We start from the raw sequence: 272,870 nt of genomic DNA on the forward strand, positions 1-272,870 counted from the left end.
TGAGCTGTGGAGTGTGGTGAGCTGTAAAGTGTGGCGAGCTATAGAGTGTGGTATCTGTGCTTCTGTATCGCTGTGTATCTCCGTGTCTGTAACGTGGTAGTATCTCTGTGTCTGCGTGTATCTGCACAGACCAATTGCTCGTGGTTGCCAGGGCTCCTCTTTACTGATAGTCCAACTTCGAGAGCGCTTGATTGAATATTTATGCAGTCGTGTCCAGGTTATAGCGACCTGAAATTCACAACTCACGTGATGACCGCGGCTTCTGTGACAACCCCATAGCCTTAATTATGAGTTTTATTTTTAAAAACATTGTAAACCATAGGATTTTAACACAGGTGTGTAAATAAAGCAGTGAACCAACCAAGAAGAAATATCACAAGTGATTTTCTTCGGAAATAAATATTTATTGTAGTAGATAATAAATGAACATGTTTTTGTTATTATTATTTTTTTTCCCCCAGTTTTATAACAGTTCTATCCCGATTTCGCTATTGCCGCCGAATCCAGCTTGGCAGGCTGGGAAGACTCCAAGGGCTCGTTGTCTTCGCTGGGCCACCGCCGTCTTGGACACGTCTTCTTCCGGTCATCACGCTGCCAGCGAAGTCTTTCATCTTGCGGGGCCTCCCAGCGTCCTCCTTGCTGACGAGAAGCTTGCGGATAACCATCACCTGGGTTTGCACGCGGGACAAAGTCGCGTTCTATTTCAGCTGCTGCAATCGTACGGAGTTACGCACAGACCTGTGTATATTTATACTACAGAACTGTGATCAGAATCACCGTCAGCTTCACAATGACAACTGTAACAATAGGCTCACGTGAATGCAGAACCATTTATGGATAGGGGAGGAATCCAGGGATGGAATGGACAGATATGTACACAGCTCAATTTCCAATCCAACCCAAAATTTATACGCATGGCATATCTTCAAGAATGTGTGATGTATAATGTATGATGCAGGAATGTACAATGCAATACCCAGTCAAACAATATTTGTTTCAATCTTGATTTGAAGCTTTCGTGACTGCAGGAATCCATTTTCTTTGGTTCTTTCGGTAAAAGTCACGTAGGTAGAAAAACAATAGATCACGAAGTTTCGATCGCAACACAAGCAATCGTCATCAGGTGGTCTTGCTGTGGTTGTCCCACCTGATGACGATTGCTTGTGTTGCGATCGAAACGTCGTGATCTATTATTTTTCTACCTACGTGACTTTACCGAAAGAACCAAAGAGTATAATAAATATTCTTAGCTCTTTCGGTAAAGTCACGTTGAAGGGAAACAAGAAAATAATAAAATATATATAAATATATTGTTCTTCTTTGGTTCTTTCGATAAAGTCACGTAGAATGAGAATAAAATAATAAATTGATAAAATAAAATAACACAATAATATTTTCACGACGTTTCGGCCACAACACAAGCGGCCTTCATCAGGTGAAGGGACGAGACTGTCTGGTAGGACAGCGCTGGAGTGAAAGAGCCACGTTCAGATTACGGCTTTTAAGCTGTGTGAGAGGAACAAAGCGCCTTGACAAAGGAATTAGCATATAATTTAGCATTGAAATGGCTGAATGATTAGCTTGTGACTGGTCACAGAAATAGTTATGTTAAAAGTTAAAGCATACACATCTGCAGAGGCACCCCTTGACAATGGAATTAGCATAGAATTTAGCAATTGAAATAGCTAAGTTAAAGCATACACATCCGCAGAGGCACCCCTTGACAATGGAATTAGCATAGAATTTAGCATTGAAATAGCTGAGTGATTAGCTTGTAACTGCTCACAGAAATAGCTACGTTAAAGTCAGACCATACACATTCACCGAGGCACTTAGTACAAATCAAACAGGAGAATTTAGCATTGAAATAACTAGGCGAATTTAGCATTGAAATAACTGAGTGATTAGCTAGTGACTGGTCACAGAAATGACTATGTTGAAGTCAAGGCCTACACATCTGAGCTATTCACAGTACTATATAGTGAACCAATAAAAACTAAAATATAAATTACCTTAATGTTATCAATAAACTCTATATTCTCCAATCAGCTAAGCTACCAACAATAAGTCGTTATATATCACAATGCTATATGGCGAAAAAATGGGTGGATTCTTACCCTCAACTTTAGCAATTTATTATTGTATTCTCATTCTACGTGACTTTACCGAAAGAACCAAAGAAGATGAATCATTGCAGTCACGAAAGCGTTAAATCGAAAAATATATTGTTGTTTATATATTATATATTTTATTGTTTCCCTTCAACGTGACTTTATAAAATAATAAAATATATATTATTGTTTATATATTATATATTTTATTGTTTCCCTTCAACGTGACTTTATAAAATAATAAAATATATAGAAATATATTATTGTTTGTATATAGGTGAGGTGAGGTGGGCGGTGAGGTGAGCGGTGCGGTGAGGTGAGGTGGGCGGTGAGGTGAGCGGTGAGGTGAGGTGGGCGGTGAGGTGAGCGGTGAGGTGAGGTGGGCGGTGAGGTGAGCGGTGAGGTGAGGTGGGCGGTGAGGTGAGCGGTGAGGTGAGGTGGGCGGTGAGGTGAGCGGTGAGGTGAGGTGGGCGGTGAGGTGAGCGGTGAGGTGAGGTGGGCGGTGAGGTGAGCGGTGAGGTGAGGTGGGCGGTGAGGTGAGCGGTGAGGTGAGGTGGGCGGTGAGGTGAGCGGTGAGGTGAGGTGGGCGGTGAGGTGAGCGGTGAGGTTAGGTGGGCGGTGAGGTGAGCGGTGAGGTGCGGTGAGGTGAGGTGGGCGGTGAGGTGAGCAGTGAGGTGAGGTGGGCGGTGAGGTGAGCGGTGAGGTGAGGTGAGGGGTGAGGTGAGGTGAGGTGAGCGGTGAGGTGAGGTGAGCGTTGAGGTGAGGTGAGTGGTGAGGTGTCTGTGAGCGGTGAGGTGAGCGGTGAGCGGTGAGGTGAGCGGTAAGGTGAGCGGAGAGGTGAGCGGTGAGGTCAGCGGTGAGCGGTGAGGTGAGCGTTGAGGTGAGCGGTGAGGTGAGGTGGGCGGTGAGGTGAGCGGTGAGGTGAGGTGGGCGGTGAGGTGAGCGGTGAGGTGAGGTGGGCGGTGAGGTGAGCGGTGAGGTGAGGTGGGCGGTGAGGTGAGCGGTGAGGTGAGGTGGGCGGTGAGGTGAGCGGTGAGGTGGGCGGTGAGGTGAGCGGTGAGGTGAGGTGGACGGTGAGGTGAGCGGTGAGGTGAGGTGGGCGGTGAGGTGAGGGTTGAGGTGAGGTGGGCGGTGAGGTGAGCGGTGAGGTGAGGTGAGCGGTGAGGTGAGCGGTGAGGTGAGGTGAGCGGTGAGGTGAGGTGAGGTGAGTGGTGAGGTGAGCGGTGAGCGGTGAGGTGAGCGGTGAGGTGAGCGGTGAGGTGAGGTGAGGTGAGCGGTGAGGTGAGCGGTGAGGTGAGGTCAGCGGTGAGGCGAGCGGTGAGGTGGGCGGTGAGGTGAGCGATGAGGTGAGGTGGACGGTTAGGTGAGCGGTGAGGTGAGGTGGGCGGTGAGGTGAGCGGTGAGGTGAGGTGGGCGGTGAGGTGAGCGGTGAGGTGAGGTGAGCGGTGAGGTGAGCGGTGAGGTGAGGTGAGCGGTGAGGTGAGGTGAGGTGAGTGGTGAGGTGAGCGGTGAGCGGTGAGGTGAGCGGTGAGGTGAGCGGTGAGGTGAGGTGAGGTGAGCGGTGAGGTGAGCGGTGAGGTGAGGTCAGCGGTGAGGTGAGCGGTGAGGTGAGGTGGGCGGTGAGGTGAGCGGTGAGGTGAGGTGGGCGGTGAGGTGAGCGGTGAGGTGAGGTGAGCGGCATGTGGGGCTCATAGCGATAGCGTGGGGAGTGTGGTGAGTTGAGTGTGGTGAGCTTTGGAGTCTGGGGAGCTGTGGAGTGTGGTGAGCTGTGGAGTGTGGTGTGTTGAGTGTGGTGAGTTGTGTGGTAAGCGGTGGGGTGTGGTGAGCTGTGGAGTGTTGAGTTGTGAAGTGTGGTGAGTTGTGTGGTGAGCTGTGAAGTGTGGTGAGTTGTGTGGTGAGCTGTGGAGTGTGGTGAGCTAAGAGTGGTGAGCTGTGGAGTGTGGTGAGTTGTGGAGTGTTGTGAGCTGTGGAGTGTGGTGAGCTGAGTGTGGTAAGTTGTTGTGAACTTTGGAGTGTGGTGAGCTGTGGAGTGTGGTGAGCTGTGGAGTGTGGTGAGCTGTAAAGTGTGGCGAGCTATAGAGTGTGGTATCTGTGCTTCTGTATCGCTGTGTATCTCCGTGTCTGTAACGTGGTAGTATCTCTGTGTCTGCGTGTATCTGCACAGACCAATTGCTCGTGGTTGCCAGGGCTCCTCTTTACTGATAGTCCAACTTCGAGAGCGCTTGATTGAATATTTATGCAGTCGTGTCCAGGTTATAGCGGACCTGAAATTCACAACTCACGTGATGACCGCGGCTTCTGTGACAACCCCATAGCCTTAATTATGAGTTTTATTTTTAAAAACATTGTAAACCATAGGATTTTAACACAGGTGTGTAAATAAAGCAGTGAACCAACCAAGAAGAAATATCACAAGTGATTTTCTTCGGAAATAAATATTTATTGTAGTAGATAATAAATGAACATGTTTTTGTTATTATTATTTTTTTTCCCCCAGTTTTATAACAGTTCTATCCCGATTTCGCTATTGCCGCCGAATCCAGCTTGGCAGGCTGGGAAGACTCCAAGGGCTCGTTGTCTTCGCTGGGCCACCGCCGTCTTGGACACGTCTTCTTCCGGTCATCACGCTGCCAGCGAAGTCTTTCATCTTGCGGGGCCTCCCAGCGTCCTCCTTGCTGACGAGAAGCGTGCGGATAACCATCACCTGGGTTTGCACGCGGGACAAAGTCGCGTTCTATTTCAGCTGCTGCAATCGTACGGAGTTACGCACAGACCTGTGTATATTTATACTACAGAACTGTGATCAGAATCACCGTCAGCTTCACAATGACAACTGCAACAATAGGCTCACGTGAATGCAGAACCATTTATGGATAGGGGAGGAATCCAGGGATGGAATGGACAGATATGTACACAGCTCAATTTCCAATCCAACCCAAAATTTATACGCATGGCATATCTTCAAGAATGTGTGATGTATAATGTATGATGCAGGAATGTACAATGCAATACCCAGTCAAACAATATTTGTTTCAATCTTGATTTGAAGCTTTCGTGACTGCAGGAATCCATTTTCTTTGGTTCTTTCGGTAAAAGTCACGTAGGTAGAAAAACAATAGATCACGAAGTTTCGATCGCAACACAAGCAATCGTCATCAGGTGGTCTTGCTGTGGTTGTCCCACCTGATGACGATTGCTTGTGTTGCGATCGAAACGTCGTGATCTATTATTTTTCTACCTACGTGACTTTACCGAAAGAACCAAAGAGTATAATAAATATTCTTAGCTCTTTCGGTAAAGTCACGTTGAAGGGAAACAAGAAAATAATAAAATATATACAAATATATTGTTCTTCTTTGGTTCTTTCGATAAAGTCACGTAGAATGAGAATAAAATAATAAATTGATAAAATAAAATAACACAATAATATTTTCACGACGTTTCGGCCACAACACAAGCGGCCTTCATCAGGTGAAGGGACGAGACTGTCTGGTAGGACAGCGCTGGAGTGAAAGAGCCACGTTCAGATTACGGCTTTTAAGCTGTGTGAGAGGAACAAAGCGCCTTGACAAAGGAATTAGCATATAATTTAGCATTGAAATGGCTGAATGATTAGCTTGTGACTGGTCACAGAAATAGTTATGTTAAAAGTTAAAGCATACACATCTGCAGAGGCACCCCTTGACAATGGAATTAGCATAGAATTTAGCAATTGAAATAGCTAAGTTAAAGCATACACATCCGCAGAGGCACCCCTTGACAATGGAATTAGCATAGAATTTAGCATTGAAATAGCTGAGTGATTAGCTTGTAACTGCTCACAGAAATAGCTACGTTAAAGTCAGACCATACACATTCACCGAGGCACTTAGTACAAATCAAACAGGAGAATTTAGCATTGAAATAACTAGGCGAATTTAGCATTGAAATAACTGAGTGATTAGCTAGTGACTGGTCACAGAAATGACTATGTTGAAGTCAAGGCCTACACATCTGAGCTATTCACAGTACTATATAGTGAACCAATAAAAACTAAAATATAAATTACCTTAATGTTATCAATAAACTCTATATTCTCCAATCAGCTAAGCTACCAACAATAAGTCGTTATATATCACAATGCTATATGGCGAAAAAATGGGTGGATTCTTACCCTCAACTTTAGCAATTTATTATTGTATTCTCATTCTACGTGACTTTACCGAAAGAACCAAAGAAGATGAATCATTGCAGTCACGAAAGCGTTAAATCGAAAAATATATTGTTGTTTATATATTATATATTTTATTGTTTCCCTTCAACGTGACTTTATAAAATAATAAAATATATTATTGTTTATATATTATATATTTTATTGTTTCCCTTCAACGTGACTTTATAAAATAATAAAATATATAGAAATATATATTATTGTTTATATATAGGTGAGGTGAGGTGGGCGGTGAGGTGAGCGGTGCGGTGAGGTGAGGTGGGCGGTGAGGTGAGCGGTGAGGTGAGGTGGGCGGTGAGGTGAGCGGTGAGGTGAGGTGGGCGGTGAGGTGAGCGGTGAGGTGAGGTGGGCGGTGAGGTGAGCGGTGAGGTGAGGTGGGCGGTGAGGTGAGCGGTGAGGTGAGGTGGGCGGTGAGGTGAGCGGTGAGGTGAGGTGGGCGGTGAGGTGAGCGGTGAGGTGAGGTGGGCGGTGAGGTGAGCGGTGAGGTGAGGTGGGCGGTGAGGTGAGCGGTGAGGTTAGGTGGGCGGTGAGGTGAGCGGTGAGGTGCGGTGAGGTGAGGTGGGCGGTGAGGTGAGCGGTGAGGTGAGGTGGGCGGTGAGGTGAGCGGTGAGGTGAGGTGAGGGGTGAGGTGAGGTGAGGTGAGCGGTGAGGTGAGGTGAGCGTTGAGGTGAGGTGAGCGGTGAGGTGTCTGTGAGCGGTGAGGTGAGCGGTGAGGTGAGCGGTGAGCGGTGAGGTGAGCGGTAAGGTGAGCGGAGAGGTGAGCGGTGAGGTCAGCGGTGAGCGGTGAGGTGAGCGTTGAGGTGAGCGGTGAGGTGAGGTGGGCGGTGAGGTGAGCGGTGAGGTGAGGTGGGCGGTGAGGTGAGCGGTGAGGTGAGGTGGGCGGTGAGGTGAGCGGTGAGGTGAGGTGGGCGGTGAGGTGAGCGGTGAGGTGAGGTGGGCGGTGAGGTGAGCGGTGAGGTGGGCGGTGAGGTGAGCGGTGAGGTGAGGTGGACGGTGAGGTGAGCGGTGAGGTGAGGTGGGCGGTGAGGTGAGCGGTGAGGTGAGGTGAGGTGAGTGGTGAGGTGAGCGGTGAGGTGAGCGGTGAGGTGAGCGGTGAGGTGAGGTGAGGTGAGCGGTGAGGTGAGCGGTGAGGTGAGGTCAGCGGTGAGGTGAGCGGTGAGGTGAGGTGGGCGGTGAGGTGAGCGGTGAGGTGAGGTGGGCGGTGAGGTGAGCGGTGAGGTGAGGTGAGCAGCATGTGGGGCTCATAGCGATAGCGTGGGGAGTGTGGTGAGTTGAGTGTGGTGAGCTTTGGAGTCTGGGGAGCTGTGGAGTGTGGTGAGCTGTGGAGTGTGGTGTGTTGAGTGTGGTGAGTTGTGTGGTGAGCGGTGGGGTGTGGTGAGCTGTGGAGTGTTGAGTTGTGAAGTGTGGTGAGTTGTGTGGTGAGCTGTGAAGTGTGGTGAGTTGTGTGGTGAGCTGTGGAGTGTGGTCAGCTAAGAATGGTGAGCTGTGGAGTGTGGTGAGTTGTGGAGTGTTGTGAGCTGTGGAGTGTGGTGAGCTGAGTGTGGTAAGTTGTTGTGAACTTTGGAGTGTGGTGAGCTGTGGAGTGTGGTGAGCTGTGGAGTGTGGTGAGCTGTAAAGTGTGGCGAGCTATAGAGTGTGGTATCTGTGCTTCTGTATCGCTGTGTATCTCCGTGTCTGTAACGTGGTAGTATCTCTGTGTCTGCGTGTATCTGCACAGACCAATTGCTCGTGGTTGCCAGGGCTCCTCTTTACTGATAGTCCAACTTCGAGAGCGCTTGATTGAATATTTATGCAGTCGTGTCCAGATTATAGCGGACCTGAAATTCACAACTCACGTGATGACCGCGGCTTCTGTGACAACCCCATAGCCTTAATTATGAGTTTTATTTTTAAAAACATTGTAAACCATAGGATTTTAACACAGGTGTGTAAATAAAGCAGTGAACCAACCAAGAAGAAATATCACAAGTGATTTTCTTCGGAAATAAATATTTATTGTAGTAGATAATAAATGAACATGTTTTTGTTATTATTATTTTTTTTCCCCCAGTTTTATAACAGTTCTATCCCGATTTCGCTATTGCCGCCGAATCCAGCTTGGCAGGCTGGGAAGACTCCAAGGGCTCGTTGTCTTCGCTGGGCCACCGCCGTCTTGGACACGTCTTCTTCCGGTCATCACGCTGCCAGCGAAGTCTTTCATCTTGCGGGGCCTCCCAGCGTCCTCCTTGCTGACGAGAAGCGTGCGGATAACCATCACCTGGGTTTGCACGCGGGACAAAGTCGCGTTCTATTTCAGCTGCTGCAATCGTACGGAGTTACGCACAGACCTGTGTATATTTATACTACAGAACTGTGATCAGAATCACCGTCAGCTTCACAATGACAACTGTAACAATAGGCTCACGTGAATGCAGAACCATTTATGGATAGGGGAGGAATCCAGGGATGGAATGGACAGATATGTACACAGCTCAATTTCCAATCCAACCCAAAATTTATACGCATGGCATATCTTCAAGAATGTGTGATGTATAATGTATGATGCAGGAATGTACAATGCAATACCCAGTCAAACAATATTTGTTTCAATCTTGATTTGAAGCTTTCGTGACTGCAGGAATCCATTTTCTTTGGTTCTTTCGGTAAAAGTCACGTAGGTAGAAAAACAATAGATCACGAAGTTTCGATCGCAACACAAGCAATCGTCATCAGGTGGTCTTGCTGTGGTTGTCCCACCTGATGACGATTGCTTGTGTTGCGATCGAAACGTCGTGATCTATTATTTTTCTACCTACGTGACTTTACCGAAAGAACCAAAGAGTATAATAAATATTCTTAGCTCTTTCGGTAAAGTCACGTTGAAGGGAAACAAGAAAATAATAAAATATATATAAATATATTGTTCTTCTTTGGTTCTTTCGATAAAGTCACGTAGAATGAGAATAAAATAATAAATTGATAAAATAAAATAACACAATAATATTTTCACGACGTTTCGGCCACAACACAAGCGGCCTTCATCAGGTGAAGGGACGAGACTGTCTGGTAGGACAGCGCTGGAGTGAAAGAGCCACGTTCAGATTACGGCTTTTAAGCTGTGTGAGAGGAACAAAGCGCCTTGACAAAGGAATTAGCATATAATTTAGCATTGAAATGGCTGAATGATTAGCTTGTGACTGGTCACAGAAATAGTTATGTTAAAAGTTAAAGCATACACATCTGCAGAGGCACCCCTTGACAATGGAATTAGCATAGAATTTAGCAATTGAAATAGCTAAGTTAAAGCATACACATCCGCAGAGGCACCCCTTGACAATGGAATTAGCATAGAATTTAGCATTGAAATAGCTGAGTGATTAGCTTGTAACTGCTCACAGAAATAGCTACGTTAAAGTCAGACCATACACATTCACCGAGGCACTTAGTACAAATCAAACAGGAGAATTTAGCATTGAAATAACTAGGCGAATTTAGCATTGAAATAACTGAGTGATTAGCTAGTGACTGGTCACAGAAATGACTATGTTGAAGTCAAGGCCTACACATCTGAGCTATTCACAGTACTATATAGTGAACCAATAAAAACTAAAATATAAATTACCTTAATGTTATCAATAAACTCTATATTCTCCAATCAGCTAAGCTACCAACAATAAGTCGTTATATATCACAATGCTATATGGCGAAAAAATGGGTGGATTCTTACCCTCAACTTTAGCAATTTATTATTGTATTCTCATTCTACGTGACTTTACTGAAAGAACCAAAGAAGATGAATCATTGCAGTCACGAAAGCGTTAAATCGAAAAATATATTGTTGTTTATATATTATATATTTTATTGTTTCCCTTCAACGTGACTTTATAAAATAATAAAATATATATTATTGTTTATATATTATATATTTTATTGTTTCCCTTCAACGTGACTTTATAAAATAATAAAATATATAGAAATATATATTATTGTTTATATATAGGTGAGGTGAGGTGGGCGGTGAGGTGAGCGGTGCGGTGAGGTGAGGTGGGCGGTGAGGTGAGCGGTGAGGTGAGGTGGGCGGTGAGGTGAGCGGTGAGGTGAGGTGGGCGGTGAGGTGAGCGGTGAGGTGAGGTGGGCGGTGAGGTGAGCGGTGAGGTGAGGTGGGCGGTGAGGTGAGCGGTGAGGTGAGGTGGGCGGTGAGGTGAGCGGTGAGGTGAGGTGGGCGGTGAGGTGAGCGGTGAGGTGAGGTGGGCGGTGAGGTGAGCGGTGAGGTGAGGTGGGCGGTGAGGTGAGCGGTGAGGTTAGGTGGGCGGTGAGGTGAGCGGTGAGGTGCGGTGAGGTGAGGTGGGCGGTGAGGTGAGCGGTGAGGTGAGGTGGGCGGTGAGGTGAGCGGTGAGGTGAGGTGAGGGGTGAGGTGAGGTGAGGTGAGCGGTGAGGTGAGGTGAGCGTTGAGGTGAGGTGAGCGGTGAGGTGTCTGTGAGCGGTGAGGTGAGCGGTGAGGTGAGCGGTGAGCGGTGAGGTGAGCGGTAAGGTGAGCGGAGAGGTGAGCGGTGAGGTCAGCGGTGAGCGGTGAGGTGAGCGTTGAGGTGAGCGGTGAGGTGAGGTGGGCGGTGAGGTGAGCGGTGAGGTGAGGTGGGCGGTGAGGTGAGCGGTGAGGTGAGGTGGGCGGTGAGGTGAGCGGTGAGGTGAGGTGGGTGGTGAGGTGAGCGGTGAGGTGAGGTGGGCGGTGAGGTGAGCGGTGAGGTGGGCGGTGAGGTGAGCGGTGAGGTGAGGTGGACGGTGAGGTGAGCGGTGAGGTGAGGTGGGCGGTGAGGTGAGCGGTGAGGTGAGGTGAGGTGAGTGGTGAGGTGAGCGGTGAGCGGTGAGGTGAGCGGTGAGGTGAGCGGTGAGGTGAGGTGAGCGGTGAGGTGAGCGGTGAGGTGAGGTCAGCGGTGAGGTGAGCGGTGAGGTGAGGTGGGCGGTGAGGTGAGCGGTGAGGTGGGCGGTGAGGTGAGCGGTGAGGTGAGGTGAGCGGCATGTGGGGCTCATAGCGATAGCGTGGGGAGTGTGGTGAGTTGAGTGTGGTGAGCTTTGGAGTCTGGGGAGCTGTGGAGTGTGGTGAGCTGTGGAGTGTGGTGTGTTGAGTGTGGTGAGTTGTGTGGTGAGCGGTGGGGTGTGGTGAGCTGTGGAGTGTTGAGTTGTGAAGTGTGGTGAGTTGTGTGGTGAGCTGTGAAGTGTGGTGAGTTGTGTGGTGAGCTGTGGAGTGTGGTGAGCTAAGAGTGGTGAGCTGTGGAGTGTGGTGAGTTGTGGAGTGTTGTGAGCTGTGGAGTGTGGTGAGCTGAGTGTGGTAAGTTGTTGTGAACTTTGGAGTGTGGTGAGCTGTGGAGTGTGGTGAGCTGTGGAGTGTGGTGAGCTGTAAAGTGTGGCGAGCTATAGAGTGTGGTATCTGTGCTTCTGTATCGCTGTGTATCTCCGTGTCTGTAACGTGGTAGTATCTCTGTGTCTGCGTGTATCTGCACAGACCAATTGCTCGTGGTTGCCAGGGCTCCTCTTTACTGATAGTCCAACTTCGAGAGCGCTTGATTGAATATTTATGCAGTCATGTCCAGGTTATAGCGGACCTGAAATTCACAACTCACGTGATGACCGCGGCTTCTGTGACAACCCCATAGCCTTAATTATGAGTTTTATTTTTAAAAACATTGTAAACCATAGGATTTTAACACAGGTGTGTAAATAAAGCAGTGAACCAACCAAGAAGAAATATCACAAGTGATTTTCTTCGGAAATAAATATTTATTGTAGTAGATAATAAATGAACATGTTTTTGTTATTATTATTTTTTTTCCCCCAGTTTTATAACAGTTCTATCCCGATTTCGCTATTGCCGCCGAATCCAGCTTGGCAGGCTGGGAAGACTCCAAGGGCTCGTTGTCTTCGCTGGGCCACCGCCGTCTTGGACACGTCTTCTTCCGGTCATCACGCTGCCAGCGAAGTCTTTCATCTTGCGGGGCCTCCCAGCGTCCTCCTTGCTGACGAGAAGCGTGCGGATAACCATCACCTGGGTTTGCACGCGGGACAAAGTCGCGTTCTATTTCAGCTGCTGCAATCGTACGGAGTTACGCACAGACCTGTGTATATTTATACTACAGAACTGTGATCAGAATCACCGTCAGCTTCACAATGACAACTGTAACAATAGGCTCACGTGAATGCAGAACCATTTATGGATAGGGGAGGAATCCAGGGATGGAATGGACAGATATGTACACAGCTCAATTTCCAATCCAACCCAAAATTTATACGCATGGCATATCTTCAAGAATGTGTGATGTATAATGTATGATGCAGGAATGTACAATGCAATACCCAGTCAAACAATATTTGTTTCAATCTTGATTTGAAGCTTTCGTGACTGCAGGAATCCATTTTCTTTGGTTCTTTCGGTAAAAGTCACGTAGGTAGAAAAACAATAGATCACGAAGTTTCGATCGCAACACAAGCAATCGTCATCAGGTGGTCTTGCTGTGGTTGTCCCACCTGATGACGATTGCTTGTGTTGCGATCGAAACGTCGTGATCTATTATTTTTCTACCTACGTGACTTTATCGAAAGAACCAAAGAGTATAATAAATATTCTTAGCTCTTTCGGTAAAGTCACGTTGAAGGGAAACAAGAAAATAATAAAATATATATAAATATATTGTTCTTCTTTGGTTCTTTCGATAAAGTCACGTAGAATGAGAATAAAATAATAAATTGATAAAATAAAATAACACAATAATATTTTCACGACGTTTCGGCCACAACACAAGCGGCCTTCATCAGGTGAAGGGACGAGACTGTCTGGTAGGACAGCGCTGGAGTGAAAGAGCCACGTTCAGATTACGGCTTTTAAGCTGTGTGAGAGGAACAAAGCGCCTTGACAAAGGAATTAGCATATAATTTAGCATTGAAATGGCTGAATGATTAGCTTGTGACTGGTCACAGAAATAGTTATGTTAAAAGTTAAAGCATACACATCTGCAGAGGCACCCCTTGACAATGGAATTAGCATAGAATTTAGCAATTGAAATAGCTAAGTTAAAGCATACACATCCGCAGAGGCACCCCTTGACAATGGAATTAGCATAGAATTTAGCATTGAAATAGCTGAGTGATTAGCTTGTAACTGCTCACAGAAATAGCTACGTTAAAGTCAGACCATACACATTCACCGAGGCACTTAGTACAAATCAAACAGGAGAATTTAGCATTGAAATAACTAGGCGAATTTAGCATTGAAATAACTGAGTGATTAGCTAGTGACTGGTCACAGAAATGACTATGTTGAAGTCAAGGCCTACACATCTGAGCTATTCACAGTACTATATAGTGAACCAATAAAAACTAAAATATAAATTACCTTAATGTTATCAATAAACTCTATATTCTCCAATCAGCTAAGCTACCAACAATAAGTCGTTATATATCACAATGCTATATGGCGAAAAAATGGGTGGATTCTTACCCTCAACTTTAGCAATTTATTATTGTATTCTCATTCTACGTGACTTTACCGAAAGAACCAAAGAAGATGAATCATTGCAGTCACGAAAGCGTTAAATCGAAAAATATATTGTTGTTTATATATTATATATTTTATTGTTTCCCTTCAACGTGACTTTATAAAATAATAAAATATATATTATTGTTTATATATTATATATTTTATTGTTTCCCTTCAACGTGACTTTATAAAATAATAAAATATATAGAAATATATTATTGTTTATATATAGGTGAGGTGAGGTGGGCGGTGAGGTGAGCGGTGCGGTGAGGTGAGGTGGGCGGTGAGGTGAGCGGTGAGGTGAGGTGGGCGGTGAGGTGAGCGGTGAGGTGAGGTGGGCGGTGAGGTGAGCGGTGAGGTGAGGTGGGCGGTGAGGTGAGCGGTGAGGTGAGGTGGGCGGTGAGGTGAGCGGTGAGGTGAGGTGGGCGGTGAGGTGAGCGGTGAGGTGAGGTGGGCGGTGAGGTGAGCGGTGAGGTGAGGTGGGCGGTGAGGTGAGCGGTGAGGTGAGGTGGGCGGTGAGGTGAGCGGTGAGGTTAGGTGGGCGGTGAGGTGAGCGGTGAGGTGCGGTGAGGTGAGGTGGGCGGTGAGGTGAGCGGTGAGGTGAGGTGGGCGGTGAGGTGAGCGGTGAGGTGAGGTGAGGGGTGAGGTGAGGTGAGGTGAGCGGTGAGGTGAGGTGAGCGTTGAGGTGAGGTGAGCGGTGAGGTGTCTGTGAGCGGTGAGGTGAGCGGTGAGGTGAGCGGTGAGCGGTGAGGTGAGCGGTAAGGTGAGCGGAGAGGTGAGCGGTGAGGTCAGCGGTGAGCGGTGAGGTGAGCGTTGAGGTGAGCGGTGAGGTGAGGTGGGCGGTGAGGTGAGCGGTGAGGTGAGGTGGGCGGTGAGGTGAGCGGTGAGGTGAGGTGGGCGGTGAGGTGAGCGGTGAGGTGAGGTGGGCGGTGAGGTGAGCGGTGAGGTGAGGTGGGCGGTGAGGTGAGCGGTGAGGTGGGCGGTGAGGTGAGCGGTGAGGTGAGGTGGACGGTGAGGTGAGCGGTGAGGTGAGGTGGGCGGTGAGGTGAGCGGTGAGGTGAGGTGGGCGGTGAGGTGAGCGGTGAGGTGAGGTGAGCGGTGAGGTGAGCGGTGAGGTGAGGTGAGCGGTGAGGTGAGCGGTGAGGTGAGGTGAGGTGAGTGGTGAGGTGAGCGGTGAGCGGTGAGGTGAGCGGTGAGGTGAGCGGTGAGGTGAGGTGAGGTGAGCGGTGAGGTGAGCGGTGAGGTGAGGTCAGCGGTGAGGTGAGCGGTGAGGTGAGGTGGGCCGTGAGGTGAGCGGTGAGGTGAGGTGGGCGGTGAGGTGAGCGGTGAGGTGAGGTGAGCGGCATGTGGGGCTCATAGCGATAGCGTGGGGAGTGTGGTGAGTTGAGTGTGGTGAGCTTTGGAGTCTGGGGAGCTGTGGAGTGTGGTGAGCTGTGGAGTGTGGTGTGTTGAGTGTGGTGAGTTGTGTGGTGAGCGGTGGGGTGTGGTGAGCTGTGGAGTGTTGAGTTGTGAAGTGTGGTGAGTTGTGTGGTGAGCTGTGAAGTGTGGTGAGTTGTGTGGTGAGCTGTGGAGTGTGGTGAGCTAAGAGTGGTGAGCTGTGGAGTGTGGTGAGTTGTGGAGTGTTGTGAGCTGTGGAGTGTGGTGAGCTGAGTGTGGTAAGTTGTTGTGAACTTTGGAGTGTGGTGAGCTGTGGAGTGTGGTGAGCTGTGGAGTGTGGTGAGCTGTAAAGTGTGGCGAGCTATAGAGTGTGGTATCTGTGCTTCTGTATCGCTGTGTATCTCCGTGTCTGTAACGTGGTAGTATCTCTGTGTCTGCGTGTATCTGCACAGACCAATTGCTCGTGGTTGCCAGGGCTCCTCTTTACTGATAGTCCAACTTCGAGAGCGCTTGATTGAATATTTATGCAGTCGTGTCCAGGTTATAGCGGACCTGAAATTCACAACTCACGTGATGACCGCGGCTTCTGTGACAACCCCATAGCCTTAATTATGAGTTTTATTTTTAAAAACATTGTAAACCATAGGATTTTAACACAGGTGTGTAAATAAAGCAGTGAACCAACCAAGAATAAATATCACAAGTGATTTTCTTCGGAAATAAATATTTATTGTAGTAGATAATAAATGAACATGTTTTTGTTATTATTATTTTTTTTCCCCCAGTTTTATAACAGTTCTATCCCGATTTCGCTATTGCCGCCGAATCCAGCTTGGCAGGCTGGGAAGACTCCAAGGGCTCGTTGTCTTCGCTGGGCCACCGCCGTCTTGGACACGTCTTCTTCCGGTCATCACGCTGCCAGCGAAGTCTTTCATCTTGCGGGGCCTCCCAGCGTCCTCCTTGCTGACGAGAAGCGTGCGGATAACCATCACCTGGGTTTGCACGCGGGACAAAGTCGCGTTCTATTTCAGCTGCTGCAATCGTACGGAGTTACGCACAGACCTGTGTATATTTATACTACAGAACTGTGATCAGAATCACCGTCAGCTTCACAATGACAACTGTAACAATAGGCTCACGTGAATGCAGAACCATTTATGGATAGGGGAGGAATCCAGGGATGGAATGGACAGATATGTACACAGCTCAATTTCCAATCCAACCCAAAATTTATACGCATGGCATATCTTCAAGAATGTGTGATGTATAATGTATGATGCAGGAATGTACAATGCAATACCCAGTCAAACAATATTTGTTTCAATCTTGATTTGAAGCTTTCGTGACTGCAGGAATCCATTTTCTTTGGTTCTTTCGGTAAAAGTCACGTAGGTAGAAAAACAATAGATCACGAAGTTTCGATCGCAACACAAGCAATCGTCATCAGGTGGTCTTGCTGTGGTTGTCCCACCTGATGACGATTGCTTGTGTTGCGATCGAAACGTCGTGATCTATTATTTTTCTACCTACGTGACTTTACCGAAAGAACCAAAGAGTATAATAAATATTCTTAGCTCTTTCGGTAAAGTCACATTGAAGGGAAACAAGAAAATAATAAAATATATATAAATATATTGTTCTTCTTTGGTTCTTTCGATAAAGTCACGTAGAATGAGAATAAAATAATAAATTGATAAAATAAAATAACACAATAATATTTTCACGACGTTTCGGCCACAACACAAGCGGCCTTCATCAGGTGAAGGGACGAGACTGTCTGGTAGGACAGCGCTGGAGTGAAAGAGCCACGTTCAGATTACGGCTTTTAAGCTGTGTGAGAGGAACAAAGCGCCTTGACAAAGGAATTAGCATATAATTTAGCATTGAAATGGCTGAATGATTAGCTTGTGACTGGTCACAGAAATAGTTATGTTAAAAGTTAAAGCATACACATCTGCAGAGGCACCCCTTGACAATGGAATTAGCATAGAATTTAGCAATTGAAATAGCTAAGTTAAAGCATACACATCCGCAGAGGCACCCCTTGACAATGGAATTAGCATAGAATTTAGCATTGAAATAGCTGAGTGATTAGCTTGTAACTGCTCACAGAAATAGCTACGTTAAAGTCAGACCATACACATTCACCGAGGCACTTAGTACAAATCAAACAGGAGAATTTAGCATTGAAATAACTAGGCGAATTTAGCATTGAAATAACTGAGTGATTATCTAAGGACTGGTCACAGAAATGACTATGTTGAAGTCAAGGCCTACACATCTGAGCTATTCACAGTACTATATAGTGAACCAATAAAAACTAAAATATAAATTACCTTAATGTTATCAATAAACTCTATATTCTCCAATCAGCTAAGCTACCAACAATAAGTCGTTATATATCACAATGCTATATGGCGAAAAAATGGGTGGATTCTTACCCTCAACTTTAGCAATTTATTATTGTATTCTCATTCTACGTGACTTTACCGAAAGAACCAAAGAAGATGAATCATTGCAGTCACGAAAGCGTTAAATCGAAAAATATATTGTTGTTTATATATTATATATTTTATTGTTTCCCTTCAACGTGACTTTATAAAATAATAAAATATATATTATTGTTTATATATTATATATTTTATTGTTTCCCTTCAACGTGACTTTATAAAATAATAAAATATATAGAAATATATATTATTGTTTATATATTAAACAATAATATATTATATATATTCACGGGGAAACATTTATTATACTTCTTTTGTTCTTTCGGTAAAGTCACATAGAATGAGAATAAAATAATAAATTGATAAAATAAAATAACACAATAATATTCTCACGACGTTTCGGCCATAGCGGGAAACAGAGCCACGGGGCCGAAACGTCGTGAGAATATTATTGTGTTATTTTATTTTATCAATTTATTATTTTATTCTCATTCTACGTGACTTTACCAAAAGAACCAAAGAAGATGAATCATTGCAGTCACGAAAGCTTTAAATCGAAATTTATTATACTTTTGATATAAAGCTTTCGTGACTGCAGTAATTCATATGCTTAGCTCTTTCGGTAAAGTCACGTTGAAGGGAAACAATAAAATATATAATATATAAACAATAATATATATTTTATTATTTTATAAAGTCACGTTGAAGGGAAACAATAAAATATATAATATATAAATATATAAATATATATTATATATAAATATATATTTATATATTATATATATTTTATTGTTTCCCTTCAACGTGACTTTATAAAATAATAAAATATATAGAAATATATATTATTGTTTATATATTAAACAATAATATATTACAATAATATATTATATATATTCACGGGGAAACATTTATTATACTTCTTTTGTTCTTTCGGTAAGTCACGTAGAATGAGAATAAAATAATAAATTGATAAAATAAAATAACACAATAATATTCTCACGACGTTTCGGCCATAGCGGGAAACAGAGCCGCGGGGCCGAAACGTCGTGAGAATATTATTGTGTTATTTTATTTTATCAATTGATTATTTTATTCTCATTCTACGTGACTTTACCGAAAGAACCAAAGAAGATGAATCACTGCAGTCACGAAAGCTCTAAATCGAAATTTATTATACTTTTGATTTAAAGCTTTCGTGACTGCAGTAATTCATGTTCTTAGCTCTTTCGGTAAAGTCACGTTGAAGGAAAACAATAAAATATATAATATATAAACAATAATATATATTTCTATATATTTTATTATTTTATAAAGTCACGTTGAAGGGAAACAATAAAATATATAATATATGAACAAAAATATATTTATATATATTATTTATATTTTATATATTTATATTATTTATATATATTATATATCTTATTGTTTCCCTTCAACGTGACTTTACTGAAAGAGCTAAGTATATGAATTACTGCAGTCACGAAAGCTTTAAATCAAAAGAATAATAAATTACGATTTAAAGCTTTCGTGACTGCAATGATTCATCTTCTTTGGTTCTTTCGGTAAAGTCACGTAGAATGAGAATAAAATAATAAATTGATAAAATAAAACAAAAATATTCTCACGACGTTTCGGCCCCACGGCTCTGTTTCCCGCTATGGCCGAAACGTCGTGAGAATATTATTGTGTTATTTCATCAATTTATTATTTTATTCTCATTCTACGTGACTTTACCGAAAGAACAAAAGAAGTATAATAAATGTTTCCCCGTGATCGTTTCTCACTGGGACTCATCGGTGGATCGCGAGCAACGAGCGTTGTGTTGTCGGCTGTGTGCGCCCCCAGTGTTGCGACTCACCCCACGCGGGTTCCTCCTTTGGAAATAGCGGGCCTTGGAATTGTAGACAAACGCCTTCCGCACCAATTGTGGGCTCAGGCCGCCATCACGCGGCTTCTGTTCTCAGAGCAACAGCCAAGATGCACAATAAGAGGCACACACACGCACTCCCGTTAACGATGTGGAATCTCTGGCATGCAAAAAAAAACTCTTCACGCTCCGTATTTCCAAATGGAGTTCAGAAACATTACTCGACGTACAGGTACGAACATTATTTATGCTAGCTCGTTGATTCCTAATTTGCTCGTATTATAAAACGTAAGAGGTGTTTCTTGAATAATTACACAACACTGCTCTGAGCAACACTTTACAACGAACTTTCCCTGCACACTTCTGAATCACGCCGTGCTGCGCGTCTGGCCATGATTTTAAACAAACGGAGCTCCGGGCATGCGCTCTGTCCGTCCCTCTCCCTGAACCGGATCTAATGACTAGCCAGGTGAAGTATGGCCAAAACTCCCCACCATCCCAGTCCGCACCCACATCACCCTCCGCGGCCAGAGGGACACAACGACTAAGTCACGATGTGTCACGTCGCCTCATCTGCTCACTAGCTAATGCGCCTGTCCGATGCCGTGCCAGCAACATCCGAATAGAGACCTGTTATAGGCCTCGCACATTCTCCTGCAGGCCCCGCGGCTCTGTTTGCCGCTACAACTTGCTGACCCGCCCATACTGGACGTCTGTGAAAGACTAAAACAGCCTCATAGCTTATCGGACTGCTCCAGTCTCAAGAGAGATTCTGACGCTGTTCAGGTCCCCCGTACCTGCCTCCAAAACGGGGTTGGGTTGGTTCGGGTGGTGGTGGTTGTAGAGGGGGAGTGTGCAGGGGAGGTAGCAGAGGGGGGTAGCGGAGGGGGGTAGCGGAGGGGGGTAGCGGTGGGGATAGTGGGGGGGGGGTAGTGAGGGGTAGTGGGGGGGTAGCAGAGGGGGTAGTGGGGGGGGGTAGCGGGGGCGCAGGGGAGTAGCGGGGGATGCGGCCTCAAATCGACCAAAATGCCCTCCGGGATCGATCTACTGTATACAAATTTGATATTAACTTATTTTAAAGTTGACCGCTACCCCCACGCTAAAGTGTTATTTGACTGTTGTAGTGCGGCGGTGCGATGAACGTACCTTGCGTGCCCGAATCCACGCGATCACTTGCACTGCACTGAATCCCGTGCTGATTACGGAGATGACGGTCGACAAGAGGCTATGTCGGTGCTGCTCTCGCGGCTCCGGCGGTGGTTGAATGTCGCACGGCCTCTGCTCGGCGGGGACGTCTTCTCTCTCGTTGCTGTCCGGTATCGATTGGCTCGGAAAATCGGTCGAAGCAAAGTCGGCATATGCCATGGGGGCATTGCCACCAAGATCATCGGGATTTCCAAGAGGAGCAGCACTGCCACCAAGATCATCGGGATTTCCAAGAAGAGCAGCACTGCCACCAAGATCATCGGGATTTCCAAGAGGAGCAACATTGCCACCAAGATCATCGGGATTTCCAAGAAGAGCAGCACTGCCACCAAGATCATCGGGATTTCCAAGAGGAGCAACATTGCCACCAAGATCATCGGGATTTCCAAGACTAGCAGCATTGCCACCCAGGTTATCGAGATATCCAATCAGGGAATTAACCCCCAGGTGATCGCTCACCTTTAGTATGGAGGGTGGCAGCCAGATGGCCGGCTCCATCACCCCTTGCCAAGTGACAAATCCGACTAAAGACGCCACCGTGAGCATCACTTGGTACGGGTTGCATCTGGACACATCCATCTTTGCCGTTCGATCGCGATCACAACAGCAGAGAGCGGCTGCACTGCTCCTCCTCGTAAGACTCGACTGTGGCCCACGTGTTCAACCACGTGGGGTGGTCACGTGGCCCACTGGTTCGTAACGACAGTCCACGGTTGGAACCCAACGGGCCGCCCCGTAGCCATGGCAACGGGAGGTTGTCCACTCCACTGGCGAGTGTCTGTGATTTATTATAAAAATAATAATAGATCACAACGTTTCGATCACAACACAAGCGGTCATCATTAGGAGGAAAAAAATAATCCAGCAGTTGAACTGCTGAACGAGCAGTTCCACTGTTTCAACCTTGTTGTAACAGCTCTTAAAACAAGGTTGTAACAGCTCTCTCGCTGTTACAACAAGGTTATTACCTTTATCACCTTGTTGTAACAGCTCTCTCGCTGTTACAACAAGGTTATAACCTTTATCACCTTGTTGTAACAGCTCTCTCGCTGTTTTTTTCCGCCTGAGAACGGCCGCTTGTGTTGCGATCGAAACGTCGTGATCTATTATTATTTTGTTTCTACGTACGCGACTTTACCGAAAGAACCAGAGAGTAATGCCCCATTGATTTACATATTTTTTAAAATCAAGATCATCCTAGTATTGTGTGTGCACCCATTCCGTTTTCGTTCTCTTTGTCACCAACGACCGTGAATGGAGACTGAACACGCAACAATGGTGCCAAGTGAACAACGTTAATACGCATTCACAAAGAGAATTGATACTTTCTCAATAAAGATGGAATTCCGCACACACATTGGAATGATGTTGCCGTGGTGTTGTTCGTTCCCGCATTCGACTGGCAAATGCGGTGGTTGCCAGTTCGATCTCGCAGCGCAGCAGTTGATCCTCACCCCGCCTCTGTCAGCCCCAAAAGTTTGAATGGTAAACGCCACTGAGTGAACGGGCAGGTCATGTCTGCTGGGGTACAGTGTGGAGGAGACTTCTTCAACACGTCCCGCCAGCGTGAACGGGTAGGGCCACGCAGCTTTACACATCAACAATCGGCTGCGCAAACCACTCACTGATCCAGGGTCGAGGCTCAAGCCTGCTTTGCTTCTGATATTTGATGATATAAAGTTGTGAAAATAATTAAAGGTGATATTCTTTGGGTCTTTCGGGAAAGTCACGTTGATAGGTTCAAAGGAAATAACCAAAAAATTACATTATTAAAACTACGACGTTTCGATCGCAACACAAGCGTGATGACGAACGCTTGTGTTGCGATCGAAACGTGGTAGTTGTTATTTGTTGTTATTTTCTTTTAACCTATCTCCGTGACTTTACCGAAAGACCCAAAGAATATGAATTCCTGCAGTCACGAAAGCATTAAGTGAACAATAAAAGGTAATTGAAACAAACTGAGCTATAAAGGTATTTTTCAGAAGCGACCTGACTATCACGAATGAAAGTTCAAGAAAGTGGCCGATCACGTGGACATGTGTAGCAGCTAAATTCTCTAAACGCACGTTTATAAATTGTGTTAAGAACACTGAAAGACATTAGTCTACCCAATGGTGATGATGGCCATGATCAGGATGGCATTAGGTGCGAAAGTAGTGGTCCCCGCTCGCCTATTTAACCGTGCAGTCATGCATTGTGTTGAGTCTATGATGCCAGTAGTATCCAGGCTTAAACCTGCTGAGCGTGGTGAGCTGTGGAGTGTGGTGAGCAGTGGAATGTGGTGAGCTGTGGAATGTGGTGAGCTGAGTGTGGTGAGTTGTGTTGTGAGCTTTGGAATGTGGTGAGCTGATGTGATGAGTTGTGTTGGGAGCTGTGTAGAGTGTGGTGAGCTGTGGAGTGTGGTGAGCAGTGGAGTGTGGTGAGCAGAGTGGTGACTTGTGGAAAGTGGTGAGTTGTGGAAAGTGGTGAGCTGTGGAGTGTGGTGAGCTTAGTGTGGTGAGCTGTGGTGAGCTGTGGAGTGTGGTGAGCTGAGTGGTGAGCTGTGAAGTGTGGTGAGCTTAGTGTGGTGAGCTGTGGAGTGTGGTGAGCTGAGTGGTGAGCTGAGTGTGGTGAGCTGAGTGGTGAGCTGTGGAGTGTGGTGAGCTGAGTGGTGAGCTGAGTGGTGAGCTGTGTGGTGAGTTGTGGAGTGTGGTGAGCTGTGGAGTGTGGTGAGCTGAGTGGTGAGCTGTGGAGTGTGGTGAGCTGAGTGGTGAGCTGAGTGGTGAGCTGAGTGGCGAGCTGAGTGGCGAGCTGAGTGGTGAGCTGGGTAGTGAGCTGGGTGGTGAGCTGGGTGGTGAGCTGAGCGGTGAGCTGAGCTGAGCGGTGAGCTGAGCTGAGCGGTGAGCTGAGCGGTGAGGTGAGCTGAGCGGTGAAGTGAGCTGAGCGGTGAGGTGAGCTGAGCGGTGAGGTGAGCTGAGCGGTGAGGTGAGCGGTGAGGTGAGCGGTGAGGTGAGGTGAGCGGTGAGGTGAGGTGAGCGGTGAGGTGAGCGGTGAGGTGAGGTGAGCGGTGAGGTGAGGTGAGCGGTGAGGTGAGGTGAGGTGAGCGGTGAGGTGAGCGGTGAGGTGAGGTGAGGTGAGCGGTGAGGTGAGGTGAGGTGAGCGGTGAGGTGAGGTGAGCGGTGAGGTGAGGTGAGCGGTGAGGTGAGCGGTGAGGTGAGGTGAGGTGAGCGGTGAGGTGAGGTGAGGTGAGCGGTGAGGTGAGGTGAGGTGAGCGGTGAGGTGAGGTGAGGTGAGCGGTGAGGTGAGGTGAGAGGTGAGGTGAGGTGAGCGGTGAGGTGAGGTGAGCGGTGAGGTGAGGTGAGGTGAGCGGTGAGGTGAGGTGAGCGGTGAGGTGAGCGGTGAGGTGAGGTGAGAGGTGAGGTGAGGTGAGCTGTGAGGTGAGGTGAGCGGTGAGGTGAGGTGAGCGGTGAGGTGAGCGGTGAGGTGAAGTGAGCGGTGAGGTGTGAGGTGAGGTGAGCGGTGAGATGAGGTGAGCGGTGAGGTGGGGTGAGGTGAGCGGTGAGGTGAGGTGAGCGGTGAGGTGAGGTGAGCGGTGAGGTGAGGTGAGCGATGCGGTGAGGTGAGGTGAGGTGAGCGGTGAGGCGAGGTGAGCGGTGAGGCGAGGTGAGGTGAGGTGAGCGGTGAGGTGAGGTGAGCGGTGAGGTGAGCGGTGAGGGGAGGTGAGGTGAGGTGAGCGGTGAGGTGAGGTGAGCGGTGAGGTGAGCGGTGAGGTGAGGTGAGCGGTGAGGTGAGGTGAGCGGTGAGGTGAGGTGAGCGGTGAGGCGAGGTGAGCGGTGAGGCGAGGTGAGGTGAGGCGAGGTGAGCGGTGAGGTGAGGTGAGCGGTGAGGTGAGGTGAGCGGTGAGGTGAGGTGAGAGGTGAGGTGAGGTGAGCTGTGAGGTGAGGTGAGGTGAGCGGTGAGGTGAGGTGAGGTGAGCGGTGAGGTGAGCGGTGAGGTGGGGTGAGGTGAGCGGTGAGGTGAGGTGAGCGGTGAGGTGAGGTGAGCGGTGAGGTGAGGTGAGCGATGAGGTGAGGTGAGCGGTGAGGTGAGTTGAGGTGAGCGGTGAGGCGAGGTGAGCGGTGAGGCGAGGTGAGGTGAGGTGAGGTGAGCGGTGAGGTGAGGTGAGCGGTGAGGTGAGCGGTGAGGCGAGGTGAGGTGAGGTGAGCGGTGAGGTGAGGTGAGCGGTGAGGTGAGCGGTGAGGTGAGGTGAGCGGTGAGGTGAGGTGAGCGGTGAGGCGAGGTGAGCGGTGAGGCGAGGTGAGGTGAGGTGAGGTGAGCGGTGAGGTGAGCGGTGAGGCGAGGTGAGTTGAGGTGAGCGGTGAGGTGAGGTGAGGTGTGAGGTGAGGTGAGCGGTGAGGTGAGGAGCGGTGAGGTGAGCGGTGAGGTGAGCGGTGAGGTGAGGTGAGCGGTGAGGTGAGGTGAGCGGTGAGGTGAGGTGAGCGGTGAGGTGAGCGGTGAGGTGAGGTGAGCGGTGAGGTGAGGTGAGGTGAGCGGTGAGGTGAGGTGAGGTGAGCGGTGAGGTGAGGTGAGCGGTGAGGTGAGGTGAGCGGTGAGGTGAGGTGAGGTGAGCGGTGAGGTGAGGTGAGCGGTGAGGTGAGGTGAGCGGTGAGGTGAGGTGAGCGGTGAGGTGAGCGGTGAGGTGAGCGGTGAGGTGAGGTGAGGTGAGCGGTGAGGTGAGGTGAGGTGAGCGGTGAGGTGAGGTGAGAGGTGAGGTGAGGTGAGCGGTGAGGTGAGGTGAGCGGTGAGGTGAGGTGAGGTGAGCGGTGAGGTGAGGTGAGCGGTGAGGTGAGCGGTGAGGTGAGGTGAGAGGTGAGGTGAGGTGAGCTGTGAGGTGAGGTGAGCGGTGAGGTGAGGTGAGCGGTGAGGTGAGCGGTGAGGTGAAGTGAGCGGTGAGGTGTGAGGTGAGGTGAGCGGTGAGATGAGGTGAGCGGTGAGGTGGGGTGAGGTGAGCGGTGAGGTGAGGTGAGCGGTGAGGTGAGGTGAGCGGTGAGGTGAGGTGAGCGATGCGGTGAGGTGAGGTGAGGTGAGCGGTGAGGCGAGGTGAGCGGTGAGGCGAGGTGAGGTGAGGTGAGCGGTGAGGTGAGGTGAGCGGTGAGGTGAGCGGTGAGGGGAGGTGAGGTGAGCGGTGAGGTGAGGTGAGCGGTGAGGTGAGCGGTGAGGTGAGGTGAGCGGTGAGGTGAGGTGAGCGGTGAGGTGAGGTGAGCGGTGAGGCGAGGTGAGCGGTGAGGCGAGGTGAGGTGAGGCGAGGTGAGCGGTGAGGTGAGGTGAGCGGTGAGGTGAGGTGAGCGGTGAGGTGAGGTGAGAGGTGAGGTGAGGTGAGCTGTGAGGTGAGGTGAGGTGAGCGGTGAGGTGAGGTGAGGTGAGCGGTGAGGTGAGCGGTGAGGTGGGGTGAGGTGAGCGGTGAGGTGAGGTGAGCGGTGAGGTGAGGTGAGCGGTGAGGTGAGGTGAGCGATGAGGTGAGGTGAGCGGTGAGGTGAGTTGAGGTGAGCGGTGAGGCGAGGTGAGCGGTGAGGCGAGGTGAGGTGAGGTGAGGTGAGCGGTGAGGTGAGGTGAGCGGTGAGGTGAGCGGTGAGGCGAGGTGAGGTGAGGTGAGCGGTGAGGTGAGGTGAGCGGTGAGGTGAGCGGTGAGGTGAGGTGAGCGGTGAGGTGAGGTGAGCGGTGAGGCGAGGTGAGCGGTGAGGCGAGGTGAGGTGAGGTGAGGTGAGCGGTGAGGTGAGCGGTGAGGCGAGGTGAGTTGAGGTGAGCGGTGAGGTGAGGTGAGGTGTGAGGTGAGGTGAGCGGTGAGGTGAGGAGCGGTGAGGTGAGCGGTGAGGTGAGCGGTGAGGTGAGGTGAGCGGTGAGGTGAGCGGTGAGGTGAGGTGAGCGGTGAGGTGAGGTGAGCGGTGAGGTGAGGTGAGCGGTGAGGTGAGCGGTGAGGTGAGGTGAGGTGAGCGGTGAGGTGAGGTGAGGTGAGCGGTGAGGTGAGGTGAGCGGTGAGGTGAGGTGAGGTGAGCGGTGAGGTGAGGTGAGCGGTGAGGTGAGGTGAGCGGTGAGGTGAGGTGAGCGGTGAGGTGAGGTGAGCGGTGAGGTGAGGTGAGCGGTGAGGTGAGCGGTGAGGTGAGGTGAGCGGTGAGGTGAGGTGAGCGGTGAGGTGAGGTGAGCGGTGAGGTGAGGTGAGAGGTGAGGTGAGGTGAGCTGTGAGGTGAGGTGAGGTGAGCGGTGAGGTGAGGTGAGGTGAGCGGTGAGGTGAGCGGTGAGGTGAAGTGAGCGGTGAGGTGTGACGTGAGGTGAGCGGTGAGATGAGGTGAGCGGTGAGGTGGGGTGAGGTGAGCGGTGAGGTGAGGTGAGCGGTGAGGTGAGGTGAGCGGTGAGGTGAGGTGAGCGATGAGGTGAGGTGAGCGGTGAGGTGAGGTGAGGTGAGCGGTGAGGCGAGGTGAGCGGTGAGGCGAGGTGAGCTGAGGTGAGCGGTGAGGTGAGGTGAGCGGTGAGGTGAGCGGTGAGGCGAGGTGAGGTGAGGTGAGCGGTGAGGTGAGGTGAGCGGTGAGGTGAGCGGTGAGGTGAGCGGTGAGGTGAGGTGAGCGGTGAGGTGAGGTGAGATGTGAGGCGAGGTGAGCGGTGAGGCGAGGTGAGGTGAGGTGAGGTGAGCGGTGAGGTGAGGTGAGAGGTGAGGTGAGGTGAGCTGTGAGGTGAGGTGAGGTGAGCGGTGAGGTGAGGTGAGGTGAGCGGTGAGGTGAGCGGTGAGGTGAAGTGAGCGGTGAGGTGTGAGGTGAGGTGAGCGGTGAGATGAGGTGAGCGGTGAGGTGAGGTGAGCGGTGAGGTGACGTGAGCGATGAGGTGAGGTGAGCGGTGAGGTGAGGTGAGGTGAGCGGTGAGGCGAGGTGAGGTGAGGTGAGCGGTGAGGTGAGGTGAGCGGTGAGGTGAGCGGTGAGGCGAGGTGAGGTGAGGTGAGCGGTGAGGTGAGGTGAGGTGAGCGGTGAGGTGAGCGGTGAGGTGAGGTGAGCGGTGAGGCGAGGTGAGCGGTGAGGTGAGGTGAGGTGAGCGGTGAGATGAGTTGAGGTGAGCGGTGAGGTGAGGTGAGCGGTGAGGTGAGCGGTGAGGTGAGGTGAGCGGTGAGGTGAGCGGTGAGGTGAGCGGTGAGGTGAGCGGTGAGGTGAGGTGAGAGGTGAGCGGTGAGGTGAGAGGTGAGAGGTGAGCGGTGAGGTGAGCGGTGAGGTGAGCGGTGAGGTGAGCGGTGAGGTGAGGTGAGCGGTGAGGTGAGCGGTGAGGTGAGCGGTGAGGGGAGTTGAGCGGTGAGGTGAGGTGAGCGGTGAAGTGAGCGGTGAGGCGAGAGGTGAGCGGTGAGGTGAGCGGTGAGGTGAGGGGTGAGGTGAGGTGAGGGGTGAGGTGAGGTGAGCGGTGAGGTGAGCGGTGAGGTGAGCGGTGAGGTGAGCGGTGAGCGGTGAGGTGAGCGGTGAGGTGAGCGGTGAGGTGAGCGGTGAGGAGAGGTGAGCGGTGAGGTGAGCGGTGAGGTGAGGTGAGCGGTGAGGTGAGCGGTGAGGTGAGGTGAGCGGTGAGGTGAGCGGTGAGGTGAAGTGAGCGGTGAGGTGTGAGGTGAGGTGAGCGGTGAGATGAGGTGAGCGGTGAGGTGGGGTGAGGTGAGCGGTGAGGTGAGGTGAGCGGTGAGGTGAGGTGAGCGGTGAGGTGAGGTGAGCGATGAGGTGAGGTGAGCGGTGAGGTGAGGTGAGGTGAGCGGTGAGGCGAGGTGAGCGGTGAGGCGAGGTGAGGTGAGGTGAGCGGTGAGGTGAGGTGAGCGGTGAGGTGAGCGGTGAGGCGAGGTGAGGTGAGGTGAGCGGTGAGGTGAGGTGAGCGGTGAGGTGAGCGGTGAGGTGAGGTGAGCGGTGAGGTGAGCGGTGAGGTGAGGTGAGCGGTGAGGCGAGGTGAGCGGTGAGGCGAGGTGAGGTGAGGTGAGGTGAGCGGTGAGGTGAGGTGAGAGGTGAGGTGAGGTGAGCTGTGAGGTGAGGTGAGGTGAGCGGTGAGGTGAGCTGAGGTGAGCGGTGAGGTGAGCGGTGAGGTGAAGTGAGCGGTGAGGTGTGAGGTGAGGTGAGCGGTGAGATGAGGTGAGCGGTGAGGTGGGGTGAGGTGAGCGGTGAGGTGAGGTGAGCGGTGAGGTGAGGTGAGCGGTGAGGTGAGGTGAGTGATGAGGTGAGGTGAGCGGTGAGGTGAGGTGAGGTGAGCGGTGAGGCGAGGTGAGGTGAGGTGAGCGGTGAGGTGAGGTGAGCGGTGAGGTGAGCGGTGAGGCGAGGTGAGGTGAGGTGAGCGGTGAGGTGAGGTGAGGTGAGCGGTGAGGTGAGCGGTGAGGTGAGGTGAGCGGTGAGGCGAGGTGAGCGGTGAGGTGAGGTGAGCGGTGAGGTGAGGTGAGCGGTGAGGTGAGCGGTGAGGCGAGGTGAGTTGAGGTGAGCGGTGAGGTGAGGTGAGGTGTGAGGTGAGGTGAGCGGTGAGGTGAGGAGCGGTGAGGTGAGCGGTGAGGTGAGCGGTGAGGTGAGGTGAGCGGTGAGGTGAGGTGAGCGGTGAGGTGAGGTGAGGTGAGCGGTGAGATGAGTTGAGGTGAGCGGTGAGGTGAGGTGAGCGGTGAGGTGAGCGGTGAGGTGAGGTGAGCGGTGAGGTGAGCGGTGAGGTGAGCGGTGAGGTGAGCGGTGAGGTGAGGTGAGAGGTGAGCGGTGAGGTGAGAGGTGAGAGGTGAGCGGTGAGGTGAGCGGTGAGGTGAGCGGTGAGGTGAGGTGAGCGGTGAGGTGAGCGGTGAGGTGAGCGGTGAGGGGAGTTGAGCGGTGAGGTGAGGTGAGCGGTGAAGTGAGCGGTGAGGCGAGAGGTGAGCGGTGAGGTGAGCGGTGAGGTGAGCGGTGAGGTGAGCGGTGAGGTGAGGTGAGGGGTGAGGTGAGGTGAGCGGTGAGGTGAGCGGTGAGGTGAGCGGTGAGCGGTGAGGTGAGCGGTGAGGTGAGCGGTGAGGTGAGCGGTGAGGAGAGGTGAGCGGTGAGGTGAGCGGTGAGGTGAGCGGTGAGGTGAGGTGAGCGGTGAGGTGAGCGGTGAGGTGAGGTGAGCGGTGAGGTGAGGTGAGCGGTGAGGTGAGCGGTGAGGTGAGGTGAGCGGTGAGGTGAGCGGTGAGGAGAGGTGAGCGGTGAGGTGAGCGGTGAGGTGAGGTGGGCGGTGAGGTGAGCGGTGAGGTGAGGTGGGCGGTGAGGTGAGCGGTGAGGTGAGGTGGGCGGTGAGGTGAGCGGTGAGGTGAGGTGGGCGGTGAGGTGAGGTGGGCGGTGAGGTGAGCGGTGAGGTGATGTGGGCGGTGAGGTGAGCGGTGAGGTGAGGTGGGCGGTGAGGTGAGCGGTGAGGTGAGGTGTGCGGTGAGGTGAGCGGTGAGGTGAGGTGGGCGGTGAGGTGAGCGGTGAGGTGAGGTGGGCGGTGAGGTGAGCGGTGAGGTGAGGTGGGCGGTGAGGTGAGCGGTGAGGTGAGGTGGGCGGTGAGGTGAGCGGTGAGGTGGGCGGTGAGGTGAGCGGTGAGGTGAGGTGGGCGGTGAGGTGAGCGGTGAGGTGAGGTGGGCGGTGAGGTGGGCGGTGAGGTGAGCGGTGAGGTGAGGTGGGCGGTGAGGTGAGCGGTGAGGTGAGGTGGGCGGTGAGGTGAGCGGTGAGGTGAGGTGGGCGGTGAGGTGAGCGGTGAGGTGAGGTGGGCGGTGAGGTGAGCGGTGAGGTGAGGTGGGCGGTGAGGTGAGCGGTGAGGTGAGGTGGGCGGTGAGGTGAGCGGTGAGGTGAGGTGGGCGGTGAGGTGAGCGGTGAGGTGAGGTGGGCGGTGAGGTGAGCGGTGAGGTGAGGTGGGCGGTGAGGTGAGCGGTGAGGTGAGGTGGGCGGTGAGGTGAGCGGTGAGGTGAGGTGGGCGGTGAGGTGAGCGGTGCGGTGAGGTGAGGTGGGCGGTGAGGTGAGCGGTGCGGTGAGGTGAGGTGGGCGGTGAGGTGAGCGGTGAGGTGAGGTGGGCGGTGAGGTGAGCGGTGAGGTGAGGTGGGCGGTGAGGTGAGCGGTGAGGTGAGGTGGGCGGTGAGGTGAGCGGTGAGGTGAGGTGGGCGGTGAGGTGAGCGGTGAGGTGAGGTGGGCGGTGAGGTGAGCGGTGAGGTGAGGTGGGCGGTGAGGTGAGCGGTGAGGTGAGGTGGGCGGTGAGGTGAGCGGTGAGGTGAGCGGTGAGGTGAGGTGAGAGGTGAGGTGAGGTGAGCGGTGAGGTGAGGTGAGCGGTGAGGTGAGGTGAGGTGAGGTGAGCGGTGAGGTGAGGTGAGCGGTGAGGTGAGGTGAGCGGTGAGGTGAGGTGAGAGGTGAGGTGAGGTGAGCTGTGAGGTGAGGTGAGCGGTGAGGTGAGGTGAGGTGAGCGGTGAGGTGAGCGGTGAGGTGAAGTGAGCGGTGAGGTGTGAGGTGAGGTGAGCGGTGAGATGAGGTGAGCGGTGAGGTGGGGTGAGGTGAGCGGTGAGGTGAGGTGAGCGGTGAGGTGAGGTGAGCGGTGAGGTGAGGTGAGCGATGAGGTGAGGTGAGCGGTGAGGTGAGGTGAGGTGAGCGGTGAGGCGAGGTGAGCGGTGAGGCGAGGTGAGGTGAGGTGAGGTGAGGTGAGCGGTGAGGTGAGGTGAGCGGTGAGGTGAGCGGTGAGGCGAGGTGAGGTGAGGTGAGCGGTGAGGTGAGGTGAGCGGTGAGGTGAGCGGTGAGGTGAGCGGTGAGGTGAGGTGAGCGGTGAGGTGAGGTGAGCGGTGAGGTGAGGTGAGCGGTGAGGCGAGGTGAGCGGTGAGGCGAGGTGAGGTGAGGTGAGGTGAGCGGTGAGGTGAGGTGAGCGGTGAGGTGAGGTGAGCGGTGAGGTGAGGTGAGAGGTGAGGTGAGGTGAGCTGTGAGGTGAGGTGAGGTGAGCGGTGAGGTGAGGTGAGGTGAGCGGTGAGGTGAGCGGTGAGGTGAAGTGAGCGGTGAGGTGTGAGGTGAGGTGAGCGGTGAGATGAGGTGAGCGGTGAGGTGGGGTGAGGTGAGCGGTGAGGTGAGGTGAGCGGTGAGGTGCGGTGAGCGGTGAGGTGAGGTGAGCGATGAGGTGAGGTGAGCGGTGAGGTGAGGTGAGGTGAGCGGTGAGGCGAGGTGAGCGGTGAGGCGAGGTGAGGTGAGGTGAGGTGAGCGGTGAGGTGAGGTGAGCGGTGAGGTGAGCGGTGAGGCGAGGTGAGGTGAGGTGAGCGGTGAGGTGAGCGGTGAGGTGAGGTGAGCGGTGAGGTGAGGTGAGCGGTGAGGCGAGGTGAGCGGTGAGGCGAGGTGAGGTGAGGTGAGGTGAGCGGTGAGGTGAGGTGAGCGGTGAGGTGAGCGGTGAGGCGAGGTGAGTTGAGGTGAGCGGTGAGGTGAGGTGAGGTGTGAGGTGAGGTGAGCGGTGAGGTGAGGAGCGGTGAGGTGAGCGGTGAGGTGAGCGGTGAGGTGAGGTGAGCGGTGAGGTGAGGTGAGCGGTGAGGTGAGGTGAGCGGTGAGGTGAGCGGTGAGGTGAGGTGAGGTGAGCGGTGAGGTGAGGTGAGGTGAGCGGTGAGGTGAGGTGAGGTGAGCGGTGAGGTGAGGTGAGCGGTGAGGTGAGGTGAGCGGTGAGGTGAGGTGAGGTGAGCGGTGAGGTGAGGTGAGCGGTGAGGTGAGGTGAGCGGTGAGGTGAGGTGAGGTGAGCGGTGAGGTGAGGTGAGCGGTGAGGTGAGGTGAGCGGTGAGGTGAGGTGAGAGGTGAGGTGAGGTGAGCTGTGAGGTGAGGTGAGGTGAGCGGTGAGGTGAGGTGAGGTGAGCGGTGAGGTGAGCGGTGAGGTGAAGTGAGCGGTGAGGTGTGAGGTGAGGTGAGCGGTGAGATGAGGTGAGCGGTGAGGTGGGGTGAGGTGAGCGGTGAGGTGAGCGGTGAGGTGAGGTGAGCGGTGAGGTGAGGTGAGCGATGAGGTGAGGTGAGCGGTGAGGTGAGGTGAGGTGAGCGGTGAGGCGAGGTGAGCGGTGAGGCGAGGTGAGGTGAGGTGAGGTGAGCGGTGAGGTGAGGTGAGCGGTGAGGTGAGCGGTGAGGCGAGGTGAGGTGAGGTGAGCGGTGAGGTGAGGTGAGCGGTGAGGTGAGCGGTGAGGTGAGGTGAGCGGTGAGGTGAGCGGTGAGGTGAGGTGAGCGGTGAGGTGAGGTGAGCGGTGAGGCGAGGTGAGCGGTGAGGCGAGGTGAGGTGAGGTGAGGTGAGCGGTGAGGTGAGGTGAGCGGTGAGGTGAGGTGAGCGGTGAGGTGAGGTGAGGTGAGCTGTGAGGTGAGGTGAGGTGAACAGTGAGGTGAGGTGAGGTGAGCGGTGAGGTGAGCGGTGAGGTGAAGTGAGCGGTGAGGTGTGAGGTGAGGTGAGCGGTGAGATGAGGTGAGCGGTGAGGTGGGGTGAGGTGAGCGGTGAGGTGAGGTGAGCGGTGAGGTGAGGTGAGCGGTGAGGTGAGGTGAGCGATGAGGTGAGGTGAGCGGTGAGGTGAGGTGAGGTGAGCGGTGAGGTGAGCGGTGAGGCGAGGTGAGGTGAGGTGAGCGGTGAGGTGAGGTGAGCGGTGAGGTGAGCGGTGAGGCGAGGTGAGGTGAGGTGAGCGGTGAGGTGAGGTGAGCGGTGAGGTGAGCGGTGAGGTGAGGTGAGCGGTGAGGTGAGGTGAGCGGTGAGGCGAGGTGAGCGGTGAGGCGAGGTGAGGTGAGGTGAGGTGAGCGGTGAGGTGAGGTGAGCGGTGAGGTGAGCGGTGAGGCGAGGTGAGTTGAGGTGAGCGGTGAGGTGAGGTGAGGTGTGAGGTGAGGTGAGCGGTGAGGTGAGGAGCGGTGAGGTGAGCGGTGAGGTGAGCGGTGAGGTGAGGTGAGCGGTGAGGTGAGGTGAGCGGTGAGGTGAGGTGAGGTGAGCGGTGAGATGAGTTGAGGTGAGCGGTGAGGTGAGGTGAGCGGTGAGGTGAGCGGTGAGGTGAGGTGAGCGGTGAGGTGAGCGGTGAGGTGAGCGGTGAGGTGAGCGGTGAGGTGAGGTGAGCGGTGAGGTGAGGTGAGCGGTGAGGTGAGGTGAGGTGAGCGGTGAGATGAGTTGAGGTGAGCGGTGAGGTGAGGTGAGCGGTGAGGTGAGCGGTGAGGTGAGGTGAGCGGTGAGGTGAGCGGTGAGGTGAGCGGTGAGGTGAGCGGTGAGGTGAGGTGAGCGGTGAGGTGCGGTGAGCGGTGAGGTGAGGTGAGCGCTGAGGTGAGGTGAGCGGTGAGGTGAGGTGAGGTGAGCGGTGAGGCGAGGTGAGCGGTGAGGCGAGGTGAGGTGAGGTGAGCGGTGAGGTGAGGTGAGCGGTGAGGTGAGCGGTGAGGCGAGGTGAGGTGAGGTGAGCGGTGAGGTGAGCGGTGAGGTGAGGTGAGCGGTGAGGTGAGGTGAGCGGTGAGGCGAGGTGAGCGGTGAGGCGAGGTGAGGTGAGGTGAGCGGTGAGGTGAGGTGAGCGGTGAGGTGAGCGGTGAGGCGAGGTGAGTTGAGGTGAGCGGTGAGGTGAGGTGAGGTGTGAGGTGAGGTGAGCGGTGAGGTGAGGAGCGGTGAGGTGAGCGGTGAGGTGAGGTGTGAGGTGAGGTGAGCGGTGAGGTGAGGAGCGGTGAGGTGAGCGGTGAGGCGAGGTGAGGTGAGGTGAGCGGTGAGGTGAGGTGAGCGGTGAGGTGAGCGGTGAGGTGAGGTGAGCGGTGAGGTGAGGTGAGCGGTGAGGCGAGGTGAGCGGTGAGGCGAGGTGAGGTGAGGTGAGGTGAGCGGTGAGGTGAGGTGAGCGGTGAGGTGAGCGGTGAGGCGAGGTGAGTTGAGGTGAGCGGTGAGGTGAGGTGAGGTGTGAGGTGAGGTGAGCGGTGAGGTGAGGAGCGGTGAGGTGAGCGGTGAGGTGAGCGGTGAGGTGAGGTGAGCGGTGAGGTGAGGTGAGCGGTGAGGTGAGGTGAGGTGAGCGGTGAGATGAGTTGAGGTGAGCGGTGAGGTGAGGTGAGCGGTGAGGTGAGCGGTGAGGTGAGGTGAGCGGTGAGGTGAGCGGTGAGGTGAGCGGTGAGGTGAGCGGTGAGGTGAGGTGAGCGGTGAGGTGAGGTGAGCGGTGAGGTGAGGTGAGGTGAGCGGTGAGATGAGTTGAGGTGACCGGTGAGGTGAGGTGAGCGGTGAGGTGAGCGGTGAGGTGAGGTGAGCGGTGAGGTGAGCGGTGAGGTGAGCGGTGAGGTGAGCGGTGAGGTGAGGTGAGCGGTGAGGTGCGGTGAGCGGTGAGGTGAGGTGAGCGATGAGGTGAGGTGAGCGGTGAGGTGAGGTGAGGTGAGTGGTGAGGCGAGGTGAGCGGTGAGGCGAGGTGAGGTGAGGTGAGCGGTGAGGTGAGGTGAGCGGTGAGGTGAGCGGTGAGGCGAGGTGAGGTGAGGTGAGCGGTGAGGTGAGCGGTGAGGTGAGGTGAGCGGTGAGGTGAGGTGAGCGGTGAGGCGAGGTGAGCGGTGAGGCGAGGTGAGGTGAGGTGAGCGGTGAGGTGAGGTGAGCGGTGAGGTGAGCGGTGAGGCGAGGTGAGTTGAGGTGAGCGGTGAGGTGAGGTGAGGTGTGAGGTGAGGTGAGCGGTGAGGTGAGGAGCGGTGAGGTGAGCGGTGAGGTGAGCGGTGAGGTGAGGTGAGCGGTGAGGTGAGGTGAGCGGTGAGGTGAGGTGAGCGGTGAGGTGAGCGGTGAGGTGAGGTGAGGTGAGCGGTGAGGTGAGGTGAGGTGAGCGGTGAGGTGAGGTGAGGTGAGCGGTGAGGTGAGGTGAGCGGTGAGGTGAGGTGAGCGGTGAGGTGAGGTGAGGTGAGCGGTGAGGTGAGGTGAGCGGTGAGGTGAGGTGAGCGGTGAGGTGAGGTGAGGTGAGCGGTGAGGTGAGGTGAGCGGTGAGGTGAGGTGAGCGGTGAGGTGAGGTGAGAGGTGAGGTGAGGTGAGCTGTGAGGTGAGGTGAGGTGAGCGGTGAGGTGAGGTGAGGTGAGCGGTGAGGTGAGCGGTGAGGTGAAGTGAGCGGTGAGGTGTGAGGTGAGGTGAGCGGTGAGATGAGGTGAGCGGTGAGGTGGGGTGAGGTGAGCGGTGAGGTGAGCGGTGAGGTGAGGTGAGCGGTGAGGTGAGGTGAGCGATGAGGTGAGGTGAGCGGTGAGGTGAGGTGAGGTGAGCGGTGAGGCGAGGTGAGCGGTGAGGCGAGGTGAGGTGAGGTGAGGTGAGCGGTGAGGTGAGGTGAGCGGTGAGGTGAGCGGTGAGGCGAGGTGAGGTGAGGTGAGCGGTGAGGTGAGGTGAGCGGTGAGGTGAGCGGTGAGGTGAGGTGAGCGGTGAGGTGAGCGGTGAGGTGAGGTGAGCGGTGAGGTGAGGTGAGCGGTGAGGCGAGGTGAGCGGTGAGGCGAGGTGAGGTGAGGTGAGGTGAGCGGTGAGGTGAGGTGAGCGGTGAGGTGAGGTGAGCGGTGAGGTGAGGTGAGAGGTGAGGTGAGGTGAGCTGTGAGGTGAGGTGAGGTGAGCAGTGAGGTGAGGTGAGGTGAGCGGTGAGGTGAGCGGTGAGGTGAAGTGAGCGGTGAGGTGTGAGGTGAGGTGAGCGGTGAGATGAGGTGAGCGGTGAGGTGGGGTGAGGTGAGCGGTGAGGTGAGGTGAGCGGTGAGGTGAGGTGAGCGGTGAGGTGAGGTGAGCGATGAGGTGAGGTGAGCGGTGAGGTGAGGTGAGGTGAGCGGTGAGGTGAGCGGTGAGGCGAGGTGAGGTGAGGTGAGCGGTGAGGTGAGGTGAGCGGTGAGGTGAGCGGTGAGGCGAGGTGAGGTGAGGTGAGCGGTGAGGTGAGGTGAGCGGTGAGGTGAGCGGTGAGGTGAGGTGAGCGGTGAGGTGAGGTGAGCGGTGAGGCGAGGTGAGCGGTGAGGCGAGGTGAGGTGAGGTGAGGTGAGCGGTGAGGTGAGGTGAGCGGTGAGATGAGCGGTGAGGCGAGGTGAGTTGAGGTGAGCGGTGAGGTGAGGTGAGGTGTGAGGTGAGGTGAGCGGTGAGGTGAGGAGCGGTGAGGTGAGCGGTGAAGTGAGCGGTGAGGTGAGGTGAGCGGTGAGGTGAGGTGAGCGGTGAGGTGAGGTGAGGTGAGCGGTGAGATGAGTTGAGGTGAGCGGTGAGGTGAGGTGAGCGGTGAGGTGAGCGGTGAGGTGAGGTGAGCGGTGAGGTGAGCGGTGAGGTGAGCGGTGAGGTGAGCGGTGAGGTGAGGTGAGAGGTGAGCGGTGAGGTGAGCGGTGAGGTGAGAGGTGAGCGGTGAGGTGAGAGGTGAGGTGAGAGGTGAGCGGTGAGGTGAGCGGTGAGGTGAGCGGTGAGGTGAGCGGTGAGGGGAGTTGAGCGGTGAGGTGAGGTGAGCGGTGAAGTGAGCGGTGAGGCGAGAGGTGAGCGGTGAGGTGAGCGGTGAGGTGAGGGGTGAGGTGAGGTGAGGGGTGAGGTGAGGTGAGCGGTGAGGTGAGCGGTGAGGTGAGCGGTGAGCGGTGAGGTGAGCGGTGAGGTGAGCGGTGAGGTGAGCGGTGAGGAGAGGTGAGCGGTGAGGTGAGCGGTGAGGTGAGGTGGGCGGTGAGGTGAGCGGTGAGGTGAGGTGGGCGGTGAGGTGAGCGGTGAGGTGAGGTGGGCGGTGAGGTGAGCGGTGAGGTGAGGTGGGCGGTGAGATGAGCGGTGAGGTGAGGTGGCGGTGAGGTGAGCGGTGAGGTGAGGTGGGCGGTGAGGTGGGCGGTGAGGTGAGCGGTGAGGTGAGGTGAGCGGTGAGGTGAGCGGTGAGGTGAGCGGTGAGGAGAGGTGAGCGGTGAGGTGAGCGGTGAGGTGAGGTGGGCGGTGAGGTGAGCGGTGAGGTGAGGTGGGCGGTGAGGTGAGCGGTGAGGTGAGGTGGGCGGTGAGGTGAGCGGTGAGGTGAGGTGGGCGGTGAGGTGAGCGGTGAGGTGAGGTGGGCGGTGAGGTGAGGTGGGCGGTGAGGTGAGCGGAGAGGTGATGTGGGCGGTGAGGTGAGCGGTGAGGTGAGGTGGGCGGTGAGGTGAGCGGTGAGGTGAGGTGCGCGGTGAGGTGAGCGGTGAGGTGAGGTGGGCGGTGAGGTGAGCGGTGAGGTGAGGTGGGCGGTGAGGTGAGCGGTGAGGTGGGCGGTGAGGTGAGCGGTGAGGTGAGGTGGGCGGTGAGGTGAGCGGTGAGGTGGGCGGTGAGGTGAGCGGTGAGGTGAGGTGGGCGGTGAGGTGAGCGGTGAGGTGAGGTGGGCGGTGAGGTGGGCGGTGAGGTGAGCGGTGAGGTGAGGTGGGCGGTGAGGTGAGCGGTGAGGTGAGGTGGGCGGTGAGGTGAGCGGTGAGGTGAGGTGGGCGGTGAGGTGAGCGGTGAGGTGAGGTGGGCGGTGAGGTGAGCGGTGAGGTGAGGTGGGCGGTGAGGTGAGCGGTGAGGTGAGGTGGGCGGTGAGGTGAGCGGTGAGGTGAGGTGGGCGGTGAGGTGAGCGGTGAGGTGAGGTGGGCGGTGAGGTGAGCGGTGAGGTGAGGTGGGCGGTGAGGTGAGCGGTGAGGTGAGGTGGGCGGTGAGGTGAGCGGTGAGGTGAGGTGGGCGGTGAGGTGGGCGGTGAGGTGAGCGGTGAGGTGAGGTGGGCGGTGAGGTGAGCGGTGAGGTGAGTGGTGAGCTGTGGAGTGTGGTGAGCTGAGTGGTGAGCTGAGTGGCGAGCTGAGTGGCGAGCTGAGTAGTGAGCTGGGTGGTGAGCTGGGTGGTGAGCTGGGTGGTGAGCTGAGCGGTGAGCTGAGCTGAGCGGTGAGCTGAGCTGAGCGGTGAGCTGAGCTGAGCGGTGAGGTGACCTGAGCGCTGAGGTGAGCGGAGCGGTGAGGTGAGCTGAGCGGTGAGGTGAGCTGAGCGGTGAGGTGAGGTGAGCGGTGAGGTGAGCGGTGAGGTGAGCGGTGAGGTGTGAGGTGAGGTGAGGTGAGCGGTGAGGTGAGGTGAGCGGTGAGGTGAGCGGTGAGGTGAGGTGAGCGGTGAGGTGAGGTGAGCGGTGAGGTGAGCGGTGAGGTGAGCGGTGAGGTGAGCGGTGAGGCGAGTTGAGCGGTGAGGTGAGGTGAGCGGTGAAGTGAGCGGTGAGGCGAGAGGTGAGCGGTGAGGTGAGCGGTGAGGTGAGGTGAGGGGTGAGGTGAGGTGAGGGGTGAGGTGAGGTGAGCGGTGAGGTGAGCGGTGAGGTGAGCGGTGAGGTGAGCGGTGAGCGGTGAGGTGAGCGGTGAGGTGAGCGGTGAGGTGAGCGGTGAGGTGAGGTGAGCGGTGAGGTGAGCGGTGAGGTGAGCGGTGAGGTGAGGTGAGCGGTGAGGTGAGGTGAGCGGTGAGGTGAGCGGTGAGGTGAGGTGAGCGGTGAGGTGAGCGGTGAGGTGAGCGGTGAGGAGAGGTGAGCGGTGAGGTGAGCGGTGAGGTGAGGTGGGCGGTGAGGTGAGCGGTGAGGTGAGGTGGGCGGTGAGGTGAGCGGTGAGGTGAGGTGGGCGGTGAGGTGAGCGGTGAGGTGAGGTGGGCGGTGAGGTGAGGTGGGCGGTGAGGTGAGCGGAGAGGTGATGTGGGCGGTGAGGTGAGCGGTGAGGTGAGGTGGGCGGTGAGGTGAGCGGTGAGGTGAGGTGCGCGGTGAGGTGAGCGGTGAGGTGAGGTGGGCGGTGAGGTGAGCGGTGAGGTGAGGTGGGCGGTGAGGTGAGCGGTGAGGTGGGCGGTGAGGTGAGCGGTGAGGTGAGGTGGGCGGTGAGGTGAGCGGTGAGGTGGGCGGTGAGGTGAGCGGTGAGGTGAGGTGGGCGGTGAGGTGAGCGGTGAGGTGAGGTGGGCGGTGAGGTGGGCGGTGAGGTGAGCGGTGAGGTGAGGTGGGCGGTGAGGTGAGCGGTGAGGTGAGGTGGGCGGTGAGGTGAGCGGTGAGGTGAGGTGGGCGGTGAGGTGAGCGGTGAGGTGAGGTGGGCGGTGAGGTGAGCGGTGAGGTGAGGTGGGCGGTGAGGTGAGCGGTGAGGTGAGGTGGGCGGTGAGGTGAGCGGTGAGGTGAGGTGGGCGGTGAGGTGGGCGGTGAGGTGAGCGGTGAGGTGAGGTGGGCGGTGAGGTGAGCGGTGAGGTGAGTGGTGAGCTGTGGAGTGTGGTGAGCTGAGTGGTGAGCTGAGTGGCGAGCTGAGTGGCGAGCTGAGTAGTGAGCTGGGTGGTGAGCTGGGTGGTGAGCTGGGTGGTGAGCTGAGCGGTGAGCTGAGCTGAGCGGTGAGCTGAGCTGAGCGGTGAGCTGAGCTGAGCGGTGAGGTGACCTGAGCGCTGAGGTGAGCGGAGCGGTGAGGTGAGCTGAGCGGTGAGGTGAGCTGAGCGGTGAGGTGAGGTGAGCGGTGAGGTGAGCGGTGAGGTGAGCGGTGAGGTGTGAGGTGAGGTGAGGTGAGCGGTGAGGTGAGGTGAGCGGTGAGGTGAGCGGTGAGGTGAGGTGAGCGGTGAGGTGAGGTGAGCGGTGAGGTGAGGTGAGGTGAGGTGAGCGGTGAGGTGAGCGGTGAGGTGAGGTGAGGTGAGCGGTGAGGTGAGGTGAGCGGTGAGGTGAGGTGAGGTGAGCGGTGAGGTGAGGTGAGGTGAGCGGTGAGGTGAGGTGAGGTGAGCGGTGAGGTGAGGTGAGGTGAGCGGTGAGGTGAGCGGTGAGGTGAGCGGTGAGGTGAGCGGTGAGGCGAGGTGAGGTGAGGTGAGCGGTGAGGTGTGAGGTGAGGTGAGCGGTGAGGTGAGGAGCGGTGAGGTGAGCGGTGAGGTGAGGTGAGCGGTGAGGTGAGGTGAGGTGAGCGGTGAGGTGAGGTGAGGTGAGCGGTGAGGTGAGGTGAGGTGAGCGGTGAGATGAGTTGAGGTGAGCGGTGAGGTGAGGTGAGCGGTGAGGTGAGCGGTGAGGTGAGGTGAGCGGTGAGGTGAGCGGTGAGGTGAGCGGTGAGGTGAGGTGAGAGGTGAGCGGTGAGGTGAGGTGAGAGGTGAGCGGTGAGGTGAGGTGAGAGGTGAGCGGTGAGGTGAGGTGAGAGGTGAGCGGTGAGGTGAGAGGTGAGGTGAGAGGTGAGCGGTGAGGTGAGCGGTGAGGTGAGGTGAGCGGTAAGGTGAGCGGTGAGGGGAGTTGAGCGGAGAGGTGAGCGGTGAGGCGAGGTGAGGTGAGGTGAGCGGTGAGGTGAGGTGAGCGGTGAGGTGAGCGGTGAGGTGAGGTGAGCGGTGAGGTGAGGTGAGTGGTGAGGCGAGGTGAGCGGTGAGGCGACGTGAGGTGAGGTGAGGTGAGGTGAGCGGTGAGGTGAGGTGAGCGGTGAGGTGAGCGGTGAGGCGAGGTGAGTTGAGGTGAGCGGTGAGGTGAGGTGAGGTGTGAGGTGAGGTGAGCGGTGAGGTGAGCGATGAGGTGAGCGGTGAGGTGAGGTGAGCGGTGAGGTGAGGTGAGCGGTGAGGTGAGGTGAGGTGAGCGGTGAGATGAGTTGAGGTGAGCGGTGAGGTGAGGTGAGCGGTGAGGTGAGCGGTGAGGTGAGGTGAGCGGTGAGGTGAGCGGTGAGGTGAGCGGTGAGGTGAGGTGAAAGGTGAGCGGTGAGGTGAGCGGTGAGGTGAGAGGTGAGCGGTGAGGTGAGCGGTGAGGTGAGAGGTGAGCGGTGAGGTGAGAGGTGAGGTGAGAGGTGAGCGTTGAGGTGAGCGGTGAGGTGAGCGGTGAGGTGAGGTGAGCGGTGAGGTGAGCGGTGAGGTGAGCGGTGAGGCGAGTTGAGCGGTGAGGTGAGGTGAGCAGTGAAGTGAGCGGTGAGGCGAGAGGTGAGCGGTGAGGTGAGCGGTGAGGTGAGGTGAGGGGTGAGGTGAGGTGAGGGGTGAGGTGAGGTGAGCGGTGAGGTGAGCGGTGAGGTGAGCGGTGAGGTGAGCGGTGAGCGGTGAGGTGAGCGGTGAGGTGAGCGGTGAGGTGAGCGGTGAGGTGAGCGGTGAGGTGAGGTGAGCGGTGAGGTGAGCGGTGAGGTGAGGTGAGCGGTGAGGTGAGGTGAGCGGTGAGGTGAGCGGTGAGGTGAGGTGAGCGGTGAGGTGAGCGTTGAGGTGAGCGGTGAGGAGAGGTGAGAGGTGAGGTGAGCGGTGAGGTGAGGTGGGCGGTGAGGTGAGCGGTGAGGTGAGGTGGGCGGTGAGGTGAGCGGTGAGGTGAGGTGGGCGGTGAGGTGAGCGGTGAGGTGAGGTGGGCGGTGAGGTGAGCGGTGAGGTGAGGTGGGCGGTGAGGTGAGCGGTGAGGTGAGGTGGGCGGTGAGGTGAGGTGGGCGGTGAGGTGAGCGGAGAGGTGATGTGGGCGGTGAGGTGAGCGGTGAGGTGAGGTGGGCGGTGAGGTGAGCGGTGAGGTGAGGTGCGCGGTGAGGTGAGCGGTGAGGTGAGGTGGGCGGTGAGGTGAGCGGTGAGGTGAGGTGGGCGGTGAGGTGAGCGGTGAGGTGGGCGGTGAGGTGAGCGGTGAGGTGAGGTGGGCGGTGAGGTGAGCGGTGAGGTGGGCGGTGAGGTGAGCGGTGAGGTGAGGTGGGCGGTGAGGTGAGCGGTGAGGTGAGGTGGGCGGTGAGGTGGGCGGTGAGGTGAGCGGTGAGGTGAGCGGTGAGGTGACGTGGGCGGTGAGGTGAGCGGTGAGGTGAGGTGGGCGGTGAGGTGAGCGGTGAGGTGAGGTGGGCGGTGAGGTGAGCGGTGAGGTGAGGTGGGCGGTGAGGTGAGCGGTGAGGTGAGGTGGGCGGTGAGGTGAGCGGTGAGGTGAGGTGGGCGGTGAGGTGAGCGGTGAGGTGAGGTGGGCGGTGAGGTGAGCGGTGAGGTGGGCGGTGAGGTGAGCGGTGAGGTGAGGTGGGCGGTGAGGTGGGCGGTGAGGTGAGCGGTGAGGTGAGGTGGGCGGTGAGGTGAGCGGTGAGGTGAGTGGTGAGCTGTGGAGTGTGGTGAGCTGAGTGGTGAGCTGAGTGGCGAGCTGAGTGGCGAGCTGAGTAGTGAGCTGGGTGGTGAGCTGGGTGGTGAGCTGGGTGGTGAGCTGAGCGGTGAGCTGAGCTGAGCGGTGAGCTGAGCTGAGCGGTGAGCTGAGCTGAGCGGTGAGGTGACCTGAGCGCTGAGGTGAGCGGAGCGGTGAGGTGAGCTGAGCGGTGAGGTGAGCTGAGCGGTGAGGTGAGGTGAGCGGTGAGGTGAGCGGTGAGGTGAGCGGTGAGGTGTGAGGTGAGGTGAGGTGAGGTGAGCGGTGAGGTGAGGTGAGCGGTGAGGTGAGCGGTGAGGTGAGGTGAGCGGTGAGGTGAGGTGAGCGGTGAGGTGAGGTGAGGTGAGGTGAGCGGTGAGGTGAGCGGTGAGGTGAGGTGAGGTGAGCGGTGAGGTGAGGTGAGCGGTGAGGTGAGGTGAGGTGAGCGGTGAGGTGAGGTGAGGTGAGCGGTGAGGTGAGGTGAGGTGAGCGGTGAGGTGAGGTGAGGTGAGCGGTGAGGTGAGGTGAGCGGTGAGGTGAGCGGTGAGGTGAGCGGTGAGGCGAGGTGAGGTGAGGTGAGCGGTGAGGTGTGATGTGAGGTGAGCGGTGAGGTGAGGAGCGGTGAGGTGAGCGGTGAGGTGAGGTGAGCGGTGAGGTGAGGTGAGGTGAGCGGTGAGGTGAGGTGAGGTGAGCGGTGAGGTGAGGTGAGGTGAGCGGTGAGATGAGGTGAGGTGAGCGGTGAGGTGAGGTGAGCGGTGAGGTGAGCGGTGAGGTGAGGTGAGCGGTGAGGTGAGCGGTGAGGTGAGCGGTGAGGAGAGGTGAGCGGTGAGGTGAGCGGTGAGGTGAGGTGGGCGGTGAGGTGAGCGGTGAGGTGAGGTGGGCGGTGAGGTGAGCGGTGAGGTGAGGTGGGCGGTGAGGTGAGCGGTGAGGTGAGGTGGGCGGTGAGGTGAGGTGGGCGGTGAGGTGAGCGGAGAGGTGATGTGGGTGGTGAGGTGAGCGGTGAGGTGAGGTGGGCGGTGAGGTGAGCGGTGAGGTGAGGTGCGCGGTGAGGTGAGCGGTGAGGTGAGGTGGGCGGTGAGGTGAGCGGTGAGGTGAGGTGGGCGGTGAGGTGAGCGGTGAGGTGGGCGGTGAGGTGAGCGGTGAGGTGAGGTGGGCGGTGAGGTGAGCGGTGAGGTGGGCGGTGAGGTGAGCGGTGAGGTGAGGTGGGCGGTGAGGTGAGCGGTGAGGTGAGGTGGGCGGTGAGGTGGGCGGTGAGGTGAGCGGTGAGGTGAGGTGGGCGGTGAGGTGAGCGGTGAGGTGAGGTGGGCGGTGAGGTGAGCGGTGAGGTGAGGTGGGCGGTGAGGTGAGCGGTGAGGTGAGGTGGGCGGTGAGGTGAGCGGTGAGGTGAGGTGGGCGGTGAGGTGAGCGGTGAGGTGAGGTGGGCGGTGAGGTGAGCGGTGAGGTGAGGTGGGCGGTGAGGTGAGCGGTGAGGTGAGGTGGGCGGTGAGGTGAGCGGTGAGGTGAGGTGGGCGGTGAAGTGGGCGGTGAGGTGAGCGGTGAGGTGAGGTGGGCGGTGAGGTGAGCGGTGAGGTGAGTGGTGAGCTGTGGAGTGTGGTGAGCTGAGTGGTGAGCTGAGTGGCGAGCTGAGTGGCGAGCTGAGTAGTGAGCTGGGTGGTGAGCTGGGTGGTGAGCTGGGTGGTGAGCTGAGCGGTGAGCTGAGCTGAGCGGTGAGCTGAGCTGAGCGGTGAGCTGAGCTGAGCGGTGAGGTGACCTGAGCGCTGAGGTGAGCGGAGCGGTGAGGTGAGCTGAGCGGTGAGGTGAGCTGAGCGGTGAGGTGAGGTGAGCGGTGAGGTGAGCGGTGAGGTGAGCGGTGAGGTGTGAGGTGAGGTGAGGTGAGCGGTGAGGTGAGGTGAGCGGTGAGGTGAGCGGTGAGGTGAGGTGAGCGGTGAGGTGAGGTGAGCGGTGAGGTGAGGTGAGGTGAGGTGAGGTGAGCGGTGAGGTGAGCGGTGAGGTGAGGTGAGGTGAGCGGTGAGGTGAGGTGAGCGGTGAGGTGAGGTGAGGTGAGCGGTGAGGTGAGGTGAGGTGAGCGGTGAGGTGAGGTGAGGTGAGCGGTGAGGTGAGGTGAGGTGAGCGGTGAGGTGAGGTGAGCGGTGAGGTGAGCGGTGAGGTGAGCGGTGAGGCGAGGTGAGGTGAGGTGAGCGGTGAGGTGTGAGGTGAGGTGAGCGGTGAGGTGAGGAGCGGTGAGGTGAGCGGTGAGGTGAGGTGAGCGGTGAGGTGAGGTGAGGTGAGCGGTGAGGTGAGGTGAGGTGAGCGGTGAGGTGAGGTGAGGTGAGCGGTGAGATGAGTTGAGGTGAGCGGTGAGGTGAGGTGAGCGGTGAGGTGAGCGGTGAGGTGAGGTGAGCGGTGAGGTGAGCGGTGAGGTGAGCGGTGAGGTGAGCGGTGAGGTGAGGTGAGAGGTGAGCGGTGAGGTGAGGTGAGAGGTGAGCGGTGAGGTGAGGTGAGAGGTGAGCGGTGAGGTGAGGTGAGAGGTGAGCGGTGAGGTGAGAGGTGAGTGAGAGGTGAGCGGTGAGGTGAGCGGTGAGGTGAGGTGAGCGGTGAGGTGAGCGGTGAGGGGAGTTGAGCGGAGAGGTGAGCGGTGAGGCGAGGTGAGGTGAGGTGAGCGGTGAGGTGAGGTGAGCGGTGAGGTGAGCGGTGAGGTGAGGTGAGGTGAGCGGTGAGGTGAGCGGTGAGGTGAGGTCAGCGGTGAGGTGAGCGGTGAGGTGAGGTGGGCGGTGAGGTGAGCGGTGAGGTGAGGTGGGCGGTGAGGTGAGCGGTGAGGTGAGGTGAGCGGTGAGGTGAGCGGTGAGGGGAGTTGAGCGGAGAGGTGAGCGGTGAGGCGAGGTGAGGTGAGGTGAGCGGTGAGGTGAGGTGAGCGGTGAGGTGAGCGGTGAGGTGAGGTGAGCGGTGAGGTGAGGTGAGTGGTGAGGCGAGGTGAGCGGTGAGGCGACGTGAGGTGAGGTGAGGTGAGCGGTGAGGTGAGGTGAGCGGTGAGGTGAGCGGTGAGGCGAGGTGAGTTGAGGTGAGCGGTGAGGTGAGGTGAGGTGTGAGGTGAGGTGAGCGGTGAGGTGAGGAGCGGTGAGGTGAGCGGTGAGGTGAGCGGTGAGGTGAGGTGAGCGGTGAGGTGAGGTGAGCGGTGAGGTGAGGTGAGGTGAGCGGTGAGATGAGTTGAGGTGAGCGGTGAGGTGAGGTGAGCGGTGAGGTGAGCGGTGAGGTGAGGTGAGCGGTGAGGTGAGCGGTGAGGTGAGCGGTGAGGTGAGGTGAAAGGTGAGCGGTGAGGTGAGCGGTGAGGTGAGAGGTGAGCGGTGAGGTGAGCGGTGAGGTGAGAGGTGAGCGGTGAGGTGAGAGGTGAGGTGAGAGGTGAGCGGTGAGGTGAGCGGTGAGGTGAGGTGAGCGGTGAGGTGAGCGGTGAGGTGAGCGGTGAGGTGAGCGGTGAGGGGAGTTGAGCGGTGAGGTGAGGTGAGCGGTGAAGTGAGCGGTGAGGCGAGAGGTGAGCGGTGAGGTGAGCGGTGAGGTGAGGTGAGGGGTGAGGTGAGGTGAGGGGTGAGGTGAGGTGAGCGGTGAGGTGAGCGGTGAGGTGAGCGGTGAGCGGTGAGGTGAGCGGTGAGGTGAGCGGTGAGGTGAGCGGTGAGGTGAGCGGTGAGGTGAGGTGAGCGGTGAGGTGAGCGGTGAGGTGAGGTGAGCGGTGAGGTGAGCGGTGAGGTGAGGTGAGCGGTGAGGTGAGCGGTGAGGTGAGGTGAGCGGTGAGGTGAGCGGTGAGTTGAGCGGTGAGGAGAGGTGAGCGGTGAGGTGAGCGGTGAGGTGAGGTGGGCGGTGAGGTGAGCGGTGAGGTGAGGTGGGCGGTGAGGTGAGCGGTGAGGTGAGGTGGGCGGTGAGGTGAGCGGTGAGGTGAGGTGGGCGGTGAGGTGAGCGGTGAGGTGAGGTGGGCGGTGAGGTGAGCGGTGAGGTGAGGTGGGCGGTGAGGTGAGCGGTGAGGTGAGGTGGGCGGTGAGGTGAGCGGTGAGGTGAGGTGGGCGGTGAGGTGAGCGGTGAGGTGGGCGGTGAGGTGAGCGGTGAGGTGAGGTGGGCGGTGAGGTGAGCGGTGAGGTGAGGTGGGCGGTGAGGTGGGCGGTGAGGTGAGCGGTGAGGTGAGGTGGGCGGTGAGGTGAGCGGTGAGGTGAGGTGGGCGGTGAGGTGAGCGGTGAGGTGAGGTGGGCGGTGAGGTGAGCGGTGAGGTGAGGTGGGCGGTGAGGTGAGCGGTGAGGTGAGGTGGGCGGTGAGGTGAGCGGTGAGGTGAGGTGGGCGGTGAGGTGAGCGGTGAGGTGAGGTGAGCGGTGAGGTGAGGTGGGCGGTGAGGTGAGCGGTGAGGTGAGGTGGGCGGTGAGGTGGGCGGTGAGGTGAGCGGTGAGGTGAGGTGGGCGGTGAGGTGAGCGGTGAGGTGAGTGGTGAGCTGAGTGGTGAGCTGAGTGGTGAGCTGAGTGGCGAGCTGAGTGGCGAGCTGAGTGGTGAGCTGAGTGGTGAGCTGGGTGGTGAGCTGGGTGGTGAGCTGGGTGGTGAGCTGGGTGGTGAGCTGAGCGGTGAGCTGAGCTGAGCGGTGAGCTGAGCTGAGCGGTGAGGTGACCTGAGCGCTGAGGTGAGCGGAGCGGTGAGGTGAGCTGAGCGGTGAGGTGAGCTGAGCGGTGAGGTGAGCTGAGCGGTGAGGTGAGGTGAGCGGTGAGGTGAGCGGTGAGGTGAGCGGTGAGGTGTGAGGTGAGGTGAGGTGAGCGGTGAGGTGAGGTGAGCGGTGAGGTGAGCGGTGAGGTGAGGTGAGCGGTGAGGTGAGGTGAGCGGTGAGGTGAGGTGAGCGGTGAGGTGAGGTGAGGTGAGCGGTGAGGTGAGCGGTGAGGTGAGGTGAGGTGAGCGGTGAGGTGAGGTGAGCGGTGAGGTGAGGTGAGGTGAGCGGTGAGGTGAGGTGAGGTGAGAGGTGAGGTGAGCGGTGAGGTGAGGTGAGGTGAGCGGTGAGGTGAGGTGAGCGGTGAGGTGAGCGGTGAGGTGAGCGGTGAGGTGAGCGGTGAGGCGAGGTGAGGTGAGGTGAGCGGTGAGGTGAGGTGAGGTGTGAGGTGAGGTGAGCGGTGAGGTGAGGAGCGGTGAGGTGAGCGGTGAGGTGAGGTGAGCGGTGAGGTGAGGTGAGGTGAGCGGTGAGGTGAGGTGAGCGGTGAGGTGAGGTGAGGTGAGCGGTGAGATGAGTTGAGGTGAGCGGTGAGGTGAGCGGTGAGGTGAGCGGTGAGGTGAGGTGAGCGGTGAGGTGAGCGGTGAGGTGAGCGGTGAGGTGAGGTGAGAGGTGAGCGGTGAGGTGAGGTGAGGTGAGAGGTGAGCGGTGAGGTGAGGTGAGAGGTGAGCGGTGAGGTGAGAGGTGAGGTGAGAGGTGAGCGGTGAGGTGAGCGGTGAGGTGTGAGGTGAGGTGAGGTGAGCGGTGAGGTGAGGTGAGCGGTGAGGTGAGCGGTGAGGTGAGGTGAGCGGTGAGGTGAGGTGAGCGGTGAGGTGAGGTGAGGTGAGGTGAGCGGTGAGGTGAGCGGTGAGGTGAGGTGAGGTGAGCGGTGAGGTGAGGTGAGCGGTGAGGTGAGGTGAGGTGAGCGGTGAGGTGAGGTGAGGTGAGCGGTGAGGTGAGGTGAGGTGAGCGGTGAGGTGAGGTGAGGTGAGCGGTGAGGTGAGGTGAGCGGTGAGGTGAGCGGTGAGGTGAGCGGTGAGGCGAGGTGAGGTGAGGTGAGCGGTGAGGTGTGAGGTGAGGTGAGCGGTGAGGTGAGGAGCGGTGAGGTGAGCGGTGAGGTGAGGTGAGCGGTGAGGTGAGGTGAGGTGAGCGGTGAGGTGAGGTGAGGTGAGCGGTGAGGTGAGGTGAGGTGAGCGGTGAGATGAGTTGAGGTGAGCGGTGAGGTGAGGTGAGCGGTGAGGTGAGCGGTGAGGTGAGCGGTGAGGTGAGCGGTGAGGTGAGCGGTGAGGTGAGGTGAGAGGTGAGGTGAGGTGAGAGGTGAGCGGTGAGGTGAGGTGAGAGGTGAGCGGTGAGGTGAGGTGAGAGGTGAGCGGTGAGGTGAGAGGTGAGGTGAGAGGTGAGCGGTGAGGTGAGCGGTGAGGTGAGGTGAGCGGTGAGGTGAGCGGTGAGGGGAGTTGAGCGGAGAGGTGAGCGGTGAGGCGAGGTGAGGTGAGGTGAGCGGTGAGGTGAGGTGAGCGGTGAGGTGAGCGGTGAGGTGAGGTGAGCGGTGAGGTGAGGTGAGTGGTGAGGCGAGGTGAGCGGTGAGGCGACGTGAGGTGAGGTGAGGTGAGCGGTGAGGTGAGCGGTGAGGTGAGCGGTGAGGCGAGGTGAGTTGAGGTGAGCGGTGAGGTGAGGTGAGGTGTGAGGTGAGGTGAGCGGTGAGGTGAGGAGCGGTGAGGTGAGCGGTGAGGTGAGCGGTGAGGTGAGGTGAGCGGTGAGGTGAGGTGAGCGGTGAGGTGAGGTGAGGTGAGCGGTGAGATGAGTTGAGGTGAGCGGTGAGGTGAGGTGAGCGGTGAGGTGAGCGGTGAGGTGAGGTGAGCGGTGAGGTGAGCGGTGAGGTGAGCGGTGAGGTGAGGTGAAAGGTGAGCGGTGAGGTGAGCGGTGAGGTGAGAGGTGAGCGGTGAGGTGAGCGGTGAGGTGAGAGGTGAGCGGTGAGGTGAGAGGTGAGGTGAGAGGTGAGCGGTGAGGTGAGCGGTGAGGTGAGGTGAGCGGTGAGGTGAGCGGTGAGGTGAGGTGAGCGGTGAGGTGAGCGGTGAGGTGAGCGGTGAGGTGAGCGGTGAGGGGAGTTGAGCGGTGAGGTGAGGTGAGCGGTGAAGTGAGCGGTGAGGCGAGAGGTGAGCGGTGAGGTGAGCGGTGAGGTGAGGTGAGGGGTGAGGTGAGGTGAGGGGTGAGGTGAGGTGAGCGGTGAGGTGAGCGGTGAGGTGAGCGGTGAGCGGTGAGGTGAGCGGTGAGGTGAGTGGTGAGGTGAGCGGTGAGGTGAGCGGTGAGGTGAGCGGTGAGGTGAGGTGAGCGGTGAGGTGAGCGGTGAGGTGAGGTGAGCGGTGAGGTGAGCGGTGAGGTGAGGTGAGCGGTGAGGTGAGCGGTGAGGTGAGGTGAGCGGTGAAGTGAGCGGTGAGTTGAGCGGTGAGGAGAGGTGAGCGGTGAGGTGAGCGGTGAGGTGAGGTGGGCGGTGAGGTGAGCGGTGAGGTGAGGTGGGCGGTGAGGTGAGCGGTGAGGTGAGGTGGGCGGTGAGGTGAGCGGTGAGGTGAGGTGGGCGGTGAGGTGAGCGGTGAGGTGAGGTGGGCGGTGAGGTGAGCGGTGAGGTGAGGTGGGCGGTGAGGTGAGCGGTGAGGTGAGGTGGGCGGTGAGGTGAGCGGTGAGGTGAGGTGGGCGGTGAGGTGAGCGGTGAGGTGGGCGGTGAGGTGAGCGGTGAGGTGAGGTGGGCGGTGAGGTGAGCGGTGAGGTGAGGTGGGCGGTGAGGTGGGCGGTGAGGTGAGCGGTGAGGTGAGGTGGGCGGTGAGGTGAGCGGTGAGGTGAGGTGGGCGGTGAGGTGAGCGGTGAGGTGAGGTGGGCGGTGAGGTGAGCGGTGAGGTGAGGTGGGCGGTGAGGTGAGCGGTGAGGTGAGGTGGGCGGTGAGGTGAGCGGTGAGGTGAGGTGGGCGGTGAGGTGAGCGGTGAGGTGAGGTGAGCGGTGAGGTGAGGTGGGCGGTGAGGTGAGCGGTGAGGTGAGGTGGGCGGTGAGGTGGGCGGTGAGGTGAGCGGTGAGGTGAGGTGGGCGGTGAGGTGAGCGGTGAGGTGAGTGGTGAGCTGTGGAGTGTGGTGAGCTGAGTGGTGAGCTGAGTGGTGAGCTGAGTGGCGAGCTGAGTGGCGAGCTGAGTGGTGAGCTGAGTGGTGAGCTGGGTGGTGAGCTGGGTGGTGAGCTGGGTGGTGAGCTGAGCGGTGAGCTGAGCTGAGCGGTGAGCTGAGCTGAGCGGTGAGGTGACCTGAGCGCTGAGGTGAGCGGAGCGGTGAGGTGAGCTGAGCGGTGAGGTGAGCTGAGCGGTGAGGTGAGCTGAGCGGTGAGGTGAGCTGAGCGGTGAGGTGAGGTGAGCGGTGAGGTGAGCGGTGAGGTGAGCGGTGAGGTGTGAGGTGAGGTGAGGTGAGCGGTGAGGTGAGGTGAGCGGTGAGGTGAGCGGTGAGGTGAGGTGAGCGGTGAGGTGAGGTGAGCGGTGAGGTGAGGTGAGCGGTGAGGTGAGGTGAGGTGAGCGGTGAGGTGAGCGGTGAGGTGAGGTGAGGTGAGCGGTGAGGTGAGGTGAGCGGTGAGGTGAGGTGAGGTGAGCGGTGAGGTGAGGTGAGGTGAGAGGTGAGGTGAGCGGTGAGGTGAGGTGAGGTGAGCGGTGAGGTGAGGTGAGCGGTGAGGTGAGCGGTGAGGTGAGCGGTGAGGTGAGCGGTGAGGCGAGGTGAGGTGAGGTGAGCGGTGAGGTGAGGTGAGGTGTGAGGTGAGGTGAGCGGTGAGGTGAGGAGCGGTGAGGTGAGCGGTGAGGTGAGGTGAGCGGTGAGGTGAGGTGAGGTGAGCGGTGAGGTGAGGTGAGGTGAGCGGTGAGGTGAGGTGAGGTGAGCGGTGAGATGAGTTGAGGTGAGCGGTGAGGTGAGCGGTGAGGTGAGCGGTGAGGTGAGGTGAGCGGTGAGGTGAGCGGTGAGGTGAGCGGTGAGGTGAGGTGAGAGGTGAGCGGTGAGGTGAGGTGAGGTGAGAGGTGAGCGGTGAGGTGAGGTGAGAGGTGAGCGGTGAGGTGAGAGGTGAGGTGAGAGGTGAGCGGTGAGGTGAGCGGTGAGGTGTGAGGTGAGGTGAGGTGAGCGGTGAGGTGAGGTGAGCGGTGAGGTGAGCGGTGAGGTGAGGTGAGCGGTGAGGTGAGGTCAGCGGTGAGGTGAGGTGAGGTGAGGTGAGCGGTGAGGTGAGCGGTGAGGTGAGGTGAGGTGAGCGGTGAGGTGAGGTGAGCGGTGAGGTGAGGTGAGGTGAGCGGTGAGGTGAGGTGAGGTGAGCGGTGAGGTGAGGTGAGGTGAGCGGTGAGGTGAGGTGAGGTGAGCGGTGAGGTGAGGTGAGCGGTGAGGTGAGCGGTGAGGTGAGCGGTGAGGCGAGGTGAGGTGAGGTGAGCGGTGAGGTGTGAGGTGAGGTGAGCGGTGAGGTGAGGAGCGGTGAGGTGAGCGGTGAGGTGAGGTGAGCGGTGAGGTGAGGTGAGGTGAGCGGTGAGGTGAGGTGAGGTGAGCGGTGAGGTGAGGTGAGGTGAGCGGTGAGATGAGTTGAGGTGAGCGGTGAGGTGAGGTGAGCGGTGAGGTGAGCGGTGAGGTGAGCGGTGAGGTGAGCGGTGAGGTGAGGTGAGAGGTGAGCGGTGAGGTGAGGTGAGAGGTGAGCGGTGAGGTGAGGTGAGAGGTGAGCGGTGAGGTGAGGTGAGAGGTGAGCGGTGAGGTGAGAGGTGAGGTGAGAGGTGAGCGGTGAGGTGAGCGGTGAGGTGAGGTGAGCGGTGAGGTGAGCGGTGAGGGGAGTTGAGCGGAGAGGTGAGCGGTGAGGCGAGGTGAGGTGAGGTGAGCGGTGAGGTGAGGTGAGCGGTGAGGTGAGCGGTGAGGTGAGGTGAGCGGTGAGGTGAGGTGAGTGGTGAGGCGAGGTGAGCGGTGAGGCGACGTGAGGTGAGGTGAGGTGAGCGGTGAGGTGAGGTGAGCGGTGAGGTGAGCGGTGAGGCGAGGTGAGTTGAGGTGAGCGGTGAGGTGAGGTGAGGTGTGAGGTGAGGTGAGCGGTGAGGTGAGGAGCGGTGAGGTGAGCGGTGAGGTGAGCGGTGAGGTGAGGTGAGCGGTGAGGTGAGGTGAGCGGTGAGGTGAGGTGAGGTGAGCGGTGAGATGAGTTGAGGTGAGCGGTGAGGTGAGGTGAGCGGTGAGGTGAGCGGTGAGGTGAGGTGAGCGGTGAGGTGAGCGGTGAGGTGAGCGGTGAGGTGAGGTGAAAGGTGAGCGGTGAGGTGAGCGGTGAGGTGAGAGGTGAGCGGTGAGGTGAGCGGTGAGGTGAGAGGTGAGCGGTGAGGTGAGAGGTGAGGTGAGAGGTGAGCGGTGAGGTGAGCGGTGAGGTGAGGTGAGCGGTGAGGTGAGCGGTGAGGTAAGCGGTGAGGTGAGCGGTGAGGGGAGTTGAGCGGTGAGGTGAGGTGAGCGGTGAAGTGAGCGGTGAGGCGAGAGGTGAGCGGTGAGGTGAGCGGTGAGGTGAGGTGAGGGGTGAGGTGAGGTGAGGGGTGAGGTGAGGTGAGCGGTGAGGTGAGCGGTGAGGTGAGCGGTGAGCGGTGAGGTGAGCGGTGAGGTGAGCGGTGAGGTGAGCGGTGAGGTGAGCGGTGAGGTGAGGTGAGCGGTGAGGTGAGCGGTGAGGTGAGGTGAGCGGTGAGGTGAGCGGTGAGGTGAGGTGAGCGGTGAGGTGAGCGGTGAGGTGAGGTGAGCGGTGAGGTGAGCGGTGAGTTGAGCGGTGAGGAGAGGTGAGCGGTGAGGTGAGCGGTGAGGTGAGGTGGGCGGTGAGGTGAGCGGTGAGGTGAGGTGGGCGGTGAGGTGAGCGGTGAGGTGAGGTGGGCGGTGAGGTGAGCGGTGAGGTGAGGTAGGCGGTGAGGTGAGCGGTGAGGTGAGGTGGGCGGTGAGGTGAGCGGTGAGGTGAGGTGGGCGGTGAGGTGAGCGGTGAGGTGAGGTGGGCGGTGAGGTGAGCGGTGAGGTGAGGTGGGCGGTGAGGTGAGCGGTGAGGTGGGCGGTGAGGTGAGCGGTGAGGTGAGGTGGGCGGTGAGGTGAGCGGTGAGGTGAGGTGGGCGGTGAGGTGGGCGGTGAGGTGAGCGGTGAGGTGAGGTGGGCGGTGAGGTGAGCGGTGAGGTGAGGTGGGCGGTGAGGTGAGCGGTGAGGTGAGGTGGGCGGTGAGGTGAGCGGTGAGGTGAGGTGGGCGGTGAGGTGAGCGGTGAGGTGAGGTGGGCGGTGAGGTGAGCGGTGAGGTGAGGTGGGCGGTGAGGTGAGCGGTGAGGTGAGGTGAGCGGTGAGGTGAGGTGGGCGGTGAGGTGAGCGGTGAGGTGAGGTGGGCGGTGAGGTGGGCGGTGAGGTGAGCGGTGAGGTGAGGTGGGCGGTGAGGTGAGCGGTGAGGTGAGTGGTGAGCTGTGGAGTGTGGTGAGCTGAGTGGTGAGCTGAGTGGTGAGCTGAGTGGCGAGCTGAGTGGCGAGCTGAGTGGTGAGCTGAGTGGTGAGCTGGGTGGTGAGCTGGGTGGTGAGCTGGGTGGTGAGCTGGGTGGTGAGCTGAGCGGTGAGCTGAGCTGAGCGGTGAGCTGAGCTGAGCGGTGAGGTGACCTGAGCGCTGAGGTGAGCGGAGCGGTGAGGTGAGCTGAGCGGTGAGGTGAGCTGAGCGGTGAGGTGAGCTGAGCGGTGAGGTGAGGTGAGCGGTGAGGTGAGCGGTGAGGTGAGCGGTGAGGTGTGAGGTGAGGTGAGGTGAGCGGTGAGGTGAGGTGAGCGGTGAGGTGAGCGGTGAGGTGAGGTGAGCGGTGAGGTGAGGTGAGGTGAGCGGTGAGGTGAGGTGAGCGGTGAGGTGAGGTGAGGTGAGCGGTGAGGTGAGCGGTGAGGTGAGGTGAGGTGAGCGGTGAGGTGAGGTGAGCGGTGAGGTGAGGTGAGGTGAGCGGTGAGGTGAGGTGAGGTGAGCGGTGAGGTGAGGTGAGCGGTGAGGTGAGGTGAGGTGAGCGGTGAGGTGAGGTGAGCGGTGAGGTGAGCGGTGAGGTGAGCGGTGAGGCGAGGTGAGGTGAGGTGAGCGGTGAGGTGAGGTGAGGTGTGAGGTGAGGTGAGCGGTGAGGTGAGGAGCGGTGAGGTGAGCGGTGAGGTGAGGTGAGCGGTGAGGTGAGGTGAGGTGAGCGGTGAGGTGAGGTGAGGTGAGCGGTGAGGTGAGGTGAGGTGAGCGGTGAGATGAGTTGAGGTGAGCGGTGAGGTGAGCGGTGAGGTGAGCGGTGAGGTGAGGTGAGCGGTGAGGTGAGCGGTGAGGTGAGCGGTGAGGTGAGCGGTGAGGTGAGGTGAGAGGTGAGCGGTGAGGTGAGGTGAGGTGAGAGGTGAGCGGTGAGGTGAGGTGAGAGGTGAGCGGTGAGGTGAGAGGTGAGGTGAGAGGTGAGCGGTGAGGTGAGCGGTGAGGTGAGCGGTGAGGTGAGGTGAGCGGTGAGGTGAGCGGTGAGGGGAGTTGAGCGGTGAGGTGAGGTGAGCGGTGAGCGGTGAGGCGAGAGGTGAGCGGTGAGGTGAGCGGTGAGGTGAGGTGAGCGGTGAGGTGAGGTGAGCGGTGAGGTGAGGTGAGCGGTGAGGTGAGGTGAGGGGTGAGGTGAGGTGAGCGGTGAGGTGAGCGGTGAGGTGAGCGGTGAGGTGAGCGGTGAGGTGAGGTGAGCGGTGAGGTGAGGTGAGCGGTGAGGTGAGCGGTGAGGTGAGGTGAGCGGTGAGGTGAGGTGAGCGGTGAGGTGAGCGGTGAGGTGAGGTGAGCGGTGAGGTGAGCGGTGAGGTGAGCGGTGAGGAGAGGTGAGCGGTGAGGTGAGCGGTGAGGTGAGGTGGGCGGTGAGGTGAGCGGTGAGGTGAGGTGGGCGGTGAGGTGAGCGGTGAGGTGAGGTGGGCGGTGAGGTGAGCGGTGAGGTGAGGTGGGCGGTGAGGTGAGGTGGGCGGTGAGGTGAGCGGTGAGGTGATGTGGGCGGCGAGGTGAGCGGTGAGGTGAGGTGGGCGGTGAGGTGAGCGGTGAGGTGAGGTGGGCGGTGAGGTGAGCGGTGAGGTGAGGTGGGCGGTGAGGTGAGCGGTGAGGTGAGGTGGGCGGTGAGGTGAGCGGTGAGGTGAGGTGGGCGGTGAGGTGAGCGGTGAGGTGAGGTGGGCGGTGAGGTGAGCGGTGAGGTGGGCGGTGAGGTGAGCGGTGAGGTGAGGTGGGCGGTGAGGTGGGCGGTGAGGTGAGCGGTGAGGTGAGGTGGGCGGTGAGGTGAGCGGTGAGGTGAGGTGGGCGGTGAGGTGAGCGGTGAGGTGAGGTGGGCGGTGAGGTGAGCGGTGAGGTGAGGTGGGCGGTGAGGTGAGCGGTGAGGTGAGCGGTGAGGTGAGGTGGGCGGTGAGGTGAGCGGTGAGGTGAGGTGGGCGGTGAGGTGAGCGGTGAGGTGAGGTGGGCGGTGAGGTGAGCGGTGAGGTGAGGTGGGCGGTGAGGTGAGCGGTGAGGTGAGGTGGGCGGTGAGGTGAGCGGTGAGGTGAGGTGGGTGGTGAGGTGAGCGGTGAGGTGAGGTGAGCGGTGAGGTGAGGTGAGCGGTGAGGTGAGGTGAGCGGTGAGGTGAGGTGAGCGGTGAGGTGAGCGGTGAGGTGAGGTGAGGTGAGCGGTGAGGTGAGGTGAGGTGAGCGGTGAGGTGAGGTGAGGTGAGCGGTGAGGTGAGGTGAGCGGTGAGGTGAGCGGTGAGGTGAGGTGAGGTGAGCGGTGAGGTGAGGTGAGGTGAGCGGTGAGGTGAGGTGAGGTGAGCGGTGAGGTGAGGTGAGCGGTGAGGTGAGGTGAGCGGTGAGGTGAGGTGAGCGGTGAGGTGAGGTGAGCGGTGAGGTGAGGTGAGCGGTGAGGTGAGCGGTGAGGTGAGGTGAGGTGAGCGGTGAGGTGAGGTGAGCGGTGAGGTGAGATGAGGTGAGCGGTGAGGTGAGGTGAGCGGTGAGGTGAGCGGTGAGGTGAGGTGAGCGGTGAGGTGTGAGGTGAGGTGAGCGGTGAGATGAGGTGAGCGGTGAGGTGGGGTGAGGTGAGCGGTGAGGTGAGGTGAGCGGTGAGGTGAGGTGAGCGGTGAGGTGAGGTGAGCGATGAGGTGAGGTGAGCGGTGAGGTGAGGTGAGGTGAGCGGTGAGGCGAGGTGAGCGGTGAGGCGAGGTGAGGTGAGGTGAGCGGTGAGGTGAGGTGAGCGGTGAGGCGAGGTGAGGTGAGGTGAGCGGTGAGGTGAGGTGAGCGGTGAGGTGAGCGGTGAGGTGAGGTGAGCGGTGAGGTGAGGTGAGCGGTGAGGCGAGGTGAGCGGTGAGGCGAGGTGAGGTGAGGTGAGCGGTGAGGTGAGGTGAGCGGTGAGGTGAGCGGTGAGGCGAGGTGAGTTGAGGTGAGCGGTGAGGTGAGGTGAGGTGTGAGGTGAGGTGAGCGGTGAGGTGAGGAGCGGTGAGGTGAGCGGTGAGGTGAGCGGTGAGGTGAGGTGAGCGGTGAGGTGAGGTGAGCGGTGAGGTGAGGTGAGGTGAGCGGTGAGATGAGTTGAGGTGAGCGGTGAGGTGAGGTGAGCGGTGAGGTGAGCGGTGAGGTGAGGTGAGCGGTGAGGTGAGCGGTGAGGTGAGCGGTGAGGTGAGCGGTCAGGTGAGGTGAGAGGTGAGCGGTGAGGTGAGCGGTGAGGTGAGAGGTGAGCGGTGAGGTGAGCGGTGAGGTGAGAGGTGAGCGGTGAGGTGAGAGGTGAGGTGAGAGGTGAGCGGTGAGGTGAGCGGTGAGGTGAGCGGTGAGGTGAGGTGAGCGGTGAGGTGAGCGTTAAGGTGAGCGGTGAGGGGAGTTGAGCGGTGAGGTGAGGTGAGCGGTGAAGTGAGCGGTGAGGCGAGAGGTGAGCGGTGAGGTGAGCGGTGAGGTGAGGTGAGGGGTGAGGTGAGGTGAGGGGTGAGGTGAGGTGAGCGGTGAGGTGAGCGGTGAGGTGAGCGGTGAGCGGTGAGGTGAGCGGTGAGGTGAGCGGTGAGGTGAGCGGTGAGGTGAGGTGAGCGGTGAGGTGAGCGGTGAGGTGAGGTGAGCGGTGAGGTGAGCGGTGAGGTGAGGTGAGCGGTGAGGTGAGGTGAGCGGTGAGGTGAGCGGTGAGGTGAGCGGTGAGGTGAGGTGAGCGGTGAGGTGAGCGGTGAGGTGAGCGGTGAGGAGAGGTGAGCGGTGAGGTGAGCGGTGAGGTGAGGTGAGCGGTGAGGTGAGCGGTGAGGTGAGGTGGGCGGTGAGGTGAGCGGTGAGGTGAGGTGGGCGGTGAGGTGAGCGGTGAGGTGAGGTGGGCGGTGAGGTGAGGTGGGCGGTGAGGTGAGCGGTGAGGTGATGTGGGCGGTGAGGTGAGCGGTGAGGTGAGGTGGGCGGTGAGGTGAGCGGTGAGGTGAGGTGCGCGGTGAGGTGAACGGTGAGGTGAGGTGGGCGGTGAGGTGAGCGGTGAGGTGAGGTGGGCGGTGAGGTGAGCGGTGAGGTGGGCGGTGACTTGAGCGGTGAGGTGAGGTGGGCGGTGAGGTGAGCGGTGAGGTGGGCGGTGAGGTGAGCGGTGAGGTGAGGTGGGCGGTGAGGTGAGCGGTGAGGTGAGGTGGGCGGTGAGGTGGGCGGTGAGGTGAGCGGTGAGGTGAGGTGGGCGGTGAGGTGAGCGGTGAGGTGAGGTGGGCGGTGAGGTGAGCGGTGAGGTGAGGTGGGCGGTGAGGTGAGCGGTGAGGTGAGGTGGGCGGTGAGGTGAGCGGTGAGGTGAGGTGGGCGGTGAGGTGAGCGGTGAGGTGAGGTGGGCGGTGAGGTGAGCGGTGAGGTGAGGTGGGCGGTGAGGTGAGCGGTGAGGTGAGGTGGGCGGTGAGGTGAGCGGTGAGGTGAGGTGGGCGGTGAGGTGGGCGGTGAGGTGAGCGGTGAGGTGAGGTGGGCGGTGAGGTGAGCGGTGAGGTGAGTGGTGAGCTGTGGAGTGTGGTGAGCTGAGTGGCGAGCTGAGTGGCGAGCTGAGTGGTGAGCTGGGTGGTGAGCTGGGTGGTGAGCTGGGTGGTGAGCTGAGCGGTGAGCTGAGCTGAGCGGTGAGCTGAGCTGAGCGGTGAGCTGAGCTGAGCGGTGAGGTGACCTGAGCGCTTAGGTGAGCGGAGCGGTGAGGTGAGCTGAGCGGTGAGGTGAGCTGAGCGGTGAGGTGAGGTGAGCGGTGAGGTGAGCGGTGAGGTGAGCGGTGAGGTGTGAGGTGAGGTGAGGTGAGCGGTGAGGTGAGGTGAGCGGTGAGGTGAGCGGTGAGGTGAGCGGTGAGGTGAGGTGAGCGGTGAGGTGAGGTGAGCGGTGAGGTGAGGTGAGGTGAGCGGTGAGGTGAGCGGTGAGGTGAGCGGTGAGGTGAGGTGAGGTTAGCGGTGAGGTGAGGTGAGCGGTGAGGTGAGGTGAGGTGAGCGGTGAGGTGAGGTGAGGTGAGCGGTGAGGTGAGGTGAGGTGAGCGGTGAGGTGAGGTGAGGTGAGCGGTGAGGTGAGGTGAGCGGTGAGGTGAGCGGTGAGGCGAGGTGAGGTGAGGTGAGCGGTGAGGTGTGAGGTGAGGTGAGCGGTGAGGTGAGGAGCGGTGAGGTGAGCGGTGAGGTGAGGTGAGCGGTGAGGTGAGGTGAGGTGAGCGGTGAGGTGAGGTGAGGTGAGCGGTGAGGTGAGGTGAGGTGAGCGGTGAGATGAGTTGAGGTGAGCGGTGAGGTGAGGTGAGCGGTGAGGTGAGCGGTGAGGTGAGGTGAGCGGTGAGGTGAGCGGTGAGGTGAGCGGTGAGGTGAGCGGTGAGGTGAGGTGAGAGGTGAGCGGTGAGGTGAGGTGAGAGGTGAGCGGTGAGGTGAGGTGAGAGGTGAGCGGTGAGGTGAGGTGAGAGGTGAGCGGTGAGGCGAGAGGTGAGGTGAGAGGTGAGCGGTGAGGTGAGCGGTGAGGTGAGCGGTGAGGTGAGGTGAGCGGTGAGGTGAGCGGTGAGGGGAGTTGAGCGGTGAGGTGAGCGGTGAGGCGAGGTGAGGTGAGGTGAGCGGTGAGGTGAGGTGAGCGGTGAGGTGAGCGGTGAGGTGAGGTGAGCGGTGAGGCGAGGTGAGCGGTGAGGCGAGGTGAGGTGAGGTGAGGTGAGCGGTGAGGTGAGGTGAGCGGTGAGGTGAGCGGTGAGGCGAGGTGAGTTGAGGTGAGCGGTGAGGTGAGGTGAGGTGTGAGGTGAGGTGAGCGGTGAGGTGAGGAGCGGTGAGGTGAGCGGTGAGGTGAGCGGTGAGGTGAGCGGTGAGGTGAGGTGAGCGGTGAGGTGAGGTGAGCGGTGAGGTGAGGTGAGGTGAGCGGTGAGATGAGTTGAGGTGAGCGGTGAGGTGAGGTGAGCGGTGAGGTGAGCGGTGAGGTGAGGTGAGCGGTGAGGTGAGCGGTGAGGTGAGCGGTGAGGTGAGGTGAGAGGTGAGCGGTGAGGTGAGCGGTGAGGTGAGAGGTGAGCGGTGAGGTGAGCGGTGAGGTGAGAGGTGAGCGGTGAGGTGAGAGGTGAGGTGAGAGGTGAGCGGTGAGGTGAGCGGTGAGGTGAGGTGAGCGGTGAGGTGAGCGGTGAGGTGAGCGGTGAGGTGAGCGGTGAGGGGAGTTGAGCGGTGAGGTGAGGTGAGCGGTGAAGTGAGCGGTGAGGCGAGAGGTGAGCGGTGAGGTGAGCGGTGAGGTGAGGTGAGGGGTGAGGTGAGGTGAGCGGTGAGGTGAGCGGTGAGGTGAGCGGTGAGCGGTGAGGTGAGCGGTGAGGTGAGCGGTGAGGTGAGCGGTGAGGTGAGGTGAGCGGTGAGGTGAGCGGTGAGGTGAGGTGAGCGGTGAGGTGAGCGGTGAGGTGAGGTGAGCGGTGAGGTGAGCGGTGAGGTGAGCGGTGAGGTGAGGTGAGCGGTGAGGTGAGCGGTGAGGTGAGCGGTGAGGAGAGGTGAGCGGTGAGGTGAGCGGTGAGGTGGGCGGTGAGGTGAGCGGTGAGGTGAGGTGGGCGGTGAGGTGAGCGGTGAGGTGAGGTGGGCGGTGAGGTGAGCGGTGAGGTGAGGTGGGCGGTGAGGTGAGCGGTGAGGTGAGGTGGGCGGTGAGGTGAGCGTTGAGGTGAGGTGGGCGGTGAGGTGAGCGGTGAGGTGAGGTGGGCGGTGAGGTGAGCGGTGAGGTGAGGTGGGCGGTGAGGTGAGCGGTGAGGTGGGCGGTGAGGTGAGCGGTGAGGTGAGGTGGGCGGTGAGGTGAGCGGTGAGGTGAGGTGGGCGGTGAGGTGGGCGGTGAGGTGAGCGGTGAGGTGAGGTGGGCGGTGAGGTGAGCGGTGAGGTGAGGTGGGCGGTGAGGTGAGCGGTGAGGTGAGGTGGGCGGTGAGGTGAGCGGTGAGGTGAGGTGGGCGGTGAGGTGAGCGGTGAGGTGAGGTGAGCGGTGAGGTGAGGTGGGCGGTGAGGTGAGCGGTGAGGTGAGGTGGGCGGTGAGGTGGGCGGTGAGGTGAGCGGTGAGGTGAGGTGGGCGGTGAGGTGAGCGGTGAGGTGAGTGGTGAGCTGTGGAGAGTGGTGAGCTGAGTGGCGAGCTGAGTGGCGAGCTGAGTGGTGAGCTGAGTGGTGAGCTGGGTGGTGAGCTGGGTGGTGAGCTGGGTGGTGAGCTGAGCGGTGAGCTGAGCTGAGCGGTGAGCTGAGCTGAGCGGTGAGGTGACCTGAGCGCTGAGGTGAGCGGAGCGGTGAGGTGAGCTGAGCGGTGAGGTGAGCTGAGCGGTGAGGTGAGGTGAGCGGTGAGGTGAGCGGTGAGGTGAGCGGTGAGGTGAGCGGTGAGGTGTGAGGTGAGGTGAGGTGAGCGGTGAGGTGAGGTGAGCGGTGAGGTGAGCGGTGAGGTGAGGTGAGCGGTGAGGTGAGGTGAGCGGTGAGGTGAGGTGAGGTGAGCGGTGAGGTGAGGTGAGGTGAGCGGTGAGGTGAGGTGAGCGGTGAGGTGAGGTGAGGTGAGCGGTGAGGTGAGGTGAGCGGTGAGGTGAGCGGTGAGGTGAGCGGTGAGGCGAGGTGAGGTGAGGTGAGCGGTGAGGTGAGGTGAGGTGTGAGGTGAGGTGAGCGGTGAGGTGAGGAGCGGTGAGGTGAGCGGTGAGGTGAGGTGAGCGGTGAGGTGAGGTGAGCGGTGAGGTGAGGTGAGGTGAGCGGTGAGGTGAGGTGAGGTGAGCGGTGAGGTGAGGTGAGGTGAGCGGTGAGATGAGTTGAGGTGAGCGGTGAGGTGAGGTGAGCGGTGAGGTGAGCGGTGAGGTGAGGTGAGCGGTGAGGTGAGCGGTGAGGTGAGCGGTGAGGTGAGCGGTGAGGTGAGGTGAGAGGTGAGCGTTGAGGTGAGGTGAGGTGAGAGGTGAGCGGTGAGGTGAGGTGAGAGGTGAGCGGTGAGGTGAGAGGTGAGGTGAGAGGTGAGGTGAGAGGTGAGCGGTGAGGTGAGCGGTGAGGTGAGCGGTGAGGTGAGCGGTGAGGTGAGGTGAGCGGTGAGGTGAGCGGTGAGGGGAGTTGAGCGGTGAGGTGAGGTGAGCGGTGAGCGGTGAGGCGAGAGGTGAGCGGTGAGGTGAGCGGTGAGGTGAGGTGAGCGGTGAGGTGAGGTGAGGGGTGAGGTGAGGTGAGCGGTGAGGTGAGGTGAGCGGTGAGGTGAGCGGTGAGGTGAGCGGTGAGGTGAGCGGTGAGGTGAGGTGAGCGGTGAGGTGAGGTGAGCGGTGAGGTGAGCGGTGAGGTGAGGTGAGCGGTGAGGTGAGGTGAGCGGTGAGGTGAGCGGTGAGGTGAGGTGAGCGGTGAGGTGAGCGGTGAGGTGAGCGGTGAGGAGAGGTGAGCGGTGAGGTGAGCGGTGAGGTGAGGTGGGCGGTGAGGTGAGCGGTGAGGTGAGGTGGGCGGTGAGGTGAGCGGTGAGGTGAGGTGGGCGGTGAGGTGAGCGGTGAGGTGAGGTGGGCGGTGAGGTGAGGTGGGCGGTGAGGTGAGGTGGGCGGTGAGGTGAGCGGTGAGGTGATGTGGGCGGCGAGGTGAGCGGTGAGGTGAGATGGGCGGTGAGGTGAGCGGTGAGGTGAGGTGGGCGGTGAGGTGAGCGGTGAGGTGAGGTGGGCGGTGAGGTGAGCGGTGAGGTGAGGTGGGCGGTGAGGTGAGCGGTGAGGTGAGGTGGGCGGTGAGGTGAGCGGTGAGGTGAGGTGGGCGGTGAGGTGAGCGGTGAGGTGGGCGGTGAGGTGAGCGGTGAGGTGAGGTGGGCGGTGAGGTGAGCGGTGAGGTGAGGTGGGCGGTGAGGTGGGCGGTGAGGTGAGCGGTGAGGTGAGGTGGGCGGTGAGGTGAGCGGTGAGGTGAGGTGGGCGGTGAGGTGAGCGGTGAGGTGAGGTGGGCGGTGAGGTGAGCGGTGAGGTGAGGTGGGCGGTGAGGTGAGCGGTGAGGTGAGCGGTGAGGTGAGGTGGGCGGTGAGGTGAGCGGTGAGGTGAGGTGGGCGGTGAGGTGAGCGGTGAGGTGAGGTGGGCGGTGAGGTGAGCGGTGAGGTGAGGTGAGGTGAGCGGTGAGGTGAGGTGAGCGGTGAGGTGAGGTGAGCGGTGAGGTGAGGTGAGCGGTGAGGTGAGGTGAGCGGTGAGGTGAGCGGTGAGGTGAGGTGAGGTGAGCGGTGAGGTGAGGTGAGGTGAGCGGTGAGGTGAGGTGAGCGGTGAGGTGAGCGGTGAGGTGAGGTGAGCGGTGAGGTGAGGTGAGGTGAGCGGTGAGGTGAGGTGAGCGGTGAGGTGAGGTGAGCGGTGAGGTGAGGTGAGCGGTGAGGTGAAGTGAGCGGTGAGGTGAGGTGAGCGGTGAGGTGAGCGGTGAGGTGAGGTGAGCGGTGAGGTGAGGTGAGGTGAGCGGTGAGGTGAGGTGAGGTGAGCGGTGAGGTGAGATGAGGTGAGCGGTGAGGTGAGGTGAGCGGTGAGGTGAGCGGTGAGGTGAGATGAGCGGTGAGGTGTGAGGTGAGGTGAGCGGTGAGGTGAGGTGAGCGGTGAGGTGGGGTGAGGTGAGCGGTGAGGTGAGGTGAGCGGTGAGGTGAGGTGAGCGGTGAGGTGAGGTGAGCGATGAGGTGAGGTGAGCGGTGAGGTGAGGTGAGGTGAGCGGTGAGGCGAGGTGAGCGGTGAGGCGAGGTGAGGTGAGGTGAGCGGTGAGGTGAGGTGAGCGGTGAGGTGAGCGGTGAGGCGAGGTGAGGTGAGGTGAGCGGTGAGGTGAGGTGAGCGGTGAGGTGAGCGGTGAGGTGAGGTGAGCGGTGAGGCGAGGTGAGCGGTGAGGCGAGGTGAGGTGAGGTGAGGTGAGCGGTGAGGTGAGGTGAGCGGTGAGGTGAGCGGTGAGGCGAGGTGAGTTGAGGTGAGCGGTGAGGTGAGGTGAGGTGTGAGGTGAGGTGAGCGGTGAGGTGAGGAGCGGTGAGGTGAGCGGTGAGGTGAGCGGTGAGGTGAGGTGAGCGGTGAGGTGAGGTGAGCGGTGAGGTGAGGTGAGGTGAGCGGTGAGATGAGTTGAAGGTGAGCGGTGAGGTGAGGTGAGCGGTGAGGTGAGCGGTGAGGTGAAGTGAGCGGTGAGATGAGCGGTGAGGTGAGCGGTGAGGTGAGCGGTGAGGTGAGGTGAGAGGTGAGCGGTGAGGTGAGCGGTGAGGTGAGAGGTGAGCGGTGAGGTGAGCGGTGAGGTGAGAGGTGAGCGGTGAGGTGAGAGGTGAGGTGAGAGGTGAGCGGTGAGGTGAGCGGTGAGGTGAGCGGTGAGGTGAGGTGAGCGGTGAGGTGAGCGGTGAGGTGAGCGGTGAGGGGAGTTGAGCGGTGAGGTGAGGTGAGCGGTGAAGTGAGCGGTGAGGCGAGAGGTGAGCGGTGAGGTGAGCGGTGAGGTGAGGTGAGGGGTGAGGTGAGGTGAGGGGTGAGGTGAGGTGAGGTGAGCGGTGAGGTGAGCGGTGAGGTGAGCGGTGAGGTGAGGTGAGCGGTGAGGTGAGCGGTGAGGTGAGGTGAGCGGTGAGGTGAGCGGTGGGGTGAGGTGAGCGGTGAGGTGAGGTGAGCGGTGAGGTGAGCGGTGAGGTGAGGTGAGCGGTGAGGTGAGCGGTGAGGTGAGCGGTGAGGAGAGGTGAGCGGTGAGGTGAGCGGTGAGGTGAGGTGGGCGGTGAGGTGAGCGGTGAGGTGAGGTGGGCGGTGAGGTGAGCGGTGAGGTGAGGTGGGCGGTGAGGTGAGCGGTGAGGTGAGGTGGGCGGTGAGGTGAGGTGGGCGGTGAGGTGAGCGGTGAGGTGATGTGGGCGGTGAGGTGAGCGGTGAGGTGAGGTGGGCGGTGAGGTGAGCGGTGAGGTGAGGTGCGCGGTGAGGTGAGCGGTGAGGTGAGGTGGGCGGTGAGGTGAGCGGTGAGGTGAGGTGGGCGGTGAGGTGAGCGGTGAGGTGGGCGGTGAGGTGAGCGGTGAGGTGAGGTGGGCGGTGAGGTGAGCGGTGAGGTGGGCGGTGAGGTGAGCGGTGAGGTGAGGTGGGCGGTGAGGTGAGCGGTGAGGTGAGGTGGGCGGTGAGGTGGGCGGTGAGGTGAGCGGTGAGGTGATGTGGGCGGTGAGGTGAGCGGTGAGGTGAGGTGGGCGGTGAGGTGAGCGGTGAGGTGAGGTGGGCGGTGAGGTGAGCGGTGAGGTGAGGTGGGCGGTGAGGTGAGCGGTGAGGTGAGGTGGGCGGTGAGGTGAGCGGTGAGGTGAGGTGGGCGGTGAGGTGAGCGGTGAGGTGAGGTGGGCGGTGAGGTGAGCGGTGAGGTGAGGTGGGCGGTGAGGTGAGCGGTGAGGTGAGGTGGGCGGTGAGGTGGGCGGTGAGGTGGGCGGTGAGGTGAGCGGTGAGGTGAGTGGTGAGCTGTGGAGTGTGGTGAGCTGAGTGGCGAGCTGAGTGGCGAGCTGAGTGGCGAGCTGAGTGGTGAGCTGGGTGGTGAGCTGGGTGGTGAGCTGAGCGGTGAGCTGAGCTGAGCGGTGAGCTGAGCTGAGCGGTGAGCTGAGCTGAGCGGTGAGGTGACCTGAGCGCTGAGGTGAGCGGAGCGGTGAGGTGAGCTGAGCGGTGAGGTGAGCTGAGCGGTGAGGTGAGGTGAGCGGTGAGGTGAGCGGTGAGGTGAGCGGTGAGGTGTGAGGTGAGGTGAGGTGAGCGGTGAGGTGAGGTGAGCGGTGAGGTGAGCGGTGAGGTGAGGTGAGCGGTGAGGTGAGGTGAGCGGTGAGGTGAGGTGAGGTGAGCGGTGAGGTGAGGTGAGGTGAGCGGTGAGGTGAGCGGTGAGGTGAGGTGAGGTGAGCGGTGAGGTGAGGTGAGCGGTGAGGTGAGGTGAGGTGAGCGGTGAGGTGAGGTGAGGTGAGCGGTGAGGTGAGGTGAGCGGTGAGGTGAGGTGAGGTGAGCGGTGAGGTGAGGTGAGCGGTGAGGTGAGCGGTGAGGTGAGCGGTGAGGCGAGGTGAGGTGAGCGGTGAGGTGAGGTGTGAGGTGAGGTGAGCGGTGAGGTGAGGAGCGGTGAGGTGAGCGGTGAGGTGAGGTGAGCGGTGAGGTGAGGTGAGGTGAGCGGTGAGGTGAGGTGAGGTGAGCGGTGAGGTGAGGTGAGGTGAGCGGTGAGATGAGTTGAGGTGAGCGGTGAGGTGAGGTGAGCGGTGAGGTGAGCGGTGAGGTGAGGTGAGCGGTGAGGTGAGCGGTGAGGTGAGCGGTGAGGTGAGCGGTGAGGTGAGGTGAGAGGTGAGCGGTGAGGTGAGGTGAGAGGTGAGCGGTGAGGTGAGGTGAGAGGTGAGCGGTGAGGTGAGGTGAGAGGTGAGCGGTGAGGTGAGAGGTGAGCGGTGAGGTGAGCGGTGAGGTGAGCGGTGAGGTGAGGTGAGCGGTGAGGTGAGCGGTGATGGGAGTTGAGCGGTGAGGTGAGCGGTGAGGCGAGGTGAGGTGAGGTGAGCGGTGAGGTGAGGTGAGCGGTGAGGTGAGCGGTGAGGTGAGGTGAGCGGTGAGGTGAGGTGAGCGGTGAGGCGAGGTGAGCGGTGAGGTGAGGTGAGGTGAGCGGTGAGGTGAGGTGAGCGGTGAGGTGAGGTGAGCGGTGAGGTGAGCGGTGAGGCGAGGTGAGTTGAGGTGAGCGGTGAGGTGAGGTGAGGTGTGAGGTGAGGTGAGCGGTGAGGTGAGGAGCGGTGAGGTGAGCGGTGAGGTGAGCGGTGAGGTGAGGTGAGCGGTGAGGTGAGGTGAGCGGTGAGGTGAGGTGAGGTGAGCGGTGAGATGAGGTGAGCGGTGAGGTGAGCGGTGAGGTGAGCGGTGAGGTGAGGTGAGAGGTGAGCGGTGAGGTGAGGTGAGCGGTGAGGTGAGCGGTGAGGTGAGCGGTGAGGTGAGGTGAGAGGTGAGCGGTGAGGTGAGCGGTGAGGTGAGAGGTGAGCGGTGAGGTGAGCGGTGAGGTGAGAGGTGAGCGGTGAGGTGAGAGGTGAGGTGAGAGGTGAGCGGTGAGGTGAGCGGTGAGGTGAGGTGAGCGGTGAGGTGAGCGGTGAGGTGAGCGGTGAGGGGAGTTGAGCGGTGAGGTGAGGTGAGCGGTGAAGTGAGCGGTGAGGCGAGAGGTGAGCGGTGAGGTGAGCGGTGAGGTGAGGTGAGGGGTGAGGTGAGGTGAGGGGTGAGGTGAGGTGAGCGGTGAGGTGAGCGGTGAGGTGAGCGGTGAGCGGTGAGGTGAGCGGTGAGGTGAGCGGTGAGGTGAGCGGTGAGGTGAGGTGAGCGGTGAGGTGAGCGGTGAGGTGAGGTGAGCGGTGAGGTGAGCGGTGAGGTGAGGTGAGCGGTGAGGTGAGCGGTGAGGTGAGCGGTGAGGTGAGGTGAGCGGTGAGGTGAGCGGTGAGGTGAGCGGTGAGGAGAGGTGAGCGGTGAGGTGAGCGGTGAGGTGAGGTGGGCGGTGAGGTGAGCGGTGAGGTGAGGTGGGCGGTGAGGTGAGCGGTGAGGTGAGGTGGGCGGTGAGGTGAGCGGTGAGGTGAGCGGTGAGGGGAGTTGAGCGGTGAGGTGAGGTGAGCGGTGAAGTGAGCGGTGAGGCGAGAGGTGAGCGGTGAGGTGAGCGGTGAGGTGAGGTGAGGGGTGAGGTGAGGTGAGGGGTGAGGTGAGGTGAGCGGTGAGGTGAGCGGTGAGGTGAGCGGTGAGGTGAGCGGTGAGGTGAGGTGAGCGGTGAGGTGAGCGGTGAGGTGAGGTGAGCGGTGAGGTGAGCGGTGAGGTGAGGTGAGCGGTGAGGTGAGCGGTGAGGTGAGGTGAGCGGTGAGGTGAGCGGTGAGGTGAGCGGTGAGGAGAGGTGAGCGGTGAGGTGAGCGGTGAGGTGAGGTGGGCGGTGAGGTGAGCGGTGAGGTGAGGTGGGCGGTGAGGTGAGCGGTGAGGTGAGGTGGGCGGTGAGGTGAGCGGTGAGGTGAGGTGGGCGGTGAGGTGAGGTGGGCGGTGAGGTGAGCGGTGAGGTGATGTGGGCGGTGAGGTGAGCGGTGAGGTGAGGTGGGCGGTGAGGTGAGCGGTGAGGTGAGGTGCGCGGTGAGGTGAGCGGTGAGGTGAGGTGGGCGGTGAGGTGAGCGGTGAGGTGAGGTGGGCGGTGAGGTGAGCGGTGAGGTGGGCGGTGAGGTGAGCGGTGAGGTGAGGTGGGCGGTGAGGTGAGCGGTGAGGTGGGCGGTGAGGTGAGCGGTGAGGTGAGGTGGGCGGTGAGGTGAGCGGTGAGGTGAGGTGGGCGGTGAGGTGGGCGGTGAGGTGAGCGGTGAGGTGAGGTGGGCGGTGAGGTGAGCGGTGAGGTGAGGTGGGCGGTGAGGTGAGCGGTGAGGTGAGGTGGGCGGTGAGGTGAGCGGTGAGGTGAGGTGGGCGGTGAGGTGAGCGGTGAGGTGAGGTGGGCGGTGAGGTGAGCAGTGAGGTGAGGTGGGCGGTGAGGTGAGCGGTGAGGTGAGGTGGGCGGTGAGGTGAGCGGTGAGGTGAGGTGGGCGGTGAGGTGAGCGGTGAGGTGAGGTGGGCGGTGAGGTGGGCGGTGAGGTGAGCGGTGAGGTGAGGTGGGCGGTGAGGTGAGCGGTGAGGTGAGTGGTGAGCTGTGGAGTGTGGTGAGCTGAGTGGTGAGCTGAGTGGCGAGCTGAGTGGCGAGCTGTGTGGCGAGCTGAGTGGTGAGCTGGGTGGTGAGCTGGGTGGTGAGCTGGGTGGTGAGCTGAGCGGTGAGCTGAGCTGAGCGGTGAGCTGAGCTGAGCGGTGAGCTGAGCTGAGCGGTGAGCTGAGCTGAGCGGTGAGGTGACCTGAGCGCTGAGGTGAGCGGAGCGGTGAGGTGAGCTGAGCGGTGAGGTGAGCTGAGCGGTGAGGTGAGGTGAGCGGTGAGGTGAGCGGTGAGGTGAGCGGTGAGGTGAGCGGTGAGGTGAGGTGAGCGGTGAGGTGAGCGGTGAGGTGAGCGGTGAGGAGAGGTGAGCGGTGAGGTGAGCGGTGAGGTGAGGTGGGCGGTGAGGTGAGCGGTGAGGTGAGGTGGGCGGTGAGGTGAGCGGTGAGGTGAGGTGGGCGGTGAGGTGAGCGGTGAGGTGAGGTGGGCGGTGAGGTGAGGTGGGCGGTGAGGTGAGCGGTGAGGTGATGTGGGCGGTGAGGTGAGCGGTGAGGTGAGGTGGGCGGTGAGGTGAGCGGTGAGGTGAGGTGCGCGGTGAGGTGAGCGGTGAGGTGAGGTGGGCGGTGAGGTGAGCGGTGAGGTGAGGTGGGCGGTGAGGTGAGCGGTGAGGTGGGCGGTGAGGTGAGCGGTGAGGTGAGGTGGGCGGTGAGGTGAGCGGTGAGGTGGGCGGTGAGGTGAGCGGTGAGGTGAGGTGGGCGGTGAGGTGAGCGGTGAGGTGAGGTGAGCGGTGAGGTGAGGTGAGCGGTGAGGTGAGCGGTGAGGTGAGCGGTGAGGAGAGGTGAGCGGTGAGGTGAGCGGTGAGGTGAGGTGGGCGGTGAGGTGAGCGGTGAGGTGAGGTGGGCGGTGAGGTGAGCGGTGAGGTGAGGTGGGCGGTGAGGTGAGCGGTGAGGTGAGGTGGGCGGTGAGGTGAGGTGGGCGGTGAGGTGAGCGGTGAGGTGATGTGGGCGGTGAGGTGAGCGGTGAGGTGAGGTGGGCGGTGAGGTGAGCGGTGAGGTGAGGTGCGCGGTGAGGTGAGCGGTGAGGTGAGGTGGGCGGTGAGGTGAGCGGTGAGGTGAGGTGGGCGGTGAGGTGAGCGGTGAGGTGGGCGGTGAGGTGAGCGGTGAGGTGAGGTGGGCGGTGAGGTGAGCGGTGAGGTGGGCGGTGAGGTGAGCGGTGAGGTGAGGTGGGCGGTGAGGTGAGCGGTGAGGTAAGGTGGGCGGTGAGGTGGGCGGTGAGGTGAGCGGTGAGGTGAGGTGGGCGGTGAGGTGAGCGGTGAGGTGAGGTGGGCGGTGAGGTGAGCGGTGAGGTGAGGTGGGCGGTGAGGTGAGCGGTGTGGTGAGGTGGGCGGTGAGGTGAGCGGTGAGGTGAGGTGGGCGGTGAGGTGAGCGGTGAGGTGAGGTGGGCGGTGAGGTGAGCGGTGAGGTGAGGTGGGCGGTGAGGTGGGCGGTGAGGTGGGCGGTGAGGTGAGCGGTGAGGTGAGTGGTGAGCTGTGGAGTGTGGTGAGCTGAGTGGCGAGCTGAGTGGCGAGCTGAGTGGCGAGCTGAGTGGTGAGCTGGGTGGTGAGCTGGGTGGTGAGCTGAGCGGTGAGCTGAGCTGAGCGGTGAGCTGAGCTGAGCGGTGAGCTGAGCTGAGCGGTGAGGTGACCTGAGCGCTGAGGTGAGCGGAGCGGTGAGGTGAGCTGAGCGGTGAGGTGAGCTGAGCGGTGAGGTGAGGTGAGCGGTGAGGTGAGCGGTGAGGTGAGCGGTGAGGTGTGAGGTGAGGTGAGGTGAGCGGTGAGGTGAGGTGAGCGGTGAGGTGAGCGGTGAGGTGAGGTGAGCGGTGAGGTGAGGTGAGCGGTGAGGTGAGGTGAGGTGAGCGGTGAGGTGAGGTGAGGTGAGCGGTGAGGTGAGCGGTGAGGTGAGGTGAGGTGAGCGGTGAGGTGAGGTGAGCGGTGAGGTGAGGTGAGGTGAGCGGTGAGGTGAGGTGAGGTGAGCGGTGAGGTGAGGTGAGGTGAGCGGTGAGGTGAGGTGAGGTGAGCGGTGAGGTGAGGTGAGCGGTGAGGTGAGCGGTGAGGTGAGCGGTGAGGCGAGGTGAGGTGAGCGGTGAGGTGAGGTGTGAGGTGAGGTGAGCGGTGAGGTGAGGAGCGGTGAGGTGAGCGGTGAGGTGAGGTGAGCGGTGAGGTGAGGTGAGGTGAGCGGTGAGGTGAGGTGAGGTGAGCGGTGAGGTGAGGTGAGGTGAGCGGTGAGATGAGTTGAGGTGAGCGGTGAGGTGAGGTGAGCGGTGAGGTGAGCGGTGAGGTGAGGTGAGCGGTGAGGTGAGCGGTGAGGTGAGCGGTGAGGTGAGCGGTGAGGTGAGGTGAGAGGTGAGCGGTGAGGTGAGGTGAGAGGTGAGCGGTGAGGTGAGGTGAGAGGTGAGCGGTGAGGTGAGGTGAGAGGTGAGCAGTGAGGTGAGAGGTGAGGTGAGAGGTGAGCGGTGAGGTGAGCGGTGAGGTGAGCGGTGAGGTGAGGTGAGCGGTGAGGTGAGCGGTGATGGGAGTTGAGCGGTGAGGTGAGCGGTGAGGCGAGGTGAGGTGAGGTGAGCGGTGAGGTGAGGTGAGCGGTGAGGTGAGCGGTGAGGTGAGGTGAGCGGTGAGGTGAGGTGAGCGGTGAGGCGAGGTGAGCGGTGAGGTGAGGTGAGGTGAGCGGTGAGGTGAGGTGAGCGGTGAGGTGAGCGGTGAGGCGAGGTGAGTTGAGGTGAGCGGTGAGGTGAGGTGAGGTGTGAGGTGAGGTGAGCGGTGAGGTGAGGAGCGGTGAGGTGAGCGGTGAGGTGAGCGGTGAGGTGAGGTGAGCGGTGAGGTGAGGTGAGCGGTGAGGTGAGGTGAGGTGAGCCGTGAGATGAGTTGAGGTGAGCGGTGAGGTGAGGTGAGCGGTGAGGTGAGCGGTGAGGTGAGGTGAGCGGTGAGGTGAGCGGTGAGGTGAGCGGTGAGGTGAGGTGAGAGGTGAGCGGTGAGGTGAGCGGTGAGGTGAGAGGTGAGCGGTGAGGTGAGCGGTGAGGTGAGAGGTGAGCGGTGAGGTGAGAGGTGAGGTGAGAGGTGAGCGGTGAGGTGAGCGGTGAGGTGAGGTGAGCGGTGAGGTGAGCGGTGAGGTGAGCGGTGAGGGGAGTTGAGCGGTGAGGTGAGGTCAGCGGTGAAGTGAGCGGTGAGGCGAGAGGTGAGCGGTGAGGTGAGCGGTGAGGTGAGGTGAGGGGTGAGGTGAGGTGAGGGGTGAGGTGAGGTGAGCGGTGAGGTGAGCGGTGAGGTGAGCGGTGAGCGGTGAGGTGAGCGGTGAGGTGAGCGGTGAGGTGAGGTGAGCGGTGAGGTGAGCGGTGAGGTGAGGTGAGCGGTGAGGTGAGCGGTGAGGTGAGGTGAGCGGTGAGGTGAGCGGTGAGGTGAGCGGTGAGGTGAGGTGAGCGGTGAGGTGAGCGGTGAGGTGAGCGGTGAGGAGAGGTGAGCGGTGAGGTGAGCGGTGAGGTGAGGTGGGCGGTGAGGTGAGCGGTGAGGTGAGGTGGGCGGTGAGGTGAGCGGTGAGGTGAGGTGGGCGGTGAGGTGAGCGGTGAGGTGAGCGGTGAGGGGAGTTGAGCGGTGAGGTGAGGTGAGCGGTGAAGTGAGCGGTGAGGCGAGAGGTGAGCGGTGAGGTGAGCGGTGAGGTGAGGTGAGGGGTGAGGTGAGGTGAGGGGTGAGGTGAGGTGAGCGGTGAGGTGAGCGGTGAGGTGAGCGGTGAGGTGAGGTGAGCGGTGAGGTGAGCGGTGAGGTGAGGTGAGCGGTGAGGTGAGCGGTGAGGTGAGGTGAGCGGTGAGGTGAGCGGTGAGGTGAGGTGAGCGGTGAGGTGAGCGGTGAGGTGAGCGGTGAGGAGAGGTGAGCGGTGAGGTGAGCGGTGAGGTGAGGTGGGCGGTGAGGTGAGCGGTGAGGTGAGGTGGGCGGTGAGGTGAGCGGTGAGGTGAGGTGGGCGGTGAGGTGAGCGGAGAGGTGAGGTGGGCGGTGAGGTGAGGTGGGCGGTGAGGTGAGCGGTGAGGTGATGTGGGCGGTGAGGTGAGCGGTGAGGTGAGGTGGGCGGTGAGGTGAGCGGTGAGGTGAGGTGCGCGGTGAGGTGAGCGGTGAGGTGAGGTGGGCGGTGAGGTGAGCGGTGAGGTGAGGTGGGCGGTGAGGTGAGCGGTGAGGTGGGCGGTGAGGTGAGCGGTGAGGTGAGGTGGGCGGTGAGGTGAGCGGTGAGGTGGGCGGTGAGGTGAGCGGTGAGGTGAGGTGGGCGGTGAGGTGAGCGGTGAGGTGAGGTGGGCGGTGAGGTGGGCGGTGAGGTGAGCGGTGAGGTGAGGTGGGCGGTGAGGTGAGCGGTGAGGTGAGGTGGGCGGTGAGGTGAGCGGTGAGGTGAGGTGGGCGGTGAGGTGAGCGGTGAGGTGAGGTGGGCGGTGAGGTGAGCGGTGAGGTGAGGTGGGCGGTGAGGTGAGCAGTGAGGTGAGGTGGGCGGTGAGGTGAGCGGTGAGGTGAGGTGGGCGGTGAGGTGAGCGGTGAGGTGAGGTGGGCGGTGAGGTGAGCGGTGAGGTGAGGTGGGCGGTGAGGTGGGCGGTGAGGTGAGCGGTGAGGTGAGGTGGGCGGTGAGGTGAGCGGTGAGGTGAGTGGTGAGCTGTGGAGTGTGGTGAGCTGAGTGGTGAGCTGAGTGGCGAGCTGAGTGGCGAGCTGTGTGGCGAGCTGAGTGGTGAGCTGGGTGGTGAGCTGGGTGGTGAGCTGGGTGGTGAGCTGAGCGGTGAGCTGAGCTGAGCGGTGAGCTGAGCTGAGCGGTGAGCTGAGCTGAGCGGTGAGGTGACCTGAGCGCTGAGGTGAGCGGAGCGGTGAGGTGAGCTGAGCGGTGAGGTGAGCTGAGCGGTGAGGTGAGGTGAGCGGTGAGGTGAGCGGTGAGGTGAGCGGTGAGGTGAGCGGTGAGGTGTGAGGTGAGGTGAGGTGAGCGGTGAGGTGAGGTGAGCGGTGAGGTGAGCGGTGAGGTGAGGTGAGCGGTGAGGTGAGGTGAGCGGTGAGGTGAGGTGAGCGGTGAGGTGAGGTGAGCGGTGAGGTGAGCGGTGAGGTGAGGTGAGGTGAGCGGTGAGGTGAGGTGAGCGGTGAGGTGAGGTGAGGTGAGCGGTGAGGTGAGGTGAGGTGAGCGGTGAGGTGAGGTGAGGTGAGCGGTGAGGTGAGGTGAGGTGAGCGGTGAGGTGAGGTGAGCGGTGAGGTGAGCGGTGAGGTGACCGGTGAGGCGAGGTGAGGTGAGGTGAGCGGTGAGGTGTGAGGTGAGGTGAGCGGTGAGGTGAGGAGCGGTGAGGTGAGCGGTGAGGTGAGGCGAGCGGTGAGGTGAGGTGAGGTGAGCGGTGAGGTGAGGTGAGGTGAGCGGTGAGGTGAGGTGAGGTGAGCGGTGAGATGAGTTGAGGTGAGCGGTGAGGTGAGGTGAGCGGTGTGGTGAGCGGTGAGGTGAGGTGAGCGGTGAGGTGAGCGGTGAGGTGAGCGGTGAGGTGAGCGGTGAGGTGAGGTGAGAGGTGAGCGGTGAGGTGAGGTGAGAGGTGAGCGGTGAGGTGAGGTGAGAGGTGAGCGGTGAGGTGAGAGGTGAGGTGAGAGGTGAGCGGTGAGGTGAGCGGTGAGGTGAGCGGTGAGGTGAGGTGAGCGGTGAGGTGAGCGGTGAGGGGAGTTGAGCGGTGAGGTGAGCGGTGAGGCGAGGTGAGGTGAGGTGAGCGGTGAGGTGAGGTGAGCGGTGAGGTGAGCGGTGAGGTGAGGTGAGCGGTGAGGTGAGGTGAGCGGTGAGGCGAGGTGAGCGGTGAGGCGAGGTGAGGTGAGGTGAGGTGAGCGGTGAGGTGAGGTGAGCGGTGAGGTGAGCGGTGAGGCGAGGTGAGTTGAGGTGAGCGGTGAGGTGAGGTGAGGTGTGAGGTGAGGTGAGCGGTGAGGTGAGGAGCGGTGAGGTGAGCGGTGAGGTGAGCGGTGAGGTGCGGTGAGCGGTGAGGTGAGGTGAGCGGTGAGGTGAGGTGAGGTGAGCGGTGAGATGAGTTGAGGTGAGCGGTGAGGTGAGGTGAGCGGTGAGGTGAGCGGTGAGGTGAGGTGAGCGGTGAGGTGAGCGGTGAGGTGAGCGGTGAGGTGAGGTGAGAGGTGAGCGGTGAGGTGAGCGGTGAGGTGAGGTGAGCGGTGAGGTGAGGTGAGCGGTGAGGTGAGGTGAGCGGTGAGGTGAGGTGAGGTGAGCGGTGAGGTGAGCGGTGAGGTGAGGTGAGGTGAGCGGTGAGGTGAGGTGAGCGGTGAGGTGAGGTGAGGTGAGCGGTGAGGTGAGGTGAGGTGAGCGGTGAGGTGAGGTGAGGTGAGCGGTGAGGTGAGGTGAGGTGAGCGGTGAGGTGAGGTGAGCGGTGAGGTGAGCGGTGAGGTGAGCGGTGAGGCGAGGTGAGGTGAGGTGAGCGGTGAGGTGTGAGGTGAGGTGAGCGGTGAGTTGAGGAGCGGTGAGGTGAGCGGTGAGGTGAGGTGAGCGGTGAGGTGAGGTGAGGTGAGCGGTGAGGTGAGGTGAGGTGAGCGGTAAGGTGAGGTGAGCGGTGAGATGAGTTGAGGTGAGCGGTGAGGTGAGGTGAGCGGTGAGGTGAGCGGTGAGGTGAGGTGAGCGGTGAGGTGAGCGGTGAGGTGAGCGGTGAGGTGAGCGGTGAGGTGAGGTGAGAGGTGAGCGGTGAGGTGAGGTGAGAGGTGAGCGGTGAGGTGAGGTGAGAGGTGAGCGGTGAGGTGAGGTGAGAGGTGAGCGGTGAGGTGAGAGGTGAGGTGAGAGGTGAGCGGTGAGGTGAGCGGTGAGGTGAGCGGTGAGGTGAGGTGAGCGGTGAGGTGAGCGGTGAGGGGAGTTGAGCGGTGAGGTGAGCGGTGAGGCGAGGTGAGGTGAGGTGAGCGGTGAGGTGAGCGGTGAGGTGAGGTGAGCGGTGAGGTGAGGTGAGCGGTGAGGTGAGCGGTGAGGCGAGGTGAGGTGAGGTGAGCGGTGAGGTGAGGTGAGCGGTGAGGTGAGCGGTGAGGTGAGGTGAGCGGTGAGGTGAGGTGAGCGGTGAGGCGAGGTGAGCGGTGAGGCGAGGTGAGGTGAGGTGAGCGGTGAGGTGAGGTGAGCGGTGAGGTGAGCGGTGAGGCGAGGTGAGTTGAGGTGAGCGGTGAGGTGAGGTGAGGTGTGAGGTGAGGTGAGCGGTGAGGTGAGGAGCGGTGAGGTGAGCGGTGAGGTGAGCGGTGAGGTGAGGTGAGCGGTGAGGTGAGGTGAGCGGTGAGGTGAGGTGAGGTGAGCGGTGAGATGAGTTGAGGTGAGCGGTGAGGTGAGGTGAGCGGTGAGGTGAGCGGTGAGGTGAGGTGAGCGGTGAGGTGAGCGGTGAGGTGAGAGGTGAGCGGTGAGGTGAGAGGTGAGGTGAGAGGTGAGCGGTGAGGTGAGCGGTGAGGTGAGCGGTGAGGTGAGGTGAGCGGTGAGGTGAGCGGTGAGGTGAGCGGTGAGGGGAGTTGAGCGGTGAGGTGAGGTGAGCGGTGAAGTGAGCGGTGAGGCGAGAGGTGAGCGGTGAGGTGAGCGGTGAGGTGAGGTGAGGGGTGAGGTGAGGTGAGGGGTGAGGTGAGGTGAGCGGTGAGGTGAGCGGTGAGGTGAGCGGTGAGCGGTGAGGTGAGCGGTGAGGTGAGCGGTGAGGTGAGCGGTGAGGTGAGCGGTGAGGTGAGGTGAGCGGTGAGGTGAGCGGTGAGGTGAGGTGAGCGGTGAGGTGAGCGGTGAGGTGAGGTGAGCGGTGAGGTGAGGTGAGCGGTGAGGTGAGCGGTGAGGTGAGGTGAGCGGTGAGGTGAGCGGTGAGGTGAGCGGTGAGGAGAGGTGAGCGGTGAGGTGAGCGGTGAGGTGAGGTGAGCGGTGAGGTGAGCGGTGAGGTGAGGTGGGCGGTGAGGTGAGCGGTGAGGTGAGGTGGGCGGTGAGGTGAGCAGTGAGGTGAGGTGGGCGGTGAGGTGAGGTGGGCGGTGAGGTGAGCGGTGAGGTGATGTGGGCGGTGAGGTGAGCGGTGAGGTGAAGTGGGCGGTGAGGTGAGCGGTGAGGTGAGGTGCGCGGTGAGGTGAGCGGTGAGGTGAGGTGGGCGGTGAGGTGAGCGGTGAGGTGAGGTGGGCGGTGAGGTGAGCGGTGAGGTGGGCGGTGAGGTGAGCGGTGAGGTGAGGTGGGCGGTGAGGTGAGCGGTGAGGTGGGCGGTGAGGTGAGCGGTGAGGTGAGGTGGGCGGTGAGGTGAGCGGTGAGTTGAGGTGGGCGGTGAGGTGGGCGGTGAGGTGAGCGGTGAGGTGAGGTGGGCGGTGAGGTGAGCGGTGAGGTGAGGTGGGCGGTGAGGTGAGCGGTGAGGTGAGGTGGGCGGTGAGGTGAGCGGTGAGGTGAGGTGGGCGGTGAGGTGAGCGGTGAGGTGAGGTGGGCGGTGAGGTGAGCGGTGAGGTGAGGTGGGCGGTGAGGTGAGCGGTGAGGTGAGGTGGGCGGTGAGGTGAGCGGTGAGGTGAGGTGGGCGGTGAGGTGAGCGGTGAGGTGAGGTGGGCGGTGAGGTGGGCGGTGAGGTGAGCGGTGAGGTGAGGTGGGCGGTGAGGTGAGCGGTGAGGTGAGTGGTGAGCTGTGGAGTGTGGTGAGCTGAGTGGCGAGCTGAGTGGCGAGCTGAGTGGTGAGCTGGGTGGTGAGCTGGGTGGTGAGCTGGGTGGTGAGCTGAGCGGTGAGCTGAGCTGAGCGGTGAGCTGAGCTGAGCGGTGAGGTGACCTGAGCGCTTAGGTGAGCGGAGCGGTGAGGTGAGCTGAGCGGTGAGGTGAGCTGAGCGGTGAGGTGAGGTGAGCGGTGAGGTGAGCGGTGAGGTGAGCGGTGAGGTGTGAGGTGAGGTGAGGTGAGCGGTGAGGTGAGGTGAGCGGTGAGGTGAGCGGTGAGGTGAGCGGTGAGGTGAGGTGAGCGGTGAGGTGAGGTGAGCGGTGAGGTGAGGTGAGGTGAGCGGTGAGGTGAGCGGTGAGGTGAGGTTAGTTGAGCGGTGAGGTGAGGTGAGCGGTGAGGTGAGGTGAGGTGAGCGGTGAGGTGAGGTGAGGTGAGCGGTGAGGTGAGGTGAGGTGAGCGGTGAGGTGAGGTGAGGTGAGCGGTGAGGTGAGGTGAGCGGTGAGGTGAGCGGTGAGGCGAGGTGAGGTGAGGTGAGCGGTGAGGTGTGAGGTGAGGTGAGCGGTGAGGTGAGGAGCGGTGAGGTGAGCGGTGAGGTGAGGTGAGCGGTGAGGTGAGGTGAGGTGAGCGGTGAGGTGAGGTGAGGTGAGCGGTGAGGTGAGGTGAGGTGAGCGGTGAGATGAGTTGAGGTGAGCGGTGAGGTGAGGTGAGCGGTGAGGTGAGGTGAGCGGTGAGGTGAGCGGTGAGGTGAGCGGTGAGGTGAGCGGTGAGGTGAGGTGAGAGGTGAGCGGTGAGGTGAGGTGAGAGGTGAGCGGTGAGGTGAGGTGAGAGGTGAGCGGTGAGGTGAGGTGAGAGGTGAGCGGTGAGGTGAGAGGTGAAGTGAGAGGTGAGCGGTGAGGTGAGCGGTGAGGTGAGCGGTGAGGTGAGGTGAGCGGTGAGGTGAGCGGTGAGGGGAGTTGAGCGGTGAGGTGAGCGGTGAGGCGAGGTGAGGTGAGGTGAGCGGTGAGGTGAGGTGAGCGGTGAGGTGAGCGGTGAGGTGAGGTGAGCGGTGAGGCGAGGTGAGCGGTGAGGCGAGGTGAGGTGAGGTGAGGTGAGCGGTGAGGTGAGGTGAGCGGTGAGGTGAGCGGTGAGGCGAGGTGAGTTGAGGTGAGCGGTGAGGTGAGGTGAGGTGTGAGGTGAGGTGAGCGGTGAGGTGAGGAGCGGTGAGGTGAGCGGTGAGGTGAGCGGTGAGGTGAGGTGAGCGGTGAGGTGAGGTGAGCGGTGAGGTGAGGTGAGGTGAGCGGTGAGATGAGTTGAGGTGAGCGGTGAGGTGAGGTGAGCGGTGAGGTGAGCGGTGAGGTGAGGTGAGCGGTGAGGTGAGCGGTGAGGTGAGCGGTGAGGTGAGGTGAGAGGTGAGCGGTGAGGTGAGCGGTGAGGTGAGAGGTGAGCGGTGAGGTGAGCGGTGAGGTGAGAGGTGAGCGGTGAGGTGAGAGGTGAGGTGAGAGGTGAGCGGTGAGGTGAGCGGTGAGGTGAGGTGAGCGGTGAGGTGAGCGGTGAGGTGAGCGGTGAGGGGAGTTGAGCGGTGAGGTGAGGTGAGCGGTGAAGTGAGCGGTGAGGCGAGAGGTGAGCGGTGAGGTGAGCGGTGAGGTGAGGTGAGGGGTGAGGTGAGGTGAGGGGTGAGGTGAGGTGAGCGGTGAGGTGAGCGGTGAGGTGAGCGGTGAGCGGTGAGGTGAGCGGTGAGGTGAGCGGTGAGGTGAGCGGTGAGGTGAGGTGAGCGGTGAGGTGAGCGGTGAGGTGAGGTGAGCGGTGAGGTGAGCGGTGAGGTGAGGTGAGCGGTGAGGTGAGCGGTGAGGTGAGCGGTGAGGTGAGGTGAGCGGTGAGGTGAGCGGTGAGGTGAGCGGTGAGGAGAGGTGAGCGGTGAGGTGAGCGGTGAGGTGAGGTGGGCGGTGAGGTGAGCGGTGAGGTGAGGTGGGCGGTGAGGTGAGCGGTGAGGTGAGGTGGGCGGTGAGGTGAGCGGTGAGGTGAGGTGGGCGGTGAGGTGAGCGGTGAGGTGAGGTGGGCGGTGAGGTGAGCGGTGAGGTGAGGTGGGCGGTGAGGTGAGCGGTGAGGTGAGGTGGGCGGTGAGGTGAGCGGTGAGGTGAGGTGGGCGGTGAGGTGAGCGGTGAGGTGGGCGGTGAGGTGAGCGGTGAGGTGAGGTGGGCGGTGAGGTGAGCGGTGAGGTGAGGTGGGCGGTGAGGTGGGCGGTGAGGTGAGCGGTGAGGTGAGGTGGGCGGTGAGGTGAGCGGTGAGGTGAGGTGGGCGGTGAGGTGAGCGGTGAGGTGAGGTGGGCGGTGAGGTGAGCGGTGAGGTGAGGTGGGCGGTGAGGTGAGCGGTGAGGTGAGGTGGGCGGTGAGGTGAGCGGTGAGGTGAGGTGGGCGGTGAGATGAGCGGTGAGGTGAGGTGAGCGGTGAGGTGAGGTGGGCGGTGAGGTGAGCGGTGAGGTGAGGTGGGCGGTGAGGTGGGCGGTGAGGTGAGCGGTGAGGTGAGGTGGGCGGTGAGGTGAGCGGTGAGGTGAGTGGTGAGCTGTGGAGAGTGGTGAGCTGAGTGGTGAGCTGAGTGGCGAGCTGAGTGGCGAGCTGAGTGGTGAGCTGAGTGGTGAGCTGGGTGGTGAGCTGGGTGGTGAGCTGGGTGGTGAGCTGAGCGGTGAGCTGAGCTGAGCGGTGAGCTGAGCTGAGCGGTGAGGTGACCTGAGCGCTGAGGTGAGCGGAGCGGTGAGGTGAGCTGAGCGGTGAGGTGAGCTGAGCGGTGAGGTGAGGTGAGCGGTGAGGTGAGCGGTGAGGTGAGCGGTGAGGTGTGAGGTGAGGTGAGGTGAGCGGTGAGGTGAGGTGAGCGGTGAGGTGAGGTGAGCGGTGAGGTGAGGTGAGCGGTGAGGTGAGGTGAGGTGAGCGGTGAGGTGAGGTGAGGTGAGCGGTGAGGTGAGCGGTGAGGTGAGGTGAGGTGAGCGGTGAGGTGAGGTGAGCGGTGAGGTGAGGTGAGGTGAGCGGTGAGGTGAGGTGAGGTGAGCGGTGAGGTGAGGTGAGCGGTGAGGTGAGGTGAGGTGAGCGGTGAGGTGAGGTGAGCGGTGAGGTGAGCGGTGAGGTGAGCGGTGAGGCGAGGTGAGGTGAGGTGAGCGGTGAGGTGAGGTGAGGTGTGAGGTGAGGTGAGCGGTGAGGTGAGGAGCGGTGAGGTGAGCGGTGAGGTGAGGTGAGCGGTGAGGTGAGGTGAGCGGTGAGGTGAGGTGAGGTGAGCGGTGAGGTGAGGTGAGGTGAGCGGTGAGGTGAGGTGAGGTGAGCGGTGAGATGAGTTGAGGTGAGCGGTGAGGTGAGGTGAGCGGTGAGGTGAGCGGTGAGGTGAGGTGAGCGGTGAGGTGAGCGGTGAGGTGAGCGGTGAGGTGAGCGGTGAGGTGAGGTGAGAGGTGAGCGTTGAGGTGAGGTGAGGTGAGAGGTGAGCGGTGAGGTGAGGTGAGAGGTGAGCGGTGAGGTGAGAGGTGAGGTGAGAGGTGAGCGGTGAGGTGAGCGGTGAGGTGAGCGGTGAGGTGAGCGGTGAGGTGAGGTGAGCGGTGAGGTGAGCGGTGAGGGGAGTTGAGCGGTGAGGTGAGGTGAGCGGTGAGCGGTGAGGCGAGAGGTGAGCGGTGAGGTGAGCGGTGAGGTGAGGTGAGCGGTGAGGTGAGGTGAGGGGTGAGGTGAGGTGAGCGGTGAGGTGAGGTGAGCGGTGAGGTGAGCGGTGAGGTGAGCGGTGAGGTGAGCGGTGAGGTGAGCGGTGAGGTGAGGTGAGCGGTGAGGTGAGGTGAGCGGTGAGGTGAGCGGTGAGGTGAGGTGAGCGGTGAGGTGAGGTGAGCGGTGAGGTGAGCGGTGAGGTGAGGTGAGCGGTGAGGTGAGCGGTGAGGTGAGCGGTGAGGAGAGGTGAGCGGTGAGGTGAGCGGTGAGGTGAGGTGGGCGGTGAGGTGAGCGGTGAGGTGAGGTGGGCGGTGAGGTGAGCGGTGAGGTGAGGTGGGCGGTGAGGTGAGCGGTGAGGTGAGGTGGGCGGTGAGGTGAGGTGGGCGGTGAGGTGAGCGGTGAGGTGATGTGGGCGGCGAGGTGAGCGGTGAGGTGAGGTGGGCGGTGAGGTGAGCGGTGAGGTGAGGTGGGCGGTGAGGTGAGCGGTGAGGTGAGGTGGGCGGTGAGGTGAGCGGTGAGGTGAGGTGGGCGGTGAGGTGAGCGGTGAGGTGGGCGGTGAGGTGAGCGGTGAGGTGAGGTGGGCGGTGAGGTGAGCGGTGAGGTGAGGTGGGCGGTGAGGTGGGCGGTGAGGTGAGCGGTGAGGTGAGGTGGGCGGTGAGGTGAGCGGTGAGGTGAGGTGGGCGGTGAGGTGAGCGGTGAGGTGAGGTGGGCGGTGAGGTGAGCGGTGAGGTGAGGTGGGCGGTGAGGTGAGCGGTGAGGTGAGGTGGGCGGTGAGGTGAGCGGTGAGGTGAGGTGGGCGGTGAGGTGAGCGGTGAGGTGAGGTGAGCGGTGAGGTGAGGTGGGCGGTGAGGTGAGCGGTGAGGTGAGGTGGGCGGTGAGGTGGGCGGTGAGGTGAGCGGTGAGGTGAGGTGGGCGGTGAGGTGAGCGGTGAGGTGAGTGGTGAGCTGTGGAGAGTGGTGAGCAGAGTGGTGAGCTGAGTGGCGAGCTGAGTGGCGAGCTGAGTGGTGAGCTGAGTGGTGAGCTGGGTGGTGAGCTGGGTGGTGAGCTGGGTGGTGAGCTGAGCGGTGAGCTGAGCTGAGCGGTGAGCTGAGCTGAGCGGTGAGGTGACCTGAGCGCTGAGGTGAGCGGAGCGGTGAGGTGAGCTGAGCGGTGAGGTGAGCTGAGCGGTGAGGTGAGCTGAGCGGTGAGGTGAGCGGTGAGGTGAGCGGTGAGGTGAGCGGTGAGGTGTGAGGTGAGGTGAGGTGAGCGGTGAGGTGAGGTGAGCGGTGAGGTGAGGTGAGCGGTGAGGTGAGGTGAGCGGTGAGGTGAGGTGAGGTGAGCGGTGAGGTGAGGTGAGGTGAGCGGTGAGGTGAGCGGTGAGGTGAGGTGAGGTGAGCGGTGAGGTGAGGTGAGCGGTGAGGTGAGGTGAGGTGAGCGGTGAGGTGAGGTGAGGTGAGCGGTGAGGTGAGGTGAGCGGTGAGGTGAGGTGAGGTGAGCGGTGAGGTGAGGTGAGCGGTGAGGTGAGCGGTGAGGTGAGCGGTGAGGCGAGGTGAGGTGAGGTGAGCGGTGAGGTGAGGTGAGGTGTGAGGTGAGGTGAGCGGTGAGGTGAGGAGCGGTGAGGTGAGCGGTGAGGTGAGGTGAGCGGTGAGGTGAGGTGAGCGGTGAGGTGAGGTGAGGTGAGCGGTGAGGTGAGGTGAGGTGAGCGGTGAGGTGAGGTGAGGTGAGCGGTGAGATGAGTTGAGGTGAGCGGTGAGGTGAGGTGAGCGGTGAGGTGAGCGGTGAGGTGAGGTGAGCGGTGAGGTGAGCGGTGAGGTGAGCGGTGAGGTGAGCGGTGAGGTGAGGTGAGAGGTGAGCGTTGAGGTGAGGTGAGGTGAGAGGTGAGCGGTGAGGTGAGGTGAGAGGTGAGCGGTGAGGTCAGAGGTGAGGTGAGAGGTGAGCGGTGAGGTGAGCGGTGAGGTGAGCGGTGAGGTGAGCGGTGAGGTGAGCGGTGAGGTGAGGTGAGCGGTGAGGTGAGCGGTGAGGGGAGTTGAGCGGTGAGGTGAGGTGAGCGGTGAGCGGTGAGGCGAGAGGTGAGCGGTGAGGTGAGCGGTGAGGTGAGGTGAGCGGTGAGGTGAGGTGAGGGGTGAGGTGAGGTGAGCGGTGAGGTGAGCGGTGAGGTGAGCGGTGAGGTGAGCGGTGAGGTGAGGTGAGCGGTGAGGTGAGGTGAGCGGTGAGGTGAGCGGTGAGGTGAGGTGAGCGGTGAGGTGAGGTGAGCGGTGAGGTGAGCGGTGAGGTGAGGTGAGCGGTGAGGTGAGCGGTGAGGTGAGCGGTGAGGAGAGGTGAGCGGTGAGGTGAGGTGGGCGGTGAGGTGAGGTGGGCGGTGAGGTGAGCGGTGAGGTGATGTGGGCGGCGAGGTGAGCGGTGAGGTGAGGTGGGCGGTGAGGTGAGCGGTGAGGTGAGGTGGGCGGTGAGGTGAGCGGTGAGGTGAGGTGGGCGGTGAGGTGAGCGGTGAGGTGAGGTGGGCGGTGAGGTGAGCGGTGAGGTGAGGTGGGCGGTGAGGTGAGGTGGGCGGTGAGGTGAGCGGTGAGGTGATGTGGGCGGCGAGGTGAGCGGTGAGGTGAGGTGGGCGGTGAGGTGAGCGGTGAGGTGAGGTGGGCGGTGAGGTGAGCGGTGAGGTGAGGTGGGCGGTGAGGTGAGCGGTGAGGTGAGGTGGGCGGTGAGGTGAGCGGTGAGGTGAGGTGGGCGGTGAGGTGAGCGGTGAGGTGAGTTGGGCGGTGAGGTGAACGGTGAGGTGGGCGGTGAGGTGAGCGGTGAGGTGAGGTGGGCGGTGAGGTGAGCGGTGAGGTGAGGTGGGCGGTGAGGTGGGCGGTGAGGTGAGCAGTGAGGTGAGGTGGGCGGTGAGGTGAGCGGTGAGGTGAGGTGGGCGGTGAGGTGAGCGGTGAGGTGAGGTGGGCGGTGAGGTGAGCGGTGAGGTGAGGTGGGCGGTGAGGTGAGCGGTGAGGTGAGCGGTGAGGTGAGGTGGGCGGTGAGGTGAGCGGTGAGGTGAGGTGAGCGGTGAGGTGAGCGGTGAGGTGAGGTGGGCGGTGAGGTGAGCGGTGAGGTGAGGTGGGCGGTGAGGTGAGCGGTGAGGTGAGGTGGGCGGTGAGGTGAGCGGTGAGGTGAGGTGGGTGGTGAGGTGAGCGGTGAGGTGAGGTGAGCGGTGAGGTGAGGTGAGCGGTGAGGTGAGGTGAGCGGTGAGGTGAGGTGAGCGGTGAGGTGAGCGGTGAGGTGAGGTGAGGTGAGCGGTGAGGTGAGGTGAGGTGAGCGGTGAGGTGAGGTGAGGTGAGCGGTGAGGTGAGGTGAGCGGTGAGGTGAGCGGTGAGGTGAGGTGAGCGGTGAGGTGAGGTGAGGTGAGCGGTGAGGTGAGGTGAGCGGTGAGGTGAGGTGAGCGGTGAGGTGAGGTGAGCGGTGAGGTGAGGTGAGCGGTGAGGTGAGGTGAGCGGTGAGGTGAGCGGTGAGGTGAGGTGAGCGGTGAGGTGAGGTGAGGTGAGCGTTGAGGTGAGGTGAGGTGAGCGGTGAGGTGAGATGAGGTGAGCGGTGAGGTGAGGTGAGCGGTGAGGTGAGCGGTGAGGTGAGGTGAGCGGTGAGGTGTGAGGTGAGGTGAGCGGTGAGATGAGGTGAGCGGTGAGGTGGGGTGAGGTGAGCGGTGAGGTGAGGTGAGCGGTGAGGTGAGGTGAGCGATGAGGTGAGGTGAGCGGTGAGGTGAGGTGAGGTGAGCGGTGAGGCGAGGTGAGCGGTGAGGCGAGGTGAGGTGAGGTGAGCGGTGAGGTGAGGTGAGCGGTGAGGTGAGCGGTGAGGCGAGGTGAGGTGAGGTGAGCGGTGAGGTGAGGTGAGCGGTGAGGTGAGCGGTGAGGTGAGGTGAGCGGTGAGGTGAGGTGAGCGGTGAGGCGAGGTGAGCGGTGAGGCGAGGTGAGGTGAGGTGAGGTGAGCGGTGAGGTGAGGTGAGCGGTGAGGTGAGCGGTGAGGCGAGGTGAGTTGAGGTGAGCGGTGAGGTGAGGTGAGGTGTGAGGTGAGGTGAGCGGTGAGGTGAGGAGCGGTGAGGTGAGCGGTGAGGTGAGCGGTGAGGTGAGGTGAGCGGTGAGGTGAGGTGAGCGGTGAGGTGAGGTGAGGTGAGCGGTGAGATGAGTTGAGGTGAGCGGTGAGGTGAGGTGAGCGGTGAGGTGAGCGGTGAGGTGAGGTGAGCGGTGAGATGAGCGGTGAGGTGAGCGGTGAGGTGAGCGGTGAGGTGAGGTGAGAGGTGAGCGGTGAGGTGAGCGGTGAGGTGGGAGGTGAGCGATGAGGTGAGCGGTGAGGTGAGAGGTGAGCGGTGAGGTGAGAGGTGAGGTGAGAGGTGAGCGGTGAGGTGAGCGGTGAGGTGAGCGGTGAGGTGAGGTGATCGGTGAGGTGAGCGGTGAGGTGAGCGGTGAGGGGAGTTGAGCGGTGAGGTGAGGTGAGCGGTGAAGTGAGCGGTGAGGCGAGAGGTGAGCGGTGAGGTGAGCGGTGAGGTGAGGGGTGAGGTGAGGTGAGGTGAGCGGTGAGGTGAGCGGTGAGGTGAGCGGTGAGGTGAGCGGTGAGGTGAGGTGAGCGGTGAGGTGAGCGGTGAGGTGAGGTGAGCGGTGAGGTGAGCGGTGAGGTGAGGTGAGCGGTGAGGTGAGGTGAGCGGTGAGGTGAGCGGTGAGGTGAGGTGAGCGGTGAGGTGAGCGGTGAGGTGAGCGGTGAGGAGAGGTGAGCGGTGAGGTGAGCAGTGAGGTGAGGTGGGCGGTGAGGTGAGCGGTGAGGTGAGGTGGGCGGTGAGGTGAGCGGTGAGGTGAGGTGGGCGGTGAGGTGAGCGGTGAGGTGAGGTGGGCGGTGAGGTGAGGTGGGCGGTGAGGTGAGCGGTGAGGTGATGTGGGCGGTGAGGTGAGCGGTGAGGTGAGGTGGGCGGTGAGGTGAGCGGTGAGGTGAGGTGCGCGGTGAGGTGAGCGGTGAGGTGAGGTGGGCGGTGAGGTGAGCGGTGAGGTGAGGTGGGCGGTGAGGTGAGCGGTGAGGTGGGCGGTGAGGTGAGCGGTGAGGTGAGGTGGGCGGTGAGGTGAGCGGTGAGGTGGGCGGTGAGGTGAGCGGTGAGGTGAGGTGGGCGGTGAGGTGAGCGGTGAGGTGAGGTGGGCGGTGAGGTGGGCGGTGAGGTGAGCGGTGAGGTGAGGTGGGCGGTGAGGTGAGCGGTGAGGTGAGGTGGGCGGTGAGGTGAGCGGTGAGGTGAGGTGGGCGGTGAGGTGAGCGGTGAGGTGAGGTGGGCGGTGAGGTGAGCGGTGAGGTGAGGTGGGCGGTGAGGTGAGCGGTGAGGTGAGGTGGGCGGTGAGGTGAGCGGTGAGGTGAGGTGGGCGGTGAGGTGAGCGGTGAGGTGAGGTGGGCGGTGAGGTGAGCGGTGAGGTGAGGTGGGCGGTGAGGTGGGCGGTGAGGTGGGCGGTGAGGTGAGCGGTGAGGTGAGTGGTGAGCTGTGGAGTGTGGTGAGCTGAGTGGTGAGCTGAGTGGCGAGCTGAGTGGCGAGCTGAGTGGCGAGCTGAGTGGTGAGCTGGGTGGTGAGCTGGGTGGTGAGCTGGGTGGTGAGCTGAGCGGTGAGCTGAGCTGAGCGGTGAGCTGAGCTGAGCGGTGAGGTGACCTGAGCGCTGAGGTGAGCGGAGCGGTGAGGTGAGCTGAGCGGTGAGGTGAGCTGAGCGGTGAGGTGAGGTGAGCGGTGAGGTGAGCGGTGAGGTGAGCGGTGAGGTGTGAGGTGAGGTGAGGTGAGCGGTGAGGTGAGGTGAGCGGTGAGGTGAGCGGTGAGGTGAGGTGAGCGGTGAGGTGAGGTGAGCGGTGAGGTGAGGTGAGGTGAGCGGTGAGGTGAGGTGAGGTGAGCGGTGAGGTGAGCGGTGAGGTGAGGTGAGGTGAGCGGTGAGGTGAGGTGAGCGGTGAGGTGAGGTGAGGTGAGCGGTGAGGTGAGGTGAGGTGAGCGGTGAGGTGAGGTGAGGTGAGCGGTGAGGTGAGGTGAGGTGAGCGGTGAGGTGAGGTGAGCGGTGAGGTGAGCGGTGAGGTGAGCGGTGAGGCGAGGTGAGGTGAGGTGAGCGGTGAGGTGAGGTGTGAGGTGAGGTGAGCGGTGAGGTGAGGAGCGGTGAGGTGAGCGGTGAGGTGAGGTGAGCGGTGAGGTGAGGTGAGGTGAGGTGAGCGGTGAGGTGAGGTGAGGTGAGCGGTGAGGTGAGGTGAGGTGAGCGGTGAGATGAGTTGAGGTGAGCGGTGAGGTGAGGTGAGCGGTGAGGTGAGCGGTGAGGTGAGGTGAGCGGTGAGGTGAGCGGTGAGGTGAGCGGTGAGGTGAGCGGTGAGGTGAGGTGAGAGGTGAGCGGTGAGGTGAGGTGAGAGGTGAGCGGTGAGGTGAGGTGAGAGGTGAGCGGTGAGGTGAGGTGAGAGGTGAGCGGTGAGGTGAGAGGTGAGGTGAGAGGTGAGCGGTGAGGTGAGCGGTGAGGTGAGCGGTGAGGTGAGGTGAGCGGTGAGGTGAGCGGTGATGGGAGTTGAGCGGTGAGGTGAGCGGTGAGGCGAGGTGAGGTGAGGTGAGCGGTGAGGTGAGGTGAGCGGTGAGGTGAGCGGTGAGGTGAGGTGAGCGGTGAGGTGAGGTGAGCGGTGAGGCGAGGTGAGCGGTGAGGTGAGGTGAGGTGAGCGGTGAGGTGAGGTGAGCGGTGAGGTGAGCGGTGAGGCGAGGTGAGTTGAGGTGAGCGGTGAGGTGAGGTGAGGTGTGAGGTGAGGTGAGCGGTGAGGTGAGGAGCGGTGAGGTGAGCGGTGAGGTGAGCGGTGAGGTGAGGTGAGCGGTGAGGTGAGGTGAGCGGTGAGGTGAGGTGAGGTGAGCGGTGAGATGAGTTGAGGTGAGCGGTGAGGTGAGGTGAGCGGTGAGGTGAGCGGTGAGGTGAGGTGAGCGGTGAGGTGAGCGGTGAGGTGAGGTGAGAGGTGAGCGGTGAGGTGAGCGGTGAGGTGAGAGGTGAGCGGTGAGGTGAGCGGTGAGGTGAGAGGTGAGCGGTGAGGTGAGAGGTGAGGTGAGAGGTGAGCGGTGAGGTGAGGTGAGCGGTGAGGTGAGCGGTGAGGTGAGCGGTGAGGTGAGCGGTGAGGGGAGTTGAGCGGTGAGGTGAGGTTAGCGGTGAAGTGAGCGGTGAGGCGAGAGGTGAGCGGTGAGGTGAGCGGTGAGGTGAGGTGAGGGGTGAGGTGAGGTGAGGGGTGAGGTGAGGTGAGCGGTGAGGTGAGCGGTGAGGTGAGCGGTGAGCGGTGAGGTGAGCGGTGAGGTGAGCGGTGAGGTGAGCGGTGAGGTGAGGTGAGCGGTGAGGTGAGCGGTGAGGTGAGGTGAGCGGTGAGGTGAGCGGTGAGGTGAGGTGAGCGGTGAGGTGAGCGGTGAGGTGAGGTGAGCGGTGAGGTGAGCGGTGAGGTGAGCGGTGAGGAGAGGTGAGCGGTGAGGTGAGCGGTGAGGTGAGGTGGGCGGTGAGGTGAGCGGTGAGGTGAGGTGGGCGGTGAGGTGAGCGGTGAGGTGAGGTGGGCGGTGAGGTGAGCGGTGAGGTGAGCGGTGAGGGGAGTTGAGCGGTGAGGTGAGGTGAGCGGTGAAGTGAGCGGTGAGGCGAGAGGTGAGCGGTGAGGTGAGCGGTGAGGTGAGGTGAGGGGTGAGGTGAGGTGAGGGGTGAGGTGAGGTGAGCGGTGAGTTGAGCGGTGAGGTGAGCGGTGAGGTGAGCGGTGAGGTGAGGTGAGCGGTGAGGTGAGCGGTGAGGTGAGGTGAGCGGTGAGGTGAGCGGTGAGGTGAGGTGAGCGGTGAGGTGAGCGGTGAGGTGAGGTGAGCGGTGAGGTGAGCGGTGAGGTGAGCGGTGAGGAGAGGTGAGCGGTGAGGTGAGCGGTGAGGTGAGGTGGGCGGTGAGGTGAGCGGTGAGGTGAGGTGGGCGGTGAGGTGAGCGGTGAGGTGAGGTGGGCGGTGAGGTGAGCGGTGAGGTGAGGTGGGCGGTGAGGTGAGGTGGGCGGTGAGGTGAGCGGTGAGGTGATGTGGGCGGTGAGGTGAGCGGTGAGGTGAGGTGGGCGGTGAGGTGAGCGGTGAGGTGAGGTGCGCGGTGAGGTGAGCGGTGAGGTGAGGTGGGCGGTGAGGTGAGCGGTGAGGTGAGGTGGGCGGTGAGGTGAGCGGTGAGGTGGGCGGTGAGGTGAGCGGTGAGGTGGGCGGTGAGGTGAGCGGTGAGGTGAGGTGGGCGGTGAGGTGAGCGGTGAGGTGAGGTGGGCGGTGAGGTGGGCGGTGAGGTGAGCGGTGAGGTGAGGTGGGCGGTGAGGTGAGCGGTGAGGTGAGGTGGGCGGTGAGGTGAGCGGTGAGGTGAGGTGGGCGGTGAGGTGAGCGGTGAGGTGAGGTGGGCGGTGAGGTGAGCGGTGAGGTGAGGTGGGCGGTGAGGTGAGCGGTGAGGTGAGGTGGGCGGTGAGGTGAGCGGTGAGGTGAGGTGGGCGGTGAGGTGAGCGGTGAGGTGAGGTGGGCGGTGAGGTGAGCGGTGTGGTGAGGTGGGCGGTGAGGTGGGCGGTGAGGTGAGCGGTGAGGTGAGGTGGGCGGTGAGGTGAGCGGTGAGGTGAGTGGTGAGCTGTGGAGTGTGGTGAGCTGAGTGGTGAGCTGAGTGGCGAGCTGAGTGGCGAGCTGAGTGGCGAGCTGAGTGGTGAGCTGGGTGGTGAGCTGGGTGGTGAGCTGGGTGGTGAGCTGAGCGGTGAGCTGAGCTGAGCGGTGAGCTGAGCTGAGCGGTGAGCTGCGCTGAGCGGTGAGGTGACCTGAGCGCTGAGGTGAGCGGAGCGGTGAGGTGAGCTGAGCGGTGAGGTGAGCTGAGCGGTGAGGTGAGGTGAGCGGTGAGGTGAGCAGTGAGGTGAGCGGTGAGGTGAGCGGTGAGGTGTGAGGTGAGGTGAGGTGAGCGGTGAGGTGAGGTGAGCGGTGAGGTGAGCGGTGAGGTGAGGTGAGCGGTGAGGTGAGGTGAGCGGTGAGGTGAGGTGAGGTGAGCGGTGAGGTGAGCGGTGAGGTGAGGTGAGGTGAGCGGTGAGGTGAGGTGAGCGGTGAGGTGAGGTGAGGTGAGCGGTGAGGTGAGGTGAGGTGAGCGGTGAGGTGAGGTGAGCGGTGAGGTGAGGTGAGGTGAGCGGTGAGGTGAGGTGAGCGGTGAGGTGAGCGGTGAGGTGAGCGGTGAGGCGAGGTGAGGTGAGGTGAGCGGTGAGGTGTGAGGTGAGGTGAGCGGTGAGGTGAGGAGCGGTGAGGTGAGCGGTGAGGTGAGGTGAGCGGTGAGGTGAGGTGAGGTGAGCGGTGAGGTGAGGTGAGGTGAGCGGTGAGGTGAGGTGAGGTGAGCGGTGAGATGAGTTGAGGTGAGCGGTGAGGTGAGGTGAGCGGTGAGGTGAGCGGTGAGGTGAGCGGTGAGGTGAGGTGAGAGGTGAGCGGTGAGGTGAGGTGAGAGGTGAGCGGTGAGGTGAGGTGAGAGGTGAGCGGTGAGGTGAGAGGTGAGGTGAGAGGTGAGCGGTGAGTGGAGTTGAGCGGTGAGGTGAGCGGTGAGGGGAGTTGAGCGGTGAGGTGAGCGGTGAGGCGAGGTGAGGTGAGGTGAGCGGTGAGGTGAGGTGAGCGGTGAGGTGAGCGGTGAGGTGAGGTGAGCGGTGAGGTGAGCGGTGAGGTGAGGTGAGCGGTGAGGTGAGGTGAGCGGTGAGGTGAGGTGAGGTGAGCGGTGAGGTGAGGTGAGGTGAGCGGTGAGGTGAGCGGTGAGGTGAGGTGAGGTGAGCGGTGAGGTGAGGTGAGCGGTGAGGTGAGGTGAGGTGAGCGGTGAGGTGAGGTGAGCGGTGAGGTGAGGTGAGGTGAGCGGTGAGGTGAGGTGAGGTGAGCGGTGAGGTGAGGTGAGGTGAGCGGTGAGGTGAGGTGAGGTGAGCGGTGAGGTGTGAGGTGAGGTGAGCGGTGAGGTGAGGAGCGGTGAGGTGAGCGGTGAGGTGAGGTGAGCGGTGAGGTGAGGTGAGGTGAGCGGTGAGGTGAGTTGAGGTGAGCGGTGAGGTGAGGTGAGGTGAGCGGTGAGATGAGTTGAGGTGAGCGGTGAGGTGAGGTGAGCGGTGAGGTGAGCGGTGAGGTGAGGTGAGCGGTGAGGTGAGCGGTGAGGTGAGCGGTGAGGTGAGCGGTGAGGTGAGGTGAGAGGTGAGCGGTGAGGTGAGGTGAGAGGTGAGCGGTGAGGTGAGGTGAGAGGTGACCGGTGAGGTGAGGTGAGAGGTGAGCGGTGAGGTGAGAGGTGAGGTGAGAGGTGAGCGGTGAGGTGAGCGGTGAGGTGAGCGGTGAGGTGAGGTGAGCGGTGAGGTGAGCGGTGAGGGGAGTTGAGCGGTGAGGTGAGCGGTGAGGCGAGGTGAGGTGAGGTGAGCGGTGAGGTGAGGTGAGCGGTGAGGTGAGGTGAGCGGTGAGGCGAGGTGAGCGGTGAGGCGAGGTGAGGTGAGGTGAGGTGAGCGGTGAGGTGAGGTGAGCGGTGAGGTGAGCGGTGAGGCGAGGTGAGTTGAGGTGAGCGGTGAGGTGAGGTGAGGTGTGAGGTGAGGTGAGCGGTGAGGTGAGGAGCGGTGAGGTGAGCGGTGAGGTGAGCGGTGAGGTGAGGTGAGCGGTGAGGTGAGGTGAGCGGTGAGGTGAGGTGAGGTGAGCGGTGAGATGAGTTGAGGTGAGCGGTGAGGTGAGGTGAGCGGTGAGGTGAGCGGTGAGGTGAGGTGAGCGGTGAGGTGAGCGGTGAGGTGAGCGGTGAGGTGAGGTGAGAGGTGAGCGGTGAGGTGAGCGGTGAGGTGAGAGGTGAGCGGTGAGGTGAGCGGTAAGGTGAGAGGTGAGCGGTGAGGTGAGAGGTGAGGTGAGAGGTGAGCGGTGAGGTGAGCGGTGAGGTGAGGTGAGCGGTGAGGTGAGCGGTGAGGTGAGCGGTGAGGTGAGCGGTGAGGGGAGTTGAGCGGTGAGGTGAGGTGAGCGGTGAAGTGAGCGGTGAGGCGAGAGGTGAGCGGTGAGGTGAGCGGTGAGGTGAGGTGAGGGGTGAGGTGAGGTGAGGTGAGCGGTGAGGTGAGCGGTGAGGTGAGCGGTGAGGTGAGCGGTGAGGTGAGGTGAGCGGTGAGGTGAGCGGTGAGGTGAGGTGAGCGGTGAGGTGAGCGGTGAGGTGAGCGGTGAGGTGAGCGGTGAGGTGAGGTGAGCGGTGAGGTGAGCGGTGAGGTGAGCGGTGAGGAGAGGTGAGCGGTGAGGTGAGCGGTGAGGTGAGGTGGGCGGTGAGGTGAGCGGTGAGGTGAGGTGGGCGGTGAGGTGAGCGGTGAGGTGAGGTGGGCGGTGAGGTGAGCGGTGAGGTGAGGTGGGCGGTGAGGTGAGCGGTGAGGTGAGGTGGGCGGTGAGGTGAGCGGTGAGGTGAGGTGGGCGGTGAGGTGAGCGGTGAGGTGAGGTGGGCGGTGAGGTGAGCGGTGAGGTGAGGTGGGCGGTGAGGTGAGCGGTGAGGTGGGCGGTGAGGTGAGCGGTGAGGTGAGGTGGGCGGTGAGGTGAGCGGTGAGGTGAGGTGGGCGGTGAGGTGGGCGGTGAGGTGAGCGGTGAGGTGAGGTGGGCGGTGAGGTGAGCGGTGAGGTGAGGTGGGCGGTGAGGTGAGCGGTGAGGTGAGGTGGGCGGTGAGGTGAGCGGTGAGGTGAGGTGGGCGGTGAGGTGAGCGGTGAGGTGAGGTTGGCGGTGAGGTGAGCGGTGAGGTGAGGTGGGCGGTGAGGTGAGCGGTGAGGTGAGGTGAGCGGTGAGGTGAGGTGGGCGGTGAGGTGAGCGGTGAGGTGAGGTGGGCGGTGAGGTGGGCGGTGAGGTGAGCGGTGAGGTGAGGTGGGCGGTGAGGTGAGCGGTGAGGTGAGTGGTGAGCTGTGGAGTGTGGTGAGCTGAGTGGTGAGCTGAGTGGTGAGCTGAGTGGCGAGCTGAGTGGCGAGCTGAGTGGTGAGCTGAGTGGTGAGCTGGGTGGTGAGCTGGGTGGTGAGCTGGGTGGTGAGCTGAGCGGTGAGCTGAGCTGAGCGGTGAGCTGAGCTGAGCGGTGAGGTGACCTGAGCGCTGAGGTGAGCGGAGCGGTGAGGTGAGCTGAGCGGTGAGGTGAGCTGAGCGGTGCGGTGAGGTGAGCGGTGAGGTGAGCGGTGAGGTGAGGTGAGCGGTGAGGTGAGCGGTGAGGTGAGCGGTGAGGTGAGGTGAGCGGTGAGGTGAGGTGAGCGGTGAGGTGAGCGGTGAGGTGAGGTGAGCGGTGAGGTGAGGTGAGCGGTGAGGTGAGGTGAGCGGTGAGGTGAGGTGAGGTGAGCGGTGAGGTGAGCGGTGAGGTGAGGTGAGGTGAGCGGTGAGGTGAGGTGAGCGGTGAGGTGAGGTGAGGTGAGCGGTGAGGTGAGGTGAGGTGAGCGGTGAGGTGAGGTGAGCGGTGAGGTGAGGTGAGGTGAGGTGAGCGGTGAGGTGAGGTGAGGTGAGCGGTGAGGTGAGGTGAGCGGTGAGGTGAGGTGAGCGGTGAGGTGAGGTGAGCGGTGAGGTGAGCGGTGAGGTGAGCGGTGAGGCGAGGTGAGGTGTAAATGTGGATTCAATCTTCAACACACCGGTGGGCTAGAGTAGTGAATTATTTGTCTTTTGTCAACGTGACACCTTTTTTTGCTGATTGGCCGTGTCGGGTGGTGGAGGGTTACGACACATTTATAAATAAACGCGATCTAACCCAAAAACCGTTATTATGAATAATATTGGTCGCGAAAGCCTACGTGTTAAACAGGAGGAGGATGGTGATCGAGCGGTCTGAATCCCTTGGTGAGTAAAACGTTTCCCAGATGTGTAACTCTGATGATGATGGTGGTGGTGGGTGACGAGGCGAGGCGACGAAGACGCCGCCACTGTCGTCATCGTCACCCTCTCGACGACTCTTGGTGACTTGCGGGGCGCGTGCTGTGCGAGGAGCGGTGGTGCAGCGGTTAGCGCTACGCTGCGCCACGAACCCAGAGTTCGATTACCGCTCACGGCCTCAAATGAGTACCTGGTGCGGTGCGTAAACATCATCACTGGGGAGACAAAGGCGGCCGGGCGTGGTGCTGACCACCCACACCCCCCCCCCCCTCGTGTACCATTCCGGCCTTCAATAGGTGCTGCTCGCTAACAGCACTTGCCCCTTCAGTCTGTTACAGGCTACACGGGGGATCTTTGTCGTGTGTGTGTGTGTATCAGCAGCGTTGACAATTCGCACGGATTTACGTTCATCAACGTGCACACCGACTTGACACACCGACTTGCCGTTGACGATTTAAAAGGACCGCGGTGTCGGCAAGCGCGGTGTGGCACACGCAAGGAGGCCCGAAAACGACACCAGAGCGGCCGGCAACAAACATCGCCACTCTCTTCGTATTTTGTAGAATGGATGCGAGCTTGCGTGACACACCTGTACGTGCAGTACGCGTCCCGAGTTGAGAAAGGTTACACCGTGTTTAGGAACTTGGAGGGGAAGGGAAGATGATGGTGATAATGGTTTTCCGGTTTTGGAGAAAATAAACTCGGAATGCGTCTGATCTCGGAAGCTCAGCAGGTTTGAGACTGGATACTACTGGCATCATAGACTCATCGCCATGCATGACTGCACGGTTAAATGGGCGAGCGGGGACTACTGTATGGTTTGACAGCACGGGACAGCCCTACGTATGAATGTTGAACTTCATTCGCATCTAATGCCAACCGAGGCATGGCCACCATCACCGTTACTATTGTTATTTCTGTGTTCTTGCCACGTGCCTGGGGGGAGTGGTGATGCAGCCGTGAGTGGGTCACTGCCTTGTGGACTACCTGAGTTCCAGTCCCGTCCGGACGTAGCTGATAACAAACAACATCAAGTCTGCACTTACTAACGTGGACACTACGGTCCCTTCACCTGATGAAGGCCACTTGTGTTGTGGCCGAAACGTCGTGATTTTTGTTGTTTTATTTTTTACCTACGTGACTTTACCGAATAGAACCAAAGAGTGTGGTGAAGTATGGTCAAATACACCCCCCCTTACCACGACCCGCACGGCGTGGAGAGGAGACCATCCAGCAGTGGATTAGCAAAACGTAACCGTACATGTACATTGGGTTTTATATGGACATTTCCAGGGCTTAATCTTTCATGACATTTTCCTGGGACCCACCCCCCCCCCCCAAATCCCCAGACAACTGCCCCCTACCTCTGACAGGGGGTGAATATTTTTTTCCGGAGCTTAGCAGGACAGCTCCATCTGAGGGAGTGTCCTGTGTGTGTGTGGCAGATTTTACTTGGCAACTGGGCGTGTGTCCCAAGACGCCTCACGTGCCCTGTCTTGCCACGATCACACGTGCGTCAACGTTTGGCATGTTCGACATGACGCTTATCGTTCAGACCCCCTGTACTTCCACTCCTGGATGGAGGCTTCGTCTCCACGCCATGTAGACCGTGGAGGTTTTTTTGACGATAGTTTATCTTGTTGGTCGGTACAGGTCGATGAAGGTTAGTGAGGATCGGGGTTGCACAGTTATCGATCACCACTGGTTTGCCAAGGCTGGGAATCGAACCGTCATTAAAAAAAACAGTCGAGCTCAGTCGAGGCTTCACAGGATGAATACAATACGTATTATTGCTCAATTACAATTTCGACTGTCCGTTTAATATCCCACATATGTAATATGTTTGTACGGTTTTAGGGTACAAATTGTTTGGCAATTGTTAGAATACAAGTACATTGTTATCGATGGAAGTTTTATTCATGAAAGGTCAGTCTTAAAATACAAAAATGCCCTTTATATTTACTTTTAGAAAACGCATTTAAAGAAAAAACCCACTATGAGCCACGGCACTGCATAAAGACATTTGCGAGTTATGTCAAACTGCACAGTGTCGTCTCGCCAGACACACTGAAATGGGATTATTTTGGTTCAGGTTAAAGCCTGAAATGCTCGTCTGTGAAAAGCCCTGCTTTTCTTATAATGCATTGAATACATGCACGGTCATATGCCCTATGCTCTTAGTTTACAGATGTGAATGGGTCCTGGTGGTTTCAGATTTTCCCTGACACCGGCGGTAACCGGAGATGTGTCCCGTTCACCTGAAATGCACGCAGTTTAGATTTTTTTGTTATATAATTTCTTCAGTGCTGCCAGACCTATACAAACAAGACAATATAGTTTTCCACATTTTCAAACTGATATATATTTTTTTGGCATAATCGTGTGTTGTACAATTGTGCCTAAAATGTGCAGGTAAATATATTGCAATACAGTAGCATCTATAATATACAGATAAATATGCCATATGACATTATACGAGGGATTGGCCAAAACATTTCATTTAGCTCTTCTAATGCATTACTGTATAGCCTTTGATAAAATGGCCCAAAATGCACAGATCTCATCAATGCTGAGTGGGGTTGAACCTGGATAGTGCCTGGATGGGTGGCCATGTGCATGTCAGTTTCTTGTAAGTGGCTTACGTGTAGGGGAAGCAGAGGGCAGTGTAGTGAAATTCATGACATCGCTCTTTACTTCTCGGCTCGACTAACCCACGTTGACTACTAGTGCGTTGAAGTATGGGCAGCTAATCCCAGCAGCTCACGTGGCACGGTGAGGCCCTCATCCTGCACTGGATAACAAAAATGACCAAACATATACAAGGTTTTATATTACTTGATACACTAGTAAAGAATACCGGTTTACCAAAAGATATTCCGAAACTTGCTGGACATTGTTTAAATAACACTTACTTCTTATGGAGAGGGGATTTCTTTAAACAAAAGGAAGGAGCAGCAATGGGTTCTCCTTTATCCCCTGCTATAGCAAATTTGTACATGGAAAACTTTGAAATAAGAGCACTTGCCTCGAGCACATTAAAACCATCCTTTTGGTTTAGATATGTGGATGACACTTTGGTTGTCTGGCCACATGGTAAAAATACACTTAATGATTTTCTAAATCATCTCAATGCACAAAACCCGGCCATCCAGTTCACCATGGAAATGGAGGTGAATAACACACTCCCATTCCTATATATTTTGCTTGGACATGGCTTAAACGGTAAAATAACACACAGCGTTTACAGAAAGCAAACGCACACTGATGCCTATCTGAATGCAGAATCACATCATCATCCAGCTCAGAAATCCTCTCTTATCAAGACGCTCATACATCGGGCTAAAACAGTGTCAGATGGTGAGAGTCTAGTGAGAGAGATTAAGCACGTTAAAGACGCACTACGACAGAATGGCTACAATAATGCTCAAATTAACAGAGCACTGAATGCCAAATCACGATCGCAAAGCAATACTGCTGAAAGCGACCAGATTGTTAAAACAATAAAAATTCCATACATCTCAGGAGTAACTGACAAATTAGCCCTTGTTTTGCAAAAGCAAAACATTACATTAAGATTTGGTACAGTACACAAAATTCAAAAACTAGTATCTTGCACTAAAGGCGCATTACCTAAATTATCAACAGAAGGTGTATATCGGATTAATTGTTTATGTGGCAGCTGCTACATTGGGCAGACGGGACGTAACATCAGTGTAAGACTAAAAGAACATCAGAGAAATATTAAATTATCTCAAACACAACTGTCGGCAGTGGCAGAACATGCTTGTCAACAAGGACACTCAATTGATTTTGACAATGTTGCAGTGGTGTGTAAAACTAATTATTACTGGCAAAGACTAATTAGAGAATCCATTGAAATTGAGAGGAACAAGAATAACTTTAATAGCTCTGACAGCTACAGGCTTAGTGCGGCCTGGAAGCGTATTATTAAATAATACACATTACATTTTGATTAAAGAATTACTAATCTACAACTCATTACTAATCATAACCAATGACTGATTACTAATCGATTATATAATTACAATACCCCCCTCCGCCTCTAATCTCTGCACCTGATATGAGTTAAGTGATGACGTCACCCTGCTGCTCTATAAAAAACCGAGAGCAAGCGAGGGCTTTACCATTCTGGCGAATTGCCCGATGATGCTGGAAGTATTTACCAGCGAAACGTCGTACTCAAACTGTAAATGTGGATTCACTCTTCAACACACCGGTGGGCTAAAGTAGTGAATTATTTGTCTTTTGTCAACGTGACACTTTTTTTGCTGATTGGCCGTGTCGGGTGGTGGAGGGTTACGACACATTTATAAATAAACGCGATCTAACCCAAAAACCTTTATTATGAATAATATTGGTTGCGAAAGCCTACGTGTTAAAGAGAAATTACATATCCAAGGTAAATAACAACAGTGTTGGTAATGACCATTGGTGGTAGTAAAACAATGAAGACAAGATATTGAAATTGCCAGAGAGGGCCTCCCAAAGCTATGAACTACTATTTATTTTACCAGGTAAGGCCAACTGAGCAATATAGCCATTTGTTTTCAGATGTGACCTGCTATCACAAAATAGCTCAAATGAAGTGTTTCTAATTGTGGAGGGGGAAAACCGGAGGGACCAGGATAAAAATCCACACGACCACAGGGAGAGAGGCATGCAAACTCCAAATATTCAGCAGGCGTCAGGGTCGGGATCCTGTATGCCAGGTGCGAGAGTTAAATCTCACCTCCGTGGCGCATATTACCAACGCTGGGATCCCATCTAATCTAATCCAGTGCCAGTTGAGCTAATCGGAAGATTACTAGTTAACGTGCATGGATGGTGGTTAACTTAGCCCATTATCCCCTCAGGAAAGCTGAAATAAGTACTGCCTTTGGCTCCGCCACAGGAATGTGGAACTTCGACCACTGGAGTGTGGTGAGCTGTGGAGTCTGGTGAGCTGTAGAGTGTGGTGAGCTATAGAGTGTGGTGAGCTATAGAGTGTGGTGAGCTGTAGAGTGTGGTGAGCTATAGAGTGTGGTATCTGTGCTTCTGTATCGCTGTGTATCTCCGTGTCTGTAACGTGGTAGTATCTCTGTGTCTGCGTGTATCTGCACAGACCAATTGCTCGTGGTTGCCAGGGCTCCTCTTTACTGATAGTCCAACTTCGAGAGCGCTTGATTGAATATTTCTGCAGTCGTGTCCAGGTTATAGCGGACCTGAAATTCACAACTCACGTGATGACCGCGGCTTCTGTGACAACCCCATAGCCTTAATTATGAGTTTTATTTTTAAAAACATTGTAAACCATAGGATTTTAACACAGGTGTGTAAATAAAGCAGTGAACCAACCATGAAGAAATATCACAAGTGATTTTCTTCGGAAATAAATATTTATTGTAGTAGATAATAAATGAACATGTTTTTGTTATTTTTTTTTTCCCCCCCCAGTTTTATAACAGTTCTATCCCGATTTCGCTATTGCCGCCGAATCCAGCTTGGCAGGCTGGGAAGACTCCAAGGGCTCGTTGTCTTCGCTGGGCCACCGCCGTCTTGGACACGTCTTCTTCCGGTCATCACGCTGCCAGCGAAGTCTTTCATCTTGCCGGGCCTCCCAGCGTCCTCCTTGCTGACGAGAAGCGTGCGGATAACCATCACCTGGGTTTGCACGCGGGACAAAGTCGCGTTCTATTTCAGCTGCTGCAATCGTACGGAGTTACGCACAGACCTGTGTATATTTCTACGACAGAACTGTGATCAGAATCACCGTCAGCTTCACAATGACAACTGTAACAATAGGCTCACGTGAATCCAGAACCATGTATGGATAGGGGAGGAATCCAGGGATGGAATGGACAGATATGTACACAGCTCAATTTCCAATCCAACCCAAAATTTCTACGCATGGCATCTGATTAGCATTTTTCAGTTTCAGATCGCGATAATCGAACTTGTATCTTCAAGTATGTGTGATGTATAATGTACGATGCAGGAATGTACAATGCAATACCCAGTCAAACAATATTTGTTTCAATCTTGATTTGAAGCTTTCGTGACTGCAGGAATCCATATTCTTTGGTTCTTTCGGTAAAAGTCACGTAGGTAGAAAAACAATAGATCACGAAGTTTCGATCGCAACACAAGCAATCGTCATCAGGTGGTCTTGCTGTGGTTGTCCCACCTGATGACGATTGCTTGTGTTGCGATCGAAACGTCGTGATCTATTATTTTTCTACCTACGTGACTTTACCGAAAGAACCAAAGAGTATAATAAATATCTTAGCTGTTTCGGTAAAGTCACGTTGAAGGGAAACAATAAAATAATAAAATATATATAAATATATTGTTCTTCTTTGGTTCTTTCGGTAAAGTCACGTAGAATGAGAATAAAATAATAAATTGATAAAATAAAATAACACAATAATATTCTCACGACGTTTCGGCCACAACACAAGCGGCCTTCATCAGGTGAAGGGACGAGACTGTCTGGTAGGACAGCGCTGGAGTGAAAGAGCCACGTTCAGATCACGGCTTTTAAGCTGTGTGAGAGGAACAAAGCGCCTTGACAAAGGAATTAGCATATAATTTAGCATTGAAATGGCTGAATGATTAGCTTGTGACTGGTCACAGAAATAGTTATGTTAAAAGTTAAAGCATACACATCCACAGAGGCACCCCTTGACAATGGAATTAGCATAGAATTTAGCAATTGAAATAGCTAAGTTAAAGCATACACATCCGCAGAGGCACTCCTTGACAATGGAATTAGCTTAGAATTTAGCATTGAAATAGCTGAGTGATTAGCTTGTAACTGCTCACAGAAATAGCTACGTTAAAGTCAGACCATACACATTCACCGAGGCACTTAGTACAAATCAAACAGGAGAATTTAGCATTGAAATAACTAGGCGAATTTAGCATTGAAATAACTGAGTGATTAGCTAGTGACTGGTCACAGAAATGACTATGTTGAAGTCAAGGCCTACACATCTGAGCTATTCACAGTACTATATAGTGAACCAATAAAAACTAAAATATAAATTACCTTAATGTTATCAATAAACTCTATATTCTCCAATCAGCTAAGCTACCAACAATAAGTCGTTATATATCACAATGCTATATGGCGAAAAAATGGGTGGATTCTTACCCTCAACTTTAGCAATTTATTATTGTATTCTCATTCTACGTGACTTTACCGAAAGAACCAAAGCAGATGAATCATTGCAGTCACGAAGGCTTTAAATCGAAAAATATATTGTTTATATATTATATATTTTATTGTTTCCCTTCAACGTGACTTTATAAAATAATAAAATATATATAAATATATATTATTGTTTATATATTATATATTTTATTGTTTCCCTTCAACGTGACTTTATAAAATAATAAAATATATAGAAATATATTATTGTTTATATATTAAACAATAATATATTATATATATTCACGGGGAAACATTATACTTATTTTGTTCTTTCGGTAAAGTCACGTAGAATGAGAATAAAATAATAAATTGATAAAATAAAATAACACAATTATATTCTCACGACGTTTCGGCCATAGCGGGAAACAGAGCCACGGGGCCGAAACGTCGTGAGAATATTATTGTGTTATTTTATTTTATCAATTTATTATTTTATTCTCATTCTACGTGACTTTACCGAAAGAACAAAAGAAGTATAATAAATGTTTCCCCGTGATCGTTTCTCACTGGGACTCATCGGTGGATCGCGAGCAACGAGCGTTGTGTTGTCGGCTGTGTGCGCCCCCAGTGTTGCGACTCACCCCACGCGGGTTCCTCCTTTGGAAATAGCGGGCCTTGGAATTGTAGACAAACGCCTTCCGCACCAATTGTGGGCTCAGGCCGCCATCACGCGGCTTCTGTTCTCAGAGCAACAGCCAAGATGCACAATAAGAGGCACACACACGCACTCCCGTTAACGATGTGGAATCTCTGGCATGCAAAAAAAAACCTCTTCACTCTCCGTATTTCCAAATGGAGTTCAGAAACATTACTCGACGTACAGGTACGAACATTATTTATGCTAGCTCGTTGATTCCTAATTTGCTCGTATTATAAAACGTAAGAGGTGTTTCTTGAATAATTACACAACACTGCTCTGAGCAACACTTTACAACGAACTTTCCCTGCACACTTCTGAATCACGCCGTGCTGCGCGTCTGGCCATGATTTTAAACAAACGGAGCTCCGGGCATGCGCTCTGTCCGTCCCTCTCCCTGAACCGGATCTAATGACTAGCCAGGTGAAGTATGGCCAAAACTCCCCACCATCCCAGTCCGCACCCACATCACCCTCCGCGGCCAGAGGGACACAACGACTAAGTCACGATGTGTCACGTCGCCTCATCTGCTCACTAGCTAATGCGCCTGTCCGATGCCGTGCCAGCAACATCCGAATAGAGACCTGTTATAGGCCTCGCACATTCTCCTGCAGGCCCCGCGGCTCTGTTTGCCGCTACAACTTGCTGACCCGCCCATACTGGACGTCTGTGAAAGACTAAAACAGCCTCATAGCTTATCGGACTGCTCCAGTCTCAAGAGAGATTCTGACGCTGTTCAGGTCCCCCGTACCTGCCTCCAAAACGGGGTTGGGTTGGTTCGGGTGGTGGTGGTTGTAGAGGGGGAGTGTGCAGGGAAGGTAGCGGAGGGGGGTAGCGGAGAGGGGTAGCGGAGGGGGGTAGCGGTGGGGATAGTGGGGGGGTAGTGAGGGGTAGTGGGGGGGTAGCAGAGGGGGTAGTGGGGGGGTAGCGGAGGGGGTAGTGGGGGGGGTAGCGGGGGCGCAGGGGAATAGCGGGGGAGGCGGCCTCAAATCGACCAAAATGCCCTCCGGGATCGATCTACTGTATACAAATTTGATATTAACTTATTTTAAAGTTGACCGCTACCCCCACGCTAACGTGTTATTTGACTGTTGTAGTGCGGCGGTGCGATGAACGTACCTTGCGTGCCCAAATCCACGCGATCACTTGCACTGCACTGAATCCTGTGCTGATTGCGGAGATGACGGTCGACAAGAGGCTATGTCGGTGCTGCTCTCGCGGCTCCGGCGGTGGTTGAATGTCGCACGGCCTCTGCTCGGCGGGGACGTCTTCTCTCTCGTTGCTGTCCGGTATCGATTGGCTCGGAAAATCGGTCGAAGCAAAGTCGGCATATGCCATGGGGGCATTGCCACCAAGATCATCGGGATTTCCAAGAGGAGCAGCACTGCCACCAAGATCATCGGGATTTCCAAGAGGAGCAACATTGCCACCAAGATCATCGGGATTTCCAAGAGGAGCAACATTGCCACCAAGATCATCGGGATTTCCAAGAAGAGCAGCACTGCCACCAAGATCATCGGGATTTCCAAGAGGAGCAACATTGCCACCAAGATCATCGGGATTTCCAAGAAGAGCAGCACTGCCACCAAGATCATCGGGATTTCCAAGAGGAGCAACATTGCCACCAAGATCATCGGGATTTCCAAGACTAGCAGCATTGCCACCCAGGTTATCGAGATATCCAATCAGGGAATTAACCCCCAGGTGATCGCTCACCTTTAGTATGGAGGGTGGCAGCCAGATGGCCGGCTCCATCACCCCTTGCCAAGTGACAAATCCGACTAAAGACGCCATCGTGAGCATCACTTGGTACGGGTTGCATCTGGACACATCCATCTTTGCCGTTCGATCGCGATCACAACAGCAGAGAGCGGCTGCACTGCTCCTCCTCGTAAGACTCGACTGTGGCCCACGTGTTCAACCACGTGGGGTGGTCACGTGGCCCACTGGTTCGTAACGACAGTCCACGGTTGGAACCCAACGGGCCGCCCCGTAGCCATGGCAACGGGAGGTTGTCCACTCCACTGGCGAGTGTCTGTGATCTATTATTATAAAAATAATAGATCACAACGTTTCGATCGCAACACAAGCGGTCATCCTTAGGAGGAAAAAAATAATCCAGCAGTTGAACTGCTGAACGAGCAGTTCCACTGTTTCAACCTTGTTGTAACAGCTCTTAAAACAAGGTTGTAACAGCTCTCTCGCTGTTACAACAAGGTTATAACCTTTATCACCTTGTTGTAACAGCTCTCTCGCTGTTACAACAAGGTTATAACCTTTATCACCTTGTTGTAACAGCTCTCTCGCTGTTTTTTTCCGCCTGAGAACGGCCGCTTGTGTTGCGATCGAAACGTCGTGATCTATTATTATTATTATTTTGTTTCTACCTACGCGACTTTACCGAAAGAACCAGAGAGTAATGCCCCATTGATTTACATATTTTTTAAAATCAAGATCATCCTAGTATTGTGTGTGCACCCCTTCCGTTTTCGTTCTCTTTGTCACCAACGACCGTGAATGGAGACTGAACACGCAACAATGGTGCCAAGTGAACAACGTTAATACGCATTCACAAAGAGAATTGATACTTTCTAAATAAAGATGGAATTCCGCACACACATTGGAATGATGTTGCCGTGGTGTTGTTCGTTCCCGCATTCGACTGGCAAATGCGGTGGTTGCCAGTTCGATCTCGCAGCGCAGCAGTTGATCCTCACCCCGCCTCTGTCAGCCCCAAAAGTTTGAATGGTAAACGCCACTGAGTGAACGGGCAGGTCATGTCTGCTGGGGTACAGTGTGGAGGAGACTTCTTCAACACGTCCCGCCAGCGTGAACGGGTAGGGCCACGCAGCTTTACACATCAACAATCGGCTGCGCAAACCACTCACTGATCCAGGGTCGAGGCTCAAGCCTGCTTTGCTTCTGATATTTGATGATATAAAGTTGTGAAAATAATTAAAGGTGATATTCTTTGGGTCTTTCGGGAAAGTCACGTTGATAGGTTCAAAGGAAATAACCAAAAAATTACATTATTAAAACTACGACGTTTCGATCGCAACACAAGCGTGATGACGAACGCTTGTGTTGCGATCGAAACGTGGTAGTTGTTATTTGTTGTTATTTTCTTTTAACCTATCTCCGTGACTTTACCGAAAGACCCAAAGAATATGAATTCCTGCAGTCACGAAAGCATTAAGTGAACAATAAAAGGTAATTGAAACAAACTGAGCTATAAAGGTATTTTTCAGAAGCGACCTGACTATCACGAATGAAAGTTCAAGAAAGTGGCCGATCACGTGGACATGTGTAGCAGCTAAATTCTCTAAACGCACGTTTATAAATTGTGTTAAGAACACTGAAAGACATTAGTCTACCCAATGGTGATGATGGCCATGATCAGGATGGCATTAGGTGCGAAAGTAGTGGTCCCCGCTCGCCTATTTAACCGTGCAGTCATGCATTGTGTTGAGTCTATGATGCCAGTAGTATCCAGGCTTAAACCTGCTGAGCGTGGTGAGCTGTGGAGTGTGGTGAGCAGTGGAATGTGGTGAGCTGTGGAATGTGGTGAGCTGAGTGTGGTGAGTTGTGTTGTGAGCTTTGGAATGTGGTGAGCTGATGTGATGAGTTGTGTTGGGAGCTGTGTAGAGTGTGGTGAGCTGTGGAGTGTGGTGAGCAGTGGAGTGTGGTGAGCAGTGGAGTGTGGTGAGCTGAGTGGTGAGTTGTGGAAAGTGGTGAGCTGTGGAGTGTGGTGAGCTTAGTGTGGTGAGCTGTGGTGAGCTGTGGAGTGTGGTGAGCTGAGTGGTGAGCTGTGAAGTGTGGTGAGCTTAGTGTGGTGAGCTGTGGAGTGTGGTGAGCTGAGTGGTGAGCTGAGTGTGGTGAGCTGAGTGGTGAGCTGTGGAGTGTGGTGAGCTGAGTGGTGAGCTGAGTGGTGAGCTGTGTGGTGAGTTGTGGAGTGTGGTGAGCTGTGGAGTGTGGTGAGCTGAGTGATGAGCTGTGGAGTGTGGTGAGCTGAGTGGTGAGCTGAGTGGTGAGCTGAGTGGCGAGCTGAGTGGCGAGCTGAGTGGCGAGCTGAGTGGTGAGCTGGGTAGTGAGCTGGGTGGTGAGCTGGGTGGTGAGCTGAGCGGTGAGCTGAGCTGAGCGGTGAGCTGAGCTGAGCGGTGAGCTGAGCTGAGCGGTGAGGTGAGCTGAGCGGTGAGGTGAGCTGAGCGGTGAGGTGAGGTGAGCGGTGAGGTGAGCGGTGAGGTGAGGTGAGGTGAGCGGTGAGGTGAGGTGAGCGGTGAGGTGAGGTGAGCGGTGAGGTGAGGTGAGGTGAGCGGTGAGGTGAGGTGAGCGGTGAGGTGAGGTGAGCGGTGAGGTGAGGTGAGGTGAGCGGTGAGGTGAGGTGAGCGGTGAGGTGAGGTGAGAGGTGAGGTGAGGTGAGCTGTGAGGTGAGGTGAGGTGAGCGGTGAGGTGAGGTGAGGTGAGCGGTGAGGTGAGGTGAGGTGAGCGGTGAGGTGAGGTGAGGTGAGCGGTGAGGTGAGCGGTGAGGTGAGGTGAGCGGTGAGGTGAGCGGTGAGGTGAGGTGAGCGGTGAGGTGTGAGGTGAGGTGAGCGGTGAGATGAGGTGAGCGGTGAGGGGGGGTGAGGTGAGCGGTGAGGTGAGGTGAGCGGTGAGGTGAGGTGAGCGGTGAGGTTAGGTGAGCGATGAGGTGAGGTGAGCGGTGAGGTGAGGTGAGGTGAGCGGTGAGGCGAGGTGAGCCGTGAGGCGAGGTGAGGTGAGGTGAGCGGTGAGGTGAGGTGAGCGGTGAGGTGAGCGGTGAGGCGAGGTGAGGTGAGGTGAGCGGTGAGGTGAGGTGAGCGGTGAGGTGAGGTGAGCGGTGAGATGAGGTGAGCGGTGAGGCGAGGTGAGCGGTGAGGCGAGGTGAGGTGAGGTGAGGTGAGCGGTGAGGTGAGGTGAGCGGTGAGGTGAGCGGTGAGGCGAGGTGAGTTGAGGTGAGCGGTGAGGTAAGGTGAGGTGTGAGGTGAGGTGAGCGGTGAGGTCAGGAGCGGTGAGCTGAGCGGTGAGGTGAGCGGTGAGGTGAGGTGAGCGGTGAGGTGAGCGGTGAGGTGAGGTGAGGTGAGCGGTGAGATGAGTTGAGGTGAGCGGTGAGGTGAGCGGTGAGGTGAGGTGAGAGGTGAGCGGTGAGGTGAGCGGTGAGGTGAGGTGAGAGGTGAGCGGTGAGGTGAGAGGTGAGCGGTGAGGTGAGAGGTGAGGTGAGAGGTGAGCGGTGAGGTGAGCGGTGAGGTGAGCGGTGAGGTGAGGTGAGCGGTGAGGTGAGCGGTGAGGTGAGCGGTGAGGGGAGTTGAGCGGTGAGGTGAGGTGAGCGGTGAAGTGAGCGGTGAGGCGAGAGGTGAGCGGTGAGGTGAGCGGTGAGGTGAGGTGAGGGGTGAGGTGAGGTGAGGGGTGAGGTGAGGTGAGCGGTGAGGTGAGCGGTGAGCGGTGAGGTGAGCGGTGAGGTGAGCGGTGAGGTGAGCGGTGAGGTGAGGTGAGCGGTGAGGTGAGCGGTGAGGTGAGCGGTGAGGTGAGGTGAGCGGTGAGGTGAGGTGAGCGGTGAGGTGAGCGGTGAGGTGAGGTGAGCGGTGAGGTGAGCGGTGAGGTGAGGTGGGCGGTGAGGTGAGCGGTGAGGTGGGCGGTGAGGTGAGCGGTGAGGTGAGGTGGGCGGTGAGGTGAGCGGTGAGGTGAGGTGGGCGGTGAGGTGGGCGGTGAGGTGAGCGGTGAGGTGAGGTGGGCGGTGAGGTGAGCGGTGAGGTGAGGTGGGCGGTGAGGTGAGCGGTGAGGTGAGGTGGGCGGTGAGGTGAGCGGTGAGGTGAGGTGGGCGGTGAGGTGAGCGGTGAGGTGAGGTGGGCGGTGAGGTGAGCGGTGAGTTGAGGTGGGCGGTGAGGTGAGCGGTGAGGTGAGGTGGGCGGTGAGGTGAGCGGTGAGGTGAGGTGGGCGGTGAGGTGAGCGGTGAGGTGAGGTGGGCGGTGAGGTGAGCGGTGAGGTGAGTGGTGAGCTGTGGAGTGTGGTGAGCTGAGTGGTGAGCTGAGTGGTGAGCTGAGTGGCGAGCTGAGTGGCGAGCTGAGTGGTGAGCTGGGTGGTGAGCTGGGTGGTGAGCTGGGTGGTGAGCTGAGCGGTGAGCTGAGCTGAGCGGTGAGCTGAGCTGAGCGGTGAGCTGAGCTGAGCGGTGAGGTGACCTGAGCGCTGAGGTGAGCGGAGCGGTGAGGTGAGCTGAGCGGTGAGGTGAGGTGAGCGGTGAGGTGAGCGGTGAGGTGAGGTGAGGTGAGCGGTGAAGTGAGGTGAGCGGTGAGGTGAGGTGAGCGGTGAGGTGAGGTGAGCGGTGAGGTAAGGTGAGCGGTGAGGTGAGCGGTGAGGTGAGGTGAGGTGAGCGGTGAGGTGAGGTGAGCGGTGAGGTGAGGTGAGCGGTGAGGTGAGGTGAGCGGTGAGGTGAGGTGAGCGGTGAGGTGAGGTGAGGTGAGCGGTGAGGTGAGCGGTGCGGTGAGGTGAGGTGAGCGGTGAGGTGAGGTGAGGTGAGCGGTGAGGTGAGGTGAGGTGAGCGGTGAGGTGAGGTGAGGTGAGCTGTGAGGTGAGGTGAGCGGTGAGGTGAGGTGAGCGGTGAGGTGAGGTGAGGTGAGCGGTGAGGTGAGGTGAGCGGTGAGGTGAGGTGAGCGGTGAGGTGAGGTGAGGTGAGCGGTGAGGTGAGGTGAGCGGTGAGGTGAGGTGAGCGGTGAGGTGAGGTGAGAGGTGAGGTGAGGTGAGCTGTGAGGTGAGGTGAGGTGAGCGGTGAGGTGAGGTGAGGTGAGCGGTGAGGTGAGGTGAGCGGTGAGGTGAGATGAGGTGAGCGGTGAGGTGAGGTGAGCGGTGAGGTGAGCGGTGAGGTGAGGTGAGCGGTGAGGTGTGAGGTGAGGTGAGCGGTGAGATGAGGTGAGCGGTGAGGTGGGGTGAGGTGAGCGGTGAGGTGAGGTGAGCGGTGAGGTGAGGTGAGCGGTGAGGTGAGGTGAGCGATGAGGTGAGGTGAGCGGTGAGGTGAGGTGAGGTGAGCGGTGAGGCGAGAAGAGCCGTGAGGCGAGGTGAGGTGAGGTGAGCGGTGAGGTGAGGTGAGCGGTGAGGTGAGCGGTGAGGCGAGGTGAGGTGAGGTGAGCGGTGAGGTGAGGTGAGCGGTGAGGTGAGCGGTGAGGTGAGGTGAGCGGTGAGGTGAGGTGAGCGGTGAGGCGAGGTGAGCGGTGAGGCGAGGTGAGGTGAGGTGAGGTGAGGTGAGCGGTGAGGTGAGGTGAGCGGTGAGGTGAGCGGTGAGGCGAGGTGAGTTGAGGTGAGCGGTGAGGTAAGGTGAGGTGTGAGGTGAGGTGAGCGGTGAGGTGAGGAGCGGTGAGCTGAGCGGTGAGGTGAGCGGTGAGGTGAGGTGAGCGGTGAGGTGAGCGGTGAGGTGAGGTGAGGTGAGCGGTGAGATGAGTTGAGGTGAGCGGTGAGGTGAGGTGAGCGGTGAGGTGAGCGGTGAGGTGAGCGGTGAGGTGAGGTGAGAGGTGAGCGGTGAGGTGAGCGGTGAGGTGAGAGGTGAGCGGTGAGGTGAGCGGTGAGGTGAGAGGTGAGCGGTGAGGTGAGAGGTGAGGTGAGAGGTGAGCGGTGAGGTGAGCGGTGAGGAGAGCGGTGAGGTGAGGTGAGCGGTGAGGTGAGCGGTGAGGTGAGCGGTGAGGGGAGTTGAGCGGTGAGGTGAGGTGAGCGGTGAAGTGAGCGGTGAGGCGAGAGGTGAGCGGTGAGGTGAGCGGTGAGGTGAGGTGAGGGGTGAGGTGAGGTGAGGGGTGAGGTGAGGTGAGCGGTGAGGTGAGCGGTGAGGTGAGCGGTGAGCGGTGAGGTGAGCGGTGAGGTGAGCGGTGAGGTGAGCGGTGAGGTGAGGTGAGCGGTGAGGTGAGCGGTGAGGTGAGCGGTGAGGTGAGCGGTGAGGTGAGGTGAGCGGTGAGGTGAGGTGAGCGGTGAGGTGAGGTGAGAGGTGAGGTGAGGTGAGCTGTGAGGTGAGGTGAGGTGAGCGGTGAGGTGAGGTGAGGTGAGCGGTGAGGTGAGGTGAGCGGTGAGGTGAGATGAGGTGAGCGGTGAGGTGAGGTGAGCGGTGAGGTGAGCGGTGAGGTGAGGTGAGCGGTGAGGTGTGAGGTGAGGTGAGCGGTGAGATGAGGTGAGCGGTGAGGTGGGGTGAGGTGAGCGGTGAGGTGAGGTGAGCGGTGAGGTGAGGTGAGCGGTGAGGTGAGGTGAGCGATGAGGTGAGGTGAGCGGTGAGGTGAGGTGAGCGGTGAGGTGAGGTGAGCGGTGAGGTGAGGTGAGCGGTGAGGTGAGGTGAGAGGTGAGGTGAGGTGAGCTGTGAGGTGAGGTGAGCTGTGAGGTGAGGTGAGGTGAGCGGTGAGGTGAGGTGAGGTGAGCGGTGAGGTGAGGTGAGCGGTGAGGTGAGATGAGGTGAGCGGTGAGGTGAGGTGAGCGGTGAGGTGAGCGGTGAGGTGTGAGGTGAGGTGAGCGGTGAGGTGTGAGGTGAGGTGAGCGGTGAGATGAGGTGAGCGGTGAGGTGGGGTGAGGTGAGCGGTGAGGTGAGGTGAGCGGTGAGGTGAGGTGAGCGGTGAGGTGAGGTGAGCGATGAGGTGAGGTGAGCGGTGAGGTGAGGTGAGGTGAGCGGTGAGGCGAGGTGAGCCGTGAGGCGAGGTGAGGTGAGGTGAGCGGTGAGGTGAGGTGAGCGGTGAGGTGAGCGGTGAGGCGAGGTGAGGTGAGGTGAGCGGTGAGGTGAGGTGAGCGGTGAGGTGAGCGGTGAGGTGAGGTGAGCGGTGAGGTGAGGTGAGCGGTGAGGCGAGGTGAGCGGTGAGGCGAGGTGAGGTGAGGTGAGGTGAGCGGTGAGGTGAGGTGAGCGGTGAGGTGAGCGGTGAGGCGAGGTGAGTTGAGGTGAGCGGTGAGGTAAGGTGAGGTGTGAGGTGAGGTGAGCGGTGAGGTGAGGAGCGGTGAGCTGAGCGGTGAGGTGAGCGGTGAGGTGAGGTGAGCGGTGAGGTGAGCGGTGAGGTGAGGTGAGGTGAGCGGTGAGATGAGTTGAGGTGAGCGGTGAGGTGAGGTGAGCGGTGAGGTGAGCGGTGAGGTGAGCGGTGAGGTGAGGTGAGAGGTGAGCGGTGAGGTGAGGAGCGGTGAGCTGAGCGGTGAGGTGAGCGGTGAGGTGAGGTGAGCGGTGAGGTGAGCGGTGAGGTGAGGTGAGGTGAGCGGTGAGGTGAGGTGAGCGGTGAGGTGAGCGGTGAGGTGAGCGGTGAGGTGAGCGGTGAGGTGAGGTGAGAGGTGAGCGGTGAGGTGAGGTGAGGTGAGCGGTGAGGTGAGGTGAGGTGAGCGGTGAGGTGAGGTGAGCGGTGAGGTGAGGTGAGGTGAGCGGTGAGGTGAGGTGAGCGGTGAGGTGAGGTGAGCGGTGAGGTGAGGTGAGGTGAGCGGTGAGGTGAGGTGAGCGGTGAGGTGAGGTGAGCGGTGAGGTGAGGTGAGGTGAGCGGTGAGGTGAGGTGAGCGGTGAGGTGAGGTGAGCGGTGAGGTGAGGTGAGGTGAGCGGTGAGGTGAGGTGAGCGGTGAGGTGAGGTGAGCGGTGAGGTGAGGTGAGAGGTGAGGTGAGGTGAGCTGTGAGGTGAGGTGAGGTGAGCGGTGAGGTGAGGTGAGGTGAGCGGTGAGGTGAGGTGAGCGGTGAGGTGAGATGAGGTGAGCGGTGAGGTGAGGTGAGCGGTGAGGTGAGCGGTGAGGTGAGGTGAGCGGTGAGGTGTGAGGTGAGGTGAGCGGTGAGATGAGGTGAGCGGTGAGGTGGGGTGAGGTGAGCGGTGAGGTGAGGTGAGCGGTGAGGTGAGGTGAGCGGTGAGGTGAGGTGAGCGATGAGGTGAGGTGAGCGGTGAGGTGAGGTGAGGTGAGCGGTGAGGCGAGGTGAGCTGTGAGGCGAGGTGAGGTGAGGTGAGCGGTGAGGTGAGGTGAGCGGTGAGGTGAGCGGTGAGGCGAGGTGAGGTGAGGTGAGCGGTGAGGTGAGGTGAGCGGTGAGGTGAGCGGTGAGGTGAGGTGAGCGGTGAGGTGAGGTGAGCGGTGAGGCGAGGTGAGCGGTGAGGCGAGGTGAGGTGAGGTGAGGTGAGCGGTGAGGTGAGGTGAGCGGTGAGGTGAGCGGTGAGGCGAGGTGAGTTGAGGTGAGCGGTGAGGTAAGGTGAGGTGTGAGGTGAGGTGAGCGGTGAGGTGAGGAGCGGTGAGGTGTGAGGTGAGGTGAGCGGTGAGGTGAGGAGCGGTGAGCTGAGCGGTGAGGTGAGCGGTGAGGTGAGGTGAGCGGTGAGGTGAGCGGTGAGGTGAGGTGAGGTGAGCGGTGAGATGAGTTGAGGTGAGCGGTGAGGTGAGGTGAGCGGTGAGGTGAGCGGTGAGGTGAGCGGTGAGGTGAGCGGTGAGGTGAGGTGAGAGGTGAGCGGTGAGGTGAGGAGCGGTGAGCTGAGCGGTGAGGTGAGCGGTGAGGTGAGGTGAGGTGAGCGGTGAGGTGAGGTGAGCGGTGAGGTGAGCGGTGAGGTGAGCGGTGAGGTGAGGTGAGAGGTGAGCGGTGAGGTGAGGAGCGGTGAGCTGAGCGGTGAGGTGAGCGGTGAGGTGAGGTGAGCGGTGAGGTGAGCGGTGAGGTGAGGTGAGGTGAGCGGTGAGATGAGTTGAGGTGAGCAGTGAGGTGAGGTGAGCGGTGAGGTGAGCGGTGAGGTGAGCGGTGAGGTGAGCGGTGAGGTGAGGTGAGAGGTGAGCGGTGAGGTGAGCGGTGAGGTGAGAGGTGAGCGGTGAGGTGAGCGGTGAGGTGAGAGGTGAGCGGTGAGGTGAGAGGTGAGGTGAGAGGTGAGCGGTGAGGTGAGCGGTGAGGTGAGCGGTGAGGTGAGGTGAGCGGTGAGGTGAGCGGTGAGGTGAGCGGTGAGGGGAGTTGAGCGGTGAGGTGAGGTGAGCGGTGAAGTGAGCGGTGAGGCGAGAGGTGAGCGGTGAGGTGAGCGGTGAGGTGAGGTGAGGGGTGAGGTGAGGTGAGCGGTGAGGCGAGGTGAGGTGAGGTGAGCGGTGAGGTGAGGTGAGCGGTGAGGTGAGCGGTGAGGTGAGGTGAGCGGTGAGGTGAGGTGAGCGGTGAGGCGAGGTGAGCGGTGAGGCGAGGTGAGGTGAGGTGAGGTGAGCGGTGAGGTGAGGTGAGCGGTGAGGTGAGCGGTGAGGCGAGGTGAGTTGAGGTGAGCGGTGAGGTAAGGTGAGGTGTGAGGTGAGGTGAGCGGTGAGGTGAGCAGCGGTGAGCTGAGCGGTGAGGTGAGCGGTGAGGTGAGGTGAGCGGTGAGGTGAGCGGTGAGGTGAGGTGAGGTGAGCGGTGAGATGAGTTGAGGTGAGCGGTGAGGTGAGGTGAGCGGTGAGTTGAGCGGTGAGGTGAGCGGTGAGGTGAGCGGTGAGGTGAGGTGAGAGGTGAGCGGTGAGGTGAGGAGCGGTGAGCTGAGCGGTGAGGTGAGCGGTGAGGTGAGGTGAGCGGTGAGGTGAGCGGTGAGGTGAGGTGAGGTGAGCGGTGAGGTGAGGTGAGCGGTGAGGTGAGGTGAGCGGTGAGGTGAGCGGTGAGGTGAGCGGTGAGGTGAGCGGTGAGGTGAGGTGAGAGGTGAGCGGTGAGGTGAGGAGCGGTGAGCTGAGCGGTGAGGTGAGCGGTGAGGTGAGGTGAGCGGTGAGGTGAGCGGTGAGGTGAGGTGAGGTGAGCGGTGAGATGAGTTGAGGTGAGCGGTGAGGTGAGGTGAGCGGTGAGGTGAGCGGTGAGGTGAGCGGTGAGGTGAGCGGTGAGGTGAGGTGAGAGGTGAGCGGTGAGGTGAGCGGTGAGGTGAGAGGTGAGCGGTGAGGTGAGCGGTGAGGTGAGAGGTGAGCGGTGAGGTGAGAGGTGAGGTGAGAGGTGAGCGGTGAGGTGAGCGGTGAGGTGAGCGGTGAGGTGAGGTGAGCGGTGAGGTGAGCGGTGAGGTGAGCGGTGAGGGGAGTTGAGCGGTGAGGTGAGGTGAGCGGTGAAGTGAGCGGTGAGGCGAGAGGTGAGCGGTGAGGTGAGCGGTGAGGTGAGGTGAGGGGTGAGGTGAGGTGAGGGGTGAGGTGAGGTGAGCGGTGAGGTGAGCGCTGAGGTGAGCGGTGAGCGGTGAGGTGAGCGGTGAGGTGAGCGGTGAGGTGAGCGGTGAGGTGAGGTGAGCGGTGAGGTGAGCGGTGAGGTGAGCGGTGAGGTGAGGTGAGCGGTGAGGTGAGGTGAGCGGTGAGGTGAGCGGTGAGGTGAGGTGAGCGGTGAGGTGAGCGGTGAGGTGAGGTGGGCGGTGAGGTGAGCCGTGAGGCGAGGTGAGGTGAGGTGAGCGGTGAGGTGAGGTGAGCGGTGAGGTGAGCGGTGAGGTGAGGTGAGCGGTGAGGTGAGGTGAGCGGTGAGGCGAGGTGAGCGGTGAGGCGAGGTGAGGTGAGGTGAGGTGAGCGGTGAGGTGAGGTGAGCGGTGAGGTGAGCGGTGAGGCGAGGTGAGTTGAGGTGAGCGGTGAGGTAAGGTGAGGTGTGAGGTGAGGTGAGCGGTGAGGTGAGGAGCGGTGAGCTGAGCGGTGAGGTGAGCGGTGAGGTGAGGTGAGCGGTGAGGTGAGCGGTGAGGTGAGGTGAGGTGAGCGGTGAGATGAGTTGAGGTGAGCGGTGAGGTGAGGTGAGCGGTGAGGTGAGCGGTGAGGTGAGCGGTGAGGTGAGCGGTGAGGTGAGGTGAGAGGTGAGCGGTGAGGTGAGGAGCGGTGAGCTGAGCGGTGAGGTGAGCGGTGAGGTGAGGTGAGCGGTGAGGTGAGCGGTGAGGTGAGGTGAGGTGAGCGGTGAGGTGAGGTGAGCGGTGAGGTGAGCGGTGAGGTGAGCGGTGAGGTGAGCGGTGAGGTGAGGTGAGAGGTGAGCGGTGAGGTGAGGAGCGGTGAGCTGAGCGGTGAGGTGAGCGGTGAGGTGAGGTGAGCGGTGAGGTGAGCGGTGAGGTGAGGTGAGGTGAGCGGTGAGATGAGTTGAGGTGAGCGGTGAGGTGAGGTGAGCGGTGAGGTGAGCGGTGAGGTGAGCGGTGAGGTGAGCGGTGAGGTGAGCGGTGAGGTGAGGTGAGAGGTGAGCGGTGAGGTGAGCGGTGAGGTGAGAGGTGAGCGGTGAGGTGAGCGGTGAGGTGAGAGGTGAGCGGTGAGGTGAGAGGTGAGGTGAGAGGTGAGCGGTGAGGTGAGCGGTGAGGTGAGCGGTGAGGTGAGGTGAGCGGTGAGGTGAGCGGTGAGGTGAGCGGTGAGGGGAGTTGAGCGGTGAGGTGAGGTGAGCGGTGAAGTGAGCGGTGAGGCGAGAGGTGAGCGGTGAGGTGAGCGGTGAGGTGAGGTGAGGGGTGAGGTGAGGTGAGCGGTGAGGCGAGGTGAGGTGAGGTGAGCGGTGAGGTGAGGTGAGCGGTGAGGTGAGCGGTGAGGTGAGGTGAGCGGTGAGGTGAGGTGAGCGGTGAGGCGAGGTGAGCGGTGAGGCGAGGTGAGGTGAGGTGAGGTGAGCGGTGAGGTGAGGTGAGCGGTGAGGTGAGATGAGGTGAGCGGTGAGGTGAGGTGAGCGGTGAGGTGAGCGGTGAGGTGAGGTGAGCGGTGAGGTGTGAGGTGAGGTGAGCGGTGAGATGAGGTGAGCGGTGAGGTGGGGTGAGGTGAGCGGTGAGGTGAGGTGAGCGGTGAGGTGAGGTGAGCGGTGAGGTGAGGTGAGCGATGAGGTGAGGTGAGCGGTGAGGTGAGGTGAGCGGTGAGGCGAGGTGAGCCGTGAGGCGAGGTGAGGTGAGGTGAGCGGTGAGGTGAGGTGAGCGGTGAGGTGAGCGGTGAGGCGAGGTGAGGTGAGGTGAGCGGTGAGGCGAGGTGAGCGGTGAGGTGAGCGGTGAGGTGAGGTGAGCGGTGAGGTGAGGTGAGCGGTGAGGCGAGGTGAGCGGTGAGGCGAGGTGAGGTGAGGTGAGGTGAGCGGTGAGGTGAGGTGAGCGGTGAGGTGAGCGGTGAGGCGAGGTGAGTTGAGGTGAGCGGTGAGGTAAGGTGAGGTGTGAGGTGAGGTGAGCGGTGAGGTGAGGAGCGGTGAGCTGAGCGGTGAGGTGAGCGGTGAGGTGAGGTGAGCGGTGAGGTGAGCGGTGAGGTGAGGTGAGGTGAGCGGTGAGATGAGTTGAGGTGAGCGGTGAGGTGAGGTGAGCGGTGAGGTGAGCGGTGAGGTGAGCGGTGAGGTGAGCGGTGAGGTGAGGTGAGAGGTGAGCGGTGAGGTGAGGAGCGGTGAGCTGAGCGGTGAGGTGAGCGGTGAGGTGAGGTGAGCGGTGAGGTGAGCGGTGAGGTGAGGTGAGCGGTGAGGTGAGGTGAGCGGTGAGGTGAGCGGTGAGGTGAGCGGTGAGGTGAGCGGTGAGGTGAGGTGAGAGGTGAGCGGTGAGGTGAGGAGCGGTGAGCTGAGCGGTGAGGTGAGCGGTGAGGTGCGGTGAGGTGAGGTGAGCGGTGAGATGAGTTGAGGTGAGCGGTGAGGTGAGGTGAGCGGTGAGGTGAGCGGTGAGGTGAGCGGTGAGGTGAGCGGTGAGGTGAGGTGAGAGGTGAGCGGTGAGGTGAGCGGTGAGGTGAGAGGTGAGCGGTGAGGTGAGCGGTGAGGTGAGAGGTGAGCGGTGAGGTGAGAGGTGAGGTGAGAGGTGAGCGGTGAGGTGAGCGGTGAGGTGAGCGGTGAGGTGAGGTGAGCGGTGAGGTGAGCGGTGAGGTGAGCGGTGAGGGGAGTTGAGCGGTGAGGTGAGGTGAGCGGTGAAGTGAGCGGTGAGGCGAGAGGTTAGCGGTGAGGTGAGCGGTGAGGTGAGGTGAGGGGTGAGGTGAGGTGAGCGGTGAGGCGAGGTGAGGTGAGGTGAGCGGTGAGGTGAGGTGAGCGGTGAGGTGAGCGGTGAGGTGAGGTGAGCGGTGAGGTGAGGTGAGCGGTGAGGCGAGGTGAGCGGTGAGGCGAGGTGAGGTGAGGTGAGGTGAGCGGTGAGGTGAGGTGAGCGGTGAGGTGAGCGGTGAGGCGAGGTGAGTTGAGGTGAGCGGTGAGGTAAGGTGAGGTGTGAGGTGAGGTGAGCGGTGAGGTGAGGAGCGGTGAGCTGAGCGGTGAGGTGAGCGGTGAGGTGAGGTGAGCGGTGAGGTGAGCGGTGAGGTGAGGTGAGGTGAGCGGTGAGATGAGTTGAGGTGAGCAGTGAGGTGAGGTGAGCGGTGAGGTGAGCGGTGAGGTGAGCGGTGAGGTGAGCGGTGAGGTGAGGTGAGAGGTGAGCGGTGAGGTGAGGAGCGGTGAGCTGAGCGGTGAGGTGAGCGGTGAGGTGAGGTGAGCGGTGAGGTGAGCGGTGAGGTGAGGTGAGGTGAGCGGTGAGGTGAGGTGAGCGGTGAGGTGAGCGGTGAGGTGAGCGGTGAGGTGAGGTGAGAGGTGAGCGGTGAGGTGAGGAGCGGTGAGCTGAGCGGTGAGGTGAGCGGTGAGGTGAGGTGAGCGGTGAGGTGAGCGGTGAGGTGAGGTGAGGTGAGCGGTGAGATGAGTTGAGGTGAGCGGTGAGGTGAGGTGAGCGGTGAGGTGAGCGGTGAGGTGAGCGGTGAGGTGAGCGGTGAGGTGAGGTGAGAGGTGAGCGGTGAGGTGAGCGGTGAGGTGAGAGGTGAGCGGTGAGGTGAGCGGTGAGGTGAGAGGTGAGCGGTGAGGTGAGAGGTGAGGTGAGAGGTGAGCGGTGAGGTGAGCGGTGAGGTGAGGTGAGCGGTGAGGTGAGCGGTGAGGTGAGCGGTGAGGGGAGTTGAGCGGTGAGGTGAGGTGAGCGGTGAAGTGAGCGGTGAGGCGAGAGGTGAGCGGTGAGGTGAGCGGTGAGGTGAGGTGAGGGGTGAGGTGAGGTGAGGGGTGAGGTGAGGTGAGGGGTGAGGTGAGGTGAGCGGTGAGGTGAGCGGTGAGGTGAGCGGTGAGCGGTGAGGTGAGCGGTGAGGTGAGCGGTGAGGTGAGGTGAGCGGTGAGGTGAGCGGTGAGGTGAGCGGTGAGGTGAGCGGTGAGGTGAGGTGAGCGGTGAGGTGAGGTGAGCGGTGAGGTGAGCGGTGAGGTGAGGTGAGCGGTGAGGTGAGCGGTGAGGTGAGGTGGGCGGTGAGGTGAGCGGTGAGGTGGGCGGTGAGGTGAGCGGTGAGGTGAGGTGGGCGGTGAGGTGGGCGGTGAGGTGAGCGGTGAGGTGAGGTGGGCGGTGAGGTGAGCGGTGAGGTGAGGTGGGCGGTGAGGTGAGCGGTGAGGTGAGGTGGGCGGTGAGGTGAGCGGTGAGGTGAGGTGGGCGGTGAGGTGAGCGGTGAGGTGAGGTGGGCGGTGAGGTGAGCGGTGAGGTGAGGTGGGCGGTGAGGTGAGCGGTGAGGTGAGGTGGGCGGTGAGGTGAGCGGTGAGGTGAGGTGGGCGGTGAGGTGAGCGGTGAGGTGAGGTGGGCGGTGAGGTGAGCGGTGAGGTGAGTGGTGAGCTGTGGAGTGTGGTGAGCTGAGTGGTGAGCTGAGTGGTGAGCTGAGTGGCGAGCTGAGTGGTGAGCTGGGTGGTGAGCTGGGTGGTGAGCTGGGTGGTGAGCTGAGCGGTGAGCTGAGCTGAGCGGTGAGCTGAGCTGAGCGGTGAGCTGAGCTGAGCGGTGAGGTGACCTGAGCGCTGAGGTGAGCGGAGCGGTGAGGTGAGCTGAGCGGTGAGGTGAGCTGAGCGGTGAGGTGAGGTGAGCGGTGAGGTGAGCGGTGAGGTGAGGTGAGGTGAGCGGTGAGGTGAGGTGAGCGGTGAGGTGAGGTGAGCGGTGAGGTGAGGTGAGGTGAGCGGTGAGGTGAGGTGAGCGGTGAGGTGAGGTGAGCGGTGAGGTGAGCGGTGAGGTGAGGTGAGGTGAGCGGTGAGGTGAGGTGAGCGGTGAGGTGAGGTGAGCGGTGAGGTGAGGTGAGCGGTGAGGTGAGGTGAGAGGTGAGGTGAGGTGAGCTGTGAGGTGAGGTGAGGTGAGCGGTGAGGTGAGGTGAGGTGAGCGGTGAGGTGAGGTGAGGTGAGCGGTGAGGTGAGATGAGGTGAGCGGTGAGGTGAGGTGAGCGGTGAGGTGAGCGGTGAGGTGAGCTGAGCGGTGAGGTGTGAGGTGAGGTGAGCGGTGTGATGAGGTGAGCGGTGAGGTGGGGTGAGGTGAGCGGTGAGGTGAGGTGAGCGGTGAGGTGAGGTGAGCGGTGAGGTGAGGTGAGCGATGAGGTGAGGTGAGCGGTGAGGTGAGGTGAGGTGAGCGGTGAGGCGAGGTGAGCGGTGAGGCGAGGTGAGGTGAGGTGAGGTGAGCGGTGAGGTGAGGTGAGCGGTGAGGTGAGCGGTGAGGCGAGGTGAGGTGAGGTGAGCGGTGAGGTGAGGTGAGCGGTGAGGTGAGCGGTGAGGTGAGGTGAGCGGTGAGGTGAGGTGAGCGGTGAGGCGAGGTGAGCGGTGAGGCGAGGTGAGGTGAGGTGAGGTGAGCGGTGAGGTGAGGTGAGCGGTGAGGTGAGCGGTGAGGCGAGGTGAGTTGAGGTGAGCGGTGAGGTGAGGTGTGAGGTGAGGTGAGCGGTGAGGTGAGGAGCGGTGAGGTGAGCGGTGAGGTGAGCGGTGAGGTGAGGTGAGCGGTGAGGTGAGCGGTGAGGTGAGGTGAGGTGAGCGGTGAGATGAGTTGAGGTGAGCGGTGAGGTGAGGTGAGCGGTGAGGTGAGCGGTGAGGTGAGGTGAGCGGTGAGGTGAGCGGTGAGGTGAGCGGTGAGGTGAGGTGAGAGGTGAGCGGTGAGGTGAGCGGTGAGGTGAGCGGTGAGGTGAGAGGTGAGCGGTGAGGTGAGAGGTGAGGTGAGAGGTGAGCGGTGAGGTGAGAGGTGAGGTGAGAGGTGAGCGGTGAGGTGAGCGGTGAGGTGAGCGGTGAGGTGAGGTGAGCGGTGAGGTGAGCGGTGAGGTGAGCGGTGAGGGGAGTTGAGCGGTGAGGTGAGGTGAGCGGTGAAGTGAGCGGTGAGGCGAGAGGTGAGCGGTGAGGTGAGGTGAGCGGTGAGGTGAGGTGAGGTGAGCGGTGAGGTGAGGTGAGCGGTGAGGTGAGGTGAGGTGAGCGGTGAGATGAGTTGAGGTGAGCGGTGAGGTGAGGTGAGCGGTGAGGTGAGGTGGGCGGTGAGGTGAGCGGTGAGGTGAGGTGGGCGGTGAGGTGAGCGGTGAGGTGAGGTGAGCGGTGAGGTGAGGTGGGCGGTGAGGTGAGCGGTGAGGTGATGTGGGCGGTGAGGTGAGCGGTGAGGTGAGGTGGGCGGTGAGGTGAGCGGTGAGGTGAGGTGGGCGGTGAGGTGAGCGGTGAGGTGAGGTGGGCGGTGAGGTGAGCGGTGAGGTGAGGTGGGCGGTGAGGTGAGCGGTGAGGTGAGGTGGGCGGTGAGGTGAGCGGTGAGGTGAGGTGGGCGGTGAGGTGAGCGGTGAGGTGGGCGGTGAGGTGAGCGGTGAGGTGAGGTGGGCGGTGAGGTGAGCGGTGAGGTGAGGTGGGCGGTGAGGTGGGCGGTGAGGTGAGTGGTGAGGTGAGGTGGGCGGTGAGGTGAGCGGTGAGGTGAGGTGGGCGGTGAGGTGAGCGGTGAGGTGAGGTGGGCGGTGAGGTGAGCGGTGAGGTGAGGTGGGCGGTGAGGTGAGCGGTGAGGTGAGGTGGGCGGTGAGGTGAGCGGTGAGGTGAGGTGGGCGGTGAGGTGAGCGGTGAGGTGAGGTGGGCGGTGAGGTGAGCGGTGAGGTGAGGTGGGCGGTGAGGTGAGCGGTGAGGTGAGGTGGGCGGTGAGGTGAGCGGTGAGGTGAGTGGTGAGCTGTGGAGTATGGTGAGCTGAGTGGTGAGCTGAGTGGCGAGCTGAGTGGCGAGCTGAGTGGTGAGCTGGGTGGTGAGCTGGGTGGTGAGCTGAGCGGTGAGCTGAGCTGAGCGGTGAGCTGAGCTGAGCGGTGAGCTGAGCTGAGCGGTGAGCTGAGCTGAGCGGTGAGCTGAGCTGAGCGGTGAGGTGACCTGAGCGCTGAGGTGAGCGGAGCGGTGAGGTGAGCTGAGCGGTGAGGTGAGCTGAGCGGTGAGGTGAGGTGAGCGGTGAGGTGAGCGGTGAGGTGAGGTGAGGTGAGCGGTGAGGTGAGTGGTGAGGTGAGGTGAGCGGTGAGGTGAGGTGAGGTGAGCGGTGAGGTGAGGTGAGCGGTGAGGTGAGGTGAGCGGTGAGGTGAGGTGAGCGGTGAGGTGAGGTGAGCGGTGAGGTGAGGTGAGCGGTGAGGTGAGGTGAGAGGTGAGGTGAGGTGAGCTGTGAGGTGAGGTGAGAGCGGTGAGGTGAGGTGAGGTGAGCGGTGAGGTGAGGTGAGGTGAGCGGTGAGGTGAGATGAGGTGAGCGGTGAGGTGAGGTGAGCGGTGAGGTGAGCGGTGAGGTGAGGTGAGCGGTGAGGTGTGAGGTGAGGTGAGCGGTGAGATGAGGTGAGCGGTGAGGTGGGGTGAGGTGAGCGGTGAGGTGAGGTGAGCGGTGAGGTGAGGTGAGCGGTGAGGTGAGGTGAGCGATGAGGTGAGGTGAGCGGTGAGGTGAGGTGAGGTGAGCAGTGAGGCGAGGTGAGCGGTGAGGCGAGGTAAGGTGAGGTGAGGTGAGCGGTGAGGTGAGGTGAGCGGTGAGGTGAGCGGTGAGGCGAGGTGAGGTGAGGTGAGCGGTGAGGTGAGGTGAGCGGTGAGGTGAGCGGTGAGGTGAGGTGAGCGGTGAGGTGAGGTGAGCGGTGAGGCGAGGTGAGCGGTGAGGCGAGGTGAGGTGAGGTGAGCGGTGAGGTGAGGTGAGCGGTGAGGTGAGCGGTGAGGCGAGGTGAGTTGAGGTGAGCGGTGAGGTGAGGTGAGGTGTGAGGTGAGGTGAGCGGTGAGGTGAGGAGCGGTGAGGTGAGCGGTGAGGTGAGCGGTGAGGTGAGGTGAGCGGTGAGGTGAGCGGTGAGGTGAGGTGAGGTGAGCGGTGAGATGAGTTGAGGTGAGCGGTGAGGTGAGGTGAGCGGTGAGGTGAGCGGTGAGGTGAGGTGAGCGGTGAGGTGAGCGGTGAGGTGAGGTGAGAGGTGAGCGGTGAGGTGAGCGGTGAGGTGAGCGGTGAGGTGAGAGGTGAGCGGTGAGGTGAGAGGTGAGGTGAGAGGTGAGCGGTGAGGTGAGAGGTGAGGTGAGAGGTGAGCGGTGAGGTGAGCGGTGAGGTGAGCGGTGAGGTGAGGTGAGCGGTGAGGTGAGCGGTGAGGTGAGCGGTGAGGGGAGTTGAGCGGTGAGGTGAGGTGAGCGGTGAAGTGAGCGGTGAGGCGAGAGGTGAGCGGTGAGGTGAGGTGAGCGGTGAGGTGAGGTGAGGTGAGCGGTGAGGTGAGGTGAGGTGAGCGGTGAGGTGAGGTGAGGTGAGCGGTGAGATGAGTTGAGGTGAGCGGTGAGGTGAGCGGTGAGGTGAGGTGAGCGGTGAGGTGAGCGGTGAGGTGAGCGGTGACGTGAGGTGGGCGGTGAGGTGAGCGGTGAGGTGAGGTGGGCGGTGAGGTGAGCGGTGAGGTGAGGTGGGCGGTGAGGTGAGCGGTGAGGTGAGGTGGGCGGTGAGGTGAGCGGTGAGGTGAGGTGGGCGGTGAGGTGAGCGGTGAGGTGAGGTGGGCGGTGAGGTGAGCGGTGAGGTGAGTGGTGAGCTGTGGAGTATGGTGAGCTGAGTGGTGAGCTGAGTGGCGAGCTGAGTGGCGAGCTGAGTGGTGAGCTGGGTGGTGAGCTGGGTGGTGAGCTGAGCGGTGAGCTGAGCTGAGCGGTGAGCTGAGCTGAGCGGTGAGCTGAGCTGAGCGGTGAGCTGAGCTGAGCGGTGAGGTGACCTGAGCGCTGAGGTGAGCGGAGCGGTGAGGTGAGCTGAGCGGTGAGGTGAGCTGAGCGGTGAGGTGAGGTGAGCGGTGAGGTGAGCGGTGAGGTGAGGTGAGGTGAGCGGTGAGGTGAGTGGTGAGGTGAGGTGAGCGGTGAGGTGAGGTGAGGTGAGCGGTGAGGTGAGGTGAGCGGTGAGGTGAGGTGAGCGGTGAGGTGAGGTGAGCGGTGAGGTGAGGTGAGCGGTGAGGTGAGGTGAGCGGTGAGGTGAGGTGAGCGGTGAGGTGAGGTGAGAGGTGAGGTGAGGTGAGCTGTGAGGTGAGGTGAGGTGAGCGGTGAGGTGAGGTGAGGTGAGCGGTGAGGTGAGGTGAGGTGAGCGGTGAGGTGAGATGAGGTGAGCGGTGAGGTGAGGTGAGCGGTGAGGTGAGCGGTGAGGTGAGGTGAGCGGTGAGGTGTGAGGTGAGGTGAGCGGTGAGATGAGGTGAGCGGTGAGGTGGGGTGAGGTGAGCGGTGAGGTGAGGTGAGCGGTGAGGTGAGGTGAGCGGTGAGGTGAGGTGAGCGATGAGGTGAGGTGAGCGGTGAGGTGAGGTGAGGTGAGCGGTGAGGCGAGGTGAGCGGTGAGGCGAGGTAAGGTGAGGTGAGGTGAGCGGTGAGGTGAGGTGAGCGGTGAGGTGAGCGGTGAGGCGAGGTGAGGTGAGGTGAGCGGTGAGGTGAGGTGAGCGGTGAGGTGAGCGGTGAGGTGAGGTGAGCGGTGAGGTGAGGTGAGCGGTGAGGCGAGGTGAGCGGTGAGGCGAGGTGAGGTGAGGTGAGGTGAGCGGTGAGGTGAGGTGAGCGGTGAGGTGAGCGGTGAGGCGAGGTGAGTTGAGGTGAGCGGTGAGGTGAGGTGAGGTGTGAGGTGAGGTGAGCGGTGAGGTGAGGAGCGGTGAGGTGAGCGGTGAGGTGAGCGGTGAGGTGAGGTGAGCGGTGAGGTGAGCGGTGAGGTGAGGTGAGCGGTGAGATGAGTTGAGGTGAGCGGTGAGGTGAGGTGAGCGGTGAGGTGAGCGGTGAGGTGAGGTGAGCGGTGAGGTGAGCGGTGAGGTGAGGTGAGAGGTGAGCGGTGAGGTGAGCGGTGAGGTGAGCGGTGAGGTGAGAGGTGAGCGGTGAGGTGAGAGGTGAGGTGAGAGGTGAGCGGTGAGGTGAGAGGTGAGGTGAGAGGTGAGCGGTGAGGTGAGCGGTGAGGTGAGCGGTGAGGTGAGGTGAGCGGTGAGGTGAGCGGTGAGGTGAGCGGTGAGGGGAGTTGAGCGGTGAGGTGAGGTGAGCGGTGAAGTGAGCGGTGAGGCGAGAGGTGAGCGGTGAGGTGAGGTCAGCGGTGAGGTGAGGTGAGGTGAGCGGTGAGGTGAGGTGAGGTGAGCGGTGAGGTGAGGTGAGGTGAGCGGTGAGATGAGTTGAGGTGAGCGGTGAGGTGAGCGGTGAGGTGAGGTGAGCGGTGAGGTGAGCGGTGAGGTGAGCGGTGAGGTGAGCGGTGAGGTGAGGTGAGAGGTGAGCGGTGAGGTGAGGTGAGAGGTGAGCGGTGAGGTGAGGTGAGAGGTGAGCGGTGAGGTGAGGTGAGAGGTGAGCGGTGAGGTGAGGTGAGAGGTGAGCGGTGAGGTGAGAGGTGAGCGGTGAGGTGAGCGGTGAGGTGAGCGGTGAGGTGAGCGGTGAGGTGAGGTGAGCGGTGAGGTGAGCGGTGAGGGGAGTTGAGCGGTGAGGTGAGGTGAGCGGTGAGCGGTGAGGCGAGAGGTGAGGTGAGCGGTGAGGTGAGGTGAGCGGTGAGGTGAGGTGAGGGGTGAGGTGAGGTGAGCGGTGATGTGAGGTGAGCGGTGAGGTGAGCGGTGAGGTGAGCGGTGAGGTGAGCGGTGAGGTGAGGTGAGCGGTGAGGTGAGGTGAGCGGTGAGGTGAGCGGTGAGGTGAGGTGAGCGGTGAGGTGAGGTGAGCGGTGAGGTGAGCGGTGAGGTGAGGTGAGCGGTGAGGTGAGCGGTGAGGTGAGCGGTGAGGAGAGGTGAGCGGTGAGGTGAGCGGTGAGGTGAGGTGGGCGGTGAGGTGAGCGGTGAGGTGAGGTGGGCGGTGAGGTGAGCGGTGAGGTGAGGTGGGCGGTGAGGTGAGCGGTGAGGTGAGGTGGGCGGTGAGGTGAGGTGGGCGGTGAGGTGAGCGGTGAGGTGATGTGGGCGGTGAGGTGAGCGGTGAGGTGAGGTGGGCGGTGAGGTGAGCGGTGAGGTGAGGTGGGCGGTGAGGTGAGCGGTGAGGTGAGGTGGGCGGTGAGGTGAGCGGTGAGGTGAGGTGGGCGGTGAGGTGAGCGGTGAGGTGAGGTGGGCGGTGAGGTGAGCGGTGAGGTGAGGTGGGCGGTGAGGTGAGCGGTGAGGTGGGCGGTGAGGTGAGCGGTGAGGTGAGGTGGGCGGTGAGGTGAGCGGTGAGGTGAGGTGGGCGGTGAGGTGGGCGGTGAGGTGAGCGGTGAGGTGAGGTGGGCGGTGAGGTGAGCGGTGAGGTGAGGTGGGCGGTGAGGTGAGCGGTGAGGTGAGGTGGGCGGTGAGGTGAGCGGTGAGGTGAGGTGGGCGGTGAGGTGAGCGGTGAGGTGAGCGGTGAGGTGAGGTGGGCGGTGAGGTGAGCGGTGAGGTGAGGTGGGCGGTGAGGTGAGCGGTGAGGTGAGGTGGGCGGTGAGGTGAGCGGTGAGGTGAGGTGGGCGGTGAGGTGAGCGGTGAGGTGAGGTGGGCGGTGAGGTGAGCGGTGAGGTGAGGTGGGCGGTGAGGTGAGCGGTGAGGTGAGTGGTGAGCTGTGGAGTGTGGTGAGCTGAGTGGTGAGCTGAGTGGTGAGCTGAGTGGCGAGCTGAGTGGCGAGCTAAGTGGTGAGCTGAGTGGTGAGCTGGGTGGTGAGCTGGGTGGTGAGCTGGGTGGTGAGCTGAGCGGTGAGCTGAGCTGAGCGGTGAGCTGAGCAGAGTGGTGACCTGAGCTGAGCGGTGAGCTGAGCTGAGCGGTGAGGTGACCTGAGCGCTGAGGTGAGCGGAGCGGTGAGGTGAGCTGAGCGGTGAGGTGAGCTGAGCGGTGAGGTGAGGTGAGCGGTGAGGTGAGCGGTGAGGTGAGCGGTGAGGTGTGAGGTGAGGTGAGGTGAGCGGTGAGGTGAGGTGAGCGGTGAGGTGAGGTGAGCGCTGAGGTGAGGTGAGCGGTGAGGTGAGGTGAGGTGAGCGGTGAGGTGAGGTGAGGTGAGCGGTGAGGTGAGGTGAGGTGAGCGGTGAGGTGAGCGGTGAGGTGAGGTGAGCGGTGAGGTGAGGTGAGGTGAGCGGTGAGGTGAGGTGAGCGGTGAGGTGAGCGGTGAGCGGTGAGGTGAGGTGAGCGGTGAGGTGAGGTGAGCGGTGAGGTGAGGTGAGCGGTGAGGTGAGGTGAGGTGAGAGGTGAGGTGAGGTGAGCGGTGAGGTGAGGTGAGGTGAGCGGTGAGGTGAGGTGAGGTGAGCGGTGAGGTGAGGTGAGCGGTGAGGTTAGGTGAGGTGAGGTGAGCGGTGAGGTGAGGTGAGCGGTGAGGTGAGGTGAGCGGTGAGCGGTGAGGTGAGGTGAGGTGAGCGGTGAGGTGTGAGGTGAGGTGAGCGGTGAGATGAGGTGAGCGGTGAGGTGGGGTGAGGTGAGCGGTGAGTTGAGCGGTGAGGTGAGGTGAGCGGTGAGGTGAGGAGAGCGATGAGGTGAGGTGAGCGGTGAGGTGAGGTGAGGTGAGCGGTGATGCGAGGTGAGCGGTGAGGCGAGGTGAGGTGAGGTGAGGTGAGCGGTGAGGTGAGGTGAGCGGTGAGGTGAGCGGTGAGGCGAGGTGAGGTGAGGTGAGCGGTCAGGTGAGCGGTGAGGTGAGGTGAGCGGTGAGGTGAGGTGAGCGGTGAGGTGAGGTGAGGTGAGCGGTGAGGTGTGAGGTGAGGTGAGCGGTGAGATGAGGTGAGCGGTGAGGTGGGGTGAGGTGAGCGGTGAGTTGAGCGGTGAGGTGAGGTGAGCGGTGAGGTGAGGAGAGCGATGAGGTGAGGTGAGCGGTGAGGTGAGGTGAGGTGAGCGGTGATGCGAGGTGAGCGGTGAGGCGAGGTGAGGTGAGGTGAGGTGAGCGGTGAGGTGAGGTGAGCGGTGAGGTGAGCGGTGAGGCGAGGTGAGGTGAGGTGAGCGGTCAGGTGAGCGGTGAGGTGAGGTGAGCGGTGAGGTGAGGTGAGCGGTGAGGCGAGGTGAGCGGTGAGGCGAGGTGAGGTGAGGTGAGGTGAGCGGTGAGGTGAGGTGAGCGGTGAGGTGAGCGGTGAGGCGAGGTGAGGTGAGGTGAGCGGTGAGGTGAGGTGAGGTGAGCGGTGAGGTGAGCGGTGAGGTGAGGTGAGGTGAGCGGTGAGGTGAGCGGTGAGGTGAGGTGTGAGGTGAGGTGAGGTGAGGTGAGCGGTGAGGTGAGGTGAGGTGAGCGGTGAGGTGAGGTGAGGTGAGCGGTGAGGTGAGGTGAGGTGAGCGGTGAGGTGAGCGGTGAGATGAGTTGAGGTGAGCGGTGAGGTGAGGTGAGCGGTGAGGTGAGCGGTGAGGTGAGGTGAGCGGTGAGGTGAGCGGTGAGGTGATGTGAGCGGTGAGGTGAGCGGTGAGGTGAGGTGAGCGGTGAGCGGTGAGGTGAGGGGTGAGGTGAGCGTTGAGCGGTGAGGTGAGGGGTGAGGTGAGCGGTGAGGTGAGCGGTGAGGTGAGGGGTGAGGTGAGCGTTGAGCGGTGAGGTGAGGGGTGAGGTGAGCGGTGAGGTGAGCGGTGAGGTGAGCGGTGAGGTGAACGGTGAGGTGAGCGGTGAGGTGAGCGGTGAGGTGAGGTGAGCGGTGAGGTGAGCGGTGAGGTGAGGTGAGCGGTGAGGTGAGGTGAGCGGTGAGGTGAGCGGTGAGGTGAGGTGAGCGGTGAGGTGAGCGGTGAGGTGAGGTGAGCGGTGAGGTGAGCGGTGAGGTGAGGTGAGCGGTGAGGTGAGCGTTGAGGTGAGGTGAGCGGTGAGGTGAGCGGTGAGGTGAGGTGAGCAGTGAGGTGAGGTGAGCGGTGAGGTGAGCGGTGAGGTGAGGTGAGCGGTGAGGTGAGCGGTGAGGTGAGGTGAGCGGTGAGGTGAGGTGAGCGGTGAGGTGAGGTGAGCGGTGAGGTGAGCGGTGAGGTGAGGTGGGCGGTGAGGTGAGCGGTGAGGTGAGGTGAGTGGTGAGGTGAGCGGTGAGGTGAGGTGAGCGGTGAGGTGAGCGGTGAGGTGAGGTGAGCGGTGAGGTGAGCGGTTAGGTGAGGTGAGCGGTGAGGTGAGCGGTGAGGTGAGGTGAGCGGTGAGGTGAGGTGAGCGGTGAGGTGAGGTGAGCGGTGAGGTGAGCGGTGAGGTGAGCGGTGAGGTGAGGTGAGCGGTGAGGTGAGCGGTGAGGTGAGGTGAGCGGTGCGGTGAGCGGTGAGGTGAGCGGTGAGGTGAGCGGTGAGCGGTGAGGTGAGCGGTGAGGTGAGCGGTGAGCGGTGAGGTGAGCGGTGAGGTGAGCGGTGAGGTGAGCGGTGAGCGGTGAGGTGAGCGGTGAGGTGAGCGGTGAGCGGTGAGGTGAGCGGTGAGGTGAGCGGTGAGGTGAGCGGTGAGGTGAGCGGTGAGGTGAGGTGAGAGGTGAGCGGTGAGCGGTGAGGTGAGGTGAGAGGTGAGCGGTGAGGTGAGCGGTGAGGTGAGAGGTGAGCGGTGAGGTGAGAGGTGAGCGGTGAGGTGAGGTGAGCGGTGAGGTGAGGTGAGCGGTGAGGTGAGTTGAGCGGTGAGGTGAGCGGTGAAGTGAGCGGTGAGGCGAGAGGTGAGCGGTGAGGTGAGCGGTGAGGTGAGGTGAGGGGTGAGGTGAGGTGAGGGGTGAGGTGAGGTGCGCGGTGAGGTGAGGTGAGCGGTGAGGTGAGCGGTGAGCGGTGAGGTGAGCGGTGAGGTGAGGAGAGCGGTGAGGTGAGCGGTGAGGTGAGCGGTGAGGTGAGGTGAGGTGAGCGGTGAGGTGAGCGGTGAGGTGAGCGGTGAGGTGAGGTGAGCGGTGAGGTGAGTGGTGAGGTGAGGTGAGCGGTGAGGTGAGCGGTGAGGTGAGGTGAGCGGTGAGGTGAGCGGTGAGGTGAGGTGAGCGGTGAGGTGAGCGGTGAGGTGAGGTAAGCGGTGAGGTGAGCGGTGAGGTGAGGTGGGCGGTGAGGTGAGAGGTGAGCTTTGAGGTGAGAGGTGAGCGGTGAGGTGAGCGGTGAGGTGAGCGGTGAGGTGTGAGGTGAGGTGAGGTGAGCGGTGAGGTGAGGTGAGCGGTGAGGTGAGGTGAGCGGTGAGGTGAGGTGAGCGGTGAGGTGAGGTGAGGTGAGCGGTGAGGTGAGGTGAGGTGAGCGGTGAGGTGAGCGGTGAGGTGAGGTGAGCGGTGAGGTGAGGTGAGGTGAGCGGTGAGGTGAGGTGAGCGGTGAGGTGAGCGGTGAGGTGAGGTGAGGTGAGCGGTGAGGTGAGGTGAGCGGTGAGGTGAGGTGAGCGGTGAGGTGAGGTGAGCGGTGAGGTGAGGTGAGGTGAGAGGTGAGGTGAGGTGAGCGGTGAGGTGAGGTGAGGTGAGCGGTGAGGTGAGGTGAGGTGAGCGGTGAGGTGAGGTGAGCGGTGAGGTTAGGTGAGGTGAGGTGAGCGGTGAGGTGAGGTGAGCGGTGAGGTGAGGTGAGCGGTGAGCGGTGAGGTGAGGTGAGCGGTGAGGTGTGAGGTGAGGTGAGCGGTGAGATGAGGTGAGCGGTGAGGTGGGGTGAGGTGAGCGGTGAGGTGAGCGGTGAGGTGAGGTGAGCGGTGAGGTGAGGAGAGCGATGAGGTGAGGTGAGCGGTGAGGTGAGGTGAGGTGAGCGGTGATGCGAGGTGAGCGGTGAGGCGAGGTGAGGTGAGGTGAGCGGTGAGGTGAGGTGAGCGGTGAGGTGAGCGGTGAGGCGAGGTGAGGTGAGGTGAGCGGTCAGGTGAGCGGTGAGGTGAGGTGAGCGGTGAGGTGAGGTGAGCGGTGAGGCGAGGTGAGCGGTGAGGCGAGGTGAGGTGAGGTGAGGTGAGCGGTGAGGTGAGGTGAGCGGTGAGGTGAGCGGTGAGGCGAGGTGAGGTGAGGTGAGCGGTGAGGTGAGGTGAGGTGAGCGGTGAGGTGAGCGGTGAGGTGAGGTGAGGTGAGCGGTGAGGTGAGCGGTGAGGTGAGGTGTGAGGTGAGGTGAGGTGAGGTGAGCGGTGAGGTGAGGTGAGGTGAGCGGTGAGGTGAGGTGAGGTGAGCGGTGAGGTGAGGTGAGGTGAGCGGTGAGGTGAGCGGTGAGATGAGTTGAGGTGAGCGGTGAGGTGAGGTGAGCGGTGAGGTGAGCGGTGAGGTGAGGTGAGCGGTGAGGTGAGCGGTGAGGTGATGTGAGCGGTGAGGTGAGCGGTGAGGTGAGGTGAGCGGTGAGCGGTGAGGTGAGGGGTGAGGTGAGCGTTGAGCGGTGAGGTGAGGGGTGAGGTGAGCGGTGAGGTGAGCGGTGAGGTGAGGGGTGAGGTGAGCGTTGAGCGGTGAGGTGAGGGGTGAGGTGAGCGGTGAGGTGAGCGGTGAGGTGAGCGGTGAGGTGAACGGTGAGGTGAGCGGTGAGGTGAGCGGTGAGGTGAGGTGAGCGGTGAGGTGAGCGGTGAGGTGAGGTGAGCGGTGAGGTGAGGTGAGCGGTGAGGTGAGCGGTGAGGTGAGGTGAGCGGTGAGGTGAGCGGTGAGGTGAGGTGAGCGGTGAGGTGAGCGGTGAGGTGAGGTGAGCGGTGAGGTGAGCGTTGAGGTGAGGTGAGCGGTGAGGTGAGCGGTGAGGTGAGGTGAGCAGTGAGGTGAGGTGAGCGGTGAGGTGAGCGGTGAGGTGAGGTGAGCGGTGAGGTGAGCGGTGAGGTGAGGTGAGCGGTGAGGTGAGGTGAGCGGTGAGGTGAGGTGAGCGGTGAGGTGAGCGGTGAGGTGAGGTGGGCGGTGAGGTGAGCGGTGAGGTGAGGTGAGCGGTGAGGTGAGCGGTGAGGTGAGGTGAGCGGTGAGGTGAGCGGTTAGGTGAGGTGAGCGGTGAGGTGAGCGGTGAGGTGAGGTGAGCGGTGAGGTGAGGTGAGCGGTGAGGTGAGGTGAGCGGTGAGGTGAGCGGTGAGGTGAGCGGTGAGGTGAGGTGAGCGGTGAGGTGAGCGGTGAGGTGAGGTGAGCGGTGCGGTGAGCGGTGAGGTGAGCGGTGAGGTGAGCGGTGAGCGGTGAGGTGAGCGGTGAGGTGAGCGGTGAGCGGTGAGGTGAGCGGTGAGGTGAGCGGTGAGGTGAGCGGTGAGCGGTGAGGTGAGCGGTGAGGTGAGCGGTGAGCGGTGAGGTGAGCGGTGAGGTGAGCGGTGAGGTGAGCGGTGAGGTGAGCGGTGAGGTGAGCGGTGAGGTGAGGTGAGAGGTGAGCGGTGAGCGGTGAGGTGAGGTGAGAGGTGAGCGGTGAGGTGAGCGGTGAGGTGAGAGGTGAGCGGTGAGGTGAGAGGTGAGCGGTGAGGTGAGGTGAGCGGTGAGGTGAGGTGAGCGGTGAGGTGAGTTGAGCGGTGAGGTGAGCGGTGAAGTGAGCGGTGAGGCGAGAGGTGAGCGGTGAGGTGAGCGGTGAGGTGAGGTGAGGGGTGAGGTGAGGTGAGGGGTGAGGTGAGGTGCGCGGTGAGGTGAGGTGAGCGGTGAGGTGAGCGGTGAGCGGTGAGGTGAGCGGTGAGGTGAGGAGAGCGGTGAGGTGAGCGGTGAGGTGAGCGGTGAGGTGAGGTGAGGTGAGCGGTGAGGTGAGCGGTGAGGTGAGCGGTGAGGTGAGGTGAGCGGTGAGGTGAGTGGTGAGGTGAGGTGAGCGGTGAGGTGAGCGGTGAGGTGAGGTGAGCGGTGAGGTGAGCGGTGAGGTGAGGTGAGCGGTGAGGTGAGCGGTGAGGTGAGGTAAGCGGTGAGGTGAGCGGTGAGGTGAGGTGGGCGGTGAGGTGAGAGGTGAGCGGTGAGGTGAGAGGTGAGCGGTGAGGTGAGCGGTGAGGTGAGCGGTGAGGTGTGAGGTGAGGTGAGGTGAGCGGTGAGGTGAGGTGAGCGGTGAGGTGAGGTGAGCGGTGAGGTGAGGTGAGCGGTGAGGTGAGGTGAGGTGAGCGGTGAGGTGAGGTGAGGTGAGCGGTGAGGTGAGCGGTGAGGTGAGGTGAGCGGTGAGGTGAGGTGAGGTGAGCGGTGAGGTGAGGTGAGCGGTGAGGTGAGCGGTGAGGTGAGGTGAGGTGAGCGGTGAGGTGAGGTGAGCGGTGAGGTGAGGTGAGCGGTGAGGTGAGGTGAGCGGTGAGGTGAGGTGAGGTGAGAGGTGAGGTGAGGTGAGCGGTGAGGTGAGGTGAGGTGAGCGGTGAGGTGAGGTGAGGTGAGCGGTGAGGTGAGGTGAGCGGTGAGGTTAGGTGAGGTGAGGTGAGCGGTGAGGTGAGGTGAGCGGTGAGGTGAGGTGAGCGGTGAGCGGTGAGGTGAGGTGAGCGGTGAGGTGTGAGGTGAGGTGAGCGGTGAGATGAGGTGAGCGGTGAGGTGGGGTGAGGTGAGCGGTGAGGTGAGCGGTGAGGTGAGGTGAGCGGTGAGGTGAGGAGAGCGATGAGGTGAGGTGAGCGGTGAGGTGAGGTGAGGTGAGCGGTGATGCGAGGTGAGCGGTGAGGCGAGGTGAGGTGAGGTGAGCGGTGAGGTGAGGTGAGCGGTGAGGTGAGCGGTGAGGCGAGGTGAGGTGAGGTGAGCGGTCAGGTGAGCGGTGAGGTGAGGTGAGCGGTGAGGTGAGGTGAGCGGTGAGGCGAGGTGAGCGGTGAGGCGAGGTGAGGTGAGGTGAGGTGAGCGGTGAGGTGAGGTGAGCGGTGAGGTGAGCGGTGAGGCGAGGTGAGGTGAGGTGAGCGGTGAGGTGAGGTGAGGTGAGCGGTGAGGTGAGCGGTGAGGTGAGGTGAGGTGAGCGGTGAGGTGAGCGGTGAGGTGAGGTGTGAGGTGAGGTGAGGTGAGGTGAGCGGTGAGGTGAGGTGAGGTGAGCGGTGAGGTGAGGTGAGGTGAGCGGTGAGGTGAGGTGAGGTGAGCGGTGAGGTGAGCGGTGAGATGAGTTGAGGTGAGCGGTGAGGTGAGGTGAGCGGTGAGGTGAGCGGTGAGGTGAGGTGAGCGGTGAGGTGAGCGGTGAGGTGATGTGAGCGGTGAGGTGAGCGGTGAGGTGAGGTGAGCGGTGAGCGGTGAGGTGAGGGGTGAGGTGAGCGTTGAGCGGTGAGGTGAGGGGTGAGGTGAGCGGTGAGGTGAGCGGTGAGGTGAGGGGTGAGGTGAGCGTTGAGCGGTGAGGTGAGGGGTGAGGTGAGCGGTGAGGTGAGCGGTGAGGTGAGCGGTGAGGTGAACGGTGAGGTGAGCGGTGAGGTGAGCGGTGAGGTGAGGTGAGCGGTGAGGTGAGCGGTGAGGTGAGGTGAGCGGTGAGGTGAGGTGAGCGGTGAGGTGAGCGGTGAGGTGAGGTGAGCGGTGAGGTGAGCGGTGAGGTGAGGTGAGCGGTGAGGTGAGCGGTGAGGTGAGGTGAGCGGTGAGGTGAGCGTTGAGGTGAGGTGAGCGGTGAGGTGAGCGGTGAGGTGAGGTGAGCAGTGAGGTGAGGTGAGCGGTGAGGTGAGCGGTGAGGTGAGGTGAGCGGTGAGGTGAGCGGTGAGGTGAGGTGAGCGGTGAGGTGAGGTGAGCGGTGAGGTGAGGTGAGCGGTGAGGTGAGCGGTGAGGTGAGGTGGGCGGTGAGGTGAGCGGTGAGGTGAGGTGAGCGGTGAGGTGAGCGGTGAGGTGAGCGGTGAGGTGAGCGGTGAGGTGAGGTGAGCGGTGAGGTGAGCGGTTAGGTGAGGTGAGCGGTGAGGTGAGCGGTGAGGTGAGGTGAGCGGTGAGGTGAGGTGAGCGGTGAGGTGAGGTGAGCGGTGAGGTGAGCGGTGAGGTGAGCGGTGAGGTGAGGTGAGCGGTGAGGTGAGCGGTGAGGTGAGGTGAGCGGTGCGGTGAGCGGTGAGGTGAGCGGTGAGGTGAGCGGTGAGCGGTGAGGTGAGCGGTGAGGTGAGCGGTGAGCGGTGAGGTGAGCGGTGAGGTGAGCGGTGAGGTGAGCGGTGAGCGGTGAGGTGAGCGGTGAGGTGAGCGGTGAGCGGTGAGGTGAGCGGTGAGGTGAGCGGTGAGGTGAGCGGTGAGGTGAGCGGTGAGGTGAGCGGTGAGCGGTGAGGTGAGGTGAGAGGTGAGCGGTGAGGTGAGCGGTGAGGTGAGAGGTGAGCGGTGAGGTGAGAGGTGAGCGGTGAGGTGAGGTGAGCGGTGAGGTGAGGTGAGCGGTGAGGTGAGTTGAGCGGTGAGGTGAGCGGTGAAGTGAGCGGTGAGGCGAGAGGTGAGCGGTGAGGTGAGCGGTGAGGTGAGGTGAGGGGTGAGGTGAGGTGAGGGGTGAGGTGAGGTGCGCGGTGAGGTGAGGTGAGCGGTGAGGTGAGCGGTGAGCGGTGAGGTGAGCGGTGAGGTGAGGAGAGCGGTGAGGTGAGCGGTGAGGTGAGCGGTGAGGTGAGGTGAGGTGAGCGGTGAGGTGAGCGGTGAGGTGAGCGGTGAGGTGAGGTGAGCGGTGAGGTGAGTGGTGAGGTGAGGTGAGCGGTGAGGTGAGCGGTGAGGTGAGGTGAGCGGTGAGGTGAGCGGTGAGGTGAGGTGAGCGGTGAGGTGAGCGGTGAGGTGAGGTAAGCGGTGAGGTGAGCGGTGAGGTGAGGTGGGCGGTGAGGTGAGAGGTGAGCGGTGAGGTGAGAGGTGAGCGGTGAGGTGAGCGGTGAAGTGAGCGGTGAGGCGAGAGGTGAGCGGTGAGGTGAGGTGAGGGGTGAGGTGAGGTGAGGGGTGAGGTGAGGTGAGCGGTGAGGTGAGGTGAGCGGTGAGGTGAGCGGTGAGGTGAGGTGAGCGGTGAGGTGAGCGGTGAGCGGTGAGGTGAGCGGTGAGGTGAGGAGAGCGGTGAGGTGAGCGGTGAGGTGAGGTGAGCGGTGAGGTGAGGTGAGGTGAGCGGTGAGGTGAGCGGTGAGGTGAGCGGTGAGGTGAGGTGAGCGGTGAGGTGAGTGGTGAGGTGAGGTGAGCGGTGAGGTGAGCGGTGAGGTGAGCGGTGAGGTGAGCGGTGAGGTGAGGTGAGCGGTGAGGTGAGCGGTGAGGTGAGGTGAGCGGTGAGGTGAGCGGTGAGGTGAGGTGAGCGGTGAGGTGAGCGGTGAGGAGAGGTGAGCGGTGAGGTGAGCGGTGAGGTGAGGTGGGCGGTGAGGTGAGCGGTGAGGTGAGGTGGGCGGTGAGGTGAGCGGTGAGGTGAGGTGGGCGGTGAGGTGAGCGGTGAGGTGAGGTGGGCGGTGAGGTGAGCGGTGAGGTGAGGTGGGCGGTGAGGTGAGGTGGGCGGTGAGGTGAGCGGTGAGGTGATGTGGGCGGTGAGGTGAGCGGTGAGGTGAGGTGGGCGGTGAGCTGAGCGGTGAGGTGAGGTGGGCGGTGAGGTGAGCGGTGAGGTGAGGTGGGCGGTGAGGTGAGCGGTGAGGTGAGGTGGGCGGTGAGGTGAGCGGTGAGGTGAGGTGGGCGGTGAGGTGAGCGGTGAGGTGAGGTGGGCGGTGAGGTGAGCGGTGAGGTGAGGTGGGCGGTGAGGTGAGCGGTGAGGTGAGGTGGGCGGTCAGGTGAGCGGTGAGGTGAGGTGGGCGGTGAGGTGAGCGGTGAGGTGAGGTGGGCGGTGAGGTGAGCGGTGAGGTGAGGTGGGCGGTGAGGTGAGCGGTGAGGTGAGGTGGGCGGTGAGGTGAGCGGTGAGGTGAGGTGGGCGGTGAGGTGAGCGGTGAGGTGAGGTGGGCGGTGAGGTGAGCGGTGAGGTGAGGTGGGCGGTGAGGTGAGCGGTGAGGTGAGGTGGGCGGTGAGATGAGCGGTGAGGTGAGGTGGGCGGTTAGGTGAGCGGTGAGGTGAGGTGGGCGGTGAGGTGAGCGGTGAGGTGAGGTGGGCGGTGAGGTGAGCGGTGAGGTGAGGTGGGCGGTGAGGTGAGCGGTGAGGTGAGGTGGGCGGTGAGGTGAGCGGTGAGGTGAGGTGGGCGGTGAGGTGAGCGGTGAGGTGAGGTGGGCGGTGAGGTGAGCGGTGAGGTGAGGTGGGCGGTGAGGTGAGCGGTGAGGTGAGGTGGGCGGTGAGGTGAGCGGTGAGGTGAGGTGGGCGGTGAGGTGAGCGGTGAGGTGAGGTGGGCGGTGAGGTGAGCGGTGAGGTGAGGTGGGCGGTGAGGTGAGCGGTGAGGTGAGGTGGGCGGTGAGGTGAGCGGTGAGGTGAGGTGGGCGGTGAGGTGAGCGGTGAGGTGAGGTGGGCGGTGAGGTGAGCGGTGAGGTGAGGTGGGCGGTGAGGTGAGCGGTGAGCGGTGAGGTGAGCGGTGAGGTGAGGTGAGCGGTGAGGTGAGCGGTGAGGTGAGGTGAGCGGTGAGGTGAGCGGTGAGGTGAGCGGTGAGCGGTGAGGTGAGCGGTGAGCGGTGAGGTGAGCGGTGAGGTGAGGTGAGCGGTGAGGTGAGCGGTGAGGTGAGGTGAGCGGTGAGGTGAGCGGTGAGGTGAGGTGAGCGGTGAGGTAAGCGGTGAGGAGAGGTGAGCGGTGAGGTGAGGTGGGCGGTGAGGTGAGCGGTGAGGTGAGGTGGGCGGTGAGGCGAGCGGTGAGGTGAGGTGGGCGGTGAGGCGAGCGGTGAGGTGAGGTGGGCGGTGAGGCGAGCGGTGAGGTGAGGTGAGGTGGGCGGTGAGGTGAGCGGTGAGGTGAGGTGGGCGGTGAGGTGAGCGGTGAGGTGAGGTGGGCGGTGAGGTGAGCGGTGAGGTGAGGTGGGCGGTGAGGTGAGCGGTGCGGTGAGGTGAGCGGTGAGGTGAGGTGGGCGGTGAGGTGAGCGGTGAGGTGAGGTGGGCGGTGAGGTGAGCGGTGAGGTGAGATGGGCGGTGAGGTGAGCGGTGAGGTGAGGTGAGGTGAGCGGTGAGGTGAGGTGAGCGTTGAGGTGAGGTGAGTGGTGAGGTGAGCGGTGAGGTGAGCAGTGAGGTGAGGTGAGCGGTGAGGTGAGCGGTGAGGTGAGGTGAGCGGTGAGGTGAGCGGTGAGGTGAGGTGAGCGGTGAGGTCAGCGGTGAGGTGAGCGGTGAGGTGAGGTGAGCGGTGAGGTGAGCGGTGAGGTGAGGTGAGCGGTGAGGTGAGCGGTGAGGTGAGGTGGGCGGTGAGGTGAGCGGTGAGGTGAGGTGAGCGGTGAGGTGAGCGGTGAGGCGAGGTGTGAGGTGAGTGGTGAGGTGAGCGGTGAGGTGAGGTGAGCGGTGAGGTGAGTGGTGAGGTGAGGTGAGCGGTGAGGTGAGGTGAGCGGTGAGGTGAGCGGTGAGGTGAGGTGAGCGGTGAGGTGAGCGGTGAGGTGAGGTGAGCGGTGAGGTGAGCGGTGAGCGGTGAGGTGAGCGGTGAGCGGTGAGGTGAGCGGTGAGGTGAGAGGTGAGCGGTGAGGTGAGCGGTGAGGTGAGCGGTGAGCGGTGAGGTGAGTGGTGAGGTGAGCGGTGAGGTCAGCGGTGAGCGGTGAGGTGAGCGTTGAGGTGAGCGGCGAGCGGTGAGGTGAGCGGTGAGGTGAGCGGTGAGCGGTGAGGTGAGCGGTGAGGTGAGCGGTGAGCGGTGAGGTGAGCGGTGAGGTGAGCGGTGAGGTGAGAGGTGAGCGGTGAGGTGAGGTGAGAGGTGAGCGGTGAGGTGAGCAGTGAGGTGAGCGGTGAGGTGAGAGGTGAGCGGTGAGGTGAGCGTTGAGGTGAGCGGTGAGGTGAGGTGAGCGGTGAGGTGAGCGGTGAGGTGATGTGAGCGGTGAGGTGAGCGGTGAGGTGAGGTGAGCGGTGAGGTGAGCGGTGAGGTGAGGTGAGCGGTGAGGTGAGCGGTGAGATGAGGTGAGCGGTGAGGTGAGCGGTGAGGTGAGGTGAGGTGAGCGGTGAGGTGAGCGGTGAGGTGAGCGGTGAGGAGAGGTGAGCGGTGAGGTGAGCGGTGAGGTGAGGTGGGCGGTGAGGTGAGCGGTGAGGTGAGGTGCGCGGTGAGGTGAGCGGTGAGGTGAGGTGGGCGGTGAGGTGAGCGGTGAGGTGAGGTGGGCGGTGAGGTGAGGTGGGCAGTGAGGTGAGCGGTGAGGTGATGTGGGCGGTGAGGTGAGCGGTGAGGTGAGGTGGGCGGTGAGGTGAGCGGTGAGGTGAGGTGGGCGGTGAGGTGAGCGGTGAGGTGAGGTGGGCGGTGAGGTGAGCGGTGAGGTGAGGTGGGCGGTGAGGTGAGCGGTGAGGTGAGGTGGGCGGTGAGGTAAGCGGTGAGGTGAGGTGGGCGGTGAGGTGAGCGGTGAGGTGAGGTGGGCGGTGAGGTGAGCGGTGAGGTGAGGTGGGCGGTGAGGTGAGCGGTGAGGTGAGGTGGGCGGTGAGGTGAGCGGTGAGGTGAGGTGGGCGGTGAGGTGAGCGGTGAGGTGAGGTGGGCGGTGAGGTGAGCGGTGAGGTGAGGTGGGCGGTGAGGTGAGCGGTGAGGTGAGGTGGGCGGTGAGGTGAGCGGTGAGGTGAGGTGGGCGGTGAGGTGGGCGGTGAGGTGAGCGGTGAGGTGAGGTGGGCGGTGAGGTGAGCGGTGAGGTGAGGTGGGCGGTGAGATGAGCGGTGAGGTGAGGTGGCGGTGAGGTGAGCGGTGAGGTGAGGTGGGCGGTGAGGTGAGCGGTGAGGTGAGGTGGGCGGTGAGGTGAGCGGTGAGGTGAGGTGGGCGGTGAGGTGAGCGGTGAGGTGAGGTGGGCGGTGAGGTGAGCGGTGAGGTGAGGTGGGCGGTGAGGTGAGCGGTGAGGTGAGGTGGGCGGTGAGGTGAGCGGTGCGGTGAGGTGAGGTGGGCGGTGAGGTGAGCGGTGCGGTGAGGTGAGGTGGGCGGTGAGGTGAGCGGTGAGGTGAGGTGGGCGGTGAGGTGAGCGGTGAGGTGAGGTGGGCGGTGAGGTGAGCGGTGAGGTGAGGTGGGCGGTGAGGTGAGCGGTGAGGTGAGGTGGGCGGTGAGGTGAGCGGTGAGGTGAGGTGGGCGGTGAGGTGAGCGGTGAGGTGAGGTGGGCGGTGAGGTGAGCGGTGAGGTGAGGTGGGCGGTGAGGTGAGCGGTGAGGTGAGGTGGGCGGTGAGGTGAGCGGTGAGGTTAGGTGGGCGGTGAGGTGAGCGGTGAGGTGCGGTGAGGTGAGGTGGGCGGTGAGGTGAGCGGTGAGGTGAGGTGGGCGGTGAGGTGAGCGGTGAGGTGAGGTGAGGGGTGAGGTGAGGTGAGGTGAGCGGTGAGGTGAGGTGAGCGTTGAGGTGAGGTGAGCGGTGAGGTGTCTGTGAGCGGTGAGGTGAGCGGTGAGGTGAGCGGTGAGCGGTGAGGTGAGCGGTAAGGTGAGCGGAGAGGTGAGCGGTGAGGTCAGCGGTGAGCGGTGAGGTGAGCGTTGAGGTGAGCGGTGAGGTGAGGTGGGGGGTGAGGTGAGCGGTGAGGTGAGGTGGGCGGTGAGGTGAGCGGTGAGGTGAGGTGGGCGGTGAGGTGAGCGGTGAGGTGAGGTGGGCGGTGAGGTGAGCGGTGAGGTGAGGTGGGCGGTGAGGTGAGCGGTGAGGTGAGGTGGGCGGTGAGGTGAGCGGTGAGGTGAGGTGGGCGGTGAGGTGAGCGGTGAGGTGAGGATGGTCCGTGAGGTGAGCGGTGAGGTGAGGTGGGCGGTGAGGTGAGCGGTGAGGTGAGGTGGGCGGTGAGGTGAGCGGTGAGGTGAGGTGGGCGGTGAGGTGAGCGGTGAGGTGAGGTGGGCGGTGAGGTGAGCGGTGAGGTGAGGTGGGCGGTGAGGTGAGCGGTGAGGTGAGGTGGGCGGTGACGTGAGCGGTGAGGTGAGGTGGGCGGTGAGGTGAGCGGTGAGGTGAGGTGGGCGGTGAGGTGAGCGGTGAGGTGAGGTGGGCGGTGAGGTGAGCGGTGAGGTGAGGTGGGCGGTGAGGTGAGCGGTGAGGTGAGGTGGGCGGTGAGGTGAGCGGTGAGGTGAGGTGGGCGGTGAGGTGAGCGGTGAGGTGAGGTGGGCGGTGAGGTGAGCGGTGAGGTGAGGTGGGCGGTGAGGTGAGCGGTGAGGTGAGGTGGGCGGTGAGGTGAGCGGTGAGGTGAGGTGGGCGGTGAGGTGAGCGGTGAGGTGAGGTGGGCGGTGAGGTGAGCGGTGAGGTGAGGTGGGCGGTGAGGTGAGCGGTGAGGTGAGGTGGGCGGTGAGGTGAGCGGTGAGGTGAGGTGGGCGGTGAGGTGAGCGGTGAGCGGTGAGGTGAGCGGTGAGGTGAGGTGAGCGGTGAGGTGAGCGGTGAGGTGAGGTGAGCGGTGAGGTGAGCGGTGAGGTGAGCGGTGAGCGGTGAGGTGAGCGGTGAGGTGAGGTGAGCGGTGAGGTGAGCGGTGAGGTGAGGTGAGCGGTGAGGTGGGCGGTGAGGTGAGGTGAGCGGTGAGGTGAGCGGTGAGGAGAGGTGAGCGGTGAGGTGAGGTGGGCGGTGAGGTGAGCGGTGAGGTGAGGTGAGGTGGGCGGTGAGGTGAGCGGTGAGGTGAGGTGGGCGGTGAGGTGAGCGGTGAGGTGAGGTGGGCGGTGAGGTGAGCGGTGAGGTGAGGTGGGCGGTGAGGTGAGCGGTGCGGTGAGGTGAGCGGTGAGGTGAGGTGGGCGGTGAGGTGAGCGGTGAGGTGAGGTGGGCGGTGAGGTGAGCGGTGAGGTGAGATGGGCGGTGAGGTGAGCGGTGAGGTGAGGTGAGGTGAGCGGTGAGGTGAGGTGAGCGTTGAGGTGAGTGGTGAGGTGAGCGGTGAGGTGAGCAGCGAGGTGAGGTGAGCGGTGAGGTGAGCGGTGAGGTGAGGTGAGCGGTGAGGTGAGCGGTGAGGTGAGGTGAGCGGTGAGGTGAGCGGTGAGGTGAGCGGTGAGGTGAGGTGAGCGGTGAGGTGAGCGGTGAGAAGAGGTGAGCGGTGAGGTGAGTGGTGAGGTGAGGTGGGCGGTGAGGTGAGCGGTGAGGTGAGGTGAGCGGTGAGGTGAGCGGTGAGGTGAGGTGTGAGGTGAGTGGTGAGGTGAGCGGTTAGGTGAGGTGAGGTGAGCGGTGAGGTGAGTGGTGAGGTGAGGTGAGCGGTGAGGTGAGGTGAGCGGTGAGGTGAGCGGTGAGGTGAGGTGAGCGGTGAGGTGAGCGGTGAGGTGAGGTGAGCGGTGAGGTGAGCGGTGAGGTGAGCGGTGAGCGGTGAGGTGAGCGGTGAGGTGAGCGGTGAGCGGTGAGGTGAGCGGTGAGGTGAGCGGTGAGGTGAGCGGTGAGCGGTGAGGTGAGCGGTGAGGTGAGCGGTGAGGTCAGCGGTGAGCGGTGAGGTGAGCGTTGAGGTGAGCGGTGAGCGGTGAGGTGAGCGGTGAGGTGAGCGGTGAGCGGTGAGGTGAGCGGTGAGGTGAGCGGTGAGCGGTGAGGTGAGCGGTGAGCGGTGAGGTGAGCGGTGAGGTGAGCGGTGAGGTGAGGTGAGAGGTGAGCGGTGAGGTGAGCAGTGAGGTGAGCGGTGAGGTGAGTGGTGAGCGGTGAGGTGAGCGGTGAGGTGAGCGGTGAGGTGAGGTGAGCGGTGAGGTGAGCGGTGAGGTGATGTGAGCGGTGAGGTGAGCGGTGAGGTGAGGTGAGCGGTGAGGTGAGCGGTGAGGTGAGGTGAGCGGTGAGATGAGGTGAGCGGTGAGGTGAGCGGTGAGGTGAGGTGAGGTGAGCGGTGAGGTGAGGTGAGCGGTGAGGTGAGCGGTGAGGAGAGGTGAGCGGTGAGGTGAGCGGTGAGGTGAGGTGGGCGGTGAGGTGAGCGGTGAGGTGAGGTGGGCGGTGAGGTGAGCGGTGAGGTGAGGTGGGCGGTGAGGTGAGCGGTGAGGTGAGGTGGGCGGTGAGGTGAGGTGGGCGGTGAGGTGAGCGGTGAGGTGATGTGGGCGGTGAGGTGAGCGGTGAGGTGAGGTGGGCGGTGAGGTGAGCGGTGAGGTGAGGTGGGCGGTGAGGTGAGCGGTGAGGTGAGGTGGGCGGTGAGGTGAGCGGTGAGGTGAGGTGGGCGGTGAGGTGAGCGGTGAGGTGAGGTGGGCGGTGAGGTGAGCGGTGAGGTGAGGTGGGCGGTGAGGTGAGCGGTGAGGTGAGGTGGGCGGTGAGGTGAGCGGTGAGGTTAGGTGGGCGGTGAGGTGAGCGGTGAGGTGCGGTGAGGTGAGGTGGGCGGTGAGGTGAGCGGTGAGGTGAGGTGGGCGGTGAGGTGAGCGGTGAGGTGAGGTGAGGGGTGAGGTGAGGTGAGGTGAGCGGTGAGGTGAGGTGAGCGTTGAGGTGAGGTGAGCGGTGAGGTGTCTGTGAGCGGTGAGGTGAGCGGTGAGGTGAGCGGTGAGCGGTGAGGTGAGCGGTAAGGTGAGCGGAGAGGTGAGCGGTGAGGTCAGCGGTGAGCGGTGAGGTGAGCGTTGAGGTGAGCGGTGAGGTGAGGTGGGCGGTGAGGTGAGCGGTGAGGTGAGGTGGGCGGTGAGGTGAGCGGTGAGGTGAGGTGGGCGGTGAGGTGAGCGGTGAGGTGAGGTGGGCGGTGAGGTGAGCGGTGAGGTGAGGTGGGCGGTGAGGTGAGCGGTGAGGTGGGCGGTGAGCTGAGCGGTGAGGTGAGGTGGACGGTGAGGTGAGCGGTGAGGTGAGGTGGGCGGTGAGGTGAGCGGTGAGGTGAGGTGGGCGGTGAGGTGAGCGGTGAGGTGAGCGGTGAGGTGAGGTGAGCGGTGAGGTGAGCGGTGAGGTGAGGTGAGTGGTGAGGTGAGCGGTGAGCGGTGAGGTGAGCGGTGAGGTGAGCGGTGAGGTGAGGTGAGGTGAGCGGTGAGGTGAGCGGTGAGGTGAGGTCAGCGGTGAGGTGAGCGGTGAGGTGAGGTGGGCGGTGAGGTGAGCGGTGAGGTGAGGTGGGCGGTGAGGTGAGCGGTGAGGTGAGGTGAGCGGCATGTGGGGCTCATAGCGATAGCGTGGGGAGTGTGGTGAGTTGAGTGTGGTGAGCTTTGGAGTCTGGGGAGCTGTGGAGTGTGGTGAGCTGTGGAGTGTGGTGTGTTGAGTGTGGTGAGTTGTGTGGTGAGCGGTGGGGTGTGGTGAGCTGTGGAGTGTTGAGTTGTGAAGTGTGGTGAGTTGTGTGGTGAGCTGTGAAGTGTGGTGAGTTGTGTGGTGAGCTGTGGAGTGTGGTGAGCTAAGAGTGGTGAGCTGTGGAGTGTGGTGAGTTGTGGAGTGTTGTGAGCTGTGGAGTGTGGTGAGCTGAGTGTGGTAAGTTGTTGTGAACTTTGGAGTGTGGTGAGCTGTGGAGTGTGGTGAGCTGTGGAGTGTGGTGAGCTGTAAAGTGTGGCGAGCTATAGAGTGTGGTATCTGTGCTTCTGTATCGCTGTGTATCTCCGTGTCTGTAACGTGGTAGTATCTCTGTGTCTGCGTGTATCTGCACAGACCAATTGCTCGTGGTTGCCAGGGCTCCTCTTTACTGATAGTCCAACTTCGAGAGCGCTTGATTGAATATTTATGCAGTCGTGTCCAGGTTATAGCGGACCTGAAATTCACAACTCACGTGATGACCGCGGCTTCTGTGACAACCCCATAGCCTTAATTATGAGTTTTATTTTTAAAAACATTGTAAACCATAGGATTTTAACACAGGTGTGTAAATAAAGCAGTGAACCAACCAAGAAGAAATATCACAAGTGATTTTCTTCGGAAATAAATATTTATTGTAGTAGATAATAAATGAACATGTTTTTGTTATTATTATTTTTTTTCCCCCAGTTTTATAACAGTTCTATCCCGATTTCGCTATTGCCGCCGAATCCAGCTTGGCAGGCTGGGAAGACTCCAAGGGCTCGTTGTCTTCGCTGGGCCACCGCCGTCTTGGACACGTCTTCTTCCGGTCATCACGCTGCCAGCGAAGTCTTTCATCTTGCGGGGCCTCCCAGCGTCCTCCTTGCTGACGAGAAGCGTGCGGATAACCATCACCTGGGTTTGCACGCGGGACAAAGTCGCGTTCTATTTCAGCTGCTGCAATCGTACGGAGTTACGCACAGACCTGTGTATATTTATACTACAGAACTGTGATCAGAATCACCGTCAGCTTCACAATGACAACTGTAACAATAGGCTCACGTGAATGCAGAACCATTTATGGATAGGGGAGGAATCCAGGGATGGAATGGACAGATATGTACACAGCTCAATTTCCAATCCAACCCAAAATTTATACGCATGGCATATCTTCAAGAATGTGTGATGTATAATGTATGATGCAGGAATGTACAATGCAATACCCAGTCAAACAATATTTGTTTCAATCTTGATTTGAAGCTTTCGTGACTGCAGGAATCCATTTTCTTTGGTTCTTTCGGTAAAAGTCACGTAGGTAGAAAAACAATAGATCACGAAGTTTCGATCGCAACACAAGCAATCGTCATCAGGTGGTCTTGCTGTGGTTGTCCCACCTGATGACGATTGCTTGTGTTGCGATCGAAACGTCGTGATCTATTATTTTTCTACCTACGTGACTTTACCGAAAGAACCAAAGAGTATAATAAATATTCTTAGCTCTTTCGGTAAAGTCACGTTGAAGGGAAACAAGAAAATAATAAAATATATATAAATATATTGTTCTTCTTTGGTTCTTTCGATAAAGTCACGTAGAATGAGAATAAAATAATAAATTGATAAAATAAAATAACACAATAATATTTTCACGACGTTTCGGCCACAACACAAGCGGCCTTCATCAGGTGAAGGGACGAGACTGTCTGGTAGGACAGCGCTGGAGTGAAAGAGCCACGTTCAGATTACGGCTTTTAAGCTGTGTGAGAGGAACAAAGCGCCTTGACAAAGGAATTAGCATATAATTTAGCATTGAAATGGCTGAATGATTAGCTTGTGACTGGTCACAGAAATAGTTATGTTAAAAGTTAAAGCATACACATCTGCAGAGGCACCCCTTGACAATGGAATTAGCATAGAATTTAGCATTGAAATAGCTGAGTGATTAGCTTGTAACTGCTCACAGAAATAGCTACGTTAAAGTCAGACCATACACATTCACCGAGGCACTTAGTACAAATCAAACAGGAGAATTTAGCATTGAAATAACTAGGCGAATTTAGCATTGAAATAACTGAGTGATTAGCTAGTGACTGGTCACAGAAATGACTATGTTGAAGTCAAGGCCTACACATCTGAGCTATTCACAGTACTATATAGTGAACCAATAAAAACTAAAATATAAATTACCTTAATGTTATCAATAAACTCTATATTCTCCAATCAGCTAAGCTACCAACAATAAGTCGTTATATATCACAATGCTATATGGCGAAAAAATGGGTGGATTCTTACCCTCAACTTTAGCAATTTATTATTGTATTCTCATTCTACGTGACTTTACCGAAAGAACCAAAGAAGATGAATCATTGCAGTCACGAAAGCGTTAAATCGAAAAATATATTGTTGTTTATATATTATATATTTTATTGTTTCCCTTCAACGTGACTTTATAAAATAATAAAATATATATTATTGTTTATATATTATATATTTTATTGTTTCCCTTCAACGTGACTTTATAAAATAATAAAATATATAGAAATATATATTATTGTTTATATATAGGTGAGGTGAGGTGGGCGGTGAGGTGAGCGGTGCGGTGAGGTGAGGTGGGCGGTGAGGTGAGCGGTGAGGTGAGGTGGGCGGTGAGGTGAGCGGTGAGGTGAGGTGGGCGGTGAGGTGAGCGGTGAGGTGAGGTGGGCGGTGAGGTGAGCGGTGAGGTGAGGTGGGCGGTGAGGTGAGCGGTGAGGTGAGGTGGGCGGTGAGGTGAGCGGTGAGGTGAGGTGGGCGGTGAGGTGAGCGGTGAGGTGAGGTGGGCGGTGAGGTGAGCGGTGAGGTGAGGTGGGCGGTGAGGTGAGCGGTGAGGTTAGGTGGGCGGTGAGGTGAGCGGTGAGGTGCGGTGAGGTGAGGTGGGCGGTGAGGTGAGCGGTGAGGTGAGGTGGGCGGTGAGGTGAGCGGTGAGGTGAGGTGAGGGGTGAGGTGAGGTGAGGTGAGCGGTGAGGTGAGGTGAGCGTTGAGGTGAGGTGAGCGGTGAGGTGTCTGTGAGCGGTGAGGTGAGCGGTGAGGTGAGCGGTGAGCGGTGAGGTGAGCGGTAAGGTGAGCGGAGAGGTGAGCGGTGAGGTCAGCGGTGAGCGGTGAGGTGAGCGTTGAGGTGAGCGGTGAGGTGAGGTGGGCGGTGAGGTGAGCGGTGAGGTGAGGTGGGCGGTGAGGTGAGCGGTGAGGTGAGGTGGGCGGTGAGGTGAGCGGTGAGGTGAGGTGGGCGGTGAGGTGAGCGGTGAGGTGAGGTGGGCGGTGAGGTGAGCGGTGAGGTGGGCGGTGAGGTGAGCGGTGAGGTGAGGTGGACGGTGAGGTGAGCGGTGAGGTGAGGTGGGCGGTGAGGTGAGTGGTGAGGTGAGGTGGGCGGTGAGGTGAGCGGTGAGGTGAGGTGAGCGGTGAGGTGAGCGGTGAGGTGAGGTGAGCGGTGAGGTGAGCGGTGAGGTGAGGTGAGGTGAGTGGTGAGGTGAGCGGTGAGCGGTGAGGTGAGCGGTGAGGTGAGCGGTGAGGTGAGGTGAGGTGAGCGGTGAGGTGAGCGGTGAGGTGAGGTCAGCGGTGAGGTGAGCGGTGAGGTGAGGTGGGCGGTGAGGTGAGCGGTGAGGTGAGGTGGGCGGTGAGGTGAGCGGTGAGGTGAGGTGAGCGGCATGTGGGGCTCATAGCGATAGCGTGGGGAGTGTGGTGAGTTGAGTGTGGTGAGCTTTGGAGTCTGGGGAGCTGTGGAGTGTGGTGAGCTGTGGAGTGTGGTGTGTTGAGTGTGGTGAGTTGTGTGGTGAGCGGTGGGGTGTGGTGAGCTGTGGAGTGTTGAGTTGTGAAGTGTGGTGAGTTGTGTGGTGAGCTGTGAAGTGTGGTGAGTTGTGTGGTGAGCTGTGGAGTGTGGTGAGCTAAGAGTGGTGAGCTGTGGAGTGTGGTGAGTTGTGGAGTGTTGTGAGCTGTGGAGTGTGGTGAGCTGAGTGTGGTAAGTTGTTGTGAACTTTGGAGTGTGGTGAGCTGTGGAGTGTGGTGAGCTGTGGAGTGTGGTGAGCTGTAAAGTGTGGCGAGCTATAGAGTGTGGTATCTGTGCTTCTGTATCGCTGTGTATCTCCGTGTCTGTAACGTGGTAGTATCTCTGTGTCTGCGTGTATCTGCACAGACCAATTGCTCGTGGTTGCCAGGGCTCCTCTTTACTGATAGTCCAACTTCGAGAGCGCTTGATTGAATATTTATGCAGTCGTGTCCAGGTTATAGCGGACCTGAAATTCACAACTCACGTGATGACCGCGGCTTCTGTGACAACCCCATAGCCTTAATTATGAGTTTTATTTTTAAAAACATTGTAAACCATAGGATTTTAACACAGGTGTGTAAATAAAGCAGTGAACCAACCAAGAAGAAATATCACAAGTGATTTTCTTCGGAAATAAATATTTATTGTAGTAGATAATAAATGAACATGTTTTTGTTATTATTATTTTTTTTCCCCCAGTTTTATAACAGTTCTATCCCGATTTCGCTATTGCCGCCGAATCCAGCTTGGCAGGCTGGGAAGACTCCAAGGGCTCGTTGTCTTCGCTGGGCCACCGCCGTCTTGGACACGTCTTCTTCCGGTCATCACGCTGCCAGCGAAGTCTTTCATCTTGCGGGGCCTCCCAGCGTCCTCCTTGCTGACGAGAAGCGTGCGGATAACCATCACCTGGGTTTGCACGCGGCACAAAGTCGCGTTCTATTTCAGCTGCTGCAATCGTACGGAGTTACGCACAGACCTGTGTATATTTATACTACAGAACTGTGATCAGAATCACCGTCAGCTTCACAATGACAACTGTAACAATAGGCTCACGTGAATGCAGAACCATTTATGGATAGGGGAGGAATCCAGGGATGGAATGGACAGATATGTACACAGCTCAATTTCCAATCCAACCCAAAATTTATACGCATGGCATATCTTCAAGAATGTGTGATGTATAATGTATGATGCAGGAATGTACAATGCAATACCCAGTCAAACAATATTTGTTTCAATCTTGATTTGAAGCTTTCGTGACTGCAGGAATCCATTTTCTTTGGTTCTTTCGGTAAAAGTCACGTAGGTAGAAAAACAATAGATCACGAAGTTTCGATCGCAACACAAGCAATCGTCATCAGGTGGTCTTGCTGTGGTTGTCCCACCTGATGACGATTGCTTGTGTTGCGATCGAAACGTCGTGATCTATTATTTTTCTACCTACGTGACTTTACCGAAAGAACCAAAGAGTATAATAAATATTCTTAGCTCTTTCGGTAAAGTCACGTTGAAGGGAAACAAGAAAATAATAAAATATATATAAATATATTGTTCTTCTTTGGTTCTTTCGATAAAGTCACGTAGAATGAGAATAAAATAATAAATTGATAAAATAAAATAACACAATAATATTTTCACGACGTTTCGGCCACAACACAAGCGGCCTTCATCAGGTGAAGGGACGAGACTGTCTGGTAGGACAGCGCTGGAGTGAAAGAGCCACGTTCAGATTACGGCTTTTAAGCTGTGTGAGAGGAACAAAGCGCCTTGACAAAGGAATTAGCATATAATTTAGCATTGAAATGGCTGAATGATTAGCTTGTGACTGGTCACAGAAATAGTTATGTTAAAAGTTAAAGCATACACATCTGCAGAGGCACCCCTTGACAATGGAATTAGCATAGAATTTAGCAATTGAAATAGCTAAGTTAAAGCATACACATCCGCAGAGGCACCCCTTGACAATGGAATTAGCATAGAATTTAGCATTGAAATAGCTGAGTGATTAGCTTGTAACTGCTCACAGAAATAGCTACGTTAAAGTCAGACCATACACATTCACCGAGGCACTTAGTACAAATCAAACAGGAGAATTTAGCATTGAAATAACTAGGCGAATTTAGCATTGAAATAACTGAGTGATTAGCTAGTGACTGGTCACAGAAATGACTATGTTGAAGTCAAGGCCTACACATCTGAGCTATTCACACTACTATATAGTGAACCAATAAAAACTAAAATATAAATTACCTTAATGTTATCAATAAACTCTATATTCTCCAATCAGCTAAGCTACCAACAATAAGTCGTTATATATCACAATGCTATATGGCGAAAAAATGGGTGGATTCTTACCCTCAACTTTAGCAATTTATTATTGTATTCTCATTCTACGTGACTTTACCGAAAGAACCAAAGAAGATGAATCATTGCAGTCACGAAAGCGTTAAATCGAAAAATATATTGTTGTTTATATATTATATATTTTATTGTTTCCCTTCAACGTGACTTTATAAAATAATAAAATATATATTATTGTTTATATATTATATATTTTATTGTTTCCCTTCAACGTGACTTTATAAAATAATAAAATATATAGAAATATATATTATTGTTTATATATAGGTGAGGTGAGGTGGGCGGTGAGGTGAGCGGTGCGGTGAGGTGAGGTGGGCGGTGAGGTGAGCGGTGAGGTGAGGTGGGCGGTGATCTGAGCGGTGAGGTGAGGTGGGCGGTGAGGTGAGCGGTGAGGTGAGGTGGGCGGTGAGGTGAGCGGTGAGGTGAGGTGGGCGGTGAGGTGAGCGGTGAGGTGAGGTGGGCGGTGAGGTGAGCGGTGAGGTGAGGTGGGCGGTGAGGTGAGCGGTGAGGTGAGGTGGGCGGTGAGGTGAGCGGTGAGGTGAGGTGGGCGGTGAGGTGAGCGGTGAGGTTAGGTGGGCGGTGAGGTGAGCGGTGAGGTGCGGTGAGGTGAGGTGGGCGGTGAGGTGAGCGGTGAGGTGAGGTGGGCGGTGAGGTGAGCGGTGAGGTGAGGTGAGGGGTGAGGTGAGGTGAGGTGAGCGGTGAGGTGAGGTGAGCGTTGAGGTGAGGTGAGCGGTGAGGTGTCTGTGAGCGGTGAGGTGAGCGGTGAGGTGAGCGGTGAGCGGTGAGGTGAGCGGTAAGGTGAGCGGAGAGGTGAGCGGTGAGGTCAGCGGTGAGGTGAGCGTTGAGGTGAGCGGTGAGGTGAGGTGGGCGGTGAGGTGAGCGGTGAGGTGAGGTGGGCGGTGAGGTGAGCGGTGAGGTGAGGTGGGCGGTGAGGTGAGCGGTGAGGTGAGGTGGGCGGTGAGGTGAGCGGTGAGGTGGGCGGTGAGGTGAGCGGTGAGGTGAGGTGGACGGTGAGGTGGGCGGTGAGGTGAGCGGTGAGGTGAGGTGGGCGGTGAGGTGAGCGGTGAGGTGAGGTGAGCGGTGAGGTGAGCGGTGAGGTGAGGTGAGCGGTGAGGTGAGCGGTGAGGTGAGGTGAGGTGAGTGGTGAGGTGAGCGGTGAGCGGTGAGGTGAGCGGTGAGGTGAGCGGTGAGGTGAGGTGAGGTGAGCGGTGAGGTGAGCGCTGAGGTGAGGTCAGCGGTGAGGTGAGCGGTGAGGTGAGGTGGGCGGTGAGGTGAGCGGTGAGGTGAGGTGGGCGGTGAGGTGAGCGGTGAGGTGAGGTGAGCGGCATGTGGGGCTCATAGCGATAGCGTGGGGAGTGTGGTGAGTTGAGTGTGGTGAGCTTTGGAGTCTGGGGAGCTGTGGAGTGTGGTGAGCTGTGGAGTGTGGTGTGTTGAGTGTGGTGAGTTGTGTGGTGAGCGGTGGGGTGTGGTGAGCTGTGGAGTGTTGAGTTGTGAAGTGTGGTGAGTTGTGTGGTGAGCTGTGGAGTGTGGTGAGCTAAGAGTGGTGAGCTGTGGAGTGTGGTGAGTTGTGGAGTGTTGTGAGCTGTGGAGTGTGGTGAGCTGAGTGTGGTAAGTTGTTGTGAACTTTGGAGTGTGGTGAGCTGTGGAGTGTGGTGAGCTGTGGAGTGTGGTGAGCTGTAAAGTGTGGCGAGCTATAGAGTGTGGTATCTGTGCTTCTGTATCGCTGTGTATCTCCGTGTCTGTAACGTGGTAGTATCTCTGTGTCTGTGTGTATCTGCACAGACCAATTGCTCGTGGTTGCCAGGGCTCCTCTTTACTGATAGTCCAACTTCGAGAGCGCTTGATTGAATATTTATGCAGTCGTGTCCAGGTTATAGCGGACCTGAAATTCACAACTCACGTGATGACCGCGGCTTCTGTGACAACCCCATAGCCTTAATTATGAGTTTTATTTTTAAAAAACATTGTAAACCATAGGATTTTAACACAGGTGTGTAAATAAAGCAGTGAACCAACCAAGAAGAAATATCACAAGTGATTTTCTTCGGAAATAAATATTTATTGTAGTAGATAATAAATGAACATGTTTTTGTTATTATTATTTTTTTTCCCCCAGTTTTATAACAGTTCTATCCCGATTTCGCTATTGCCGCCGAATCCAGCTTGGCAGGCTGGGAAGACTCCAAGGGCTCGTTGTCTTCGCTGGGCCACCGCCGTCTTGGACACGTCTTCTTCCGGTCATCACGCTGCCAGCGAAGTCTTTCATCTTGCGGGGCCTCCCAGCGTCCTCCTTGCTGACGAGAAGCGTGCGGATAACCATCACCTGGGTTTGCACGCGGGACAAAGTCGCGTTCTATTTCAGCTGCTGCAATCGTACGGAGTTACGCACAGACCTGTGTATATTTATACTACAGAACTGTGATCAGAATCACCGTCAGCTTCACAATGACAACTGTAACAATAGGCTCACGTGAATGCAGAACCATTTATGGATAGGGGAGGAATCCAGGGATGGAATGGACAGATATGTACACAGCTCAATTTCCAATCCAACCCAAAATTTATACGCATGGCATATCTTCAAGAATGTGTGATGTATAATGTATGATGCAGGAATGTACAATGCAATACCCAGTCAAACAATATTTGTTTCAATCTTGATTTGAAGCTTTCGTGACTGCAGGAATCCATTTTCTTTGGTTCTTTCGGTAAAAGTCACGTAGGTAGAAAAACAATAGATCACGAAGTTTCGATCGCAACACAAGCAATCGTCATCAGGTGGTCTTGCTGTGGTTGTCCCACCTGATGACGATTGCTTGTGTTGCGATCGAAACGTCGTGATCTATTATTTTTCTACCTACGTGACTTTACCGAAAGAACCGAAGAGTATAATAAATATTCTTAGCTCTTTCGGTAAAGTCACGTTGAAGGGAAACAATAAAATAATAAAATATATATAAGTATATATATTATTGTTTATATATTACATATTTTATTGTTTCCCTTCAACGTGACTTTATAAAATAATAAAATATATATAAATATATATTATTGTTTATATATTAAACAATAATATATTACAATAATATATTATATATATTCACGGGGAAACATTTATTATACTTATTTTGTTCTTTCGGTAAGTCACGTAGAATGAGAATAAAATAATAAATTGATAAAATAAAATAACACAATAATATTCTCACGACGTTTCGGCCATAGCGGGAAATAGAGCCGCGGGACCGAAACGTCGTGAGAATATTATTGTGTTATTTTATTTTATCAATTTATTATTTTATTCTCATTCTACGTGACTTTACCGAAAGAACCAAAGAAGATGAATCATTGCAGTCACGAAAGCTCTAAATCGAAATTTATTATACTTTTGATTTAAAGCTTTCGTGACTGCAGTAATTCATGTTCTTAGCTCTTTCGGTAAAGTCACGTTGAAGGAAAACAATAAAATATATAATATATAAACAATAATATATATTTCTATATATTTTATTATTTTATAAAGTCACGTTGAAGGGAAACAATAAAATATATAATATATAAACAATAATATATTTATATATTTTTTATTATTTTATTGTTTCCCTTCAACGTGACTTTACCGAAAGAGCTAAGAATATGAATTACTGCAGTCACGAAAGCTTTAAATCAAAAGTATAATAAATATCGATTTAAAGCTTTCGTGACTGCAATGATTCATCTTCTTTGGTTCTTTCGGTAAAATCACGTAGAATGAGAATAAAATAATAAATTGATAAAATAAAATAACACAATAATATTCTCACGACGTTTCGGCCCCACGGCTCTGTTTCCCGCTATGGCCGAAACGTCGTGAGAATATTATTGTGTTATTTCATCAATTTATTATTTTATTCTCATTCTACGTGACTTTACCGAAAGAACAAAAGAAGTATAATACATGTTTCCCCGTGATCGTTTCTCACTGGGACTCATCGGTGGATCGCGAGCAACGAGCGTTGTGTTGTCGGCTGTGTGCGCCCCCAGTGTTGCGACTCACCCCACGCGGGTTCCTCCTTTGGAAATAGCGGGCCTTGGAATTGTTGACAAACGCCTTCCGCACCAATTGTGGACTCAGGCCGCCATCACGCGGCTTCTGTTCTCAGAGCAACAGCCAAGATGCACAATAAGAGGCACACACACGCACTCCCGTTAACGATGTGGAATCTCTGGCATGCAAAAAAAACCTCTTCACTCGCCGTATTTCCAAATGGAGTTCAGAAACATTACTCGACGTACAGGTACGAACATTATTTATGCTAGCTCGTTGATTCCTAATTTGCTCGTATTATAAAACGTAAGAGGTGTTTCTTGAATAATTACACAACACTGCTCTGAGCAACACTTTACAACGAACTTTCCCTGCACACTTCTGAATCACGCCGTGCTGCGCGTCTGGCCATGATTTTAAACAAACGGAGCTCCGGGCATGCGCTCTGTCCGTCCCTCTCCCTGAACCGGATCTAATGACTAGCCAGGTGAAGTATGGCCAAAACTCCCCACCATCCCAGTCCGCACCCACATCACCCTCCGCGGCCAGAGGGACACAACGACTAAGTCACGATGTGTCACGTCGCCTCATCTGCTCACTAGCTAATGCGCCTGTCCGATGCCGTGCCAGCAACATCCGAATAGAGACCTGTTATAGGCCTCGCACATTCTCCTGCAGGCCCCGCGGCTCTGTTTGCCGCTACAACTTGCTGACCCGCCCATACTGGACGTCTGTGAAAGACTAAAACAGCCTCATAGCTTATCGGACTGCTCCAGTCTCAAGAGAGATTCTGACGCTGTTCAGGTCCCCCGTACCTGCCTCCAAAACGGGGTTGGGTTGGTTCGGGTGGTGGTGGTTGTAGAGGGGGAGTGTGCAGGGGAGGTAGCGGAGGGGGGCAGCGGAGAGGGGTAGCGGAGGGGGGTAGCGGTGGGGATAGTGGGGGGGGGTAGCGGAGGGGGTAGTGGGGGGGTAGCGGAGGGGGTAGTGGGGGGGGTAGTGAGGGGTAGTGGGGGGGTAGCAGAGGGGGTAGTGGGGGGGGTAGCGGGGGCGCAGGGGAGTAGCGGGGGAGGCGGCCTCAAATCGACCAAAATGCCCTCCGGGATCGATCTACTGTATACAAATTTGATATTAACTTATTTTAAAGTTGACCGCTACCCCCACGCTAAAGTGTTATTTGACTGTTGTAGTGCGGCGGTGCGATGAACGTACCTTGCGTGCCCAAATCCACGCGATCACTTGAACTGCGCTGAATCCCGTGCTGATTACGGAGATGACGGTCGACAAGAGGCTATGTCGGTGCTGCTCTCGCGGCTCCGGCGGTGGTTGAATGTCGCACGGCCTCTGCTCGGCGGGGACGTCTTCTCTCTCGTTGCTGTCCGGTATCGATTGGCTCGGAAAATCGGTCGAAGCAAAGTCGGCATATGCCATGGGGGCATTGCCACCAAGATCATCGGGATTTCCAAGAGGAGCAACATTGCCACCAAGATCATCGGGATTTCCAAGAAGAGCAGCACTGCCACCAAGATCATCGGGATTTCCAAGAGGAGCAACATTGCCACCAAGATCATCGGGATTTCCAAGAAGAGCAGCACTGCCACCAAGATCATCGGGATTTCCAAGAGGAGCAACATTGCCACCAAGATCATCGGGATTTCCAAGACTAGCAGCATTGCCACCCAGGTTATCGAGATATCCAATCAGGGAATTAACCCCCAGGTGATCGCTCACCTTTAGTATGGAGGGTGGCAGCCAGATGGCCGGCTCCATCACCCCTTGCCAAGTGACAAATCCGACTAAAGACGCCATCGTGAGCATCACTTGGTACGGGTTGCATCCGGACACATCCATCTTTGCCGTTCGATCGCGATCACAACAGCAGAGCGGCTGCACTGCTCCTCCTCGTAAGACTCGACTGTGGCCCACGTGTTCAACCACGTGGGGTGGTCACGTGGCCCACTGGTTCGTAACGACAGTCCACGGTTGGAACCCAACGGGCCGCCCCGTAGCCATGGCAACGGGAGGTTGTCCACTCCACTGGCGAGTGTCTGTGATCTATTATTATAAAAATAATAGATCACAACGTTTCGATCGCAACACAAGCGGTCATCCTTAGGAGGAAAAAATAATCCAGCAGTTGAACTGCTGAACGAGCAGTTCCACTGTTTCAACCTTGTTGTAACAGCTCTTAAAACAAGGTTGTAACAGCTCTCTCGCTGTTACAACAAGGTTATAACCTTTATCACCTTGTTGTAACAGCTCTCTCGCTGTTACAACAAGGTTATAACCTTTATCACCTTGTTGTAACAGCTCTCTCGCTGTTTTTTTCCGCCTGAGAACGGCTGCTTGTGTTGCGATCGAAACGTCGTGATCTATTATTATTATTTTGTTTCTACCTACGCGACTGTACCGAAAGAACCAGAGAGTAATGGCCCATTGATTTACATATTTTTTAAAATCAAGATCATCCTAGTATTGTGTGTGCACCCCTTCCGTTTTCGTTCTCTTTGTCACCAACGACCGTGAATGGAGACTGAACACGCAACAATGGTGCCAAGTGAACAACGTTAATACGCATTCACAAAGAGAATTGATACTTTCTAAATAAAGATGGAATTCCGCACACACATTGGAATGATGTTGCCGTGGTGTTGTTCGTTCCCGCATTCGACTGGCAAATGCGGTGGTTGCCAGTTCGATCTCGCAGCGCAGCAGTTGATCCTCACCCCGCCTCTGTCAGCCCCAAAAGTTTGAATGGTAAACGCCACTGAGTGAACGGGCAGGTCATGTCTGCTGGGGTACAGTGTGGAGGAGACTTCTTCAACACGTCCCGCCAGCGTGAACGGGTAGGGCCACGCAGCTTTACACATCAACAATCGGCTGCGCAAACCACTCACTGATCCAGGGTCGAGGCTCAAGCCTGCTTTGCTTCTGATATTTGATGATATAAAGTTGTGAAAATAATTAAAGGTGATATTCTTTGGGTCTTTCGGGAAAGTCACGTTGATAGGTTCAAAGGAAATAACCAAAAAATTACATTATTAAAACTACGACGTTTCGATCGCAACACAAGCGTGATGACGAACGCTTGTGTTGCGATCGAAACGTGGTAGTTGTTATTTGTTGTTATTTTCTTTTAACCTATCTACGTGACTTTACCGAAATACCCAAAGAATATGAATTCCTGCAGTCACGAAAGCATTAAGTGAACAATAAAAGGTAATTGAAGCAAACTGAGCTATAAAGGTATTTTTCAGAAGCGACCTATCACGAATGATAGTTCAAGAAATTGGCCGATCACGTGGACATGTGTAGCAGCTAAATTCTCTAAACGCACGTTTATAAATTGTGTTAAGAACACTGAAAGACATTAGTCTACCCAATGGTGATGATGGCCATGATCAGGATGGCATTAGGTGCGAAAGTAGTGGTCCCCGCTCGCCTATTTAACCGTGCAGTCATGCATTGTGTTGAGTCTATGATGCCAGTAGTATCCAGGCTTAAACCTGCTGAGCGTGGTGAGCTGTGGAGTGTGGTGAGCAGTGGAGTGTGGTGAGCTGTGGAGTGTGGTGAGCTGTGGTGAGCTGAGCGGTGAGCTGAGTGGTGGGCTGAGTGGTGGGCTGAGTGGTGGGCTGAGTGGTGAGCTGAGTGGTGAGCTGTGGAGTGTGGTGAGCTGTGTGGTGAGCTGAGTGGTGAGCTGTGTGGTGAGCTGAGTGGTAAGCTGAGTGGTGAGCTGAGTGGTGAGCTGTGTGGTACGCTGAGTGGTGAGCTGAGTGGTGGTGGGGCTGCTCGAGGCCCCCTGTAAGGGCGGAGAGGGGAGGAGGGTGCCCTGCGTCTCGTCGCCACGGCAACCCGCGCTGTCGCGCTCAGCCAAACAACGCGCCCGCTGCCTCCACTCACTCTCAGCCGGAGACTCAAAAAGTTCACTTCTTGCTGTTTTTAATTAACCATTATTGTTATTATTGTCGTCGTCGTCGTCGTCATCGATCAATCGAAGGAAATCCTCTCACTGAGTGTCAGATGGTGAGAGTCTAGTGAGAGAGATTAAACACGTTAAAGACGCACTACGACAGAATGGCTACAATAATGCTCAAATTAACAGAGCACTGAATGCCAAATCACGATCGCAAAGCAATACTGCTGAAAGCGACCAGATTGTTAAAACAATAAAAATTCCATACATCTCAGGAATAACTGACAAATTAGCCCGCGTTTTGCAAAAGCAAAACATTACAGTAAGATTTGGTACAGTACACAAAATTCAAAAACTAGTATCTTGCACTAAAGACGCATTACCTAAATTATCAACAGAAGGTGTATATCGGATTAATTGTTCATGTGGCAGCTGCTACATTGGGCAGACGGGACGTAACATCAGTGTAAGACTAAAAGAACATCAGAGAAATATTAAATTATCTCAAACACAACTGTCGGCAGTGGCAGAACATGCTTGTCAACAAGGACACTCAATTGATTTTGACAATGTTGTAGTGGTGTGTAAAACTAATTATTACTGGCAAAGACTAATTAGAGAATCCATTGAAATTGAGAGGAACAAGAACAACTTTAATCGCTCTGACAGCTACCGGCTTAGTGCGGCCTGGAAGCGTATTATTAAATAATACACATTACATTTTGATTTAAAGAATTACTAATCTAAAACTCATTACAAATCATAACCAATGACTGATTACTAATCGATTATATCATTACAATACCCCCCTCCGCCTCTAATCTCTGCACCTGATATGAGTTAAGTGATGACGTCACCCTGCTGCTCTATATAAAACCGGGAGCAAGCGAGGGCTTTACCATTCTGGCGAATTGCCCGATGATGCTGGAAGTATTTACCAGCGAAACGTCGTACTGAAACTGTAAATGTGGATTCACTCTTCAACACACCGGTGGGCTAAAGTAGTGAATTATTTGTCTTTTGTCAACGTGACACCTTTTTTTGCTGATTGGCCGTGTCGGGTGGTGGAGGGTTACGACACATTTATAAATAAACGCGATCTAACCCAAAAACCGTTATTATGAATAATATTGGTCGCGAAAGCCTACGTGTTAAACAGGAGGAGGATGGTGATCGAGCGGTCTGAATCCCTTGGTGAGTAAAACGTTTCCCAGATGTGTAACTCTGATGATGATGATGGTGGGTGACGAGGCGAGGCGACGAAGACGCCGCCACTGTCGTCATCGTCACCCTCTCGACGACTCTTGGTGACTTGCGGGGCGCGTGCTGTGCGAGGAGCGGTGGTGCAGCGGTTAGCGCTACGCTGCGCCACGAACCCAGAGTTCGATTACCGCTCACGGCCTCAAATGAGTACCTGGTGCGGTGCGTAAACATCATCACTGGGGAGACAAAGGCGGCCGGGCGTGGTGCTGACCACCCACACCCCCCCCCCCCCCCTCGTGTACCATTCCGGCCTTCAATAGGGGCTGCTCGCTAACAGCACTTGCCCCTTCAGTCTGTTACAGGCTACACGGGGGATCTTTGTCGTGTGTGTGTGTATCAGCAGCGTTGACAATTCGCACGGATTTACGTTCATCAACGTGCACACCGACTTGACACACCGACTTGCCGTTGACGATTTAAAAGGACCGCGGTGTCGGCAAGCGCGGTGTGGCACACGCAAGGAGGCCCGAAAACGACACCAGAGCGGCCGGCAACAAACATCGCCACTCTCTTCGTATTTTGTAGAATGGATGCGAGCTTGCGTGACACACCTGTACGTGCAGTACGCGTCCCGAGTTGAGAAAGGTTACACCGTGTTTAGGAACTTGGAGGGGAAGGGAGGATGATGGTGATAATGGTTTTCCGGTTTTGGAGAAAATAAACTCGGAATGCGTCTGATCTCGGAAGCTCAGCAGGTTTGAGACTGGATGCAACTGGCATCATAGATGCATCGCCATGCATGACTGCACGGTTAAATGGGCGAGCGGGGACTACTGTATGGTTTGACAGCACGGGACAGCCCTACGTATGAATGTTGAACTTCATTCGCATCTAATGCCAACCGAGGCATGGCCATCATCACTGTTACTATTGTTATTTCTGTGTTCTTGCCACGTACCTGGGGGGGAGTGGTGATGCAGCCGTGAGTGGACCACTGCCTTGTGGACTACCTGAGTTCCAGTCCCGTCCGGACGTAGCTGATAACAAACAACATCAAGTCTGCACTTACTAACGTGGACAGTACGGTCCCTTCGCCTGATGAAGGCCACTTGTATTGTGGCCGAAACGTCGTAATTTTTGTTGTTTTATTTTTTACCTACGTGACTTTACGGAATATAACCAAAGAGTGTGGTGAAGTATGGTCAAATACACCCCCCCCCCTACCACGACCCGCACGGCGTGGAGAGGAGACCATCCAGCAGTGGATTAGCAAAACGTAACCGTACATGTACATTGGGTTTTATATGGACATTTCCAGGGCTTAATCTTTCATGACATTTTCCTGGGACCCCCCCCAAATCCCCAGACAACTGCCCCCTACCTCTGACAGGGGGTGGATATTTTTTTCCGGAGCTTAGCCTGGACAGCTCCATCTGAGGGAGTGTTCTGTGTGTGCGTGGCAGATTTTACTTGGCAACTGGGCGTGTGTCCCAAGACGCCTCACGTGCCCTGTCTTGCCACGACCACACGCGCGTCAACGTTTGGCATGTTCGACATGACGCTTATCGTTCAGACCCCCTGTACTTACACTCCTGGATGGAGGCTTCGTCTCCACGCCATGTAGACCGTGGAGGTTTTTTTGACGATACTTTATCTTGTTGGTCGGTACAGGTCGGTGAAGGTTAGTGAGGATCGGGGTTGCACAGTTATCGAACACCACTGGTTTGCCAAGGCTGGGAATCGAACCGTCATTAAAAAAAACAGTCGAGCTCAGTCCAGGCTTCACAGGATGAATACAATACGTATTATTGCTCAATTACAATTTCGACTGTCCGTTTAATATCCCACATATGTAATATGTTTGTACGGTTTTAGGGTACAAATTGTTTGGCAATTGTTAGAATACACGTACATTGTTATCGATGGAAGTTTTATTCATGAAAGGTCAGTCTTAAAATACAAAAATGCCCTTTATATTTACTTTTAGAAAACGCATTTAAAGAAAAAAACCACTATGAGCCACGGCACTGCATAAAGACATTTGCGAGTTATGTCAAACTGCACAGTGTCGTCTCGCCAGACACACTGAAATGGGATTATTTTGGTTCAGGTTAAAGCCTGAAATGCTCGTCTGTGAAAAGCCCTGCTTTTCTTATAATACATTGAATACATGCACGGTCATATGCCCTATGCTCTTAGTTTACAGATGTGAATGGGTCCTGGTGGTTTCAGATTTTCCCTGACACCGGCGGTAACCGGAGATGTGTCCCGTTCACCTGAAATGCACGCTGTTTAGATTTTTTTGTTATATAATTTCTTCAGTGCTGCCAGACCTATACAAACAAGACAATATAGTTTTCCACATTTTCAAACTGATATATATTTTTTTGGCATAATCGTGTGTTGTACAATTGTGCCTAAAATGTGCAGGTAAATATATTGCAATACAGTAGCATCTATAATATACAGGTCAATATGCCGTATGACATTATATGAGGGATTGGCCAAAACATTTCATTTAACTCTTCTAATGCATTACTGTATAGCCTTTGATAAAATGGCCCAAAATGCACAGATCTCATCAATGCTGAGTGGGGTTGAACCTGGATAGTGCCTGGATGGGTGGCCATGTGCATGTCAGTTTCTTGTAAGTGGCTTACGTGTAGGGGAAGCAGAGGGCAGTGTAGTGAAATTCATGACATCGCTCTTTACTTCTCGGCTCGACTAACCCACGTTGACTACTAGTGCGTTGAAGTATGGGCAGCTAATCCCAGCAGCTCACGTGGCACGGTGAGGCCCTCATCCTGCACTGGATAACAAAAATGACCAAACATATACAAGGTTTTATATTACTTGATACACTAGTAAAGAATACCGGTTTACCAAAAGATATTCCGAAACTTGCTGGCCATTGTTTAAATAACACTTCTTATGGAGAGGGGATTTCTTTAAACAAAAGGAAGGAGCAGCAATGGGTTCTCCTTTATCCCCTGCTATAGCAAATTTGTACATGGAAAACTTTGAAATAAGAGCACTTGCCTCGAGCACATTAAAACCATCCTTTTGGTTTAGATATGTGGATGACACTTTGGTTGTCTGGCCACATGGTAAAGATACACTTAATGATTTTCTAAATAATCTCAATGCACAAAACCCGGCTATCCATTTCACCATGGAAATGGAGGTGAATAACACACTCCCATTCCTAAATATTTTGCTTGGACATGGCTTAAACGGTAAAATAACACGCAGCGTTTACAGAAAGCAAACGCACACTGATGCCTATCTGAATGCAGAATCACATCATCATCCAGCTCAGAAATCCTCTCTTATCAAGACGCTCATACATCGGGCTAAAACAGTGTCAGATGGTGAGAGTCTAGTGAGAGAGATTAAGCACGTTAAAGACGCACTACGACAGAATGGCTACAATAATGCTCAAATTAACAGAGCACTGAATGCCAAATCACGATCGCAAAGCAATACTGCTGAAAGCGACCAGATTGTTAAAACAATAAAAATTCCATACATCTCAGGAGTAACTGACAAATTAGCCCTTGTTTTGCAAAAGCAAAACATTACAGTAAGATTTGGTACAGTACACAACATTCAAAAACTAGTATCTTGCACTAAAGGCGCATTACCTAAATTATCAACAGAAGGTGTCTATCGGATTAATTGTTTGTGGCAGCTGCTACATTGGGCAGACGGGACGTAACATCAGTGTAAGACTAAAAGAACATCAGAGAAATATTAAATTATCTCAAACACAACTGCCGGCAGTGGCAGAACATGCTTGTCAACAAGGACACTCAATTGATTTTGACAATGTTGCAGTGGTGTGTAAAACTAATTATTACTGGCAAAGACTAATTATAGAATCCATTGAAATTGAGAGGAACAAGAATAACTTTAATCGCTTTGACAGCTAAAGGTTTAGTGCGGCCTGGAAGCGTATTATTAAATAATACACATTAGTAATTCTTTAATCAAAATGTAATCTACAACTCATTACTAATCATAACCAATGACTGATTACTAATCGATTATAATTACAATACCCCCCTCCGCCTCTAATCACTGCACCTGATATGAGTTAAGTGATGACGTCACCCTGCTGTTCTATATAAAACCGGGAGCAAGCGAGGGCTTTACCATTCTGGCGAATTGCCGATGATGCTGGATGTATTTACCAGCGAAACGTCGTACTGAAACTGTAAATGTGGATTCACTCTTCAACACACCGGTGGGCTAAAGTAGTGAATGATTTGTCTTTTGTCAACGTGACACTTTTTTTGCTGATTGGCCGTGTCGGGTGGTGGAGGGTTACGACACATTTATAAATAAACGCGATCTAACCCAAAAACCTTTATTATGAATAATATTGGTCGCGAAAGCCTACGTGTTAAAGAGAAATTACATATCCAAGGTAAATAACAACAGTGTTGGTAATGACCATTGGTGGTAGTAAAACAATAAAGACAAGATATTGAAATTGCCAGAGAGGGCCTCCCAAAGCTATGAACTACTATTTATTTTACCAGGTAAGGCCAACTGAGCAATATAGCCATTTGTTTTCAGATGTGACCAGCTATCACAAAATAGCTCAAATGAAGTGTTTCTAATTGTGGAGGGGGAAAACCGGAGGGACCAGGATAAAAATCCACACGACCACAGGGAGAGAGGCATGCAAACTCCAAATATCCAGCAGGCGTCAGGGTTGGGATCCTGTATGCCAGGTGCGAGAGTTAAATCTCACCTCCGTGGTGCATATTACCAACCCCGGGATCCCATCTAATCTAATCCAGTGCCAGTTGAGCTAATCGGAAGATTACTAGTTAACGTCCATGGATGGTGGTTAACTTAGCCCATTATCCCCTCAGGAAAGCTGAAATAAGTACTGCCTTTGGCTCCGCCACAGGAATGTGGAACTTCCATCACTGGCTTAGGGCTGCAAGCAGACGATGAGCTAAAGGAAATAACTTCACTTAATTTACTCATACCATGAGTGTGGTGAGCGGCATGTGGGGCTCATAGCGATAGCGTGGGGAGTGTGGTGAGTTGAGTGTGGTGAGCTTTGGAGTCTGGGGAGCGTGGTGAGCTGTGGAGTGTGGTGTGTTGAGTGTGGTGAGTTGTGTGGTGAGCGGTGGGGTGTGGTGAGCTGTGGAGTGTTGAGTTGTGAAGTGTGGTGAGTTGTGTGGTGAGCTGTGGAGTGTGGTGAGTTGTGTGGTGAGCTGTGGAGTGTGGTAAGTTGTGTTGTGAACTTTGGAGTGTGGTGAGCTGAGTGTGGTGACCTGTGGAGTGTTGTGAGCTGTGGAATGTGGTGAGCTGAGTGTGGTAAGTTGTGTTGTGAGCTGTGGAGTGTGGTGAGCTGTGGGGTGTGGTGAGCTGTGGAGTCTGGTGAGCTGTAGAGTGTGGTGAGCTATAGAGTGTGGTATCTGTGCTTCTGTATCGCTGTGCATCTCCGTGTCTGTAACGTGGTAGTATCTCTGTGTCTGCGTGTATCTGCACAGACCAATTGCTCGTGGTTGCCAGGGCTCCTCTTTACTGCTAGTCCAACTTCGAGAGCACTTGATTGAATATTTCTGCAGTCGTGTCCAGGTTATAGCGGACCTGAAATTCACAACTCACGTGATGACCGCGGCTTCTGTGACAACCCCATAGCCTTAATTATGAGTTTTATTTTTAAAAACATTGTAAACCATAGGATTTTAACACAGGTGTGTAAATAAAGCAGTGAACCAACCATGAAGAAATATCACAAGTGATTTTCTTCGGAAATAAATATTTATTGTAGTAGCTAATAAATGAACATGTTTTTGTTATTATTATATAATTTTTTTTCCCCCAGTTTTATAACAGTTCTATCCCGATTTCGCTATTGCCGCCGAATCCAGCTTGGCAGGCTGGGAAGACTCCAAGGGCTCGTTGTCTTCGCTGGGCCACCGCCGTCTTGGACACGTCTTCTTCCGGTCATCATGCTGCCAGCGAAGTCTTTCATCTTGCGGGGCCTCCCAGCGTCCTCCTTGCTGACGAGAAGCGTGCGGATAACCATCACCTGGGTTTGCACGCGGGACAAAGTCGCATTCTATTTCAGCTGCTGCAATCGTTCGGAGTTACGCACAGACCTGTGTATATTTATACTACAGAACTGTGATCAGAATAACCGTCAGCTTCACAATGACAACTGTAACAATAGGCTAACGTGAATGCAGAACCATTTATGGATAGGGGAGGAATCCAGGGATGGAATGGACAGATATGTACACAGCTCAATTTCCAATCCAACCCAAAATTTATACGCATGGCATCTGATTAGCATTTTTCAGTTTCAGATCACGATAATCGAACTTGTATCTTCAAGAATGTGTGATGTATAATGTGTGATGCAGGAATGTACAATGCAATACCCAGTCAAACAATATTTGTTTCAATCTTGATTTGAAGCGTTCGTGACTGCAGGAATCCATTTTCTTTGGTTCTTTCGGTAAAAGTCACGTAGGTAGAAAAACAATAGATCACGAAGTTTCGATCGCAACACAAGCAATCGTCATCAGGTGGTCTTGCTGTGGTTGTCCCACCTGATGACGATTGCTTGTGTTGCGATCGAAACGTCGTGATCTATTATTTTTCTACCTACGTGACTTTACCGAAAGAACCGAAGAGTATAATAAATATTCTTAGCTCTTTCGGTAAAGTCACGTTGAAGGGAAACAATAAAATAATAAAATATATAAGTATATATATTATTGTTTATATATTACATATTTTATTGTTTCCCTTCAACGTGACTTTATAAAATAATAAAATATATATAAATATATATTATTGTTTATATATTAAACAATAATATATTACAATAATATATTATATATATTCACGGGGAAACATTTATTATACTTCTTTTGTTCTTTCGGTAAGTCACGTAGAATGAGAATAAAATAATAAATTGATAAAATAAAATAACACAATAATATTCTCACGACGTTTCGGCCATAGCGGGAAACAGAGCCGCGGGGCCGAAACGTCGTGAGAATATTATTGTGTTATTTTATTTTATCAATTTATTATTTTATTCTCATTCTACGTGACTTTACCGAAAGAACCAAAGAAGATGAATCATTGCAGTCACGAAAGCTCTAAATCGAAATTTATTATACTTTTGATTTAAAGCTTTCGTGACTGCAGTAATTCATGTTCTTAGCTCTTTCGGTAAAGTCACGTTGAAGGAAAACAATAAAATATATAATATATAAACAATAATATATATTTCTATATATTTTATTATTTTATAAAGTCACGTTGAAGGGAAACAATAAAATATATAATATATGAACAATAATATATTTATATATTTTTTATTATTTTATTGTTTCCCTTCAACGTGACTTTACCGAAAGGGCTAAGAATATGAATTACTGCAGTCACGAAAGCTTTAAATCAAAAGTATAATAAATATCGATTTAAAGCTTTCGTGACTGCAATGATTCATCTTCTTTGGTTCTTTCGGTAAAATCACGTAGAATGAGAATAAAATAATAAATTGATAAAATAAAATAACACAATAATATTCTCACGACGTTTCGGCCCCGCGGCTCTGTTTCCCGCTATGGCCGAAACGTCGTGAGAATATTATTGTGTTATTTTATTTTATCAATTTATTATTTTATTCTCATTCTACGTGACTTTACCGAAAGAACAAAAGAAGTATAATAAATGTTTCCCCGTGATCGTTTCTCACTGGGACTCATCGGTGGATCGCGAGCAACGAGCGTTGTGTTGCGACTCACCCCACACGGGTTCCTCCTTTGGAAATAGCGGGCCTTGGAATTGTAGACAAACGCCTTCCGCACCAATTGTGGACTCAGGCCGCCATCACGCGGCTTCTGTTCTCAGAGCAACAGCCAAGATGCACAATAAGAGGCACACACACGCACTCCCGTTAACGATGTGGAATCTCTGGCATGCAAAAAAAAACTCTTCACGCTCCGTATTTCCAAATGGAGTTCAGAAACATTACTCGACGTACAGGTACGAACATTATTTATGCTAGCTCGTTGATTCCTAATTTGCTCGTATTATGAAACGTAAGAGGTGTTTCTTGAATAATTACACAACACTGCTCTGAGCAACACTTTACAACGAACTTTCCCTGGACACTTCTGAATCACGCCGTGCTGCGCGTCTGGCCATGATTTTAAACAAACGGAGCTCCGGGCATGCGCTCTGTCCGTCCCTCTCCCTGAACCGGATCTAATGACTAGCCAGGTGAAGTATGGCCAAAACTCCCCACCATCCCAGTCCGCACCCACATCACCCTCCGCGGCCAGAGGGACACAACGACTAAGTCACGATGTGTCACGTCGCCTCATCTGCTCACTAGCTAATGCGCCTGTCCGATGCCGTGCCAGCAACATCCGAATAGAGACCTGTTATAGGCCTCGCACATTCTCCTGCAGGCCCCGCGGCTCTGTTTGCCGCTACAACTTGCTGACCCGCCCATACTGGACGTCTGTGAAAGACTAAAACAGCCTCATAGCTTATCGGACTGCTCCAGTCTCAAGAGAGATTCTGACGCTGTTCAGGTCCCCCGTACCTGCCTCCAAAACGGGGTTGGGTTGGTTCGGGTGGTGGTGGTTGTAGAGGGGGAGTGTGCAGGGGAGGTAGCGGAGGGGGGTAGCGGAGAGGGGTAGCGGAGGGGGGTAGCGGTGGGGATAGTGGGGGGGTAGTGAGGGGTAGTGGGGGGGGTAGCAGAGGGGGTAGTGGGGGCGCAGGGGAGTAGCGGGGGAGGCGGCCTCAAATCGACCAAAATGCCCTCCGGGATCGATCTACTGTATACAAATTTGATATTAACTTATTTTAAAGTTGACCGCTACCCCCACGCTAAAGTGTTATTTGACTGTTGTAGTGCGGCGGTGCGATGAACGTACCTTGCGTGCCCAAATCCACGCGATCACTTGCACTGCACTGAATCCCGTGCTGATTGCGGAGATGACGGTCGACAAGAGGCTATGTCGGTGCTGCTCTCGCGGCTCCGGCGGTGGTTGAATGTCGCACGGCCTCTGCTCGGCGGGGACGTCTTCTCTCTCGTTGCTGTCCGGTATCGATTGGCTCGGAAAATCGGTCGAAGCAAAGTCGGCATATGCCATGGGGGCATTGCCACCGAGATCATCGGGATTTCCAAGAGGAGCAACATTGCCACCAAGATCATCGGGATTTCCAAGAAGAGCAGCACTGCCACCAAGATCATCGGGATTTCCAAGAGGAGCAACATTGCCACCAAGATCATCGGGATTTCCAAGACTAGCAGCATTGCCACCCAGGTTATCGAGATATCCAATCAGGGAATTAACCCCCAGGTGATCGCTCACCTTTAGTATGGAGGGTGGCAGCCAGATGGCCGGCTCCATCACCCCTTGCCAAGTGACAAATCCGACTAAAGACGCCATCGTGAGCATCACTTGGTACGGGTTGCATCTGGACACATCCATCTTTGCCGTTCGATCGCGATCACAACAGCAGAGAGCGGCTGCACTCCTCCTCGTAAGACTCGACTGTGGCCCACGTGTTCAACCACGTGGGGTGGTCACGTGGCCCACTGGTTCGTAACGACAGTCCACGGTTGGAACCCAACGGGCCGCCCCGTAGCCATGGCAACGGGAGGTTGTCCACTCCACTGGCGAGTGTCTGTGATCTATTATTATAAAAATAATAATATATCACAACGTTTCGATCACAACACAAGCGGTCATCCTTAGGAGGAAAAAAATAATCCAGCAGTTGAACTGCTGAACGAGCAGTTCCACTGTTTCAACCTTGTTGTAACAGCTCTTAAAACAAGGTTGTAACAGCTCTCTCGCTGTTACAACAAGGTTATAACCTTTATCACCTTGTTGTAACAGCTCTCTCGCTGTTACAACAAGGTTATAACCTTTATCACCTTGTTGTAACAGCTCTCTCGCTGTTTTTTTCCGCCTGAGAACGGCCGCTTGTGTTGCGATCGAAACGTCGTGATCTATTATTATTATTTTGTTTCTACCTACGCGACTGTACCGAAAGAACCAGAGAGTAATGGCCCATTGATTTACATGTTTTTTTAAATCAAGATCATCCTAGTATTGTGTGTGCACCCCTTCCGTTTTCGTTCTCTTTGTCACCAACGACCGTGAATGGAGACTGAACACGCAACAATGGTGCCAAGTGAACAACGTTAATACGCATTCACAAAGAGAATTGATACTTTCTAAATAAAGATGGAATTCCGCACACACATTGGAATGATGTTGCCGTGGTGTTGTTCGTTCCCGCATTCGACTGGCAAATGCGGTGGTTGCCAGTTCGATCTCGCAGCGCAGCAGTTGATCCTCACCCCGCCTCTGTCAGCCCCAAAAGTTTGAATGGTAAACGCCACTGAGTGAACGGGCAGGTCATGTCTGCTGGGGTACAGTGTGGAGGAGACTTCTTCAACACGTCCCGCCAGCGTGAACGGGTAGGGCCACGCAGCTTTACACATCAACAATCGGCTGCGCAAACCACTCACTGATCCAGGGTCGAGGCTCAAGCCTGCTTTGCTTCTGATATTTGATGATATAAAGTTGTGAAAATAATTAAAGGTGATATTCTTTGGGTCTTTCGGGAAAGTCACGTTGATAGGTTCAAAGGAAATAACCAAAAAATTACATTATTAAAACTACGACGTTTCGATCGCAACACAAGCGTGATGACGAACGCTTGTGTTGCGATCGAAACGTGGTAGTTGTTATTTGTTGTTATTTTCTTTTAACCTATCTACGTGACTTTACCGAAATACCCAAAGAATATGAATTCCTGCAGTCACGAAAGCATTAAGTGAACAATAAAAGGTAATTGTAGCAAACTGAGCTATAAAGGTATTTTTCAGAAGCGACCTATCACGAATGATAGTTCAAGAAATTGGCCGATCACGTGGACATGTGTAGCAGCTAAATTCTCTAAACGCACGTTTATAAATTGTGTTAAGAACACTGAAAGACATTAGTCTACCCAATGGTGATGATGGCCATGATCAGGATGGCATTAGGTGCGAAAGTAGTGGTCCCCGCTCGCCTATTTAACCGTGCAGTCATGCATTGTGTTGAGTCTATGATGCCAGTAGTATCCAGGCTTAAACCTGCTGAGCGTGGTGAGCTGTGGAGTGTGGTGAGCAGTGGAATGTGGTGAGCTGTGGAATGTGGTGAGCTGAGTGTGGTGAGTTGTGTTGTGAGCTTTGGAATGTGGTGAGCTGATGTGATGAGTTGTGTTGGGAGCTGTGTAGAGTGTGGTGAGCTGTGGAGTGTGGTGAGCAGTGGAGTGTGGTGAGCAGTGGAGTGTGGTGAGCTGAGTGGTGAGTTGTGGAAAGTGGTGAGCTGTGGAGTGTGGTGAGCTTAGTGTGGTGAGCTGTGGTGAGCTGTGGAGTGTGGTGAGCTGAGTGGTGAGCTGTGAAGTGTGGTGAGCTTAGTGTGGTGAGCTGTGGAGTGTGGTGGGCTGAGTGGTGAGCTGTGGAGTGTGGTGGACTGAGTGGTGAGCTGTGGAGTGTGGTGAGCTGAGTGGTGAGCTGTGGAGTGTGGTGAGCTGAGTGATGAGCTGAGTGGTGAGCTGAGTGGTGAGCTGAGTGGTGAGCTGAGTGGTGAGCTGAGTGGCGACCTGTGTGGTGAGCTGTGGTGAGCTGAGCGGTGAGCTGAGTGGTGAGCTGAGTGGTGAGCTGTGGAGTGGTGAGCTGAGTGGTGAGCTGAGTGGTGAGCTGAGTGGTGAGCGGTGTGGTGAGCTGTGTGGTGAGCTGAGTGGTGAGCTGTGGAGTGTGGTGAGCTGAGTGGTGAGCTGAGTGGTGAGCTGAGTGGTGAGCTGTGTGGTGAGCTGAGTGGTGGTGGGGCTGCTCGAGGCCCCCTGTAAGGGCGGAGAGGGGAGGAGGGTGCCCTGCGTCTCGTCGCCACGGCAACCCGCGCTGTCGCGCTCAGCCAAACAACGCGCCCGCTGCCTCCACTCACTCTCAGCCGGAGACTCAAAAAGTTCACTTCTTGCTGTTTTTAATTAACTATTATTGTTATTATCGTCGTTGACGTCGTCATCGATCAATCGAAGGAAATCATAGGCAGCGTTATCGCGATCGAAAGAGTCGTCTTTGACAGCAGCAGCAGCAGGAGGATGTTCATAATAACGGTTTTTGGGTTAGATCGCGTTTATTTATAAATGTGTCGTAACCCTCCACCACCCGACACGGCCAATCAGCAAAAAAGTGTCACGTTGACAAAAGACAAATAATTCACTACTTTAGCCCACCGGTGTGTTGAAGAGTGAATCCACATTTACAGTTTGAGTACGACGTTTGACACTCACTGAGTGTCAGATGGTGAGAGTCTAGTGAGAGAGATTAAACACGTTAAAGACGCACTACGACAGAATGGCTACAATAATGCTCAAATTAACAGAGCACTGAATGCCAAATCACGATCGCAAAGCAATACTGCTGAAAGCGACCAGATTGTTAAAACAATAAAAATTCTATATATCTCAGGAATAACTGACAAATTAGCCCGCGTTTTGCAAAAGCAAAACATTACAGTAAGATTTGGTACAGTACACAAAATTCAAAAACTAGTATCTTGCACTAAAGACGCATTACCTAAACTATCAACAGAAGGTGTATATCGGATTAATTGTTCATGTGGCAGCTGCTACATTGGGCAGACGGGACGTAACATCAGTGTAAGACTAAAAGAACATCAGAGAAATATTAAATTATCTCAAACACAACTCTCGGCAGTGGCAGAATATGCTTGTCAACAAGGACACTCAATTGATTTTGACAATGTTGCAGTGGTGTGTAAAACTAATTATTACTGGCAAAGACTAATTAGAGAATCCATTGAAATTGAGAGGAACAAGAACAACTTTAATCGCTCTGACAGCTACCGGCTTAGTGCGGCCTGGAAGCGTATTATTAAATAATACACATTACATTTTGATTTAAAGAATTACTAATCTACAACTCATTACAAATCATAACCAATGACTGATTACTAATCGATTATATAATTACAATACCCCCCTCCGCCTCTAATCTCTGCACCTGATATGAGTTAAGTGATGACGTCACCCTGCTGCTCTATATAAAACCGGGAGCAAGCGAGGGCTTTACCATTCTGGCGAATTGCCCGATGATGCTGGAAGTATTTACCAGCGAAACGTCGTACTCAAACTGTAAATGTGGATTCACTCTTCAACACACCGGTGGGCTAAAGTAGTGAATTATTTGTCTTTTGTCAACGTGACACCTTTTTTTGCTGATTGGCCGTGTCGGGTGGTGGAGGGTTACGACACATTTATAAATAAACGCGATCTAACCCAAAAAACCGTTATTATGAATAATATTGGTCGCGAAAGCCTACGTGTTAAACAGGAGGAGGATGGTGATCGAGCGGTCTGAATCCCTTGGTGAGTAAAACGTTTCCCAGATGTGTAACTCTGATGATGATGGTGGTGGTGGGTGACGAGGCGAGGCGACGAAGACGCCGCCACTGTCGTCATCGTCACCCTCTCGACGACTCTTGGTGACTTGCGGGGCGCGTGCTGTGCGAGGAGCGGTGGTGCAGCGGTTAGCGCTACGCTGCGCCACGAACCCAGAGTTCGATTACCGCTCACGGCCTCAAATGAGTACCTGGTGCGGTGCGTAAACATGATCTCGGAAGCTCAGCAGGTTTGAGACTGGATGCAACTGGCATCATAGATGCATCGCCATGCATGACTGCACGGTTAAATGGGCGAGCGGGGACTACTGTATGGTTTGACAGCACGGGACAGCCCTACGTATGAATGTTGAACTTCATTCGCATCTAATGCCAACCGAGGCATGGCCATCATCACTGTTACTATTGTTATTTCTGTGTTCTTGCCACGTGCCTGGGGGGGAGTGGTGATGCAGCCGTGAGTGGACCACTGCCTTGTGGACTACCTGAGTTCCAGTCCCGTCCGGACGTAGCTGATAACAAACAACATCAAGTCTGCACTTACTAACGTGGACAGTACGGTCCCTTCGCCTGATGAAGGCCACTTGTGTTGTGGCCGAAACGTCGTGATTTTTGTTGTTTTATTTTTTACCTACGTGACTTTACGGAATATAACCAAAGAGTGTGGTGAAGTATGGTCAAATACACCCCCCCCCCCTACCACGACCCGCACGGCGTGGAGAGGAGACCATCCAGCAGTGGATTAGCAAAACGTAACCGTACATGTACATTGGGTTTTATATGGACATTTCCAGGGCTTAATCTTTCATGACATTTTCCTGGGACCCCCCCCAAATCCCCAGACAACTGCCCCCTACCTCTGACAGGGGGTGGATATTTTTTTCCGGAGCTTAGCCTGGACAGCTCCATCTGAGGGAGTGTTCTGTGTGTGTGTGGCAGATTTTACTTGGCAACTGGGCGTGTGTCCCAAGACGCCTCACGTGCCCTGTCTTGCCACGACCACACGCGCGTCAACGTTTGGCATGTTCGACATGACGCTTATCGTTCAGACCCCCTGTACTTACACTCCTGGATGGAGGCTTCGTCTCCACGCCATGTAGACCGTGGAGGTTTTTTTGACGATACTTTATCTTGTTGGTCGGTACAGGTCGGTGAAGGTTGGTGAGGATCGGGGTTGCACAGTTATCGAACACCACTGGTTTGCCAAGGCTGGGAATCGAACCGTCATTAAAAAAACCAGTCGAGCTCAGTCCAGGCTTCACAGGATGAATACAATACGTATTATTGCTCAATTACAATTTCGACTGTCCGTTTAATATCCCACATATGTAATATGTTTGTACGGTTTTAGGGTACAAATTGTTTGGCAATTGTTAGAATACATGTACATTGTTATCGATGGAAGTTTTATTCATGAAAGGTCAGTCTTAAAATACAAAAATGCCCTTTATATTTACTTTTAGAAAACGCATTTAAAGAAAAAAAACCACTATGAGCCACGGCACTGCATAAAGACATTTGCGAGTTATGTCAAACTGCACAGTGTCGTCTCGCCAGACACACTGAAATGGGATTATTTTGGTTCAGGTTAAAGCCTGAAATGCTCGTCTGTGAAAAGCCCTGCTTTTCTTATAATACATTGAATACATGCACGGTCATATGCCCTATGCTCTTAGTTTACAGATGTGAATGGGTCCTGGTGGTTTCAGATTTTCCCTGACACCGGCGGTAACCGGAGATGTGTCCCGTTCACCTGAAATGCACGCTGTTTAGATTTTTTGTTATATTATTTCTTCAGTGCTGCCAGACCTATACAAACAAGACAATATAGTTTTCCACATTTTCAAACTGATATATATTTTTTTGGCATAATCGTGTGTTGTACAATTGTGCCTAAAATGTGCAGGTAAATATATTGCAATACAGTAGCATCTATAATATACAGGTAAATATGCCGTATGACATTATATGAGGGATTGGCCAAAACATTTCATTTAGCTCTTCTAATGCATTACTGTATAGCCTTTGATAAAATGGCCCAAAATGCACAGATCTCATCAATGCTGAGTGGGGTTGAACCTGGATAGTGCCTGGATGGGTGGCCATGTGCATGTCAGTTTCTTGTAAGTGGCTTACGTGTAGGGGAAGCAGAGGGCAGTGTAGTGAAATTCATGACATCGCTCTTTACTTCTCGGCTCGACTAACCCACGTTGACTACTAGTGCGTTGAAGTATGGGCAGCTAATCCCAGCAGCTCACGTGGCACGGTGAGGCCCTCATCCTGCACTGGATAACAAAAATGACCAAACATATACAAGGTTTTATATTACTTGATACACTAGTAAAGAATACCGGTTTACCAAAAGATATTCCGAAACTTGCTGGCCATTGTTTAAATAACACTTCTTATGGAGAGGGGATTTCTTTAAACAAAAGGAAGGAGCAGCAATGGGTTCTCCTTTATCCCCTGCTATAGCAAATTTGTACATGGAAAACTTTGAAATAAGAGCACTTGCCTCGAGCACATTAAAACCATCCTTTTGGTTTAGATATGTGGATGACACTTTGGTTGTCTGGCCACATGGTAAAGATACACTTAATGATTTTCTAAATAATCTCAATGCACAAAACCCGGCTATCCATTTCACCATGGAAATGGAGGTGAATAACACACTCCCATTCCTAGATATTTTGCTTGGACATGGCTTAAACGGTAAAATAACACGCAGCGTTTACAGAAAGCAAACGCACACTGATGCCTATCTGAATGCAGAATCACATCATCATCCAGCTCAGAAATCCTCTCTTATCAAGACGCTCATACATCGGGCTAAAACAGTGTCAGATGGTGAGAGTCTAGTGAGAGAGATTAAGCATGTTAAAGACGCACTACGACAGAATGGCTACAATAATGCTCAAATTAACAGAGCACTGAATGCCAAATCACGATCGCAAAGCAATACTGCTGAAAGCGACCAGATTGTTAAAACAATAAAAATTCCATACATCTCAGGAGTAACTGACAAATTAGCCCTTGTTTTGCAAAAGCAAAACATTACAGTAAGATTTGGTACAGTACACAAAATTCAAAAACTAGTATCTTGCACTAAAGGTGCATTACCTAAATTATCAACATAAGGTGTCTATCGGATTAATTGTTTATGTGGCAGCTGCTACATTGGGCAGACGGGACGTAACATCAGTGTAAGACTAAAAGAACATCAGAGAAATATTAAATTATCTCAAACACAACTGCCGGCAGTGGCAGAACATGCTTGTCAACAAGGACACTCAATTGATTTTGACAATGTTGCAGTGGTGTGTAAAACTAATTATTACTGGCAAAGACTAATTAGAGAATCCATTGAAATTGAGAGGAACAAGAATAACTTTAATCGCTTTGACAGCTAAAGGTTTAGTGCGGCCTGGAAGCGTATTATTAAATAATACACATTACATTTTGATTAAAGAATTACTAATCTACAACTCATTACTAATCATAACCAATGACTGATTACTAATCGATTATAATTACAATACCCCCCTCCGCCTCTAATCACTGCACCTGATATGAGTTAAGTGATGATGTCACCCTGCTGTTCTATATAAAACCGGGAGCAAGCGAGGGCTTTACCATTCTGGCGAATTGCCCGATGATGCTGGATGTATTTACCAGCGAAACGTCGTACTCAAACTGTAAATGTCGATTCACTCTTCAACACACCGGTGGGCTAAAGTAGTGAATTATTTGTCTTTTGTCAACGTGACACTTTTTTTGCTGATTGGCCGTGTCGGGTGGTGGAGGGTTACGACACATTTATAAATAAACGCGATCTAACCCAAAAACCTTTATTATGAATAATATTGGTCGCGAAAGCCTACGTGTTAAAGAGAAATTACATATCCAAGGTAAATAACAACAGTGTTGGTAATGACCATTGGTGGTAGTAAAACAATAAAGACAAGATATTGAAATTGCCAGAGAGGGCCTCCCAAAGCTATGAACTACTATTTATTTTACCAGGTAAGGCCAACTGAGCAATATAGCCATTTGTTTTCAGATGTGACCAGCTATCACAAAATAGCTCAAATGAAGTGTTTCTAATTGTGGAGGGGGAAAACCGGAGGGACCAGGATAAAAATCCACACGACCACAGGGAGAGAGGCATGCAAACTCCAAACATCCAGCAGGCGTCAGGGTCGGGATCCTGTATGCCAGGTGCGAGAGTTAAATCTCACCTCCGTGGTGCATATTACCAACCCCGGGATCCCATCTAATCTAATCCAGTGCCAGTTTAGCTAATCGGAAGATTACTAGTTAACGTCCATGGATGGTGGTTAACTTAGCCCATTATCCCCTCAGGAAAGCTGAAATAAGTACTGCCTTTGGCTCCGCCACAGGAATGTGGAACTTCCACCACTGGCTTAGGGCTGCAAGCAGACGATGAGCTAAAGGAAATAACTTCACTTAATTTACTCATACCATGAGTGTGGTGAGCGGCATGTGGGGCTCATAGCGATAGCGTGGGGAGTGTGGTGAGTTGAGTGTGGTGAGCTTTGGAGTCTGGGGAGCGTGGTGAGCTGTGGAGTGTGGTGTGTTGAGTGTGGTGAGTTGTGTGGTGAGCGGTGGGGTGTGCTGAGCTGTGGAGTGTTGAGTTGTGAAGTGTGGTGAGTTGTGTGGTGAGCTGTGGAGTGTGGTGAGTTGTGTGGTGAGCTGTGAAGTGTGGTGAGTTGTGTGGTGAGCTGTGGAGTGTGGTAAGTTGTGTTGTGAACTTTGGAGTGTGGTGAGCTGTGGAGTGTGGTGAGCTGAGTGTGGTAAGTTGTGTTGTGAGCTGTGGAGTGTGGTGAGCTGTGGAGTGTGGTGAGCTGTGGAGTCTGGTGAGCTGTAGAGTGTGGTGAGCTATAGTGTGGTATCTGTGCTTCTGTATCGCTGTGTATCTCCGTGTCTGTAACGTGGTAGTATCTCTGTGTCTGCGTGTATCTGCACAGGACCAATTGCTCGTGGTTGCCAGGGCTCCTCTTTACTGCTAGTCCAACTTCGAGAGCGCTTGATTGAATATTTCTGCAGTCGTGTCCAGGTTATAGCGGACCTGAAATTCACAACTCACGTGATGACCGCGGCTTCTGTGACAACCCCATAGCCTTAATTATGAGTTTTATTTTTAAAAACATTGTAAACCATAGGATTTTAACACAGGTGTGTAAATAAAGCAGTGAACCAACCATGAAGAAATATCACAAGTGATTTTCTTCGGAAATAAATATTTATTGTAGTAGATAATAAATGAACATGTTTTTGTTATTATTATTTTTTTTCCCCCAGTTTTATAACAGTTCTATCCCGATTTCGCTATTGCCGCCGAATCCAGCTTGGCAGGCTGGGAAGACTCCAAGGGCTCGTTGTCTTCGCTGGGCCACCGCCGTCTTGGACACGTCTTCTTCCGGTCATCACGCTGCCAGCGAAGTCTTTCATCTTGCGGGGCCTCCCAGCGTCCTCCTTGCTGACGAGAAGCGTGCGGATAACCATCACCTGCGTTTGCACGCGGGACAAAGTCGCGTTCTATTTCAGCTGCTGCAATCGTTCGGAGTTACGCACAGACCTGTGTATATTTCTACTACAGAACTGTGATCAGAATAACCGTCAGCTTCACAATGACAACTGTAACAATAGGCTCACGTGAATGCAGAACCATTTATGGATAGGGGAGGAATCCAGGGATGGAATGGACAGATATGTACACAGCTCAATTTCCAATCCAACCCAAAATTTATACGCATGGCATCTGATTAGCATTTTTCAGTTTCAGATCACGATAATCGAACTTGTATCTTCAAGAATGTGTGATGTATAATGTGTGATGCAGGAATGTACAATGCAATACCCAGTCAAACAATATTTGTTTCAATCTTGATTTGAAGCGTTCGTGACTGCAGGAATCCATTTTCTTTGGTTCTTTCGGTAAAAGTCACGTAGGTAGAAAAACAATAGATCACGAAGTTTCGATCGCAACACAAGCAATCGTCATCAGGTGGTCTTGCTGTGGTTGTCCCACCTGATGACGATTGCTTGTGTTGCGATCGAAACGTCGTGATCTATTATTTTTCTACCTACGTGACTTTACCGAAAGAACCGAAGAGTATAATAAATATTCTTAGCTCTTTCGGTAAAGTCACGTTGAAGGGAAACAATAAAATAATAAAATATATATAAGTATATATATATTATTGTTTATATATTACATATTTTATTGTTTCCCTTCAACGTGACTTTATAAAATAATAAAATATATATAAATATATATTATTGTTTATATATTAAACAATAATATATTACAATAATATATTATATATATTCACGGGGAAACATTTATTATACTTCTTTTGTTCTTTCGGTAAGTCACGTAGAATGAGAATAAAATAATAAATTGATAAAATAAAATAACACAATAATATTCTCACGACGTTTCGGCCATAGCGGGAAATAGAGCCGCGGGACCGAAACGTCGTGAGAATATTATTGTGTTATTTTATTTTATTAATTTATTATTTTATTCTCATTCTACGTGACTTTACCGAAAGAACCAAAGAAGATGAATCATTGCAGTCACGAAAGCTCTAAATCGAAATTTATTATACTTTTGATTTAAAGCTTTCGTGACTGCAGTAATTCATGTTCTTAGCTCTTTCGGTAAAGTCACGTTGAAGGAAAACAATAAAATATATAATATATAAACAATAATATATTTCTATATATTTTGTTATTTTATAAAGTCACGTTGAAGGGAAACAATAAAATATATAATATATAAACAATAATATATTTATATATTTTTCATTATTTTATTGTTTCCCTTCAACGTGACTTTACCGAAAGAGCTAAGAATATGAATTACTGCAGTCACGAAAGCTTTAAATCAAAAGTATAATAAATATCGATTTAAAGCTTTCGTGACTGCAATGATTCATCTTCTTTGGTTCTTTCGGTAAAATCACGTAGAATGAGAATAAAATAATAAATTGATAAAATAAAATAACACAATAATATTCTCACGACGTTTCGGCCCCGCGGCTCTGTTTCCCGCTATGGCCGAAACGTCGTGAGAATATTTTTGTGTTATTTTATTTTATCAATTTATTATTTTATTCTCATTCTACGTGACTTTACCGAAAGAACAAAAGAAGTATAATAATGTTTCCCCGTGATCGTTTCTCACTGGGACTCATCGGTGGATCGCGAGCAACGAGCGTTGTGTTGTCGGCTGTGTGCGCCCCCAGTGTTGCGACTCACCCCACGCGGGTTCCTCCTTTGGAAATAGCGGGCCTTGGAATTGTAGACAAACGCCTTCCGCACCAATTGTGGGCTCAGGCCGCCATCACGCGGCTTCTGTCCTCAGAGCAACAGCCAAGATGCACAATAAGAGGCACACACACGCACTCCCGTTAACGATGTGGAATCTCTGGCATGCAAAAAAAAACTCTTCACGCTCCGTATTTCCAAATGGAGTTCAGAAACATTACTCGACGTACAGGTACGAACATTATTTATACTAGCTCGTTGATTCCTAATTTGCTCGTATTATAAAACGTAAGAGGTGTTTCTTGAATAATTACACAACACTGCTCTGAGCAACACTTTACAACGAACTTTCCCTGCACACTTCTGAATCACGCCGTGCTGCGCGTCTGGCCATGATTTTAAACAAACGGAGCTCCGGGCATGCGCTCTGTCCGTCCCTCTCCCTGAACCGGATCTAATGACTAGCCAGGTGAAGTATGGCCAAAACTCCCCACCATCCCAGTCCGCACCCACATCACCCTCCGCGGCCAGAGGGACACAACGACTAAGTCACGATGTGTCACGTCGCCTCATCTGCTCACTAGCTAATGCGCCTGTCCGATGCCGTGCCAGCAACATCCGAATAGAGACCTGTTATAGGCCTCGCACATTCTCCTGCAGGCCCCGCGGCTCTGTTTGCCGCTACAACTTGCTGACCCGCCCATACTGGACGTCTGTGAAAGACTAAAACAGCCTCATAGCTTATCGGACTGCTCCAGTCTCAAGAGAGATTCTGACGCTGTTCAGGTCCCCCGTACCTGCCTCCAAAACGGGGTTGGGTTGGTTCGGGTGGTGGTGGTTGTAGAGGGGGAGTGTGCAGGGGAGGTAGCGGAGGGGGGTAGCGGAGAGGGGTAGCGGAGGGGGGTAGCGGTGGGGATAGTGGGGGGGTAGTGAGGGGTAGTGGGGGGGTAGCGGAGGGGGTAGTGGGGGGTAGCGGGGGCGCAGGGGAGTAGCGGGGGAGGCGGCCTCAAATCGACCAAAATGCCCTCCGGGATCGATCTACTGTATACAAATTTGATATTAACTTATTTTAAAGTTGACCGCTACCCCCACGCTAAAGTGTTATTTGACTGTTGTAGTGCGGCGGTGCGATGAACGTACCTTGCGTGCCCAAATCCACGCGATCACTTGCACTGCACTGAATCCCGTGCTGATTGCGGAGATGACGGTCGACAAGAGGCTATGTCGGTGCTGCTCTCGCGGCTCCGGCGGTGGTTGAATGTCGCACGGCCTCTGCTCGGCGGGGACGTCTTCTCTCTCGTTGCTGTCCGGTATCGATTGGCTCGGAAAATCGGTCGAAGCAAAGTCGGCATATGCCATGGGGGCATTGCCACCAAGATCATCGGGATTTCCAAGAGGAGCAGCACTGCCACCAAGATCATCGGGATTTCCAAGAAGAGCAGCACTGCCACCAAGATCATCGGGATTTCCAAGAAGAGCAGCATTGCCACCGAGATCATCGGGATTTCCAAGAAGAGCAGCATTGCCACCAAGATCATCGGGATTTCCAAGACTAGCAGCATTGCCACCCAGGTTATCGAGATATCCAATCAGGGAATTTACCCCCAGGTGATCGCTCACCTTTAGTATGGAGGGTGGCAGCCAGGTGGCCGGCTCCATCACCCCTTGCCAAGTGACAAATCCGACTAAAGACGCCATCGTGAGCATCACTTGGTACGGGTTGCATCTGGACACATCCATCTTTGCCGTTCGATCGCGATCACAACAGCAGAGAGCGGCTGCACTGCTCCTCGTAAGACTCGACTGTGGCCCACGTGTTCAACCACGTGGGGTGGTCACGTGGCCCACTGGTTCGTAACGACAGTCCACGGTTGGAACCCAACGGGCCGCCCCGTAGCCATGGCAACGGGAGGTTGTCCACTCCACTGGCGAGTGTCTGTGATCTATTATTATAAAAATAATAGATCACAACGTTTCGATCGCAACACAAGCGGTCATCCTTAGGAGGAAAAAATAATCCAGCAGTTGAACTGCTGAACGAGCAGTTCCACTGTTTCAACCTTGTTGTAACAGCTCTTAAAACAAGGTTGTAACAGCTCTCTCGCTGTTACAACAAGGTTATAACCTTTATCACCTTGTTCTAACAGCTCTCTCGCTGTTACAACAAGGTTATAACCTTTATCACCTTGTTCTAACAGCTCTCTCGCTGTTACAACAAGGTTATAACCTTTATCACCTTGTTGTAACAGCTCTCTCGCTGTTTTTTTCCGCCTGAGAACGGCTGCTTGTGTTTCGATCGAAACGTCGTGATCTATTATTATTATTTTGTTTCTACCTACGCGACTGTACCGAAAGAACCAGAGAGTAATGGCCCATTGATTTACATATTTTTTAAAATCAAGATCATCCTAGTATTGTGTGTGCACCCCTTCCGTTTTCGTTCTCTTTGTCACCAACGACCGTGAATGGAGACTGAACACGCAACAATGGTCCCAAGTGAACAACGTTAATACGCATTCACAAAGAGAATTGATACTTTCTCAATAAAGATGGAATTCCGCACACACATTGGAATGATGTTGCCGTGGTGTTGTTCGTTCCCGCATTCGACTGGCAAATGCGGTGGTTGCCAGTTCGATCTAGCGGCGCGGCAGTTGATCCTCACCCCGCCTCTGTCAGCCCCAAAAGTTTGAATGGTAAACGCCACTGAGTGAACGGGCAGGTCATGTCTGCTGGGGTACAGTGTGGAGGAGACTTCTTCAACACGTCCCGCCAGCGTGAACGGGTAGGGCCACGCAGCTTTACACATCAACAATCGGCTGCGCAAACCACTCACTGATCCAGGGTCGAGGCTCAAGCCTGCTTTGCTTCTGATATTTGATGATATAAAGTTGTGAAAATAATTAAAGGTGATATTCTTTGGGTCTTTCGGGAAAGTCACGTTGATAGGTTCAAAGGAAATAACCAAAAATTTACATTATTAAAACTACGACGTTTCGATCGCAACACAAGCGTGATGACGAACGCTTGTGTTGCGATCGAAACGTGGTAGTTGTTATTTGTTGTTATTTTCTTTTAACCTATCTCCGTGACTTTACCGAAAGACCCAAAGAATATGAATTCCTGCAGTCACGAAAGCATTAAGTGAACAATAAAAGGTAATTGAAACAAACTGAGCTATAAAGGTATTTTTCAGAAGCGACCTGACTATCACGAATGAAAGTTCAAGAAAGTGGCCGATCACGTGGACATGTGTAGCAGCTAAATTCTCTAAACGCACGTTTATAAATTGTGTTAAGAACACTGAAAGACATTAGTCTACCCAATGGTGATGATGGCCATGATCAGGATGGCATTAGGTGCGAAAGTAGTGGTCCCCGCTCGCCTATTTAACCGTGCAGTCATGCATTGTGTTGAGTCTATGATGCCAGTAGTATCCAGGCTTAAACCTGCTGAGCGTGGTGAGCTGTGGAGTGTGGTGAGCAGTGGAATGTGGTGAGCTGTGGAATGTGGTGAGCTGAGTGTGGTGAGTTGTGTTGTGAGCTTTGGAATGTGGTGAGCTGATGTGATGAGTTGTGTTGGGAGCTGTGTAGAGTGTGGTGAGCTGTGGAGTGTGGTGAGCAGTGGAGTGTGGTGAGCAGTGGAGTGTGGTGAGCTGAGTGGTGAGTTGTGGAAAGTGGTGAGCTGTGGAGTGTGGTGAGCTTAGTGTGGTGCGCTGTGGTGAGCTGTGGAGTGTGGTGAGCAGTGGAGTGTGGTGAGCAGTGGAGTGTGGTGAGCTGAGTGGTGAGTTGTGGAAAGTGGTGAGCTGTGGAGTGTGGTGAGCTTAGTGTGGTGCGCTGTGGTGAGCTGTGGAGTGTGGTGAGCTGAGTGGTGAGCTGTGAAGTGTGGTGAGCTTAGTGTGGTGAGCTGTGGAGTGTGGTGAGCTGAGTGGTGAGCTGAGTGTGGTGAGCTGAGTGGTGAGCTGAGTGGTGAGCTGAGTGGTGAGCTGTGTGGTGAGTTGTGGAGTGTGGTGAGCTGTGGAGTGTGGTGAGCTGAGTGATGAGCTGTGGAGTGTGGTGAGCTGAGTGGTGAGCTGAGTGGCGAGCTGAGTGGCGAGCTGAGTGGTGAGCTGAGTGGTGAGCTGGGTAGTGAGCTGGGTGGTGAGCTGGGTGGTGAGCTGAGCGGTGAGCTGAGCTGAGCGGTGAGCTGAGCTGAGCGGTGAGGTGAGCTGAGCGGTGAGGTGAGCTGAGCGGTGAGGTGAGGTGAGCGGTGAGGTGAGCGGTGAGGTGAGGTGAGCGGTGAGGTGAGGTGAGCGGTGAGGTGAGGTGAGCGGTGAGGTGAGGTGAGGTGAGCGGTGAGGTGAGCGGTGCGGTGAGGTGAGGTGAGCGGTGAGGTGAGGTGAGGTGAGCGGTGAGGTGAGGTGAGGTGAGCGGTGAGGTGAGGTGAGGTGAGCGGTGAGGTGAGGTGAGGTGAGCGGTGAGGTGAGGTGAGCGGTGAGGTGAGGTGAGGTGAGCGGTGAGGTGAGGTGAGCGGTGAGGTGAGGTGAGGTGAGCGGTGAGGTGAGGTGAGCGGTGAGGTGAGGTGAGGTGAGCGGTGAGGTGAGGTGAGCGGTGAGGTGAGGTGAGCGGTGAGGTGAGGTGAGCGGTGAGGTGAGGTGAGAGGTGAGGTGAGGTGAGCTGTGAGGTGAGGTGAGCGGTGAGGTGAGGTGAGGTGAGCGGTGAGGTGAGGTGAGGTGAGCGGTGAGGTGAGATGAGGTGAGCGGTGAGGTGAGGTGAGCGGTGAGGTGAGCGGTGAGGTGAGGTGAGCGGTGAGGTGTGAGGTGAGGTGAGCGGTGAGGTGTGAGGTGAGGTGAGCGGTGAGATGAGGTGAGGTGAGCGGTGAGGTGAGGTGAGCGGTGAGGTGAGGTGAGCGGTGAGGTGAGGTGAGCGATGAGGTGAGGTGAGCGGTGAGGTGAGGTGAGGTGAGCGGTGAGGCGAGGTGAGCCGTGAGGCGAGGTGAGGTGAGGTGAGGTGAGCGGTGAGGTGAGGTGAGCGGTGAGGTGAGCGGTGAGGCGAGGTGAGGTGAGGTGAGGTGAGCGGTGAGGTGAGGTGAGCGGTGAGGTGAGCGGTGAGGCGAGGTGAGGTGAGGTGAGCGGTGAGGCGAGGTGAGCGGTGAGGCGAGGTGAGGTGAGGTGAGCGGTGAGGTGAGGTGAGCGGTGAGGTGAGCGGTGAGGCGAGGTGAGTTGAGGTGAGCGGTGAGGTAAGGTGAGGTGTGAGGTGAGGTGAGCGGTGAGGTGAGGAGCGGTGAGCTGAGCGGTGAGGTGAGCGGTGAGGTGAGGTGAGCGGTGAGGTGAGCGGTGAGGTGAGGTGAGGTGAGCGGTGAGATGAGTTGAGGTGAGGTGAGCGGTGAGGTGAGCGGTGAGGTGAGCGGTGAGGTGAGCGGTGAGGTGAGGTGAGAGGTGAGCGGTGAGGTGAGCGGTGAGGTGAGAGGTGAGCGGTGAGGTGAGCGGTGAGGTGAGAGGTGAGCGGTGAGGTGAGAGGTGAGGTGAGAGGTGAGCGGTGAGGTGAGCGGTGAGGTGAGCGGTGAGGTGAGCGGTGAGGTGAGCGGTGAGGTGAGCGGTGAGGGGAGTTGAGCGGTGAGGTGAGGTGAGCGGTGAAGTGAGCGGTGAGGCGAGAGGTGAGCGGTGAGGTGAGGGGTGAGGTGAGGTGAGGGGTGAGGTGAGGTGAGCGGTGAGGTGAGCGGTGAGGTGAGCGGTGAGCGGTGAGGTGAGCGGTGAGGTGAGCGGTGAGGTGAGCGGTGAGGTGAGCGGTGAGGTGAGCGGTGAGGTGAGCGGTGAGGTGAGGTGAGCGGTGAGGTGAGGTGAGCGGTGAGGTGAGCGGTGAGGTGAGGTGAGCGGTGAGGTGAGCGGTGAGGTGAGGTGAGCGGTGAGGTGGGCGGTGAGGTGAGCGGTGAGGTGAGGTGGGCGGTGAGGTGAGCGGTGAGGTGAGGTGGGCGGTGAGGTGGGCGGTGAGGTGAGCGGTGAGGTGAGGTGGGCGGTGAGGTGAGCGGTGAGGTGAGGTGGGCGGTGAGGTGAGCGGTGAGGTGAGGTGGGCGGTGAGGTGAGCGGTGAGGTGAGGTGGGCGGTGAGGTGAGCGGTGAGGTGAGGTGGGCGGTGAGGTGAGCGGTGAGGTGAGGTGGGCGGTGAGGTGAGCGGTGAGGTGAGGTGGGCGGTGAGGTGAGCGGTGAGGTGAGGTGGGCGGTGAGGTGAGCGGTGAGGTGAGGTGGGCGGTGAGGTGAGCGGTGAGGTGAGTGGTGAGCTGTGGAGTGTGGTGAGCTGAGTGGTGAGCTGAGTGGTGAGCTGAGTGGCGAGCTGAGTCGCGAGCTGAGTGGTGAGCTGAGTGGTGAGCTGGGTGGTGAGCTGGGTGGTGAGCTGGGTGGTGAGCTGAGCGGTGAGCTGAGCGGTGAGCTGAGCTGAGCGGTGAGCTGAGCTGAGCGGTGAGGTGACCTGAGCGCTGAGGTGAGCGGAGCGGTGAGGTGAGCTGAGCGGTGAGGTGAGCTGAGCGGTGAGGTGAGGTGAGCGGTGAGGTGAGGTGAGCGGTGAGGTGAGGTGAGCGGTGAGGTGAGGTGAGGTGAGCGGTGAGGTGAGGTGAGCGGTGAGGTGAGCGGTGAGGTGAGGTGAGGTGAGCGGTGAGGTGAGGTGAGCGGTGAGGTGAGGTGAGCGGTGAGGTGAGGTGAGCGGTGAGGTGAGGTGAGAGGTGAGGTGAGGTGAGCTGTGAGGTGAGGTGAGGTGAGCGGTGAGGTGAGGTGAGGTGAGCGGTGAGGTGAGGTGAGGTGAGCGGTGAGGTGAGATGAGGTGAGCGGTGAGGTGAGGTGAGCGGTGAGGTGAGCGGTGAGGTGAGCTGAGCGGTGAGGTGTGAGGTGAGGTGAGCGGTGTGATGAGGTGAGCGGTGAGGTGGGGTGAGGTGAGCGGTGAGGTGAGGTGAGCGGTGAGGTGAGGTGAGCGGTGAGGTGAGGTGAGCGATGAGGTGAGGTGAGCGGTGAGGTGAGGTGAGGTGAGCGGTGAGGCGAGGTGAGCGGTGAGGCGAGGTGAGGTGAGGTGAGGTGAGGTGAGCGGTGAGGTGAGGTGAGCGGTGAGGTGAGCGGTGAGGCGAGGTGAGGTGAGGTGAGCGGTGAGGTGAGGTGAGCGGTGAGGTGAGCGGTGAGGTGAGGTGAGCGGTGAGGTGAGGTGAGCGGTGAGGCGAGGTGAGCGGTGAGGCGAGGTGAGGTGAGGTGAGGTGGGCGGTGAGGTGAGCGGTGAGGTGAGGTGGGCGGTGAGGTGAGCGGTGAGGTGGGCGGTGAGGTGAGCGGTGAGGTGAGGTGGACGGTGAGGTGAGCGGTGAGGTGAGGTGGGCGGTGAGGTGAGCGGTGAGGTGAGGTGGGCGGTGAGGTGAGCGGTGAGGTGAGGTGAGCGGTGAGGTGAGCGGTGAGGTGAGGTGAGCGGTGAGGTGAGCGGTGAGGTGAGGTGAGGTGAGTGGTGAGGTGAGCGGTGAGCGGTGAGGTGAGCGGTGAGGTGAGCGGTGAGGTGAGGTGAGGTGAGCGGTGAGGTGAGCGGTGAGGTGAGGTCAGCGGTGAGGTGAGCGGTGAGGTGAGGTGGGCGGTGAGGTGAGCGGTGAGGTGAGGTGGGCGGTGAGGTGAGCGGTGAGGTGAGGTGGGCGGTGAGGTGAGCGGTGAGGTGAGGTGGGCGGTGAGGTGAGCGGTGAGGTGAGGTGGGCGGTGAGGTGAGCGGTGAGGTGAGGTGGACGGTGAGGTGAGCGGTGAGGTGAGGTGGGCGGTGAGGTGAGCGGTGAGGTGAGGTGGGCGGTGAGGTGAGCGGTGAGGTGAGGTGGGCGGTGAGGTGAGCGGTGAGGTGAGGTGGGCGGTGAGGTGAGCGGTGAGGTGAGGTGGGCGGTGAGGTGAGCGGTGAGGTGAGGTGGGCGGTGAGGTGAGCGGTGAGGTGAGGTGGGCGGTGAGGTGAGCGGTGAGGTGAGGTGGGCGGTGAGGTGAGCGGTGAGGTGAGGTGGGCGGTGAGGTGAGCGGTGAGGTGAGGTGGGCGGTGAAGTGAGCGGTGAGGTGAGGTGGGCGGTGAGGTGAGCGGTGAGGTGAGGTGGGCGGTGAGGTGAGCGGTGAGGTGAGGTGGGCGGTGAGGTGAGCGGTGAGGTGAGGTGGGCGGTGAGGTGAGCGGTGAGGTGAGGTGGGCGGTGAGGTGAGCGGTGAGGTGAGGTGGGCGGTGAGGTGAGCGGTGAGGTGAGGTGGGCGGTGAGGTGAGCGGTGAGGTGAGGTGGGCGGTGAGGTGAGCGGTGAGGTGAGGTGGGCGGTGAGGTGAGCGGTGAGGTGAGGTGGGCGGTGAGGTGAGCGGTGAGGTGAGGTGGGCGGTGAGGTGAGCGGTGAGGTGAGGTGGGCGGTGAGGTGAGCGGTGAGGTGAGGTGGGCGGTGAGGTGAGCGGTGAGCGGTGAGGTGAGCGGTGAGGTGAGGTGAGCGGTGAGGTGAGCGGTGAGGTGAGGTGAGCGGTGAGGTGAGCGGTGAGGTGAGCGGTGAGCGGTGAGGTGAGCGGTGAGCGGTGAGGTGAGCGGTGAGGTGAGGTGAGCGGTGAGGTGAGCGGTGAGGTGAGGTGAGCGGTGAGGTGGGCGGTGAGGTGAGGTGAGCGGTGAGGTGAGCGGTGAGGAGAGGTGAGCGGTGAGGTGAGGTGGGCGGTGAGGTGAGCGGTGAGGTGAGGTGGGCGGTGAGGCGAGCGGTGAGGTGAGGTGGGCGGTGAGGCGAGCGGTGAGGTGAGGTGGGCGGTGAGGCGAGCGGTGAGGTGGGCGGTGAGGTGAGCGGTGAGGTGAGGTGGACGGTGAGGTGAGCGGTGAGGTGAGGTGGGCGGTGAGGTGAGCGGTGAGGTGAGGTGGGCGGTGAGGTGAGCGGTGAGGTGAGGTGAGCGGTGAGGTGAGCGGTGAGGTGAGGTGAGCGGTGAGGTGAGGTGAGGTGAGTGGTGAGGTGAGCGGTGAGCGGTGAGGTGAGCGGTGAGGTGAGCGGTGAGGTGAGGTGAGCGGTGAGGTGAGCGGTGAGGTGAGGTCAGCGGTGAGGTGAGCGGTGAGGTGAGGTGGGCGGTGAGGTGAGCGGTGAGGTGAGGTGGGCGGTGAGGTGAGCGGTGAGGTGAGGTGAGCGGCATGTGGGGCTCATAGCGATAGCGTGGAGAGTGTGGTGAGTTGAGTGTGGTGAGCTTTGGAGTCTGGGGAGCTGTGGAGTGTGGTGAGCTGTGGAGTGTGGTGTGTTGAGTGTGGTGAGTTGTGTGGTGAGCGGTGGGGTGTGGTGAGCTGTGGAGTGTTGAGTTGTGAAGTGTGGTGAGTTGTGTGGTGAGCTGTGAAGTGTGGTGAGTTGTGTGGTGAGCTGTGGAGTGTGGTGAGCTAAGAGTGGTGAGCTGTGGAGTGTGGTGAGTTGTGGAGTGTTGTGAGCTGTGGAGTGTGGTGAGCTGAGTGTGGTAAGTTGTTGTGAACTTTGGAGTGTGGTGAGCTGTGGAGTGTGGTGAGCTGTGGAGTGTGGTGAGCTGTAAAGTGTGGCGAGCTATAGAGTGTGGTATCTGTGCTTCTGTATCGCTGTGTATCTCCGTGTCTGTAACGTGGTAGTATCTCTGTGTCTGCGTGTATCTGCACAGACCAATTGCTCGTGGTTGCCAGGGCTCCTCTTTACTGATAGTCCAACTTCGAGAGCGCTTGATTGAATATTTATGCAGTCGTGTCCAGGTTATAGCGGACCTGAAATTCACAACTCACGTGATGACCGCGGCTTCTGTGACAACCCCATAGCCTTAATTATGAGTTTTATTTTTAAAAACATTGTAAACCATAGGATTTTAACACAGGTGTGTAAATAAAGCAGTGAACCAACCAAGAAGAAATATCACAAGTGATTTTCTTCGGAAATAAATATTTATTGTAGTAGATAATAAATGAACATGTTTTTGTTATTATTATTTTTTTTCCCCCAGTTTTATAACAGTTCTATCCCGATTTCGCTATTGCCGCCGAATCCAGCTTGGCAGGCTGGGAAGACTCCAAGGGCTCGTTGTCTTCGCTGGGCCACCGCCGTCTTGGACACGTCTTCTTCCGGTCATCACGCTGCCAGCGAAGTCTTTCATCTTGCGGGGCCTCCCAGCGTCCTCCTTGCTGACGAGAAGCGTGCGGATAACCATCACCTGGGTTTGCACGCGGGACAAAGTCGCGTTCTATTTCAGCTGCTGCAATCGTACGGAGTTACGCACAGACCTGTGTATATTTATACTACAGAACTGTGATCAGAATCACCGTCAGCTTCACAATGACAACTGTAACAATAGGCTCACGTGAATGCAGAACCATTTATGGATAGGGGAGGAATCCAGGGATGGAATGGACAGATATGTACACAGCTCAATTTCCAATCCAACCCAAAATTTATACGCATGGCATATCTTCAAGAATGTGTGATGTATAATGTATGATGCAGGAATGTACAATGCAATACCCAGTCAAACAATATTTGTTTCAATCTTGATTTGAAGCTTTCGTGACTGCAGGAATCCATTTTCTTTGGTTCTTTCGGTAAAAGTCACGTAGGTAGAAAAACAATAGATCACGAAGTTTCGATCGCAACACAAGCAATCGTCATCAGGTGGTCTTGCTGTGGTTGTCCCACCTGATGACGATTGCTTGTGTTGCGATCGAAACGTCGTGATCTATTATTTTTCTACCTACGTGACTTTACCGAAAGAACCAAAGAGTATAATAAATATTCTTAGCTCTTTCGGTAAAGTCACGTTGAAGGGAAACAAGAAAATAATAAAATATATATAAATATATTGTTCTTCTTTGGTTCTTTCGATAAAGTCACGTAGAATGAGAATAAAATAATAAATTGATAAAATAAAATAGCACAATAATATTTTCACGACGTTTCGGCCACAACACAAGCGGCCTTCATCAGGTGAAGGGACGAGACTGTCTGGTAGGACAGCGCTGGAGTGAAAGAGCCACGTTCAGATTACGGCTTTTAAGCTGTGTGAGAGGAACAAAGCGCCTTGACAAAGGAATTAGCATATAATTTAGCATTGAAATGGCTGAATGATTAGCTTGTGACTGGTCACAGAAATAGTTATGTTAAAAGTTAAAGCATACACATCTGCAGAGGCACCCCTTGACAATGGAATTAGCATAGAATTTAGCAATTGAAATAGCTAAGTTAAAGCATACACATCCGCAGAGGCACCCCTTGACAATGGAATTAGCATAGAATTTAGCATTGAAATAGCTGAGTGATTAGCTTGTAACTGCTCACAGAAATAGCTACGTTAAAGTCAGACCATACACATTCACCGAGGCACTTAGTACAAATCAAACAGGAGAATTTAGCATTGAAATAACTAGGCGAATTTAGCATTGAAATAACTGAGTGATTAGCTAGTGACTGGTCACAGAAATGACTATGTTGAAGTCAAGGCCTACACATCTGAGCTATTCACAGTACTATATAGTGAACCAATAAAAACTAAAATATAAATTACCTTAATGTTATCAATAAACTCTATATTCTCCAATCAGCTAAGCTACCAACAATAAGTCGTTATATATCACAATGCTATATGGCGAAAAAATGGGTGGATTCTTACCCTCAACTTTAGCAATTTATTATTGTATTCTCATTCTACGTGACTTTACCGAAAGAACCAAAGAAGATGAATCATTGCAGTCACGAAAGCGTTAAATCGAAAAATATATTGTTGTTTATATATTATATATTTTATTGTTTCCCTTCAACGTGACTTTATAAAATAATAAAATATATTATTGTTTATATATTATATATTTTATTGTTTCCCTTCAACGTGACTTTATAAAATAATAAAATATATAGAAATATATTATTGTTTATATATAGGTGAGGTGAGGTGGGCGGTGAGGTGAGCGGTGCGGTGAGGTGAGGTGGGCGGTGAGGTGAGCGGTGAGGTGAGGTGGGCGGTGAGGTGAGCGGTGAGGTGAGGTGGGCGGTGAGGTGAGCGGTGAGGTGAGGTGGGCGGTGACGTGAGCGGTGAGGTGAGGTGGGCGGTGAGGTGAGCGGTGAGGTGAGGTGGGCGGTGAGGTGAGCAGTGAGGTGAGGTGGGCGGTGAGGTGAGCGGTGAGGTGAGGTGGGCGGTGAGGTGAGCGGTGAGGTGAGGTGGGCGGTGAGGTGAGCGGTGAGGTTAGGTGGGCGGTGAGGTGAGCGGTGAGGTGCGGTGAGGTGAGGTGGGCGGTGAGGTGAGCGGTGAGGTGAGGTGGGCGGTGAGGTGAGCGGTGAGGTGAGGTGAGGGGTGAGGTGAGGTGAGGTGAGCGGTGAGGTGAGGTGAGCGTTGAGGTGAGGTGAGTGGTGAGGTGTCTGTGAGCGGTGAGGTGAGCGGTGAGGTGAGCGGTGAGCGGTGAGGTGAGCGGTAAGGTGAGCGGAGAGGTGAGCGGTGAGGTCAGCGGTGAGCGGTGAGGTGAGCGTTGAGGTGAGCGGTGAGGTGAGGTGGGCGGTGAGGTGAGCGGTGAGGTGAGGTGGGCGGTGAGGTGAGCGGTGAGGTGAGGTGGGCGGTGAGGTGAGCGGTGAGGTGAGATGGGCGGTGAGGTGAGCGGTGAGGTGAGGTGGGCGGTGAGGTGAGCGGTGAGGTGGGCGGTGAGGTGAGCGGTGAGGTGAGGTGGACGGTGAGGTGAGCGGTGAGGTGAGGTGGGCGGTGAGGTGAGCGGTGAGGTGAGGTGGGCGGTGAGGTGAGCGGTGAGGTGAGGTGAGCGGTGAGGTGAGCGGTGAGGTGAGGTGAGCGGTGAGGTGAGCGGTGAGGTGAGGTGAGGTGAGTGGTGAGGTGAGCGGTGAGCGGTGAGGTGAGCGGTGAGGTGAGCGGTGAGGTGAGGTGAGGTGAGCGGTGAGGTGAGCGGTGAGGTGAGGTCAGCGGTGAGGTGAGCGGTGAGGTGAGGTGGGCGGTGAGGTGAGCGGTGAGGTGAGGTGGGCGGTGAGGTGAGCGGTGAGGTGAGGTGAGCGGCATGTGGGGCTCATAGCGATAGCGTGGGGAGTGTGGTGAGTTGAGTGTGGTGAGCTTTGGAGTCTGGGGAGCTGTGGAGTGTGGTGAGCTGTGGAGTGTGGTGTGTTGAGTGTGGTGAGTTGTGTGGTGAGCGGTGGGGTGTGGTGAGCTGTGGAGTGTTGAGTTGTGAAGTGTGGTGAGTTGTGTGGTGAGCTGTGAAGTGTGGTGAGTTGTGTGGTGAGCTGTGGAGTGTGGTGAGCTAAGAGTGGTGAGCTGTGGAGTGTGGTGAGTTGTGGAGTGTTGTGAGCTGTGGAGTGTGGTGAGCTGAGTGTGGTAAGTTGTTGTGAACTTTGGAGTGTGGTGAGCTGTGGAGTGTGGTGAGCTGTGGAGTGTGGTGAGCTGTAAAGTGTGGCGAGCTATAGAGTGTGGTATCTGTGCTTCTGTATCGCTGTGTATCTCCGTGTCTGTAACGTGGTAGTATCTCTGTGTCTGCGTGTATCTGCACAGACCAATTGCTCGTGGTTGCCAGGGCTCCTCTTTACTGATAGTCCAACTTCGAGAGCGCTTGATTGAATATTTATGCAGTCGTGTCCAGGTTATAGCGGACCTGAAATTCACAACTCACGTGATGACCGCGGCTTCTGTGACAACCCCATAGCCTTAATTATGAGTTTTATTTTTAAAAACATTGTAAACCATAGGATTTTAACACAGGTGTGTAAATAAAGCAGTGAACCAACCAAGAAGAAATATCACAAGTGATTTTCTTCGGAAATAAATATTTATTGTAGTAGATAATAAATGAACATGTTTTTGTTATTATTATTTTTTTTCCCCCAGTTTTATAACAGTTCTATCCCGATTTCGCTATTGCCGCCGAATCCAGCTTGGCAGGCTGGGAAGACTCCAAGGGCTCGTTGTCTTCGCTGGGCCACCGCCGTCTTGGACACGTCTTCTTCCGGTCATCACGCTGCCAGCGAAGTCTTTCATCTTGCGGGGCCTCCCAGCGTCCTCCTTGCTGACGAGAAGCGTGCGGATAACCATCACCTGGGTTTGCACGCGGGACAAAGTCGCGTTCTATTTCAGCTGCTGCAATCGTACGGAGTTACGCACAGACCTGTGTATATTTCTACTACAGAACTGTGATCAGAATCACCGTCAGCTTCACAATGACAACTGTAACAATAGGCTCACGTGAATGCAGAACCATTTATGGATAGGGGAGGAATCCAGGGATGGAATGGACAGATATGTACACAGCTCAATTTCCAATCCAACCCAAAATTTATACGCATGGCATATCTTCAAGAATGTGTGATGTATAATGTATGATGCAGGAATGTACAATGCAATACCCAGTCAAACAATATTTGTTTCAATCTTGATTTGAAGCTTTCGTGACTGCAGGAATCCATTTTCTTTGGTTCTTTCGGTAAAAGTCACGTAGGTAGAAAAACAATAGATCACGAAGTTTCGATCGCAACACAAGCAATCGTCATCAGGTGGTCTTGCTGTGGTTGTCCCACCTGATGACGATTGCTTGTGTTGCGATCGAAACGTCGTGATCTATTATTTTTCTACCTACGTGACTTTACCGAAAGAACCAAAGAGTATAATAAATATTCTTAGCTCTTTCGGTAAAGTCACGTTGAAGGGAAACAAGAAAATAATAAAATATATATAAATATATTGTTCTTCTTTGGTTCTTTCGATAAAGTCACGTAGAATGAGAATAAAATAATAAATTGATAAAATAAAATAACACAATAATATTTTCACGACGTTTCGGCCACAACACAAGCGGCCTTCATCAGGTGAAGGGACGAGACTGTCTGGTAGGACAGCGCTGGAGTGAAAGAGCCACGTTCAGATTACGGCTTTTAAGCTGTGTGAGAGGAACAAAGCGCCTTGACAAAGGAATTAGCATATAATTTAGCATTGAAATGGCTGAATGATTAGCTTGTGACTGGTCACAGAAATAGTTATGTTAAAAGTTAAAGCATACACATCTGCAGAGGCACCCCTTGACAATGGAATTAGCATAGAATTTAGCAATTGAAATAGCTAAGTTAAAGCATACACATCCGCAGAGGCACCCCTTGACAATGGAATTAGCATAGAATTTAGCATTGAAATAGCTGAGTGATTAGCTTGTAACTGCTCACAGAAATAGCTACGTTAAAGTCAGACCATACACATTCACCGAGGCACTTAGTACAAATCAAACAGGAGAATTTAGCATTGAAATAACTAGGCGAATTTAGCATTGAAATAACTGAGTGATTAGCTAGTGACTGGTCACAGAAATGACTATGTTGAAGTCAAGGCCTACACATCTGAGCTATTCACAGTACTATATAGTGAACCAATAAAAACTAAAATATAAATTACCTTAATGTTATCAATAAACTCTATATTCTCCAATCAGCTAAGCTACCAACAATAAGTCGTTATATATCACAATGCTATATGGCGAAAAAATGGGTGGATTCTTACCCTCAACTTTAGCAATTTATTATTGTATTCTCATTCTACGTGACTTTACCGAAAGAACCAAAGAAGATGAATCATTGCAGTCACGAAAGCGTTAAATCGAAAAATATATTGTTGTTTATATATTATATATTTTATTGTTTCCCTTCAACGTGACTTTATAAAATAATAAAATATATATTATTGTTTATATATTATATATTTTATTGTTTCCCTTCAACGTGACTTTATAAAATAATAAAATATATAGAAATATATATTATTGTTTATATATAGGTGAGGTGAGGTGGGCGGTGAGGTGAGCGGTGCGGTGAGGTGAGGTGGGCGGTGAGGTGAGCGGTGAGGTGAGGTGGGCGGTGAGGTGAGCGGTGAGGTGAGGTGGGCGGTGAGGTGAGCGGTGAGGTGAGGTGGGCGGTGAGGTGAGCGGTGAGGTGAGGTGGGCGGTGAGGTGAGCGGTGAGGTGAGGTGGGCGGTGAGGTGAGCGGTGAGGTGAGGTGGGCGGTGAGGTGAGCGGTGAGGTGAGGTGGGCGGTGAGGTGAGCGGTGAGGTGAGGTGGGCGGTGAGGTGAGCGGTGAGGTTAGGTGGGCGGTGAGGTGAGCGGTGAGGTGCGGTGAGGTGAGGTGGGCGGTGAGGTGAGCGGTGAGGTGAGGTGGGCGGTGAGGTGAGCGGTGAGGTGAGGTGAGGGGTGAGGTGAGGTGAGGTGAGCGGTGAGGTGAGGTGAGCGTTGAGGTGAGGTGAGCGGTGAGGTGTCTGTGAGCGGTGAGGTGAGCGGTGAGGTGAGCGGTGAGCGGTGAGGTGAGCGGTAAGGTGAGCGGAGAGGTGAGCGGTGAGGTCAGCGGTGAGCGGTGAGGTGAGCGTTGAGGTGAGCGGTGAGGTGAGGTGGGCGGTGAGGTGAGCGGTGAGGTGAGGTGGGCGGTGAGGTGAGCGGTGAGGTGAGGTGGGCGGTGAGGTGAGCGGTGAGGTGAGGTGGGCGGTGAGGTGAGCGGTGAGGTGAGGTGGGCGGTGAGGTGAGCGGTGAGGTGGGCGGTGAGGTGAGCGGTGAGGTGAGGTGGACGGTGAGGTGAGCGGTGAGGTGAGGTGGGCGGTGAGGTGAGCGGTGAGGTGAGGTGAGGTGAGTGGTGAGGTGAGCGGTGAGCGGTGAGGTGAGCGGTGAGGTGAGCGGTGAGGTGAGGTGAGGTGAGCGGTGAGGTGAGCGGTGAGGTGAGGTCAGCGGTGAGGTGAGCGGTGAGGTGAGGTGGGCGGTGAGGTGAGCGGTGAGGTGAGGTGGGCGGTGAGGTGAGCGGTGAGGTGAGGTGAGCGGCATGTGGGGCTCATAGCGATAGCGTGGGGAGTGTGGTGAGTTGAGTGTGGTGAGCTTTGGAGTCTGGGGAGCTGTGGAGTGTGGTGAGCTGTGGAGTGTGGTGTGTTGAGTGTGGTGAGTTGTGTGGTGAGCGGTGGGGTGTGGTGAGCTGTGGAGTGTTGAGTTGTGAAGTGTGGTGAGTTGTGTGGTGAGCTGTGAAGTGTGGTGAGTTGTGTGGTGAGCTGTGGAGTGTGGTGAGCTAAGAGTGGTGAGCTGTGGAGTGTGGTGAGTTGTGGAGTGTTGTGAGCTGTGGAGTGTGGTGAGCTGAGTGTGGTAAGTTGTTGTGAACTTTGGAGTGTGGTGAGCTGTGGAGTGTGGTGAGCTGTGGAGTGTGGTGAGCTGTAAAGTGTGGCGAGCTATAGAGTGTGGTATCTGTGCTTCTGTATCGCTGTGTATCTCCGTGTCTGTAACGTGGTAGTATCTCTGTGTCTGCGTGTATCTGCACAGACCAATTGCTCGTGGTTGCCAGGGCTCCTCTTTACTGATAGTCCAACTTCGAGAGCGCTTGATTGAATATTTATGCAGTCGTGTCCAGGTTATAGCGGACCTGAAATTCACAACTCACGTGATGACCGCGGCTTCTGTGACAACCCCATAGCCTTAATTATGAGTTTTATTTTTAAAAACATTGTAAACCATAGGATTTTAACACAGGTGTGTAAATAAAGCAGTGAACCAACCAAGAAGAAATATCACAAGTGATTTTCTTCGGAAATAAATATTTATTGTAGTAGATAATAAATGAACATGTTTTTGTTATTATTATTTTTTTTCCCCCAGTTTTATAACAGTTCTATCCCGATTTCGCTATTGCCGCCGAATCCAGCTTGGCAGGCTGGGAAGACTCCAAGGGCTCGTTGTCTTCGCTGGGCCACCGCCGTCTTGGACACGTCTTCTTCCGGTCATCATGCTGCCAGCGAAGTCTTTCATCTTGCGGGGCCTCCCAGCGTCCTCCTTGCTGACGAGAAGCGTGCGGATAACCATCACCTGGGTTTGCACGCGGGACAAAGTCGCGTTCTATTTCAGCTGCTGCAATCGTACGGAGTTACGCACAGACCTGTGTATATTTATACTACAGAACTGTGATCAGAATCACCGTCAGCTTCACAATGACAACTGTAACAATAGGCTCACGTGAATGCAGAACCATTTATGGATAGGGGAGGAATCCAGGGATGGAATGGACAGATATGTACACAGCTCAATTTCCAATCCAACCCAAAATTTATACGCATGGCATATCTTCAAGAATGTGTGATGTATAATGTATGATGCAGGAATGTACAATGCAATACCCAGTCAAACAATATTTGTTTCAATCTTGATTTGAAGCTTTCGTGACTGCAGGAATCCATTTTCTTTGGTTCTTTCGGTAAAAGTCACGTAGGTAGAAAAACAATAGATCACGAAGTTTCGATCGCAACACAAGCAATCGTCATCAGGTGGTCTTGCTGTGGTTGTCCCACCTGATGACGATTGCTTGTGTTGCGATCGAAACGTCGTGATCTATTATTTTTCTACCTACGTGACTTTACCGAAAGAACCAAAGAGTATAATAAATATTCTTAGCTCTTTCGGTAAAGTCACGTTGAAGGGAAACAAGAAAATAATAAAATATATATAAATATATTGTTCTTCTTTGGTTCTTTCGATAAAGTCACGTAGAATGAGAATAAAATAATAAATTGATAAAATAAAATAACACAATAATATTTTCACGACGTTTCGGCCACAACACAAGCGGCCTTCATCAGGTGAAGGGACGAGACTGTCTGGTAGGACAGCGCTGGAGTGAAAGAGCCACGTTCAGATTACGGCTTTTAAGCTGTGTGAGAGGAACAAAGCGCCTTGACAAAGGAATTAGCATATAATTTAGCATTGAAATGGCTGAATGATTAGCTTGTGACTGGTCACAGAAATAGTTATGTTAAAAGTTAAAGCATACACATCTGCAGAGGCACCCCTTGACAATGGAATTAGCATAGAATTTAGCAATTGAAATAGCTAAGTTAAAGCATACACATCCGCAGAGGCACCCCTTGACAATGGAATTAGCATAGAATTTAGCATTGAAATAGCTGAGTGATTAGCTTGTAACTGCTCACAGAAATAGCTACGTTAAAGTCAGACCATACACATTCACCGAGGCACTTAGTACAAATCAAACAGGAGAATTTAGCATTGAAATAACTAGGCGAATTTAGCATTGAAATAACTGAGTGATTAGCTAGTGACTGGTCACAGAAATGACTATGTTGAAGTCAAGGCCTACACATCTGAGCTATTCACAGTACTATATAGTGAACCAATAAAAACTAAAATATAAATTACCTTAATGTTATCAATAAACTCTATATTCTCCAATCAGCTAAGCTACCAACAATAAGTCGTTATATATCACAATGCTATATGGCGAAAAAATGGGTGGATTCTTACCCTCAACTTTAGCAATTTATTATTGTATTCTCATTCTACGTGACTTTACCGAAAGAACCAAAGAAGATGAATCATTGCAGTCACGAAAGCGTTAAATCGAAAAATATATTGTTGTTTATATATTATATATTTTATTGTTTCCCTTCAACGTGACTTTATAAAATAATAAAATATATATTATTGTTTATATATTATATATTTTATTGTTTCCCTTCAACGTGACTTTATAAAATAATAAAATATATAGAAATATATATTATTGTTTATATATAGGTGAGGTGAGGTGGGCGGTGAGGTGAGCGGTGCGGTGAGGTGAGGTGGGCGGTGAGGTGAGCGGTGAGGTGAGGTGGGCGGTGAGGTGAGCGGTGAGGTGAGGTGGGCGGTGAGGTGAGCGGTGAGGTGAGGTGGGCGGTGAGGTGAGCGGTGAGGTGAGGTGGGCGGTGAGGTGAGCGGTGAGGTGAGGTGGGCGGTGAGGTGAGCGGTGAGGTGAGGTGGGCGGTGAGGTGAGCGGTGAGGTGAGGTGGGCGGTGAGGTGAGCGGTGAGGTTAGGTGGGCGGTGAGGTGAGCGGTGAGGTGCGGTGAGGTGAGGTGGGCGGTGAGGTGAGCGGTGAGGTGAGGTGGGCGGTGAGGTGAGCGGTGAGGTGAGGTGAGGGGTGAGGTGAGGTGAGGTGAGCGGTGAGGTGAGGTGAGCGTTGAGGTGAGGTGAGCGGTGAGGTGTCTGTGAGCGGTGAGGTGAGCGGTGAGGTGAGCGGTGAGCGGTGAGGTGAGCGGTAAGGTGAGCGGAGAGGTGAGCGGTGAGGTCAGCGGTGAGCGGTGAGGTGAGCGTTGAGGTGAGCGGTGAGGTGAGGTGGGCGGTGAGGTGAGCGGTGAGGTGAGGTGGGCGGTGAGGTGAGCGGTGAGGTGAGGTGGGCGGTGAGGTGAGCGGTGAGGTGAGGTGGGCGGTGAGGTGAGCGGTGAGGTGAGGTGGGCGGTGAGGTGAGCGGTGAGGTGGGCGGTGAGGTGAGCGGTGAGGTGAGGTGGACGGTGAGGTGAGCGGTGAGGTGAGGTGGGCGGTGAGGTGAGCGGTGAGGTGAGGTGAGGTGAGTGGTGAGGTGAGCGGTGAGCGGTGAGGTGAGCGGTGAGGTGAGCGGTGAGGTGAGGTGAGCGGTGAGGTGAGCGGTGAGGTGAGGTCAGCGGTGAGGTGAGCGGTGAGGTGAGGTGGGCGGTGAGGTGAGCGGTGAGGTGGGCGGTGAGGTGAGCGGTGAGGTGAGGTGAGCGGCATGTGGGGCTCATAGCGATAGCGTGGGGAGTGTGGTGAGTTGAGTGTGGTGAGCTTTGGAGTCTGGGGAGCTGTGGAGTGTGGTGAGCTGTGGAGTGTGGTGTGTTGAGTGTGGTGAGTTGTGTGGTGAGCGGTGGGGTGTGGTGAGCTGTGGAGTGTTGAGTTGTGAAGTGTGGTGAGTTGTGTGGTGAGCTGTGAAGTGTGGTGAGTTGTGTGGTGAGCTGTGGAGTGTGGTGAGCTAAGAGTGGTGAGCTGTGGAGTGTGGTGAGTTGTGGAGTGTTGTGAGCTGTGGAGTGTGGTGAGCTGAGTGTGGTAAGTTGTTGTGAACTTTGGAGTGTGGTGAGCTGTGGAGTGTGGTGAGCTGTGGAGTGTGGTGAGCTGTAAAGTGTGGCGAGCTATAGAGTGTGGTATCTGTGCTTCTGTATCGCTGTGTATCTCCGTGTCTGTAACGTGGTAGTATCTCTGTGTCTGCGTGTATCTGCACAGACCAATTGCTCGTGGTTGCCAGGGCTCCTCTTTACTGATAGTCCAACTTCGAGAGCGCTTGATTGAATATTTATGCAGTCGTGTCCAGGTTATAGCGGACCTGAAATTCACAACTCACGTGATGACCGCGGCTTCTGTGACAACCCCATAGCCTTAATTATGAGTTTTATTTTTAAAAACATTGTAAACCATAGGATTTTAACACAGGTGTGTAAATAAAGCAGTGAACCAACCAAGAAGAAATATCACAAGTGATTTTCTTCGGAAATAAATATTTATTGTAGTAGATAATAAATGAACATGTTTTTGTTATTATTATTTTTTTTCCCCCAGTTTTATAACAGTTCTATCCCGATTTCGCTATTGCCGCCGAATCCAGCTTGGCAGGCTGGGAAGACTCCAAGGGCTCGTTGTCTTCGCTGGGCCACCGCCGTCTTGGACACGTCTTCTTCCGGTCATCATGCTGCCAGCGAAGTCTTTCATCTTGCGGGGCCTCCCAGCGTCCTCCTTGCTGACGAGAAGCGTGCGGATAACCATCACCTGGGTTTGCACGCGGGACAAAGTCGCGTTCTATTTCAGCTGCTGCAATCGTACGGAGTTACGCACAGACCTGTGTATATTTCTACTACAGAACTGTGATCAGAATCACCGTCAGCTTCACAATGACAACTGTAACAATAGGCTCACGTGAATGCAGAACCATTTATGGATAGGGGAGGAATCCAGGGATGGAATGGACAGATATGTACACAGCTCAATTTCCAATCCAACCCAAAATTTATACGCATGGCATATCTTCAAGAATGTGTGATGTATAATGTATGATGCAGGAATGTACAATGCAATACCCAGTCAAACAATATTTGTTTCAATCTTGATTTGAAGCTTTCGTGACTGCAGGAATCCATTTTCTTTGGTTCTTTCGGTAAAAGTCACGTAGGTAGAAAAACAATAGATCACGAAGTTTCGATCGCAACACAAGCAATCGTCATCAGGTGGTCTTGCTGTGGTTGTCCCACCTGATGACGATTGCTTGTGTTGCGATCGAAACGTCGTGATCTATTATTTTTCTACCTACGTGACTTTACCGAAAGAACCAAAGAGTATAATAAATATTCTTAGCTCTTTCGGTAAAGTCACGTTGAAGGGAAACAAGAAAATAATAAAATATATATAAATATATTGTTCTTCTTTGGTTCTTTCGATAAAGTCACGTAGAATGAGAATAAAATAATAAATTGATAAAATAAAATAACACAATAATATTTTCACGACGTTTCGGCCACAACACAAGCGGCCTTCATCAGGTGAAGGGACGAGACTGTCTGGTAGGACAGCGCTGGAGTGAAAGAGCCACGTTCAGATTACGGCTTTTAAGCTGTGTGAGAGGAACAAAGCGCCTTGACAAAGGAATTAGCATATAATTTAGCATTGAAATGGCTGAATGATTAGCTTGTGACTGGTCACAGAAATAGTTATGTTAAAAGTTAAAGCATACACATCTGCAGAGGCACCCCTTGACAATGGAATTAGCATAGAATTTAGCAATTGAAATAGCTAAGTTAAAGCATACACATCCGCAGAGGCACCCCTTGACAATGGAATTAGCATAGAATTTAGCATTGAAATAGCTGAGTGATTAGCTTGTAACTGCTCACAGAAATAGCTACGTTAAAGTCAGACCATACACATTCACCGAGGCACTTAGTACAAATCAAACAGGAGAATTTAGCATTGAAATAACTAGGCGAATTTAGCATTGAAATAACTGAGTGATTAGCTAGTGACTGGTCACAGAAATGACTATGTTGAAGTCAAGGCCTACACATCTGAGCTATTCACAGTACTATATAGTGAACCAATAAAAACTAAAATATAAATTACCTTAATGTTATCAATAAACTCTATATTCTCCAATCAGCTAAGCTACCAACAATAAGTCGTTATATATCACAATGCTATATGGCGAAAAAATGGGTGGATTCTTACCCTCAACTTTAGCAATTTATTATTGTATTCTCATTCTACGTGACTTTACCGAAAGAACCAAAGAAGATGAATCATTGCAGTCACGAAAGCGTTAAATCGAAAAATATATTGTTGTTTATATATTATATATTTTATTGTTTCCCTTCAACGTGACTTTATAAAATAATAAAATATATATTATTGTTTATATATTATATATTTTATTGTTTCCCTTCAACGTGACTTTATAAAATAATAAAATATATAGAAATATATATTATTGTTTATATATAGGTGAGGTGAGGTGGGCGGTGAGGTGAGCGGTGCGGTGAGGTGAGGTGGGCGGTGAGGTGAGCGGTGAGGTGAGGTGGGCGGTGAGGTGAGCGGTGAGGTGAGGTGGGCGGTGAGGTGAGCGGTGAGGTGAGGTGGGCGGTGAGGTGAGCGGTGAGGTGAGGTGGGCGGTGAGGTGAGCGGTGAGGTGAGGTGGGCGGTGAGGTGAGCGGTGAGGTGAGGTGGGCGGTGAGGTGAGCGGTGAGGTGAGGTGGGCGGTGAGGTGAGCGGTGAGGTGAGGTGGGCGGTGAGGTGAGCGGTGAGGTTAGGTGGGCGGTGAGGTGAGCGGTGAGGTGCGGTGAGGTGAGGTGGGCGGTGAGGTGAGCGGTGAGGTGAGGTGGGCGGTGAGGTGAGCGGTGAGGTGAGGTGAGGGGTGAGGTGAGGTGAGGTGAGCGGTGAGGTGAGGTGAGCGTTGAGGTGAGGTGAGCGGTGAGGTGTCTGTGAGCGGTGAGGTGAGCGGTGAGGTGAGGTGGGCGGTGAGGTGAGCGGTGAGGTGAGGTGGGCGGTGAGGTGAGCGGTGAGGTGAGGTGGGCGGTGAGGTGAGCGGTGAGGTGAGGTGGGCGGTGAGGTGAGCGGTGAGGTGAGGTGGGCGGTGAGGTGAGCGGTGAGGTGGGCGGTGAGGTGAGCGGTGAGGTGAGGTGGACGGTGAGGTGAGCGGTGAGGTGAGGTGGGCGGTGAGGTGAGCGGTGAGGTGAGGTGGGCGGTGAGGTGAGCGGTGAGGTGAGGTGAGCGGTGAGGTGAGCGGTGAGGTGAGGTGAGCGGTGAGGTGAGCGGTGAGGTGAGGTGAGGTGAGTGGTGAGGTGAGCGGTGAGCGGTGAGGTGAGCGGTGAGGTGAGCGGTGAGGTGAGGTGAGGTGAGCGGTGAGGTGAGCGGTGAGGTGAGGTCAGCGGTGAGGTGAGCGGTGAGGTGAGGTGGGCGGTGAGGTGAGCGGTGAGGTGAGGTGGGCGGTGAGGTGAGCGGTGAGGTGAGGTGAGCGGCATGTGGGGCTCATAGCGATAGCGTGGGGAGTGTGGTGAGTTGAGTGTGGTGAGCTTTGGAGTCTGGGGAGCTGTGGAGTGTGGTGAGCTGTGGAGTGTGGTGTGTTGAGTGTGGTGAGTTGTGTGGTGAGCGGTGGGGTGTGGTGAGCTGTGGAGTGTTGAGTTGTGAAGTGTGGTGAGTTGTGTGGTGAGCTGTGAAGTGTGGTGAGTTGTGTGGTGAGCTGTGGAGTGTGGTGAGCTAAGAGTGGTGAGCTGTGGAGTGTGGTGAGTTGTGGAGTGTTGTGAGCTGTGGAGTGTGGTGAGCTGAGTGTGGTAAGTTGTTGTGAACTTTGGAGTGTGGTGAGCTGTGGAGTGTGGTGAGCTGTGGAGTGTGGTGAGCTGTAAAGTGTGGCGAGCTATAGAGTGTGGTATCTGTGCTTCTGTATCGCTGTGTATCTCCGTGTCTGTAACGTGGTAGTATCTCTGTGTCTGCGTGTATCTGCACAGACCAATTGCTCGTGGTTGCCAGGGCTCCTCTTTACTGATAGTCCAACTTCGAGAGCGCTTGATTGAATATTTATGCAGTCGTGTCCAGGTTATAGCGGACCTGAAATTCACAACTCACGTGATGACCGCGGCTTCTGTGACAACCCCATAGCCTTAATTATGAGTTTTATTTTTAAAAACATTGTAAACCATAGGATTTTAACACAGGTGTGTAAATAAAGCAGTGAACCAACCAAGAAGAAATATCACAAGTGATTTTCTTCGGAAATAAATATTTATTGTAGTAGATAATAAATGAACATGTTTTTGTTATTATTATTTTTTTTCCCCCAGTTTTATAACAGTTCTATCCCGATTTCGCTATTGCCGCCGAATCCAGCTTGGCAGGCTGGGAAGACTCCAAGGGCTCGTTGTCTTCGCTGGGCCACCGCCGTCTTGGACACGTCTTCTTCCGGTCATCACGCTGCCAGCGAAGTCTTTCATCTTGCGGGGCCTCCCAGCGTCCTCCTTGCTGACGAGAAGCGTGCGGATAACCATCACCTGGGTTTGCACGCGGGACAAAGTCGCGTTCTATTTCAGCTGCTGCAATCGTACGGAGTTACGCACAGACCTGTGTATATTTATACTACAGAACTGTGATCAGAATCACCGTCAGCTTCACAATGACAACTGTAACAATAGGCTCACGTGAATGCAGAACCATTTATGGATAGGGGAGGAATCCAGGGATGGAATGGACAGATATGTACACAGCTCAATTTCCAATCCAACCCAAAATTTATACGCATGGCATATCTTCAAGAATGTGTGATGTATAATGTATGATGCAGGAATGTACAATGCAATACCCAGTCAAACAATATTTGTTTCAATCTTGATTTGAAGCTTTCGTGACTGCAGGAATCCATTTTCTTTGGTTCTTTCGGTAAAAGTCACGTAGGTAGAAAAACAATAGATCACGAAGTTTCGATCGCAACACAAGCAATCGTCATCAGGTGGTCTTGCTGTGGTTGTCCCACCTGATGACGATTGCTTGTGTTGCGATCGAAACGTCGTGATCTATTATTTTTCTACCTACGTGACTTTACCGAAAGAACCAAAGAGTATAATAAATATTCTTAGCTCTTTCGGTAAAGTCACGTTGAAGGGAAACAAGAAAATAATAAAATATATATAAATATATTGTTCTTCTTTGGTTCTTTCGATAAAGTCACGTAGAATGAGAATAAAATAATAAATTGATAAAATAAAATAACACAATAATATTTTCACGACGTTTCGGCCACAACACAAGCGGCCTTCATCAGGTGAAGGGACGAGACTGTCTGGTAGGACAGCGCTGGAGTGAAAGAGCCACGTTCAGATTACGGCTTTTAAGCTGTGTGAGAGGAACAAAGCGCCTTGACAAAGGAATTAGCATATAATTTAGCATTGAAATGGCTGAATGATTAGCTTGTGACTGGTCACAGAAATAGTTATGTTAAAAGTTAAAGCATACACATCTGCAGAGGCACCCCTTGACAATGGAATTAGCATAGAATTTAGCAATTGAAATAGCTAAGTTAAAGCATACACATCCGCAGAGGCACCCCTTGACAATGGAATTAGCATAGAATTTAGCATTGAAATAGCTGAGTGATTAGCTTGTAACTGCTCACAGAAATAGCTACGTTAAAGTCAGACCATACACATTCACCGAGGCACTTAGTACAAATCAAACAGGAGAATTTAGCATTGAAATAACTAGGCGAATTTAGCATTGAAATAACTGAGTGATTAGCTAGTGACTGGTCACAGAAATGACTATGTTGAAGTCAAGGCCTACACATCTGAGCTATTCACAGTACTATATAGTGAACCAATAAAAACTAAAATATAAATTACCTTAATGTTATCAATAAACTCTATATTCTCCAATCAGCTAAGCTACCAACAATAAGTCGTTATATATCACAATGCTATATGGCGAAAAAATGGGTGGATTCTTACCCTCAACTTTAGCAATTTATTATTGTATTCTCATTCTACGTGACTTTACCGAAAGAACCAAAGAAGATGAATCATTGCAGTCACGAAAGCGTTAAATCGAAAAATATATTGTTGTTTATATATTATATATTTTATTGTTTCCCTTCAACGTGACTTTATAAAATAATAAAATATATATTATTGTTTATATATTATATATTTTATTGTTTCCCTTCAACGTGACTTTATAAAATAATAAAATATATAGAAATATATATTATTGTTTATATATAGGTGAGGTGAGGTGGGCGGTGAGGTGAGCGGTGCGGTGAGGTGAGGTGGGCGGTGAGGTGAGCGGTGAGGTGAGGTGGGCGGTGAGGTGAGCGGTGAGGTGAGGTGGGCGGTGAGGTGAGCGGTGAGGTGAGGTGGGCGGTGAGGTGAGCGGTGAGGTGAGGTGGGCGGTGAGGTGAGCGGTGAGGTGAGGTGGGCGGTGAGGTGAGCGGTGAGGTGAGGTGGGCGGTGAGGTGAGCGGTGAGGTGAGGTGGGCGGTGAGGTGAGCGGTGAGGTGAGGTGGGCGGTGAGGTGAGCGGTGAGGTTAGGTGGGCGGTGAGGTGAGCGGTGAGGTGCGGTGAGGTGAGGTGGGCGGTGAGGTGAGCGGTGAGGTGAGGTGGGCGGTGAGGTGAGCGGTGAGGTGAGGTGAGGGGTGAGGTGAGGTGAGGTGAGCGGTGAGGTGAGGTGAGCGTTGAGGTGAGGTGAGCGGTGAGGTGTCTGTGAGCGGTGAGGTGAGCGGTGAGGTGAGCGGTGAGCGGTGAGGTGAGCGGTAAGGTGAGCGGAGAGGTGAGCGGTGAGGTCAGCGGTGAGCGGTGAGGTGAGCGTTGAGGTGAGCGGTGAGGTGAGGTGGGCGGTGAGGTGAGCGGTGAGGTGAGGTGGGCGGTGAGGTGAGCGGTGAGGTGAGGTGGGCGGTGAGGTGAGCGGTGAGGTGAGGTGGGCGGTGAGGTGAGCGGTGAGGTGAGGTGGGCGGTGAGGTGAGCGGTGAGGTGGGCGGTGAGGTGAGCGGTGAGGTGAGGTGGACGGTGAGGTGAGCGGTGAGGTGAGGTGGGCGGTGAGGTGAGCGGTGAGGTGAGGTGAGGTGAGTGGTGAGGTGAGCGGTGAGCGGTGAGGTGAGCGGTGAGGTGAGCGGTGAGGTGAGGTGAGGTGAGCGGTGAGGTGAGCGGTGAGGTGAGGTCAGCGGTGAGGTGAGCGGTGAGGTGAGGTGGGCGGTGAGGTGAGCGGTGAGGTGGGCGGTGAGGTGAGCGGTGAGGTGAGGTGAGCGGCATGTGGGGCTCATAGCGATAGCGTGGGGAGTGTGGTGAGTTGAGTGTGGTGAGCTTTGGAGTCTGGGGAGCTGTGGAGTGTGGTGAGCTGTGGAGTGTGGTGTGTTGAGTGTGGTGAGTTGTGTGGTGAGCGGTGGGGTGTGGTGAGCTGTGGAGTGTTGAGTTGTGAAGTGTGGTGAGTTGTGTGGTGAGCTGTGAAGTGTGGTGAGTTGTGTGGTGAGCTGTGGAGTGTGGTGAGCTAAGAGTGGTGAGCTGTGGAGTGTGGTGAGTTGTGGAGTGTTGTGAGCTGTGGAGTGTGGTGAGCTGAGTGTGGTAAGTTGTTGTGAACTTTGGAGTGTGGTGAGCTGTGGAGTGTGGTGAGCTGTGGAGTGTGGTGAGCTGTAAAGTGTGGCGAGCTATAGAGTGTGGTATCTGTGCTTCTGTATCGCTGTGTATCTCCGTGTCTGTAACGTGGTAGTATCTCTGTGTCTGCGTGTATCTGCACAGACCAATTGCTCGTGGTTGCCAGGGCTCCTCTTTACTGATAGTCCAACTTCGAGAGCGCTTGATTGAATATTTATGCAGTCATGTCCAGGTTATAGCGGACCTGAAATTCACAACTCACGTGATGACCGCGGCTTCTGTGACAACCCCATAGCCTTAATTATGAGTTTTATTTTTAAAAACATTGTAAACCATAGGATTTTAACACAGGTGTGTAAATAAAGCAGTGAACCAACCAAGAAGAAATATCACAAGTGATTTTCTTCGGAAATAAATATTTATTGTAGTAGATAATAAATGAACATGTTTTTGTTATTATTATTTTTTTTCCCCCAGTTTTATAACAGTTCTATCCCGATTTCGCTATTGCCGCCGAATCCAGCTTGGCAGGCTGGGAAGACTCCAAGGGCTCGTTGTCTTCGCTGGGCCACCGCCGTCTTGGACACGTCTTCTTCCGGTCATCATGCTGCCAGCGAAGTCTTTCATCTTGCGGGGCCTCCCAGCGTCCTCCTTGCTGACGAGAAGCGTGCGGATAACCATCACCTGGGTTTGCACGCGGGACAAAGTCGCGTTCTATTTCAGCTGCTGCAATCGTACGGAGTTACGCACAGACCTGTGTATATTTATACTACAGAACTGTGATCAGAATCACCGTCAGCTTCACAATGACAACTGTAACAATAGGCTCACGTGAATGCAGAACCATTTATGGATAGGGGAGGAATCCAGGGATGGAATGGACAGATATGTACACAGCTCAATTTCCAATCCAACCCAAAATTTATACGCATGGCATATCTTCAAGAATGTGTGATGTATAATGTATGATGCAGGAATGTACAATGCAATACCCAGTCAAACAATATTTGTTTCAATCTTGATTTGAAGCTTTCGTGACTGCAGGAATCCATTTTCTTTGGTTCTTTCGGTAAAAGTCACGTAGGTAGAAAAACAATAGATCACGAAGTTTCGATCGCAACACAAGCAATCGTCATCAGGTGGTCTTGCTGTGGTTGTCCCACCTGATGACGATTGCTTGTGTTGCGATCGAAACGTCGTGATCTATTATTTTTCTACCTACGTGACTTTACCGAAAGAACCAAAGAGTATAATAAATATTCTTAGCTCTTTCGGTAAAGTCACGTTGAAGGGAAACAAGAAAATAATAAAATATATATAAATATATTGTTCTTCTTTGGTTCTTTCGATAAAGTCACGTAGAATGAGAATAAAATAATAAATTGATAAAATAAAATAACACAATAATATTTTCACGACGTTTCGGCCACAACACAAGCGGCCTTCATCAGGTGAAGGGACGAGACTGTCTGGTAGGACAGCGCTGGAGTGAAAGAGCCACGTTCAGATTACGGCTTTTAAGCTGTGTGAGAGGAACAAAGCGCCTTGACAAAGGAATTAGCATATAATTTAGCATTGAAATGGCTGAATGATTAGCTTGTGACTGGTCACAGAAATAGTTATGTTAAAAGTTAAAGCATACACATCTGCAGAGGCACCCCTTGACAATGGAATTAGCATAGAATTTAGCAATTGAAATAGCTAAGTTAAAGCATACACATCCGCAGAGGCACCCCTTGACAATGGAATTAGCATAGAATTTAGCATTGAAATAGCTGAGTGATTAGCTTGTAACTGCTCACAGAAATAGCTACGTTAAAGTCAGACCATACACATTCACCGAGGCACTTAGTACAAATCAAACAGGAGAATTTAGCATTGAAATAACTAGGCGAATTTAGCATTGAAATAACTGAGTGATTAGCTAGTGACTGGTCACAGAAATGACTATGTTGAAGTCAAGGCCTACACATCTGAGCTATTCACAGTACTATATAGTGAACCAATAAAAACTAAAATATAAATTACCTTAATGTTATCAATAAACTCTATATTCTCCAATCAGCTAAGCTACCAACAATAAGTCGTTATATATCACAATGCTATATGGCGAAAAAATGGGTGGATTCTTACCCTCAACTTTAGCAATTTATTATTGTATTCTCATTCTACGTGACTTTACCGAAAGAACCAAAGAAGATGAATCATTGCAGTCACGAAAGCGTTAAATCGAAAAATATATTGTTGTTTATATATTATATATTTTATTGTTTCCCTTCAACGTGACTTTATAAAATAATAAAATATATATTATTGTTTATATATTATATATTTTATTGTTTCCCTTCAACGTGACTTTATAAAATAATAAAATATATAGAAATATATATTATTGTTTATATATTAAACAATAATATATATATTAAACAATAATATATTATATATATTCACGGGGAAACATTTATTATACTTCTTTTGTTCTTTCGGTAAAGTCACATAGAATGAGAATAAAATAATAAATTGATAAAATAAAATAACACAATAATATTCTCACGACGTTTCGGCCATAGCGGGAAACAGAGCCACGGGGCCGAAACGTCGTGAGAATATTATTGTGTTATTTTATTTTATCAATTTATTATTTTATTCTCATTCTACGTGACTTTACCAAAAGAACCAAAGAAGATGAATCATTGCAGTCACGAAAGCTTTAAATCGAAATTTATTATACTTTTGATTTAAAGCTTTCGTGACTGCAGTAATTCATATGCTTAGCTCTTTCGGTAAAGTCACGTTGAAGGGAAACAATAAAATATATAATATATAAACAATAATATATATTTTATTATTTTATAAAGTCACGTTGAAGGGAAACAATAAAATATATAATATATAAATATATATAAATAATATATACAATAATATATATATTTCTATATATTTTATTATTTTATAAAGTCACGTTGAAGGGAAACAATAAAATATATAATATATGAACAAAAATATATTTATATATATATTATTTATATTTTTATATATTTATATTATTTATATATATTATATATTTTATTGTTTCCCTTCAACGTGACTTTACTGAAAGAGCTAAGTATATGAATTACTGCAGTCACGAAAGCTTTAAATCAAAAGAATAATAAATTACGATTTAAAGCTTTCGTGACTGCAATGATTCATCTTCTTTGGTTCTTTCGGTAAAATCACGTAGAATGAGAATAAAATAATAAATTGATAAAATAAAATAACACAATAATATTCTCACGACGTTTCGGCCCCGCGGCTCTGTTTCCCGCTATGGCCGAAACGTCGTGAGAATATTATTGTGTTATTTTATCAATTTATTATTTTATTCTCATTCTACGTGACTTTACCGAAAGAACAAAAGAAGTATAATAAATGTTTCCCCGTGATCGTTTCTCACTGGGACTCATCGGTGGATCGCGAGCAACGAGCGTTGTGTTGTCGGCTGTGTGCGCCCCCAGTGTTGCGACTCACCCCACGCGGGTTCCTCCTTTGGAAATAGCGGGCCTTGGAATTGTAGACAAACGCCTTCCGCACCAATTGTGGGCTCAGGCCGCCATCACGCGGCTTCTGTTCTCAGAGCAACAGCCAAGATGCACAATAAGAGGCACACACACGCACTCCCGTTAACGATGTGGAATCTCTGGCATGCAAAAAAACCTCTTCACGCTCCGTATTTCCAAATGGAGTTCAGAAACATTACTCGACGTACAGGTACGAACATTATTTATGCTAGCTCGTTGATTCCTAATTTGCTCGTATTATAAAACGTAAGAGGTGTTTCTTGAATAATTACACAACACTGCTCTGAGCAACACTTTACAACGAACTTTCCCTGCACACTTCTGAATCACGCCGTGCTGCGCGTCTGGCCATGATTTTAAACAAACGGAGCTCCGGGCATGCGCTCTGTCCGTCCCTCTCCCTGAACCGGATCTAATGACTAGCCAGGTGAAGTATGGCCAAAACTCCCCACCATCCCAGTCCGCACCCACATCACCCTCCGCGGCCAGAGGGACACAACGACTAAGTCACGATGTGTCACGTCGCCTCATCTGCTCACTAGCTAATGCGCCTGTCCGATGCCGTGCCAGCAACATCCGAATAGAGACCTGTTATAGGCCTCGCACATTCTCCTGCAGGCCCCGCGGCTCTGTTTGCCGCTACAACTTGCTGACCCGCCCATACTGGACGTCTGTGAAAGACTAAAACAGCCTCATAGCTTATCGGACTGCTCCAGTCTCAAGAGAGATTCTGACGCTGTTCAGGTCCCCCGTACCTGCCTCCAAAACGGGGTTGGGTTGGTTCGGGTGGTGGTGGTTGTAGAGGGGGAGTGTGCAGGGGAGGTAGCGGAGGGGGGTAGCGGAGGGGGGTAGCGGTGGGGATAGTGGGGGGGTAGTGAGGGGTAGTGGGGGGTAGCAGAGGGGGTAGTGGGGGGGGTAGCGGGGGCGCAGGGGAGTAGCGGGGGAGGCGGCCTCAAATCGACCAAAATGCCCTCCGGGATCGATCTACTGTATACAAATTTGATATTAACTTATTTTAAAGTTGACCGCTACCCCCACGCTAAAGTGTTATTTGACTGTTGTAGTGCGGCGGTGCGATGAACGTACCTTGCGTGCCCAAATCCACGCGATCACTTGCACTGCGCTGAATCCCGTGCTGATTGCGGAGATGACGGTCGACAAGAGGCTATGTCGGTGCTGCTCTCGCGGCTCCGGCGGTGGTTGAATGTCGCACGGCCTCTGCTCGGCGGGGACGTCTTCTCTCTCGTTGCTGTCCGGTATCGATTGGCTCGGAAAATCGGTCGAAGCAAAGTCGGCATATGCCATGGGGGCATTGCCACCAAGATCATCGGGATTTCCAAGAGGAGCAACATTGCCACCAAGATCATCGGGATTTCCAAGAGGAGCAACATTGCCACCAAGATCATCGGGATTTCCAAGAAGAGCAGCACTGCCACCAAGATCATCGGGATTTCCAAGAGGAGCAACATTGCCACCAAGATCATCGGGATTTCCAAGACTAGCAGCATTGCCACCCAGGTTATCGAGATATCCAATCAGGGAATTAACCCCCAGGTGATCGCTCACCTTTAGTATGGAGGGTGGCAGCCAGATGGCCGGCTCCATCACCCCTTGCCAAGTGACAAATCCGACTAAAGACGCCATCGTGAGCATCACTTGGTACGGGTTGCATCTGGACACATCCATCTTTGCCGTTCGATCGCGATCACAACAGCAGAGAGCGGCTGCACTGCTCCTCCTCGTAAGACTCGACTGTGGCCCACGTGTTCAACCACGTGGGGTGGTCACGTGGCCCACTGGTTCGTAACGACAGTCCACGGTTGGAACCCAACGGGCCGCCCCGTAGCCATGGCAACGGGAGGTTGTCCACTCCACTGGCGAGTGTCTGTGATCTATTATTATAAAAATAATAATAGATCACAACGTTTCGATCACAACACAAGCGGTCATCCTTAGGAGGAAAAAATAATCCAGCAGTTGAACTGCTGAACGAGCAGTTCCACTGTTTCAACCTTGTTGTAACAGCTCTTAAAACAAGGTTGTAACAGCTCTCTCGCTGTTACAACAAGGTTATAACCTTTATCACCTTGTTGTAACAGCTCTCTCGCTGTTACAACAAGGTTATAACCTTTATCACCTTGTTGTAACAGCTCTCTCGCTGTTACAACAAGGTTATAACCTTTATCACCTTGTTGTAACAGCTCTCTCGCTGTTTTTTTCCGCCTGAGAACGGCTGCTTGTGTTGCGATCGAAACGTCGTGATCTATTATTATTATTTTGTTTCTACCTACGCGACTGTACCGAAAGAACCAGAGAGTAATGGCCCATTGATTTACATATTTTTTAAAATCAAGATCATCCTAGTATTGTGTGTGCACCCCTTCCGTTTTCGTTCTCTTTGTCACCAACGACCGTGAATGGAGACTGAACACGCAACAATGGTGCCAAGTGAACAACGTTAATACGCATTCACAAAGAGAATTGATACTTTCTAAATAAAGATGGAATTCCGCACACACATTGGAATGATGTTGCCGTGGTGTTGTTCGTTCCCGCATTCGACTGGCAAATGCGGTGGTTGCCAGTTCGATCTCGCAGCGCAGCAGTTGATCCTCACCCCGCCTCTGTCAGCCCCAAAAGTTTGAATGGTAAACGCCACTGAGTGAACGGGCAGGTCATGTCTGCTGGGGTACAGTGTGGAGGAGACTTCTTCAACACGTCCCGCCAGCGTGAACGGGTAGGGCCACGCAGCTTTACACATCAACAATCGGCTGCGCAAACCACTCACTGATCCAGGGTCGAGGCTCAAGCCTGCTTTGCTTCTGATATTTGATGATATAAAGTTGTGAAAATAATTAAAGGTGATATTCTTTGGGTCTTTCGGGAAAGTCACGTTGATAGGTTCAAAGGAAATAACCAAAAATTTACATTATTAAAACTACGACGTTTCGATCGCAACACAAGCGTGATGACGAACGCTTGTGTTGCGATCGAAACGTGGTAGTTGTTATTTGTTGTTATTTTCTTTTAACCTATCTCCGTGACTTTACCGAAAGACCCAAAGAATATGAATTCCTGCAGTCACGAAAGCATTAAGTGAACAATAAAAGGTAATTGAAACAAACTGAGCTATAAAGGTATTTTTCAGAAGCGACCTATCACGAATGAAAGTTCAAGAAAGTGGCCGATCACGTGGACATGTGTAGCAGCTAAATTCTCTAAACGCACGTTTATAAATTGTGTTAAGAACACTGAAAGACATTAGTCTACCCAATGGTGATGATGGCCATGATCAGGATGGCATTAGGTGCGAAAGTAGTGGTCCCCGCTCGCCTATTTAACCGTGCAGTCATGCATTGTGTTGAGTCTATGATGCCAGTAGTATCCAGGCTTAAACCTGCTGAGCGTGGTGAGCTGTGGAGTGTGGTGAGCAGTGGAGTGTGGTGAGCAGTGGAGTGTGGTGAGCTAAGAGTGGTGAGCTGTGGAATGTGGTGAGCTGAGTGTGGTGAGCTGTGGAATGTGGTGAGCTGAGTGTGGTGAGTTGTGTTGTGAGCTTTGGAATGTGGTGAGCTGAGTGTGGTGAGTTGTGTTGGGAGCTGTGTAGAGTGTGGTGAGCTGTGGAGTGTGGTGAGCAGTGGAGTGTGGTGAGCAGTGGAGTGTGGTGAGCTGAGTGGTGAGTTGTGGAAAGTGGTGAGCTGTGGAGTGTGGTGAGCTTAGTGTGGTGAGCTGTGGTGAGCTGTGGAGTGTGGTGAGCTGAGTGGTGAGCTGTGGAGTGTGGTGAGCTGAGTGATGAGCTGAGTGGTGAGCTGAGTGGTGACCTGTGTGGTGAGCTGTGGTGAGCTGAGCGGTGAGCTGAGTGGTGGGCTGAGTGGTGGGCTGAGTGGTGAGCTGAGTGGTGAGCTGAGTGGTGAGCTGAGGAGTGTGGTAAGCTGAGTGGTGAGCTGAGTGGTGAGCTGAGTGGTGAGCTGTGGAGTGTGGTGAGCTGAGTGGTAAGCTGAGTGGTGAGCTGAGTGGTGAGCTGAGTGGTGAGCTGAGGAGTGTGGTAAGCTGAGTGGTAAGCTGAGTGGTGAGCTGTGTGGTGAGCTGAGTGGTGAGCTGAGTGGTGGTGGGGCTGCTCGAGGTCCCCTGTAAGGGCGGAGAGGGGAGGAGGGTGCCCTGCGTCTCGTCGCCACGGCAACCCGCGCTGTCGCGCTCAGCCAAACAACGCGCCCGCTGCCTCCACTCACTCTCAGCCGGAGACTCAAAAAGTTCACTTCTTGCTGTTTTTAATTAACCATTATTGTTATTATCGTCGTCGTCGTCATCGATCAATCGAAGGAAATCCTCTCACTGAGTGTCAGATGGTGAGAGTCTAGTGAGAGAGATTAAGCACGTTAAAGACGCACTACGACAGAATGGCTACAATAATGCTCAAATTAACAGAGCACTGAACGCCAAATCACGATCGCAAAGCAATACTGCTGAAAGCGACCAGATTGTTAAAACAATAAAAATTCCATATATCTCAGGAATAACTGACAAATTAGCCCGCGTTTTGCAAAAGCAAAACATTACAGTAAGATTTGGTACAGTACACAAAATTCAAAAACTAGTATCTTGCACTAAAGACGCATTACCTAAACTATCAACAGAAGGTGTATATCGGATTAATTGTTCATGTGGCAGCTGCTACATTGGGCAGACGGGACGTAACATCAGTGTAAGACTAAAAGAACATCAGAGAAATATTAAATTATCTCAAACACAACTGTCGGCAGTGGCAGAACATGCTTGTCAACAAGGACGCTCAATTGATTTTGACAATGTTGTAGTGGTGTGTAAAACTAATTATTACTGGCAAAGACTAATTAGAGAATCCATTGAAATTGAGAGGAACAAGAACAACTTTAATCGCTCTGACAGCTACCGGCTTAGTGCGGCCTGGAAGCGTATTATTAAATAATACACATTACATTTTGATTTAAAGAATTACTAATCTACAACTCATTACAAATCATAACCAATGACTGATTACTAATCGATTATATAATTACAATACCCCCCTCCGCCTCTAATCTCTGCACCTGATATGAGTTAAGTGATGACGTCACCCTGCTGCTCTATATAAAACCGGGAGCAAGCGAGGGCTTTACCATTCTGGCGAATTGCCCGATGATGCTGGAAGTATTTACCAGCGAAACGTCGTACTCAAACTGTAAATGTGGATTCACTCTTCAACACACCGGTGGGCTAAAGTAGTGAATTATTTGTCTTTTGTCAACGTGACACCTTTTTTTGCTGATTGGCCGTGTCGGGTGGTGGAGGGTTACGACACATTTATAAATAAACGCGATCTAACCCAAAAACCGTTATTATGAATAATATTGGTCGCGAAAGCCTACGTGTTAAACAGGAGGAGGATGGTGATCGAGCGGTCTGAATCCCTTGGTGAGTAAAACGTTTCCCAGATGTGTAACTCTGATGATGATGGTGGTGGTGGGTGACGAGGCGAGGCGACGAAGACGCCGCCACTGTCGTCATCGTCACCCTCTCGACGACTCTTGGTGACTTGCGGGGCGCGTGCTGTGCGAGGAGCGGTGGTGCAGCGGTTAGCGCTACGCTGCGCCACGAACCCAGAGTTCGATTACCGCTCACGGCCTCAAATGAGTACCTGGTGCGGTGCGTAAACATTATCACTGGGGAGACAAAGGCGGCCGGGCGTGGTGCTGACCACCCACACCCCCCCCCCCTCGTGTACCATTCCGGCCTTCAATAGGTGCTGCTCGCTAACAGCACTTGCCCCTTCAGTCTGTTACAGGCTACACGGGGGATCTTTGTCGTGTGTGTGTGTGTATCAGCAGCGTTGACAATTCGCACGGATTTACGTTCATCAACGTGCACACCGACTTGACACACCGACTTGCCGTTGACGATTTAAAAGGACCGCGGTGTCGGCAAGCGCGGTGTGGCACACGCAAGGAGGCCCGAAAACGACACCAGAGCGGCCGGCAACAAACATCGCCACTCTCTTCGTATTTTGTAGAATGGATGCGAGCTTGCGTGACACACCTGTACGTGCAGTACGCGTCCCGAGTTGAGAAAGGTTACACCGTGTTTAGGAACTTGGAGGGGAAGGGAGGATGATGGTGATAATGGTTTTCCGGTTTTGGAGAAAATAAACTCGGAATGCGTCTGATCTCGGAAGCTCAGCAGGTTTGAGACTGGATGCAACTGGCATCATAGATGCATCGCCATGCATGACTGCACGGTTGAATGGGCGAGCGGGGACTACTGTATGGTTTGACAGCACGGGACAGCCCTACGTATGAATGTTGAACTTCATTCGCATCTAATGCCAACCGAGGCATGGCCATCATCACTGTTACTATTGTTATTTCTGTGTTCTTGCCACGTGCCTGGGGGGGAGTGGTGATGCAGCCGTGAGTGGACCACTGCCTTGTGGACTACCTGAGTTCCAGTCCCGTCCGGACGTAGCTGATAACAAACAACATCAAGTCTGCACTTACTAACGTGGACAGTACGGTCCCTTCGCCTGATGAAGGCCACTTGTGTTGTGGCCGAAACGTCGTGATTTTTGTTGTTTTATTTTTTACCTACGTGACTTTACGGAATATAACCAAAGAGTGTGGTGAAGTATGGTCAAATACACCCCCCCCCCCTACCACGACCCGCACGGCGTGGAGAGGAGACCATCCAGCAGTGGATTAGCAAAACGTAACCGTACATGTACATTGGGTTTTATATGGACATTTCCAGGGCTTAATCTTTCATGACATTTTCCTGGGACCCCCCCAAATCCCCAGACAACTGCCCCCTACCTCTGACAGGGGGTGGATATTTTTTTCCGGAGCTTAGCCTGGACAGCTCCATCTGAGGGAGTGTTCTGTGTGTGTGTGGCAGATTTTACTTGGCAACTGGGCGTGTGTCCCAAGACGCCTCACGTGCCCTGTCTTGCCACGACCACACGCGCGTCAACGTTTGGCATGTTCGACATGACGCTTATCGTTCAGACCCCCTGTACTTACACTCCTGGATGGAGGCTTCGTCTCCACGCCATGTAGACCGTGGAGGTTTTTTTGACGATACTTTATCTTGTTGGTCGGTACAGGTCGGTGAAGGTTAGTGAGGATCGGGGTTGCACAGTTATCGAACACCACTGGTTTGCCAAGGCTGGGAATCGAACCGTCATTAAAAAAAACAGTCGAGCTCAGTCCAGGCTTCACAGGATGAATACAATACGTATTATTGCTCAATTACAATTTCGACTGTCCGTTTAATATCCCACATATGTAATATGTTTGTACGGTTTTAGGGTACAAATTGTTTGGCAATTGTTAGAATACACGTACATTGTTATCGATGGAAGTTTTATTCATGAAAGGTCAGTCTTAAAATACAAAAATGCCCTTTATATTTACTTTTAGAAAACGCATTTAAAGAAAAAAACCACTATGAGCCACGGCACTGCATAAAGACATTTGCGAGTTATGTCAAACTGCACAGTGTCGTCTCGCCAGACACACTGAAATGGGATTATTTTGGTTCAGGTTAAAGCCTGAAATGCTCGTCTGTGAAAAGCCCTGCTTTTCTTATAATACATTGAATACATGCACGGTCATATGCCCTATGCTCTTAGTTTACAGATGTGAATGGGTCCTGGTGGTTTCAGATTTTCCCTGACACCGGCGGTAACCGGAGATGTGTCCCGTTCACCTGAAATGCACGCTGTTTAGATTTTTTGTTATATTATTTCTTCAGTGCTGCCAGACCTATACAAACAAGACAATATAGTTTTCCACATTTTCAAACTGATATATTTTTTGGCATAATCGTGTGTTGTACAATTGTGCCTAAAATGTGCAGGTAAATATATTGCAATACAGTAGCATCTATAATATACAGGTAAATATGCCGTATGACATTATATGAGGGATTGGCCAAAACATTTCATTTAGCTCTTCTAATGCATTACTGTATAGCCTTTGATAAAATGGCCCAAAATGCACAGATCTCATCAATGCTGAGTGGGGTTGAACCTGGATAGTGCCTGGATGGGTGGCCATGTGCATGTCAGTTTCTTGTAAGTGGCTTACGTGTAGGGGAAGCAGAGGGCAGTGTAGTGAAATTCATGACATCGCTCTTTACTTCTCGGCTCGACTAACCCACGTTGACTACTAGTGCGTTGAAGTATGGGCAGCTAATCCCAGCAGCTCACGTGGCACGGTGAGGCCCTCATCCTGCACTGGATAACACAAATGAACAAACATATACAAGGTTTTATATTACTTGATACACTAGTAAAGAATACCGGTTTACCAAAAGATATTCCGAAACTTGCTGGCCATTGTTTAAATAACACTTACTTCTTATGGAGAGGGGATTTCTTTAAACAAAAGGAAGGAGCAGCAATGGGTTCTCCTTTATCCCCTGCTATAGCAAATTTGTACATGGAAAACTTTGAAATAAGAGCACTTGCCTCGAGCACATTAAAACCATCCTTTTGGTTTAGATATGTGGATGACACTTTGGTTGTCTGGCCACATGGTAAAGATACACTTAATGATTTTCTAAATCATCTCAATGCACAAAATCCGGCCATCCAGTTCACCATGGAAATGGAGGTGAATAACACACTCCCATTCCTAGATATTTTGCTTGGACATGGCTTAAACGGTAAAATAACACACAGCGTTTACAGAAAGCAAACGCACACTGATGCCTATCTGAATGCAGAATCACATCATCATCCAGCTCAGAAATCCTCTCTTATCAAGACGCTCATACATCGGGCTAAAACAGTGTCAGATGGTGAGAGTCTAGTGAGAGAGATTAAGCACGTTAAAGACGCACTACGACAGAATGGCTACAATAATGCTCAAATTAACAGAGCACTGAATGCCAAATCACGATCGCAAAGCAATACTGCTGAAAGCGACCAGATTGTTAAAACAATAAAAATTCCATACATCTCAGGAGTAACTGACAAATTAGCCCGTGTTTTGCAAAAGCAAAACATTACAGTAAGATTTGGTACAGTACACAAAATTCAAAAACTAGTATCTTGCACTAAAGAAGCATTACCTAAATTATCAACAGAAGGTGTATATCGGATTAATTGTTTATGTGGCAGCTGCTACATTGGGCAGACGGGACGTAACATCAGCGTAAGACTAAAAGAACATCAGAGAAATATTAAATTATCTCAAACACAACTGTCGGCAGTGGCAGAACATGCTTGTCAACAAGGACACTCAATTGATTTTGACAATGTTGCAGTGGTGTGTAAAACTAATTATTACTGGCAAAGACTAATTAGAGAACTCATTACTAATCATAACCAATGACTGATTACTAATCGATTATATAATTACAATACCCCCCCTCCGCCTCTAATCACTGCACCTGATATGAGTTAAGTGATGACGTCACCCTGCTGCTCTATATAAAACCGGGAGCAAGCGAGGGCTTTACCATTCTGGCAAATTGCCCGATGATGCTGGATGTATTTACCAGCGAAACGTCGTACTCAAACTGTAAATGTGGATTCACTCTTCAACACACCGGTGGGCTAAAGTAGTGAATTATTTGTCTTTTGTCAACGTGACACTTTTTTTGCTGATTGGCCGTGTCGGGTGGTGGAGGGTTACGACACATTTATAAATAAACGCGATCTAACCCAAAAACCTTTATTATGAATAATATTGGTCGCGAAAGCCTACGTGTTAAAAATAAATTACATATCCAAGGTAAATAACAACAGTGTTGGTAATGACCATTGGTGGTAGTAAAACAATAAAGACAAGATATTGAAATTGCCAGAGAGGGCCTCCCAAAGCTATGAACTACTATTTATTTTACCAGGTAAGGCCAACTGAGCAATATAGCCATTTGTTTTCAGATGTGACCTGCTATCACAAAATAGCTCAAACGAAGTGTTTCTAATTGTGGAGGGGGAAAAGCCGGAGGGACCAGGAGAAAAATCCACACGACCACAGGGAGAGAGGCATGCAAACTCCAAATATCCAGCAGGCGTCAGGGTCGGGATCCTGTATGCCAGGTGCGAGAGTTAAATCTCGCCTCCGTGGCGCATATTACCAACCCCGGGATCCCATCTAATCTAATCCAGTGCCAGTTGAGCTAATCGGAAGATTACTAGTTAACGTCCATGGATGGTGGTTAACTTAGCCCATTATCCCCTCAGGAAAGCTGAAATAAGTACTGCCTTTGGCTCCGCCACAGGAATGTGGAACTTCCACCACTGGCTTAGGGCTGCAAGCAGACGATGAGCTAAAGGAAATAACTTCACTTAATTTACTCATACCATGAGTGTGGTGAGCGGCATGTGGGGCTCATAGCGATAGCGTGGGGAGTGTGGTGAGTTGAGTGTGGTGAGCTTTGGAGTCTGGGGAGCTGTGGAGTGTGGTGTGTTGAGTGTGGTGAGTTGTGTGGTGAGCGGTGGGGTGTGGTGAGCTGTGGAGTGTGGTGAGTTGTGTGGTGAGCTGTGGAGTGTGGTGAGCTAAGAGTGGTGAGCTGTGGAGTGTGGTGAGTTGTGGAGTGTTGTGAGCTGTGGAGTGTGGTGAGCTGAGTGTGGTAAGTTGTTGTGAACTTTGGAGTGTGGTGAGCTAAGAGTGGTGAGCTGTAGAGTGTGGTGAGCTATAGAGTGTGGTATCTGTGCTTCTGTATCGCTGTGTATCTCCGTGTCTGTAACGTGGTAGTATCTCTGTGTCTGCGTGTATCTGCACAGACCAATTGCTCGTGGTTGCCAGGGCTCCTCTTTACTGATAGTCCAACTTCGAGAGCGCTTGATTGAATATTTCTGCAGTCGTGTCCAGGTTATAGCGGACCTGAAATTCACAACTCACGTGATGACCGCGGCTTCTGTGACAACCCCATAGCCTTAATTATGAGTTTTATTTTTAAAAACATTGTAAACCATAGGATTTTAACACAGGTGTGTAAATAAAGCAGTGAACCAACCAAGAAGAAATATCACAAGTGATTTTCTTCGGAAATAAATATTTATTGTAGTAGATAATAAATGAACATGTTTTTGTTATTATTATTTTTTTTCCCCCAGTTTTATAACAGTTCTATCCCGATTTCGCTATTGCCGCCGAATCCAGCTTGGCAGGCTGGGAAGACTCCAAGGGCTCGTTGTCTTCGCTGGGCCACCGCCGTCTTGGACACGTCTTCTTCCGGTCATCACGCTGCCAGCGAAGTCTTTCATCTTGCGGGGCCTCCCAGCGTCCTCCTTGCTGACGAGAAGCGTGCGGATAACCATCACCTGGGTTTGCACGCGGGACAAAGTCGCGTTCTATTTCAGCTGCTGCAATCGTACGGAGTTACGCACAGACCTGTGTATATTTCTACTACAGAACTGTGATCAGAATCACCGTCAGCTTCACAATGACAACTGTAACAATAGGCTCACGTGAATGCAGAACCATTTATGGATAGGGGAGGAATCCAGGGATGGAATGGACAGATATGTACACAGCTCAATTTCCAATCCAACCCAAAATTCATACGCATGGCATATCTTCAAGAATGTGTGATGTATAATGTATGATGCAGGAATGTACAATGCAATACCCAGTCAAACAATATTTGTTTCAATCTTGATTTGAAGCTTTCGTGACTGCAGGAATCCATTTTCTTTGGTTCTTTCGGTAAAAGTCACGTAGGTAGAAAAACAATAGATCACGAAGTTTCGATCGCAACACAAGCAATCGTCATCAGGTGGTCTTGCTGTGGTTGTCCCACCTGATGACGATTGCTTGTGTTGCGATCGAAACGTCGTGATCTATTATTTTTCTACCTACGTGACTTTACCGAAAGAACCAAAGAGTATAATAAATATTCTTAGCTCTTTCGGTAAAGTCACGTTGAAGGGAAACAAGAAAATAATAAAATATATATAAATATATTGTTCTTCTTTGGTTCTTTCGATAAAGTCACGTAGAATGAGAATAAAATAATAAATTGATAAAATAAAATAACACAATAATATTTTCACGACGTTTCGGCCACAACACAAGCGGCCTTCATCAGGTGAAGGGACGAGACTGTCTGGTAGGACAGCACTGGAGTGAAAGAGCCACGTTCAGATTACGGCTTTTAAGCTGTGTGAGAGGAACAAAGCGCCTTGACAAAGGAATTAGCATATAATTTAGCATTGAAATGGCTGAATGATTAGCTTGTGACTGGTCACAGAAATAGTTATGTTAAAAGTTAAAGCATACACATCTGCAGAGGCACCCCTTGACAATGGAATTAGCATAGAATTTAGCAATTGAAATAGCTAAGTTAAAGCATACACATCCGCAGAGGTACCCCTTGACAATGGAATTAGCATAGAATTTAGCATTGAAATAGCTGAATGATTAGCTTGTAACTGCTCACAGAAATAGCTACGTTAAAGTCAGACCATACACATTCACCGAGGCACTTAGTACAAATCAAACAGGAGAATTTAGCATTGAAATAACTAGGCGAATTTAGCATTGAAATAACTGAGTGATTAGCTAGTGACTGGTCACAGAAATGACTATGTTGAAGTCAAGGCCTACACATCTGAGCTATTCACAGTACTATATAGTGAACCAATAAAAACTAAAATATAAATTACCTTAATGTTATCAATAAACTCTATATTCTCCAATCAGCTAAGCTACCAACAATAAGTCGTTATATATCACAATGCTATATGGCGAAAAAATGGGTGGATTCTTACCCTCAACTTTAGCAATTTATTATTGTATTCTCATTCTACGTGACTTTACCGAAAGAACCAAAGAAGATGAATCATTGCAGTCACGAAAGCGTTAAATAGAAAAATATATTGTTGTTTATATATTATATATTTTATTGTTTCCCTTCAACGTGACTTTATAAAATAATAAAATATATATTATTGTTTATATATTATATATTTTATTGTTTCCCTTCAACGTGACTTTATAAAATAATAAAATATATAGAAATATATATTATTGTTTATATATTAAACAATAATATATTATATATATTCACGGGGAAACATTTATTATACTTCTTTTGTTCTTTCGGTAAAGTCACATAGAATGAGAATAAAATAATAAATTGATAAAATAAAATAACACTAATATTCTCACGACGTTTCGGCCATAGCGGGAAACAGAGCCACGGGGCCGAAACGTCGTGAGAATATTATTGTGTTATTTTATTTTATCAATTTATTATTTTATTCTCATTCTACGTGACTTTACCAAAAGAACCAAAGAAGATGAATCATTGCAGTCACGAAAGCTTTAAATCGAAATTTATTATACTTTTGATTTAAAGCTTTCGTGACTGCAGTAATTCATATGCTTAGCTCTTTCGGTAAAGTCACGTTGAAGGGAAACAATAAAATATATAATATATAAACAATAATATATTTTATTATTTTATAAAGTCACGTTGAAGGGAAACAATAAAATATATAATATATAAACAATAATATATATATTTATATATATTTATATATTATATATTTTATTGTTTCCCTTCAACGTGACTTTATAAAATAATAAGGGAAACAATAAAATATATAATATATAAATATATATTATTGTTTATATATTATATATTTTATTGTTTCCCTTCAACGTGACTTTATAAAATAATAAAATATATAGAAATATATTATTGTTTATATATTATATATTTTATTGTTTCCCTTCAACGTGACTTTACTGAAAGAGCTAAGAATATGAATTACTGCAGTCACGAAAGCTTTAAATCAAAAGTATAATAAATTTCGATTTAAAGCTTTCGTGACTGCAATGATTCATCTTCTTTGGTTCTTTCGGTAAAGTCACGTAGAATGAGAATAAAATAATAAATTGATAAAATAAAATAACACAAAAATATTCTCACGACGTTTCGGCCCCACGGCTCTGTTTCCCGCTATGGCCGAAACGTCGTGAGAATATTATTGTGTTATTTTATTTCATCAATTTATTATTTTATTCTCATTCTACTTGACTTTACCGAAAGAACAAAAGAAGTATAATAAATGTTTCCCCGTGATCGTTTCTCACTGGGACTCATCGGTGGATCGCGAGCAACGAGCGTTGTGTTGTCGGCTGTGTGCGCCCCCAGTGTTGCGACTCACCCCACGCGGGTTCCTCCTTTGGAAATAGCGGGCCTTGGAATTGTAGACAAACGCCTTCCGCACCAATTGTGGGCTCAGGCCGCCATCACGCGGCTTCTGTTCTCAGAGCAACAGCCAAGATGCACAATAAGAGGCACACACACGCACTCCCGTTAACGATGTGGAATCTCTGGCATGCAAAAAAAAACTCTTCACGCTCCGTATTTCCAAATGGAGTTCAGAAACATTACTCGACGTACAGGTACGAACATTATTTATGCTAGCTCGTTGATTCCTAATTTGCTCGTATTATAAAACGTAAGAGGTGTTTCTTGAATAATTACGCAACACTGCTCTGAGCAACACTTTACAACGAACTTTCCCTGCACACTTCTGAATCACGCCGTGCTGCGCGTCTGGCCATGATTTTAAACAAACGGAGCTCCGGGCATGCGCTCTGTCCGTCCCTCTCCCTGAACCGGATCTAATGACTAGCCAGGTGAAGTATGGCCAAAACTCCCCACCATCCCAGTCCGCACCCACATCACCCTCCGCGGCCAGAGGGACACAACGACTAAGTCACGATGTGTCACGTCGCCTCATCTGCTCACTAGCTAATGCGCCTGTCCGATGCCGTGCCAGCAACATCCGAATAGAGACCTGTTATAGGCCTCGCACATTCTCCTGCAGGCCCCGCGGCTCTGTTTGCCGCTACAACTTGCTGACCCGCCCATACTGGACGTCTGTGAAAGACTAAAACAGCCTCATAGCTTATCGGACTGCTCCAGTCTCAAGAGAGATTCTGACGCTGTTCAGGTCCCCCGTACCTGCCTCCAAAACGGGGTTGGGTTGGTTCGGGTGGTGGTGGTTGTAGAGGGGGAGTGTGCAGGGGAGGTAGCGGAGGGGGGTAGCGGAGAGGGGTAGCGGAGGGGGGTAGCGGTGGGGATAGTGGGGGGGTAGTGAGGGGTAGTGGGGGGGGTAGCGGAGGGGGTAGTGGGGGGTAGCGGGGGCGCAGGGGAGTAGCGGGGGAGGCGGCCTCAAATCGACCAAAATGCCCTCCGGGATCGATCTACTGTATACAAATTTGATATTAACTTATTTTAAAGTTGACCGCTACCCCCACGCTAACGTGTTATTTGACTGTTGTAGTGCGGCGGTGCGATGAACGTACCTTGCGTGCCCGAATCCACGCGATCACTTGCACTGCACTGAATCCCGTGCTGATTACGGAGATGACGGTCGACAAGAGGCTATGTCGGTGCTGCTCTCGCGGCTCCGGCGGTGGTTGAATGTCGCACGGCCTCTGCTCGGCGGGGACGTCTTCTCTCTCGTTGCTGTCCGGTATCGATTGGCTCGGAAAATCGGTCGAAGCAAAGTCGGCATATGCCATGGGGGCATTGCCACCAAGATCATCGGGATTTCCAAGAGGAGCAGCACTGCCACCAAGATCATCGGGATTTCCAAGAAGAGCAGCACTGCCACCAAGATCATCGGGATTTCCAAGAAGAGCAGCATTGCCACCAAGATCATCGGGATTTCCAAGAGGAGCAACATTGCCACCAAGATCATCGGGATTTCCAAGACTAGCAGCATTGCCACCCAGGTTATCGAGATATCCAATCAGGGAATTAACCCCCAGGTGATCGCTCACCTTTAGTATGGAGGGTGGCAGCCAGATGGCCGGCTCCATCACCCCTTGCCAAGTGACAAATCCGACTAAAGACGCCATCGTGAGCATCACTTGGTACGGGTTGCATCTGGACACATCCATCTTTGCCGTTCGATCGCGATCACAACAGCAGAGAGCGGCTGCACTGCTCCTCCTCGTAAGACTCGACTGTGGCCCACGTGCTCAACCACGTGGGGTGGTCACGTGGCCCACTGGTTCGTAACGACAGTCCACGGTTGGAACCCAACGGGCCGCCCCGTAGCCATGGCAACGGGAGGTTGTCCACTCCACTGGCGAGTGTCTGTGATCTATTATTATAAAAATAATAGATCACAACGTTTCGATCACAACACAAGCGGTCATCCTTAGGAGGAAAAAATAATCCAGCAGTTGAACTGCTGAACGAGCAGTTCCACTGTTTCAACCTTGTTGTAACAGCTCTTAAAACAAGGTTGTAACAGCTCTCTCGCTGTTACAACAAGGTTATAACCTTTATCACCTTGTTGTAACAGCTCTCTCGCTGTTACAACAAGGTTATAACCTTTATCACCTTGTTGTAACAGCTCTCTCGCTGTTTTTTTCCGCCTGAGAACGGCTGCTTGTGTTGCGATCGAAACGTCGTGATCTATTATTATTATTTTGTTTCTACCTACGCGACTGTACCGAAAGAACCAGAGAGTAATGGCCCATTGATTTACATATTTTTTAAAATCAAGATCATCCTAGTATTGTGTGTGCACCCCTTCCGTTTTCGTTCTCTTTGTCACCAACGACCGTGAATGGAGACTGAACACGCAACAATGGTGCCAAGTGAACAACGTTAATACGCATTCACAAAGAGAATTGATACTTTCTAAATAAAGATGGAATTCCGCACACACATTGGAATGATGTTGCCGTGGTGTTGTTCGTTCCCGCATTCGACTGGCAAATGCGGTGGTTGCCAGTTCGATCTCGCAGCGCAGCAGTTGATCCTCACCCCGCCTCTGTCAGCCCCAAAAGTTTGAATGGTAAACGCCACTGAGTGAACGGGCAGGTCATGTCTGCTGGGGTACAGTGTGGAGGAGACTTCTTCAACACGTCCCGCCAGCGTGAACGGGTAGGGCCACGCAGCTTTACACATCAACAATCGGCTGCGCAAACCACTCACTGATCCAGGGTCGAGGCTCAAGCCTGCTTTGCTTCTGATATTTGATGATATAAAGTTGTGAAAATAATTAAAGGTGATATTCTTTGGGTCTTTCGGGAAAGTCACGTTGATAGGTTCAAAGGAAATAACCAAAAAATTACATTATTAAAACTACGACGTTTCGATCGCAACACAAGCGTGATGACGAACGCTTGTGTTGCGATCGAAACGTGGTAGTTGTTATTTGTTGTTATTTTCTTTTAACCTATCTCCGTGACTTTACCGAAAGACCCAAAGAATATGAATTCCTGCAGTCACGAAAGCATTAAGTGAACAATAAAAGGTAATTGAAACAAACTGAGCTATAAAGGTATTTTTCAGAAGCGACCTGACTATCACGAATGATTGTTCAAGAAAGTGGCCGATCACGTGGACATGTGTTGCAGATAAAATCTCTAAACGCACGTTTATAAATTGTGTTAAGAACACTGAAAGACATTAGTCTACCCAATGGTGATGATGGCCATGATCAGGATGGCATTAGGTGCGAAAGTAGTGGTCCCCGCTCGCCTATTTAACCGTGCAGTCATGCATTGTGTTGAGTCTATGATGCCAGTAGTATCCAGGCTTAAACCTGCTGAGCGTGGTGAGCTGTGGAGTGTGGTGAGCAGTGGAGTGTGGTGAGCTGTGGAGTGTGGTGAGCTGTGGAATGTGGTGAGCTGAGTGGTGAGCTGTGAAGTGTGGTGAGCTTAGTGTGGTGAGCTGTGGAGTGTGATGAGCTGAGTGGTGAGCTGTGGAGTGTGGTGAGCTGAGTGGTGAGCTGTGGAGTGTGGTGAGCTGAGTGATGAGCTGAGTGGTGAGCTGAGTGGTGACCTGTGTGGTGAGCTGTGGTGAGCTGAGCGGTGAGCTGAGTGGTGGGCTGAGTGGTGAGCTGAGTAGTGGGCTGAGTGGTGAGCTGAGTGGTGAGCTGAGCGGTGAGCTGAGCGGTGAGCTGAGTGGTGAGCTGAGTGGTGAGCTGAGCGGTGAGCTGAGTGGTGGGCTGAGTGGTGAGCTGAGTGGTGAGCTGAGTGGTGAGCTGAGTGGTGAGCTGAGTGGTGAGCTGTGTGGTGGTGGGGCTGCTCGAGGCCCCCTGTAAGGGCGGAGAGGGGAGGAGGGTGCCCTGCGTCTCGTCGCCACGGCAACCCGCGCTGTCGCGCTCAGCCAAACAACGCGCCCGCTGCCTCCACTCACTCTCAGCCGGAGACTCAAAAAGTTCACTTCTTGCTGTTTTTAATTAACCATTATTGTTATTATCGTCGTCGTCGTCGTCATCGATCAATCGAAGGAAATCCTCTCACTGAGTGTCAGATGGTGAGAGTCTAGTGAGAGAGATTAAGCACGTTAAAGACGCACTACGACAGAATGGCTACAATAATGCTCAAATTAACAGAGCACTGAATGCCAAATCACGATCGCAAAGCAATACTGCTGAAAGCGACCAGATTGTTAAAACAATAAAAATTCCATATATCTCAGGAATAACTGACAAATTAGCCCGCGTTTTGCAAAAGCAAAACATTACAGTAAGATTTGGTACAGTACACAAAATTCAAAAACTAGTATCTTGCACTAAAGACGCATTACCTAAACTATCAACAGAAGGTGTATATCGGATTAATTGTTCATGTGGCAGCTGCTACATTGGGCAGACGGGACGTAACATCAGTGTAAGACTAAAAGAACATCAGAGAAATATTAAATTATCTCAAACACAACTCTCGGCAGTGGCAGAATATGCTTGTCAACAAGGACACTCAATTGATTTTGACAATGTTGCAGTGGTGTGTAAAACTAATTATTACTGGCAAAGACTAATTAGAGAATCCATTGAAATTGAGAGGAACAAGAACAACTTTAATCGCTCTGACAGCTACCGGCTTAGTGCGGCCTGGAAGCGTATTATTAAATAATACACATTACATTTTGATTTAAAGAATTACTAATCTACAACTCATTACAAATCATAACCAATGACTGATTACTAATCGATTATATAATTACAATACCCCCCTCCGCCTCTAATCTCTGCACCTGATATGAGTTAAGTGATGACGTCACCCTGCTGCTCTATATAAAACCGGGAGCAAGCGAGGGCTTTACCATTCTGGCGAATTGCCCGATGATGCTGGAAGTATTTACCAGCGAAACGTCGTACTCAAACTGTAAATGTGGATTCACTCTTCAACACACCGGTGGGCTAAAGTAGTGAATTATTTGTCTTTTGTCAACGTGACACCTTTTTTTGCTGATTGGCCGTGTCGGGTGGTGGAGGGTTACGACACATTTATAAATAAACGCGATCTAACCCAAAAAACCGTTATTATGAATAATATTGGTCGCGAAAGCCTACGTGTTAAACAGGAGGAGGATGGTGATCGAGCGGTCTGAATCCCTTGGTGAGTAAAACGTTTCCCAGATGTGTAACTCTGATGATGATGATGGTGGGTGACGAGGCGAGGCGACGAAGACGCCGCCACTGTCGTCATCGTCACCCTCTCGACGACTCTTGGTGACTTGCGGGGCGCGTGCTGTGCGAGGAGCGGTGGTGCAGCGGTTAGCGCTACGCTGCGCCACGAACCCAGAGTTCGATTACCGCTCACGGCCTCAAATGAGTACCTGGTGCGGTGCGTAAACATCATCACTGGGGAGACAAAGGCGGCCGGGCGTGGTGCTGACCACCCACACCCCCCCCCCCCTCGTGTACCATTCCGGCCTTCAATAGGTGCTGCTCGCTAACAGCACTTGCCCCTTCAGTCTGTTACAGGCTACACGGGGGATCTTTGTCGTGTGTGTGTGTGTATCAGCAGCGTTGACAATTCGCACGGATTTACGTTCATCAACGTGCACACCGACTTGACACACCGACTTGCCGTTGACGATTTAAAAGGACCGCGGTGTCGGCAAGCGCGGTGTGGCACACGCAAGGAGGCCCGAAAACGACACCAGAGCGGCCGGCAACAAACATCGCCACTCTCTTCGTATTTTGTAGAATGGATGCGAGCTTGCGTGACACACCTGTACGTGCAGTACGCGTCCCGAGTTGAGAAAGGTTACACCGTGTTTAGGAACTTGGAGGGGAAGGGAGGATGATGGTGATAATGGTTTTCCGGTTTTGGAGAAAATAAACTCGGAATGCGTCTGATCTCGGAAGCTCAGCAGGTTTGAGACTGGATGCAACTGGCATCATAGATGCATCGCCATGCATGACTGCACGGTTAAATGGGCGAGCGGGGACTACTGTATGGTTTGACAGCACGGGACAGCCCTACGTATGAATGTTGAACTTCATTCGCATCTAATGCCAACCGAGGCATGGCCATCATCACTGTTACTATTGTTATTTCTGTGTTCTTGCCACGTGCCTGGGGGGGAGTGGTGATGCAGCCGTGAGTGGACCACTGCCTTGTGGACTACCTGAGTTCCAGTCCCGTCCGGACGTAGCTGATAACAAACAACATCAAGTCTGCACTTACTAACGTGGACAGTACGGTCCCTTCGCCTGATGAAGGCCACTTGTGTTGTGGCCGAAACGTCGTGATTTTTGTTGTTTTATTTTTTACCTACGTGACTTTACGGAATAGAACCAAAGAGTGTGGTGAAGTATGGTCAAATACACCCCCCCCCCTACCACGACCCGCACGGCGTGGAGAGGAGACCATCCAGCAGTGGATTAGCAAAACGTAACCGTACATGTACATTGGGTTTTATATGGACATTTCCAGGGCTTAATCTTTCATGACATTTTCCTGGGACCCCCCCCAAATCCCCAGACAACTGCCCCCTACCTCTGACAGGGGGTGGATATTTTTTTCCGGAGCTTAGCCTGGACAGCTCCATCTGAGGGAGTGTTCTGTGTGTGTGTGGCAGATTTTACTTGGCAACTGGGCGTGTGTCCCAAGACGCCTCACGTGCCCTGTCTTGCCACGACCACACGCGCGTCAACGTTTGGCATGTTCGACATGACGCTTATCGTTCAGACCCCCTGTACTTACACTCCTGGATGGAGGCTTCGTCTCCACGCCATGTAGACCGTGGAGGTTTTTTTGACGATACTTTATCTTGTTGGTCGGTACAGGTCAGTGAAGGTTAGTGAGGATCGGGGTTGCACAGTTATCGAACACCACTGGTTTGCCAAGGCTGGGAATCGAACCGTCATTAAAAAAAACAGTCGAGCTCAGTCCAGGCTTCACAGGATGAATACAATACGTATTATTGCTCAATTACAATTTCGACTGTCCGTTTAATATCCCACATATGTAATATGTTTGTACGGTTTTAGGGTACAAATTGTTTGGCAATTGTTAGAATACACGTACATTGTTATCGATGGAAGTTTTATTCATGAAAGGTCAGTCTTAAAATACAAAAATGCCCTTTATATTTACTTTTAGAAAACGCATTTAAAGAAAAAAACCACTGAGTCACGGCACTGCATAAAGACATTTGCGAGTTATGTCAAACTGCACAGTGTCGTCTCGCCAGACACACTGAAATGGGATTATTTTGGTTCAGGTTAAAGCCTGAAATGCTCGTCTGTGAAAAGCCCTGCTTTTCTTATAATACATTGAATACATGCACGGTCATATGCCCTATGCTCTTAGTTTACAGATGTGAATGGGTCCTGGTGGTTTCAGATTTTCCCTGACACCGGCGGTAACCGGAGATGTGTCCCGTTCACCTGAAATGCACGCTGTTTAGATTTTTTGTTATATTATTTCTTCAGTGCTGCCAGACCTATACAAACAAGACAATATAGTTTTCCACATTTTCAAACTGATATATTTTTTTGGCATAATCGTGTGTTGTACAATTGTGCCTAAAATGTGCAGGTAAATATATTGCAATACAGTAGCATCTATAATATACAGGTAAATATGCCGTATGACATTATATGAGGGATTGGCCAAAACATTTCATTTAGCTCTTCTAATGCATTACTGTATAGCCTTTGATAAAATGGCCCAAAATGCACAGATCTCATCAATGCTGAGTGGGGTTGAACCTGGATAGTGCCTGGATGGGTGGCCATGTGCATGTCAGTTTCTTGTAAGTGGCTTACGTGTAGGGGAAGCAGAGGGCAGTGTAGTGAAATTCATGACATCGCTCTTTACTTCTCGGCTCGACTAACCCACGTTGACTACTAGTGCGTTGAAGTATGGGCAGCTAATCCCAGCAGCTCACGTGGCACGGTGAGGCCCTCATCCTGCACTGGATAACAAAAATGACCAAACATATACAAGGTTTTATATTACTTGATACACTAGTAAAGAATACCGGTTTACCAAAAGATATTCCGAAACTTGCTGGCCATTGTTTAAATAACACTTCTTATGGAGAGGGGATTTCTTTAAACAAAAGGAAGGAGCAGCAATGGGTTCTCCTTTATCCCCTGCTATAGCAAATTTGTACATGGAAAACTTTGAAATAAGAGCACTTGCCTCGAGCACATTAAAACCATCCTTTTGGTTTAGATATGTGGATGACACTTTGGTTGTCTGGCCACATGGTAAAGATACACTTAATGATTTTCTAAATCATCTCAATGCACAAAATCCGGCCATCCAGTTCACCATGGAAATGGAGGTGAATAACACACTCCCATTCCTAGATATTTTGCTTGGACATGGCTTAAACGGTAAAATAACACGCAGCGTTTACAGAAAGCAAACGCACACTGATGCCTATCTGAATGCAGAATCACATCATCATCCAGCTCAGAAATCCTCTCTTATCAAGACGCTCATACATCGGGCTAAAACAGTGTCAGATGGTGAGAGTCTAGTGAGAGAGATTAAGCACGTTAAAGACGCACTACGACAGAATGGCTACAATAATGCTCAAATTAACAGAGCACTGAATGCCAAATCACGATCGCAAAGCAATACTGCTGAAAGCGACCAGATTGTTAAAACAATAAAAATTCCATACATCTCAGGAGTAACTGACAAATTAGCCCTTGTTTTGCAAAAGCAAAACATTACAGTAAGATTTGGTACAGTACACAAAATTCAAAAACTAGTATCTTGCACTAAAGGCGCATTACCTAAATTATCAACAGAAGGTGTCTATCGGATTAATTGTTTATGTGGCAGCTGCTACATTGGGCAGACGGGACGTAACATCAGTGTAAGACTAAAAGAACATCAGAGAAATATTAAATTATCTCAAACACAACTGCCGGCAGTGGCAGAACATGCTTGTCAACAAGGACACTCAATTGATTTTGACAATGTTGCAGTGGTGTGTAAAACTAATTATTACTGGCAAAGACTAATTAGAGAATCCATTGAAATTGAGAGGAACAAGAATAACTTTAATCGCTTTGACAGCTAAAGGTTTAGTGCGGCCTGGAAGCGTATTATTAAATAATACACATTACATTTTGATTAAAGAATTACTAATCTACAACTCATTACTAATCATAACCAATGACTGATTACTAATCGATTATAATTACAATACCCCCCTCCGCCTCTAATCACTGCACCTGATATGAGTTAAGTGATGACGTCACCCTGCTGTTCTATATGAAACCGGGAGCAAGCGAGGGCTTTACCATTCTGGCGAATTGCCGATGATGCTGGATGTATTTACCAGCGAAACGTCGTACTGAAACTGTAAATGTGGATTCACTCTTCAACACACCGGTGGGCTAAAGTAGTGAATTATTTGTATTTTGTCAACGTGACACTTTTTTTGCTGATTGGCCGTGTCGGGTGGTGGAGGGTTACGACACATTTATAAATAAACGCGATCTAACCCAAAAACCTTTATTATGAATATTGGTCGCGAAAGCCTACGTGTTAAAGAGAAATTACATATCCAAGGTAAATAACAACAGTGTTGGTAATGACCATTGGTGGTAGTAAAACAATAAAGACAAGATATTGAAATTGCCAGAGAGGGCCTCCCAAAGCTATGAACTACTATTTATTTTACCAGGTAAGGCCAACTGAGCAATATAGCCATTTGTTTTCAGATGTGACCTGCTATCACAAAATAGCTCAAATGAAGTGTTTCTAATTGTGGAGGGGGAAAACCGGAGGGACCAGGATAAAAATCCACACGACCACAGGGAGAGAGGCATGCAAACTCCAAATATCCAGCAGGCGTCAGGGTCGGGATCCTGTATGCCAGGTGCGAGAGTTAAATCTCACCTCCGTGGTGCATATTACCAACCCCGGGATCCCATCTAATCTAATCCAGTGCCAGTTGAGCTAATCGGAAGATTACTAGTTAACGTCCATGGATGGTGGTTAACTTAGCCCATTATCCCCTCAGGAAAGCTGAAATAAGTACTGCCTTTGGCTCCGCCACAGGAATGTGGAACTTCCACCACTGGCTTAGGGCTGCAAGCAGACGATGAGCTAAAGGAAATAACTTCACTTAATTTACTCATACCATGAGTGTGGTGAGCGGCATGTGGGGCTCATAGCGATAGCGTGGGGAGTGTGGTGAGTTGAGTGTGGTGAGCTTTGGAGTCTGGGGAGCGTGGTGAGCTGTGGAGTGTGGTGTGTTGAGTGTGGTGAGTTGTGTGGTGAGCGGTGGGGTGTGGTGAGCTGTGGAGTGTTGAGTTGTGAAGTGTGGTGAGTTGTGTGGTGAGCTGTGAAGTGTGGTGAGTTGTGTGGTGAGCTGTGGAGTGTGGTGAGTTGTGTGGTGAACTTTGGAGTGTGGTGAGCTGAGTGTGGTGACCTGTGGAGTGTTGTGAGCTGTGGAATGTGGTGAGCTGAGTGTGGTAAGTTGTGTTGTGAGCTGTGGAGTCTGGTGAGCTGTAGAGTGTGGTGAGCTATAGAGTGTGGTATCTGTGCTTCTGTATCGCTGTGTATCTCCGTGTCTGTAACGTGGTAGTATCTCTGTGTCTGCGTGTATCTGCACAGACCAATTGCTCGTGGTTGCCAGGGTTCCTCTTTACTGCTAGTCCAACTTCGAGAGCGCTTGATTGAATATTTCTGCAGTCGTGTCCAGGTTATAGCGGACCTGAAATTCACAACTCACGTGATGACCGCGGCTTCTGTGACAACCCCATAGCCTTAATTATGAGTTTTATTTTTAAAAACATTGTAAACCATAGGATTTTAACACAGGTGTGTAAATAAAGCAGTGAACCAACCATGAAGAAATATCACAAGTGATTTTCTTCGGAAATAAATATTTATTGTAGTAGATAATAAATGAACATGTTTTTGTTATTATTATATATTTTTTTTTTCCCCCAGTTTTATAACAGTTCTATCCCGATTTCGCTATTGCCGCCGAATCCAGCTTGGCAGGCTGGGAAGACTCCAAGGGCTCGTTGTCTTCGCTGGGCCACCGCCGTCTTGGACACGTCTTCTTCCGGTCATCATGCTGCCAGCGAAGTCTTTCATCTTGCGGGGCCTCCCAGCGTCCTCCTTGCTGACGAGAAGCGTGCGGATAACCATCACCTGGGTTTGCACGCGGGACAAAGTCGCATTCTATTTCAGCTGCTGCAATCGTTCGGAGTTACGCACAGACCTGTGTATATTTATACTACAGAACTGTGATCAGAATCACCGTCAGCTTCACAATGACAACTGTAACAATAGGCTCACGTGAATGCAGAACCATTTATGGATAGGGGAGGAATCCAGGGATGGAATGGACAGATATGTACACAGCTCAATTTCCAATCCAACCCAAAATTTATACGCATGGCATCTGATTAGCATTTTTCAGTTTCAGATCACGATAATCGAACTTGTATCTTCAAGAATGTGTGATGTATAATGTGTGATGCAGGAATGTACAATGCAATACCCAGTCAAACAATATTTGTTTCAATCTTGATTTGAAGCGTTCGTGACTGCAGGAATCCATTTTCTTTGGTTCTTTCGGTAAAAGTCACGTAGGTAGAAAAACAATAGATCACGAAGTTTCGATCGCAACACAAGCAATCGTCATCAGGTGGTCTTGCTGTGGTTGTCCCACCTGATGACGATTGCTTGTGTTGCGATCGAAACGTCGTGATCTATTATTTTTCTACCTACGTGACTTTACCGAAAGAACCGAAGAGTATAATAAATATTCTTAGCTCTTTCGGTAAAGTCACGTTGAAGGGAAACAATAAAATAATAAAATATATATAAGTATATATATATTATTGTTTATATATTACATATTTTATTGTTTCCCTTCAACGTGACTTTATAAAATAATAAAATATATATACATATATATTATTGTTTATATATTAAACAATATATTACAATAATATATTATATATATTCACGGGGAAACATTTATTATACTTCTTTTGTTCTTTCGGTAAGTCACGTAGAATGAGAATAAAATAATAAATTGATAAAATAAAATAACACAATAATATTCTCACGACGTTTCGGCCATAGCGGGAAATAGAGCCGCGGGACCGAAACGTCGTGAGAATATTATTGTGTTATTTTATTTTATCAATTTATTATTTTATTCTCATTCTACGTGACTTTACCGAAAGAACCAAAGAAGATGAATCATTGCAGTCACGAAAGCTCTAAATCGAAATTTATTATACTTTTGATTTAAAGCTTTCGTGACTGCAGTAATTCATGTTCTTAGCTCTTTCGGTAAAGTCACGTTGAAGGAAAACAATAAAATATATAATATATAAACAATAATATATATTTCTATATATTTTATTATTTTATAAAGTCACGTTGAAGGGAAACAATAAAATATATAATATATAAACAATAATATATTTATATATTTTTTATTATTTTATTGTTTCCCTTCAACGTGACTTTACCGAAAGAGCTAAGAATATGAATTACTGCAGTCACGAAAGCTTTAAATCAAAAGTATAATAAATATCGATTTAAAGCTTTCGTGACTGCAATGATTCATCTTCTTTGGTTCTTTCGGTAAAATCACGTAGAATGAGAATAAAATAATAAATTGATAAAATAAAATAACACAATAATATTCTCACGACGTTTCGGCCCCACGGCTCTGTTTCCCGCTATGGCCGAAACGTCGTGAGAATATTATTGTGTTATTTTATCAATTTATTATTTTATTCTCATTCTACGTGACTTTACCGAAAGAACAAAAGAAGTATAATAAATGTTTCCCCGTGATCGTTTCTCACTGGGACTCATCGGTGGATCGCGAGCAACGAGCGTTGTGTTGTCGGCTGTGTGCGCCCCCAGTGTTGCGACTCACCCCACGCGGGTTCCTCCTTTGGAAATAGCGGGCCTTGGAATTGTAGACAAACGCCTTCCGCACCAATTGTGGGCTCAGGCCGCCATCACGCGGCTTCTGTTCTCAGAGCAACAGCCAAGATGCACAATAAGAGGCACACACACGCACTCCCGTTAACGATGTGGAATCTCTGGCATGCAAAAAAAACCTCTTCACTCGCCGTATTTCCAAATGGAGTTCAGAAACATTACTCGACGTACAGATACGAACATTATTTATGCTAGCTCGTTGATTCCTAATTTGCTCGTATTATAAAACGTAAGAGGTGTTTCTTGAATAATGACACAACACTGCTCTGAGCAACACTTTACAACGAACTTTCCCTGGACACTTCTGAATCACGCCGTGCTGCGCGTCTGGCCATGATTTTAAACAAACGGAGCTCCGGGCATGCGCTCTGTCCGTCCCTCTCCCTGAACCGGATCTAATGACTAGCCAGGTGAAGTATGGCCAAAACTCCCCACCATCCCAGTCCGCACCCACATCACCCTCCGCGGCCAGAGGGACACAACGACTAAGTCACGATGTGTCACGTCGCCTCATCTGCTCACTAGCTAATGCGCCTGTCCGATGCCGTGCCAGCAACATCCGAATAGAGACCTGTTATAGGCCTCGCACATTCTCCTGCAGGCCCCGCGGCTCTGTTTGCCGCTACAACTTGCTGACCCGCCCATACTGGACGTCTGTGAAAGACTAAAACAGCCTCATAGCTTATCGGACTGCTCCAGTCTCAAGAGAGATTCTGACGCTGTTCAGGTCCCCCGTACCTGCCTCCAAAACGGGGTTGGGTTGGTTCGGGTGGTGGTGGTTGTAGAGGGGGAGTGTGCAGGGGAGGTAGCGGAGGGGGGTAGCGGAGAGGGGTAGCGGAGGGGGGTAGCGGTGGGGATAGTGGGGGGGGGTAGTGAGGGGTAGTGGGGGGGTAGCGGAGGGGGTAGTGGGGGGGTAGCGGGGGCGCAGGGGAGTAGCGGGGGAGGCGGCCTCAAATCGACCAAAATGCCCTCCGGGATCGATCTACTGTATACAAATTTGATATTAACTTATTTTAAAGTTGACCGCTACCCCCACGCTAAAGTGTTATTTGACTGTTGTAGTGCGGCGGTGCGATGAACGTACCTTGCGTGCCCGAATCCACGCGATCACTTGCACTGCGCTGAATCCCGTGCTGATTACGGAGATGACGGTCGACAAGAGGCTATGTCGGTGCTGCTCTCGCGGCTCCGGCGGTGGTTGAATGTCGCACGGCCTCTGCTCGGCGGGGACGTCTTCTCTCTCGTTGCTGTCCGGTATCGATTGGCTCGGAAAATCGGTCGAAGCAAAGTCGGCATATGCCATGGGGGCATTGCCACCAAGATCATCGGGATTTCCAAGAGGAGCAACATTGCCACCAAGATCATCGGGATTTCCAAGACTAGCAGCATTGCCACCCAGGTTATCGAGATATCCAATCAGGGAATTAACCCCCAGGTGATCGCTCACCTTTAGTATGGAGGGTGGCAGCCAGATGGCCGGCTCCATCACCCCTTGCCAAGTGACAAATCCGACTAAAGACGCCATCGTGAGCATCACTTGGTACGGGTTGCATCTGGACACATCCATCTTTGCCGTTCGATCGCGATCACAACAGCAGAGAGCGGCTGCACTGCTCCTCCTCGTAAGACTCGACTGTGGCCCACGTGTTCAACCACGTGGGGTGGTCACGTGGCCCACTGGTTCGTAACGACAGTCCACGGTTGGAACCCAACGGGCCGCCCCGTAGCCATGGCAACGGGAGGTTGTCCACTCCACTGGCGAGTGTCTGTGATCTATTATTATAAAAATAATAGATCACAACGTTTCGATCGCAACACAAGCGGTCATCCTTAGGAGGAAAAAATAATCCAGCAGTTGAACTGCTGAACGAGCAGTTCCACTGTTTCAACCTTGTTGTAACAGCTCTTAAAACAAGGTTGTAACAGTTCTCTCGCTGTTACAACAAGGTTATAACCTTTATCACCTTGTTGTAACAGCTCTCTCGCTGTTACAACAAGGTTATAACCTTTATCACCTTGTTGTAACAGCTCTCTCGCTGTTTTTTTCCGCCTGAGAACGGCCGCTTGTGTTGCGATCGAAACGTCGTGATCTATTATTATTATTTTGTTTCTACCTACGCGACTTTACCGAAAGAACCAGAGAGTAATGTCCCATTGATTTACATATTTTTTTAAATCAAGATCATCCTAGTATTGTGTGTGCACCCCTTCCGTTTTCGTTCTCTTTGTCACCAACGACCGTGAATGGAGACTGAACACGCAACAATGGTGCCAAGTGAACAACGTTAATACGCATTCACAAAGATAATTGATACTTTCTAAATAAAGATGGAATTCCGCACACACATTGGAATGATGTTGCCGTGGTGTTGTTCGTTCCCGCATTCGACTGGCAAATGCGGTGGTTGCCAGTTCGATCTCGCAGCGCAGCAGTTGATCCTCACCCCGCCTCTGTCAGCCCCAAAAGTTTGAATGGTAAACGCCACTGAGTGAACGGGCAGGTCATGTCTGCTGGGGTACAGTGTGGAGGAGACTTCTTCAACACGTCCCGCCAGCGTGAACGGGTAGGGCCACGCAGCTTTACACATCAACAATCGGCTGCGCAAACCACTCACTGATCCAGGGTCGAGGCTCAAGCCTGCTTTGCTTCTGATATTTGATGATATAAAGTTGTGAAAATAATTAAAGGTGATATTCTTTGGGTCTTTCGGGAAAGTCACGTTGATAGGTTCAAAGGAAATAACCAAAAAATTACATTATTAAAACTACGACGTTTCGATCGCAACACAAGCGTGATGACGAACGCTTGTGTTGCGATCGAAACGTGGTAGTTGTTATTTGTTGTTATTTTCTTTTAACCTATCTACGTGACTTTACCGAAAGACCCAAAGAATATGAATTCCTGCAATCACGAAAGCATTAAGTGAACAATAAAAGGTAATTGAAGCAAACTGAGCTATAAAGGTATTTTTCAGAAGCGACCTATCACGAATGATAGTTCAAGAAATTGGCCGATCACGTGGACATGTGTAGCAGCTAAATTCTCTAAACGCACGTTTATAAATTGTGTTAAGAACACTGAAAGACATTAGTCTACCCAATGGTGATGATGGCCATGATCAGGATGGCATTAGGTGCGAAAGTAGTGGTCCCCGCTCGCCTATTTAACCGTGCAGTCATGCATTGTGTTGAGTCTATGATGCCAGTAGTATCCAGGCTTAAACCTGCTGAGCGTGGTGAGCTGTGGAGTGTGGTGAGCAGTAGAGTGTGGTGAGCAGTGGAGTGTGGTGAGCTGTGGAGTGTGGTGAGCTGTGGAATGTGGTGAGCTGAGTGGTGAGCTGTGAAGTGTGGTGAGCTTAGTGTGGTGAGCTGTGGAGTGTGATGAGCTGATTGGTGAGCTGTGGAGTGTGGTGGGCTGAGTGGTGAGCTGTGGAGTGTGGTGAGCTGAGTGGTGAGCTGTGGAGTGTGGTGAGCTGAGTGATGAGCTGAGTGGTGAGCTGAGTGGTGACCTGTGTGGTGAGCTGTGGTGAGCTGAGCGGTGAGCTGAGTGGTGGGCTGAGTGGTGAGCTGAGTGGTGAGCTGAGTGGTGAGCTGAGTGGTGAGCTGTGGAGTGTGGTACGCTGAGTGGTGAGCTGAGTGGTGGTGGGGCTGCTCGAGGCCCCCTGTAAGGGCGGAGAGGGGAGGAGGGTGCCCTGCGTCTCGTCGCCACGGCAACCCGCGCTGTCGCGCTCAGCCAAACAACGCGCCCGCTGCCTCCACTCACTCTCAGCCGGAGACTCAAAAAGTTCACTTCTTGCTGTTTTTAATTAACCATTATTGTTATTATCGTCGTCGTCGTCATCGATCAATCGAAGGAAATCCTCTCACTGAGTGTCAGATGGTGAGAGTCTAGTGAGAGAGATTAAGCACGTTAAAGACGCACTACGACAGAATGGCTACAATAATGCTCAAATTAACAGAGCACTGAATGCCAAATCACGATCGCAAAGCAATACTGCTGAAAGCGACCAGATTGTTAAAACAATAAAAATTCCATATATCTCAGGAGTAACTGACAAATTAGCCCGCGTTTTGCAAAAGCAAAACATTACAGTAAGATTTGGTACAGTACACAAAATTCAAAAACTAGTATCTTGCACTAAAGACGCATTACCTAAATTATCAACAGAAGGTGTATATCGGATTAATTGTTCATGTGGCAGCTGCTACATTGGGCAGACGGGACGTAACATCAGTGTAAGACTAAAAGAACATCAGAGAAATATTAAATTATCTCAAACACAACTGTCGGCAGTGGCAGAACATGCTTGTCAACAAGGACACTCAATTGATTTTGACAATGTTGTAGTGGTGTGTAAAACTAATTATTACTGGCAAAGACTAATTAGAGAATCCATTGAAATTGAGAGGAACAAGAACAACTTTAATCGCTCTGACAGCTACCGGCTTAGTGCGGCCTGGAAGCGTATTATTAAATAATACACATTACATTTTGATTTAAAGAATTACTAATCTAAAACTCATTACAAATCATAACCAATGACTGATTACTAATCGATTATATAATTACAATATCCCCCTCCGCCTCTAATCTCTGCACCTGATATGAGTTAAGTGATGACGTCACCCTGCTGCTCTATATAAAACCGGGAGCAAGCGAGGGCTTTACCATTCTGGCGAATTGCCCGATGATGCTGGAAGTATTTACCAGCGAAACGTCGTACTCAAACTGTAAATGTGGATTCACTCTTCAACACACCGGTGGGCTAAAGTAGTGAATTATTTGTCTTTTGTCAACGTGACACCTTTTTTTGCTGATTGGCCGTGTCGGGTGGTGGAGGGTTACGACACATTTATAAATAAACGCGATCTAACCCAAAAACCGTTAATATGAATAATATTGGTCGCGAAAGCCTACGTGTTAAACAGGAGGATGGTGATCGAGCGGTCTGAATCCCTTGGTGAGTAAAACGTTTCCCAGATGTGTAACTCTGATGATGATGGTGGTGGTGGGTGACGAGGCGAGGCGACGAAGACGCCGCCACTGTCGTCATCGTCACCCTCTCGACGACTCTTGGTGACTTGCGGGGCGCGTGCTGTGCGAGGAGCGGTGGTGCAGCGGTTAGCGCTACGCTGCGCCACGAACCCAGAGTTCGATTACCGCTCACGGCCTCAAATGAGTACCTGGTGCGGTGCGTAAACATCATCACTGGGGAGACAAAGGCGGCCGGGCGTGGTGCTGATCACCCACACCCCCCCCCCCCCTCGTGTACCATTCCGGCCTTCAATAGGTGCTGCTCGCTAACAGCACTTGCCCCTTCAGTCTGTTACAGGCTACACGGGGGATCTTTGTCGTGTGTGTGTGTATCAGCAGCGTTGACAATTCGCACGGATTTACGTTCATCAACGTGCACACCGACTTGACACACCGACTTGCCGTTGACGATTTAAAAGGACCGCGGTGTCGGCAAGCGCGGTGTGGCACACGCAAGGAGGCCCGAAAACGACACCAGAGCGGCCGGCAACAAACATCGCCACTCTCTTCGTATTTTGTAGAATGGATGCGAGCTTGCGTGACACACACCTGTACGTGCAGTACGCGTCCCGAGTTGAGAAAGGTTACACCGTGTTTAGGAACTTGGAGGGGAAGGGAGGATGATGGTGATAATGGTTTTCCGGTTTTGGAGAAAATAAACTCGGAATGCGTCTGATCTCGGAAGCTCAGCAGGTTTGAGACTGGATGCAACTGGCATCATAGATGCATCGCCATGCATGACTGCACGGTTAAATGGGCGAGCGGGGACTACTGTATGGTTTGACAGCACGGGACAGCCCTACGTATGAATGTTGAACTTCATTCGCATCTAATGCCAACCGAGGCATGGCCATCATCACCGTTACTATTGTTATTTCTGTGTTCTTGCCACGTGCCTGGGGGGGAGTGGTGATGCAGCCGTGAGTGGACCACTGCCTTGTGGACTACCTGAGTTCCAGTCCCGTCCGGACGTAGCTGATAACAAACAACATGAAGTCTGCACTTACTAACGTGGACAGTACGGTCCCTTCGCCTGATGAAGGCCACTTGTGTTGTGGCCGAAACGTCGTGATTTTTGTTGTTTTATTTTTTACCTACGTGACTTTACGGAATAGAACCAAAGAGTGTGGTGAAGTATGGTCAAATACACCCCCCCCCTACCACGACACGCACGGCGTGGAGAGGAGACCATCCAGCAGTGGATTAGCAAAACGTAACCGTACATGTACATTGGGTTTTATATGGACATTTCCAGGGCTTAATCTTTCATGACATTTTCCTGGGACCCCCCCCCCAAATCCCCAGACAACTGCCCCCTACCTCTGACAGGGGGTGAATATTTTTTTCCGGAGCTTAGCCTGGACAGCTCCATCTGAGGGAGTGTCCTGTGTGTGTGTGGCAGATTTTACTTGGCAACTGGGCGTGTGTCCCAAGACGCCTCACGTGCCCTGTCTTGCCACGACCACACGCGCGTCAACGTTTGGCATGTTCGACATGACGCTTATCGTTCAGACCCCCTGTACTTACACTCCTGGATGGAGGCTTCGTCTCCACGCCATGTAGACCGTGGAGGTTTTTTTGACGATAGTTTATCTTGTTGGTCGGTACAGGTCGGTGAAGGTTAGTGAGGATCGGGGTTGCACAGTTATCGAACACCACTGGTTTGCCAAGGCTGGGAATCGAACCGTCATTAAAAAAAAACAGTCGAGCTCAGTCCAGGCTTCACAGGATGAATACAATACGTATTATTGCTCAATTACAATTTCGACTGTCCGTTTAATATCCCACATGTAATATGTGTGTACGGTTTTTGGGTACAAATTGTTTGGCAATTGTTAGAATACACGTACATTGTTATCGATGGAAGTTTTATTCATGAAAGGTCAGTCTTAAAATACAAAAATGCGCTTTATATTTACTTTTAGAAAACGCATTTAAAGAAAAAACCCACTATGAGCCACGGCACTGCATAAAGACATTTGCGAGTTATGTCAAACTGTAGTGTCGTCTCGCCAGACACACTGAAATGGGATTATTTTGGTTCAGGTTAAAGCCTGAAATGCTCGTCTGTGAAAAGCCCTGCTTTTCTTATAATACATTGAATACATGCACGGTCATATGCCCTATGCTCTTAGTTTACAGATGTGAATGGGTCCTGGTGGTTTCAGATTTTCCCTGACACCGGCGGTAACCGGAGATGTGTCCCGTTCACCTGAAATGCACGCTGTTTAGATTTTTTGTTATATTATTTCTTCAGTGCTGCCAGACCTATACAAACAAGATAATATAGTTTTCCACATTTTCAAACTGATATATTTTTTTGGCATAATCGTGTGTTGTACAATTGTGCCTAAAATGTGCAGGTAAATATATTGCAATACAGTAGCATCTATAATATACAGGTAAATATGCCGTATGACATTATATGAGGGATTGGCCAAAACATTTCATTTAGCTCTTCTAATGCATTACTGTATAGCCTTTGATAAAATGGCCCAAAATGCACAGATCTCATCAATGCTGAGTGGGGTTGAATCTGGATAGTGCCTGGATGGGTGGCCATGTGCATGTCAGTTTCTTGTAAGTGGCTTACGTGTAGGGGAAGCAGAGGGCAGTGTAGTGAAATTCATGACATCGCTCTTTACTTCTCGGCTCGACTAACCCACGTTGACTACTAGTGCGTTGAAGTATGGGCAGCTAATCCCAGCAGCTCACGTGGCACGGTGAGGCCCTCATCCTGCACTGGATAACAAAAATGACCAAACATATACAAGGTTTTATATTACTTGATACACTAGTAAAGAATACCGGTTTACCAAAAGATATTCCGAAACTTGCTGGACATTGTTTAAATAACACTTACTTCTTATGGAGAGGGGATTTCTTTAAACAAAAGGAAGGAGCAGCAATGGGTTCTCCTTTATCCCCTGCTATAGCAAATTTGTACATGGAAAACTTTGAAATAAGAGCACTTGCCTCGAGCACATTAAAACCATCCTTTTGGTTTAGATATGTGGATGACACTTTGGTTGTCTGGCCACATGGTAAAGATACACTTAATGATTTTCTAAATCATCTCAATGCACAAAATCCGGCCATCCAGTTCACCATGGAAATGGAGGTGAATAACACACTCCCATTCCTAGATATTTTGCTTGGACATGGCTTAAACGGTAAAATAACACACAGCGTTTACAGAAAGCAAACGCACACTGATGCCTATCTGAATGCAGAATCACATCATCATCCAGCTCAGAAATCCTCTCTTATCAAGACGCTCATACATCGGGCTAAAACAGTGTCAGATGGTGAGAGTCTAGTGAGAGAGATTAAGCACGTTAAAGACGCACTACGACAGAATGGCTACAATAATGCTCAAATTAACAGAGCACTGAATGCCAAATCCCGATCGCAAAGCAATACTGCTGAAAGCGACCAGATTGTTAAAACAATAAAAATTCCATACATCTCAGGAGTAACTGACAAATTAGCCCGTGTTTTGCAAAAGCAAAACATTACAGTAAGATTTGGTACAGTACACAAAATTCAAAAACTAGTATCTTGCACTAAAGAAGCATTACCTAAATTATCAACAGAAGGTGTATATCGGATTAATTGTTTATGTGGCAGCTGCTACATTGGGAAGACGGGACGTAACATCAGCGTAAGACTAAAAGAACATCAGAGACATATTAAATTATCTCAAACACAACTGTCGGCAGTGGCAGAACATGCTTGTCAACAAGGACACTCAATTGATTTTGACAATGTTGCAGTGGTGTGTAAAACTAATTATTACTGGCAAAGACTAATTAGAGAACTCATTACTAATCATAACCAATGACTGATTACTAATCGATTATATAATTACAATACCCCCCCTCCGCCTCTAATCACTGCACCTGATATGAGTTAAGTGATGACGTCACCCTGCTGCTCTATATAAAACCGGGAGCAAGCGAGGGCTTTACCATTCTGGCAAATTGCCCGATGATGCTGGATGTATTTACCAGCGAAACGTCGTACTCAAACTGTAAATGTGGATTCACTCTTCAACACACCGGTGGGCTAAAGTAGTGAATTATTTGTCTTTTGTCAACGTGACACTTTTTTTGCTGATTGGCCGTGTCGGGTGGTGGAGGGTTACGACACATTTATAAATAAACGCGATCTAACCCAAAAACCTTTATTATGAATAATATTGGTCGCGAAAGCCTACGTGTTAAAAAGAAATTACATATCCAAGGTAAATAACAACAGTGTTGGTAATGACCATTGGTGGTAGTAAAACAATAAAGACAAGATATTGAAATTGCCAGAGAGGGCCTCCCAAAGCTATGAACTACTATTTATTTTACCAGGTAAGGCCAACTGAGCAATATAGCCATTTGTTTTCAGATGTGACCTGCTATCACAAAATAGCTCAAACGAAGTGTTTCTAATTGTGGAGGGGGAAAAGCCGGAGGGACCAGGAGAAAAATCCACACGACCACAGGGAGAGAGGCATGCAAACTCCAAATATCCAGCAGGCGTCAGGGTCGGGATCCTGTATGCCAGGTGCGAGAGTTAAATCTCGCCTCCGTGGCGCATATTACCAACCCCGGGATCCCATCTAATCTAATCCAGTGCCAGTTGAGCTAATCGGAAGATTACTAGTTAACGTCCATGGATGGTGGTTAACTTAGCCCATTATCCCCTCAGGAAAGCTGAAATAAGTACTGCCTTTGGCTCCGCCACAGGAATGTGGAACTTCCACCACTGGCTTAGGGCTGCAAGCAGACGATGAGCTAAAGGAAATAACTTCACTTAATTTACTCATACCATGAGTGTGGTGAGCGGCATGTGGGGCTCATAGCGATAGCGTGGGGAGTGTGGTGAGTTGAGTGTGGTGAGCTTTGGAGTCTGGGGAGCTGTGGAGTGTGGTGAGATGTGGAGTGTGGTGTGTTGAGTGTGGTGAGTTGTGTGGTGAGCGGTGGGGTGTGGTGAGCTGTGGAGTGTTGAGTTGTGAAGTGTGGTGAGTTGTGTGGTGAGCTGTGAAGTGTGGTGAGTTGTGTGGTGAGCTGTGGAGTGTGGTGAGCTAAGAGTGGTGAGCTGTGGAGTGTGGTGAGTTGTGGAGTGTTGTGAGCTGTGGAGTGTGGTGAGCTGAGTGGGGTAAGTTGTTGTGAGCTGTGGAGTGTGGTGAGCTGTGGAGTGTGGTGAGCTGTAAAGTGTGGCGAGCTATAGAGTGTGGTATCTGTGCTTCTGTATCGCTGTGTATCTCCGTGTCTGTAACGTGGTAGTATCTCTGTGTCTGCGTGTATCTGCACAGGCCAATTGCTCGTGGTTGCCAGGGCTCCTCTTTACTGATAGTCCAACTTCGAGAGCGCTTGATTGAATATTTCTGCAGTCGTGTCCAGGTTATAGCGGACCTGAAATTCACAACTCACGTGATGACCGCGGCTTCTGTGACAACCCCATAGCCTTAATTATGAGTTTTATTTTTAAAAACATTGTAAACCATAGGATTTTAACACAGGTGTGTAAATAAAGCAGTGAACCAACCAAGAAGAAATATCACAAGTGATTTTCTTCGGAAATAAATATTTATTGTAGTAGATAATAAATGAACATGTTTTTGTTATTATTATTTTTTTTCCCCCAGTTTTATAACAGTTCTATCCCGATTTCGCTATTGCCGCCGAATCCAGCTTGGCAGGCTGGGAAGACTCCAAGGGCTCGTTGTCTTCGCTGGGCCACCGCCGTCTTGGACACGTCTTCTTCCGGTCATCACGCTGCCAGCGAAGTCTTTCATCTTGCGGGGCCTCCCAGCGTCCTCCTTGCTGACGAGAAGCGTGCGGATAACCATCACCTGGGTTTGCACGCGGGACAAAGTCGCGTTCTATTTCAGCTGCTGCAATCGTACGGAGTTACGCACAGACCTGTGTATATTTATACTACAGAACTGTGATCAGAATCACCGTCAGCTTCACAATGACAACTGTAACAATAGGCTCACGTGAATGCAGAACCATTTATGGATAGGGGAGGAATCCAGGGATGGAATGGACAGATATGTACACAGCTCAATTTCCAATCCAACCCAAAATTTATACGCATGGCATATCTTCAAGAATGTGTGATGTATAATGTATGATGCAGGAATGTACAATGCAATACCCAGTCAAACAATATTTGTTTCAATCTTGATTTGAAGCTTTCGTGACTGCAGGAATCCATTTTCTTTGGTTCTTTCGGTAAAAGTCACGTAGGTAGAAAAACAATAGATCACGAAGTTTCGATCGCAACACAAGCAATCGTCATCAGGTGGTCTTGCTGTGGTTGTCCCACCTGATGACGATTGCTTGTGTTGCGATCGAAACGTCGTGATCTATTATTTTTCTACCTACGTGACTTTACCGAAAGAACCGAAGAGTATAATAAATATTCTTAGCTCTTTCGGTAAAGTCACGTTGAAGGGAAACAAGAAAATAATAAAATATATATAAATATATTGTTCTTCTTTGGTTCTTTCGATAAAGTCACGTAGAATGAGAATAAAATAATAAATTGATAAAATAAAATAACACAATAATATTTTCACGACGTTTCGGCCACAACACAAGCGGCCTTCATCAGGTGAAGGGACGAGACTGTCTGGTAGGACAGCGCTGGAGTGAAAGAGCCACGTTCAGATTACGGCTTTTAAGCTGTGTGAGAGGAACAAAGCGCCTTGACAAAGGAATTAGCATATAATTTAGCATTGAAATGGCTGAATGATTAGCTTGTGACTGGTCACAGAAATAGTTATGTTAAAAGTTAAAGCATACACATCTGCAGAGGCACCCCTTGACAATGGAATTAGCATAGAATTTAGCAATTGAAATAGCTAAGTTAAAGCATACACATCCGCAGAGGCACCCCTTGACAATGGAATTAGCATAGAATTTAGCATTGAAATAGCTGAGTGATTAGCTTGTAACTGCTCACAGAAATAGCTACGTTAAAGTCAGACCATACACATTCACCGAGGCACTTAGTACAAATCAAACAGGAGAATTTAGCATTGAAATAACTAGGCGAATTTAGCATTGAAATAACTGAGTGATTAGCTAGTGACTGGTCACAGAAATGACTATGTTGAAGTCAAGGCCTACACATCTGAGCTATTCACAGTACTATATAGTGAACCAATAAAAACTAAAATATAAATTACCTTAATGTTATCAATAAACTCTATATTCTCCAATCAGCTAAGCTACCAACAATAAGTCGTTATATATCACAATGCTATATGGCGAAAAAATGGGTGGATTCTTACCCTCAACTTTAGCAATTTATTATTGTATTCTCATTCTACGTGACTTTACCGAAAGAACCAAAGAAGATGAATCATTGCAGTCACGAAAGCGTTAAATCGAAAAATATATTGTTGTTTATATATTATATATTTTATTGTTTCCCTTCAACGTGACTTTATAAAATAATAAAATATATATTATTGTTTATATATTATATATGTTATTGTTTCCCTTCAACGTGACTTTATAAAATAATAAAATATATAGAAATATATATTATTGTTTATATATTAAACAATAATATATTATATATATTCACGGGGAAACATTTATTATACTTCTTTTGTTCTTTCGGTAAAGTCACATAGAATGAGAATAAAATAATAAATTGATAAAATAAAATAACACAATAATATTCTCACGACGTTTCGGCCATAGCGGGAATCAGAGCCACGGGGCCGAAACGTCGTGAGAATATTATTGTGTTATTTTATTTTATCAATTTATTATTTTATTCTCATTCTACGTGACTTTACCGAAAGAACAAAAGAAGTATAATAAATGTTTCCCCGTGATCGTTTCTCACTGGGACTCATCGGTGGATCGCGAGCAACGAGCGTTGTGTTGTCGGCTGTGTGCGCCCCCAGTGTTGCGACTCACCCCACGCGGGTTCCTCCTTTGGAAATAGCGGGCCTTGGAATTGTAGACAAACGCCTTCCGCACCAATTGTGGGCTCAGGCCGCCATCACGCGGCTTCTGTTCTCAGAGCAACAGCCAAGATGCACAATAAGAGGCACACACACACACGCACTCCCGTTAACGATGTGGAATCTCTGGCATGCAAAAAAAAACTCTTCACGCTCCGTATTTCCAAATGGAGTTCAGAAACATTACTCGACGTACAGGTACGAACATTATTTATACTAGCTCGTTGATTCCTAATTTGCTCGTATTATAAAACGTAAGAGGTGTTTCTTGAATAATTACACGACACTGCTCTGAGCAACACTTTACAACGAACTTTCCCTGCACACTTCTGAATCACGCCGTGCTGCGCGTCTGGCCATGATTTTAAACAAACGGAGCTCCGGGCATGCGCTCTGTCCGTCCCTCTCCCTGAACCGGATCTAATGACTAGCCAGGTGAAGTATGGCCAAAACTCCCCACCATCCCAGTCCGCACCCACATCACCCTCCGCGGCCAGAGGGACACAACGACTAAGTCACGATGTGTCACGTCGCCTCATCTGCTCACTAGCTAATGCGCCTGTCCGATGCCGTGCCAGCAACATCCGAATAGAGACCTGTTATAGGCCTCGCACATTCTCCTGCAGGCCCCGCGGCTCTGTTTGCCGCTACAACTTGCTGACCCGCCCATACTGGACGTCTGTGAAAGACTAAAACAGCCTCATAGCTTATCGGACTGCTCCAGTCTCAAGAGAGATTCTGACGCTGTTCAGGTCCCCCGTACCTGCCTCCAAAACGGGGTTGGGTTGGTTCGGGTGGTGGTGGTTGTAGAGGGGGAGTGTGCAGGGGAGGTAGCAGAGGGGGGTAGCGGAGGGGGGTAGCGGAGGGGGGTAGCGGTGGGGATAGTGGGGGGGGGGGTAGTGAGGGGTAGTGGGGGGGTAGCAGAGGGGGTAGTGGGGGGGGGGTAGCGGGGGCGCAGGGGAGTAGCGGGGGAGGCGGCCTCAAATCGACCAAAATGCCCTCCGGGATCGATCTACTGTATACAAATTTGATATTAACTTATTTTAAAGTTGACCGCTACCCCCACGCTAAAGTGTTATTTGACTGTTGTAGTGCGGCGGTGCGATGAACGTACCTTGCGTGCCCGAATCCACGCGATCACTTGCACTGCGCTGAATCCCGTGCTGATTACGGAGATGACGGTCGACAAGAGGCTATGTCGGTGCTGCTCTCGCGGCTCCGGCGGTGGTTGAATGTCGCACGGCCTCTGCTCGGCGGGGACGTCTTCTCTCTCGTTGCTGTCCGGTATCGATTGGCTCGGAAAATCGGTCGAAGCAAAGTCGGCATATGCCATGGGGGCATTGCCACCAAGATCATCGGGATTTCCAAGAGGAGCAGCACTGCCACCAAGATCATCGGGATTTCCAAGAAGAGCAGCACTGCCACCAAGATCATCGGGATTTCCAAGAAGAGCAGCATTGCCACCAAGATCATCGGGATTTCCAAGAAGAGCAGCATTGCCACCAAGATCATCGGGATTTCCAAGACTAGCAGCATTGCCACCCAGGTTATCGAGATATCCAATCAGGGAATTAACCCCCAGGTGATCGCTCACCTTTAGTATGGAGGGTGGCAGCCAGATGGCCGGCTCCATCACCCCTTGCCAAGTGACAAATCCGACTAAAGACGCCATCGTGAGCATCACTTGGTACGGCTTGCATCTGGACACATCCATCTTTGCCGTTCGATCGCGATCACAACAGCAGAGAGCGGCTGCACTGCTCCTCCTCGTAAGACTCGACTGTGGCCCACGTGTTCAACCACGTGGGGTGGTCACGTGGCCCACTGGTTCGTAACGACAGTCCACGGTTGGAACCCAACGGGCCGCCCCGTAGCCATGGCAACGGGAGGTTGTCCACTCCACTGGCGAGTGTCTGTGATCTATTATTATAAAAATAATAATAGATCACAACGTTTCGATCGCAACACAAGCGGTCATCCTTAGGAGGAAAAAATAATCCAGCAGTTGAACTGCTGAACGAGCAGTTCCACTGTTTCAACCTTGTTGTAACAGCTCTTAAAACAAGGTTGTAACAGCTCTCTCGCTGTTACAACAAGGTTATAACCTTTATCACCTTGTTGTAACAGCTCTCTCGCTGTTACAACAAGGTTATAACCTTTATCACCTTGTTGTAACAGCTCTCTCGCTGTTACAACAAGGTTATAACCTTCATAATAACCTTCATCACCTTGTTGTAACAGCTCTCTCGCTGTTTTTTTCCGCCTGAGAACGGCCGCTTGTGTTGCGATCAAAACGTCGTGATCTATTATTATTATTTTGTTTCTACCTACGCGACTTTACCGAAAGAACCAGAGAGTAATGCCCCATTGATTTACATATTTTTTAAAATCAAGATCATCCTAGTATTGTGTGTGCACCCATTCCGTTTTCGTTCTCTTTGTCACCAACGACCGTGAATGGAGACTGAACACGCAACAATGGTGCCAAGTGAACAACGTTAATACGCATTCACAAAGAGAATTGATACTTTCTCAATAAAGATGGAATTCCGCACACACATTGGAATGATGTTGCCGTGGTGTTGTTCGTTCCCGCATTCGACTGGCAAATGCGGTGGTTGCCAGTTCGATCTCGCAGCGCAGCAGTTGATCCTCACCCCGCCTCTGTCAGCCCCAAAAGTTTGAATGGTAAACGCCACTGAGTGAACGGGCAGGTCATGTCTGCTGGGGTACAGTGTGGAGGAGACTTCTTCAACACGTCCCGCCAGCGTGAACGGGTAGGGCCACGCAGCTTTACACATCAACAATCGGCTGCGCAAACCACTCACTGATCCAGGGTCGAGGCTCAAGCCTGCTTTGCTTCTGATATTTGATGATATAAAGTTGTGAAAATAATTAAAGGTGATATTCTTTGGGTCTTTCGGGAAAGTCACGTTGATAGGTTCAAAGGAAATAACCAAAAAATTACATTATTAAAACTACGACGTTTCGATCGCAACACAAGCGTGATGACGAACGCTTGTGTTGCGATCGAAACGTGGTAGTTGTTATTTGTTGTTATTTTCTTTTAACCTATCTACGTGACTTTACCGAAAGACCCAAAGAATATGAATTCCTGCAGTCACGAAAGCATTAAGTGAACAATAAAAGGTAATTGAAGCAAACTGAGCTATAAAGGTATTTTTCAGAAGCGACCTATCACGAATGATAGTTCAAGAAATTGGCCGATCACGTGGACATGTGTAGCAGCTAAATTCTCTAAACGCACGTTTATAAATTGTGTTAAGAACACTGAAAGACATTAGTCTACCCAATGGTGATGATGGCCATGATCAGGATGGCATTAGGTGCGAAAGTAGTGGTCCCCGCTCGCCTATTTAACCGTGCAGTCATGCATTGTGTTGAGTCTATGATGCCAGTAGTATCCAGGCTTAAACCTGCTGAGCGTGGTGAGCTGTGGAGTGTGGTGAGCAGTGGAATGTGGTGAGCTGTGGAATGTGGTGAGCTGAGTGTGGTGAGTTGTGTTGTGAGCTTTGGAATGTGGTGAGCTGATCTGATGAGTTGTGTTGGGAGCTGTGTAGAGTGTGGTGAGCTGTGGAGTGTGGTGAGCAGTGGAGTGTGGTGAGCAGTGGAGTGTGGTGAGCTGAGTGGTGAGTTGTGGAGTGTGGTGAGCTTAGTGTGGTGAGCTGTGGTGAGCTGTGGAGTGTGGTGAGCTGAGTGGTGAGCTGTGAAGTGTGGTGAGCTTAGTGTGGTGAGCTGTGGAGTGTGGTGAGCTGAGTGGTGAGCTGAGTGTGGTGAGCTGAGTGGTGAGCTGTGGAGTGTGGTGAGCTGAGTGGTGAGCTGTGTGGTGAGTTGTGGAGTGTGGTGAGCTGTGGAGTGTGGTGAGCTGAGTGGTGAGCTGTGGAGTGTGGTGAGCTGAGTGGTGAGCTGAGTGGTGAGCTGAGTGGCGAGCTGAGTGGCGAGCTGAGTGGTGAGCTGGGTAGTGAGCTGGGTGGTGAGCTGGGTGGTGAGCTGAGCGGTGAGCTGAGCTGAGCGGTGAGCTGAGCTGAGCGGTGAGCTGAGCTGAGCGGTGAGGTGAGCTGTGAGGTGAGGTGAGCTGAGCGGTGAGGTGAGGTGAGCGTTGAGGTGAGCGGTGAGGTGAGGTGAGCGTTGAGGTGAGCGGTGAGGTGAGGTGAGCGGTGAGGTGAGGTGAGCGGTGAGGTGAGGTGAGCGGTGAGGTGAGGTGAGGTGAGCGGTGAGGTGAGCGGTGAGGTGAGGTGAGCGGTGAGGTGAGGTGAGGTGAGCGGTGAGGTGAGGTGAGCGGTGAGGTGAGCGGTGAGGTGAGGTGAGGTGAGCGGTGAGGTGAGGTGAGGTGAGCGGTGAGGTGAGGTGAGCGGTGAGGTGAGGTGAGCTGAGCGGTGAGGTGAGGTGAGCGTTGAGGTGAGCGGTGAGGTGAGGTGAGCGGTGAGGTGAGGTGAGCGGTGAGGTGAGCGGTGAGCTGAGCTGAGCGGTGAGGTGAGCTGTGAGGTGAGGTGAGCTGAGCGGTGAGGTGAGGTGAGCGTTGAGGTGAGCGGTGAGGTGAGGTGAGCGGTGAGGTGAGGTGAGCGGTGAGGTGAGCGGTGAGGTGAGGTGAGCGGTGAGGTGAGGTGAGCGGTGAGGTGAGGTGAGCGGTGAGGTGAGGTGAGCGGTGAGGTGAGGTGAGGTGAGCGGTGAGGTGAGCGGTGAGGTGAGGTGAGCGGTGAGGTGAGGTGAGGTGAGCGGTGAGGTGAGGTGAGCGGTGAGGTGAGCGGTGAGGTGAGGTGAGGTGAGCGGTGAGGTGAGGTGAGGTGAGCGGTGAGGTGAGGTGAGCGGTGAGGTGAGGTGAGCGGTGAGGTGAGGTGAGCGGTGAGGTGAGGTGAGAGGTGAGGTGAGGTGAGCTGTGAGGTGAGGTGAGGTGAGCGGTGAGGTGAGGTGAGGTGAGCGGTGAGGTGAGGTGAGGTGAGCGGTGAGGTGAGGTGAGGTGAGCGGTGAGTTGAGATGAGGTGAGCGGTGAGGTGAGGTGAGCGGTGAGGTGAGCGGTGAGGTGAGGTGAGCGGTGAGGTGTGAGGTGAGGTGAGCGGTGAGATGAGGTGAGCGGTGAGGTGGGGTGAGCGGTGAGGTGAGGTGAGCGGTGAGGTGAGGTGAGCGGTGAGGTGAGGTGAGGTGAGCGGTGAGGTGAGGTGAGCGGTGAGGTGAGGTGAGCGGTGAGGTGAGCGGTGAGGCGAGGTGAGGTGAGGTGAGCGGTGAGGTGAGGTGAGCGGTGAGGCGCGGTGAGGTGAGGTGAGCGGTGAGGCGAGGTGAGCGGTGAGGTGAGGTGAGCGGTGAGGTGAGCGGTGAGGCGAGGTGAGTTGAGGTGAGCGGTGAGGTGAGGTGAGGTGTGAGGTGAGGTGAGCGGTGAGGTGAGGAGCGGTGAGGTGAGCGGTGAGGTGAGCGGTGAGGTGAGGTGAGCGGTGAGGTGAGGTGAGCGGTGAGGTGAGCGGTGAGGTGAGGTGAGCGGTGAGGTGAGCGGTGAGGTGAGAGGTGAGCGGTGAGGTGAGCGGTGAGGTGAGAGGTGAGCGGTGAGGTGAGAGGTGAGGTGAGAGGTGAGCGGTGAGGTGAGCGGTGAGGTGAGCGGTGAGGTGAGGTGAGCGGTGAGGTGAGCGGTGAGGTGAGCGGTGAGGGGAGTTGAGCGGTGAGGTGAGGTGAGCGGTGAAGTGAGCGGTGAGGCGAGAGGTGAGCGGTGAGGTGAGGGGTGAGGTGAGGTGAGGGGTGAGGTGAGGTGAGCGGTGAGGTGAGCGGTGAGGTGAGCGGTGAGGTGAGCGGTGAGCGGTGAGGTGAGCGGTGAGGTGAGCGGTGAGCGGTGAGGTGAGCGGTGAGGTGAGCGGTGAGGTGAGGTGAGCGGTGAGGTGAGCGGTGAGGTGAGGTGAGCGGTGAGGTGAGCGGTGAGCGGTGAGGTGAGCGGTGAGGTGAGCGGTGAGGTGAGCGGTGAGAAGAGGTGGGCGGTGAGGTGAGGTGGGCGGTGAGGTGAGCGGTGAGGTGAGGTGGGCGGTGAGGTGAGCGGTGAGGTGAGGTGGGCGGTGAGGTGAGCGGTGAGGTGAGGTGGGCGGTGAGGTGAGGTGGGCGGTGAGGTGAGCGGTGAGGTGATGTGGGCGGTGAGGTGAGCGGTGAGGTGAGCGGTGAGGTGAGGTGGGCGGTGAGGTGAGCGGTGAGGTGAGATGGGCGGTGAGGTGAGCGGTGAGGTGAGGTGGGCGGTGAGGTGAGCGGTGAGGTGAGGTGGGCGGTGAGGTGAGCGGTGAGGTGAGGTGGGCGGTGAGGTGAGCGGTGAGGTGAGCGGTGAGGTGGGCGGTGAGGTGAGCGGTGAGGTGAGGTGGGCGGTGAGGTGAGCGGTGAGGTGAGGTGGGCGGTGAGGTGGGCGGTGAGGTGAGCGGTGAGGTGAGGTGGGCGGTGAGGTGAGCGGTGAGGTGAGGTGGGCGGTGAGGTGAGCGGTGAGGTGAGGTGGGCGGTGAGGTGAGCGGTGAGGTGAGGTGGGCGGTGAGGTGAGCGGTGAGGTGAGGTGGGCGGTGAGGTGAGCGGTGAGGTGAGGTGGGCGGTGAGGTGAGCGGTGAGGTGAGGTGGGCGGTGAGGTGAGCGGTGAGGTGAGGTGGGCGGTGAGGTGAGGTGGGCGGTGAGGTGAGCGGTGAGGTGAGGTGGGCGGTGAGGTGAGCGGTGAGGTGAGGTGGGCGGTGAGGTGAGCGGTGAGGTGAGTTGGGCGGTGAGGTGAGCGGTGAGGTGAGGTGGGCGGTGAGGTGAGCGGTGAGGTGAGGTGGGCGGTGAGGTGAGCGGTGAGGTGAGTGGTGAGCTGTGGAGTGTGGTGAGCTGAGTGGTGAGCTGAGTGGCGAGCTGAGTGGCGAGCTGAGTGGCGAGCTGAGTGGCGAGCTGAGTGGTGAGCTGGGTGGTGAGCTGGGTGGTGAGCTGGGTGGTGAGCTGGGTGGTGAGCTGAGCGGTGAGCTGAGCTGAGCGGTGAGCTGAGCTGAGCGGTGAGCTGAGCTGAGCGGTGAGGTGACCTGAGCGCTGAGGTGAGCGGAGCGGTGAGGTGAGCTGAGCGGTGAGGTGAGGTGAGCGGTGAGGTGAGCGGTGAGGTGTGAGGTGAGGTGAGCGGTGAGGTGAGGTGAGCGGTGAGGTGAGCGGTGAGGTGAGGTGAGCGGTGAGGTGAGGTGAGCGGTGAGGTGAGGTGAGCGGTGAGGTGAGGTGAGGTGAGGTGAGCGGTGAGGTGAGGTGAGCGGTGAGGTGAGGTGAGGTGAGGTGAGGTGAGATGAGGTGAGCGGTGAGGTGAGGTGAGGTGAGCGGTGAGGTGAGGTGAGGTGAGCGGTGAGGTGAGGTGAGCGGTGAGGTGAGCGGTGAGGTTAGCGGTGAGGCGAGGTGAGGTGAGGTGAGCGGTGAGGTGAGGTGTGAGGTGAGGTGAGCAGTGAGGTGAGGAGCGGTGAGGTGAGCGGTGAGGTGAGGTGAGCGGTGAGGTGAGGTGAGGTGAGCGGTGAGGTGAGGTGAGCGGTGAGGTGAGCGGTGAGGTGAGCGGTGAGGCGAGGTGAGGTGAGGTGAGCGGTGAGGTGAGGTGAGGTGTGAGGTGAGGTGAGCGGTGAGGTGAGGAGCGGTGAGGTGAGCGGTGAGGTGAGGTGAGCGGTAAGGTGAGGTGAGCGGTGAGGTGAGGTGAGGTGAGCGGTGAGGTGAGGTGAGGTGAGCGGTGAGATGAGTTGAGGTGAGCGGTGAGGTGAGGTGAGCGGTGATGTGAGCGGTGAGGTGAGGTGAGCGGTGAGGTGAGCGGTGAGGTGAGCGGTGAGGTGAGGTGAGAGGTGAGCGGTGAGGTGAGGTGAGAGGTGAGCGGTGAGGTGAGGTGAGAGGTGAGCGGTGAGGTGAGGTGAGAGGTGAGCGGTGAGGTGAGAGGTGAGGTGAGAGGTGAGCGGTGAGGTGAGCGGTGAGGTGAGCGGTGAGGTGAGCGGTGAGGTGAGCGGTGAGGGGAGTTGAGCGGTGAGGTGAGGTGAGCGGTGAGCGGTGAGGCGAGAGGTGAGCGGTGAGGTGAGCGGTGAGGTGAGGTGAGCGGTGAGCGGTGAGGTGAGAGGTGAGCGGTGAGGTGAGGTGAGAGGTGAGCGGTGAGGTGAGGTGAGAGGTGAGCGGTGAGGTGAGGTGAGAGGTGAGCGGTGAGGTGAGAGGTGAGGTGAGAGGTGAGCGGTGAGGTGAGCGGTGAGGTGAGCGGTGAGGTGAGGTGAGCGGTGAGGTGAGCGGTGAGGGGAGTTGAGCGGTGAGGTGAGGTGAGCGGTGAGCGGTGAGGCGAGAGGTGAGCGGTGAGGTGAGCGGTGAGGTGAGGTGAGCGGTGAGGTGAGGTGAGGGGTGAGGTGAGGTGAGCGGTGAGGTGAGGTGGGCGGTGAGGTGAGCGGTGAGGTGAGCGGTGAGGTGAGCGGTGAGGTGAGCGGTGAGGTGAGCGGTGAGGTGAGGTGAGCGGTGAGGTGAGGTGAGCGGTGAGGTGAGGTGAGCGGTGAGGTGAGGTGAGCGGTGAGGTGAGCGGTGAGGTGAGGTGAGCGGTGAGGTGAGCGGTGAGGTGAGCGGTGAGGAGAGGTGAGCGGTGAGGTGAGCGGTGAGGTGAGGTGGGCGGTGAGGTGAGCGGTGAGGTGAGGTGGGCGGTGAGGTGAGCGGTGAGGTGAGGTGGGCGGTGAGGTGAGCGGTGAGGTGAGGTGGGCGGTGAGGTGAGGTGGGCGGTGAGGTGAGCGGTGAGGTGATGTGGGCGGTGAGGTGAGCGGTGAGGTGAGGTGGGCGGTGAGGTGAGCGGTGAGGTGAGGTGGGCGGTGAGGTGAGCGGTGAGGTGAGGTGGGCGGTGAGGTGAGCGGTGAGGTGAGGTGGGCGGTGAGGTGAGCGGTGAGGTGAGGTGGGCGGTGAGGTGAGCGGTGAGGTGAGGTGGGCGGTGAGGTGAGCGGTGAGGTGAGCGGTGAGGTGAGCGGTGAGGTGAGGTGAGCGGTGAGGTGAGCGGTGAGGGGAGTTGAGCGGTGAGGTGAGGTGAGCGGTGAGCGGTGAGGCGAGAGGTGAGCGGTGAGGTGAGCGGTGAGGTGAGGTGAGCGGTGAGGTGAGGTGAGGTGAGCGGTGAGGTGAGCGGTGAGGTGAGCGGTGAGGTGAGCGGTGAGGTGAGGTGAGCGGTGAGGTGAGGTGAGCGGTGAGGTGAGGTGAGCGGTGAGGTGAGCGGTGAGGTGAGGTGAGCGGTGAGGTGAGGTGAGCGGTGAGGTGAGGTGAGCGGTGAGGTGTGAGGTGAGGTGAGCGGTGAGGTGAGCGGTGAGGAGAGGTGAGCGGTGAGGTGAGCGGTGAGGTGAGGTGGGCGGTGAGGTGAGCGGTGAGGTGAAGTGGGCGGTGAGGTGAGCGGTGAGGTGAGGTGGGCGGTGAGGTGAGCGGTGAGGTGAGGTGGGCGGTGAGGTGAGGTGGGCGGTGAGGTGAGCGGTGAGGTGATGTGGGCGGTGAGGTGAGCGGTGAGGTGAGGTGGGCGGTGAGGTGAGCGGTGAGGTGAGGTGGGCGGTGAGGTGAGCGGTGAGGTGAGGTGGGCGGTGAGGTGAGCGGTGAGGTGAGGTGGGCGGTGAGGTGAGCGGTGAGGTGAGGTGGGCGGTGAGGTGAGCGGTGAGGTGAGGTGAGCGGTGAGGTGAGGTGGGCGGTGAGGTGAGCGGTGAGGTGGGCGGTGAGGTGAGCGGTGAGGTGAGGTGGGCGGTGAGGTGAGCGGTGAGGTGAGGTGGGCGGTGAGGTGGGCGGTGAGGTGAGCGGTGAGGTGAGGTGGGCGGTGAGGTGAGCGGTGAGGTGAGGTGGGCGGTGAGGTGAGCGGTGAGGTGAGGTGGGCGGTGAGTTGAGCGGTGAGGTGAGGTGGGCGGTGAGGTGAGCGGTGAGGTGAGCGGTGAGGTGAGGTGGGCGGTGAGGTGAGCGGTGAGGTGAGGTGGGCGGTGAGGTGAGCGGTGAGGTGAGGTGGGCGGTGAGGTGAGCGGTGAGGTGAGGTGGGCGGTGAGGTGAGCGGTGAGGTGAGGTGTGCGGTGAGGTGAGCGGTGAGGTGAGGTGGGCGGTGAGGTGAGCGGTGAGGTGAGGTGGGTGGTGAGGTGAGCGGTGAGGTGAGGTGGGCGGTGAGGTATGCGGTGAGGTGAGTGGTGAGCTGTGGAGTGTGGTGAGCTGAGTGGTGAGCTGAGTGGTGAGCTGAGTGGCGAGCTGAGTGGCGAGCTAAGTGGTGAGCTGAGTGGTGAGCTGAGTGGTGAGCTGGGTGGTGAGCTGAGTGGTGAGCTGGGTGGTGAGCTGAGCGGTGAGCTGAGCTGAGCGGTGAGCTGAGCAGAGCGGTGAGCTGAGCTGAGCGGTGAGCTGAGCTGAGCGGTGAGGTGAGCGGAGCGGAGCGGTGAGGTGAGCTGAGCGGTGAGGTGAGCTGAGCGGTGAGGTGAGCTGAGCGGTGAGGTGAGCTGAGCGGTGAGGTGAGCTGAGCGGTGAGGTGAGGTGAGCGGTGAGGTGAGCGGTGAGGTGAGCGGTGAGGTGTGAGGTGAGGTGAGGTGAGCGGTGAGGTGAGGTGAGCGGTGAGGTGAGGTGAGCGGTGAGGTGAGGTGAGCGGTGAGGTGAGGTGAGCGGTGAGGTGAGGTGAGCTGTGAGGTGAGGTGAGGTGAGCGGTGAGGTGAGGTGAGCGGTGAGGTGAGGTGAGGTGAGCGGTGAGGTGAGCGGTGAGGTGAGGTGAGCGGTGAGGTGAGGTGAGGTGAGCGGTGAGGTGAGGTGAGCGGTGAGGTGAGCGGTGAGGTGAGGTGAGGTGAGCGGTGAGGTGAGGTGAGCGGTGAGGTGAGGTGAGCGGTGAGGTGAGGTGAGCGGTGAGGTGAGGTGGGCGGTGAGGTGAGCGGTGAGGTGAGGTGGGCGGTGAGGTGAGCGGTGAGGTGAGGTGGGCGGTGAGGTGAGCGGTGAGGTGAGGTGGGCGGTGAGGTGAGCGGTGAGGTGAGGTGGGCGGTGAGGTGAGCGGTGAGGTGAGGTGGGCGGTGAGGTGAGCGGTGAGGTGAGGTGGGCGGTGAGGTGAGCGGTGAGGTGAGGTGGGCGGTGAGGTGAGGTGGGCGGTGAGGTGAGCGGTGAGGTGAGGTGGGCGGTGAGGTGAGCGGTGAGGTGAGGTGGGCGGTGAGGTGAGCGGTGAGGTGAGTTGGGCGGTGAGGTGAGCGGTGAGGTGAGGTGGGCGGTGAGGTGAGCGGTGAGGTGAGGTGGGCGGTGAGGTGAGCGGTGAGGTGAGTGGTGAGCTGTGGAGTGTGGTGAGCTGAGTGGTGAGCTGAGTGGCGAGCTGAGTGGCGAGCTGAGTGGCGAGCTGAGTGGCGAGCTGAGTGGTGAGCTGGGTGGTGAGCTGGGTGGTGAGCTGGGTGGTGAGCTGGGTGGTGAGCTGAGCGGTGAGCTGAGCTGAGCGGTGAGCTGAGCTGAGCGGTGAGCTGAGCTGAGCGGTGAGGTGACCTGAGCGCTGAGGTGAGCGGAGCGGTGAGGTGAGCTGAGCGGTGAGGTGAGGTGAGCGGTGAGGTGAGCGGTGAGGTGTGAGGTGAGGTGAGCGGTGAGGTGAGGTGAGCGGTGAGGTGAGCGGTGAGGTGAGGTGAGCGGTGAGGTGAGGTGAGCGGTGAGGTGAGGTGAGCAGTGAGGTGAGCGGTGAGGTGAGGTGAGGTGAGCGGTGAGGTGAGGTGAGCGGTGAGGTGAGGTGAGGTGAGATGAGGTGAGCGGTGAGGTGAGGTGAGGTGAGCGGTGAGGTGAGGTGAGGTGAGCGGTGAGGTGAGGTGAGCGGTGAGGTTAGCGGTGAGGCGAGGTGAGGTGAGGTGAGCGGTGAGGTGAGGTGTGAGGTGAGGTGAGCGGTGAGGTGAGGAGCGGTGAGGTGAGCGGTGAGGTGAGGTGAGCGGTGAGGTGAGGTGAGGTGAGCGGTGAGGTGAGGTGAGCGGTGAGGTGAGCGGTGAGGTGAGCGGTGAGGCGAGGTGAGGTGAGGTGAGCGGTGAGGTGAGGTGAGGTGTGAGGTGAGGTGAGCGGTGAGGTGAGGAGCGGTGAGGTGAGCGGTGAGGTGAGGTGAGCGGTAAGGTGAGGTGAGCGGTGAGGTGAGGTGAGGTGAGCGGTGAGGTGAGGTGAGGTGAGCGGTGAGATGAGTTGAGGTGAGCGGTGAGGTGAGGTGAGCGGTGATGTGAGCGGTGAGGTGAGGTGAGCGGTGAGGTGAGCGGTGAGGTGAGCGGTGAGGTGAGGTGAGAGGTGAGCGGTGAGGTGAGGTGAGAGGTGAGCGGTGAGGTGAGGTGAGAGGTGAGCGGTGAGGTGAGGTGAGAGGTGAGCGGTGAGGTGAGAGGTGAGGTGAGAGGTGAGCGGTGAGGTGAGCGGTGAGGTGAGCGGTGAGGTGAGCGGTGAGGGGAGTTGAGCGGTGAGGTGAGGTGAGCGGTGAGCGGTGAGGCGAGAGGTGAGCGGTGAGGTGAGCGGTGAGGTGAGGTGAGCGGTGAGCGGTGAGGTGAGAGGTGAGCGGTGAGGTGAGGTGAGAGGTGAGCGGTGAGGTGAGGTGAGAGGTGAGCGGTGAGGTGAGGTGAGAGGTGAGCGGTGAGGTGAGAGGTGAGGTGAGAGGTGAGCGGTGAGGTGAGCGGTGAGGTGAGCGGTGAGGTGAGGTGAGCGGTGAGGTGAGCGGTGAGGGGAGTTGAGCGGTGAGGTGAGGTGAGCGGTGAGCGGTGAGGCGAGAGGTGAGCGGTGAGGTGAGCGGTGAGGTGAGGTGAGCGGTGAGGTGAGGTGAGGGGTGAGGTGAGGTGAGCGGTGAGGTGAGGTGGGCGGTGAGGTGAGCGGTGAGGTGAGCGGTGAGGTGAGCGGTGAGGTGAGCGGTGAGGTGAGGTGAGCGGTGAGGTGAGGTGAGCGGTGAGGTGAGGTGAGCGGTGAGGTGAGGTGAGCGGTGAGGTGAGCGGTGAGGTGAGGTGAGCGGTGAGGTGAGCGGTGAGGTGAGCGGTGAGGAGAGGTGAGCGGTGAGGTGAGCGGTGAGGTGAGGTGGGCGGTGAGGTGAGCGGTGAGGTGAGGTGGGCGGTGAGGTGAGCGGTGAGGTGAGGTGGGCGGTGAGGTGAGCGGTGAGGTGAGGTGGGCGGTGAGGTGAGGTGGGCGGTGAGGTGAGCGGTGAGGTGATGTGGGCGGTGAGGTGAGCGGTGAGGTGAGGTGGGCGGTGAGGTGAGCGGTGAGGTGAGGTGGGCGGTGAGGTGAGCGGTGAGGTGAGGTGGGCGGTGAGGTGAGCGGTGAGGTGAGGTGGGCGGTGAGGTGAGCGGTGAGGTGAGGTGGGCGGTGAGGTGAGCGGTGAGGTGAGGTGGGCGGTGAGGTGAGCGGTGAGGTGAGCGGTGAGGTGAGCGGTGAGGTGAGGTGAGCGGTGAGGTGAGCGGTGAGGGGAGTTGAGCGGTGAGGTGAGGTGAGCGGTGAGCGGTGAGGCGAGAGGTGAGCGGTGAGGTGAGCGGTGAGGTGAGGTGAGCGGTGAGGTGAGGTGAGGTGAGCGGTGAGGTGAGCGGTGAGGTGAGCGGTGAGGTGAGCGGTGAGGTGAGGTGAGCGGTGAGGTGAGGTGAGCGGTGAGGTGAGGTGAGCGGTGAGGTGAGCGGTGAGGTGAGGTGAGCGGTGAGGTGAGGTGAGCGGTGAGGTGAGGTGAGCGGTGAGGTGTGAGGTGAGGTGAGCGGTGAGGTGAGCGGTGAGGAGAGGTGAGCGGTGAGGTGAGCGGTGAGGTGAGGTGGGCGGTGAGGTGAGCGGTGAGGTGAAGTGGGCGGTGAGGTGAGCGGTGAGGTGAGGTGGGCGGTGAGGTGAGCGGTGAGGTGAGGTGGGCGGTGAGGTGAGGTGGGCGGTGAGGTGAGCGGTGAGGTGATGTGGGCGGTGAGGTGAGCGGTGAGGTGAGGTGGGCGGTGAGGTGAGCGGTGAGGTGAGGTGGGCGGTGAGGTGAGCGGTGAGGTGAGGTGGGCGGTGAGGTGAGCGGTGAGGTGAGGTGGGCGGTGAGGTGAGCGGTGAGGTGAGGTGGGCGGTGAGGTGAGCGGTGAGGTGAGGTGAGCGGTGAGGTGAGGTGGGCGGTGAGGTGAGCGGTGAGGTGGGCGGTGAGGTGAGCGGTGAGGTGAGGTGGGCGGTGAGGTGAGCGGTGAGGTGAGGTGGGCGGTGAGGTGGGCGGTGAGGTGAGCGGTGAGGTGAGGTGGGCGGTGAGGTGAGCGGTGAGGTGAGGTGGGCGGTGAGGTGAGCGGTGAGGTGAGGTGGGCGGTGAGTTGAGCGGTGAGGTGAGGTGGGCGGTGAGGTGAGCGGTGAGGTGAGCGGTGAGGTGAGGTGGGCGGTGAGGTGAGCGGTGAGGTGAGGTGGGCGGTGAGGTGAGCGGTGAGGTGAGGTGGGCGGTGAGGTGAGCGGTGAGGTGAGGTGGGCGGTGAGGTGAGCGGTGAGGTGAGGTGTGCGGTGAGGTGAGCGGTGAGGTGAGGTGGGCGGTGAGGTGAGCGGTGAGGTGAGGTGGGTGGTGAGGTGAGCGGTGAGGTGAGGTGGGCGGTGAGGTGAGCGGTGAGGTGAGTGGTGAGCTGTGGAGTGTGGTGAGCTGAGTGGTGAGCTGAGTGGTGAGCTGAGTGGCGAGCTGAGTGGCGAGCTAAGTGGTGAGCTGAGTGGTGAGCTGAGTGGTGAGCTGGGTGGTGAGCTGAGTGGTGAGCTGGGTGGTGAGCTGAGCGGTGAGCTGAGCTGAGCGGTGAGCTGAGCAGAGCGGTGAGCTGAGCTGAGCGGTGAGCTGAGCTGAGCGGTGAGGTGAGCGGAGCGGAGCGGTGAGGTGAGCTGAGCGGTGAGGTGAGCTGAGCGGTGAGGTGAGCTGAGCGGTGAGGTGAGCTGAGCGGTGAGGTGAGCTGAGCGGTGAGGTGAGGTGAGCGGTGAGGTGAGCGGTGAGGTGAGCGGTGAGGTGTGAGGTGAGGTGAGGTGAGCGGTGAGGTGAGGTGAGCGGTGAGGTGAGGTGAGCGGTGAGGTGAGGTGAGCGGTGAGGTGAGGTGAGCGGTGAGGTGAGGTGAGCGGTGAGGTGAGGTGAGGTGAGCGGTGAGGTGAGGTGAGCGGTGAGGTGAGGTGAGGTGAGCGGTGAGGTGAGCGGTGAGGTGAGGTGAGCGGTGAGGTGAGGTGAGGTGAGCGGTGAGGTGAGGTGAGCGGTGAGGTGAGCGGTGAGGTGAGGTGAGGTGAGCGGTGAGGTGAGGTGAGCGGTGAGGTGAGGTGAGCGGTGAGGTGAGGTGAGCGGTGAGGTGAGGTGAGGTGAGCGGTGAGGTGAGGTGAGGTGAGCGGTGAGGTGAGGTGAGGTGAGCGGTGAGGTGAGGTGAGCGGTGAGGTGAGCGGTGAGGTGAGGTGAGCGGTGAGGTGAGGTGAGCGGTGAGGTGAGGTGAGCGGTGAGCGGTGAGGTGAGGTGAGCGGTGAGGTGTGAGGTGAGGTGAGCGGTGAGATGAGGTGAGCGGTGAGGTGGGGTGAGGTGAGCGGTGAGGTGAGCGGTGAGGTGAGGTGAGCGGTGAGGTGAGGTGAGCGATGAGGTGAGGTGAGCGGTGAGGTGAGGTGAGGTGAGCGGTGATGCGAGGTGAGCGGTGAGGCGAGGTGAGGTGAGGTGAGGTGAGCGGTGAGGTGAGGTGAGCGGTGAGGTGAGCGGTGAGGCGAGGTGAGGTGAGGTGAGCGGTGAGGTGAGCGGTGAGGTGAGGTGAGCGGTGAGGTGAGGTGAGCGGTGAGGCGAGGTGAGCGGTGAGGCGAGGTGAGGTGAGGTGAGCGGTGAGGTGAGCGGTGAGGCGAGGTGAGGTGAGGTGAGCGGTGAGGTGAGGTGAGGTGAGCGGTGAGGTGAGCGGTGAGGTGAGGTGAGGTGAGCGGTGAGGTGAGCGGTGAGGTGAGGTGTGAGATGAGGTGATGAAGCGGTGAGGTGAGGTGAGGTGAGCGGTGAGGTGAGGTGAGGTGAGCGGTGAGGTGAGGTGAGGTGAGCGGTGAGGTGAGCGGTGAGATGAGTTGAGGTGAGCGGTGAGGTGAGGTGAGCGGTGAGGTGAGCGGTGAGGTGAGGTGAGCGGTGAGGTGAGCGGTGAGGTGAGGTGAGCGGTGAGGTGAGCGGTGAGGTGAGGTGAGCGGTGAGCGGTGAGGTGAGCGTTGAGCGGTGAGGTGAGGGGTGAGGTGAGCGGTGAGGTGAGTGGTGAGGTGAGGGGTGAGGTGAGCGTTGAGCGGTGAGGTGAGCGGTGAGGTGAGCGGTGAGGTGAGCGGTGAGGTGAACGGTGAGGTGAGCGGTGAGGTGAGCGGTGAGGTGAGGTGAGCGGTGAGGTGAGCGGTGAGGTGAGGTAACCGGTGAGGTGAGGTGAGCGGTGAGGTGAGCGGTGAGGTGAGGTGAGCGGTGAGGTGAGTGGTGAGGTGAGGTGAGCGGTGAGGTGAGCGGTGAGGTGAGGTGAGCGGTGAGGTGAGCGTTGAGGTGAGGTGAGCGGTGAGGTGAGCGGTGAGGTGAGGTGAGCAGTGAGGTGAGTTGAGCGGTGAGGTGAGCGGTGAGGTGAGGTGAGCGGTGAGGTGAGCGGTGAGGTGAGGTGAGCGGTGAGGTGAGGTGAGCGGTGAGGTGAGGTGAGCGGTGAGGTGAGCGGTGAGGTGAGGTGGGCGGTGAGGTGAGCGGTGAGGTGAGCGGTGAGGTGAGCGGTGAGGTGAGGTGAGCGGTGAGGTGAGCGGTGAGGTGAGGTGAGCGGTGAGGTGAGCGGTTAGGTGAGGTGAGCGGTGAGGTGAGCGGTGAGGTGAGCGGTGAGGTGAGGTGAGCGGTGAGGTGCGGTGAGATGAGGTGAGCGGTGAGGTGAGCGGTGAGGTGAGGTGAGCGGTGAGGGGAGCGGTGAGGTGAGGTGAGCGGTGCGGTGAGCGGTGAGGTGAGCGGTGAGGTGAGCGGTGAGCGGTGAGGTGAGCGGTGAGGTGAGCGGTGAGCGGTGAGGTGAGCGGTGAGGTGAGCGGTGAGGTGAGCGGTGAGCGGTGAGGTGAGCGGTGAGGTGAGCGGTGAGCGGTGAGGTGAGCGGTGAGGTGAGCGGTGAGGTGAGCGGTGAGGTGAGGTGAGAGGTGAGCGGTGAGGTGAGCGGTGAGGTGAGCGGTGAGGTGAGGTGAGAGGTGAGCGGTGAGGTGAGGTGAGAGGTGAGCGGTGAGGTGAGCGGTGAGGTGAGAGGTGAGCGGTGAGGTGAGAGGTGAGCGGTGAGGTGAGCGGTGAGGTGAGTTGAGCGGTGAGGTGAGCGGTGAAGTGAGCGGTGAGGCGAGAGGTGAGCGGTGAGGTGAGCGGTGAGGTGAGGTGAGGGGTGAGGTGAGGTGAGGGGTGAGGTGAGGTGAGCGGTGAGGTGAGCGGTGAGGTGAGGTGAGCGGTGAGGTGAGCGGTGAGCGGTGAGGTGAGCGGTGAGGTGAGGTGAGCGGTGAGGTGAGCGGTGAGGTGAGGTGAGCGGTGAGGTGAGGTGAGGTGAGCGGTGAGGTGAGCGGTGAGGTGAGGTGAGCGGTGAGGTGAGTGGTGACGTGAGGTGAGCGGTGAGGTGAGCGGTGAGGTGAGCGGTGAGGTGAGGTGAGCGGTGAGGTGAGCGGTGAGGTGAGGTGAGCGGTGAGGTGAGCGGTGAGGTGAGGTGAGCGGTCAGGTGAGCGGTGAGGAGAGGTGAGCGGTGAGGTGAGCGGTGAGGTGAGCGGTGAGGTGAGGTGAGGTGAGCGGTGAGGTGAGGTGAGCGGTGAGGTGAGCGGTGAGGCGAGGTGAGGTGAGGTGAGCGGTGAGGTGAGGTGAGGTGTGAGGTGAGGTGAGCGGTGAGGTAAGGAGCGGTGAGGTGAGCGGTGAGGTGAGGTGAGCGGTGAGGTGAGGTGAGGTGAGCGGTGAGGTGAGGTGAGGTGAGCGGTGAGGTGAGGTGAGGTGAGCGGTGAGATGAGTTGAGGTGAGCGGTGAGGTGAGGTGAGCGGTGAGGTGAGCGGTGAGGTGAGGTGAGCGGTGAGGTGTGAGGTGAGGTGAGCGGTGAGATGAGGTGAGCGGTGAGGTGGGGTGAGGTGAGCGGTGAGGTGAGGTGAGCGGTGAGGTGAGGTGAGCGGTGAGGTGAGGTGAGCGATGAGGTGAGGTGAGCGGTGAGGTGAGGTGAGCGGTGAGGTGAGATGAGGTGAGCGGTGAGGTGAGCGGTGAGGTGAGCGGTGAGGTGAGGTGAGCGGTGAGGTGTGAGGTGAGGTGAGCGGTGAGATGAGGTGAGCGGTGAGGTGGGGTGAGGTGAGCAGTGAGGTGAGGTGAGCGGTGAGGTGAGGTGAGCGGTGAGGTGAGATGAGCGATGAGGTGAGGTGAGCGGTGAGGTGAGGTGAGGTGAGCGGTGAGGCGAGGTGAGCGGTGAGGCGAGGTGAGGTGAGGTGAGGTGAGCGGTGAGGTGAGGTGAGCGGTGAGGTGAGCGGTGAGGCGAGGTGAGGTGAGGTGAGCGGTGAGGTGAGGTGAGCGGTGAGGTGAGCGGTGAGGTGAGGTGAGCGGTGAGGTGAGGTGAGCGGTGAGGCGAGGTGAGCGGTGAGGCGAGGTGGGCGGTGAGGCGAGGTGGGCGGTGAGGTGAGCGGTGAGGTGATGTGGGCGGTGAGGTGAGCGGTGAGGTGAGGTGGGCGGTGAGGTGAGCGGTGAGGTGAGGTGGGCGGTGAGGTGAGCGGTGAGGTGAGGTGGGCGGTGAGGTGAGCGGTGAGGTGAGGTGGGCGGTGAGGTGAGCGGTGAGGTAAGGTGGGCGGTGAGGTGAGCGGTGAGGTGAGGTGGGCGGTGAGGTGAGCGGTGAGGTGAGGTGGGCGGTGAGGTGAGCGGTGAGGTGAGGTGGGCGGTGAGGTGAGCGGTGAGGTGAGGTGGGCGGTGAGGTGAGCGGTGAGGTGAGGTGGGCGGTGAGGTGAGCGGTGAGGTGAGGTGGGCGGTGAGGTGAGCGGTGAGCGGTGAGGTGAGCGGTGAGGTGAGGTGAGCGGTGAGGTGAGCGGTGAGGTGAGGTGAGCGGTGAGGTGAGCGGTGAGGTCAGCGGTGAGGTGAGCGGTGAGGTGAGCGGTGAGGTGAGCGGTGAGCGGTGAGGTGAGCGGTGAGGTGAGGTGAGCGGTGAGGTGAGCGGTGAGGTGAGGTGAGCGGTGAGGTGAGCGGTGAGGTGAGGTGAGCGGTGAGGTGAGCGGTGAGGAGAGGTGAGCGGTGAGGTGAGGTGGGCGGTGAGGCGAGCGGTGAGGTGAGGTGGGCGGTGAGGCGAGCGGTGAGGTGAGGTGGGCGGTGAGGCGAGCGGTGAGGTGAGGTGGGCGGTGAGGCGAGCGGTGAGGTGCGGTGAGGCGAGCGGTGAGGGTGAGCGGTGAGGTGAGCGGTGAGGTGAGCGGTGAGCGGTGAGGTGAGCGGTGAGGTGAGCGGTGAGCGGTGAGGTGAGCGGTGAGGTGAGCGGTGAGTGAGCGAGGGTGAGGGTGAGGTGAGTGAGGTGAGGTGAGAGGTGAGCGGTGAGGTGAGAGGTGAGCGGAGGTGAGCGGTGAGGTGAGAGGTGAGCGGTGAGGTGAGAGGTGAGCGGTGAGGTGAGCGGTGAGGTGAGCGGTGAGGTGAGGTGAGCGGTGAGGTGAGTTGAGCGGTGAGGTGAGCGGTGAAGTGAGCGGTGAGGCGAGAGGTGAGCGGTGAGGTGAGCGGTGAGGTGAGGTGAGGGGTGAGGTGAGGTGAGGGGTGAGGTGAGGTGAGCGGTGAGGTGAGGTGAGCGGTGAGGTGAGCGGTGAGGTGAGGTGAGCGGTGAGGTGAGCGGTGAGCGGTGAGGTGAGCGGTGAGGTGAGGTGAGCGGTGAGGTGAGCGGTGAGGTGAGGTGAGCGGTGAGGTGAGGTGAGGTGAGCGGTGAGGTGAGCGGTGAGGTGAGCGGTGAGGTGAGGTGAGCGGTGAGGTGAGGTGAGCGGTGAGGTGAGCGGTGAGGTGAGCGGTGAGGTGAGGTGAGCGGTGAGGTGAGGTGAGCGGTGAGGTGAGGTGAGGTGAGCGGTGAGGCGAGGTGAGCGGTGAGGCGAGTTGAGGTGAGGTGAGGTGAGGTGAGCGGTGAGGTGAGGTGAGCGGTGAGGTGAGCGGTGAGGCGAGGTGAGGTGAGGTGAGCGGTGAGTTGAGGTGAGCGGTGAGGTGAGCGGTGAGGTGAGGTGAGCGGTGAGGTGAGGTGAGCGGTGAGGTGAGGTGAGCGGTGAGGCGAGGTGAGCGGTGAGGCGAGGTGGGCAGTGAGGTGAGGTGGGCGGTGAGGTGAGCGGTGAGGTGATGTGGGCGGTGAGGTGAGCGGTGAGGTGAGGTGGGCGGTGAGGTGAGCGGTGAGGTGAGGTGGGCGGTGAGGTGAGCGGTGAGGTGAGGTGGGCGGTGAGGTGAGCGGTGAGGTGAGGTGGGGCGGTGAGGTGAGCGGTGAGGTGAGGTGGGCGGTGAGGTGAGCGGTGAGGTGAGGTGGGCGGTGAGGTGAGCGGTGAGGTGAGGTGGGCGGTGAGGTGAGCGGTGAGGTGAGGTGGGCGGTGAGGTGAGCGGTGAGGTGAGGTGGGCGGTGAGGTGAGCGGTGAGCGGTGAGGTGAGCGGTGAGGTGAGGTGAGCGGTGAGGTGAGCGGTGAGGTGAGGTGAGCGGTGAGGTGAGCGGTGAGGTGAGCGGTGAGGTGAGCGGTGAGGTGAGCGGTGAGGTGAGCGGTGAGCGGTGAGGTGAGCGGTGAGGTGAGGTGAGCGGTGAGGTGAGCGGTGAGGTGAGGTGAGCGGTGAGGTGAGCGGTGAGGTGAGGTGAGCGGTGAGGTGAGCGGTGAGGAGAGGTGAGCGGTGAGATGAGGTGGGCGGTGAGGTGAGCGGTGAGGTGAGGTGGGCGGTGAGGCGAGCGGTGAGGTGAGGTGGGCGGTGAGGCGAGCGGTGAGGTGAGGTGGGCGGTGAGGCGAGCGGTGAGGTGAGGTGAGGTGAGCGGTGAGGTGAGCGGTGAGGTGAGCGGTGAGGTGAGCGGTGAGCGGTGAGGTGAGCGGTGAGGTGAGCGGTGAGCGGTGAGGTGAGCGGTGAGGTGAGCGGTGAGGTGAGCGGTGAGGTGAGAGGTGAGCGGTGAGGTGGAGAGGGAGCGGTGAGGTGAGCGGTGAGGTGAGAGGTGAGCGGTGAGGTGAGAGGTGAGCGGTGAGGTGAGCGGTGAGGTGAGCGGTGAGGTGAGGTGAGCGGTGAGGTGAGTTGAGCGGTGAGGTGAGCGGTGAAGTGAGCGGTGAGGCGAGAGGTGAGCGGTGAGGTGAGCGGTGAGGTGAGGTGAGGGGTGAGGTGAGGTGAGGGGTGAGGTGAGGTGAGCGGTGAGGTGAGGTGAGCGGTGAGGTGAGCGGTGAGGTGAGGTGAGCGGTGAGGTGAGCGGTGAGCGGTGAGGTGAGCGGTGAGGTGAGGTGAGCGGTGAGGTGAGCGGTGAGGTGAGTTGAGCGGTGAGGTGAGGTGAGGTGAGCGGTGAGGTGAGCGGTGAGGTGAGCGGTGAGGTGAGGTGAGCGGTGAGGTGAGTGGTGAGGTGAGGTGAGCGGTGAGGTGAGCGGTGAGGTGAGCGGTGAGGTGAGGTGACGGTGAGGTGAGCGGTGAGGTGAGGTGAGCGGTGAGGTGAGCGGTGAGGTGAGGTGAGCGGTGAGGTGAGCGGTGGAGCGGTGAGGTGAGCGGTGAGGTGAGCGGTGAGGTGAGGTGAGGTGAGCGGTGAGGTGAGGTGAGCGGTGAGGTGAGCGTGAGGTGAGCGGTGAGGTGAGGTGAGGTGTGAGGTGAGGTGAGCGGTGAGGTGAGGAGCGGTGAGGTGAGCGGTGAGGTGAGGTGAGCGGTGAGGTGAGGTGAGGTGAGCGGTGAGGTGAGGTGAGGTGAGCGGTGAGATGAGTTGAGGTGAGCGGTGAGGTGAGGTGAGCGGTGAGGTGAGCGGTGAGGTGAGGTGAGCGGTGAGGTGTGAGGTGAGGTGAGCGGTGAGATGAGGTGAGCGGTGAGGTGGGGTGAGGTGAGCGGTGAGGTGAGGTGAGCGGTGAGGTGAGGTGAGCGGTGAGGTGAGGTGAGCGATGAGGTGAGGTGAGCGGTGAGGTGAGGTGAGCGGTGAGGTGAGATGAGGTGAGCGGTGAGGTGAGGTGAGCGGTGAGGTGAGCGGTGAGGTGAGGTGAGCGGTGAGGTGTGAGGTGAGGTGAGCGGTGAGATGAGGTGAGCGGTGAGGTGGGGTGAGGTGAGCGGTGAGGTGAGGTGAGCGGTGAGGTGAGGTGAGGTGAGCGGTGAGGCGAGGTGAGCGGTGAGGCGAGGTGAGGTGAGGTGAGGTGAGCGGTGAGGTGAGGTGAGCGGTGAGGTGAGCGGTGAGGCGAGGTGAGGTGAGGTGAGCGGTGAGGTGAGGTGAGCGGTGAGGTGAGCGGTGAGGTGAGGTGAGCGGTGAGGTGAGCGGTGAGGCGAGGTGAGCGGTGAGGCGAGGTGAGGTGAGGTGAGGTGGGCGGTGAGTGAGGTGGGCGGTGAGGTGGTGGGCGGTGAGGTGAGCGGTGGGGTGGGCGGTGAGGGGAGCGGTGAGGTGAGGTGGGCGGTGAGGTGAGCGGTGAGGTGAGGTGGGCGGTGAGGTGAGCGGTGAGGTGAGGTGGGCGGTGAGGTGAGCGGTGAGGTGAGGTGGGCGGTGAGGTGAGCGGTGAGGTGGTGGGCGGTGAGGTGAGCGGTGAGGTGAGGTGGGCGGTGAGGTGAGCGGTGAGGTGAGGGTGCGGTGAGGTGGGCGGTGAGGTGAGCGGTGAGGTGAGGTGGGCGGTGAGGTGAGCGGTGAGGTGAGGTGGGCGGTGAGGTGAGCGGTGAGGTGATGGGTGGGCGGTGAGGTGAGCGGTGAGGGTGAGGTGGGCGGTGAGGTGAGCGGTGAGGTGAGGTGGGCGGTGAGGTGAGCGGTGAGGGGTGAGCGGTGAGCGGTGAGGTGAGGTGGGCGGTGAGGGTGAGCGGTGAGGTGAGGGTGGGCGGTGAGGTGAGCGGTGAGGTGAGGTGGGCGGTGAGGTGAGCGGTGAGGTGAGGTGGGCGGTGAGGTGAGCGGTGAGGTGAGGTGGGCGGTGAGGTGAGCGGTGAGGTGAGGTGGGGGGGTGAGCGGGAGGGTGAGGTGGGCGGTGAGGGAGCGGGAGGTGAGCTGTTTAGTGTGGTGAGCTGAGTGGTGAGCTGAGTGGTGAGCTGAGTGGCGAGCTGAGTGGCGAGCTAAGTGGTGAGCTGAG

The 272,870-nt window shown here is 55.1% G+C and overlaps 1 protein-coding gene and 1 long non-coding RNA gene across 2 annotated transcripts; both read right to left on the reverse strand.

Moving 5' to 3' along the window:
* Positions 1–432: 432 nt before the first annotated feature.
* LOC142931170 (uncharacterized) lies at positions 433–154,045 on the reverse strand. Its single transcript, XM_076074709.1, has 3 exons — positions 153,047–154,045; positions 151,847–151,942; positions 433–668 (listed from the first exon to the last, which is right to left on the reverse strand). The coding sequence occupies exons 1-3, from the start codon at positions 153,683–153,685 to the stop codon at positions 489–491; spliced, it is 915 nt and encodes a 304-aa protein (XP_075930824.1). The 5' UTR covers positions 153,686–154,045; the 3' UTR covers positions 433–488.
* Positions 154,046–162,611: 8,566 nt separating this feature from the next.
* Positions 162,612–164,993, reverse strand: LOC142931197 (uncharacterized). The gene is made up of 2 exons (XR_012947189.1): positions 164,741–164,993; positions 162,612–163,008 (listed from the first exon to the last, which is right to left on the reverse strand). It is a non-coding gene; the product is annotated as an uncharacterized LOC142931197 (long non-coding RNA).
* Between the last annotated feature and the right edge of the window lie 107,877 nt (positions 164,994–272,870).

Source organism: Petromyzon marinus, chromosome 50 (assembly GCF_048934315.1).
Source record: "Petromyzon marinus isolate PM22_M1 ecotype Great Lakes invasive population chromosome 50, UKy_Petmar_22M1.pri1.0, whole genome shotgun sequence".
NCBI lineage: Eukaryota > Metazoa > Chordata > Hyperoartia > Petromyzontiformes > Petromyzontidae > Petromyzon > Petromyzon marinus.

Excerpts from the sequence above, each read along its gene's own strand:
- LOC142931170 (XM_076074709.1), bottom strand. The coding sequence starts at position 153,685 with ATGGATGTGTCCGGATGCAACCCGTACCAAGTGATGCTCACGATGGCG. Across the intron at positions 151,943-153,046 it reads CGTGGATTTGGGCACGCAAG|AAGCCGCGTGATGGCGGCCT; the intron begins GTACGTTCATCG and ends CTCTGAGAACAG. Across the intron at positions 669-151,846 it reads AAAGGAGGAACCCGCGTGGG|GTGATGGTTATCCGCAAGCT; the intron begins GTGAGTCGCAAC and ends GTGCAAACCCAG.